The 223552-nt window shown below is 42.5% G+C and overlaps 8 protein-coding genes across 24 annotated transcripts; 6 read left to right on the top strand and 2 right to left on the bottom strand.

The window, feature by feature from the left end:
* Window positions 1-2788: 2788 nt before the first annotated feature.
* LOC311264716 (mucin-5B) lies at window positions 2789-8675 on the top strand (the record flags this gene model as incomplete). The annotated part of the gene is made up of 9 exons (XM_084365807.1): window positions 2789-2795; window positions 4310-4481; window positions 4669-4772; window positions 4876-5047; window positions 5135-5238; window positions 6206-6386; window positions 6492-6595; window positions 6700-6871; window positions 7604-8675. 9 exons carry the CDS (start codon window positions 2789-2791, stop codon window positions 7713-7715), a joined length of 1128 nt encoding a protein of 375 aa, XP_084221933.1. The 3' UTR covers window positions 7716-8675.
* Window positions 8676-9986: 1311 nt separating this feature from the next.
* Window positions 9987-25144, top strand: tmem269 (transmembrane protein 269). 4 transcript variants are annotated; one of them, XM_084366215.1, is made up of 8 exons: window positions 10024-10065; window positions 13448-13494; window positions 14507-14556; window positions 17061-17208; window positions 18001-18098; window positions 19220-19363; window positions 19445-19645; window positions 20327-25144. In XM_084366215.1, the coding sequence occupies exons 4-8, from the start codon at window positions 17168-17170 to the stop codon at window positions 20434-20436; spliced, it is 594 nt and encodes a 197-aa protein (XP_084222341.1). In that variant the 5' UTR covers window positions 10024-10065; window positions 13448-13494; window positions 14507-14556; window positions 17061-17167; the 3' UTR covers window positions 20437-25144. The 4 variants fall into 4 exon arrangements, with proteins under 4 accessions (XP_084222340.1, XP_084222341.1, XP_084222339.1 ...); XM_084366216.1 differs by lacking the exon at window positions 10024-10065 and adding an exon at window positions 10260-10275; XM_084366214.1 differs by lacking the exon at window positions 14507-14556 and having other exon boundaries at window positions 9987-10065.
* A 1805-nt stretch (window positions 25145-26949) lies between these two features.
* On the bottom strand, window positions 26950-29733 carry LOC311264715 (tyrosine-protein kinase STYK1; the record flags this gene model as incomplete). The annotated part of the gene is made up of 9 exons (XM_084365806.1): window positions 29681-29733; window positions 29454-29597; window positions 29176-29361; window positions 28496-28677; window positions 28308-28382; window positions 27938-28155; window positions 27769-27809; window positions 27292-27388; window positions 26950-27121 (listed from the first exon to the last, which is right to left on the bottom strand). The coding sequence occupies exons 1-9, from the start codon at window positions 29730-29732 to the stop codon at window positions 26950-26952; spliced, it is 1167 nt and encodes a 388-aa protein (XP_084221932.1). The 5' UTR covers window position 29733.
* A 2196-nt stretch (window positions 29734-31929) lies between these two features.
* magi3a (membrane associated guanylate kinase, WW and PDZ domain containing 3a) lies at window positions 31930-158614 on the top strand. Of its 4 annotated transcripts, none has more exons than XM_084367379.1 (22): window positions 31930-33157; window positions 107378-107494; window positions 113913-114032; window positions 127699-127905; window positions 130990-131152; window positions 132733-132812; window positions 133513-133570; window positions 136741-136847; window positions 140706-140903; window positions 143315-143953; window positions 145807-145838; window positions 146537-146831; window positions 146918-147057; window positions 148317-148509; window positions 149886-150101; window positions 151094-151279; window positions 151492-151585; window positions 152714-152789; window positions 152998-153135; window positions 154033-154171; window positions 154472-154544; window positions 155406-155490. In XM_084367379.1, the coding sequence occupies exons 1-21, from the start codon at window positions 32851-32853 to the stop codon at window positions 154522-154524; spliced, it is 3558 nt and encodes a 1185-aa protein (XP_084223505.1). In that variant the 5' UTR covers window positions 31930-32850; the 3' UTR covers window positions 154525-154544; window positions 155406-155490. The 4 variants fall into 4 exon arrangements, with proteins under 4 accessions (XP_084223505.1, XP_084223504.1, XP_084223502.1 ...); XM_084367378.1 differs by having other exon boundaries at window positions 154472-154564; window positions 155406-155488; XM_084367376.1 differs by lacking the exon at window positions 154472-154544 and having other exon boundaries at window positions 31931-33157; window positions 155406-158614.
* Window positions 158615-163214: 4600 nt separating this feature from the next.
* rsbn1 (round spermatid basic protein 1) lies at window positions 163215-173127 on the top strand (the record flags this gene model as incomplete). Its single annotated transcript, XM_084367113.1, is given in 8 exon segments — window positions 163215-163235; window positions 163237-163858; window positions 165641-166308; window positions 169035-169172; window positions 169694-169836; window positions 169993-170160; window positions 170605-170713; window positions 170850-173127. Coding segments are annotated over 8 exon segments (2406 nt in total). The 3' UTR covers window positions 171387-173127.
* Window positions 173128-174421: 1294 nt separating this feature from the next.
* Window positions 174422-187822, bottom strand: ptpn22 (protein tyrosine phosphatase non-receptor type 22). The gene is given in 27 exon segments (XM_084367112.1): window positions 174422-174588; window positions 174680-174751; window positions 174838-174868; window positions 174961-175058; window positions 175298-175360; window positions 176408-176435; window positions 176628-176761; window positions 176862-176930; window positions 177056-177154; window positions 177388-177415; window positions 177534-177670; window positions 177770-177841; window positions 178244-178321; window positions 178469-178549; window positions 178922-179465; window positions 179829-179915; window positions 180027-180104; window positions 180203-180269; window positions 183261-183403; window positions 183661-183720; window positions 183960-184031; window positions 184240-184278; window positions 184479-184574; window positions 184689-184765; window positions 185300-185408; window positions 187553-187654; window positions 187656-187822. Coding segments are annotated over 27 exon segments (2607 nt in total). The 5' UTR covers window positions 187737-187822; the 3' UTR covers window positions 174422-174526.
* Window positions 187823-196176: 8354 nt separating this feature from the next.
* Window positions 196177-204279, top strand: LOC311265415 (complement decay-accelerating factor-like). The gene is made up of 10 exons (XM_084367038.1): window positions 196177-196414; window positions 196540-196728; window positions 196927-197026; window positions 197284-197357; window positions 199132-199305; window positions 199852-199896; window positions 201548-201608; window positions 203240-203300; window positions 203415-203491; window positions 203744-204279. Exons 1-10 carry the CDS (start codon window positions 196357-196359, stop codon window positions 203772-203774), a joined length of 870 nt encoding a protein of 289 aa, XP_084223164.1. The 5' UTR covers window positions 196177-196356; the 3' UTR covers window positions 203775-204279.
* A 4168-nt stretch (window positions 204280-208447) lies between these two features.
* On the top strand, window positions 208448-222071 carry LOC311265412 (complement component receptor 1-like protein). 11 transcript variants are annotated; one of them, XM_084367025.1, is made up of 17 exons: window positions 208448-208538; window positions 209369-209465; window positions 209588-209776; window positions 209978-210077; window positions 210329-210402; window positions 210495-210674; window positions 210807-210986; window positions 212717-212896; window positions 213061-213240; window positions 214218-214397; window positions 214514-214693; window positions 214810-214989; window positions 215871-215915; window positions 218118-218190; window positions 220415-220475; window positions 220587-220668; window positions 220895-222071. In XM_084367025.1, the coding sequence occupies exons 2-16, from the start codon at window positions 209408-209410 to the stop codon at window positions 220662-220664; spliced, it is 1938 nt and encodes a 645-aa protein (XP_084223151.1). In that variant the 5' UTR covers window positions 208448-208538; window positions 209369-209407; the 3' UTR covers window positions 220665-220668; window positions 220895-222071. The 11 variants fall into 11 exon arrangements, 10 of the variants coding, with proteins under 10 accessions (XP_084223151.1, XP_084223158.1, XP_084223154.1 ...); XR_014623579.1 differs by lacking the exon at window positions 218118-218190 and having other exon boundaries at window positions 220895-220911; XM_084367032.1 differs by lacking the exon at window positions 214810-214989.
* The last annotated feature ends 1481 nt before the right edge of the window (window positions 222072-223552 follow it).

Here is a 223552-nt window from a genome sequence, read left to right as displayed (position 1 = left end):
AGGTCTTTCCTGAATAATGCCTCACTCGCTCCTTAACTTGGTAACTACTCACATTTTTTGGTTACAGCATGTTAAAGTATGTTGTCAGTACTGATTATACACAGTACAAGTGAATAACAGTACTGCACATTCATGTACACTATGATTATTCTGTACAAGAGGTTCACATAACTTCATAATACAAAAGGATCTAGTTTAAGAGTTCCTGAGCTGCTGTTGACACTTTCATCCTGAAGCAACATGAACAATGTCAGCGCCGTCAACATGTTGCAGTTATGTAACCAGATTACAGGGACCCCCTCAGAGCCAGAGGGGGAAACCTGCACATAAACGTGACAGCTAATCTTCTTCCAGGGGACGGCGAGACAGGTGGGTTCGTGGTGGCTTGGTTTTCACACTCACATTATGGTTTTACGTAACAGAATGTTACTTCATTATAAACAGTGGATGATGATCTTATACACGTGGCCTCACAGTCATACATGTACATCAGACAGGTGAGGCCAATTTACTATAGTTTTTATTTTTGGTAAATTGTTCTCATTAGCAAATAAATAAATCATCACCCTCCTTCAGTCAGAATTTACACAATTATATATCTAAGAAATTCCTCACTCTGAATTATTTTAGTACTTATATTACTAAATAAATAATTAACCTTTAAGACACTATTAGATGCAGATGAATACTGGAAAGCTTCCTAGAAAGAAGAGTCTCTGTTTAGTAGATGTTCAATGTCTCTAAAAATAAAACATAACATCTCCTGTTGTCATGTCGTGTCTTGTGTTTTTCCTCTGTGCCAGTGACTTATATAAAATGACCATAATAATTTTAAGATACTGCAAAGTGGGCTTTAAAGGACCATTACACTATGAGTTTTCTTGTTATTCATCTAGCGAAATAATTGTAAAATGTCTTTAATGGCTCTCGAGGCAACTTTTAACTGATCTGTGTTACAAACTTGGACTGTGGTGTTTTTAAAGGTATGGAAAAATTGCATTAACGGAAGTGCAGGATCCAGCAATTTTATAGCTACACCCATACTAGAGAGTAAAAGTGAGAATATCATGTTCTCTACCACTTCCTTTTGGTCCATTATTTGGTAATCTGTATCCTGCAAGTCCAACAAATTAAACTGGATCAACAGAGGTGGAAAAAGTACAAACAGTCTTTACTCAAGTTGAAGTAGAGATGCTTGTATAAAAACAGAATCTGGTAAAAGCAGAAGTACTGATTCATCTTCTTAACTCAAGTAAGAGAGAACAGGCTCTGAAATGTACTCATGAAGTAATTTCGCATGGACATTTCTACAGGAACCTCACGTCATGTTAATATAATTTAAAAAATATTCAACTTAAAGAAGGCAGAAACAGTAGGATTTGTGTGTTTTGTTTGAAAATGTACACAGTGGAAAGTGCAGATATTTGTGTTAACATGTTGGGATTAAAAGTAAAAAGTTGCCTTAAATAAATAAGTAAAAGAAGCATTTGTACTTGATTACTTCCGACCTCTGAGGTACACTAAATCTCTTCAGTACTCTCTCACAAAATTCAATCCTGACTTTTCAAGCACATCTAGACTGAGAGCATCGCAGCACCTGGCCTGATTCTGGCATTTCTGAAACCTTTACATGACAGACTGAACCAAGATCATCTCACTGTGACCTCCTTTCCTGAACAGCAGTGTGAATGTTTGCACTGTCCCTCATATGTCTGGGATGCTGTGTCATTACAACATTAAATTCACAGTAGAAATAAGATCTCATGAGATACGCTGCCAACATTCAGTCCATAATTGCAAATAAACACAATCTGAATCATTCAGTTATGCAGCCTGATATCAAATCTCCGTCACAGTGAAGCCCTGCGGTCACTTCTTGTCACAGATGCATCACTTTCCTGCCTCTGGGTGTGTTGTGTCACAGTGTCACGCAGGTAGCAGTTATTCTACACCAGTCCAGGTTATTTTACACCTGTCTCTCTGCGACATTTAACTGCAGGGCCCGGGGCCTCGCTATTTGGTCAACACCTCAATTGTTATCTATACACACTCAATAGTCACTTTCCACAGATAAGCTTTCACCCTCACTGTGCAAGTTACAGTACACCCATCCCAAGGATAATAAAGGCAGACTGGCTTTGACACTCTGACCTTTTCCAGTGAATGGCAGTGAGACACAAGTCTTCAGACAGAAATCGGAAATAAGTTTACATGTCTATTTTTATTTTTAGCACACAGGGCTGAATCTATCAGGTGATCTAATAGATTAAAAGGCCATTAATAGTTTCTGGTGAAGAAATTCAAACTAAGAATAATAATATTTACAATATCAGTGAGAAGAATGATTCATTTTTTCTTTAACTGAATAAACACGCTGTACTCAGGGGAAAATAAGGTCCGCAGAACACTGTCTGAAGTTAGAAAGGTGGCAGGGTCCGCCAAATATAAACCAAGTAAAACAGTCTGACATTGTGTTGTCCTTCAAGGTCAGTTAGTTTATTCAGTTTATTCAGTCACAACAAAAAGGAGAGTTTGTTTATTTAGTTTCTTTAGGCATTATAGATATAGATATTAGATAATCATAAACATGGTTGTCAAGCTCACACAGGAAGAGCGTGGTCAAGTTTCTCTCGCTTTCTGAGCCTCAGTGATTGTGATTGAATCCTCCTGCCCTTAAACCATGATGGAGTCTACACTTACAGACGGATGGATCACATGTTCGCTGAACACTACACACTGCTGAGCAGGGGAATCCAGTACAGGTATTTTTGTCAGACATCGAGCATCGATGACAAGTGAGACGCTTCATGGAAATGAAGTAGGATAACCTATTTTAAATGCATCTCCTAATATGCTTCTATTATAATCCCCATTATGACGGCAGAATGAGATTACAGGAAGCAGAAATTGCTGCAGTAAACATGTGACCCTGAATATTGTTTTTAAAGACAGAAATGAATAAAGTTTTATTTTGTAGGATTCATCCTCATGTGTCTTGTTGTGTCTTTCCACTTCCTGCCTTTTGTCTTGTTCCCGCCCCTCTCGGTGTGATCACCTGTGTTTCATTTGTTAATTAGTCCCTGTGTATTTAAACCTGGGTTTTTTTTTCCTCAGTCTTTGTCAGTTAGTGCAGGTAGGGGTCATATTAGCTGACTGCTAATTGGAGCTCAGAGCAGGTGTTAATTATTGAACAATCACCTCAATGGTTACCATGCTAACTTCAGTAGATATCTCTTCAACACAATACATAGATGTCTCCGACAAAATGTCAAAACTTGTACTTCCTCACTTAATGCTGAAACTTTTTGAATGATTTAAACTAGAATTCGTACATATTACACCTTTAACCTGCCTGCTGTAGTGATTTATGTTTGGGTCCTCATCATTTTGCAAAAAGGTCACATGACCTGGAAGCTATTGAAAAAAATATCTCATAAAAGATATGACGCATTTTGATGGAAACCCATTTTTAATAGTTGACAACATAAACAGTTAGAGGAGCAGTGGGTTTGTGGTCCTGCTTACTGCTCCATTACATGCAATGATTACTGAGGAGCAGTGTAGGCTCAGCCTCTGTGGGAGGGGCAGGAATATACAGATACTGATACACCACAGGATGTCCAAACCTACTGGATATACATATACCTCCAATAAGCAGACTCCTCTTCACATGAACCGACTTCGTGAGTGACATTCAAAGGACATTTTATTTCAGCTTGAATGAGGAACTTGAGTGGATATTTATATTTTCTCTCCTGAAGATTACTGGATAAAAAATCATGCTGGTCTTTCAGGTACTGTGATTGTATACTTTTTTTATATACTTTTAATTTAACTAATGTCATCCATGCACGTAATTTCTTCTCCTTGATACAAACTTGCCTTGTCATACATATAAATAAAACAAAGAACATACCATAATAATTATCATATTCAACATCAATAATTAAAATACATTTATATTTGATTATAATTTAGTGTATTTTCAACCAATTAAAGTTGTGTATTTGTTATTTGTTTCTCTTGAACTTTGTTTTTAGAGCTTTGCAGCTTGGTGTCTTCTAGCATCAGGTAATATAATTAAAATTACATATGTATGTCTTCTTTTTCATACATGTATTATTATTTATGAGAAACAAAAACAACATCTATAACTGATCAGAGACTTTTTCTTTTTCCAGACCTTCAGTTATTTTCCACTGCACTGGAAAGTAAGATCTGCATTATTATTTTTTGCCTGAATCTTTTGAGAAATGAAACATTAACAAAAAAAAAACACATTGTTAAGATTGAACCTCCCTTTCTGCAGCCTGTAAGACGGCCTGGTTTGATGAGGGGGATGTTTCCAGAGACGGGGACTCGGAGCTCTTGAGTGACCTGAGGAGGAAACACTGGACGAGGATCTGCTCGAACCCTGTGGACATGGAGGCTCAGACGGTTTCTGGAGTCAAGTCGCAGTACACCAGGAACACCTTCCACACGTAAAGATGACACTGTTTCTTTTCCTCCTTCTATGTATGACACAGGTTTAATCATCATGTTTTACCGCTGAAACAAATCTTTTTTAGAGTCTACAGAGTTTTGAAAAATGGCCACTGTACTAAATGACTATATCACTGAAGTGTTCTCAAGCCAAGTGTAATAGGTTGGGATGCTTATGTTTTGCAGTTTCAGTGCATCAGAGGGCCTTTTATGCCTCAACTCAGAGCAGAAATTGAGACAGTGCGACGACTACAAGGTCAAGTTCACCTGCACCGGACAGTTCTGCTCAGGTATGTAGCCTATCGTAACACAACATGACACAAACTTAATTTATTTCGAGGGGAAAAACATTCAGAGTTGAGCTTTCAAATGTGGGTTTCTTTGGTTCCTCAGAGTGCAGGACTCGTTGGTTTGATCACGATGACCCAACAAGAAACGGAGACTATGAGGTCCTCAGTGACCTCCAAAAAATACACCCGGGGGAAATCTGCCCTCAGCCGATAGCCATCGAGGTCCAGACCGTCTCTGGGGAGCCTGCCTCCAACACCTCTGACACCTTCTTAAAGTGAGTTTAACAACCTCCGTCTAATCACATGAAGAGGAGGAGGATGTTAGGCTTCATCTCATCACCCTCCTCTCCTCTTTGATGCAGCTATGACGCCACCTATGGGTTTGCCTGTGCGAATGCAGATCAGGGGGGCAGGAGCTGTGAAGATTACAGAGTCAGATTTACGTGTCCGAAAGAGTTCTGTCAAGGTAAATATCTTCGTTTTCTTTGGACCGAACTTGCTCCAGTGAAAATAATTTGTTTTCTGATTCCCAAGTAAATAATTTAATCATCTGTTTTCCAAATATTCACATTAACATGCAGGTTAAATTGGTAGAAGTGGTGACGTGTGTAAAGAAAGTTTACATATTTTCTATATTTGCAGCGTGAAGTGTTTATTCAAGTAGAGCACAAATTCAATGTAGTGTAACACTTTATGATTAAAATCATTAATGAATGGTAAATTTATAGTTAATAAACCTTAATCAATAGTTATCAAATAATGAAAATGCTTTAAAAAACATTTATTAACAAGCTATTAAGCAAATACAAAGGTTTAAAAACATCAGCTGCAACTTCATAATAGTCATCAAAATAATGTTCAATGGTCAAATACACAGTATTTACTAACAATTTACACAGTATTATCATCATCAGTTACAATAAACAATTGCTTAATAAATGGTTTATAAAGTATTTTATTTAACAAGTAACTTACCATTATTAATGATGATTATTAGTGTTAATCGTTATTTAATCGTTATATATAATATCTTTAATCCTATATCCATAAATATAATCAACAAATAAAGTATGATGTTTTTCACAAGCTAAAAAGCTGCAAAATCTTAAGTAATGAACACATTAATACATCAATAATAATAACTTATATTTATTATAATACAAGAATATATTTGATTCTGAAATGACCATGTGCTTAATGAATACTTTTACTTTAGGTACTTCAAGTATATTTTTGATGCCTATACTTTTGTACTTGATGAGTTACTCATTGACTTACTTACTTCCTTATGGCAAAAATATAATATAAACATGGGATAAGAACAATGTCCCTCTCTCCTCAGACTTTTCAAACAGTTCCTAAAACAAAAAAAATCTTGCTTTTGCTGAAATCCATTTTTAACCAACACATAATCATTTGTAATCTCCACTCAGTGTCGGAGCAGTGTCGGACAGGGTGGCTGAACGGTGATACCCCGTCAGATGAGGGCGACGTGGAGTCCATACTTCAGTTGCTGAAAACTTTCCCGGGTCAAGTCTGTAGAAACCCGATCAGCATCGAAGCCCAGACGGCCAGTGGAATATCTGCCAAGCACACCGGAGACACCTACCTCTCGTAAACACATTATTTTGTTATCATGCAGGTTCGATGTGGCTTTTGTTACACAGTTACACAACCCTGCATCATGAGTGCTTCATCCTGCTCTTTATTGTTTTCCAGCTATGATGTCACTTTTGGGTTTGCATGCATCAATGCAAAACAGAAGAGCAAGCAGTGTGAGGATTATCAAGTGAAACTGACCTGTCCCTCAGATTTCTGTCAGGGTGAGTTTTCATGAAGGAATCATTGCGTTACAACTTACTACAAATGTGGAACACAGAGATGTCTAAAATGATGAAAATCACAATGTTTTCTCTCTGTTTGGCAGGTTGCAGGACACGCTGGTTCGACCTGGATGACCCCACAAGGCGGGGGGACTATGAGACCCTCCTCCGGCTGCAGACGCTGTATCCCAGTCAGGTCTGCTCCCAGCCTGTGGCCATCGAAGCCATGACAGTGTCTGGTGTCCCTGCACACCAGACGGGCGACGTCTTTCAAGTGTGAGTGTGAGGACAGACAAGAATGTAACAGAGTAGTACGGTGATATCAAACAAACAAAGCGTCTCTGCAGAGGCACATAAAAATTAGAAATATATAAATATAAAAAGAAATAAATTTGGGCTCTCTGGGCTTCTCTCTCTGTGTGTTTTAAAATACTACAAGTCCCCATCTACTTCAGTTGTTTAGGAGAATGCTGCAACACTGTTTTGCTGTGAAGCTGATTTTTGGACTACAACACTTCCCCCGACTTTCCATCAGCATGGGATTTAAAAGATAATGACCAAATTTTCCTTTTTGGGTCCATTAAATAACATTAAATATGAATTCTAGCCATTCTCTAGATATTAATTACATCAAACGACATGAATGGTAATTACAAGAGGCACTGCATCAATCCAATGTTCTTGGTTAGAGTGTTAAAGGACAGTTGGCTCTTATAATTTAAGAGATTTAGAAGTGCTGTGCAGATTTTGTCACCTTTGGACAGAGCCAGGCAAGCTGTTTCTAGTCTTTATGCTGGGATAAGCTGAAAGTGGCTTCATCCTACCGCACAGACATGAGAATGGTATGTTCCAAGAATGTTGAACTATTCCTTTAAATGGCACTCCAGTGATTTAGTATTGCACTGACATTTTCACAAGCTCAGTAGTTCTCCTCATGACACATAAACTGACATTCATGTGTTAAATTGGTGTAGCGTCCCTTTAATGTTTGCTTGTTATATTTTGCAGATATGACGCCGCTCGTGGCTTTGCCTGTGTGAATGCTGAGCAGCCTGCCGGAAATCGCTGTCAAGACTACAAGGTCCGCTTCACATGCCCGCTGGCTTTCTGCTCAGTGTGAAGACTCAGCGGTCGACATGTTTAAGGGGATTAACTGTTAGTGCAGGATGTGTATTAACCGCTAAGACAGTATGTGAAATCTTCAACCTGTATCATTCTTAGTATCTGTTGCTGTATAGTGTGCTGTCTCTTGTAAATGTCTCATTTAGTGGAACAATTGAGTCTCATTCCAAATAAGCGCCAGTTTCCTTCTCAGGACTTGGAGAAGAGAGCAAACACACACATTTTCTTGCAGCAGGGTCTTCTCGTGGTATGTCTTTACAATGTTAACACATATATTTAGTAATTTAATGCAATTTCAGCCTCCAGCCACCTGTGGATGAGAGAGCCACTTTCTTACAAACAGGAAAGTCTGGTTTAAATACAAATATGGTTGCATCATGTATCTTTATGATGTGAGACCTGAGATGGCAGACGTTTGATTGACAGCTTATTTGAGCAGATATGAGCGTCTATGCCCGCCCTAGAACCTGCAACAGCCAATGAGTGATCATATTGACAAGTGATCCATTCTCTCTTCTTCCTGAGCCACTTACAAGCCAGTCTCCAGATGATTGATGCATCATGTACCCAATGAGATATCAAATCCAGCAATACATAGTTTATATCAGTTCTTAAGGCCAGAAACTTGGAAATGATGCAAGTTTGTGTAGTTTTATTCATTTCGTTCTTTGAACAGGTTGTGTTTCCACCTAAGCACTTATTTCTGAGTATTTGATATGTCCAAAGTTAATGTAAATAAGGGCTAAATAAGAGCTATATCAAGTTTTTGCCCTTGTTACTGTCAAGCAGGTGTATTTTGAGATCACCAGATGGCATTTTTTTGCCAGGTGCCTGATAATTCCTCAGAAAAACATGTGTTACTTGTTCATTGTCAGTGTGTTTTCCAGCTAATAGGGGCAGATAAAGGTCAGCTTATTTTTGCAGTAAACAATTTAGGTGAGGGTAAAATAAATAAATGATTCAGCTTATAACCTTTCAAAAGAGCCCAAAACCATGCCTGCAACAACAGCTTTGAATCTACTTTGGGTTGGACTGGGATGGGCATAGAAGAGGAATGAGTAGGGGATCAGTAGCCTACATTTCCAGATACTTCAGAGAGCAGAAATGTTATTGAATAATTGAGTATCAACAATTATAACACAAGAAAAAACAAGGATTAATGTGGTTACTGTAAGCTTCAGGTCATGAGACTCATCCAGAGGAGTCTCTACTTGTGGACAAAATAAACCTCTCTTCTGCAGATCAGTCCTGTGAAAGTGGCATCATTGCACGTGGTATGTGGGCCGGATGTGGGCCGCAACAATTTTGCTCTCTCTCTCTCTCTCTCTCCCTCTCTCCAAAACAAGGATAAAATAAAATTATGTGATCATCATGAATGATTATCAAAAGCAAACTCCATGTAGATGGTGCTGACAGCAGCAGAGACTCTATTAAAATGTTTAGATTTGTAATCACAGGTTGTGTTTCCGTTACCAGCATTTCTTGGGTTGATTTTCATGAATTGTCTTTAATTTATTGCTGACAGTTTGTTAAGGAGCCTCCATATGTTCCTTCATTATACACCCAATACCCAGAAACCATACAAAGTGCTATGATTTCAAGAAAAAAAAAAGAGCATAATGCATTGAAATTCATTTAATCTAATTTGGTAGTTAACATTTTCTGGTGCAAGATATTATTTGGCACATTTTTAACTAATTATGCTTCATAAAAAGTGACGGGGACAAGTGCAAATGACACCTATGTGCATTTGGGACTTATACAAGAACAAATGTCAGTCAGTTGTGATTTATCATCATCCTCCATAGTAGTTGAAGAGGGCTTATCATTGGTGCATAAATACAATGTACTGTAATTTGTAGATTATTCATGGATATGAAGAAATGTTGCTGGCATGAGAACACAAAATAAACCATACTGAGGCTGAACAACATCGTGCAGGGACAGGGACTCACAATGATGCTCGGCTACAGCTGCCTGAATGGTCTGAACTTTCAAATAATAATACTACTACTACTACTAATAATAATGATAATAATAATTATGCCTTTTGCTAAAATAGAGGCTATTGTGAAATAGAGGTTTACTGTTGTCCTTTGACAGGTGCTTCACAGCTTTTGCATTAAAATAAGAAAGTTGATTGGTCACAAAAAGTCCTCCATACTTGTGTTATTCATTCAGTTCACACACTCTACTTTCTGCCCCACTGTTACTTTCACTGTAGTCCAATTTGGGGGAGAAAAAAAGAACTACAATCACCGGGAGCGTCACTTCCGGTGGAATATTCCAGCGGGTTTATCCTTGGTCTTAAAAAGGACGCGCTGAGAGAGCGGCTGTGAAGCTGACAGGTAAACGTCCTGATGAGGTGTTAGTGTTTTATTGACAGCGTAGCATCTTTGAACACACGAGTTAGTTAACAGCAAATCAAAACCAAACAGAGATTTAATCAGTCTGCGTGAAAAAAAAAAGAAAAAGAGAGACAGAAACGTGTATTCTTGCGCATTTAGACGTCTTCACTGGAATAATCTAGAATTTGTAATCTGTGGAGGTCCCTGCAGGTAAGATGAGACGCACTTTGTATGTGTGGTACATTCATCCTCACATCTACAGCGAACACGTATTTTAAAGAGAAAACATGGATGATTTGGTTGTGACGCAGTTGCGCCTCTTTCTCCAGCCTGACATGCAGTGATGTTAGAGAGCCCCACACATGCACCTGTCCGCATCAGACTAACTGACTGTTATATTCACTGTTCGAGTTGTAATATGAGCTTTGTGGGGGTCTCTATCATAAGTAACACTAACCAACGTTAGGACAGGAATGGAGAAATGTTATGATGTCGCAGACAATGGCTGACATTAAACGCGTCGCGCCCCCCTCTTTGTGAAAATACGGGGCTGCACGTTTTTAACACAAAGAAACAATTTCTTCACGTATAACGTTTGCCGAATTAACAAGCAGACCCACATAGTTAAGAATATGTTGCAGAAAGCGTTTCACAGCATGTGTAGTTTCTCCTAACGCAACAAGTGTCAAAATTGAGTGTTTTTTAAAGGGAGTCCGACGAAGAAGTGACAGGCTTTTACAGCGATGCCGCGAAGAAACTGACACTTTTTACAAGGAAAGAAGCATCTGAATGTATTGTACTTAATGCCGAATTTACAAGAAGGCACCAGTGAGTTAAACATTTCCATAGTCGTTCAACAAAGTTGATTAAATTCTCCAACAACTCATAAAATCACTCGATTTGTAAGGGAGTCTGGAATATTGCCTTTGCTAGTGACATTCATCAATTCATTATGTGGTCCATATCCATGACTTTCACACACACACACACACACACACACACGCAGAGCATCCCTCTTCTTGCAACAGTTTTGTAAAGTAGATCACATCAGCAGTTATTTAGTTCAAATAAGAAAAGGGATTAGTCGAGTTACCGGTCAAGGCATCCAGTTCTTCTCCGAGGGTTCTGCCTGTTAAAAGGCAGTTTTCTTTCTTGCCACTGTCGCCATGTGCTTGCTCATGGGGTAAAAGGTTGGGTCTCTGTAAATCAATCAATCAAGGAGTATGGTTTAGACCTGCTCAATTTGGAAAGTGTCATGAGATGACTTTTGTTGTGAATTGGCCTATACAAATAAAGATTGTATTGAAGAATGTATTAGAGACCCCCACAGATCAGTGATTTTACTGCTTTAATGGGAGTCCCACTGGCTCCCATGTAACTCAAACCCCCTGGTTATTTTCATGGCTGTGGTGATGTGTTCGTGCAGAGGGATGTCGGCCCTCCTAGAGCTGGTGCTGAGGATGGAGCGCTGCACACTGAAGCCCCCTCTGAGCAGCTGCGAAAGGGCAAAAGCAGCAGGTGGTTTTGGAAGCAGAGTCACAGACTATAAGAAGGATTTGAGGAGCATTTAAGCTTAGCGGGGACAGTGCCTGAGAACCAGGCTGAATTATGTGGCCTGATTTGAGGTTTTACCTGCACGCGTTCTGGAATTAAAGACAAACAAGACACGAGTTGTTGTTGCGCAGACGACCTGCACCGCCACATCCAAACATTAAATCTCGACTCAGCAATAATGTGATTGTCCAGCTATCAAACAAAACAGGTGTAACATCTACTAAAAGTGCCAATATCACACTGTAGAATAACTCAGAATAACCCTGCATGCAAAATGTAGAAGTACCAAAAGTACCAAAAAGTTTCAGAATAAGCTGTAATGTATTACTTGATTATAACTGTGCATTCAGTGTACATCACTTTAATGTTGCAGCAGGTTTTAAATACTCTATAAAGCCATGTAGCTCACGGCAGTGTAGAACGTGTAGGACGTATCTCCAACCCAGTACAGCTCCTGGGTAAATGTGCTTATGGTAACTTTCCACCACTGTGGAACAGTAGGCCAAATTGAAATGCCTTTGGTTGCCAGGCAGTGCTTAATTTGTAAATCCAAAGGTCCTGGCGCACAGACAGGGCGCTGTTCTGGCAGGTCAGGGGGAGTGAAAAAGTCAGGGGACGCATCAGAAATCCACACTGCCTGGAACACATCGGACAATGTCTGGCACTGAACAAAACCAAAACTGTTGTCACACACTGAGCATTATTTATTTACATCAGAGACTTCACATTAATCACTCAGAACCACTGAGAGGTGCGTAGTAGAAGTAGTCTGTGACCAAACTAAGTCCTGCGTAATGATGCGAGCCCTGAAGTTGAATATGTTAGAGTGCAGTCATTTAGACGTTTACACTAGTTGTTATTTATGGTGCTGTGCTCTCACCTTTTCTTGTACTGCCTTGAGATGTGTATGTCTTTTTTATCATCCTACTTGTTGTCTTAAAGGTACCGTGATACTCAGTTTCCCCTTTGGGAGATTAATAAAGTATTTTGCATCATATTTTAGTAACAGCTGATTTATGTTTCTGTTTGCATGCTCCCTCCCCCCTTTTTTCTCCCTCTCCTTGACTGTCCCTTCACTCCCACGTTTACTCGTCTCCCCTCTGTAAGTGACATGTTCTGTCTGTCTGTCCGTCTGATTGATCGTCTCCCCTCCATTTAAATACTGTGGACAGTCACGCACACACGTCTTAAATTAACCTTCACACTCATGTCATCATTTCACAGCACAAACGCCCACTTACTTTTGGGATTCACAGTGACCATATGCCCAAATATTTAGAAACTAAAAAAGCATGAAGCACATGCCAGCTTAGCTCGCATGTCGTGCACAAAAATCACAGCTATAATTACACTTCGGGCGTTACTGCGTGACATGACCGCTCCCTTTATCTCTTTTTATCTCTGATTTGAAATGCCTGCAAAATAGACAAACAAGCAATTTTTGAGAAACTTCAGTGGAAAATAAAAGGATGTATAACATAAAAAATTATTCAACATGTATTTGATAGTGACCAAGGAGGTGCTGGATCCTATGAAATAGTTGTAAATAGGATTGAGGGTAGGAATGTTTAATAATTTGTAAATGTTTGATAAATACTGTGTAGTTAATCTATTAATTCATCTGGATGGACATTTTAAAGTTGCAAAAAATAATCACTAATCTTATTAAGAGTTTGTAGATGATGTACTTATTTTTTAAATTTATTTAAAATTTCATTGTAATTTTCAGATAATCAAACTGATATTAAATGGTAAACATGTGTGTTATAAACATGTTTTTAACACACAGTTCAATGTCATGTAAGCACTTTCAATATTTATTTTACAGCTGTTGTGAGCCAGAGACAATCATGATCCTCCTGACTCCTTCCTCTGGTACGTACTTGTTTCTCAATCTCATCCCGTAATCTGGATTAATGCACACCTGCATGGGCATGTGGGTGCCAGAGATTAAATCCGAAGTTATCCTGGATCAAATTAGGGAAGGAAAACAGCCGCCAATGTGCTGGAAGGTTCTTGGGCTGACAGAATAGGGTAGATGATACAGCGGTAATGTGCAGTTATTATAAAAACCTGCACATCAATTTTTAATGTGAGAAATAATTCATTATCACAGCACACATACATCAATGTACACTGTACATAGATTATACAGTTTGAGGATGTTGATTGTTTAATTGTTGGTCACTCGTTTTATTGTGAAATTACATCACAGATTCACAAACCACACCTAATAGGAGTGGAAGAAATAAAAGTTATACGACTGTTATATGTTCTTATAATACTTTTTTACTACATCTGCATATCACAAAACACAGTCAACACATTTAAAAGCAAAATAGTTTGTATTGTTCAGTTGGTTCACCTCAGATTATTGTTTTGCTGCTTTTTGTTTACTCCCTTTTAGTCGTTACCAGGTAACATAGCAGGGTGTTACATAACAAGGGGCCTTCCCATCATGCTTTGCGCTCATTAGGCAGCAATCCAGAAATAAACACTTGCTTGAAATTGACAATGTGTTTGGCTCTGGCCTTTATCCTCTTTTTTTATTAGTAACCAAGACAATGCATTAAGTAGTTTGAGTCAAACTGAAGCGTAGGAGCTGCGACCCCACAGACTTTTTATTCACACGGAGCTGCTGTGTGGCTCTCTAATCGTGTTTACTGTGACAGAAGTGAATGAACCTGACTATTCATCTAGCAAACTTGGCATTTATATGATTTTCAGAGAAATTAACTGATGTGTTTATCCATGAAAAGTTTAGATACTAGGTTGTAACTTGTGTTAAAATTAAGAAACTAAACTAATAAGTAAAAAGCATGCTGTCAAGTTGAAGTGTGAGTTATTGTTGGCTTTTTGCTGTGTCTCATACGCTGTTTTCTTTCAGATGAAGAGTCTCTTGAACTCGCCTGGCTTTGGAATCACAGGAAGTTCAGGGTGAAAAACACTTTCAGGGTTGCTACTGCAACATTTAAAAAAGAAATCTTAAAATTTTGTGCATCCTGTCTTGGACAGTACTATGACTTGAGAGAAAGTGATAAGCTCACAAGAGAGGAGGCCGACAGAAAACAAAGATTTTCTTTGTTTGACTTCATTAAAAAAAACTTCACAGCTCTTTGTGGGGGCAGAGGCAGTTTTTGGCTGGAGTGAGGCACTGTCAGCAGTCTTTCCATCTTGCTGACAAAGATGTAGCTTTAACTTTGGTTCATACTGCAAATTTTTGTCTTCAAACTAATCAAGTTTTGAGTTTTTCTAACTGCACTTCAAGCAAACATGGCTCAATAAAACTATGACTATTGGCCATAATGCAGTTTAGTATTTAAATGATGAACTGCCTGTCTTAAAAACAAGTCAATCAGGAGAGGTTGTAGATTCATCTTTACGCCACAATCTCTGCTATAGCCCAGGCTTTAGTGTTATTCGTAGATTTGAACAGTTTGCTCTGTAAGTGCTGCTGCCATGTGCCTGTCTCAGGTCACTAGGCTTGATCAGAGTTAACAGGCTCATTGATCTCACGTCTGGTATGTGTCAAAGCAGTAGGTCCAACTCACTCTCACTATAGCCAGTGGTGTACAGCTGTGGTCAAAAGTTTACATACACTTGTAAAGAACATGTTTATCATGGCAGTGTTCAGTTCCAGTGATTTACTACAGCTCTCGTGTTTCTGTGATGGAAAGAGTGGAACACAAACTACTTTGTCACCAAAAACATTCATGAAGTTTGGTTCAATAATGAATTTATCGTAGGTCTTCTGAAAATATGACCAAATCTGCTGGATAGAAAAGTAAACACACAGCAACTTGACGGATTAATTTAGGTGATTATACAAAGTTGTGTGGATCAAATGTTCTTTGTAGCATGGCCTCTTCACTTCTTCTGAGTGATTCTGATTGATAACAGCTGATGACTTTTCTGGGCCCATTTTAATTGGGCTGGTTTGATACACCCACTAGACTCGGCCACAAGCACTACAATGGGAAAGAGCTCAGCATTGATTTTAGGCTCTTTCACCCCAAGAACACCATACCTGCTGTCAAACATGGTGGTGGTAGTAGTATATTGCTGTGGGGCTGCTTTGCTGCCAGTGGATCTGGTGCTCTAAAGAAAGTAAATGAAATAATGAAAAAGGAGGATTATCTCCGGAAAACCTAAAAGCATCAGCCAGAAGATTGGGTCTTGTGTGCAGTTGTGTGTTCCAGCAGGACCACGATCCCAAACACACATCAAAAGTGGTAAATGAATGGCTAAATCAGGCCAGAATTGAGGTTTTGTAGTGACCTTCCCAAGTCCTGAATTGAACCCCATCGAGAACATGTAGACTATGCTGAAGAAACAAGTCCGTGGCAGGAAGCTAACAAATTTAGTTGACCTCCACCGATTCTGTCAAGAGGAGTGGTTAAAAATAAAGGTAAAACTGGCCAAGGGGCATTTAACCAAATATTAGAATTACTTTGTATATTTTTGACCCTGCAGATTTGGTCACATTTTCAGAAGACCTATAATAAAGTCATTATTGAACCAAACTTCATGAATGTTTTTTTGTGAAAACGTAGTATTTGTTGCACTCATTCCATCACAGATAAATGAGAGCTGCAGAAATGATTAGTACTGAAGACTGCCATGATATACACGTTCCTTACAAGTCTATGTAAACTTTGGACCACGACTGTATGTGGTAGTCCCCTGTATTCATACTGTTCCCCACACCAGTATTTGTGCATATCTTCCCCCCTGCTAAGATCACAATTGCGTGCTAACACTTCATATGCATCCTCTTCAGACATTGTATCCTTTTGAAATATATTTCTTTTCCAATTTTTATCTATTGATATTAAAGTTTACTACATGTCATTGTGGCCATTTTTTGTAACAGCTAAAAAAATGTATAATATGTCTAGCGTAGAGATATAACTGATCATATAATGAGTAGCTATTGAGGCAAGCTAATGTTGCATGCTGTAGGCTGCAAATGAATGAAATGTACAGTAACAAATGCATTTTACTGATCTGAAAATGGATGAATGTATCGTAAGGTCTGTCTCCATCCAATAAACATACGTCTTGGTAAGTGATGCTTCTTTTACATAAGACGGGGGAATCAATTTTAAAGTAATATTATGCTTTAAAAAAAGGAAAAAAAAGAAACATATGCAAACATATGCTACAATATACTGCAATATGGATTTCCATTAGATGGTATAAAAAGTAGTATTGTTCACATATGACTGGTAAAACATTAAGGTTATGATTTTTTTTTTGTGCACATTTTTACTCTCAGTCCAACTGAGGTTTAACTGAAACTTCAGACATATTCATCAAAAGCTGGTATGGTCACCGGATCACAGTAGGGATTTAGCTTTTGCTTTTGCTTCTTAAATCTCAGCATAGGTTTCTTGACGTAACACAGACAACTACTAACTGCTGTTATTTTGTGGTCTCAGGTCTCTTTCAGTGCACCAACAAGCTTTTTCTGAGTGATCACGCCACGGGACTGCAGATCAAGGAGTTTGCACGTAAAAATGCAGCTAATGCTCTGTCAGTTGCCAACATGGTCATGGGCATGGCCTCCATTCTCAGCAGTCTTAATGGGTGAGCGAACACATCATTATGGGATGGACAAAGTAGATTGTTTGTAATCATTGTAATCTTTTTTTTTTTTTTACGTAAAGAACAAACAAACAATAAATCCAAAATGAGTATAATAATTTAGGGACAAAACACAACAAAGCTGGATGAAAAAACACGCACAAAACTTTTCACATTACGCATCCCTGTTAAAAAAGACATCATTTCAGAAAACATATTTACAAAATAGAAAAGACAGTAAAAAAAAGTTAACGAAACATTTAAATAAAGGAAAAAAATGATCTTTTTTTCATCAGGTGTTGTATTTTGCCCCTCAGGGCCGCCAGACAATCAGTAATGTTGATATAGAGGACCTTATTTTGGAAAATATTTGTACAGTAGGCAATGGCGAGAGAAGAATTTTTGATCCCATTTAGTTTTGTGTAAAACTCCATCGTCTCCTCAATATACGTCACCAACACCGATGGCTGTCACCTTGCCTCAGAAAAAAGGACTAAAAAAGGAGAAACGCACAATCAATCTGACCGTATTGACAACTGAAGTTATATGAAAAGAGAGTTAGTCAGTTTTGTGAGCTAATTGTTACACGGGACCGGTTCTTCAAGGTTTTCCGTTTCGGTGAGCGTTCAACAAGACAACATCACTTTGACGTCGCTGTTCAGTGTGTTGTCTTTCTAGTTGCGTTAGCACTAGTTTCAGCCCTTTTCCAGTTGTGAGAATGTGCAAATATTTGACCCTTGGAAACGGGTTGCTGTCATCAAATAGCTAAACCTAACGCTCACTCGTTCTGCTCAGGCACCATCATGCTGCGTGTTGGCTGGTTCTGATTGGCTACCTGCTGGACTTTGCGGATGGGGCAGTTGCCAGGCGACTTGATGCCTGCTCTGCGCTGGGTAAGTGGAGTGCTGTGGTCAATAGCTCTGACCAAAGATAAACTTCATCTGGGGTGTTGGCAAGGCTTGCTGCACAGTCCTTTGTCTGGACTTTCTAATTTGGCCGCACAAGGTCACAAACAAAGGAAGCCAGTTGAATTAAACTCTGCCACTGAAATACTGGGGATAGTCTTACAAAGTCTCCAAGAGAGGAATCATACATTTTTAATGTGATGCAATTTGAGCGTTATTAAATCAGTGTCTTTTTAGCTGTTAGCTGAGGTTTTGGGGTTGAGATTTGCATTTGTAAGGCATGGCATGCCCTTTCTTACCCCCGCCTAGCTCATGCACATACACGGCATACAAAATGTGCTGCTGTGACTTGTTTTTCAAAAGATCACAGCACTGTACCGTATATAGTAAAAAATCCAGAGGCACAAATAGCTGGTGTAACATTGCAAGTTTTTTCCACAGCCCAAAATAACTCCCAGGTGCATCACAATACATCGGTGGCTGCGCATTTCTGGAGGCTTTGTGTCCCGACGGGGTTTTTTCTGCATGACTTTGCAGGTGGATGTTGTTGTGCCCCCCCACGTATTTTGTCAAATGAACAATCACTTTCTGATTAAGCAGTCTAATTCCACGGGATCACACTCCAATTGTCTATTTTATCCTGTTGCTTTGGGTTCTCTGCATATCTGAAATTGCTAAAATTGTTGACCCTGGGCTGTGGAATTCCACCTCGTTCATTTGAGCAGTGGCCTGAATCACCTCATCCTCATCTGCTGAAAACATGCTCCGTGCTCCTGGGATAAAGAGACAAGGCAGTGGAGAATGTTGTTTATAGAATGGCCGTCTGTTGGGCTGACGCTGAAATTTCCACATGGATATGTCACATGTCAGTGACATTGGCAGTGACTATACTGGAGAGATAACGTATCTGCACTGGCTTTTATAGGCAGTAAACTCATGACTAAGGCACTGCCAGATCGAAAGAAGTTTAATAATAGGACCGTTGGTGTTCACATGTAGCCATTCTGAAGCAGAATAAAATGTTTGTAGCATGGATAATGTCAGTCAGCAAGTTCTGACACCAGCACTATTCATATCACGGGCCATTTATTAATCTTTTTCATATTCAGGTGCCAAGCTTGATGACTTCGGTGACTTCACGACCTTCGGGATTGCCACGTCGTTGCTCTTGAGGACATCTGACCTGCTGGACAACATCCTGTGCATGTGTTACGTCCTGTCCGTGTTCGTCCGCCTCTGTTTCTTCTCAAGCGGTAAGTTCTCAGATACTCTTGGTTTTTTATCGTCTCTTTTCATTTAACTACCACGTTACTTTATTCTTCTTCGGTCCTCAGGGATTCCATTTGTGTACCGCGGCCTGCCCTGCATCTACTCCTCAGCCATCCTGGCTAGCGCCTCTCTGCTGTCTGGAGGAAACATGGCCATGCTGCGGGTCCTCGCGATGGCCATGATCCTCTTTATGATCAGTCAAAACTTCTACCCTCATGACAGAGTGCTGGAGTCCCAGGCCTGGAAGAAAGTAGTCTATGCCGGAGGTAGAGCGATTGAAAACATATTCAGTAGGATTCACCTCTCTCTTTATCATGAGCACAATTGTCAGAAATTATGGTTAGAACATAAATTCACATAAGAAATACACATAACTTACTAACCTCATTCAGTGATTTGGGTGAAACTGTATCATATTTTATTGAGAAAGTATTTTCCGTTGTCCTCCAGCTGCACTTGTTGCTAACGTAACTGCTAACTATAGCTAACCAGCAGCCTACCAATAAACACCTCTAGACCAGGGCCATACGCAGCCTTAGAGAACGATGACGGAGGCCAGTTACAGTTTCAAGGTGATTTACACTGGACTTGCACCGGTAGCTTTGTTGCTAAAGTAACTGCTAACTGCTGGTAAATGTAGCTGCTGTTTGCTAGTTACCGGTCCTATTTACCGACTCAGCACCAGGCTGCTAGGAGCCAAAGAAAACCACCTTGTTACTGGACTCCTCTCATCAACTGGCGAAACCTTTTACCATGAAATCTGGTACATTCATTTGGTAAAAGGTCAGTGTGTACTTTTGTATGGTCTCACACTGCTGCTAGCAAGACTGTATAATCTTGTCCGTTGTGTATTTATGATGGACATTGCACAAAGACAAAAACAAGCTTTTGAAATATAATTCTTTCAAATTACAAAATTGTTTCACTCAACCTTTTTTTCTCCCTAGGAGTCGTGATGGTGTTCTGCTCTTCCTTCCCGCCTGCATGCGTGTACTACCTGCTGTGGTCTGTCTCCTACATTTTGTTCCCAACATCTCTCTGGAGCAGTAAAGTGTAAAAGGGGTTCTGGCCTTTTCCAAAATTTGCAAATAGGTTGCGGCCTACCTGGCCCATCTGAGTGAGCTGAGGCTTCCTGCCATTGAGGGTCTGAGCTGAACATGCTCATGCACTACAGGCCAACACTTGCTCTTTTTCTTTGTAGTGATTTTTTTTAATTATTATTGGTCAAAATAGAGGCAGAGCACAAAAGTTCTGTATTTACAGTAAACATTTTCAACAATGCTCATCAAATCAAAATACAACACAAAAAGACAAGCGAATACCCACCCCCAACCCCTGTATTTGGTTTGGTCCTCTGCACTTACTGACCACCATAAAATAAAAACAGTGTAAAAGTATGACAGGGTATAAAATAAAATTAGGTCCAGATGAAAGCAATTAGCAATTGAATATCAACCATCACATTTGAGTTGAGGTAAGGTGTATATGAAGGTTCCCCAGATCTCAAAACATTATACAGTATGATGTTAATTCATTGATCTAGTGTCAGTTGTTTTAAGTCTGCTACATTTTCAGATCCTATGGAAATTATAAGCATTTATAATTTTACATTTCTGCCACCCAGGTGAAATATTGTTAAATTTAACATGTGTATAGCAAGATATGAATTAAATTAGTCTGCTCTTACCGGAGATTAAAAAAAAATTGAGCTTGGTTCAAAACGTTTTTGGCAGTCAGCATCATCTTATGAAGAATCCAGATCTAACTCCCATTCGTTCTGTAAAAGGACTTTCAAATTCATGACACTTATTGTGGAGAATATTGTCAAAAGCTAATGTGAATACTACTACCATAGCAGCTGAGGGGAATACTATTAGGTGTATTTGCTTCAACCCAGTGATGTATTCACAAGTAGCCATTAAACAGATTGTACTGAGGCTGTATTTTCAGGACAGGTTGCTTGGAAACTAGAGAATATACCTTCTGTGTAAAGGTCCCTAACTATTTAATGCCTTTATCCACACAATGTTGGAGTCTGTCGCTGTTACGGGATTTGGGTTGTTCGATAGTGAAGTATTTTAAAGAGTGACCCATTAGATTCAAGAATGAAATGGAAAAGTAAAGTGCTGTGTATAGTTGGGTTCTTGGTAATTGTACTCAGTTTGTATATAATACCCAAAAAGGGAACGGCATTCAGCAGAGTTGTTTTGCAATTCTTGTTTTTCTATTGATATCCATCTTCTTTCATTCTCTTCTGTGGTGACCAAGTCCAAAACGGTCTGAACTGTGATGCTGTGATGTCAGAAATCCAATTCTAATTATTCCAATTAAAGTCGCAGGTAAGTCTAATCATCTTTAAAGGTCAAATTTGGTTTGATCCACCAATCTGCTAAACTAAATTGCTTGATGGCAGTATCTCACCTTTAGTAAAGTTTAGTTGAGAGCCTGATGATGCACTGTATTCTGTCAGACATTTTAGTAATGGTGGAAATTAGGTTAGTGGGTCCTTAATGAACAATAAGAGGTCATCGACATAGAGTGAAACCGAATCCTAAGGTGAAGCTGGACGTCATTGCCTACAGCCTCTCAAGAGAAAGGCAAGATTGGACAAAATGCTTTCGTTCAGACTTCTAGCTTTTGGAGCCTTTTGTTTTGATATATGAAGTGTAGTGTAAGTATATAAATATATAAAGTTATGTATCAAAGAGAAAAGTGGGTTTGATTTTGTCACAGCATGCATTGAGACAATTAGTATATGGGTTCTTCTCTTTTCTGAGCTGAATTGATTATATCAAACAGTCGACAAACATGATCAGAGCCTTGTCTGTCTCTGATAAACTCAATCGCCCGAATAAATGTTAGCTAAATATGTGTCTGCAAAACCACAGATAAGTTCAAACTAGTCATGTCTTTATGTTGCAACTTTACATTTACGGAGCATTTTTTATTTTCTCGTTTGTCACAATGCTGTGCTTATGCTCTTTTTAGGTTAAGGCACAAAAACCACTTGGTCCTGGTGAGGAAATTATCATGGTTTGGCAAAAAAAAAAAAAAGTTTTGGTCCAGTGGTGTGACTTGAACTGCAGTCGGCTGTTTGGCAGCCTCGTTTGCTTATGATAACACTGGTGACTAATAAGCAATAAGCATACTGTATAATGTGAACGTGATATGCCACATTTGGTATAAGTGTCAACCATGGACGTATCTGTGGTTTGCAGAAATATTAACTGCTTACATTATATCCTGGCGACATTTATAATTTTTGGAATCATTTTCTCAAGTCTGCTTAGGAGAAGGAAAAAGCCGATCTATATGTATAATTAAAATGGCGATTTTTTTTTCTCTCTCTCTCGCCCCCTAGTCCTTCCCACCCTCTCGGTGATAAGTTACAGTGTAACTAATAGAGTAACTTTAGAGATGTGCAGGACAGAGTCTTTCATTTGAGTTGAAAAGCTGGCAGTAGCTGTATGTTTGATATCAAGACACAAGATCTGGAAACGTGATTTAGCGGATCACATCGTTGGAATCTGTTCTATTTACAATGGACGACGCACTGTTCTGTGGCTGAACTGGCCAGGATTACTTCAGTTGCGCGTCCCGTTACATTGTTAAATGCTGCTCTTATGAACCATTAATGTTCGTGCATATTCCCAGCGTAAAATGGATTAATGGCTGGATAGTTCCGTGACGGGACTATTACTATTTGAAGAGAGATCGCCACATTGGTAAGTACAGTATTAAGTAATGTAACGTCCTGGCAGCCTTCAGTGTCCTGTCCCTATCGTGGACACAGTGATGGTGTCGCGTTATATATACGAGACTAGATTACTTGTGGGGAGAATAAAAACGGGTCAGATGAGAGAGGTCTGGCTATGCAAGACCAGATATGACTTGTCAGCCTCCGGTTAAATCAGTTCTTCCAATCCAAGACCGCAATGATTCAAGGGTAGGCCATATTTTCTATCCCTATCGCCAGAGTAATGTGTGGAAGGTATTTCATGGAGTGGAGAAAATAGTGGAAAAAATACCTCTGATGTAACGTTAGTCTCTTAGTCTACATCGAAAAACGTGGCATTAATTAAAGTCTGTTGCGCATGTATGGCTGCTGCATATCTAACTTTAACGTACAGCAGTTCGCTGTCTGTGTCAGTTTACTTTAGATTAAGAGGGAGAGGGAGATTAAGAGGATTTAGATATTTTCAGAAGTGGCCCTCAAATGATGGTGACTGACTCAGCGTATCCTCCTTGCAAAGCGGTGACGTACTCCCCCGCGTGGTCGGTGGAGGCTGTGCAGCCATCGGCAACTATCGGGGCCAAGTTCAGCCAATAAGAATAGTTTGATAAACGTCCTATCGGCGGTGATTCATCGTCAAACCGATTCATCGGTCGACCACTAATTCAAACTACAGTTGTGTTTATCTTTACCTGGTTTGAGGAGCAGGAGCATTGTTGCCATTGCAAGAGGCAGTTGATTAATTGTGAAGGGATTTATCATGTTTGTAAAAGGAGATACCTATTTTTTTATATTCTATTGGGATGCCATTAGAGCCTGGCAATTTATTATTTTGTAGTTTGATAGAGCTCTGTCAGCATCACACAGTTTTTGGACTTTAGCTTTTTATTGAGTCATTTTTTTTAGTTTAAGTAAAAATTACACTTGTTTTATTTAACCTTTATGTTCATGTGACTGCTCTAAAATAGAACCCAGATTGAAAGTTACATGAATGAGGGATGACAGGGCATTTTATTGTTACTCTTGAGGATTAACCTTCATGCTGTTTCTTGTCTTTGCTGCACTGACACTGAAGTCAGGGGTTGGGTGGCTTGTTCTAAAAACTGAATTTTCATTAGGTTTATCTCCTGTGTAAGCTCCCTTCTTCAGCAGTAATCCAATCTTCTCTCCATGTTGTAAACACACGTGGCAGCAGGGCACAAAATATACACAAATGATTTCAAATGAAACAATCTCTTGAGTTTTAAATATTGAATTTAACTAAGCAACATAACTCTGAATATGATGCCCACAGTATTGAGCATAGTTTAATGAGTAGTGTGCATAAGCCTTTAGTCTCTGAACATACAACATGACTTCTCAGCACCATTTTTCGAGATTCAAAAAATTCCATGTTGTTTCTGGATTATCTGTTACACAATGACGGGCATTCAGAAAGCACTATGACCAGTCTTGTGTTAACTGACTGTTAATGTTTCCATCAGGGTTGGGGTCACTTCACTTTCAAAACATTCAGGTCAGGATATGGGTTTTCCTCACTTGTTCCATTTTGTAGGAGTCTCAAAGCCAGTCGGTTCAAAAACTTTGAAATATGATTGTGCCGTCATTCCTTTTGTTTGATTTGCTGTTTGAATGTATGTTTTGAATAAGCTGAATTGAAAGTCAATGGACCCCAGAATGGCTTCTGAGTTACGGACTTATTTTTTTCTTTTATTTAGCTTTTAATACTTTGATTTTTACCAAGTTCTGACTCTGTCTAAGAGATGGTATACGCCTATTTTTGGATTTTGTCGCTTCATTGTATGTTTTCAGTCTACACTGTGTAATGTCTGAACATTTCAGTTAATCCATTCGATCTGGCAAACGACAATCTCGTCAGAATTTTGTTTTTGTTTTTCTGAGGGTTCAAAAATGAAAGATTTCTGTGTTTCTCCTGTTTTCATGTTGAACTGGATCATCAAATAAAAATAGAAATCCAAAACAAAAAACAAGTCTAGTTTTTTTGATTTGTGGATTTCTGACTTTTTTTCCACTGTGATGTCAAAGTGATCATTGCAAACACCTCACAGGAGCATGCACGGCAAAAAAGGGGAATACTATCAGACATTTTAATGATTCCTGTGGAGAATTAGGGTTCATGACGGATATTAACTAGCCTCCCACCAGTGTTTGCACTTATCACCTCCGCAGCTCAGCTGTGATCTAAAGCTAACATCTGTGTAATCTGTGTAATTCACTCTCCTTTATTAGGCGCGATGCTATGATGTGTGTTGAAGGTGAGGCCGCTTATAATCTTTCCATCTGTCTCTGTCAAGCAGTGTTGGAGCATTGATCAGTTCTGATAAAAAAAGTTCATCTTCAACAGAAACTCCTTCTGTTATTAGTTCTGCAAAAGAATGATGTGTCTAAGAGTTATTCAATCAAGTTTAACGTCTTCTGGATGTCGTCTGATGAGGTGTATGATCTACTTCTTTCTACTGTTCCCTGTTTTTCCAGCGCATCCGTGATGTCAAACTTGACAAACAAGGGGGGAAAAAAACATCAGAACATCAAACTCACCTTCTGGCAATGCGAAAGGAGTCAGTTGCCTATTTAATTAATAAACCTGCGTATAACAGCTTGCATTCTATTTGTTATCCCTGATTATCTCTGATTAACAGCAATTTTCCAACATTTTTTAAATTTCTTAGAAATCCCCTCAATTTTCAATTTAAAACATGCCTTACAAATGTTTCTTTGAATTTCCAGTCTCCACTGAGGTAAGTGACACAACACAGTTTCAACAGAAACAAAAAAACAAGAGACTTTTGTTGTCTTGTAGTTTTGGTTTTCATATTTATTTGTTTGCCCATGTGAATATGAAAACAGCAAAACATTATTTTCCCTTTTTGGTGCCCACAAAACAGTTTTCTATTCACTAGGTTGAATAAAATAAATGACTGATCAGATGATGCTGTTTGCTTCTGTTTTAAGTGGCATTGCAAACTAAATAGTAAATCCACGCATGAATCAGTGACGTCACTGTTCAGTGTGAATTAACCCTTCAAGAGAAACAACACACAGGCTGCAAATTCTACTTTTGCTGCCATCTAGTGGTCGAAACATAAACTTTTCTTCAAGTTCTTTTGCAACTTCAACATTCGACATTGGCTGAGCTCACATGTTCAACAGACCACCTCTTTAACTTGGCCATCACTTTTTCTGGCCTCACTCACCTTGTTTCACAATTTCGTATGAGGGACAAATGTCAACGGCATGGTTTCATAAGACTTTGTTCAGAATGGCACAGAGTAACAGGCTGAAACTGGTCATAACTTGAAATCAGAGGCATCAGTGACCTGAATTATCTAAATGTCTCTGCCTAACAAGGGATAACAGAGCAGGCTGAGGCTGAGCTGAATACAAAAGGTCCCGTCCACTGGTTCTGATATTGATTTAAACCCACTGGTCTTGACAAGGTTTATGACTGACAATGCTGTGAGGAAAATCGACATTGTAAAGTGCGGACTGAACACAAATCCACTCCAGTATATTCTGTAATATTCTTACAGTAATGTATGCATGCCATGAGATACAAAAACTACACTTCTGTCCAATGATAAAGAAGATAGAAGATCTTAATGAATATTAAGAGATCTGTCTGTTGTTGACAATAAAACTGTGATGATAAAATGACTTGCTTTCCTTTGATTCATAACACATGCTTGACTGTAAAAATGCTAAGTCAATGATAGACATTCAGCAGCACTGAGTGAATGTGACATTGCAATCTGAGATATAATCACACTTTACATGCCTTGTTTCTTATTCGCAGGTGTTGACATGTTTGGTGTGAGCCTATGAGAGCAGCCCTGCCTGTTTGTTATACTCAAATTCGTCAATGACGTCAGGAATACAAATGGCTTCTGTATCTGCCAGGTGCAGCGAGGACACCAGCAGCTTCATGATGGCCGAGAATGTAGGTCGATCCTTGAAGCTCCACATCCAACAATACTTCATCAGATCGTACCTTAAAACGTACAAAAGCAATGCAAAATAGGTACGCGTTTACAGCCAGTTAGTTCAGAGCAAAGGGGGGAAGTTAACATTGACGTTTTGGAAGAATAGCTCAGGAAGATTTGAAGGAAAATGCAACTTTGTAGTGTAACAATGTGACCTATTTCTCAGAAGTTAACTTACAAAGGTCCTCCACAGTAGTCCGGTCTCTTCATTCGATAAGACCCCTGAAGCTTTGGGAGGACAGACAGAGGCTCAAGCTCGGGGTATGGAGGAGCACCTGTGGGAGAAAAACAAACAAAGAATTAAAGGTAATACTTTACAATAAGGGACGCAAATTTTGGGGTAGTCTGTCGGATTGCCAATGTTTATATGACTTGCACCCTGGAGCAAGGCAGGACAACATTTGAGCTTCCCAGCCTAAGCAGGAAGTCAAAGGTAAATGGCCGTCATGTGAATATGGTCTATATTTGTGTCCCTAAGTGTAAACTGTTTTTTTCTTGAATAAATGAGTGTGACCCTAATGGTAACGTGTGATGCTGATGGTGGTCCGTCATGCAGGGTGTGCCAATACTATAGATTGTGTAAATCCGTACATTTAAAGAAAGCTAATCGGAAAAGACACAAACACTGACATTACATATAAGTATGCAGCGTTACCTAAAGTAATCAGTTCATACAGCAAGATTCCAAACGACCACCTATAGAGAAAAGAAAATGTTAGTGTTATAGTCATGCAATAGTACAAATACAGTAAATGGATGATAAACCAACACATTCCACTTGTTTTGCGTGTGTTTGCTTTTCTCAGCCTTTGCACTGCCCTTACACATCGCTCCGGTCGATACTGAGCTGCATCACAACCCTCTCTGGAGCCTGCCATTTGAGAGGCACCTCCGCTGCCCTTTGCCTCGCCGCTGAATCCATTTTGCGTCCTTCAAACGCCACGCCCAGCCCGGACACCCGGGCCGAGAGGCCTGGCCCAATTAAGATGTTCCTGGCAGCAACATCGCCGTGCACCAGCCTGTGCTCTGACATCAGGTAATCCTGAGGGAGGAGCCGGTTAACATTTAAACAAATCAATCTTTGGTTCAAACCTCGAGGGAAACAACACCTTTCCCCTGCACGAGTCAAAGACAGAATGACTTCTGCAGTAGGTTGTCTGTTGGGAAATAACTGGTCCAGAAAAAGTGTCTCACCAGACCGGCTGCAACCTGCCTCGCCACCAGAAACACTGACTTCTCAGACAAGTACAGAGATGTATCTGCTGCGTCCTTCAAGAGGGAACAAAAAAATCTATGTCATCCCACTAACCTCAGGCATTAAAGGCTGCATGTAGCATCACGTAACATTTGTTATTTAAACCTGGACTGTGCACCACTGTTACATTTCTGAGTGTCCAGAGGAAGTGAAGGAGGTTTCCCGGGCTGCTGGCATCTAAGACCAGATACATGGGCAGACGTTTGGTCTGACAGTACAACATCCGCACCACGTTCTCATGTTTACACACTGTGGCGTGGAAGAGGACCCACTCCACAAACTCCTTAGCTTCAGGCTGGTTGGTGCCATCTATATGGTGTTACATTAACAACAGGAGAACAGGAAGTGTTTAATTGTTTATTTTAATTGTTTAATAAAAATATACTGCATCTTAAAGGAACAGTTCACCCCAAAAACAAAGGTACATATTCTTCCTCTCACCTGTAGTGTTATTTATCAATCTAGATTGTTTTGGTGTGAGTTGTTGAGTTTGGGAGATTTTGGCCTTTCTCTCATATATAACAGAACTAGATGGCACTCAGCTTGTGGTGCTGAAACTCACCAGCAATGTAAAACACGACCCAGTTACTCAAGATAATCCACAGACTTTGTTGTGAGCAGTTTCATGTCAGAACTATTGGCCTTCTTCCGAACTTCACCCACCAACTCTCGAGAGAAAAAATATGTTTTCTTAATTTGCGGTTGAACTGTCCCTTTAATGCCTATCATGCTCCCGTCGCCCTGAAAACACCAATTATCTCTTCACATGCTTTGACCGTCATGCCACACAAAAGATTCATGTCGTACCTCGGAGGGACTTAACCACCACAGCATAAGAGGCTCCATCTTTCTTCTTCAGCAGACCTTTACAAATGGGGCCATAGCGACCCGTCTGCCAAAACTCTAGTCCCTCAAGGACGGACTCCTCAGGGAGTTCCCAAGGAGACAAAGCTGCCTGGACCTTTGGAGTGCTGGCAGAAGCCGCAGTCTGGCCTGTTAAAAACACGACCAGAGATAAAATACCCCCCTTTGAATTCAGACACTGATAAAATAAGAACAACAATTTTGAATTCTCATGGTATTACCAGTTGTAGAATGAGTCGACATGCTCTGTGCTCTTTTCTTGTTCTTGTGAAGACTGTAGAAAATGGAGGCCACCACCAACACCGTGCTCAGACCCAACAAACAAGGGATGATAATTACAGCAAGTGTGCCCGATGACTCCTCATCTGAAACAACAAGTGGGACAAGAAAGCAGTTTGAGTGTAAGAAAACTGAAAAAAGCAATGAGCGCCACATGTGTTTGACTTACAGCACATGGGGAGCGAAGTATCGTTGCCACAGCCGTGAGGAGCAGCTGGCATTTTTCACATATGAGAGAAATGCCAGATCATGTCAACAGATGAAACTCAAAAGTCACAACCAGGAGAGTCTGACCCTGTGTCGAGTCAAACTATCAAGTGTTTGAAAATGAGAAAAAAAATATCAAACAAGACATGAAGTCAAATTTTCCTACCTGACACCTGATGCCATAATGTTCGGGTAACTACGTATTTCCAGATCTTATGATATAAAAAATGAACAGCAGCGGAAAAAAAGTTGTAAAAATCCCCAATAACAAGGCAGCTGGTTCAGAAAATGGGCTCACCTCTGTGGTTGTGCCAGTGAGGACGATGACCGAAGAGGTTGAACTGGAAAGTTGACTGAATGTTAATCATTTACAGTCACGAGAAACGATAACATTAACCGGTATTGTGCTTACACATGTTACTGCCTCAGTAGATTACAAGTGCATACACACATAATATTTGTCTGGCTTGGTTAAGGTCAACTAAAAATCCCATAAATCCTGTTTAGAAACCAATCATGTATTTATCAGATAGACACTATTATTCAATATATTGGTCATTAGACATGTTGCAGAGCACAGTTCATTATGGTTCAACGGTGGCATCGGATTCGTAACCAAGTTCTCTGATTTCAGAAAGTACTACATGTCTTCATAAAACGTTAAAGGTGCAATGTGTAAGAATTGGCCATCTGTATATCACCAGAATAGCCATCTACAGCTGCTAACGGTAGCTGCCGTTAGCTAGTTAGCTCAATTAGCCGTGCAGCTAGCAGTCCTGACTCAGAGCTCTGGGAAAGTGTTTACACCGCTAGCACAGGAGCTTTGGACCGGGAAGAGTCGAGGCTAGCTGCTTAGCAAGCGTCATTACGATAAAACTGTTGTTTCTTCACATTGATTAAAGAGATGAAACTATTATTATTATAAGAAGACGTACTTTATGAATCCTTTTTTAGGGATTTTTTGTTTTACACACAAGCCTGAAATACACACTCATTCACATGCATGAATGTGGAGAGAGATGTCAGAGCGAGGGGGCTGCCCTGTGAGCGGTTAGGGGTTGCGGTGCCCTGTTCAAGGCAGTCTGCACTCTGCCCTGACTGGTCCGAACGGGTCCTGAGCTGGTCCCCAGCCAAGCCCCTACAAACCGAGCTACTGCTGCTCCCCGATTACACAGAGTGTGTGTATTAGGTAGGCTTTAACTTTGTGTTGACTTTTGGGGGTCTTGTTGGTTTTCTGTATTGAGTGTTACTCTGAGTAGCAATGTTACAAATGTGTATTAATGTATTTCCAGTGCACTTGAGCAAGGCAGTGCTTTGGATCTGGTGCTGCACATTGTATGATTGTATGTGTAAATACAGATTCTTCCTCTTGTTCTTAATGATGTTTTGTAAGTGAAAATAAAAGAGACCCCGGGAGGATAAACTGCTGTTTTAATACTTAAGTAAATGACATGTAACATGTTTGTTTTTGAGGTTCCACATGATAAACTCAGCTCTGGCTCACCAGACAATGAACAGAATCGCACACCAGCTGTTGCAAAAACAGAAATACACAGGAGGAATGAGTGCAAACAATCAAATGTTGTCTGTTTTTAATATTTCAAACACAAAACCTCTGTGTATCTGTGTGCTATTTGTCTCATAGGAGGTTTTATGAATAAGGTGCCGGACTCTGACTTTTACAACCACAAGGGGGCACAATTGCGCAAGAAATCGCCTCCAACAAGTCGCCTGCTCCTCAGTCCTGAGAGCAGGAAAAGGTCGTGAAAACATTTCATGGACCTGAAACTACAAAATCCAACTCAGGCAGGACACAGAGGGTCCGGCCCACTGTACAGTGAGCACACAGAAATCAGGTGGACTGGATCCAAACTGTGGGTCGACCAATCCTGAACTTCTCATAAACATTTCCCACGTGAAAAATATGAGTCCCAGCCGCCGGAACTCCGCCTTGCTGAACACACCATGGAAACAAAATCCAGCGCTTCCCAACCACAGAGGACCCGCCCCTTGTCAGTCACCATTGGTTCAATGGAGAGCCTTCAGGATCGGCCCCCCGGTGTCTGATTGGACAGAAGCGCCTGCAATCAGGAAAGCAACACGGAAAGAGATCCCAGGGGAAAAAAAAAAAAAAAAAAGTTATGGAGTGAAGCCTAATCGGATCACGACTGTTTCATGCTGCTGCGTAGTTTTTAGTTGGGAAAACAAAAATCCCCACAGTGCGTCTGGAGCAGCCGGGAAGAGCGCAGAGCGCGGGACGGGGGGGGCCAGAGGGAAGGGCTTCAGCTGCGTGAGGATCACATAACCGCCCGGTTCAGAGGAGGGCCAGGTATGTTGTTCCGTTTCCAAGGACTGCCTTTGCTGATGTCACCGCGGAGGAGGGCAGGAGAGGAGGACAGGTGCGCGCAGTAAAGTTGTCTCTCCGTGTGGATGAAGAGCTGTCACCGAGCGGAGACCTGACGCCGATCAGCCTTTTTTATGGAAACCAGTTTTTGAAGTTTCACCCCATTCGTCCAAACTCTTTTCTGGGCAGTGTCACCAACTGGACTGAATTTTTTTCAAGTGGAATATAAACACTCCGTTTGTTGGAAGTGACGGGCTCTCCGGTGCGCACGGACTGCGGGGCTCACAGGATCCGGATCCCGCGCTGTAAATATAAAAATCTGTGTTTACAGGCGTGAAGGAAGCTGCTGTGTTGTTTAGGTGCACGGTGCTGTGTGTGTGTATGTGTGTGTGTGAACTGGGGTGTGGGGGATCGAGACGGCCCCAGCATCGAGAGGCAACACTTTCCGCTTCAATGCGACACTGACGCAGCCGCTCTCGCATCCCCAGTCTCAGACAGGTGATGCTCGAGTGACTCAATGGAAGGATCGATCATCAACAACAACAGAGGGAGTTGGATGTGAGAAAAGCTACACACCCTGGTATGGAATACAACTCAAGAAAGCAGCCTCAACTTCTCTCAAATCTGCGATGATTTTCCCGTGCGTCACTGCGTCTTGAGGATCGGAAGCTGTTTTTTTGTTTTTGTTTTTTTTCTGTTACGTTGAAGGACGATCGTTCTTGGACTTCCCCCCTCCTCCTCCTCCTCCTCCTCCTCCTGTTTTTTCTTTTTTACAAGAGCCTCCAACAATGTCCAAGACGCTGAAGAAGAAGAAGCACTGGTCCACCAAAGTACAGGAGTGCACCGTGTCGTGGGGAGGTTCGGGGGAGCTGGTCACGGTGGTCGAGGTGCGAGGCGGCGCGGAGCTGGGAGAGTTCCCCCACCTCGGACACATAGTTTCGGAGGCGTTGGTTTGCCACGCCGGGAGGTTTCCCGGCAGCGGGGACGTGCTGCTGGAGGTGAACGGCACTCCCGTGAGCGGACTCACCAACCGAGACACGCTGGCTGTCATCCGCCACTTTCGGGAGCCCATCCGCATGAAGACTGTGAAACCAGGTGTGTGCCCCCCTCCCATCCCCACCCCCCTACCCCTGAAACCTGCCCTGTGTGTGATGTGCATTCAGATGGTTTGTAACCTGAAGAGAGAGGACAGGTCTGTGTAGTAGCATGAATAAATAAGAGGGACTTGGGGGGGTCGAGCCTCACAGCTGAGCCCCTGTTTGCCTGCAGGGTAGTGTGCAGGAGGATCAGGTGTGTGTGTGTGTGTGTGTGTGTGTGTGTGTGTGTGTGTGAAAGCTAGTCCACAGGTCAAATCTGCCTTTCCAGCCGGTTTGTATCTGAATCATCTATCCGCATGTCTCCCCTTCATTCATGCGGAGACACAACTCTGTCTGCATTGCTGCCTTTGCCTCTGCAGCACAATCCTCCACAGTCATGCTGTCTTGTTCCACAGCGCCCACATCTACATGCGCTACAACACAAGCCACCAGCGGTCATTACGCTTGCATCCTTTTGTCTGTAATCTTCTTTTGCATCCACAGCACAAGTGTCGACCCGGTGCAGCAACGCACACTCTCACACAGGCGTGACACAAACTGCTCCAGTGCTGTTTGTGATTCTCTGCGTGTGAGCGCAGCTAAAAGCTTATTGATTAGATTTATGTGTCTGTTGTTGTACTTCCTTAAGGCTCACACGCACTCGCGCCTGATGGGTGTGTTAAATGTGCCCAAACACACTGGCGAGCTCCAAGTCTAGCAGTCATGTGGGACAGGATGGGTGTGTGTGTGTGTGTGTGGATGGATTTGATAGAGGCACTGCTGAGTGTGGCACTTTACACAACACTTAGCAGGGATTTGTTAATGGTCGCCTTGCCAGCTTTAGACAGTGTCGGTCCGCCTGCAGCGTTGAGGTGAGTCCAAGTCTAATTGAATCAATTAGGTCCATATCCCTTAAATCCCCCAGGATGCAGCGCTGGTCTGGCCACACACACTCACACCATGACTGTCACAATATTAGTGTGGGGAAGTCCGGTGCAGTCAGCAGTTTCATTTTTAGACACCGCATTTGATTAAACTTTCACTTGGAGGTGATCTGAGTGTGATAATGCATCAGCCCGGCTGTTTAATCTTGTGCTCGGACTCAAGTTTTTGGTGAAAAGTGCGTTTTGAGCTAACCAAGTGTTCCCTTGACCTTGTGTTATGTAATGTTAGCTCTATGGTAAGCGATGCTCGAGCCGCAGCCTGCTTACCATAGGCTCCTCTGCTCTCCTCGGGGCCTCACCGTGTGTTTATATCTCTGTCCCCTCTCTCATGATTAATTCATGCATCATCCATCATTGATGGCCGCTCCGTGCCAAGATGAGGTGCCTGATGGGCAGATCAGATGTTAGCCGACCGGTGTGGATGTAAACTTGTATTCTCGTGAGATGTCGGGAGGGAGGTTAAGACAACAGTGGTCGGGCTTTTTTGGGGGATGTTAGGTGAGAATTTTTTGTGTCTGCTAAACCGTCGAGTGTCGCGTTAAAGGAACAGTCCACCGAAAAGTTACAATTCAGTCCTTGTATACTCGTCAACGCGCTAATTAAAAGCCAGATGAAGTTTTGTAGTCCACAAAACATTTCTGGAGCTTCACAACAAAACAGCGTTCTCCCAAACAACTGAAGTCGATAGGGACTTGTTTATAACTTAAAAAAAACGACCAAAGAAACCCAATAAAATGGCTCGATGCAGCTTGTACAGTGTAATCCAAGTCTCTGGAAGCCCAGAGATCAGCAATTGATTTGAATAGACAACATTCACACCCTCTTTATGCAGTCGAGCTCGTGCACCCACTGCAGACGGGGTGCACGCTAACGCTTCTAGCTAAGCGGCTACTGAGAGGAAAAGCATGCAAAAGCAAAAGCATGCGGTCGAGAAGACGACTACATTTTCATTTTTGGGTGAACTGTTCCTTTCCATCGTTTCAGTCTGTCTCCATGGTGGATTTCTTCCTCCTCTCCCTCCTCGCTGCCTAGTTTGTCTTTACTTTATCTTCTCCCCCTGAGCCGATTATGCCTTATCATCACATTTCGCCCGTCCCCCGCGTCTCTGGTATTTTCTTTCCCCCGCTACATTATTCTATATTTCACTCCCGACTCTCTCACTTTTGCCTCGGTGCCCTTCCTCCAGTCTTATTCCATCACCAGTGTGCTGCATTTTTTCTTTCTTTTATTCTTCACAAGCCACTTTATCCTCTAAAGTAATCCAACAAATCTTTAAACCGTTGCACAACCTTTCTTCAGACTCTAACTGCCTTTTGGTTGATACCCACAGATTGCACCCGCAGCTTTTAAATCAAACACGGTTTTTGCACCTTCGCCGCGACTTCTTCGTCAGTTCTCCTGCACGGAAAACAGAAGTTTTATCCTCGAGTGGTCCTCTGGCCCCAGACCAGCCGGTGCACTCAGTATGCAGCTCCATTCCTGAGAGTGGAGCGAGGCAATAGCCAGTAACCTTGAGGGGACCGTTGAGAGTGGAGGCATAGCGATCGCAGATACCTATTGCAGCTTAGAGACTTGTGAGTGGGCAGCTCATTGATTAATGATGTAAACAAACTTAGATGTGCTCGTTTTTGCCTCATGGAGCTTTACGGATCGACCATTTAGCTTTCAGGTCCCTGGAAAACACCGTTGATTTCACAAATCAGGTCTGTAATGAAAATCGAGAAAGGAGTTTTCAGACTGTTTTTTCCTTCTAAATAATGATAATGATATACTGAGATGGCCGTGGCTCACACTGGAGAGTGCTACTGCAGAGATTGCATCTGAACACGGTGTATGAGTACATCTCTGAGGGCAAGGTCTAGATGGAAACACTCTTATCAGAGGTCAAAGTTTTTACAGTGTTGTGACGTGTTCCTCCATGTAAAGTTATGGACATAAAACATTGGCCTCTCCCCACTGCTTTAAAGGATAAGTTCACTCAAAAACAAAAAACAAACAGTCCTTATCTACTCATTGTACTCGCGCTGATGCAACTTTGGGTGTAGATTTGTAGTCCACAAAACATTTCATGGAGCTTTTACAGCAAAACAACGTAGCAGCGTTCTCCGAAACAGCTGAAAAAAAACACAAAATGGCTCCACACAGCTCGTCTGGCGTAATCTAAGTCTCCAGCAGCCCTGAGATCCCAAATTGATTTGAAAAGATGTTATTTAAACGCCTGGTCGAGCTCATGTCCCTAACGCTTTTAGCTTAGCGTCTACAGTGAAGATTTTGGCCTAAAAAAAGGTGTAAATAATGTTTTTTCAAATCAATTCGGAACCTCTGGGCTTCTGGAGACTTAGATTACACCAGAGAGGCTGTATGGAGCCATTTCATTTTACGTTCTTTAATGTTTTAAAACTCTAAAGTCCCCCGTCTACCTCAGTTGAGGAAATTGCTGCAACACTGTCTTGCTGTGAAGCTCCAGAAAGTAATTTGTGGACCTGACTTTAAATCTGCACAGGGTTGAGTACAAAATGACAAAATTTTCATTTTTGCGTGAAATATTCCTTTAACGTAACGGTCCGAATCATTTCAACGGGGAACATAACACATCATCATTAATACAAATCTTAAATGTAGGGGAGTGACGATCCTATGCAGCTGTGTAAAGTCTTTTTAAAAGTGCAATTTTTTCAGAAAGGTGTTTTTTAGATTTTTGTATTTTCACTACTATGAGTTTTTTATTCAGAAGACGAACAGTAAGGAGTCCTGAAAATCCCCACGAGTCTTCTAGCTACAGAGAAGCATTTTTATTTAAAGCGCACATCAGGGACGCAGCAGTCAGGAGCTCTACCTGCAGCACCTAGTGAGAAATGAACTGCAAAAAAAGTGTCATTCTACACAATAGCACGCTACTTAGCGCCCAAGGAGAGGTGATAAAGACGAGCTTACTCTTTTTATTCACCATTTTCATATAGAAACGGGAGCTATAAACCCAAATCGCTCGAGGTATTTAACTCTCATCTTTCATTCTGATGTTGACACTTAATTATAAAGAATTCACAGCCAGTGTTCAGTTTCTGTTTTGTCTTTTCAAGCATGCAGGAAAAAGAGTTCAGGAAATGATCCTGAAGACAAATGATGCCATAAGGAGTGCAGGTAACAATAAGCTTGAATAATTGAGCGAGGGATAATTGCAGCAGGGTTTTTTTTTATTCATACCACCTGTTCAAAAAGAGAGAGACTCAGAGAACCCTCCTCCCCTCCTCGGATCCTCTTACCCTGTTATACATCACCGGCCTGCGATGTTCAGCGTGTCCCAGGAGCTACTTTGTGATGAAGGGTTTTAATTTACCTTTCTGGATATATCTACTTTCTCTCCACCCTGCTTTGTCTGTTTCTGCGTCGTCTTGGTAATTTACATTATGCAGTTTTCCCATAATGCCTTTGGACAAGCACCTGGGGAATGTGTCTGAACTTGTTGGTGTCGGTTTACACGTGTGGCCTGACCGGGCGGTTGAAGATAGTGAGAGCGGCTCTCTGAACTCTAACCGGATATTTCTTTTGTTTGAGGGTGACGATGTGAATAATCTGCTTATTTTGCTTTCAGTTAATCAATAATTTGTTTTGGATGTCTATATAATATCAGTTTACTTTAATGTCTGACAAAGAAAAAAATCAGACGCTCACGTTAGAAAGGCTTGAACCAAGTTTTGTTTGGTGTTTTTGTTTAAAAAGTGACACAAATAAAGATCAAATTACCAAAATAGCTGCCAATTAATTGTCTTTCAATTAACTCATTGATTAATCAACTAATTATGACAGCTTTACTTTTTTATCTACTTGTTTATGTTGCAGTCTGATCTAGATAAGAGTCTTAGTAAATTGTAAACAGACTGTGAAATAGTGTTGTCATAATACTGGAATTTCTAGCTTTGATTAAATATCTTGAATAAAACGGTGTACTTGATACCAAGAGGCAAAACTGGCAAAACATTGAGGACATAAAATGTATTTTTTTTTTAGTAAATAAAGATAAATATAACGAGGCCTGTGTACCGTGTGGAAGACAGAACGAGAAAGTGCAGCTAGCACCGTAGGAACCGTAATTTACTAAATGAACATCGTGCCGTATTGAAGAAGATTTAAGACTCAATGATTGAGACCATAAATTCATCAGGACGCTGTTATGAGATGTTACCGAGGTAACAAATCAAGTAGGAAGTAGGGTCATTTTCTCATAAGCTTACATAAAACGCGACTTCTTTTTGAAACCAGCTCAGTCATCCCCTTGTAGTTGTTAGAAAGAGTGCAGGTTTAAGGCATCTCATGTCTCACCACCAAAAGTTTACCTCGATCCCTCTGGTGGGTGAAAATGCTCCCACTTTCACAACGCATTGTTAATTCATCGTAGTTCTTACAGTATGTGATCCAGAAGAATAAAAACCAGACTATTTCTTTCATTACATTCCTACAAAGTAATTTTTTAAAGCAAACGTAACATCATTTGCTAATTTGCTACTTTTTTTCTCCCCAAAATGGGCGATCTCACTCTGTCTCCGCCTCGTCTCTCCGGTGTTGTCATATCGCTGTTCACACTTCACACGTTTGCCATCAGCGGCGCAGCAGAGCAGTAAGCGCACAGTCTGAGTTAATGTGGTCCCCCCACCCCCCCACGGTGCAGTCGGGGCTTCAATGACTAAGCTGCTCTAAACCAGCTGAGAGGAGCTGTCAGGATCTCTCAGGTTCTGTGGCTCCTTCTCTCCCCACGGTAAAAATGTAACTTCTGTTCCAGTCACTGCATTTGTCATATCTGCGTCTACAGTGAAGCTGCAGGTTTGTCTCAGGATTTATCCTGTAAAGGAGGTAAAAAATTCCCTGCATGAGAGAAGAGTCCTTTTTCTTTCTGCTTTTCGTGCACAAAAGATCCATGAACACTTTTCTTTTTTACAACTAAGGCTGCAATGAATGATTATTCTTAAAAAAAATGTTGAAAAATGGCAGTCTGTGTTCCCCAAAGCCCAAAATTACGTCCTTGCATGTCTTTGTTTTGTCCACGACCTAAAGATTTTCACTTTACTGTAATAAATCAGTAAAAAAAAATGAGGACGTATTCACATTTAAAAGCTTGAATCAGACAATTTTACTTATATTTGGTGATTAATTTCATAGATCACTACTCATCTATTAAGCAATTCATCTTTGTGGCATTTACAGTTGTAAAATTGATTAATCGTTTAATCATCTAAAATGTAAAAAAAATAGTGAAAAATGCTAATCTCAATTTCCTCGAGCCCAGAGTAACATCTTTAAATGGCATCCAAAGACCCAAAGATGAAAAGAAGAAGAAGAGCAGCCAATCCTTACATTTAAGAAGCCGGAGCCAGCAGATGTTTTTACATTTTGGCTTGAAAAATCCCTGAAACGATTACTTAATCATCAAAACAATTTGCAAGTAATTTTCTTTTGATCGATAATTGGTAAACTGACTAATCTTGGCAGCTCTAATCCCGACTGCAAGTGGAGCTTTACTGGCACCTTCTCCTCTCTGTGCTCTCTTTGCTGCTTCCTTTTTTCCTGTGTGAGTGTTTCTGTGTGTCTTTAAGTGTGTGCTCATCTCAGCTGTACACCTGATGCGAGATCCACCCATCATCCCCTCCCACTGGCAGCTCTCCCGGCTCATTCCCTAAACCTGTCACACGTCTCCGCCCTCCGTCCTGCCAGCCCGGCGGCGGCTGGGGACGACGGTGCGAGCGGGATGGGCATACAGAAGCCCCCCAGACGGCTGCGGCTGTTATGAATACCAAAGCACGCCTCTTACACTCTTATTCAATCCTCCCCGGAGCGTCCCCCTCCTTCTGCAACTCGTAGCCCTGCACCGCCTCTGATCTCCTCGTCCACTCCCCCTGTCTAATGCGGTTTACACCCCTGCCTCCTCCTGTCTTGCATTTCTGTCCTCCTTCTCCTACAGAGCATGACAGACAAGTCTAGTGAGGAAGGGAAGATATGAATGATGGATGGGAGGAGAATGAAGGTCTGTCAAATATCATTCAATGATCCCTGTATCGTTCTTACAGTCGTGGAACCGCCGGCTCTCCACATCTGCCCCAGATGTTTAGTGACATGGCCGCCCTTCTTCCCTCTATCTTTGCTAACGCCGTCCGTGGAGCCGCATTGCGGAAACGAACAGGCCAGCAACAAAGATAGCTTCTTCAAATGAGCCGTGCCGCTCACTGGCAGGCGCCATGACTTGGCAGGCATGTTTAAAGGCAGTGGAGATGAGTGCATGCTGATTCACCAAGACTGACTCTTTTCTACTCGCTGGATGGTCATGCTGCGTCGTCAGTGTCTCCGGGTCGCTGCTGGTGGGAATGGACGGTGTGATGTAGAGACACACACACACACACACAAACACAGGCAAGCTTTTTCCTCAGAGACTCCTGCCCTCCTTTCCTCAGCTTGACTCCTAATTGGTCTCTCTCCAACGGTGAGCCATCCCTGCAGCTGTTTACCCCGTTCGAGATAAGATGAGGTCAGCTTCTCAACAGTGCTTATGCATAACAGAGGCCAGGCAGCTCCTATATCATGAGGAATGATGACCTCCACTGCTGCGCTACATTCATACAGCTCATACTTTTTTGTTTATCGCCTATTTTTACTGAAAGATACACAATAAGCTGATTCTCCCTGCCCTTTGTGCCTACATAGCTACATTTCTTGCGGCAAAGGGACACTGATTATCACAGTTAGAAGTAAAAAAAGATATTTTTATGACATTGCTTCTAATAACAGTGAAGAGATGGAGAAAATTTCAATATAACCTCCAAAACATTAGCTTTTTCAATGAAGCTGAGGTCAGTGCTCTGGCATTCGCATTAAACCATGTCCACGGTGGCTTCGAGAGCGTGAATCAGTAACTGGCACAGCCATGGTGATGCACTTGTTTTTCCCTTTTGCCTGCCAACGACTTCCTGATAAGGACTCTTCGTGCCTCCTGCCTGGGACAAACAGCAGGGGGTATCTGGGCTGGAGTGGCCTGTTACCACACAACAAGTGGTTGCGAGGACGGTGTGCTTTTAGCAGGAATGCACCGACAGGTGACCCTGACCGTCCGCAGGCCGATTAACAAAGAAACTGTCCTCCGCGCATGTAGCTGTGAGCAGCAGACTGCGACTTGGTTTTCAGAAAGGTGAGATATAGACAGAAATGAGCTGTTGTGAATCAATACGCAGGTGCAGATGCGGATACAAGGATAAAGGGGATGGATTATCAGATTGTTGATTGAACCGAGCTCCCTCCAGATGCACACTCTCCGCCCTCCGTGGAGAGCCTATTTTGGGACTTTGGTTCTGGCTGTTTCTGTATAAAACATCCCCGTGGTGTTACAGCAGAGGCAATAACGGGAACAGAGAGGAAAGGCAGCTGGCACATCACTGTCTCGAAAAAATCTCCCTGAGAAGGATCACTCTTGAAGGATGTATTGGATTTAAACTGGGCGGACAAAAAAGAAATGATGAACAGGTTTAGAGGAAATAAAATGGGGTCAAAGAGGGAGGAGTGCAGACAATAAGAGGGAGAGGAAAGAGTGAGCTGGAGCGAGAGGATTGGGGAGAACGGGACAAAGAAAATGAGAAAAGGCAATGATAATAATATCAGGACTGAAAAAAGGATTTTGTTGCGATTAATCACGATGATAGTATTGATTCTCTGTTGGGTCTGTCTGAAATGATTCTGCCCTCTGTGCTTCAAGCCACAACACTTACCGCACAGCCAGTTTTTCCAATCATGTCTGCGAGTAACCAGTGTGTGTGAGCTGCCTGCATATGTGTGTGCGCAAGCATGCATGATAATGAAAAATTAAGGCACGTCTGAATTGGATTCCACTTCTGGTTGCCTTTTGAGGCCAAACGCAAACATGGAGGACAGTGTGCTTCCTTCTACCACTACTGCCTCTGTTATTTTACTCCGTACTATATCTTTTTTCTTTGACACTGAAGGAGTATGCAGAGGCTGCTTTGACTTCCTTGGATTGATTATCCCGTAGATCTCAGGAGTTTATTTTGGAGGATATGATAAGACAAAGACGGATTGCTGACTGGTGCATCGCTCTGTTCCTCCAGTTGGGACTCTTACGCTCTGGGTAATGAATCAGTTCAGAAGACTCAATCTCAGAGTTCAATCTCCTGGTTGGCTGTGGTACTTCATACTTGGCCCCGTGCCTGCGTGGATGGGCCTTCGTCAATACTCATTCTGCCAGTGCAGCCCACTCAGCTGTTTAGTCGTGGTACACCACCTCAAGAAATCGATTTCAGCCCTTTCTGCTTGTGCCCGTGACAAGATCTCATATCAAACGGATATAAAGCCCACCGTCCTCCTAACACACCTTCACAGCAACCACCTCCTCGGCCAGCTGCTGCTGCGGCCCCCTCTGATCTCAGAGCTGCAGCACTGCGGGAGTTTTCTGCCAGACCTCTGCATGATAACAGCGAAGAGTGTGTTTCATGGCTGACCACAGAAGCTTCCGTATTCTATTTTTTTGATGTCTTTCTTTGTGTTTTTGAAGAATAAAACGCTTTTGAAATGTTTGATTTATGATCGGGCTTGGCTAGAGATGTTAATACTGCCTAAACTGAGCCTGCGTCATTGGTATGACTGGACTTTAATCCTGTGTAGACATGAACAGAGAGCAACAGTCTTCAGGTGAGAAATCACTAAGTCGATGTGAAGGTACGCTTGTCCTGGTGTGGGGCACGGGAGTCGGCCATTTTCTCGCTATGTTATTAATGTGTCGCGTGTGCTCCTTCCTCCCTCCGTGGCGAGATGTCATGCTCCGACGAGATGAGGTTCCCTGAGTGTCCTCATTAGAATTCATGGGTGTCAGGATCTCGGCCCGGCCAATTTAGCTTGCTTTGCTTCTCTAACAGGTTATTGATCGGGTCCAATCTCATCCCTGTTAAGGCAGCCGACGCATCCGGAGCCACTGCATGTGCTTAAGGGCCCGATCTTTATGAAAAGTCGAGGACACCAGGAGGTCGTCTTATTTACAGTGCCTTTGGCTCACAGCTCTTATTCATGATGTTTTGCCTTTGCGGAGGGTGCTAGTGAGCTCACAGTGACCACTGATGGTATCTGTTTTGACAGCCTGCCCTCTCAGTATTCTGCCCATGAAGGCTTTTTTCTTATTTTCTGGTAATAAGCCAATCCCAGGACACAAATTGCAGAATCTTCCTGCCCCTGAAATGAGAGGAGGACTTGCACACTCTGCACTTGTGAGTGTGTGTTTGGCAGTCAGGTGTTTGGCGGTGACAAATTTGCCCCCAGGCTTTGGCTGCAGTCTTAACCAGTCGCCAGCTCTCTGAGGTCTTCAGGCAAATTGACTCAAGAGATCACGTGTGCATTACTCCGTGTTTTAAAGGAAGCAGAAGGACCTGTATTGCTGCAATCCTGACGTTGCGGTGATGCAATAGTTGGAGTATCAACTAGTAGCCATCACTGAAGTCTGCCATACAATAACAATCCAGATTATTTCAACAGCCTGCTGCTATTTTACCACTGTGGTAAAAACAGTAAAGAGAAGGTTGTACTTCTTAAAGGTCCGATTTGTCCAATTTGGATTCTACGTCGGGTTGGCCGGCATCCCAAAGCATCAGTATTTGATGAGTTGGGAATGAGACTCAAAGTTCAACTTTCTTACAAGACATTTAAGGAAACTTTAGAAGGTTAAATTCCTGTGCCAAGTTCTGGTCAATTTTTACAGAGGAGCAGTAGTACAAACGGGCAGGAAGGCTCTGCAGCCAGTGATTAAAACTGCCCAGAGCATCATTTGTATTCTGAGCATCAGCGGTTTAGATGAGGTTTCTCAACAGAGTCCAAAGTATACGCAAAGACAACAGTCAACCCAGCCACACTCTGTTCACCCTGCTGGCGTCTGACAACAGATACAGAAGTATCCACCGTTGTACCACAATGCTGCAGAGCACTCCACCATAAAATATATTTTCTTGTATAGCATACAAGGACTACTACTTGCATTTCGTTGTACATCCCTGCGTTATAAAATTACATATGAATGAGTCTTTAACCTTGGTATGATGTGTGAATAAATAAATTCAGCCCTGAAAGAGAAGCTGTGAAGCTGTTCTCTCAAAGTGGAGAGGTTTTCTGTCCGTCCTGGTTTGTGGAGACGGCCCTGACCCTCACCTGCTTCAGGGGTGATGACCGGGTCATGTCACATTTATTTAGGGCAGCACTTCTTACACATCACCTCTGACCCTTCGGCTCCAGTTAACCCTGGTGTCCGAACTCTGACCTGCGAGTGGATGAATAAACCCTGCAGTCCTCTCGAAGGTATATCTGTACTTCCTGTCCTCGCACTCACCTTCAGCAGTGTGTTTCTGTCGAAGTGTTTTTCTGGCTTATGATGTTTGCTGAATAAAGAGTGTCGTCATTGGTTTTGGCTCCGTCAGACGTTGCCTGTCATTTTTCCAGGGTTCAGTCCAACAACAGCTTTGTTCAGTCCAGACCATGCAAACATCGGAAAAATACTTCAATCCAGCAGATCATGTTGCTAAAATGTCAACACGGACGATGTGTAACTACGGTTTTATTACATAATGAGTCGCGACCGGTTGTGATGACATGGTGTGAGACATCTCTCGAAGTCTGTTGTAGTGGTTTGACAAATGACTTCATTCTTGTCACTGCATGAGTGTTCATCTGGGAATGGTAATCATGTGTGGAATGCAGTTATTTTGGATTAGTTGAGCACAGTGAGAACTGTGTACACAAGTGTATTGTTACAAACAGGTGCTTGTTCTGGCAGACGTTTCACATTGTTGCCTCTCCCTGCGAGGCGATCGTGGTGAAAACTTGTACTTCAAGAAGACAGTTTCTTCTTTCATCAAGGCAGTTGTCTTTCAAATCTCAGGCCTTGAGCTCATATTGCTTTACAACGCTACAATTTTCCTGAATTCCTCGGCCCACATAGAAATGAACTGAGGGGGGATCAATGCCACAGATGTAAACACAACAACACAACAAAAAACTTTTTCAGTCTTTAGAAAATCTCTTTTCTTTTGTTCCCGTTTCTCAGATGCACCTCCCCAAAGCCGCATCAAGCACCACTCGAGGCTCATCATTTGTATGCCGGTCATTCATCATCTCTCTTTCACATGTCCTGTAAATGAAGAGTAGTTTCAAGGTGGTGCGGCCGTGAGGTCTCTCACTCTATTATGATTCCAGTCAAGCTTTCACACTGAAACGTCGTCCCCAGAAAATAACTCTCGAGTGGTTCATTCATTTGTAAAGAGCAATGTGGCCCAACTGGTATTACTGTAATGTAGACGTACAACCTGTTTTTGTTCTCTCAAACTGCCCGGGGTGACCTGGTGAAAAGAGGCCACTGGATTCAAAAGGGCCTATTGTCTGCATGTTTGATTGAAAGTAATTATTAGATTAATAAGACTGACTGTAGTGCTGAGTCCCTCAGCTCGCCTTGGCTGAGGAAAAAATAAAAAACGTAAGTAAAAGCTGGCTCAAATGTGTTGACTTGGACTAAAATTTGGCTTCGGATAAGGGGAGTTGAGCCTTGAGCTAGTCCAGCGAGGGCTAATGGCCAGACTCGCTACGCTCTTATGACACCAGACTTCCTCTTCACTGGCCCGGGGCTTAGTGGAGCTGTTATTGGATGGCATTGCTGCCGTCTGCGTGCCCAGCCTGCCTAAGAGTCCGTGTGTCAGGGGGCTGCTTAGGAGCTGGCAGAGTAGCGCGACTCGCACTGATTCAACACTTCTGTTGACAGGCACCACAGCCAGGTTGAGAAGCAAACACACATGCAAGGCACAGGCGCTCACACACACACACAAAAAAAAAAAATACACATGCTCAAGTGATGGATAAAGTTCACATCCGTCCTGACAGCCCACGCACCCGCCACGTTGACCCGCGCGACCCCTCACAGCGGTTTAAGCACGAGACGGCTCCAGACCGGACATATGGGAGTGCGAAGGAATACATCCCCTTGTCACGAAGCGTGCAGACGGTGTTGTTGTCAGCGCCGTGATCGTAACGCGACATGTCACGCGGGGCGCTTGTTTAATGCTAATGTAAGGCGCTCCGTTTCTCGCTTTGCAAACATTCTCTGCGTGTGAAACAAAGGTGTTGCCTTTCTAGGATTGAAATGTGACAGAACAAATTCTCCCTTTTTTTCACAGCATAGATTGAAGCAGCAAAACCATGATTACCAGAGAGTTTAGTTTTCGCTGTTAAATTGTTTTATAAGCACATCATGACATTTTTGCAGGATGATGGCGTTCCTGTGATTCTGTTTTCCCCCATCAGCATCTTAGGATGTCAGCTTTAAAGATAATATCTAAAGCCTTCTTATGTCTGGACACTTACATCAGCATTGTTGATTCATCGTACCGCTCATCATATTTGTTCGGGGCTGAAGGAAGGCAGTAATGTCCTCTGTATGTCTACTACGCAGAACAAGAGTCAAACTAACCATCACCGATAAATGTTGCAACAGGAGCAATGTTTGCAAAATGGAAGTGTCGGAAATGGAAAGAAAGCACAGAGAAAGCACTCGAAACAAATTTACGGCAATATGTGGCGCCGTCCCCCCCCCCCCATCTCCCTGCCACCTGAATGCCAGACGATATAAGATAAGGGCTGAGGCGGTGGATCTCCATCACACAGACACACACAGTCGCAGTGATGCAGGCAGCGACTTACTCACCTCTGCTGTGAGTCACACGTGCTGAATGGCAGCTCGTGGATGAGAAGGATTCCTCTGTGACCATGAAACAAGGCTGACTTCAAGGAATTTGACCAATCAGTGTCATGTTGCCGCTCATGGCTGATGATCATTCAGCGGGTCACCACAAAGCTTCAAACACAGACACAGCAGAGTTAAATGACATGTGACTGTTTTTTTCATGTTTTTAAGCCCATTAACCACATTCCCAACTGATGACTCTTTTAAGTGCATATCAGTCATTTTTTTTCTATGACTGTTTTTCTACATTCAAGGCAATAATTGGTTTTCACATTTTTGATCTTTAGCTTATTTGAAAGCTCCATGCTCATGTGTTCAAGGACTCTCCAGCGTATGAGTTTTGAGAGGCAGCCACCGAAGTGCATCAACAAGCTGAAATACATTCAAATCCAAATTAAATCCAAAATATGAAAGAGTTAGCAAACATTCTGAAATATGAACATGTTGTTTGTTTGTTTGTGCTTCATGTGCGTTGCCGTTTTGTTGCAAATGACGACGCACCATCGAACAAAAATACAGTAATGGTGATGAAATGGTCGCTGCTGTATTAGCAATCGTGTGTAAGCTTCAAGTTGATTCTCAGGATTTTAATGAGACGGATGAAATACAAACCTAAAAGTGCGAAATCCTTCATTCTACGTACATACGGTTGGCAGGCCTGCACAATAGCTGGCAGAAATGTCAAAATATACGCGACTCATTAAAGTTAATGGCCTAAAACACAGAAAACCATCAGTGTAGTCCGTAAATGATGTATGCAGGGGAGAGTTAGATCAGCGTGAGCTTCAGTCTGTGCAGGTCCTTGATACCTGTGTTTTCTTTTCCATCTCAGCCCTTCTGTTCTCTTGGTGCTCTGTTTGTTCCCGCCATCTGTTTGTTTACTCTGATTTATTGTCCGTTTTTTATCTCCGCGCTACAGCGAGCACCGCCACTACGATATGCAAATATACGGCCAGCTTTCGTCTCCGGCAAATAACAGCGTGATCCCAAGTTTTTTCTTTTTTCCTTTTTTGTTGGCATGAATAACTGATGATCGGGAGTTGTAACGAGGCCGAGAAAAGAGCAGCCAGACTTGTTTGTTTGTCTTCAGTGTGGATGAAACAAACTGTTAAAAGGTTGAATCCATGCTTTGCTGATTATTTGCTCGCTGCTTTCACTCGAATCCACAGGGCCTTTATGCTACCTTAGAAATGGAAACACATTTGTACTCGTCCCCTGTAGGTTTGCCGTTGAGTGGCTTGACAAATGAAGCCACGCTGAACTAGATAGAATTTAACATATACACATATAAATGCACTTAGAGGCACACATGTACCCTCATGATTCCCCCAAAAGCCTGCTGTTACTCAGCTAATGATCCTTCCCGATGTCCCAGTCGCTTCTATTATTGGGATGTGCTTCTATTCATCCATCATTGGCTGCTTGGTGATGCAGGGTGGCAGGGCGCATAAGTGGCCCCGCACTTCCCTCCTCTCAGCCCTCTGTCAAAACCACCTCCACCGCCTCCTCCCTTCCTCCTCCCCTTTTCTCTCTTTTTATCTCCTCTGTCCTTCTGTTTTCCTCTCGCTCATCTGTGGGAGACTGGCTAAAGTGGAGCGAGCTTTATACTCGCCGTCTGACAGGCTGGTAGTGCTCGCCTCAAAGGGAAAAGAGGGTCCGTTGATGGGAAGGGCGCACAATGCTCCTAATGGAGTGCATGTAAACATCATCAAAAGATGTTGCGTTCACTGAACCTGCAGCTCAGATGGTGAAATGAACCGATGATTTTCCTTCCGAAGTTGGTGGCCGCAAAACTGAGCAACAACACAGTTAAGGAGATGCTTGTGCAGATAATGCGGTTACGCTTGAAATCAGTTCACCTCCTCAGCCTGATGATCAGGCCTTCCCTTTCGTCTCCACAGGGAGGCTCGCCTATTAGCCGTGCACGTAAAACTAGCCACACTCGTTTGTCGGTTTCGGGGGAGTTTCTAAGCGGTATTGTATTTCCAACCGGAGCCTGTTTTTCCAGACTGGAAAGGAAGATGATGTTTGTCATCACATGCGAGGCGCTTTGCTGCTCTAGCAGATTGAACGAGGAGGTAATCGCTTCAACCTGCGTCTCTGAAAGCCTGTTTTTTTTCTCACTGACAAGGGTGCATTCCATCTGTTGCTGCCCTTGACAACCAGTGTAGCTGATGATGGTATCGGGGATGAAAGTATCGTGTAACAGTATCAGTTACACCTGCCGACATCCAAGCCCTGGGAATGAGAAATATAGTGTATTCTCTTTCTCTCTTTAAAGATTTAAAGAGAGAGGCTGGCAGCCGCAGTGAGTTTAAAGTGACACAGGCGCTTACAACCGCTTTAACCCCCACTCACCTGGAGACAGGTAAAGTGATTCCTGTCAGATTCAGACCATTGCAGAGTAAGACCACGATTCTGTGCAGGAGTTTCGGGGGCGTGTACGAGTGCGTGCACTGCGTGTGTTCACATTTGGGTTTAAGAGTAGGGGGATCAGAGGGAAGAAGGTGTGGTGAGACCAATAAGGTTGTTCCTTGATCCCATCCATACGAGGGGATCCCTCTGGGGAGCAAGGTCTGACTTCCTCTCTGTGATCTCAATGCAGCACTGCAGCCTTACACGTGCACGCAGACACGCTTCCTGCAGTATGAAATGATACCATGTCGAACCCTAAAGCTCTCGCTTTGTTGCATTTTCTCGTTGTGATTAGTTGTCGGGATGTGAGTGTTTTTTTTCCCTGCGTGTCTTTGATCTGCATCACATCCAGCGTTCGCTCATATTTTTTTTTTTTCCTGCATCAACCCTCGCTCCAAGGTGCCTCGCGTAGTCTATTTTGAGCACTCCTCACCAAACCTGCAGAATCAAAGGCCATTTGATGATGCATTAATAATACATTTCCTTTGTAATGGCACTGTTAGTTGTTGTATTTGATTTATGAGGAATTGTCTGCACCAGAAAGTCACACATAAACAAAAAGTGGGAGAGAAGTGAGTGTATGTGGGGGGAAAAAACTGTATAAATATGAGATGATAATAATAACTCAGCGATGGTAATAATAGCTCTAAAACAGTAATGCTTGTCTTTGTGTGTGGTGGGATGCATGGTTGAAATGCATGAGAAACGAATGCCTTTTGGTGGAACAGGGCGCCTTGGGAAGCTCCGTAATGAGGACGAGAAGGCATTTGACATTCTCTGTCGCAGGCTACAGGCTGTTTCAATTCAGCACAGAGGCAGAACAACAGAGAGAGAGAGAGAGAGAGAGAGAGAGAGAGAGAGAGAGAGAGGAGAGGAAAACCTCGAGGAGGAGAGTGAGAGAGAGAGACAGAGGGAGGGAGGAATGACTACCGGAGAGAAAAAGAGGAGGATTAGCAAGGGGAAGAGGTCTAGGCTAAGCCCTGCGCCCCATCTGGGAGGAGATGAGCCACGCCGTCGGTTGGCCGATGGGGAGGGGGGGCTTGAATTAAGTCATCTGCAGCACCACTGAATTACGGCCAATTGCAGATAATGGCTGGTCGGAAATGTCACAACAATCATGTGTTGATTGGCGCCACTCCAGTCACTCAGCGGTGTCTGTTTCTTGCTGGGTCATTAAGCTGGAGAGCAATAGTCACTGGACTCTGAGCTTCAACGCGTTTCTGTATTTGTGTGCTTGAACACACAGATGCACAAAGCCACGCGCCGCAGGGCGATAAATCCATGTGTACTGTATCCACTCTAGAGCCTAATTGAAAATCAGTTTCCTGTGGCGATGGCTGTCTCGAAATTGTGTTTCCAGTCTTTGTGTGTGTGTTTGCCTTTTTATAGTATGCTCAAGGCCTGGTCCGCACATGCACGAGTGTTTTTGAACAAAAATTTGTTTTATAACAAAAACAATCTCTGTCAAGATCAGAAATAATCTCAGCCCACAATAACTCCCTGGAAAACACATATCAACATGTGTGTACTGGTGTTAACAGGAAACAGATTGTTTACACTGTGGTCGGTTGCTTAGTTACAGAAAAGACAATTTTTACCTTTATTTACTGTTACAGGTACCAAGGCATAGGTGTTATTTCCTGAAAACAAGAAAGAAATGATGAGGCAGGAAATATCTTAGAGTCTTTGGACAATGATGTGATTTTTGTCGATATCATAAAGCCAAAGTAATCAGTATCAGAAGAGGCCATTATTTCTTACTCACCACTGGTTTAAGTCTCCCAACTGGACATAATGGTTGAATATCAGCCTGCACGTTTTTTCAGCCTAACGTTTTTGACACAGGGCAGCTAATATTCCTGTAACAAGAGCAACAAGTCATCAGCCTGCTGGGTGTGATGCTCTGTTTGTCTCTTGACCTGTTTTTTTTTTTTTCCCCTAAAATCTAAAATATTTCCACCCTCCTGATTTATTCCTGAGAGGGGAGCTGATACCTTCATCATCTTGCTCTTGGCTGTTTGCCACTATCTGTCTGGCTCTAGTACTGTTTGTATTTTTAGGAAGGGGGGCGTGCTTGGACGGACAAGGTGACACAGACACGCCAGGGGAATTTCAAAATAGAGGCGTATCTTTAAAAGTGATCATGTGGATCGATGTTTTCACACTGGATCGTTTATAATTGGATCGATATTTCAATCTGGACCGATGGATCATGTCAATGCACAGTCAAATACTCCAGACTGTCATAATACATACAAATTTGCTACATACACTGACAAGAAATGAACGCGGGTGTTTGTGTCATCATTTCCAAAACACCTCCGTTTCTGCCCATTCAGACATAAACACTGAAAATTGTCTTTCTGAATATCTTCATCCCGGAAGTAGTTTTCCAAAAGGTCTTTTTTCAGTGACCTAAAACTCTGTTTACATGGTTAAGAAAGGCCAAATCACACAAATACCTGCACATGTGTGGACAGGGCCTACGTGGGAGTTTCTGTGTATGTGGGTGGGTGCATTCCTGTGTTTGTGTTTCTATCACTTATCAGTCCGAGTCCAATTGTTGTCTCGTATCCAAGCCGTCCGCTGTTGATCTCTGCGTAGCCGCGTTCTGACCTTCTTTCTTCTCCGCAGTTCAGCCCCTGATTTATTTATTATTGAGCCTTATTGCCGCGTGATATTAAATTAAAAGCTTAATTGCTTTGGAAGGAAATAGTTGCCTGCAGCAGTCAAGTGGCTGACATGTATTTAGCCTCAGATTACCCTCGAAAAAACACTCGCACACATACTCGCATGCTTTGCTCCTTTTGGAGCGAGATAACGTGGTCTGTGTAAATATGCCAGTACAAATCCAAACTGAAACCGAGCTCAAGTGTTTGCTTACTGGAGACGGCCCGCAGCTACAGCGCTATTTCAACATCTCAGCCTCTCTATCCACATTTAACTCTTTTGGCAGAGACTTTTATCTTCTTTTAATCACTTACGACACTTTTTTTTTCATATCCTGCTCCCGTTTCAAATAACCCTCAACACTTCCTTTGAGGAACTTGATTTTAGAGTTTGCCCCGGAGTCTGGACTTTGCCCTATTTGACGGACAGCCAGCCCCATGCGTGATGTGAATATCAATGATTTTGGATTAGCCCACATCAGCGCGGCGTGAGGGCAGCATGTGATTGTAAAGCGCATCTCACATTTAATGTGTCTGCCGATCATGACAGATTACCTCTGACCGGTGGAGCGTAAGTTAAGCATGTGATGGTTTTAAGTCGGGCGCTCTGCGGGTCACATGCTGGGCGCCGGGCTTGAGCTGCTGCCCACGTGGTGCGAAAAAACAGTGGCTATGTTCTCAAACATCACGGCACTGTGGCCACATTAAGACCTGCATTCTCTTTGAAAGGCCTCCAAGTTATTCAAAATCCCATCGGTGCAATGAACCTGTTGTTTGAAGTGGTTGCGCTTTGAAATGCCGCATAGCATAAGAGAGCTCGACTCGAGAGCCGTTTCTGTCAGAAATGCTGAGGTGAAGAGTTGAAAGGAAGTTTTTTTTTTTGATGCTGTTCCTTCAGCAGTATGATGCGAGTCCTGCTTATCTAGCTGGCATAGCATGACACGTAGGGAGACAGGCGGAGAGCAGCGGCCTCGGTGAAAGAAGCGTTTGTGTTTTTTAATGAAATCTGCCAGCACGGATGTGTGTGAGCGCACGCTGAGGCGATAGAAGGTTAGTCGGACGTTTTATCTTAATAAATAATCTTATAATGACTTTAACAGTGTGCGTTTAAAGCCGACCGCATGTTAAGATTAAGCCCGTTTAATCGAGGATTCATCAAATGTGCAAAAAAAAAAACAAAGTGAAAAGGGATTTTCTCGCACCTCTAGATCGCCTTTGCTCCGCTCTGCTCGCTGTGCGAGCCAACAGGAGTTGCTCACATGCGACGGCAGCCAAAGAGTCACTATCGCTGCCTCGGGGCCAAGATCTCTTCTCTCAGACAAGTTTATGCAGTTTGTACTGCTCAGGGGTGTTATTACTCGTTCAAAGTAATTACACAACTAAAGGAAATATCCCTCATGAGACAGGGAGGGGGCCGATGGCTGGGCTAATGGAGCCTATTGTTCTCCTGATCCATGTTCAGACTTTAGGGAGGGAGGAAGCACTTTGGAACATGTGTGTGTGCATGTTTATATATGTGTGTGTGTATGTGTGTGTGTGTGTGTGTGTGTGTGTGTGTGGAGGGCTGGCTGGCTCAGTCAGGAGGAGTTTGGGGTTGTGTGAGGTGCTGTGCGTGCCTGGCCCAGCCTCGTCTTGGGGGTCAGGAAGAACAGCGGGAGTGTGTTATGCTGCACTCTGCTGGAACCCAGCTGGGACATTACTTAACCCACACACACACACACAAATAGACAGACACACTTTGTTGTAGTTCAGTGAGCACACGGCCGAGTCATTGTTAAGTGAACTATGGATTAGCGTGCGTACGTGTTTGTGCGTCGGAGGAAAGGGTCAGTTGTGTCTATTTGTCGGAAAATAGACGCTTCCGTGAGCAGCAGCGCGCGTCTGTTTCAAGTAAGAACCACGAGGGGAACCGAAGCATTAATGTTGCGTGCATTATCTCAGAGCTCTGTTTGTGTCCCCTCTCATCTCACTGCTTCATCGGGCCCCCTGGATTTTACCTAATAAACCCCGAAGAGAGTCGACTGAGGCGGAACGATATAATGAAAAAGCCACGTGCGTTCTCACTGTGATCGTACGACAGCAGGTGTTTGCACAGGTGCATGTACATCTGTGTTGATTAGCTCTGTATGCGTTTTGCACGGTTGTCTGTAGGGATACGACTAACGACTATTTTCATCATCCTTTAACCGGCTGATTATTTTATTATTTTCTGGATTGTTTTCACATCAAATTGATCGTTCAATCCGTCAAATGTCAAAAATTGGGAGAAATGCTGATGACAGTTTCCCTGAGCCCAAAGTGAAATCTTTAAATTGCCTATTTTTGTCCAACCAACAGTCCAAAACCCCAATTACAGTTGGCAATTTACTTTCCTACTTCGTGTGGGATGAACCGAACTGAACACAGCCAGAGATCCTTTATTGATTTGCTTGAGAAGATGGTTTACTCCGGGACAGGTTTGAGAAACTGAATTTTTTTTGACAAACTGGATCTATATTTTGTTGTTTATTGTTGAATCACTTAAGGGTGGTATTTTTTGTGAAACCCTGGAATCTTTACTTCTGTACAATATTATTTGAACTTGAGCAAAAAGCACCAGAACAAAGTCAAACTATTGGAAGATATGTCAATCTTTTGAACGAAGAATTTGAATTCGACAGGGCATCAAACTAATGATGTGTTGGTCTTTATTTGGAGAGTCGTACCACCTCTAGTTGCAGCTCTAGTTGCCGATTTTTCTTACTCCCATCTGGATTTTTTTGTATCCTAGCATATCTCCAAGGCTCGTTCAAGACCTGCCGACCTCCAGGCATTCCTCAGTGCAGCCTCACCCTCTGTTCCCTGGCTCGTGTCGCTCTGGTTAAAAATGAATGTGGAGCCGGTACTGAGGCATCCCTATGTGTTTATTGGTCTGTGTGTGGTATTCCCAACAGCTTGATGTACATGTATAAAGTGTGCAGCAATGTGTACTGTTCTCTACACAGAGCAGCATTGATTTGTGGTGCTCTGACCGGTACTAAAGTTGTTGACCTGCTGCTCCATCACCTTCAGCCAAAGACAAACGCCCCACTATACTTTTCCATTTTAGCTCGAGACACGTTCATCTTCTCCGCCTCCGCATCCATCCTCACCTCTTTCTCTACAAATTCAAACACCGCTGAATATTTAGAGTCATAAAAAGCTCCAGTCTCCCCATCCAGCGTCTGTCAGTGTGTACTCAGCCACTCTGATATCTTTATCTACCTCAGCCCAGAGCTGCAGGGAGCTGTCAGCCCCCGGCTCAGCCAAGCCAGCATCCTCTTGTATTTGTCCTCCCACGGCGCAAGAAAGACAGCAGCAATCAAGCCCCAAAGCCTTCACAGGAGCTCCCCTTTTCTAACTTCACGACACCTTTTTGCTGTGTGGAATCCGAGCGCTGAGGGAAACAATCTGCCGGAATGGCACTCTGCGTTCCTGTGAGTGCATGCCGGTGAACAATGGTACATTATGTTTGTCCGAGCTCACAGAAAAACAAGGCCTGCTGTTGGAGAGCATTAAAATCAATCAGAGGCCTTGAGGCAGGGCACCTCGTGTTCTTTCCAGATGTTTTGCATCAGTCGAGGCTGCTGTTGTTGCTAAGTGACCAACGAAAGACTGTTTGAAGCATGGCCCGTGGTTGAAAGTTTGATTATTTTAATTATATTCTCCAACTGTTCGGCGCGAGAAGAACATGCTTTAAGGAGCACGCAGCAACATTTCACTGATGATCCTTGCTATTGATTTGTTTTGCATCATAAAAGTATGACATTGTGATATAGTGAGCCGCAGCATGAAGACTGTAAGCACTGAGGGAAACTAATCTTAACACAGTTTACATTTGCTGTTGCATTTGCATCCACACAATGAAGCATTGACTCGAAGCAAAGACGTTTGTCGCTTATTCAGAGAGCCAGTATTGATTTTTAGTGCTTTTCAACTTCATTCTCATTCGCAAGCAGCTACTTTGATGTCTGTAAATTGATGAGTTTGAGATAAAAATTGCCTGATTGAAAACTTTCTGGCCAGACAGCGTGTCGGGGGCCTGAGCTAAATTGCTCCCCAGACGCGGCGTTCAGACCGAATCGATAAAAGCCGCCACCAGACGCTTGTTTTGTTTCATTCCTTCCCTACCTGACTTGGCGTGAGGTGGGAAACACAGCTTACGGAGCGCGCGGAGGAGCTACATGGGTTGTATTGATTCTCTTAAAGCGATTGTGCGAGATAAACAACTGAGGGAAATAGGATTTAGTACTTCACTCTTATCTACTGTATATGCAGGCGTCTGTGCTCGAATTTCTGTAATAAAAACAAAATAAACACAGAGCAGCAGAGGTTCTCCGTACGGAATATAAAAGTCATTTTCCCTCTCAAGCGTAACCAGCAAAACCAGATAAAACTCTCACCTTGGAATCCTCAGCCTTTGGCACCGGCTGGCTTATCTCCACCTGTGGCGACCCCGCCCTCCTCGCGTCTGATCTTAGCCTGTTATTCTCCCGATACAGCCTCCCCCACACTGCCCCCGTCCCCCCCCCCCATCTCATCCCACAGCCACGCTCCCACTCAGCTGGTCGGCGAGCCGCATTGCCCTCACGAGTTCAACCTCCAGTGTTCGTGACCACGAGAACGGTGACCTCAGCCACTTCAGAAATGTCACCTGGGATTTGTGTGAACACGTGCAAATGATATTGAAGCTACGATTCATGGTCTATAGATTTATAGCCGCGGGAGCTCTGTTTTTCAGCACTCATGTAATCAAGTAAAATATACCTCCCTCTGCTCTCAGCTTGAACTTCCACTTACAGTGTTTATGTACAGCGGTGTTCACGTTTCACGCTCAAGGGGTGTACAAGATTGTTTAGATGCAGGAATATTCAGGAAAACAATAGAGCTTCGATTCTTTTTTAGTCCTGTAGGAACCTGATTAAATGCTGTAAAATCAATAACGCCAGCAGTGTCGTCTAATCGAGTTTATCAGGAGTGAAACAAAAAGCCCATTAGGTAGACATCCATCATCGCCATCGCCCCTCCTGAGACAGAGATGAGATATCAGTCTGCCATCTCGACCACATGAAGGTCGCCACGCTCCAACCCCCAGACCTCAAGGTGGCAGGTCACAAACGGCAATCTGTGGCGCAATCACTGATCGCTGCCCTCGCCGCACCATGCAATTTAGCTCGGAGGCAGCTTGTATCACTGCAACAGCAGCCTGCTGTTCTGTAAAGCTTGCTGCACGAGCAGAGATTGGGACAGGAAATGATGGAGGATGGGGGAGGATAGCAGAGTGGGCAGGGAACAGGAGAGAGAAGATTCAAGAGATGAGGGTGTGAGACAGTAAAACCTAGGAATGACAATCGACGTAGGTTTGGGACTATGCCTGATTGATAAAGGCCCTGGCCTGTCGGCGCTAGTGTCTGTCTGGTCCCATCAAGTACAACTCTTTAGCCCCTTTTTCGACAAATTAGTTCTGGTTCTTGAGCTGGTTCTGTTCAAGATTCTCAGAATCTTGGTGCTATCTAGTGAATCAGCTCGCATTTCTACCTGTTTTGATTGGAACCATTAAAATCAAGGATTGCTTCATCAAAAGAGAGCCGACCCAGGCGCCTGAATAAGTGTTGGCAATGTCTGTTTCTGCAAACCAGGGATTTGCTAGAACTTTACATTTCCTGTACTTATGGTCCGATTAGGTTTAGACACAAAAACAACTTGGTAAGGTTGCTTTGGTTGCCACAGACACAGATGGAGATGTCCAGAGGTCTCGTTAAAAAAATACCCTGTTTTGTCACCACAAATGCGGCTGGAGGTCTGTTCTGTGGGGTTTTGCCGCCCTCTCGCCTCCACTCCACCACCATCCCCTCCACCTTCTGATATGAAGGTCAACTCATAAACATGTAATGTCAAAGTCATATGACACGTATTCTGGAAATGTCAGTGTGGTACCTTGCAAATGTGAATGTGTCTGCGGTTTGTAGAAATATTGTATGACAACATTTCATTCTGGCTCTTCATTCACTTTACTTTTCACTTCAGGTCAAGGAAAACCTGACAGTTTTCTTTGTGTTCGAGCTAGGAACCAGTTTTGTTGGTTCACAACGGATCAAAATCAAGTGCGCAAACCGGAACCAAACTGAATCCATGTTGGTGGAAAAAGGACAACTGTCCTCTTCTTCTGTCGGTTCCCTTTATAATTTCTTTCTCTCTATTTGCCACACTTTCAGACCACAGACAGCAGCAGGGGAGGCCGTTAAATTTAAATAACGCAGGCGGCACAGGGATAATGCACTAGAGACTTCGAGCACAGCTCTGCACAGAATGTGCAGGTGAAATCAGATCTCTGCTGACGACGCAGGTGGGAAAGATCAGAGCGGCTCGGCGTGAAAAGACAGCGATGACCCTCTTCCCTCTGTCTTTTGTTTTCTCGCAACCATGTTGTTTACGCACACCTTTGGTTCTCCCACACCTCTCAGCCTCGGTCACTGGAGAAGGGCTTGGGGCTACTGTAAATCTCAAGCTGAAATGATCTATCTAGAGATCTAAAGACGCAACAACACACAATAAGAACATAATTTTACCATTAAACTAAGAGAAAAACTGTGCTGTTCCTTTTTCTGTTTCTTTTTCTGCTTCTACTCCTCCTTGTTGCTTTTTTGCTTTGGCTGCGAGGGCGTGGGGGTCTGCAGCGGCGTCAGGAGACATAGGGGCCTACCCCCTGATCCCTTTATGTAAGGGGTTTTGGAAAGGGTGGAAGCGCCTGGTTAGGGCTGGGTCATAAGCCGAGGCTAATTGGCAGCAGGCGACCGGGACCCTGTGGGGACAAAAAGAGAGGTGAGGAGGGCAGGGGCCATACTGCTGTAACAAAAAAAACATCGCATGACTAGATCTGTTCCTGTTGATTCCAATTAAGGAGGAGGAGGAGGGTGTTTGGGTGCAACGCTGAGTGCAACAAGGACGAGGGTAGTAGTGGGGGAGGAGGCGGAGGAGAGGCAGACTGCAGTTAACAAAGGTTGCCATGACACAGTGGCTGGTAATAACACCAGCCTGTTGCTCCGGTGGAGTCTGTGTACGTGTGCTGAACAGTATATCATTGAATAACTGTAAACGTATTGTCAGTCCAAACCATTCCTTACAGGAAACAGTGTAGTCGCACAGTCGAGATGGAGTTTGTTTGGAAACAAAACCATTCGGTCTGAAAGAGCACTTTGTCACGGGGATGGATGATGCCTTTAAAATGTCAGTCTGTAAGTTAGATTAAATTGTGTTCAACTGATAAATGTTGTCTCAAAAAATCTGCAGCATCAATCCAACCCAATTCACATTTTAAGCATTTTATCATTAATCTGCAAAGGATTACTTATCTCGCATCTGTGATGCAGCTCTTGTGTAATCAAGCCGAGTCCCGGCTGGCTAATAACGTCTGCTAGAGTGATGTCTTGAGGCCGCAGCCAATGAAGTGCGAGAACAAAAAAAAAAATCTGTCAAACGTCTCGCCGCGTGGTTAAAAGGACATTCACCACAAGCGATGAATTACGAGGAAATATCCCACTAGATTTGTTTTGGATTAGGCCAATTTCCTACAAGACATCAGTAATCCCTGGAGGACGCAAGGTTTTAAGTCCTTTCTCGAGGGCTGCGGAGACACAATCTGGTCAACATCATTCCCCATCTGTGGCTCTGCACCGTCGATGGTCCGCTCCAACACGATGCACAGACTGCCAGGAAGAGCAGATGCAAGCTGGGCAGCATTTATAACGGACACGACCTGCTTTTTCTATAATTATTTTTAAACCAAAAAGAGCCCTTTCTATGTACCTGGTTTACTGGCATCGAATTTCCCCCCGTAGCTCTTAGGGGTGAGTATGAGGGGAAGAGAGATTAAGTGACCAGGCCTGGTAATGCTCTCGTTCCACACATTGGCCAGATTGTGACTGGGCTCGGCTCCAGGCATGCTGCTCCATGCTAATTGCAATTGAATGTTATATAACGCCATTTGTATTTGAGTTGGTTTAACATAAAATCACATCCGCAGTATTAAGACTGACTACTGAGTGATGTCAATTCTGCAGCATGGGCAAAACTTCCTTTTTTCGTACAAGCCAGCTCACATTCTCCTGCTGCCGGCCCACAGATTTATCCGTCCAATCTGTCTTTATCGCTCGGTCGGCCTGTCGAACCATCCATGCATTCCCCCATCCATTCTTCCATCCAATGCAAGCGTCCACAATCCCACGCTTTGTCCGACACCAGAGATCGGATCGATCGAGCATCCGTACCCCTGCAGCTTGCTGCGTGCTGGGCTTGTTTTCCAACTTGGATCGATACTACGTCATAATAATCCTCCCCCTTCCCCTCCTCCATCTCCCTGACGCAGCAGCAACACCTCCTTCATACATCTCCGTCCTCGGGCGTCTCTGCATTTTTTGCACCACGGAGCAGCAGCAGACGAACGAGTCTCGTCTGACAAAGGGGCTCATCGATTGTCTCCTGAGCCATGCCTGCAATGCTGGCGAGCATTGATCGAGGCGCTGTTGGAATGGTGTTACTTATTGAGACGCGATCACATGCTAAATGGGGTTGTCCGTAACGGGCCAATTGGTCAAACAATAGAAGACTGTCATGTAGAAAAGTGCTGTGCAGTGTAGGAGCGCAGCGGGGAGATGGTGTTGATTTCCCATTCACAAAGAATAACACACTGACATGTCTGAATTATTGATGGAAAGTGAGAATATGAGGCGGCCAAAACAGCTTGATCTTTTGTTTTGAGGGGAAAACTTCTAGGGTTGAAAGTGCAGTCTTTCCTTCTATGTGTTTGTCCCCCTGGTGTCTGTGTTTTCACTGTGATGTGCAGATGAAAACCTGTCCTACCCTATGGACAGTCTTTCCCACACTTAAAGTGTCCTGTAGCTCATCCAGGGATCATCCTGTTGATGATGAGGTCAGTTGAAGACACAGGTCCACTCTGCCGACAGCTCACGGCCCACTCACACCTTCTTGCCTTCTCCCATGGGGTGCTGCAGAGAGGCACGGGGACAGAAACATGGTATAGCGGGTAATTGCTTTGGTTTTGACGCCCCGCTCCATCTCGCCTTTCTCCCGTCGTCTCAATCAATCTCTTTCTTATTTTCTGCTTTCCCCTCTCGCATGGCGCTCCCTCTCCTCTCTGGCCTTTGACTCGGTCCCCTCTCCCTCTCCTATTCCCTCGTCTTCTCCGTCAGCTGTCCCTGACATTCTTTGAATTACTTTGTTTACCTGTTTCGGCCCCCCCCGCTCCTCCCTCGCCCTCCCTGTCACCCACACCACCTCCCCTCTGACTCCTGTTGCTCGCGGCTGCCGGCTGTTCCGTCGCTCAAGAGCCATTGGATGAAAATGCCAAGCGAGGAGTTAATTGTCTCATTACTCGACGTGTTGTCCCGACCACCCTCATTAATTTAAGAGCTGATGAGGTAGTATTGACCCAAGTGAGTGTGTGTGTGTGTGAGTGTGTGTGATCTGTAGTTTTTTTTTCCTGTCCTCCTCTGTCTCTTTGCAAGCGTTTGTTCAGCGTTGTGTGAAGAGCAAATTCAGGCTCGAATGAACCAACCTGTCGGAAAATCACACACTAACATTTAAGACATTACATGACGATCAATAGCTATTATTCCTGCAACCGCTTCATCCAGGCACCAGTGAACAACTCCAATATCAAATCAAACTTCATATCCTTCTCCAGGGCACATCAGTGCTGTGAATTTGTGAATCATTCAGTGTTTCCTGAAAAGGCAAACGGCACATTTTCCTCTGTGGATGCGTGCCGCACAAATCAATATCTCATTATATCTGATAATTATTATCCAATTATCATTCTCCATGCACTGTTCATATACACTACCCCGATCTCCTCCATTTGCTCAAGACAAGTAATTGCAGTTGGAGTTTTCAGTCTCCTCCGTGCGTCAAGAAAAATGTTTGTTCACCCAGCAGTTTTTTTTTTGGGAAATATCAGTTACACCAAATAATTAAAAGAATGTCAGGACAAGACGTTTCCTTTGCAGAGAAAATATCAAGAAAATCTATTTTTCATGAGTTAACGCTCCCAATGAAAAATGTGATACGCGTGTCCCTCGTGTCATCCGGGCGTAATCGTGTCAGTGAGAAATATGTGATCAAAATTTAATATCTTGTTTCCTAGATCTCATATTCAGAACGCAGTTACAAGTTTTTGAACACGGCGTACCAGCGAGAGCTGAAGTCATTCTGCCTTGTTAGCCAACAGATGCTGATGCTAACACGTGCAGCCTCAGTGGATTTCGGGGATTGGATCTAGATTCGGATCTTTTGAACTGGAGGGCTAAGAATAGTGGGTGCTGTATGCTGTACAGAGTGTGATGCCCAAATGCACAGACGTGTGATCTTGGGCTGTATATGAAAAGTTGACTGGAATGGACTTGATAAAGTATGAACACAGTGTAGAGTTGTGTGATTCACATTGGATCCTGTACATCTTCAATTTTAACAGAGAAAAGACAACTTTTCTGCATTCTGTGTTACTTTAATAGGCATTTTTAATATAATAGTAGTATAATAGTTTAGTTGACTCAATTATACATTACAGTGTGTTTCTAGGTTTGGGGGAGTAATACTGCATATGTGAAAAAAGTAGTAGAAAGCCTTTTGTGTCTCCTGTGGAAGCCGCGTGTAATCCGATAAAATGCCTTCAGTGATGTCAATGATGTGACTAGGTTGCATTGTGGGTAATGTAGGCACCAGGTTTCGAAAAGGAAGAAAAATGTGTGTAATAAAAAAAGGTGAAGATAATAATAATAAGACCAACAGTGTAGTGGGAGTGTGATGTAATCTGATAATCCGCTTTCAGTGTTTCAGTTGCATTATGGGTAATGTAGGCGTAAGGTAATGTTTGTTTTGAAAAGTAGCCCACTGGTGCAGATATCCACGCATTCTTCTTCCCTTTTCAAAACCTTGCCGCCTACATTGCCCACAATGCAACTTAGCCACTGATCGGCATCACTGTGGAGGCAATTTATGAGATTTCACGCAGCTTCCTCTGGAGCAACAAAAGGCTTTATAGTACCTTTTTTTCCACATACACAGGAGGTACTGTACATCCTAAGACCTGTAAACACACTTTAATGTGTAAAATTGGCAGAGTCCAGGTGACTCAAAGTTCAGGAAATAATGTTTTATAACAATAGAGAATGCACAGATCACAAACAGCTGGAAGAATTGTGCAGGAACTCAGCTGCACATGGACTGATTGACTCTCTGTTGGTGTTTTACATCATATCCACTAGTTCACCTCATTACCTCATTGCAGATTTCCCAGGGATATATGATGTAATCTCATTAGCGCTGTGCAACTATTGTCTTCAATCACTCACAGGGCTTAGATCCAGGTGCCTCATAGCTGCACTCCATTCAGTCTCTTCCTTCCTGGCTTTGTCAGAAGCTGCTTTGCTTCTCTCTCACCGACAAACACGACTTTTTCACGAGAAGGAGGGGCCGGACGTCCTTCAGCTGCCTCATTGGCTGTAGCCGATGATTTCATGCTCACTGTGTGATTGTCAACAACTTAAGGAGCGTCTGAAAGAGATGTTGGTTTGTGGAAATGCCAAGGCCTAACATCATTATGCAGGACACTGGACTCAGAATGCTCTCTGTTGTTCTCACACACATGCATTGCTTTGACTCAAGTGAGATGGCTGTTCGATTGTTTTGTTCACTCTTTGTTGACTAAGCATGTAAATTGTAGCAATAGAGCATTGACAGACCAAGGCCTCCCTCATTTCTTCATGTCAGTGTCATGGGGCTCTCTGAATGGGAGCCTAGGAGTAGCTGCAAATACAATGATGGATGAAATATATTGTACTGGCCTCCCATAGTGCAGAAGACGTGTTACCGAAGTTGTACTTTCCACGTGCAGAGTGCAGATGTCGTCATCAGAGGGTGTAGGTGTAGACTACCTGCGGACACCACAAGCTGCAGCATACATCTGCACACGTGTGGAAGGCAGACGGACACAGTAGTATTAAATGGAGCTACTGTGTCCGCAGCTGTCCGCGTCCAGGTGTATAATTCAGGCCTTAATCATCATCAAATTCTTCCAAAGGAAAAATTCTTGTCTTTCCCAAACAATAGACTTCCTGAGTGCCGCAGACGGTGACAGCGCCACGACAGTGATTTCAAATTAACTTGCAATGCAACAATGAAATGAAACGGGTCAGAGCCAACAATGTGGACCGACAGCATGGAGCGTTAGTGAGGCCGCCAAGGCTCACCTCTCCTCCTCCTCCCCAGACGCTCGCACAATAGAGCCTCATTCTGGTGCCTGTCTCCCTCTGTTTGCTCGGCCTTCCACAGGCCACTGCACCCAGAACTAATCACTGTAGAGCCGCTCATCTGAAGCCTCCAGATCACGGGGCAGGAGAGGCTCGCTGACCGCAGGATCAAAGGGAATTCTTCACTGTCTCGCATAGTAAACACGTCGGATCTTTACTGTGTGAAAGCTTCTTATCCAAACACTTAATGATGGTGTACAGACCAAAAATCACAGTGTTTGGGTGTGAAGCTATCCTAATTGTCACTCTTTTAGGCATGGTGTTAGCATTTACGCCTTCTACACTTCAGATTTATCACTCTATTGTTTTTATTCTCACGTTGTTGTAGTTTTTGAGCATCTTATTTAATCTTATCTTATCTGATCTTCTACCAGAAATAAGCCCATGTTCATATTTTAAGGGGCAATTTGTAAGATCCGAACGCTCAACTTTTAGTGTAAGACGATCACAAAATGAACCGATATCATCAGCAGTGTGAAGAAACAACAGTGGCTTCTACTGAAGCTAGCATGCTAACTAGCTAGCCTGTTCCACTGTGTACCACACAAAGTGATAGTTCATAGCCCCTGTAGTTTCAGCTGGGAAATATGCAAATCAAGCTAACTGGCTAACAACAGCTACAGTTAGCAGCAGTTATCTGGTGATGTGTTGCCCCTGTTTCCTTTAGTATGAACTTGACAGGTTCAGGTGGCCACTTCCTACATATTGCACTTTAATTGGCCCTTAAATCGTCAAAAAATACACTTTATTCAAGCTTGACATAATCAAAATAAAACTGAAAAATAACGGGCAGCAGTTAGTTGTTATGCTGCCCCCTATGGTGTTGGAGCTACCTTCAGAATCTGGCCATTTCTTACAAAGTACACCTCTAACAAGGCGAGCTGGGAACACACTCGCCTTAGAGGTGTAATTTGGCATGTGGCTGGATATCTACTTGATCCAAGGGTTTAAAAAGCTTACTAATAGATACAGATGCTGCAGGCTTTGTGTTATAGTCCAGTGCTGGATTTCACCTGAACGCACCACCAAAACACAAGATGGATGTATAGTACACAGTCAGGCTGTAGTGCCCTGTGGAGTTTTTTTGTAAACAGACAAAAGTTATGTTTACATTCAGTGTTTTCTTACTGAAATGCATTGTGTGTATGCCTGAGCTCTAAAAATGTATTGAACGCACTTCCTTCCTCTTTTTCCTGGTGTAGGGATGCACGTCTTTTGGAATAGTGTGAGACTATTTACATCGGCGCGTACCGCGTGCACAAAGATGCCAAACAAAAAGGGGTGCCGCTGAAAGAAAAACAGCGCCGTCGCTCTGGTAGAGGCTGGAAAACTCCTCAGGGAACCTCCAGTATTTACTTTGCGAGATGTGTTTCTGAAAATGAGAGGGCTCCAGAGTCTTCACTATAAACATATGAGAAAACACAATCAGCTCAAGCTGACCAATCACGGTCGTTGCAATCCCTGTATGCTGTTTCCTTCGCATCCGTATCCCTGATGTGTAGTAGCATTTTTGAGGAGGTGTATATCAGCTACAGCAGCTGGGTGCACAGGCCCTGTAGCTACGGCTATAAATATACTGTAGCTATAGCTATAAATACAGCTCGAGGTTGATTTGTGTTGCGGCAAAAGTTAAGTCAGGTTCAACATGTTTGTCATCCAGCAAACAGTTGGAGTCTGGTGCTGAAGTGTCCGACACGGTGGTTCCCCCGGACGTTGTATTATTGTTTTTGTTTTGACACGGTGCTAATGATGGTCTGAATAAGGCCTTAGTCCAGCCAGAACCAGTGATCCTTATCTTTTCTCCAGCCAACCGCATTTGTGCATGTATGCATGGCAAAACAGTCTTATCAGTCAGTCGCATTATGAAGAACCGGGTCTCCCACATTGCACACTTTCACATTCGTCCCGCATCTTTGCATAATAGAGCGCTGCATGGATGATGTGTTGGAGGCTAACCCCGAGGTTAGCATCGCCCTGGTTCCCTCGACAACATTTACACATTTTGTTCAGCAAGAAAGTCTTCCCAAATGAACACTGTAAATTACTGTAAGTTAATCTCCTAGTTGGAAAGTTAGAATAGTTTGCACTTCTCTAGTGAGTAGTGTTAACCACAGACCCTATTTCAGGCATCTAACCAAAAATGCATTGACTTTGAGACGAGGGGACCAGAAGTGCATAAATGCTTACTTATTTCCAGGTTTTTTTGACTAATTCCTGCAGCACTCTGTTGGGGCTGTTACAATACAAGACATTTGTCAGTGCTACCTTGTTACCCACCCTCCACACTAGCCACTCATGCAGGTTGTAGTTTCTAAGAACTCACCTCCATCAAAAAGCATCAATTGCCGATTGAAGACACCTTTGTGTCTTATCTCGCTCTGGCACAAGGACTCGTCGTGACATTTGTGGGAAGGTCATTTCTGAAAGATCAAAAAAAAGCAAATGAGAGTGGCATCCTGCGAAAGGCTGTGATGTACCACAAGATATACAGCTGACACGTTTACAAAAAGCCATTGTATCCCAATTACACGCAGCTCTTTGGTGCTTTGTGCGTGGCACGCCGCTCTCAGGCAGGGCTCGGTGATCTTATGCAGAGCACACAGAGGCAGCGAGGCTCCGCGTGCTTGACCTTGACTCCTGCTGTCGATACGCGTCTGAGCGAACGAGCAGAACGCAGATGCCTATCCATCATGAACGCCAGCCGCACTTGACATATCTCGGCACTTAAATGTGCATTTACATCAGAACGATGTGAAAATGTGTGAGAGGAGGCTGAACGGTTGCTGACAGGCTGATTAGATTGAGAGCGTGTGTCTGTGTTTTGTGGTGCAGCCGCGGTGGATATATATTTATTTGCACATGTGTGTGTTTGTGTGTGGAGGTGAAGGAGCCTCGGATTAATGTGTTTAGTGGGAGAAACGGTTTTGGTTATAAAGTGGAGGTTGATATGTAGGAGAGAGCCGTTCACATGGAGACCTTGGATGTGTAACAATGAGTAATCGTGCAAGCAGCAGGTGCAGCAAAACATCCATATGCACTCCTCATCCTCTCCTGCAGACATCCATCGCCAGGCTAAGACCCTGTCCTTACCCAGCATCCTCATTTTAACCACGGCTCCAGATTCCCCCCATGGCTTGGGGATTGTTTTTGAATCACTCTTGTGTCCCTGTTGGCAATCACATCTCCAGCCATCGCGTTGAATACAGATTACAAACCGGAATAGGCGGACAAAGTGACGCGCCGCGAAATCAGGTGCGTGTGCCTACAGCAGTGGCTCTTGTCACGGCCGACTCTGACGAAATCACGCCTCTCACATCAAAATTCGCCTGTGTGTGTATTTTTGGCTCTTATTCTGTTTCCTCTCTTTTTTTTTCCAACTCAAAACATCCCACCACGTCTCTTTTTTCCTTTCTTACAGCCATCTTTTGCCACGCTGAATTTATTCATCAACATTTCCTCTGGGTTATGTGAGTAGGATGACGAGAACATTCATTATTTTTGTCATTCTTGTTCAAAAACAGAATCCAAATAAAGAAAGAAGGAACGGCCTTGGAGGGAAGAGTGTGCATGTTTTTTGCAAAAGGTTGAAATTAAAAATTTAAACTCTTGCCCTTTCGTCTAAGATGAAAGTATCACTGTGTGGGCGCAGTTACACCTGCGAAGTCACAAGTAAAAGGCTGATTAGAAGCTGCAGAAGTTTATAGCCTGTCACAGAGTTAATTATCATCAGAGTGTAACGATCTGTACCTTAAGAAACCTTTCTGTATCTGACGTCTTCAGGAAACCTCCCCTTTTTACTACCAAGGAAGGTAAAAGACCACGGTGCCGATTCTTATCAGGCAGTTTTGGGTCCGCCTTTCCCTCCCGTGATTGCCTGTGTTTGTTTTCAGCAGGCTGAATAGAGGATGTTAGTCAAATACTCCCACTTCTAAACCAGGCGGGGGAACAATGAGAGCATTGTGCAGTAGTTGAGAGTTGCTGTTGCTCCTTGACCACCTCATGTTTTCTTGGTTCCATACACGGCTGAGATTGCTAATAAATCTTGAGTGCCTTGTTACAGGAAGCGCAGACAAACAGGGAGAACTGAATGCACTGGCGTGTGTTCATGTCTCATTTTTTGTTTTACCTTTGCCCTGAAAGTTTGACTCATACTTCTCTTGAGGGAGGGGCGCCCTGTCAGCATGTGTTTCCACCTCAGAGAATTAGTCGATTTAATTTAGGCTTTGTAACCTTGAAAATGCCATTCATCTTTTCTCTCCTGCATGGATTTTTCTTTTACTTGACTGCTTGCCACTCTCTCTCTCTCCCCCCCCCACCCCCCATACTGTTTTTTGCCTCTCATTTTTCTCCATAACACCGGCAACACTGGTGGCAGCCAGGCATGGCGAAATACAGACTGCAATTGGATGAAGTGCAAGGCTTCCAGACAGACGTGAGCAGGGTGAAAGGATTGGGAGCCCCGTGCCAGGCAATCTCCCCCCGATAATGGAATGTGGCCGCCTAACAACATTCATAAATATTCAGATGAGGGGAAATGAGGCTGCCCAAGAGATTGTGTGGCGCAAGCTGTCAGCGGCATGCGCAAGACGAAACAACTACAGCAGTGCTGTGTTGTAGTGCTGTAGGGCAGAGGCGAGGATCTCATCCCGTCATGTGGAGTCAGGATTGCGTGGGCAGTGTGTTGTTCTTTTTTTGTTGAAGTTTGTTTGGTTTTCAATATGAACCGTGTTGACCTGATCTCCTCTTTCTGAATGGATAGAAAACAAACATCACAGTGGCTCCAAGAAGTGGCTGTACGCGAGCTGATTGAGGCCCCCGCTTCGCCTCAACAATCGGCATACGCTGCAGTTTCCCCTCAGAGCGCCGTTACGTGTCAGAGCCGCAATTAACGTGGCAGTGGCTAGCCACATTTTGGTCGGGAGACGCCATCCCTGCGGGCCGTGGACGAACACTGGAATTTCTAAAGACTACACGACTCTCTGCAGGATAAGTGCAGCTGGAAAACAGTCATGTATGTTAATGGAAGCAGTCATACCCGCTGAATATTTGTGCTAATGCCTGTGTGCTAATTCTAGGGAGCTCAGTTTGGTGCTGTTGAGCAAACACGATCTGTATCTGATATTATCGCTGCAATATCAGCAGTTAGCCCAGGTATTAAACATGCTGGAGGCATCTCCTTTGTTGATCCTCCTTAAATATCTGTGATATTTCAGTAATGGAACTGAAATTGAAATATAAATGGAATATAACAGATGATTAGATCTTCTCTACAGTGGGTGAAAGACACCTTAAATCAAATAAATGAATGAATTAGCTTCCATTTTTCTGACATCTACTTTAATTTAGAAGAACTCGTTGGCCAGAAAAGCATCTGACCTTGTTTGAAGTCATTGCTCTTCTATCCGTCAGACCTTCTCACCGGTTTTCTGTCAGGCATCAATAGATGTGGAAGTCTGATGGAGCGCAGAGCGTGGTTTGTCGTGCAGATTATTGGACTGTGCAGCACCTCTGCTTTAATCTCTCATTCATACTCTGTGCCAAGGACAAACTGCCTCCTCTGCATTGAGGCACAGTCATTACATTCAGGCCATCATCAGAAACAAGAGCATAAAATGTTAAACGGTTTGAACTTTGCCACCAATTTTTAATACCTCAGTGTTAATAAAATAACTTTTCATAGTGTTCAGTGGATAGATGGTCGTCCTTTATTTCATTATCTTCATGTATTTAGATATACTGTAGAGCAGACTGATCAAAGTATGTTGTGCCTGATGGGCACTTTTTCATATTAGCACCACAAAATCACATTTGATCAGACATTTGTTAGCCACGCTAGCAGCTTTTTTCCAATGAAGGCAGTGTTGGTGAGTCCACCTTTTTGTATCAAACAGAAATATCTCAACAAGTTTAACTTGTATTGCTATTAAACTTTGTACAGGTATTCATGGTCCTCAGAGGATGGACCATACTGACTCTGATAAGCCACTTTCTTTTCCTCTAGCACCTCCAGCAGGTCAAAGAAGTCACATATCCTGTGAAATATCTCCGGCACAAATATTTAGGGTAGCCAGAGGATGCAAATGGTTTTATCTTGCACCATCATCAGGTTGAATCTATAATGTGTCCAGTACTATGGTTTATCAGCAAATACCTGCGAACCTAATTACATTCCCATCGGCCTCAGCTCTACTATGGTTCACACTACACCTACTTAACATCCTTAACATTGTCATTTTGAGCATGATAGCATGCTGACCTTAGCATCTAGCTCAAAGCACCAGCAGTATTGATTTAATTTATGATCTCATTTCATTGTTTTGGTGGAGAGCAGTTTCAGAGTGAAGCCCTGCGATCAAACATACATTCGTACACATTTTCCTGGACACCTGACGCACGAATAAATAGTTAAATGCAGCTATTACACACATGTGGTTGTAAACCCTCTCAGGACCACCCTCAGACAGCACTTTGGGAGCCATTGATTGGAAACAAAGGGTGATCGATCACGCTTTACTCTCAGATTGAATGTTAATGCAGGATCTCTGTGGAACCTTCTAATGTGCATCAGTGGCGCTGTTACTGAAAACTGTTTAATGGAGGATTTATTTGACCGAGCCAGACTGGCACCCTGAGACTGATGTAACATTCAATTAGTGAGATGAATAAAATGTTTTTGTGTGTGTATAATGTACAAATGTCTCTGTATGCATCTGTTGACCTTTGCCTGTAACTTGACTCACTCACTAATTCTGTGCTGTTCGAGGGACCGCAAACATCCAGGGACACATAGTTGCCCGGGGTCGCCCATTGTTGATCATATTGCCTTTTAATTGTCGTCTGAAATCAGAACTGCAGTGTGAGGCATTCAGATGTTCTGCCCAAAGGAAGTGCCTTTGCTGATCCAGTGGTTTAGAACCGGGTCTTCTGCAAAAAGTGGTCCAGAAGACAGAGCTTCGTCATTACATTTATAGGAATTGATGAATACTTGTGGCTGCTTTTGTGTATAAGTGCGTGTTTGCGTGTGTGTGCATGTGGTGAGGAGGGGGGATATTGTGAGTGATATTTTTTGTAGACCACTGTGGTGTGGCTGTTCCTCTGAACCTTGCCTTAGATTATATGTTGTAGTCGAACAGGCTCAACAGCCCTGCGTCTAGAATATCCCAAATTCCTTCCGAGGCAAACCATTGCTTAATCTCCGAGTGAGCAACTATTTCATGAAGCGGCTCCAAAAGAATAAACAAAAAAAAAATCCAGCTAGGCGAAAGATAAAAAAACCCTCATTTCATTTTCCTATTTTGTCAGAATGTCCCCCCTCCCGCTGTGGGACAAGCGTCTCTCTGTGCTGGCGCCCAGATAAAACGGATCAGCTGGCATAGAAGAGGCGTCCATGTCCAATCTCTGTTTTGCCCTCCCCAACAGCAATTTTTTTTTATTAACTATCTACTCAGCCGGCTGTAGAAGAACGCAAAGGAATGAAGAGGAGGATGTGAGAGAGGGATGTGAGAGCTGCCAAGTGAGCCAATGTGCCAGTCTCTCAAGGACGTTGACTCCTTTGACTGAGGATACCGACGGTCAGACTTCAGTGTGTTTGTGTGTGTGTGTGTGTGTCTGTGTGTGTGTGATTGTGTGGGTGTGTGTGTGGCAGAAGGCGTCTGAGCTTTTGGGTCATTTCTCTGTGCGTTTATTTTTAGCTCCTCGCTAGTATAACTGGGCAAATCCTAAGGCTTAAATCATCAGGGGGCCTCAATTAGGAGAAGAGAAAAAAAAAAAAAAAAGGCAAAGCAGCTCTTCGGCTGCTCGTAGCTGTGGCTTCCATTGCATAATGATGGGTCAGTAGTCACTCGTCAGCTAATGACGGCTATCAGACCAGGGATTAAAAAACCCACTTGAAAACCTAATAGGCAAATGCATGTTTGACCCTCGTAGTGGTGGTTAAGTCGGCGTGCTCCCGCAAAATGTATTCATGTGTCGCTATTCAAAGTATTGTCTCATCTCTTCTGAGTCATTTGAAAAACAGCAGAATGGAAATACGATCGGCGGCAGTGATGTGATGAGTCATTCAGTGAACTTTTGAGTTGCTCCAAGGATCATATTAAGGGCCCTGGTACCACCAGGCTGTCGGCCAGTGTTGGTGCCATCGGTGAGCATCTGTTGCCCTAGCTGTTGCGGCGTGTCCCTCGCGTTGGCACTAGTCAGCCCTTGTAGACGGCTTTTTGGCCGATTGAGCACTTAGAATCGGCAGTGGAGCTGGTCGATGAGAGAAATCAGTCTTGATTGGCTGTTCGGGCACAAGAAGAGAGACGGGAAAAGAAAAAGGAAAGCCCCCTGAGCCTGTCCCTGTAGTATCCAAGATTTCACCCATTTAGTGCGGCTTCTCCTCATTTTCCGCCTCTTCACCAGTGTCATTTGCAACTATTTATCAAACATATTCTTGATTAGATTAGAGTGTGGTGTCAAAAAAGATGCTTTATCAAATTTTGAGTCTTCTGGTTACCCTTAATGAGTGACTAACACGGACTACTGCCACCTGGTGGTATGGAGAGATATATCTTCTCTCGCAGGCGCAGAACGTACAAGATAGTTGGCTGTCGGCTGCCGTCTTTGCGGTGTGTTCAAGTGCAGGTTTTTTGGCCGAGATACAGGCAACGTTAAGGGGATGCAGCAGTCAGCCTTCGCCCCCACTAGTTGCTTGATGTCGGTTCGGTGCGCCTCACCTCAAAAGAGGCTTCAAACAAAAGCATGGGTAGGAAACACAGAGTCAAAAAGAGATGGAAGAAATTCATGCTGCAGACTTTCAGAGTGATTCTGCAGTGTTATGACTTCGCAAGATAGCAGTAATGAGAATTTTTTTTTTGCATTGCAGATAAAGTCTTTGATTGATGTTTGGTAGAGAAGTCGGAGAGAGAAGCAACAAAAAAAAAAAAAACTTAAAAAAAAAAAAAAAGTCTTTCAGTGCTTTGGACAGGAACAAGATAAGTAGGGAATGATAAAGCCGGGGGACACGGAGAAGGGTAAAAGCAAGAAAGGCACATCATGGAGGTGCTGAGAGCTCTCGGTGCTGCCACAGTGCGAGCTGAATGACAGCATATCAGATAGCAGCCGAGTCGTGGCGCCCTTTCTGAACTTCTCTGCCAAGGCTGTCACAGCCATGACTGGGAGAGTAAGAGACACTATTGCATGTGCGCGCACCATTGCAACGTCTCTGTACACAATTCACTCTGTAGCTTTCGGCGCTGCACAGGGGTGGAATAATAATTAATATAATCATATATCTGAATATAGACACAAATGTAGTTTTCACACAGTGACAGGCTGAAATTATCGCATTTACCGTCTTTCAAGGGGGCGAACTTTTGATTCTCTCTACTCACATACAACAACACCATCGCAGAAGCAGACTGTACACAGATTGATTGTGCTTTCATTTGACTGTGTCTTTTAATCCCTTTTTTACATGTAAGAACGTTAAAGGTGATATTGAATAGAGTCAGCATTGTGGCCAAGATGCTGTCGTGGAGTCATCTGCCAGTCATCGGCTTACTGTGCGGCCTTCTTACCGTGAGAATTCAACAGCTTGTGTGCATATGAACACGTTGCATTCATAACTGGTTTCCCTTTTCCTGTTTGGCCGTCCACCTGCATCTGTTGCCTAGCTCTTTCCCTCTTCCTATAATATTGCCCATTTGTTCTCGCGCCCCGCTCGTCGGCTCTTTTCTCCACCCCGACCGCCTGATACTCTATTGACAGGGCCGAGAAAACACTCCTAATGGTGTGTATAATTCCAGAATGGTTCCCGTAATTAAATAGCGTCTTGACACTAATTAGTTCTAGCTGTTGATAATACAGCCGGCCCCAATTCTTTCGCACTGCCTTCTATTTAATTAACCAAATGGACTGATAAATAAGGAGCCCCGATTCTGTCTGTCAGTCAGGCCGTGAATGTGTTAACTAATGCGCTCTCCTTAAACCGGCTCCTTTCGGCTCTCTCTGTTGTTTGGCTAATTTCTGGCTAACTGGGCAATCGGCCCGTTGAGGGCAGCTTACGCACATTTACAGAACAGCTTGGTTCTTATTTACAGATTGAAAAAACCACTGGATTGGGATGTGTGTTACAAGCCTTTCTAGCCGTGCCAGTGTCACGGCTCATCAGATGGAAATGTCAGCGTGTCTGTTGGTTGGTGAGTCCACTGCTTTGGTTCTGAGTGTTGATCTCAACGTAAACCTGCTATTACATTTTGTATACTTTTTGATAGTGTGAAGTTGTGAACGAATTGCGAGCATCCATGCTTTTCTATCTCCATCAAATAAATGGCAAATAGCATTGTGATAATATGAGGTAAGAAGGCATATTGGAAGTGCCCGGTCGTATCTGTTTACATTAACGCCATTGACTACTGATGACCTATGCAAGTTTTGAAGGGTTGTCCCATTTCACAGGGCGGTAACCACTACCTGATGCCTAAGGGGGCACTGGAAAATGAGGAATAGGGTTAAAAATTGGTAATGGAATTGATTAATATAGTCTTGTTATTGAGATTAAAGTGTCAACGTTGACACAGGTTTGATTTTCCATCATAGAGCTGCTCAGACACAATCTTCAGTGTGTAGTTGGTCCAACCTGTGTATTTTTTTATCACAGATTTTAGGTGAAATAGATACTTCCACCTCACAATCACTGTCTTTTTCTGTGTACCTGTGCTCTCTTATTCCGCTTCTTAAGTGCTTATTGGCTCTCTGTCCACATGTCTCAGTCTGGCCTCTCATCTCTCCCCCTCTCTTTTCTTCCTCTGCCTTCTCCTCCTCCCTAGCTTTTACGGTCTCCTCTTAAAGATTCAGCTCATGGCCACCTCTGAGGTGCGCTTGGCTCTTGACATATAGCATATGACCTTTAAACCATTTGTCTCTGGAGACGGTCCACCTCCAAGCCCTCTCCACTTACACATCAACCTGGAAACGGTGGAGCTGTTTCTTTTTTGCAGCCGAGCATTAACGTTGCAACACAGAACCTGGGCTGATGTTTGTTTGGACTGAAAAAAAGCCTCCTCTGTGTGTGGGGATGAATGATTCCTCCCTCCTCTTAGTTAATAACCCAGAGTCAATTTTCCACCAGTCCCTGTTGCATTAAATGAAGTCATTTGTGCTATTTCTCCTGTAGTATAATTAGACAAGGCAGCTCACCATGCAACCCACTCTGTCTGTGGAGCTCAGGCGAAGCGGTAGGGGTCCCCCAGGATGCTGCTGGCTACACTGCACCCCGCTTTATGGGGGTGAAATATGACTGCATTAGTAAGGCAGCACCCACAGCCCTTCTCTCTGAAAAATCCTCAGCCTTTTTGCAGGCTGTCAACTTCACAAGATAACTGATTTGCAACAACAGCAAACCGCACGCGTACAATATTTTAAACCCCTACCACTGTGCCTTGCGGAAGAGAGGCGGTGTCCAACACTCCCCCCCCTGTGATGGATGGTCTTGGACAGGTGTTGGAAGCTCTAAGGAATGTCAGACCAAATGTCTCACCCACATGACAAGTGTTGTGAGCTGTTTGTGGAGAATGTGTTGTAAAGACAGTGCCTTTTGTTCGGTGCTACGAAAAGCACTGCATGCCCAAAAGACTATCTCTCGAGCTCGTTTCAAGACGCTTAGCAACTAGGATCTAATTGCATCTTAAAGGCAGAAAACTACGACCAAGCAAAATAACTCTCATGCAGTGCTTCATAAGCTTTTAGGTGGCCATCGACTGAAGTCTGAAGCAGCCCTTTTCTGTCCCATCAGCCCAGAAAATGAGGTGTGATTAATGATGTGAGGTAATGGCTGGTATTCATCAGCATCTACTTAGCATACTGTAGCCGAGTGAAGACGTGAGATGAGGGCCGTAATAACCGGGCACAAAGGTGATGGAGTTATTAGCCCCCTGGCCTCTTCTGAATTACTTTCATTACTTCCCACGTAGGGAACACGCTCACACAATCACACATGAACACATGTACACCCAGCCCGTTCTCAGCAGCCTGGTCAGGGACCCTATGCTTCTAAGTTTGACGTCGTGGTGTTACCCCTCTAGCGTCACGACAAAAAGCCGTATCTTGGAGCGGTCAGGGTGGTTGGATGTGTCATATGCTGTACTTTCCATCACGAGACCAGGGTTTGCATCCTTGATCAAGAGTCACGATTGATTTGTTTTAAGTTATGTCATGTGAGTCAGTTAATGTACGTAAAAACATTAGTTACATAAGAACATTTAGTGGCCTAAACCTAACCAAGCAGTTTCTGTGCATATGTGTAAATGTTGACTTCCGTCCGTCCGTCACGTCCAAAACTGACACTAGAGTAGATAAAGCGTCATTGTTTTACGAGTTGGGGGTGCGGCCGTGTTGACACAACATACACTACGCTCTACGCTCTTCCTGTCGGCCCGCACGAACACCTCAAAACATCATCGCAAGGATTTATAAGGGTTGTAAAACATGTATGAATATGAACTCTTGCACCATCCTGCGTGATTTACAGCAGCATGTGTCTTACACCGGCTCAGACAGGCGCAGGTATGTGCTGCCTTATTCACAAACATCATGTTTCTTCAATGTACATGAGCCTCGTCGCAGGAGCTGTTTTCAGTACTCATCGTTCGCTTTGTAACCACGCTTCCACTCAACATTGATCTTAATGACATGTACAAGATATTGCTAATGCAGCCGTGTGCAGTTCTGAAAAATGAGCAGTCTGCTTGGCCCGGAGCAATCCGACTCCTTTTTTTATTTGTTATGCGGGGGGCTGATTTTCATTTCCAGCTTAAAAATTGGGAATGTGTGTAGAATTTGGCCCTTCTCGCTCCAGTTTCTTGCACGCCTTACCCTCGTTCAGACCAGCTTCGGCTTCGTGTTAGACACAAGAAAGCATATTTCACATCCTCGGGTCTTTGTTGATGACGACTGCCTGGTGGGAGAGGTCAAGGCTCGGTGCAGCGGTGTAATAATGAAACGCGGCCAGCTCCGATTGCAGCTGGAAATCTCGTAAGGTGACGGCCGCTGCTGTCGTTCTACACGGCAACAACGCATGACACCACTGTGATACATTCCATCATAGAAATTTCTCAGTACCTTGTGGGACTGCACACACGTCTGCAGCAGCCCACTTTGCAGTGAATTACGTACACAAAAAAGTACCTCTTGGCTCGACTGTGGATAGCAGTACTGTCAGAGGCATCCTGAAAGCAACACTCCTAGAAACATAAAATAAAACTGAGCCGACCATTGAATCATAAAGTTTTAAAAAAGGTTTGAAAAACCAAGGTCAGGACAGAAATTCATATTTTTTCATCACAGACATTAACGCTCTTCCTTCTCTGACTCCGCCAATGCTAGTGCAGTACAAGTTTATAGCACAGTAAATGCAATATTACTAATAGTCCATGATCTTCCAAGGAGATCATTAGGGATCATTACAGCTGTAAAAGACATCATAGCTGCACGCTCACTGCCTGCTGCCCCCTGCTGAACCCCCCCTGCTCTCAAAACTTTCATTTTAATGCTCCTGTTTTTTCTACAGCAGTGAATCACATCCTGAAGCATAAAGTGATGCTCCAGGCGAACTTTGTTTTCGTGTCACATCTCCCCTAATGAAAGATAGCTGTTAAATGGAGGCACTTTGGTCCTTCGTAGAGAACAGCGGCTGGGATTATTTTCCCTTACAGTGGATTCTGAACTTTACAAAGTTTACATGGTGGTCACAGACTGATCCTGCAGCAGTCCATCTGCTTAGTGTGATCCAAGAAGCCTAAATTATGACTCAGTGCCTTTGTTTGCCACCGCCACTTGCTTGGTAAATACATTCACGAGTGACAACCCTGAAGACATAACCACAGGTACCACAAGCCACCAAATAAGGAACCCTACTGGGCGTACTTCCTCAGAATCCCAACAGAAGCTGCTGTAGAATTTGAAATGGATCTTTTCAGCTCTGCCGACCAGAACGGATCCAAACTCAGGCAGGTGGATGGCTGAATGACCTCCCTAAGCTTTCAGTGGTATGACTACACAGACTGCAGGCTGACGGGACTGCACGTTATGCCACACAGAAGTCGGAACATCAACCCAATGGCCAGAATAAATAGGGCAGTGTATGTTTCTGCAAACCATGGATATGCTGAAACTTTATATTTCACCGTGTTGCAACTTAACTCCTCTCTACGTTTAATTTTCCATTTTATGTTGTGACAATGCGGTAATTATGGTCTGGTTAGGTTTAGGCACCACTTTGGTAGGGGTTAGGAGAAGATCGTGTTTTGGCTTAAAATACCTACGTTGGTCAACACAAACACAGCTGGAGATGTCCCGACAGCTGTCAAAAATATTTGTTTTTGTTGCCACAAACATGGCTGGAAACTGTCCCAAGGTCTCCTGAAAATATCCAGTGATTTCACATTTACAAATGTAAATCAGAATGGTAAGAGTCTGGGATTACTAACCAGCACCTGCCTAGCCTTAATAGGGATTTTATGCTGTGATCTTGGAGGAAATTCCTGCATGAATTCAGTAACACTGTCCAGAGGCAAAACAGGCCCAGATGGCTGTGATTAGGGGGACTGGACCTGTGAAATGAAGGCTGAAGGGATGATCAAAAGTCCTGGGGCGGTCAGGAGGAGGAGGAGGAGAAGGAGGTCAGCTTGTACTAATATTGAGAATCCCAAATACTGCTGTGGAGAGCAAAGTAGAGAAAAAAAGGTGGGATGGGTATGTGGTATTGTGTCTCACTGGGAGCAGGAACAGGTTGTTAAAGTCAAAGATATTCGTACATCTCATTATCTTTTCCGAGCAGACATTCTGATCACAGGTCCATCTGTGTTTCAGTGTGCCTCTGTAGCTATGATAGCGCTGTTGTGCTGTGCACTCCCTCCTCTGGGAGGAGACGGCATTGAAATGAGCCACAAAAACGAAATCTAATTAACTAAAGACCTTGTGAGGAGATGCTTTATGTTTTTGATTGCCACCTTCCATCCTTTTAACTCTGGTTTTGCTTCGTCACATCAATGGAGAATGCGGAAATCCATTGTGACACACAGACGCACTCACACCAATTTTCATATCATCATTTCAGCAAGCCCCTGCGTGGCCTTGGCATCTCTTCTCCCCCTCAACTCAGTAACCACAACGGTGTGCCAAGCTATCTAACATCCTGAACATCCTCCTTTTTGTTTGGCTTTGTAAACCCGTGCAAACAATAGCCAACAGGACAGATGGACCAATAGCATTTCCATCACATCTACTTCAAAACGCTGGTGCAGTATTTGCACACTCAGACCCTGTTGGGGCTGAAACACTGGGCTCACAAGGCCAAGCCACTCTGCAGACAGCTTGTCAATATGCTGAGTCATGGGAAAGATCAAGGTTGACAGGCCTTTGAGAGAGTCCAGAGCAAAGCAGCCAGAGGAGAGAGGAGGGCAAAGATTCGAGAGACATAATAGTTCTAATAAGGAAATGCTGGGGCCGATCAGAAGAACATGGGTGTGCACAAATATTTTATATATCTTTATGGACTGATTATAAGACGATGGGTCCCACGTGTGCACACCACTCCCCTCCTACAAAGGATCAAGACCCCCAGCCTGAAAAAGACGGACCGAAAGAGACACAAACTCTCTCTCTCTTTGCATTTTTGTGTCCTTTGTTGTCCTTTTGCATCTCTTTGGGATTTTGCATCTATTTGTAGTTGTTTTGTGTCTCTTTCTGGTCATGTTTCATCTCTTTGTAGTCATTTTTCTTCACTTTGTAGTTGTTTCACATAACTTTGTAGCCATTTTGCCATCTCTCTGTAGTCTTTTAGTGTTTCTTTGTAGTTTTTTTTTTTTTACAACTGTGTGAGTATTTGTTTCTCTTTGTGGTTTTGCATTTCTTTGGAGTTGTTTGTGTTCTCTGTTGTTTTTTTAGTCTCTTTGGGATCTATTTGTAGTTGTTTTGTGTCTCTTCAGTCAGTTTGCTTCTCCTCATAGTTGTTTTGTCATTTGGCATCTCTTTGTTTTCATTTTGCTTTATAGTTTCACATGTCTTTGTAATCATTTAGCATCTTTTGTTGGTTGATTTGTGTCTCTTTGTAGTAGTTTTCTGAACAGAAATCTTTTGGGCCCGAGTGGTCAGGGGCTTGTGCCTTCAATAATTGATCATCCATGCATACAAGAGCCCGACCGATATTGGATGTATGTGGATGTGGATGAAAACTGACATCAGTGAGTTAAAAATTCCAATATCAGTATGCCAGCAGATGTACTCACATTTTTTTTTGCAATGATTCCTCAAATGTGGTTTTAAACACTTTACATGAGGCAGGATATTTACAGTATCACATAAACTTCAATGTGTCAAATTACATCAGTGCATCGAGACTTTATAATCGCATTTTTGTATTCGCATATCGGACAACATATACGCCGATACAATAAATATCTGTGGTAGGCCAATATTGGCTGATAATACTGGCAAACTGATATATCAGTCAGGCTCCAATGCATGCTGTCTGTCAGAACTTAAGATGGAGGCGGTCTTCATTAGTCATGCACAACTCAACTGGCACCCGGGAGAACCCACTTCTCTTCAGATTAACATGAGCCTCCAAGCATTCATGTTAATCTAAACAGTCTGTCTGATGCACCTCAGACTGGGTTTATGCGTTTGAACAGAGAACACACGTATTCATATAGACACCTTCATCCAGGTTGTTGAGTTTAATCAGTTGCCATCAGCCAATTTCTGTTATCTCTCTTCGCAGTCAAAACAGTTTATCATTGGTCTGGAACCGGCATAGACAAACAGTTCATCACACGTTGTGATCAGAAAGATCAGTCAGCATTTTTTTCTCAACTGTCCCTCCCAAGTCTCCTCTGAGGGACTCGAGCTTCTATTTATTCCTGGTGGTTCATTTGAGCTTAATCACATCACACCAACTAGAAGCCACCTGGGGACGGACAGAATTAATGAGTGTGAGGGATGGCCAGCAGACGGATGGGGGACCAAGGGCCCCGCTAGGAGTGTGCAGAGACGCCTGCTGGTTATAAAAAAAAAAAATCCTCTCCCTCTGAACTCAGTCGCACTGAGAGTAATGACAAGGAGAGGCTGTCTGCAGGCTGACTGATTGTTCCGAGCTGTCCACACCTCCGAGAGAGTCTTCAGAAGCCTCAGGGCTCTGAGAGAGCTGGCATCTAATATCTATCTCACTAGTGGGACCTAAGAAAAACGACACTGCATAATGAAACATGGCGGATATTAGGATTAAGAACTGTCTGATGCAGAGGGGTCACCACTCAAGGGCTGAACAAGTCACATATGGTAACTTATGTGTCCTGTTCCTGATTTTGTTTGGATATACACTCTAGTAAAAGACCGAGATCCCTGGTCTCACGTCTGTGTTCGAGAGTAAGGGACTGAAAATAATTTAACCACTGACAGCAGGTTCCCTTCTCTCTACTCAACTATCCCACCCCAGCTGCTCTCGTATAATTTTATTGAGGTGAATTCTTTTAATGAGTTTTTGAAGTCGAGTTATCTGACAATGATTGTGCATGCAGCTTGTGGCACACAGATAGTTCGCAGGCTACAGAGGGTATAATATAACCTCGTCCAAAAAAAAGCCACACTATGTGAATATGTATGGATTTGAACATTTTGTGGATGTGTAGTCACTTCTGAAAAGTTGGTGACAGTGACAGCAGGAGAGATTCGACCCAAATGCTTCGGAGCCTCTGCCTTGGTAATCAACATCCAAATCAGTATCCGAAGGAAGGAGGCGTCGAGTCTGCGGCACCGAAAAAAGAGGCAGAAGATTGATTAAGAGCGAGAAATTGAGCTCCTTTGTGGTGTTTAAGCGGTCCCAAAACCCAGGCACAACCGCGAGGGAGCGTTTCTGCTCTGCCTGCACAAATGTCCCGTGGGTGCTCTGATGATGGAGGTCGACCCTCCAAGCTGACAACAGCTTGTCTTTTATTGAACTTATAATAACAGTAATTGGTTGAGGAGGTAGAGCAGGTCGTCTGCTTATCAGAAGGTCGGTGGTTCAATTTCCTGAGCCCCTGACTGCACTTAGAAGTATCCTTGGGCAAGATACTGAACCACAAATTTCTTCCAATGGCTGCCCCATTGGTTTGTGAGAGTATGTGTGAATGGCTGAGCACAGGAATATCGTGGGGCGCTCTGGATAGAAGCGCTGCGTCAGCTTGTAATGAGCAGGTATGAATGGACGTGAATGAATCACTTTGATCGCAGGCAACTGGACGTTTTCAGTTTCTTGAAGACGCTTCACCTCTCATCCAAGAGGCTTCTTCAGTTCTAACTAACTTAAAGCCTGCAACTCCCCTCTTTAGATGAGAGGTGAAACGTCTTCAAGAAACTGAAACAGGTCCAGCTGTCTACGATACAGCGCTTTATAGGTAAATAGTGACTGCAAGTTTGTTGTTTTTTCACTTAAGCTTCAACGCCTCGAACAATGGTATTTGGGACAGCCCGAGAGACTATTTTGAGTGTCACTGCAGATGACTGCTGTGCGGCAGCAGCTCTGCAAAGATATATTGTTTTTTTGATCGGTGCATTAAATGAAATAGAAAATAGGCCAAATGTGTATTGTGGCTGGTTTTATAAACAGCGGGAAAAACAACAGTTATCATGGACTGAACTAATGTTTCTCAGGTGACTGTTTGGATTCAGGTTGATGCCATAAAAATGTTTTATTTACTCACATGGAGCCTGGATTGATTCTGACGGAGGATCACGCCGGGCGCCTTTATTACCGTGCCTGTACGTTCCAGTACGTCCAGCTGAAGGCAGCCTGCCAGATTACTGTAATGAATATAAATACAGCTCGTCTTCTTTGGTGATTTTAATTCATATAACCTGTTGAGCGTCCTCGTCATGGTTTGTGCACACATGGCGGACCTCGTGTCAAATTGTCAGAATGCATTGGGCGCTGCTCTGTTTTGATACAGGGAATAATATTAGCTCAGAATTCATTTTTTATTCTCATTATGAGTTTCTCCTGTCCCACTTCTGCTTCTGTCGCAGGGGAGATACTTTAAATGTTTTCTCAAAATGATGAAGATGATGTTTTTCTAAATTCCAGTGTCATTGAATATAAAAAGCGAGGTTTATTTGATGATTGACGGTACGTTTTCTCCCTTTTTTTCATGTTGATCCTCCTCTTCCATCATTTCCAAATTGGTCGTGGCCATATCAGGTAAGAGCAGGATGTTCTTTTTGAAAATATGTCTTTAATGTTGGTCTTTTGTGGCCTTCTTCTTTCACAGTGAGGAGTCAGGTTTGAGTCCACACCAATGCTGTCAGTCCTCTTACATTCATGAACAAAAGCACCCAACGATTAGCTGAATCTCAACAGTAATATAGTGTTTTCATCCCTTTTTTCCTGCATGGTTGTTTGTTTATTATCCTCACTGACTGCCTCCTTGCCCTTTAAAAGCCAGTAGATGCTTTTCCAAAGTAGGTTAACTCAGCATGCCGCCTCTTTAAGCTGTAATGTCGTGCTGGAAATGGTTATGTCCATGTAGTAATGTCCTGTTAGGTCCTGTAGTGTTTCGACTGTCTCGAGCAGAACATTGGCGACCTGTCACAGCCCCGCTGTTTCCCTTAGAGGGAAGTTTAACAAAAAAATCTCCCTGGGCCACCTCAGCGTATCTCTCAGGAGACTTGCTAGTGGGGTGTGATCCCGTCCACAGCCAATTACATACAGAGTTCGATGGACTGCGAACCCCAGAGACCAGATGATACCTTAGAGCCTGGGAATTAAGGCACTTCTGCAGCTGCTCTTATCCGGCCAGCTATTACAGCCTGTGGAGTAGCATGGTGCCAGCTTTCAAGGGCAGGCAGAAGTTAACTTGGCCCCTCTGCATGCGGGCAGGTTGTCTGATTGGCCTCAAGTGCACCAAAACAGCCACTCCAGCATCAATCATTCTGCCTTATACAGCCAGGGGACTACACCATATGGTTATATATCATATTATCTTAAGTCCTTCGTAACCATCTTCATGAATGGCAGGAGTTGTCCTTGTGGTTTCTGTGTCACAGTCAAGTTGTTGGTCATGGTGAAGTGAGTATAATAATATGCATACTTTCCAAGAACAAATCTGAGCATTGGATAAGTCAGGTTCAAAATAATCTTCTCATGTTGACACGTGAGAGTCAAAAGTTTTTACAAAAGGAATTTTAGATATCTCTTTTGTTTTTTATCTCAGTTAATCTGAAAATACTGTCAACAGCCATAAAAATGATCCATTTCTGGCATGTTTTTAGGAATGTTGTTTTAAATCAGGCTATGAATAATATATGAACAAACCCCTCAGTAAGAACTTTAGTTAGAAATATAACTGGAAAGTTTGGTGTATGTGTAAGTGCTACTGAAGCGGAGAAAAAAAAATATTGAGAGACATTCCAGATGTTTTTAGACAAAGAGTGGTGAATAGAGTAGAAATTTGAAATAACATATATCAACTTCCCTGGTTGATTGTACATTAAGATACAGGGGGTTTGAATTACATTGTATTTTTCATTTATCTGACCTATTTTCATCGGGTGTTGAAGTCATTGATATGTGTGCCGTCTACCGACCTCAATCTGCACCGCTGGGTGGCATTGCAGGAAACACAATTCTAACAGGAAGGTAACATAATTTGACTGGGGAACGGACTTTGACACACACACACACATCAAAACGTGTCCTATATTGTGTCAATGACCGGGAGTTGTAACCGCATGTGTTGAAAGAAAGTGTTGTGTGCATGTGGATGGATTGTTATTTTGCAAAGCACTGCCTGAGGTTTGATGGTGTGTTGATCAGAGTTGGGGTTAAAAGTTTGGATGGGCCGTGTCAGTCTTAAGTTTGGGAATGGCTGCTCTTAAAGGCTTTTGTGTGCTACTTTTCCGCTATAGTTGGCCAGGTGTAAAAAAAACAGGCAGAGCTCAGGGCTTTCAAAAAGTTCAGTGCTGAGCTGCATCAATGGGCCTTCTCCACAGAACACATTTTGACATGTCAAAGCATGAAAAGGTGTAAATAATACAATTATTAATGGCTGGATTCCATTTAGCTTCCTCAGATTTTCAGAGCTCTAGTATTGTGCGTGCCAGGTCACTGTCACACAGTCACGGCTTACGGGGACACATGAATGGAGCGGAGCCATTGTTAAAGCTATTTTATGCTTTTCCCCACTATGACAGGTCAAAATGTCTGCTGTGCAAAAGTCCCGTTTCCACCGTGTTGGCAGTGATGGAGAGGCGGAAGGCTGGAAAGTGTGACTGAAATTGTGCGAGCCAGCCTCAAGAGAGACGCTCCTATGGACAGTCTATTCCCACTCTACCTTTTTAAAATCAGCCTCCAACACTCACTGGGAAATCTTGCCGCAGTACCAGTGTGCTATCTGTAAATGCAATATTTTACCTTCCAGTCTCGTATACCAAGAAGTTCTTCTGCTTTATAATACCTGCCCCTTACTATGACAGTTAGTGTCTCACTCTGTAACTACAAGGGAAAGGTAAAAGCACGCTGTGGCTTGGTGGTCGACACGCTGCTCAGTTGAAGTTTGTTTCTACGTGAAGTTCTCTGCAGATGCATTAATGTAACTGGTTACAGTCCGGTAAGAAAGCTTGTTTTTGTCGTTAGAGGGGTTGAAAGAGCCCAGCTGGACCCGTGCACAGTGCCTGTGTCCACATGCTGTAGTGTTTCTTTTCTAGCAGTGAAGTGGCAGCGGTGTGCTTGAGAGTGCTGGGCTGAAGCTCTCGCTCACGATCTGCTCCCACAAATGGGCTTTTCTGTCTCTGTTATGATGAAGGATTGACAGACATGACTAGAACAAGCTTCTCCTCCATCTTCTCGGTTACCAGGGTGACAAGTCCTGCCCCATCTAACATACCATTGGTTGCCTGAAAAAGAGCGACAATGACGACACCAACGCCTTTCTGAAAAGTTGAGAGATTTTCCAATTAGAAACACCAGGAGCAGCTGCAGCTGTGCAGCTGCGCCTGGTGCAGCATCTTTTCCCCAGGCGGCTCTCCTCACTGGGTACAATGGGGGAAAAGACGCTGTCTCATAGAGAACGTTACACGAACATGAGCTGAAAATGATTTTTTTGAAAGAAAGAATGAAAAATCAAAAGATGTATTTCTGTAAATAAATATTTCTTATGAGGATGTTGAGTCGGACATAAGCAGAATGAACATTGGAAAAAATTTAAACCCCTTCAAAGACCAAAGTGTCCGGTTTGATCATGTTCGCAGCTCTTTCCACTCTTTTGCATCATCGTCATGGATAGAGCTGTTTCTAAAAGAGTGTTTGAGAAGGGGATTTAAAGAAACGGAAACTCGCCAAAGTAAAACAGATAACCAATTTTAATATTATTTTTAACATAGTTGGCCTGTTTGAAACAGAGTGGACCACGTACGGTCACACAGCAGCAGCAGTTTATATTCCCGACAGAGTGAAGAACTGTGTGCGACACTGCTTTTACTTCTCGACAAAACAACCTGCACCAGCGTATCCGCACAGTCACCAGGATTGAAATCCCCCAGAAGGCATCAGGATGATTGATGCTTTTCCCTTTCGCACTGCCTTCCTCCTTTTTTTTTTTCCCTCCTCCTAAACAACTCTTGAGCCTGAACGCAGCCCGGTAATGAAAAAGACAACACATTGAAACCACTCTGACGCTAATCTGACGTCACCAGTCTGTGCTCCTTGAGGCTTTTCTGTTTTTTTGGACAACTACCTTTTCTCTCACTTACGTAGTCAGCCAGCTTTGATGTCAGTATTTTGACTTAGACTCTTCCCTTGTCTGACTCTCTGTCTTTGTGCCGTCAGACAGCTTTGCAGCATAGTGAACCTCTGCCTCTGTGTGCGCTGCATCTAATATTTATATGTAGTATGAAGGCGGATAGCATGCCAAGCAGCCAAACGCCATGTGTGAAGGAATCTTTATTCTTATGTATATGCAGTGTTGGCAGGCTGGATCATGTAGCACTGGAGATGCAAATCTATGATACGCTGCCTCTCGCCCTCCCTGTCTGTCTGTTTTCCATTCTTCATCATTATTATTCTCATTCAGAAAGGGGCCCTAAAGCAGGCTGCCTTCAATATGAGCAGGCATTCCAACATTTATCCTTGCAGAATTCAATTACGTTTTTCCCCTTTTTTTCCCTTTTCTTTCTCGCTCTCGCTCATCCAAAACCTTGAAACTGCTTTTATCATTTTTCATAACAATGTCCCAATATCATAAATCTGAGCCAGTGTTCATTTCACACCATGTTGTGTGCGATTGTGCCAGGGGGAAGGAGGGGAGGACAGATATAAGTGACATCAATCACAGGCTGGTTCATCACTCGGCGTGCCCTCGGACACAGTGTTTAGAGCGGCTGCTCCCCGAGTTGTTAGTGTTTACAACCTGTGTCTGCTTTTCTTTTAAAGCAGGCTTTTTATCTCCTTTGGGCTTTCTCAATCTGAGGGACCCTTCTCTTGGCTGGTTTTCTTATCTGATCCGTGGGGGGTCATAAAAGAAAACTGCTTTCCCAGTTGACAGTAGGACAGCTTCATTTCAGTGTATGACCTAAAAGATCTCGGTCGCTGTTTTGCTGGTACTTCCTCACTTTTTAACTCACCATTCTCTTGTATTCTGGAGCTGGAGTTTTGTTTTAATGACAACAAAACAATTTGAACCTTATGTAATTAAATTTCTTAATCTTAATAGCTCATAAAACCTGGCTGGATTTTTGCAGAAGTAATAAGGAAAAAAACATAATGTGAATAAATTATGCAGAAAGGATAATCCTTTTTTACGTCTTTATATGCATGTCATGAAGGGTTCACAAATGTGGATATTCATATGCAAAATTCAGTGTGTAAAATAAATGAGTGTGGAGTCTATTGTCGAAACATAGTCACAAGGTTTTTTAGCCGTTGTAGCGACGTGGCTCCAGGGACGGCACTGAAATCACTCCTCTACCATTGCATGGATTGGCACAAAGTGGTACAGACATTCATGGTGCCCTGTGGATGAATCCTGATGACTTTGGGGATCCCGTGACTTTTCCTCTATCACCACCAGCGGTTTGAGATCTTTGTTGTTGAGTGAAATGTCAGTGACAACAGTGACAGTCATGTTCCCCACTGGATGAATCGTAACTACTTTGGGGATTTTCCTCACTCATCTACAGCTGTTCTCAGGTCATATTGTCATTTTGGTTTATTATTGTGATTATTGCTTATTATCGTATGTAAGCATGCTGACACGCTATACTAAAAGGTTGAACAAAGTAAACATACCTTCTCAACATCCAGCCAAGTTGGCATAATATGATGTTGGCAGTTAACGTTTCTGCAAACCACAGATGTGATTAAGTTTGGCGTAATACATACACATTACATGCAAATCAGCTGATTTTTACATGAGAGGGAGGGGACGGTGGTGGTATTATAACAAGCCAACAACGCTGCCAAACAGTGGTCCGCAGTTTGAGTCACACCACTGGATATTTTTAAGGAGACCCGTGGACATTCCCATCCGTTATTGTGGCGACCTAAACCGGCTACTTTAAGTCAAACTGTGATGTTTTCATAACCCTAACAAAGTAGTGTCGTCCCTAAACCCAACCAGAGCATGAAAACAGCGTCATGAAAAGAGAGAAATAGAAAATTCAACCTAAACAAACAAACAAATGTAAATTTGCAACATGGGTTGAAACATCAGCATGTTAGCATCACGACTGGAAAGATGAAGATAGATATTTTCACTGTTTATCATTGTTTTTGTGTGCTGATGCTGACGTTAGCATTCAGCTCAAAACACCACTATGCCACAAATAAAGCCTCAAAGAGAAGCTCCTTTTAACTTTGCCTCTGTAAAAGAACACTCTTAGATCCCTTGCAATTTGGGAATGTCTTTCATCAGCATTTGCACGCCTTGATGTTGGTACAGTGTGCACAATGTTTTTCTCCCTGAGCATCATATTGTACCTTATTCGCCCCTTAAAGTTCAACTTCTGTCTAATCTCTTCCCAAAGAATTGTTTCCCCAGGAACAATCTGTATCGTCTGATCTCTCAGTGAGATAAACAGCGCTGCCGAATTTCCTCACTTTCTTCCGTATCTTGACTGCCGACTGACGGAGGCCCACATCTTTAGATGTGCTTTCCTTTTTTTCCAACAACCCACCAGCTTTATGAGCTTCACAAACTCTTCATTTTAGGTTCAGCTCACAACAAGGCCTATTTAACAGTGTTGTCTGATCCCTCCCAGAATGTGTTTGTAGCTGCGAGATTGCCGGATAATTTCTCAAGCCGGTTCCCTCCATCCTTATTAGCTTGTTTTTCTGTGTTTGACATCGTAAGTGTCTGCTGTTTTGACTGAAGCCGGCATATTCAGACTAATTAAAACCAAACAGTGCAGCAATGTAGTTAATTATAAAGTCTTTGCAAACATCTCACACTCGCAGTGGAAGTCATCCTGTTGGTTTTTGTGCGTGCCTGCCTCTTCCACCTGTTTGTTTAATACTGACAATATTTTTTCCACCATGTGAGGACAGTGTCACCGACTTATTAATGGCTTTGAATAAAACAGAGTAGAAATATGGTTTAATTTTGATTAAGTTCAGTTTCTTGCACACTTGTATTTCCTAGCTGTGTGATGCCTCTGGAGTAGAGCAGGTCAGAGGGTCAGTAACCTCATTTGGCTGTGACAATAATAACACAAAATCAACCACACGCTACACACAGCTCCGCGTGTCTCGGGCAGACCTTGTAAATTTCATGCAGGGATAATTACACTGGTTTACACTCTGGCAGCCCACATACAGCAGAGTTTCATTATCTTTGCGCTTTTTTTTCCAAGCATATTTAATCCAAAGAGGGTGGGCAAAGTCAAAACAGGCCCGAGGTCTAGAGACAATTAGTTAAAAGCCGTTAACACAACAATGAGTGATGCCTCAAATCCGAGTCAGGCTGTGGGATGAAAACTGGACCGTTCTGTAATGGCGTTTCCTTCGCCTGCCTCTGCCGGCTAATTGAAAATGTATTTATTCCTCTGAATAAGCGCCCGCTCTCCGCTTTTTTTCCCCCTCCTTCACTATTAAGAAGATTTGCTGCGAGCGTTTAACTTCGTCGGTCCACTTAGGAGGGAAATGGTTTGAAAACGACTCATCATCAATGCCATGGGTTTGTGTCGACTCGATTAAGTGGCAGAATGTCTTTGAAGCGCCGGAGTTTGATTTTGCACACATGTGCCGGCTTTTTCCCCCAAGAAGGGCTTCAGTGGGGCAGAGCAGGCCGTGATGTCGTGCGAGTTCATTTCAGTGGAGCAAATTTAGTTTTTTAATTGCCTCTCTGTGCTCTCCTCTCCTCACTGTTGATACTAAGTCAAATGAGAGGAATGGTGAAGTTACAGACTTCACAATGTGACCGCGTGTGTCAGGACATTTCTGTGCCTCCTCGCCACAGATAGCCATGGCAGGAGGCATTATATTTTTCAGGGGTTGTCCATCAGTCCATCCCATTATTGTGTTCACAATATCTCAATTACACCTTGAGGGAATTTCTCCAAATTTGGCACAATGTCCGCTTGGACCCAAGGATGAACTGATTTTGGTGGTTGAAGGTCAAGGTCATGGTAACATTTGGCTATTACTCAATGATTCATGTGATGATTTTCACACACGTCTAAAAGGATCAAATGATTAAGTGATGACATATCATATATCTAACAGGTCAAAGGTCAGCTTCACTATGACGTCATGATGTTCTGCAAAAAAAGATATTTTCAGCCGCTATTCAACACCAAAGCTCAGGAGGAGCAGCTCGACTGGTGCGCGGAGGCGCACAGCTGTACTTCTTATTCATGACGAAACATTTTGTCATGGCAGTGAGTCCCTCTCCCCTCCTCTTCTTCCTCCGCTGCTCGCTACAGTATGTTAACCAGGGAAGGCTAGCGTGAGGTGTGGAGTGGAACAGATGTCATTATGCATGCTTCTGTAGATTAGCTAATCACAGGCACCACCTGGGTGTGCTGATTGCTATTAATCCACTATTGTAATTGAAAATTAGGGGTTGCACCGCAAATCGTGCTCTCTTTTTTTTTTTTTTTTTTCCTGCTTCGGCCCTAATAGATTCCCCACGCCTGCTCCCTGACAGACTTGTCATTCACACTGAGAGCAGTCACACAAAATCAAACCCTGAGGTGCAAAGAAAAATACTCAGTATTGCCTGACATAATTATGCTGTTGACTTTCTCTCATTACAGTGGGGCTGTTTAATCTCTATGAACATTTCACAAACTGTTCAGCAGTGTGAATGTATGGAGTTGCATTCACAGGCTGGCAGGTTGAAAACTCATAGCCAAGGACACACCGCTGCAAAGCTCGCCCCCACAGTTCACCCCTGAATATGAATCGGCGTGTAGAGTAATTGTTTGTTAAATGATGGTGAGGCTTTTGTGGCCGATGCAAAGTGAAATGTTTCAATCAGTCCCTGCTACATGGAGATTGTTTTTGGCATTGACATTTGGCTTCCAATCTTCCTCACAGGTGTAAATGAGACCCGCTGGCTGTGTTGTGAATCAGTTCCCAGTGCAGTTTTATACGCTTTTATTCAACCGATACACCGTCTCCAGCAAGTCCATGAGTTACCCACCGATAGGAGACCTCGCCACGGAGCCCGGTCCTCGTCCCCCTCCTTCTCCCATTGATTACCCAGTTCAGAAATATTCTCAGGGAAAAGCAGAGAGCGGTATGAATTCACCTCCACAGTCGATTAAAGTCATTATTGTCTTTATCACTGGCATCCTCATTCTCTTCACTCCCACTGGGACATGTGCCCTAATAAAGGGACGCCGAGTTTGAGTAATTAAGCCTAATGAATCCCCCTCACCTGGGGTTACATGTCCTTAATCTGCTCATCCACCTGTGAGCTTCTGTGTGTAAGAGTGCGTGTGTGCATGTGTGTGAGTATGTAGCCTAATGCTTAATTGGTGTATCTGTGTTCATGCTTTTGTTTTTTTTAGCAGTATTTGTGTGTGTTACTGCACAAAAGAGGAACCTTGCTCTAATCCCTTGTTCCCATTATGTAAAATGTTAAAAATGCACAATCAAAAACACACCTAATTTGTTTATTCACGGGTATTTTTGTTTTTTTGTGTGTAGTTCAAGTTCTTTGTGTTTTCCAGAGTGCTACACAAACAAAGCCGTACTTACTTACTTACTAAACAAGATTGTAGGTTTCACTTCAACATTGGTGGGGACTCTGGGGGATCTTTCCTCAGAAACTTTTTCAGCTTCAGACCCTAATTTCCTGCATTTTGGTGAATTTGTATGCATCAATTCATGGTGCAACTGCTTTTGTTTATGCAAAGGGAATCTATTGGAATATATTGCATTAAGGCTCTGAGTTATTCTGTATCGCTTTCAAATGTTTATTCCCAACTGTTCTTGTTTAATATTGTCCCTGTTAACACTCGCGTGGTCGTGAGCTCCTCTTCTGTCCTCTTTTAAATAAGCTCTTTAGAGATGTTCACCTCAATGATGAATTAACTGCTTTTAATTAGTTTATAAACCCCTGCTCTATCAAAAGGTTAAAACAGATCCCACATATCTAGTTTTTTAAATGACTTTCAGAAATCATTAACCTTCCAACTATTATTTTTTTGTTAATACAACACAATTTGGTCATAACCAATTATAACATTACCTCAAGACTAGTTAGCAAGTAAACTTAAAAAGCCATAACCTATTACTCAACGTCTTTTCAAAATAAAAGTACTCATCTGGCTTCTTCAATTTCTCTTGGGTTTGTTTTTTCTTTCTTTATTCACCAACATCCTAACAAATACAGAAATGAGGGACACAGATTGGTAACTTAAACAAAGGAAAAGAGAGAGAAGTGTATGGTTTTATTAATGCACAAAGAGAGTTTTTTGTTTTGTTTTTAAGTGTACAATAATCGAATACCGAGAAGGCATTTCTCATGTGACAAGGCAATAAATGACTGTTGGTAAAGTTCTCCCCGAGATGGACTTCAAACTTTCTGATCCTTCGTGCTGGTGTACAAAAATTGCTCTCCTCAGAGAGCTCCTTATGAGAACCCCTAGTCAACAGCACAATAAGTTTCCTAAGTACCTACTGTTGAATGTGAAGATTGAAGATCTTTCAGTGGGAAAAAAAAATCCCTGAAAGTAAATCAAAAAACAAGTAAGGCTCGTGCTATCCTCTTTAATAAGTCGGGTTATGTGTGTGCAGCCGTCACTCCGCACTGTCACGCCGTTCCCCTCTCGTCTCCTTCAGTGCTGCCAGCGCCCAACTTGTTTTTCATAGCACTCGACACATCAGAGCAGGGTTGTTTTGATGCAGAGCAAGACACACTTCTCTGCGTTTAGAGATGGCAAGGCTTTCAGCTGTCAAAAGAAAAACCTCGAGGAGTGTGTGAGGAGAGCACAAAAGAGGCGAGGAACGTTTGTCTCCCAATGCAATCGCGGTGCACCTCCACCTCGAAGCTGTGCACGGGGGAGTTCAAGCTCGTGTATTGAGACTCCGTCGACGCATGCATAAACATTTTTCCTCCTTCCTCCTCTCCCTCGTTTTTGCCTCTCCTCATCCCACCCACATTCTTGACCTTTTATTAACTCATGTGTATTGTTCACTCCGTTGTTATCATCACATTTGTGTGTTTTTCTGTCTGACAGTGCAGAGCGTGTCCGTTTGGGAGTATCAGAAGAGCATCTGTGGCGAAATAACCCCGATAATTATCATTGAGTGAGTCAGTGGGAGTGAGTCAATGTGTTTGTGGTCGGGGTGACCGTATCCTCAAGCATTTATTGACATTTCAATATGTCTCTGAAATAATATCTCTGTGGTTTTGTGCTTGTGCGTGCAGTTTGTCAGGAGAGATAGTGTTCGGGGGGGTTGCAGGGGTTATGTTTTGGTTGATGCCGGTCCACTGAATCAGTTCAGTTTTTATCAGGCTTTCTCAGAGATCTGACTCTCCCCAGCTCCGGTCTTTTGTCATGACAGAAGCCATCCTGCACTTTGTAAGGTTAGCCTCTGAAAGGGGTGACCTACCCTCTTCGCTCGGACGTGTGACTGTGACTGAACGCCAGGATGAATAAGTGCAGTGAGTCAGCAGGAACCACCGCACATGGAACGAATCAATCTGACAAAATCCCAAACCCCCTCCCTAACAGAGAGCTCCGGAGAGCTATCTCCGTGACATCATACTAATAACAAAGACCTATGGATCGACAGGGAGAGGACTCTGCTCTATTAAAAATCGGCTCTGACTGGATCAGTCCCAGAACAACACAACACCATGACTCACTCCACTCAGGCTGGGTGTCATTACTGCCATGGTCTCCCAGTGTTCTGTTCATTCCTGACAGAAAGACCCCTAATATTTTCAGGATGCTGACAAAAAGGCTCAGGCTGTGGATCAACACATGTGTGCGTTTCCCTTAAGCATCAGTTGCAGTCTCCTTTTGTATGACTGCTGTGAATGTAGGGAGCAGCTTGAATACACATTTGCAGAGCTGCTATTAACTTTTGTCAGACACATACCTACAAATGCATGAGCTCAGTCCAAAACACAGCCCTTTCCTCTTTATCCCTACCCCACCATTGTGCACCTAGGGTGTCCCGATTCTTGTTGGGGTCGAGGTTTTTCAGAGGCACACTTCAAACTGAGGGTTATGAGAACTCTTTCAATGCATTATGATCCTTTTCTTCATAACAAATAAAATAATCACTACTAGTTCTCTAATGTCTCGGTAGCAAACGTCACTTTGTAATTGCTGATATGTTCCTCGAAATTGCAACAATATTCAGCTGAGCATGTAGAATCCGTGGCGGAGCCCGTCGGTAAGAGGGATCACCCTGATTGGCTGTTCAGCTAAGTGGATCAGTGCATGAGAAGAGAACGAGAAAGAGAAAGGGAAAGCCCATTGAGCCTGTGGCAGAAGGATCCATGATTTCACCCATTTAGCGCCGTTTCTCCTTATTTTTTGTCAGCGCCCATTGCAACTTTTTACAAGACAAATCTCGATTAAAATAAAGTTATCATTATCAAGGGCAGTGCAAAAAAACTCAGCAAAATAGCAGCAGTACAAATTCAGTATCTACAGTCCTGAGTCTTCCGGTTTCCCTCTTTTAAAGACGAATACAGTCGACCACTTCCTGGTGATATGGCGAGGTTTATCCTTTATCTTTGTGTTTTGTTCCTGTGCAGCTTCTTGATGGAGGGACAGGCAATGTGAGGCGATGCAACAGTCAATCATTGTCGCCACTAGTTCTTTGAGGTTTTGTTCTGTCTGGGCCCAGGTTGCTAACGTTAGCCTCTAAACCCCCATTAGTGACCGTTTTTTTTGATGACTTGATTGATAGCGTGAAGTTGTGAACAAATTGCGAGCGTCCACGCTTTTCTATCTGTCAGATAAATGGCGAAATGGCATTTTGATAATAGCACGATTGCTGCAGTTGCGCCGTAGAAACCGCCGCAGCTGAAGACGGCATTTTTGGAAATGTCCAGCCGTGTCTGTGCACATAAACGCCGTCGATGACAACTGAAGAAGTGTGAGGCTCTTGAAGGGATTTCAAACACTTCTCCTTGTAACTCTGTTCTGAGGGGCACTAGAAACTGAGACGTACGGGTCAAAATTAGAAATTGTATCGAGCCGTATACACAGATACAAACATGATGTGTGTGGAGGGACCACACACACTCTGCCGTGTTTACAGAGAGGGTGTTGGCTGACTGAGTCGAAGCCATTTTTTTCTATCTCGTAGCAGCATCAAGCACACAGATGTTCGTTTTGATTCACCCCCACACCCCACCCATTAGTTCCATCCGTCATGTGCAAGAATTATTTATTAAACATAACTAACGTCTGCTATGTGCAACAGGAAGAATACAAATTTCAGTCATCAGGGGAGAGCCTTGAACACAGCATGGGGTAAATATTCAGTTGACATTCAGTGGTTGTCGGCAGGTTTCGCCTCTGATTCTCTTCATGTCTGCTCTCCAGCGTCCGGCTGCTAAAGCCTTTTCATCTGCTGTGAGTGACTGATGTGGCTGCCCTCTCCTCCCTGGGCATCTGCCCAGCTTATTGAGCAGCCCCTTGTGTGTGCCTTCAAAGAGATACAGATAAATCACGGACTAAATGTCAGTATCCAGTGGCTGAGCGATGTCCATGGGCTTCACCAAGCTAAAGTCATGCGCTCAGTAACCCACCCACCATAACTCTCTAGCCCATTCTCTGCACACACACACTCGCAACACAGGCGCACACATCTCTCAGTGAGAGGGATGTAAGGTGAACACAGGGCTGAAATGACTGAAGTCCAGCCAGCTGACTCATTTCATTGATAGGCGAGTATCCTGTTCTGCAGCCAGCGGCTCCCAGCACATGATGGATGGATGTAATGGAGGAGAGTGGTTTCTCCTCGTGCACCCCATTTCTACCTGACCTCCTGGAGATGGACGGCAGGGATCAGGTTGTGTCTGTGGGTGTGTGCATGTTTGTGAGAAATGGTGGATACACCTTTCCCTGAACCTGGAATTAGTCTTTTTTAGCCACAGCCACCAGCCAAGGACCTCATCAGTGAAGTGTTGTCAGTGATGAAATGTTACAGGAGGTTATACATTCGGTATATACCCACCAAAGTGCCCCTGATAATCTAACAACATGATATATTAATGTTATGATTGTCAGTTTGCATTTATCTCTGCAGTAGAGATCGATCTGCAACTGAATCTCCAGGTAACACAACTGAACATTAAAGCAAACAAAATGTAATTTCCTGAACAAAGAGTTTCATCACAAGGTCGTCAAATACCGACGCTCTAGGTTGGCGGCCAACCCGAGCTGCCAGCCCAGGGCGTGAGTATTTGATGACCCGGTTGACGAGACTCAACAATCAACTTTGTTTCTCCAGGAAGTTACATGTTGTTGCTTTCAATCAAACACGAACACAGTGATTACGGTGGGCGCTGAAGCGTGAAAAAAGCATTCCAACTCCTGATGGTTATTTTTTTGTTGATTCCCCTGAAGCCACTCGCAGGGCTAATCCCACTTTTATGTGATGATGCCGCTGGCCCCTTTCTTCATGACCCTACATTTTCTACAGGAGAGGAGATCTGAATTTTTAAAGGGAGGGAAGAGAGATGGTGCAGCAAAACAGCATGCTCCATTTACTTCAGTGAGAAGCAGCGGCGTTACTGTGAAGAAGTCCTGACTTCAAAGTTTGACTTATCTGCTCGAGCACTGAGCAGTTATAAAGATTAGTACTAACATAAACTCTCTAACTAGGTAGATCGGCTCCTTTAGTGATGCTGTTGCTTTTAATACTGTAGTTGGATGAGTTGAAGCTAATTTCAATTACTTCATGTACCGGCTGGGTATTTTATTTTCTGATTATGCATTAAGTATTTTATCACTAGATCATCACATGTTTTGTATCTACTATCTTAATCTGCAAATGTAGTGGAGTAGAAATGCAGAGCAGCCTTAAAATGAAAGTGCACAAGATACATTTCCTCACATTTGTGTCAGTATACAGCACTTTATTAAATTACCATAATGAACTACTCACTGGCTGGTCTACTTCATGCCAGGAGAACGGAGTTAAAACCAGGTAAGTTAATGCATCTCTGACAACCAGCAAACTATTTGATACCACTGGTGGAAAGAAACAATTCAAGTAATGTACTTAAGAATCATTTTGAGGTACTTGTACTTTATTTGCTTTCCGACCAATCGTCCGAAACTTGGTATCTGAGTGGAGAAAGTAGAAAAATGCAAAAGCAAATGTTTGCCTCATAAAACTGACTGGTGTTCTCACTTGATTGAATGTTTGTAGCTAATCAATTAATTATCTAATTGCTTCAGCACCAATGTTTGCAAATGTGGCCTTGGCATGCGCCCGTGTCAGCAGGACGCCCTTTGAAGATGTGTGCGAGTGTCGAGGGTGGTGGCAGCATCTGGGTCAGCCCCGGCAACGAGAGCTGCTCACGTCAAATCAGCAACTGCAGCACCGCGGGCTGCACTTTCCAACACAATGCCTTCTGCTCCGATGTGCATATTATTAGCAGACGTACTTAAAACATCACTGCTGACATACCCAAGGCCTTTGAACGGTGCTTTACACACGTATATGCAAGCCAAGAGAGCGGTTACCTCAGTAGGTACATGTCACATGTATACCTCTGTCACCATGACGAAGAAATCTCTGATGCAGTGTCGTCCGGGTGTTTCCAGCTCCCTTTTTTGGGGGTTAGCAGTGTTTGTGTGTGCCTCTGTGAGAGAAAGGAAAAGCACAAGATAGAGAGACTTTTGTGTCTCCTGGGGTTCTCTCTGATGCATCGGGCAGCATATTGTCAGTGACAGCCCAAGTTATTGAGGCTAAGAGCGCATCACTTTACTTGCACTGCAGAACCCGTAATCCACGAGAGCCTCTGATGTTCTGCTGCTGCCGCCGCTCCATCCATCTCCATGTGGTTTCCTCTCTTTCAGATCCTTCTACAATACGCTGATTGCTCCCTCCCCGCGTCGTGTCTTTCATTCTCTCTGATCCGCTGATGACAATGAAACCCTTTGTCTCCGCCTCCATACGATGGGACGCAAAGATCACTCTCTATCATGGAGATGAGGCGAAAAAGATTGTTCGACTCTTTGATCTCTTTCTTTCTCAGTCGGTTTCCCTGGAAGCCAATCGTGTGTTGGTGTGTGTGCACGCATCTATGCTCACGTGCGGTACGAGTGGGTGTTTTTTGTTTTAACCGAGGGTGTGTGCATGTGTTTGTGTACAGCAGGTGCGTGCGTGTGTGTGTGTGTGCAAATAGACAGACGGAGAGCTCAGACCACAGTGATTGCAAACAGCGGCAGGCTTTTGATGATGCGCAGTACAGAAGGGAGGTTCTGCTTCTCTGCATCACATCCTGACAGGCTCCACACAACAGATCAGCCAAATGAACAAAGGGGGCACAATGCGCACACATACACACACCTAGATAAACCGTAGTGCTCCCGTCCTGAGCTCTGCCGCAGTATGCATTTTCATCCATTCATTTTATCTTGTTTGTATGCCTCACGAGGGGGTTGACCTCACCGTTAGAGGTTTTAGAGCTGTGCATTTTTAAGCAGACCAGAGGTGCAGGGATATTGGAGCGTGGAGATGAAAGAGAAACCAGTGGCTAAAGAGACAGGTGCTAAAGCCTAAAGATACCTTGTTAAAAATCCTGGTCTTTTCATCCTCTCTACCATCCTTTCTCTCTCTTTCCGTATCAGTCTTGCTGGTCATAATATTGGAAATACATGCTTGAACAATGCCCTTGGCGGTAGTGGACAACAGAGCTCTCCATGGCTCGTTAAGGTCTGTCTTGCTGTATTGACCCGGGTTTCTCTCTGATTGTTAGGTTCTTCTTTTCGCAGTGCCTCCCTGAATAGCAGACTTTACACTGTAGGACACATGCCTTGGGCCAGTAGCCCCGGTCTCAGTGTCTGGTTCTGTACTGAACTGTTAATGTGGCACACCAGACCTCCTGAGGTGGTCGGCACATGAAACCGGACCATTAGTGTCACTGCTATTAGCATTGCAGCTGCCCTCCTTGGTAAACAAAACTGCCATTGTCAGCTCAGCCGTGATGTAAATTATTTCCTGGTTAATAGCTTAATTAAAAACCACAGATCCCAGACTCAATTCACTTCTAAATATAGCTCATAGGGGGCTACTTTCGATGCTGAAGTGAATGAGATGGTTTCTGGCTATGAACAGAAAAGCTGTGAAACTGCATCACAATGACAGGTGTTTCGAACAGCGATTAGCTCATGGATGTGCGTGTGATGTAATCGGTTACAGTGACGAGACTTGCTGGCGGCACGCCAGACGCTGGCAGCACTGTGAGGCTGAACGTAGTGAACACAGTGCTGCCTTGAGCTAAATGCTGAAGGCTAACATGCTCACTCACACATGCTGAGCAGATATTATGCTCACCATCCAGTTTTTTGCCATTAAATTTAAGCGTGTTAGCACGCTAACATCTAACTCTTAGGGGAAAAAATTGTTGGCAGTATGTGAAAGTAAGGAGTCACCAAAGTTATTAGGATTCATCCCGTGGGGGACATGGATGTCTGTATCATATTTCTTGGCAATTAATCAGTTGTCGAGACATTTCACTCAGAGCCACAAAGATCAATGGTCGGGCGCGGTGAAAAGTTAGGGGAACAGTCAACGCCGAGATATTTCACTGGATAAGTTGAAGCTCTGATTTGCTGGTGGCACGACATGAAAACCATCAACATCCTCCGGGGGCCATAAATGTCTGTACAAATTTTCACGGCAGTCCATTAGATAGTTGTTTAGACATTTCAAAGTCAAGGAAAAGGAAGACTCACCAAAGGATGCATTAGGATTCATCCCCTGGGGACCATGAATGTCCAATGTACAGAAGACCACATTGTGCAAGTCCATCGAATACCAGCTGATAGATTTCAGGGGAGCAACAGACCAAACAAAGGGCAAAACAAACATCAAACCATCAAATTAGTTATTCCTAATTTTACCCTCTAACACACTTAATTCAGCTCTGGATGGTCCTAACATTTTTTAGTATGGATGACACCTATGGGCAGTTAGTCTGACCCACTAGTTTGCAGGGGCATCATTGGTGCCTCCTGGGTTTAGCACTGCCCAAGATGATTGTGATTGGTTCAAAGAAATACAAACAAGCCACAACATCTTCCCCCCTATACCAGAATGATAATGGGTGGAGCCAGACCTTCCTCCAGTGCTGACACAGCCCTAGTGGAGATAGGTCTGGCTATGCGAGACTAATGGGCAGCGAGCCGCTAACCACCGCAGTGATGGTGGTGGGAGTGTCCACTGAGCTGCACTGAACCTGAAAGACTGCAGGGCAGAAAGCAGTGCTCAGGGAAGCGGTTGGAGATGGATACCGGGCGAAGGAGAGGTTAAAGTCATGATCCGTCAGTCTGCTCCTCATCACAGGAAGTCGGACAGGAGAAAGGGAGAAAGCCCCGCCCGCCCAGGATGACCTCAGGGTGGCTGTGACTGTTCTTTCACCTCCCTGCCCCAGCACAGAATCCAAAAAAGGGACAGAGAAGACTGGGCGAGGCTCGACCTCACCGTAATTTCAGCCTTTTTGTTAAATGTCTTTCTCTAAGCCGCAATAGGATTAGAAATGACAAATTCAAGGTCACTTCTCTGTGTCTGGGGGAAAAAAAGGAAAAAAAAAAAGCTTGACACTTTTTGTCTCATGTTTTAACACAGTGACTGGCAAGGACACAGTGCCTTCAATTAATCCAATCTCACCTCTTTCAGCAATAACTCATTATACCCTCCTACACACTTCAGCTGGCTGCTCTGAAGTTGTGAGATTGTAGACACATTGTACTTTAAGTATCAACAGAATAGGCGTGTGTTATTAAATGGGCCAAGAAAGCACTGAGCCACTTTTATTTCAAACATGTAACTAATGGATATTTAGTACAGTCAGCCAACAATAGCAGGAAAGCCAATCCAGAGCCAAGAATATATTTCTGAATGCTGAGTGCTTTGGGACGCCATCTGTGTCTTTTGCCAAGTGGGCTGATGATTATCACATTGACTATTATATGCCCGCAACATTAAGCCTGCACGCAATGTGTCGCAGGACTATTCCTTTCAATTATCTGCTTAAACAGTTGATCATGCAATTCTGCCAAGGGTGCAGGGATTGTCCTTGTGGCACGGCAAGCTCAAAATCGTATGAAGAGTCACATCTCTCTCTCTGTGCTCTGTTATTAATGGGAATCTGAGGCTCGTGGCTGCTGACTTTTACTGCGAAACATGCTGGAAACTCTTGATTTATTATCGCAAAAAGGACAAAGTTTGAAGCAAAAAGTGGATGTTGTATAAGGAGTTTTTCAACCTGGTCATTAGTCATTTTAAACCAGAAAACACCCGGCTTGTGCAGACTGACCTGATGTTGAGATACAATCCCACTAATTGGATTTTAAGAGGGATGTGTCTAACCTGAGGGAAGGGAGAGGGCAGTCGGCGACATTGATTACCTTCATGAAACATTTTTCATCCCAAAGCCCCCATCTCCATCCACAATTAATCTCTCGGGCTCTGCAGCCACTAATTGACTTCCCACTGCCGGCCAATTACAGCATACCTCACCTTAAACAGAGGCTGTAAGAGCAGCAGAGCTTGTCTCAGACGGGAAAACACACCAAGTGTTTAAGAGGAGTGTCGTGGTAGTTCTGCCATTATCACTTCCACTGCACATGGGTTTCGGGCGATGAGACCGTTGTTATTGGAGCCCAAAATGCTCGTCCGTCTGTCTGTGTCCCATTTGTCTCTCTGCCATTTTAAGGGGGGAAGTGAAGAGTCTGGGTGTCCCTTAAATGCCAATAAACTGTTGAGTCTCTCTGCCTGCCACGCAGAATGAGGCCGGACATTCTGTTAGCCTGAGTTGCCAAATGCACCTAACAAGGTGGTAATTAGCAGATGGCAGGGGCTTTCTCTCGCTCTTTCCGGAGCTGCACCGCTGTCAGAGAATCGCCTCATTAGACGCCCACTGACACCCCTGCCGGTGACATCTCTGCATCGCTTCCCGCTCTCATTTAGGAAAAACATTGCGTCTATGCAAGGACATTGTAATTTGACTGCTTTTTCATCGGGTGCCTGGTTAAACATCTTAACTTCAGTCAGTTGTTTTGGCCCTGGCGAAGTGAGGCCGTGTTGGTGTGCCAAAAAGTCAGCCAAGCTGTAGCAGAAGACGGGTCGATTTACTTTCGGCACAGAAGGGTTCTTTTGCCAAATTCATGCAGCACTCAGACTGATAGCTTCACCTGAGTGCACAGTATCTAGTGTGCAAGGTTATTTGGCAAAAAGTGGCTGTTTTTCAATTCTTCTCTCGTTGCCAAGCAATGTTATTTCCATGAAAACTCTCACTCATGAGCATGATTTTGTAGCTTTCCCAGCAGGATGGCTGTATTATTTTAGTGAATTATCTCAACAACTATTGGAGGAAATTTCATGAAATTTGGTGCAGACGCTCATGGTCCCTTCAGGATGAATTGTAACAACTTTGGTGACACCTCGACTTTTCACTTAATGGCATCAGATCAAAACTTCAATCTGTTCCGATATGTGCTTTGTGTTTAGTGTTAGCATGCTAACGTGCTAAGCTTAAATGGTAAACGTTATATCTGCCAAACATCAGCATTGTAGAATCGCATTTAGTTCAAAGCCCAGCTGTGCCCAAGTGCAAGCTCACAGACGATGGCTGTAGAGTCCTAGTCTTTTTCCCTGTACTCTGAAAAAATCTGAAGCTTATTATCTTTTCAAAAGCTTGTGGACACTTTAAACATTAAGAAAAACCCTTTATTTAAAGGCTTTGCTGTGCTATGCACTTGGATTGTGTGCCTTGCAGCAAAAAATCTGAGTCAAAAATTGTGCTGATGCTCGACCCGATTTATAATAGTCTAAGGACTGAAGCTTTTGTCCGGTCTCTTGGCTGCAAAACAACTTGTCTCTCTCTCTCAATGAAAGACTTTGTGCAAAGCACTTCAATAGTTTTGACATCAGTTACAGAAAATGACAGATGGTGAGGTGAGCTGAGAGTAGGAGTTTCCCATGGCAGATCCCAAAATGTAATGTCTTCAGGGACCGGGAGAGGATGATGGGCAGGAGCATGTGCTCCGTTTTAGTTTCTGTGGATGTGTGTGTGACCGAGAGAGAGACGGGCAGAAAGTGGGGGTATTGTTCGTAAATCCATACAGTATGGCTTTACTCTCAGATCTGTACTTAGATCTTTTATTATTGATCTAAGTAAGACCCCTCCTCTCGTCTCCTCTCGTCTTCTCTCGTCTCTTGTCCTCCCACTTCTTTTTGCGCATATTTGTAGACACCGAAAAACTTTAGAAATTCAGAAAGAGCTAGAGCTAAAGGGCTTGGTTTTTATGATCTAAGAGGTGAAGGACGGGCAGAGAGGAGTGGCGACAGGCGGATGCACACATCACTTGAAAGCAAAGGCTTGTGATATGAGAGAAACACCAAAGGTTAAGTGGCTTGCAGCAGAAGAGAGAATAAAAGGGGAGATGCACGGGAAGGCCGATAGCTACTCAGAAAGCGATCTCAAACATAGGTGTGAGGAGCCCCGTGGGGATCTGCCAGGGCTGATGAATCTCCGCAGCGAGGGAGGCGAAGACGCACAGTCAGAGATGGAGCGATAGAATAATGATGAAAGGGCACGAGTAGAGAGGCGGAGTGAGTTTCCACGTGTCTTCCCATGCATCATCATTACTCCTCTCTGCAAACGTCCTCCTCTCCCTCCCTCGCGCCCCCTCTGTTTTTAATGATTCGCCATCCTTGAACTGAAGCCCCCCTCATTACCCCACCAACTACCCCCTCTTGTATGAGAGAGGGGTCTAATAGCCAGATGACAAGGCACAAAGGCTTCCATTGTGTCCAACATGCCTCGTACTACCAGCCTGGCAGGCCAGTGATGCGCTGCCTTGTAACCTAGCGGGAAGCTGAGAGTTGGCGCTGCCTCCCTTTTCTTCTCTTTCTCTCTCCGTCTCTGGAGATATGATGTAGCACGCTAACGCAACCTGACAGGCGGGCCACAAAGACTACCCTGTTAGAGGCACTTGAGTGGGAGTTTGCTTTGGGCAGGGGAGGTGATTTGCATGTGTTTGTGTGTTTGTGTGTGCGTTTGAGAGAGAGAGAGAGAGAGAAAGAGATTGATTTTGTCGACCCAGTGGGGTATCTACCCTCGGGTTTGAAGGAATCCTGTGCTGACAATTAGCTCCATCCTTTGTATGTACTGAAACCAGCTGATCTTTCAGGGCAGTGTATTGAAAACTGGATCCAGAGTGGCGTTCCCAAGCATGATGAAAGCCATGATGGAGGCAGAATCACTCCGGCTCAGTTTAACATGTGAACAGATCTGACGCTGAATGGGATGTGTGTGTTGTTTGTGTGTGTGTTTTGGGGTTTTTCATGTCTCATAGCTTCTGGGAACATGGACCGCAGGCTTGTGGTTTTTTTTCTAGTTGCAATGTGTAGCCAGACCCGGCGTTTTTGTTTCCTTGACCTAAATTCCACTCATTCATTCTGCCAGTAAAAAGTCTATAGAGTTACATAATGGAGAGGCCACGCTTCTTTTGGCCCCCGGTCTCTCACTTGGTACCTCTGGCGTGCTGCAGTTACTGGACTGTTTCAACTTAAGTAAAGCAGCAGGCACTCGAAAAGCCTCTGAATTCCAGAAATCACTTGAATTTTCAGCTTGTTGTGTGTGTGTGTGTGTGTGTGTGTGTGTGTGTGTGTGTGTGTATGTGAGTGTGAGTGCCTGCGGAGCAAAAGTATTGAGTTTTGTCTAACACTAAGTAGGCAAGAGACTGGAAGTGCTTTTATTCCAAAAATGTTTCCACCACCACTCTTTGGCAGATGTTTAAAGGGGAGAATCAGCTTCTCAATCAGGCAACACGAATCTGCTAATCTGCAGTCCCCGCGGTAGTCCTTTCATCCCCTCACAGAAACTTAAGTTTTGAATTTGGTGGGCGATAACTTTTTATTCCCCGGTAGCCAAGTCTATCCTTCAGTACTTCCTGCTGCTCAGAGTTTCAGAGTAAAACTCCAGTCGCGTGTGGGAAATGCGTAGGTCGCTCCTCTCTTTTAAAATTTTCATTGCTTTTGCTGTGGGAATATCTTTCTTTGTTACTTCGCAGTATGATTATTTTTTTATTCAGTTTCTTCCTGCCAATTTCTGCTAGTTTGAGCCCCGCCACTCGTTCGAGAGAGGGGATCTTCTGCGTGTGTGTGTGTACGCCGAGTGTACGCTGAATAGATTCGAAAAGGAGTTTAAAAAACGATTCGTGCTGAAATCAAAGCAAGTTTACAATGACTTTTTTTTGCGAGCGGTAGATCAGTGAAATTGAGAAGTGAAAATGAGAAGCTTCTGGCACACTCTGATGAAATATTCATCAGAAGATTAGCCAACAGCAGGGTTTAGTCTCTCAATGAGGAAAAAACGACGCGTTTAAAATCTCCGTAGGTGTCTTTCTGGGAGAGGTGTTTTATGTTATTGACTGATGTTCCTCAAAGTAGCTTAGTACAGATCTCATTTTGGAGTCTGGATGAAGTAACCCACAGCCTGGCTTCTGCCTGGTTTTTGATTTGTCAACACTTTCTGATCTGGAGAAGATCTCAACCCCTTTGCGTCAGAGGAAACCGGCAGACGTCGACAGCAAACATGACCGTGCTCTGGTCTTCGGAGAGCTGCTTCAGACCGCAGAGAGAGCAGAGAATAAACAGACGTAGAACATGAAATGAGAGTTTGACAAGTATTGTTGCAGCTGTGTGCTGTGTCATAACAACTGCAGCATGACGTGCTATGTAGATAGTGGGACCCCAGTGCTCAGGGTAATTGTGTCCCCCCCTGCCAGGCAGCTTTGAGGAGGGAGCGCTCGGTTATTGATTCCCACAGTGTGACTGAAGCCACATTCAAAGCACATCCCGCGTGTCCCTTCCCCGAGGAAACAGCCCCTGCTCCACAGCTGGAGTCCACACACAGGAAGAGTACGACTATAGCAAACACAAGGCAGATCTCTCTCTGTTTCTTCCGCGTGCCTTTATCGCTAACTTTGACAATCTGTCGCTCGGAGGAGAATTCGCCTCCTCTTGGAGGTGACTCTGCAGCTCCTACACTTCCTCAGACTTAGCTTGAAATGCTGCCGACAGTCCTAGTGTTATGTAACTGCTTTTCGCAATGCATGCATCTGGGTTTTAATGAGATGAGCCCAATTAATGTTTCATCCCTTCAGTGAGCCGTCTTTGCCACTTAGCGCCTTGCCTTCTCAGGTGCATGTAATTGCTGTCCAGACAAGGACCCTTATGTTTTGCCGCTCGTAGTGCGCGTTGCTGTTTTGTCGGAGGGAGATTGGTGTAGCTCATTACGACTTCAAATTCAAGAATGCCTTGTTTTATTGTCTCAATCAAATCATCAGAGTGGGTGTTTTCAAATGAGCGGCGTGCAGATGGCCTCCTACGTGATTTAATTGTCGGACTGACCCCTACATTTCTCTTTCCTTCCCCTCTAGGTAAGGTGTTGAATACTGATCTGCGTCACTACCTCAGCCTGCAGTTTCAGAAGGGCTCCCTGGACCACAAGCTCCAGCAGGTGATCAGGGACAACCTGTACCTGCGCACCATTCCCTGTAAGTATAGCTTTCACAGCCCCTGGGCACCTCAGTCTCCTCTCTCCCTCTGTCTGGGCTCTGCTTGCTGCCCCCCTGACCCCTCCAGATGGAGCCAGGTCTGTTCTCATCTGTAGCACTACCTGCATCATTATACTTATGTTCTTGCCTGTGTTTCTTATGCAGCACCCAGTCTCAGGCTCCGATGTCCTGGGAGAACCTGAGTATATTTTAATATAGAAAGCTACAATTACCCACAGTGAGTGAAAAAGTCTTCGGGGCTCGCACAAAACAAAGCGTCTTTGAATCGAGGGAGAATGGCACACTTTCTCTGCTTTTATGTTTAATGACTTTCGAGGCTGAATATATAAAGTATTGAATTAAGAGAGAAGATTTATTTTCAGTTTTGGATTACACTCCGACCTTGGTTATCTCACAATTAAAGGTGTGAAAGAGCGCCGCTTCTCTTTCTTTCTCCATTCTCTCTTTTTACTGTCTTTCTTTATGAGTGCGCTCCACCGCTCCTGTTTCCAATAGAAGAATAAATAACCGGGACAGAGCATTTTGTTTTTATACCCGACTGATTTTTGAATGGACAACAAGGCCAACAGGCGTAAATGAAAGAGCAGCTGCAATTCTCTGGGCTGCACAGCTGAGTTAAAAAAAAAAACAACCTTTTTGCTATTTATCACTTCTCCAGACGTCGTTTATTATCCGTCTCACTTAGCATTTAGAAAGCTCTGCATTTATGACATTTTGCGAGGAGGGGGAAGTCATTTAAAGGCATATTTTGAAGTTGCATTTAATGTACAATAGAGCAGTAATGACTTACAGGAGATAATAACATTTTTCTGGTTTCTCATCTTGCTGAATCTGGTTTGGGGTAGAGATGTATAAACCGGTTACAGAATAGAAACATTGTGAGGCCTCAGTGCTCGTCAGCTTTTCATTTATATGGAGTATTAAGAGTTAGAAGAAGTGTTCAGCCAATCTTATAACAGATATATTGGTATCAGCGTATGTGTTGTCCAATATGACCACATTCAAAATTCTTAAATTCCCAGTAAGGTTTATTGTTTCAGTGCACTGAAGTTTAAAGGTGCAAATTGTAAGAATTTTAGTTTAAAACGTTAAAAAAACAAGTGTTATTTTAAATGTTTGACATCGTGTTTAGCTCCTAGCTACTCTGCTGACTGTGCTAACTTGCTAACGGCAGCTACAGTTAGCAGCAGTTAGTGGTTACCCTGGTGATACGCTGCCCCCTAGCTGTTTGGAGTATGAATTCCTCAGGTGTTCCTCAACTATAAAATATCCTGCCTACATTACACATATATATATATATATACGTATCTTTGTCTTTTCAAGTGTTCGATAACCACATTTGAGGGATTTTTGCAACAGTGTGTTTATGTACATTATATATTCTGTATATTAAAGAATATCGGTGTTGGAGTTTTTTTTTTACTCCCTAATATCTGCCTCAGCTTTAACCATAAAAATCCAGTATCCGTTGGGTTTCTCATTAAAGGCAGCCAAATCTCAATTTCTTACATCTCAAGTACTGGGCTCAATATCCTCCCATCATCTTTAAAGAGTATTACGGTCATTTAAGCTCTGACAGCACACATCATGTTCTCGTTTCGACCAATTCAGAACATTTGAGTCTCATTCGGAGAGACATTGAAGACATAAAAAACTTGTGCCATCGCACATCCCATGCGAGACATTGGAGTCTGGCTTCAGTAGCTCGGCATATGTCCCCTGTCCGCTTTGCTCATGCCAGCCTTCGCCGGTGGCTTAGCACAGCACACTGAGGCGCAGTGACCGTGCAAGAAGCCTAAATAGCCATTACAGCATGATGCCTGCGCTCATTACAGCAGCCCGAATGGCGGATCAGAGTGAGAGAAGCATGACTTCCTTCTTCTCCCACTACACACGGCGAGGCTTCATTAAGTGTCACACTTTGCCACCCACAAAAAGATGTCAGGCGCTCAAGACAGTGCCAGGGGTCCAGGGCACCACGAAATCCTGAGAGCGTTGCTAAATCTCGACCCCCAACTCCAACACCAGTTACCTCTCTTTTTCACTATCAGTCCCTGGGCATTAATATCCAGCATGGCACGGCAATCAGCCACGAGTCTCTTTGCCAGATTTAAAAAAAAACAAGAAAGGATAGTGGAAATATAAAAAAAAGAGCCCGAGGTTTTCAATCTGTGATTTTTCTTTTTTTTTTAAAGATTGAAGAGGACTCCTTTTAAGTTTTTAAGCCACTGAGACAAGAGAGAGAAGGCAGCTTTGCATTGATGTAGCTGCAGCGCAGAAATGAAAAAGTGAAAGTTAACGTTAAAAACTGCTCACAATATCAAATACAGTTTCTCTGCATATGGCATAAAAAGGTTGTATTTAACCACAGGGGCCTCTAAATTGTATAAATGCAGGTACAAGCCACTTGAGCCTGATTTTATCCCACGTTGCCTCCTTTTCGTTTGATTTCGCAACCATCGAACTGAACCCTGGGCGGCTGCAGCGAGGACACACCCTCTGCACATTGGGCGCCCCAATATATATGAGCTTTTGGACAAGTTTAGTAAAAGTTTGTGATAAATGCAAATAATGTTACTTACTTAATAACAGGTATTATTGTACAGATAAGTTAAAGTGGCAATCTCTCAGATTTCTGGAAGCAGCAATTGCAGGTGTATTTTTGGACCTCACTGCTCCCTATAGATCCAGTGTCGCCTGTGTGACGTCAGTCGGTTGTCAGTTGGCGGCTTTGCCACGCCGCCATAACATTTGATTCCATTCATTCCTCCATTTCATCATCCGCTGTTATCTTTGTTGTCTTTTTTTTGTTGGTTCGGCAATGACCGTTAACAGTTACGTTGACCGTTTACTCCCAATGCTAGCAGAGACCAGGACAAACAAAATTGTTATGTCTCGTGCGAACTGCCTACTCTCTCTGGCCGACCAACCTCTGCTGGGTGTCATGTTTTCCGGGAAACTCGCGACCGACACCCAGTGTGCATCTTTGGTATTACAGCAGATGGAGGGGCTTTCATCAGTGGGCCATAGGCTCGATCATCATAGTGTTACCTCATCCATCGATAGATAGTGACTTCACATTTACACATTTATTTACATGAAAATCTTAGAGATTATTGCTTTAAGCACCAGTATTATTAAGGTTTTCAGCTGAATGCATGAAGCTACTGCCGCATCAAAAAGCAAGCTAGTTGAGCTAGTTGTAAGCATGTGCATGTGCTCCCAACTGAGAAATTATTAGTATGCTGTGTGAATCAATCAGGACCAAGACGTTTGACTTGTGTACACCGCTTACGTTCAACACGGCTTTCCTTTCCAAGATAGTATTTTGATTAATTGTGTGTTCATCAGACTTTAAAGCCAACATCCTACTGTGCCTAATTTTCTCCTTTACTTTATTCAAAGTTGGCACTACAGCATGTGGTATCAAATCATTGCTTTTTCCTTTTTGTGTTGCTTTTTAATTTTTTTCAGCTGCAATCAGCATCTCGGAGCCTCGACGTTGGTTGATCCTTGTCGCTTGGCTTCTGGTGCCTTCACAGAGTGGGTGTTCAACCTGCTTCGGAGGGAAACTCTCAAAATAGAATTCACACATAAAACTAGAGAGCTAGATTTTGTGTTCGAGCCACGACAGCCCCTGTAGACCTGGTTACTAGTAGCACTTCTTCCTTTTTTTCGTTGGTTTAATTCCGTTTTCATGAGGTTGTTTCATCTCTTCAAAGAAAACACACACAAGATGGAAGTTTAAACAGTGCACTCTTCTCCTGTGAGACATGGCAGCAAATTTTCTTTTTCTTCTTCAAAGCTCCTCGTCCCAAAGCTACTTCTCAGATAACGGCTAGATTTCGACTTTCTTAGCAGTCTCTCCTCACATGACTGGGTTGTAATAATACTCTTCCCTCACATCTGCCCAGGTGTGGAGGCTGATGGGATGCTTTGCTCTGTGAATTCACCCATCCAGAACGCATCAGTGCAGATAGCATCCGCAGCCTTTATATCCCCGTTTCCTTTTTTTTTTTTTTAAGCTGTAACCCGCTTTGAAAATCCCATCAGCTCTGCACGTCATCACATTACACTTGAGACATCAGCTGAAACTGTGAAGGCAGTAAATCTGATCTAACTTTTATGAGAATCTTCAGGTAAAGTAGCTGTATAAACAATAAAAAATAACCACTTTCTCCCTGTTCCCTCTCCTAAAAACAAGCTCGTATTTCCTCCTTTTTGTGGTTCGGCCCGGTCTCCTCCGATTGCTCCATTTGACAAAATAAAAAGATTTGTCTTTGCAACAGGCTAAACTGTTTCAGATGTGATGGCTCACACTGCAGTCAGGGTGGATGTTGACACAGGAAAGAAAATGAAGAATGGGGATAGGTTCCCATTAAACTCCGAGTTAAAATCCCCCTGTGCCTGCAGCACAGATAGCAGAGCAGTTCAGCTGAGGTACCGTAACAGCCCTGATTACATCTAAAATGACGGTAAGCAGACTCGGCATGTCGGGGAGCGTGAAATCATTTTCATAACAATATGTTTTCGGTGTCTCGCAGATGAGAGCATCAACAGGGCAAAACATGACTCTTGCTCCAGATGCAGCACTTATGCTGGATTAATATTTAATGGCTGGGACTCTGCAGGAACTGTGTGGAGGTTTGCTTTTGCAGTGGGAGTGAGTTTAAGGCACAAGAAACGAATAAAATAGTGGAAAACGGGCAGAAAATCGAGAAAAGTTGGAACTGATAGTGCAGATGTTGCTTCAAGATCATTTGAGACGTGAAGCAACTGATCCTTGACCATGACAACTGGCATGAAGGAGACGATACGCTGTACAAACATGACATTTACTCCCGTGACCTCAGAGAGTTAGGCTTCGTTTATGAACCTGAAAGAAATCGTGGAAACAAGTGGCGAAGTACAGACGTGACAGATATGAATCTTTTCTCTTTATCCTACTTTCTACTTCTTCTCCACAGCAGTTCAGAGAGAGATATTGAATATTTGACTTATTATTTTTGCTTGTTATTTGAAAGCTTTAGTCACTCAGTTACTTTGCAGATTACATTTTCTTGTCTATAAAACATCCAAATAACTTCTAAAATATGTTTTGATGTAAATCAAACTACCAGAAGTTTTACAGATGAAATTATCAGTTGGCATTATACTGTAACTGTTTGTCATTTTGCACAAAAACATTTCATGGTAGCAGCTTCACAAATGTGGAGATTTGCCTCTTATTTTTAACAATTTAGAATTTTTATACTATTGGTTGGACAAAACAAACATGGTGGATGTATTACTTTGGGGAATGTGATGGCATTTCTTTTTTTATATTCATTTCTAGAATTGAAAAGTCAGTCAGCTAAATAAAAAACACTATTATCCATCATGGAAATATTCACTGGTTGCAGTCCCAACAACAACAGTACAGTTCTGATTTTACATTAATACAAGAGTGATAATAATCTTATGATTTAATGATAGTGTGACAGTCACTGGGGATATTTATCTACATTGAGTGCTTTTACAGTTGAGTACATTTTCCTCATCATACACACTTTACTTCAGGAAAGAGCAGCACATAATTGTAGTGCTTTTACTTAACTACAGGACGTGGATACTTCCTCAACCACTGTTATGTCTCATGTTATTGGAAATGACAGTGATGCCCTCTGAGCATTAATGTATGAGTCAACTATGTGAGTTCAAAAATTCATCCTTTTGGTTTCTGGCGGATAGAGATGTCTGGCACGAACACGTTTTTTACTTAAGTTGCATTATTCTGACAGGTCACGACTATACCTGTTTAGTCACTTATATATATATATTTGTTATGTCGCCTTGGAAACTAAAGCAATGCGTGTGATTGTGAGGAGAAACCGCCTCAATCACTCACACGGCAGATACAAAAGTAGCTTAATTATTTTACAAATATGCAGAAGGTCAACACGAGGTGAGATTTAATCCGCTAATGTACCGCCTCCTCTTACTCTCCTCATTTAATTATTGCATTTATAAGGCATTTAATTTCATCCTTAAGGGAAAAAGACACAGAAGTCAAAGCAAAAGTCTGCAATTAAGGTCCTGTTCATTATCATTATCATCAGTTACACTTGCTCTGTATTCTGACAGCTGTGCCGCTGCTGTGTTTTTCTTTTTTCCCTCCGTTTCATATTTTAATAATGAATTCACAGCTCTGTGGTCCCAGCTCTGTTGACTATTCATGATGTAGACACAGATGCACCCCTGAGTTCTGTATTTGGACTTGAATCACAATCCCTGTGGGCATGCTGAATACAGTGTCACTTCCAACTCCCCTCCACCCCACCCCCATGTTAGTAAATGGCTCATTCCGCTCGTTTTTAGATTGTTCCCTCTGTCTTAAACAACGTCACTGTTTTGGCAGGCACCACTCGGCAGCCCAGAGAGGGGGAAGTTCCTGGAGTGGACTACAATTTCATCAGCGTGGGGGAATTTCGTGACCTGGAAGAAAGTGGACTGCTGCTGGAGAGCGGCACCTACGATGGTACGTCTCGACACAACACGTAGTACAGCTTGTACGACACTGGTGGCAGGAAAAACTGAAAATATAATGAGTTGAAAAATTACATTTGTATGAGCTGGTGTGAATTATTGGCTACCTGCTCCCCTGTATTTCACCTCGGGCTTGCATATTGAATGAACTGCATTTATAAGGCGCTTTTCTAGTCTTACCGACCACCCAAAGTGCTTTACAACACAAGTCAGCATTCAGCCAATCACGCACACATTCATACACCGATGGCAGAGCGCTGGGAGCAATTTAGAGCTCAGTGTTTTGCCCGAGGACATGTTGACACATAGACTGCAGGGGGCGAGGGATCAAACCGACCTTCTAATTGGTGGACGTCCTCTCGGGACGTCGATACAACAAAAGTTGCCATCAAATGTGTGATTCGACTGAGACGTGTCGTTATTTAGAAAAGGGAAGTTGTTGTACGGCAGCAGAATTGTGTCAAGACAACATGAAACATTGATGCACAGAGAGGTTCAGCAGACTTTCTCAAATGAATACCAAGTGTTTTGAGGGAAACCTGTTTCCTTACCTGCTGTCGAAAAAAAAAAGCATTTTGGTATCCGTGCCAAAACTCACGTACAGTTTTGGCAGCAATTCAAACCCTAATTGCACAAATCCCACCACTTTTTAAAGCTCTGCAATCCCACTTGTTTGTGTGATTTTTTTACACCTGCAGTTTGGTTCTTGGTCGAGACCAAAGGGGGAAAAAAACTATTCCATCGCTGCGTTAAGTTGTGGTCGGTTTCAGAAGGAGTAAACATGAAGTCATCTGGACTCACAGGTTACCTCTTTATCAGACGGATCGGATCAGATCAGACGGCTGCCAGCCCACCTCATCAACACACGGGCCCACACGGGGGAAATCAAAATTCCTGAGACTAATGGCCGGTCATGCGGCACTTTACTGCCTTTAATGTTCTCACCAAGACCTCAGCAAGAAATAACCGATTATGAGTCGAGACCGCAACTCAACCTCATGTTCTGAATAATGATGAACAGAATGAAAAAGAACAGTCTGAATGAAGAACTGCCAAAATACACGAACAAAACACACATTCCTTTGACTTGTGCAACATGATTACAAACGTGATATTACATGAATGGGCTTTGTGATCATCTTAAACAGATCGCAGGTGGATTTAACAGTAGTTCAGCCTTTGAATTGATGCTAAAATCACATATCTATTACCATAGATTCACTTTGATGACAGCTTTTTAGGTGGTCTTTGTCCGCTTGTTTGGACCGCATCAGAATTCAATTATCTCAGCTTCACTTTTGTAGCACCTTTCATACAAACTTGCAGCCCAAAGTGCCTCACATAGCACAAATGAATAACAAATGGCCAAAAATAGACAACTTTAGATGGACATTTACAACAATAAAACAATAAAATAAAAGATCAGTACATAAAAGTCAATAAAATATAATAAAATAAACACAAAACAAGCTCAAAATGAAGTAAAAACTGACGATAACTACTTAAAAACCCATGCTATAACAGTGACAAGCTTCCCGAACAGGTTAGATGTGAAAGAAATGAGGTAGACTACAATAAAGCTGACGCAGGAAAAGAGTAACAGCACAGAAACAGAGTAGAGTACATCGTCTCAGCCCGCCCTGGGGACTCGGCTGCAGCGGAGGATGATTCCCCTCATGATACCCGGTTATTTGTTTTTTTTGTGAATTCGCTGAGTTGTGCACTGTTAGGTCATCAGGTGAAGTCAACACATTGCCCGTGTCATCAACCTGTCACCGTAAAATGCGAAAGAACCGAAGATAATATATCCCCAGGTGATTTTCTTGCCAAACACAACTTCATCCTGATGCTTTTTACACGTTGTTCCAGAAATATGTTGGCGACGTCAGAGCGCTCTCCTCCGCCCTCTGTCCCATATCAAACCCCTGGGAGACCGGCCCTCTAACCCTGAACCTGTGAACCAGTCAACAGAATGAATAATGGATCGGCTCTGCCCTTCCCCTGCTTAATGTAACACAACCGTGTGTGTACCGAAGGCACAGATTCAGAAGCCCCTGCAGAAAGTTAATCATTAATGCCCAAACTCTTGACCTCGGAGTCTCCACGGATAAACTGTTGGATAAAGTTTTCACACACAAACACAGATCTGCAGACAGTCAAGCTTTTGAAATGCAGGGAGATGTTTACCACGTGATGAATGATTTCCACATGGTGAGTTAGTCATTGACTACAGATCTGATACTGGAGACTTTACAGAGAGACTGTCACACAGAATGCTTTTGCACAAACATTTCTTAAACTTGCACCACTTTGATTTAAAAAAACATCGTTAACATGCCGTGTAAGCCGTGTTCCTGAGCCCGTAACGTCTTGGTGAACCTCGCCCCGTCCCTGCTTGCGAGTGGCCGAGCCCTTTGAGGACGCCCCCCTTTTCTTTCCCCTCTTGCAAAATCACGATTTTCATTTCCCTCTCCCGGGGTTTCTCCCAGTTTATTACAAATTTTCACACCTTTTTCCCATTTTGGTTAATAAAAAACCTGTTCTGGCACTCTTCAGCACATAGTGTACTGTGCTGTTAGGCCCTGCGAGCAACAGATGAACAGAGAAGTGACGAAGAGAAAGAAACACTCAAACAACCTTTTAAAGGAAAGGGACGTGCGTTTTATAACATCTGCCCTGTCGTTTTTTGTGCCGATCACGGGAGTCGCACAGACATCAGTCACCATCGCAAGACTGACAAACACAGGGCAAGAAATGATTTTATATCCTGTCCCAACTTGTTTGGCACCAAATTCAGAATAAGCAGGTACTTACAAAAAATTATGAAGTTGATGAGGTAAAACATAAAATAAATTGTCTGTGTTCTGTTTTTGAGTATATGTTCGAAAAGGTTTAGCAAATATCACATTCTGTTGTATTTATGTTTTACACAGCATCCTAACTTTGTTGTATTGACGTGTATTTTCATGGAAGTACATTAAAGTGTGGCTAGGGAGCAGCGCTGGGACGTGGCTTGTGGCCCGGAACAATTTCCAACAACTTACACTTCAGCAGACAGACTACACAGTCAACAACAGGAAGGAGATGAAGAGGGAGAGATATTCCCCAGATTCCCTTATGAAATTGCTCAATTTTGTGAGTTGTTGAAGTAAGAGAATCTAAATTAACTTTATTGAATGCTGTCTATGACAGATTGTTAATTATTCGGCAAACGTTTACAGCCAGGCTGGTGTTGCAAGAATTTACAGAGACGCTGCCTAGATGATCTTTTTACTGAATTTTACATCGTGCAGGTTTAGGTGTAACAGAATAGATGTGTGGTTGAACCCTATATGCGATAAACACACAAAACTTAAATATACAATTAACTGCCCCTTGTTGCAACCAAGCACATTCATCCCTGTCCTATCTGTCCTAGTTTTCTCAACACATGCTCTTCTTTCTGTTGTGCGTACAGTATGTCTTCTCTTGTTTTGTTGTGTTTTATTGTTTCCATGCTACAAAAATAATTTTCCTCTCGTGGGACAGAATCCGAACCGAACTGAACTCTCGAGCGTCGATGGCTCATGTAACACCACACCCTGTTCCAACCTTCGCTTTCAAGCAGTTGGACCTAAATCGTCTCCGTCTCTCCCTCACATGCCTGGCTTCTTCAGCGGACGTTACATTTCCCCGTCTGAACGAGGCCGTACTGTATCTGTGGCTGATTGAACGGAAACATCGACCTGGGCGGCCATGTTCACAGCTGTGACTAATCCTCCAGACCTGTAGAACAACAGGGGCTGAATATATCCATGGTTAATCTGTAACCAAGAGTGACACTCACCCCCTCTGCTCTGCTGGAGCCATTATCAGAGACAAAGAGCATTTTAGTGATTGGTTGTCATATCGCTCACCAATAATGGAAAGTTATTCCGGCAAGCCAATATTATAGAAAATATTTAACCAAGCATAAAAGAGGAAAATTGTGTTTATGATTACGCGTCTGCATTAATCCATTACATTTCAGACCCCGACAATCTCGCTCTTTGCATACCGAGCAGGTCTTAGCAGCGGAGTTGACTCAGCCGTCGGTGGAGTGAAGTTTGAACCGCACAAAAACAAAGAGATTAGTTTGCCAGCTTTAGTTTTACAGGATGATGTGGACGTGTCAGGGTGTGAGTGAATACTTGGTACCTTGGCTGTGCAGAAACTTTTCAAGAATTAGATTTTTGCACGTGTGCCAGAGTTGCATGCATGTATGTGAATTAGGGCATATCCAATTTTCTCCCCCTCACTGTGGACGGTGCAGAAAAGCCAGCAGCATGAATCATTCATGACAAGAGACGGGGAGCTCGAAATGGACGAGCAAAAAATTCAAGGAAAGCAGGTGTCTTTCTCAGCAACAGTAGGGTGGCTACAAAGTCGATTCAAAGATTCCAGCTGGAAGTCGAAATATGGAAATGCACAGTTATTATTCCTCAAGTTATGCTCACATTTATTTAGTATGTATTCAATACACCACTGTATCATGAGGTTTTTTTTACTTTCTAGGGTCCTGTGTTAGGTAGTAATAGATTACATGTGAGCGAGATGACGTAATCAGATTAGAATAACTAGGTAGCTATGATGAATAGATTAAATTAGTTTTGCAAGTTTATAATAGAAATATTTCCATGTAATTTGTTTTCAGTAACTGACTTACTCAACATAATCTGAGCCGACCCTGTTGTTGTCTGATGACTGGGTCGTCAACAGGGGATCTGCAACCCCCAGGGTGTCCTCAGAGTAGCTGCAGGGGGGCCCATCAAATGACTGTTTGATAGTACTTAGAAATAATAGAAAGTTATGAATCCAACATATTATTAGGAAAAATAAATAATAAAGTTGTAAAACAGAAAAACATTTAACTTGACATTTAATATTGATGATAGTCTGACCATGAATCCTATACATACGACTTGTTTATAAATGGGACTGTAGGCCGCACAGCATGTTATTGTGGGCCCGGTTTAGTATGTTTAATATGGTCCTTGGCCTGTTGAAGAACATTGAAGAACCCTGGTCTAATGTAAGATGGTTACACATCAACTAACGTTCATCGCAAGGCTTAAAATAGTGAAGCTATATTAGACTGGATGCCTTCACAGTCCGTTCTTGTCTATTAGAGCACGATGACAAGTCAAGTATATTTAATTTATGTAGCGCCAAATCACCACAGATGTTAACTCTTGACACTTTTCATATAAAGCAGGTCTAGACCATACGCTTTCATTTACAGAGACCCAACAGTTCCTCCGTGAGCAAACATTTGGCAACAGTGTCGAGGAAAAACGGCCTTTTATCAGGCTAGAAATCTCAGAGCAGACCCAGGAAACATTACTTTTATTAGGTAGGTAGTATCATGGGTCAGTGGCCTTCTGAAAGGATTCAGGGGAAATAGAAGAAAAAAGTACAGAATTGCACACCACAAATGAGGCCACAAAGGCCGGGAGGGAGGGGAAAAAAGGACGAATTATAGACAGGACAGAGTGAGGCCGCTTTGATTCGCTGTGACAGTTACAGTCCTTAGTTGTAACTCTGCAAGGTGCCAATTTGACGAGGGACAGAAGATGATGAAATCCCCTTTGTGCAATACAAAATGTATTCCCTTTGACTTCACTGGAAAAGAAATGACCATTTACCGCCCCCTTGTTTTGGACCACATTGCCTACAACCATTTTATAATGGGGTCGTTTTTTGGTATTATAGGCTTTGTGAAGTTTCGGAGGCAAAGCTGCGTAGCTGTGGATTAGATAGAGGCAGGGCAGCGGGCCAGAAGTCACAGAGGAGGGAGGGTGAAAAGGTGCTGCGCTAGCTCGCAACAGCTGCCCACTCCTAGGAACTGGCAAAGACAGAGGCTTGAAAGATTAGTAAGAAGTACCTCTGCTCCTACGACTGAACTGCTGATAACACAGGATTAGTTTTCTTATTGCACACATCCAAATAACTGGGAGTAAGAGAATAGCTGAGACAGAAAAGTTGCAGAACAAAAGATGGAGGGATAAAGAGGGGCAGGATTTGGATGGATGAGAGCAGCTTAGTAAGAAAAATAACAGGATGGAAGTAAAGATGTGTAAGGAAGGAAGTGTAATTTATATCAGGTGTCAGTACACAGACTGAGGAGATGAACATAAACTAGAGAGGACCTGTATTTATGAGAGGCAGGGCATAAGTTGTGCACCTCACACACACACACACACACAAGCACAGGGAGCGTAGGAATGCAGGGCTGGCAAGGTTGGCTTGTAAAGTGCGGGGATCCATGCCAAGCAGGGCCCGAGCCCCGAGCCAAGGCTGGAGCGCAAGATGGGCTTCACCCGCCCGAGGCACTGGCATTCAGCTATGAGGCCTGGGCAAACTGGGCACTGCCCAGGAGAGTGGAAGCCCATCGTCAATGATTAATGAGGGCCTGTGACTGTGGCTGGCAGGTTCAGAGAGGCAGAGGGATAAACGCAGAGTGAGGGAGAGGTGGTGGAGGAAGGCCTGAGCCAGACTATAAAACCCTTGAGAGGTTTTCCCAAACCTCCACAGCATAAGGGGGCGTCTCCGATGTCCATTTGTGTTTGAAAACATTGCCACAAATCCATTAGCTTGCATTTCACATCGCTAAATGACCATGACTGCATTAATCTTTTCTCTGTAGTGCCTCAATCACTGCTTATAATGAAAGTTTTTATGAAGGATATATTGAGATTTAGAGAGCCTCGCTGGAGATATAACTCCGGTCACAGTCGAAATCACATACTATTCAGATTCTCACGAGTTGGAGATGAGATACGCTGGCAGCTGCTGCCTGAAACAGATGACACACACACACACACACACACACACCTACTGTACATACGCATTTGTTTCCTGGTTAGTGGTGCATATTTCAGCTCAGGATCTCTCCGGGCACAAAAAAAAAATCCCTTTGACATTAAAACTACTTCTTACTGGCAGCAAACTCAACCCTGCATGTGTAACATGAGTGAATGACTGTGTAATTCGCTGACAGTGCCAAGCAAGTGTTGGCCCAGGCTGTTAAAATGAAAATGCCTTTTGCTTTCCACTGTCCACCCACCACCCTCACAAAGCTGCAAACAGAGCCTGAATGTAACAACACTGTGCTGAAACGATCAGCCCTCTGTGGGCACTGTTTCTGCTGATGTTTACCTTTTATCACGACCGGCGCTTGTCATTTTGCCACCATGTGACAAAAGCGAAGCGAGATTAAAATTACATAAGCTGCTGATGATAAAAACTGTTGAATTTGTTGTGATGGGCTGTAATATTATTATCCGCTGTCCCATTCTGTGTTTAAGACAACAGAGCCTCTAATAGATTAAACACAGCGGCCCAGTCGAGATGCACAGTGGGCGACCACGCCGAACATCTCTTAATACTGTTGCGTAAACCTAAAAAATAATCAGAAAGTTTGAGGTGTCAGAAGTCAAATTGTTATTCTAAGTGAAGAGGAGCTTCCTCAGTGTCAAATCATGGCGAGACTTAAGGTTTCCAAGAGGGTTTTTAAGTGCATGTAGCTCTAAAATACTGGATCTGGATCAGTTGTATCCAAAGCACGATCAGGCAGACCCTAAAGTGACCACTCCATCAGAAGATGGATCCATCAAGCTTAGTTCCCTGAGCGATTGGAAAACAACTTCATCGCAGATTCAGAATTTGCAGAATAAAGAACGAAATCAGCAAAAGTTTGGTCACAAGACTTGTAGTGGTCGGGTCACAGTTTCTAAACCACTTCCCAGGAGGGGAGGGGAGGCCAAATACTTGAGGTTGCCTAAAAAATGCTGGACTTTCACAGTGGATAACGGGGAAAACAGGCCTATTTACTAATGAATCCAAGTCTTTCAAGATTTTTTACAAAATGACATACCACTCCATCCTTCACAGACATGCTACACCTCCTGGTTTGCGTCTTTGTGGCGAAGTATTCATACCGCAGCAGGATAACGAGGCCAAACACACCTCAGAGCTTTGACAGAACTACTTGAAGACAGTCGGGACTCCTTGTGTCTGTCACGGACTCCACAGTCACCCGACCTCAACCCCTTTGAACATTCGTGGTGGCACTTGAAGACTGAAAAAGCCAAGCCAAAGCAAAAAACACGAAGCTTTGTGGATTACTGTAAATTCATGCTGGGATAAAATGAGTCATCGGGTTTCGCACACACAGCTTGTGGAGTCCATGCCAGCTCGAGTGCATTGCTGTCTTTAAAGCAAAAGGGGCACATAACAAACACTGAGATATTCTATTCTCATCCTTCCATACAGTCTGCTTTTACAATAGAAAACGCGGTGCAGAACAAAAGTAAGTATACATTTTTGTGTACGTATACTGCATAATTGCTCAAAATGCTCATGTAGCCTGTGACATGTTGTGAGTGGGCAACCGACGGTTCAGCAGCATATTGTACAAATCCAAAGGTCAGGAGATTGATCCATCATTAGGGACCAGCTTGTGGGAAGAACCGTTCCTTCCAAGATATCACACTAATCCTTCGCTCTATTTCTTCCTGCACACTGTTACATTTATAACAGAACGGAGCATGCTGTTGTGTTGATGCAGTGCCCATATCAACAGGTGTCTATTTAACCACACACACATGGTCATGGGGAGCTGTTAGCATGGTGGCTCCCAGGCTTTTCTCTCTGTTTTGTATTTTCCCTAAGAATGAACAGCCTATTAATCCGAGGCAGTAATTAAGGTGGAGGATTTGAGGTGGCCACTCTGACATCATCAGGGTCGCCAAAGGGTGACCAGACACCCCATTCAAATTAGCAACGATTTTTAGAATCTGTCCCGGCAAGGTCTTTGTCCTGATAATGAGACATTGGATATCTTTTAATGAGGCAGGATGATGTATCAGGGATCACAGACAGGTTAGATCGGCGTTTTCTTCTCCCTCGCTCATGAGGAGGAGATGGCATCAGTCGTCAGGGAAAGCATAGCTGCGGCCTCCGCGTCGCTAGATGAGCTAAAAATACATTGAATTTATAAGATTAACTGGATAAAACTGCTTTCTCTCTGCTGCTGGCCTAACAGTGACAAGTCATTGACAAGTAAATGACTCATTCTGAGCCAATTTACAGTAAACTATCTATTAACAGTACTACAAGGAACTTTTCAGTGGTTATGTAACCGTCCAAATTTAATACTGATGCCTCTATGTGACCTACATAACCAAACAAGACCATCAGCCAGAAGATTGGCTGTTTTTATATTGTTCCTATTCTTCTGATTCTGAAAATGTAAAACTACTCTTTGCTCAGGTTGAATTGAGGACTGTCACAGCCTGAGAAAAGTAGCTGCTCTGTAATCTGATTACAGCAGTGGATACTCATGTATTGCCAGATGACAGCAGAACAACTGGCTGCTAACATGACATTTATTTTGGCCTTTAGCCCAACAATGCTACTTGGCCTACAACTACGCAGCTGGATCCGTCCCTTTACATGTAAGCTAGGTGTGTGCCAAAAAAAGTTTACTTTGTTTAGCCATCGTCTTATTATAATTATCTCAGTTCACAAAGGGAACATGGTATTAAAAATACATTGCATCCTTCTTTCACTCACTTTTAAAACAATTGCTAGATCTTTATTGTCAGAAGACGGTGGTGGTCATGCCACGTTCGTCCACGGGGGCCGCCAGAATCAACGAAGAATGAAAGGTCCTTGTAGCGGCTTTAATTTGCCTTTTTTTTCCCCCTGTTGCTAACATTGGGCTGGTTTAAACATGAACTTTACTGACTTTCACCCAGCTTTTAAATCACTACAGTGCTGGCAGTAAACAACGGTCAACTTCTCGCCATTTTGCCTTCACCCAGAGCCCCAAATGCCACAAGTACGTGTCATCTCACTAGAGCTCTGTTGTGTCAGCTACAGATAGCATGTCCACATTTTTGTACGCCTGCATCAACAGTCACAAAGAGAATAATCAGATTGAGAGAGAGCCAAACTGTCAAAACTAAGCACTGCTGCTGAATTTTAAACCAATGTTCTGTCACTGCACTGTGTATTTCTCACCTAAAATGATTTCAGAAATGTATTTTAGCATACTGTTAAGCTGCAACAGAAGTCACTGCCAGATTGTTCATGTTACTGTGAAAACAGAGGCTAAGTACGCTACCCATCAGCTGACTGTGGTTGTTGTAGGTTGTCTGCCTTTTGCACAAAAATGAACTCCACAGTCCTTTATCTCTGTTCTCCCTGGTCATGTAGCACCAATTAAATAAAGTCATAAATAAATATGTGTCCTTCTACTGCATAGACAGCCCAGCGTTTATGCAAGGACCTACTTTCCAGTGATGACACACTTCTTTAAGCCTATAGCTAACAATGCAATTTGTGCCTCGACCTCAATCAGCCTTGACGCTGACAGTGTTTGACGTTGTCAATACTGATCACACTAAATAAGGCATTTTTCCTTTCATGGCCACTTTTTCTGCTAGAATCTACTTTAATAAGCACACTGTCAACATAGCCTGGTTTTATTCCTCCGCCGTGCCTGTCACACGCTCAGTATTAATTCATCTGATATTCATTCGCTTATTTATTCATCATTTATCTATTAGAATCACAAATATCATGTCTGTTTGATCTCGTGCAGTTTTTCTTCCCATGTTCTGGCTGTTTTTTTTTTTAATAATTGAATCTAATTGTTATTACTAGAGCTAGTCGAAATCTTTGATATGATAAAATGCTGTACACAGTTGTCACATCAAAAGCAAGGTCACATTAGAATATTAATAAGATTGAGCATTCTTGCTCTATTAAATGAAACAGTGGTTAATTAAGAACTTCTATTATGTCATACAACACAATTATATACACTGCACTGAATGAAAAAATAAAAACTGTCTGTAGATGCCTGGGGAGCTTTGCGCACCGCAGTCGGGGGATGTTATTGCCAAACTCGACTGCATTTTGTTAGAATAAGTAAGTAGAAGTAAAACAAAATTGAGGAGCCGCATGAGATTCAAGCAAAGAGCTCATTTTAACGACGTCGGCCCGAAGACTCGAACTCCTCAAAGAGAAATCTCACTTAATTTCTTTAGGTGAAGTTAAACAGCCTCCAGTCTGTTGAGTTCTTTTCACATTCGCGCAGAAATTGAGTTATAAATCCTCATCGACGGCTGCCCCTTCATACTGCGGCTCATTAGTACAGTATAATTACAACCCCGATCCATCTCAGTGCACTTCCTTATTGTGGCCAGTGTCTCCCAGCTCCTTTTGCTAATAGGTACTTACATAGGCTTCGTGTACCTTTGTGTGGGCTTCAGAAAGCCGAGGAGTGCACGGAGCAAATTACCACTTCTAATTTAACTCCCTCAATTTGCATTTTGTCAGTAAGCATCCTATTAATTACAAATCCAGCAAAGGATTCTGTGTTTTTTTTTCAATAAGGGTACCGATACTAACGCTTCACGAATTAAAAAACACGGATTAATGTAATTACCTTAATGAATTATGATGTATGACTGTGTATTTACATGCAAATCAATCTGTGTTCTTGTTTGTCTCACTTAGGGCAAACAATAGTTTAATAGGCTTTTGGAAATATTCATTTAAATGAGAGAAATTAGACTGAGAAAGTGAGATTGTTACTCATTTTTGCCCTATATGGAACTTTAATTCCCTTGTCAGAATATTTTCTGTCAGTAAGAAAGCACTCTCTCGTTCTCTCGCTCTCCGCCGCCTCCCTCTTTGCTCCCATTCTCGTTTCACACGCTTCCTCCCGGTCGACTCCATCGTCACAGTATTTGTCCACTCCCCGACGCGCCGTTTAACCGCTGCAACACAATGTTCAGCCACTCCGACACAGCTCAGTCTTAACCACGCCGCAATCCCACACAAACACCCGAGGACTGCTGGTTTCCCACAAACCGATAAATCAATATTTGTGCCATCGTTTCCCAACAATTTTTTTTTTTTTTTCACCACATGTGCTTTTAAGTTTTCATCCTTTCTGTCATTCTCTTGCACTGAGGGAGAAGGTAGCGAGCGGTAAAGTGGGTCACCCCTTCTCCTAGAGTTGTGGAGAGACTGAAGACTCGCTCTGTGGACTCAGGCTGTTTTGCCGCCTGAGGCACCAACATGACAGCAAAGGCAAGCGGATGGACTCAAAGGGGCAATCGAGTGCTTGAGAACCTACCTTGGTATAAATGCTGTAGTCACAGCTCCCCGGGGAATGCAGCAGTAAATATGACAATGCAACAATCCTGGCTTTTTTTGGTTTTTATGTGTGAGGGCTGGGGCTGCTGCGGTAATGAATCATGATGCTAATAGAGATGATTTATTCAGTCAACATTGATTTTAAATCTTGAAGAATCATTGAAGGCATGACCTCATTTTCATTGATTTTAAAGCAGAATAAATACACCAGAACAAAACATTCATAAATTACAATCAAGAGTAGTTTGTAGTCGTGCTTTTAAATTGACCTGTTGGTACAAGTGTGTTAGGTTTCCCAAGTGTGTGCAGCTCAAAAATCAAGCAGTTTTTTCCAGATTTAGTGTTTGTACACCACATGGGACTTGAATGGGTAACAAAATAAATAGGGGACCAGTATAATAAAGAAGTGATGTGCTGTATGAAGCCATTAAAGGCTTTATAAGTAAAAAGAAACTAATGATAATACAAACATAAGACATAAGAAATCAAATAAAACAAAAGAATAAGACTTCATTAATTAGAGAAACCTTTCTGTCTCACACTCTGTGTTATCGCAGATGGGAAGCCAGCGGGGGATCGTGTCTCTGTTGTTGCATTAAAAGCTCCTATTAGTTCTATTAGGTGCAACTACACAGCACGTCTGGGTCCGGGGAGACAACATGACCCTCTCTGTGTGTCAGATGAAGCATATGGTACCCCGAGTAAAACCTTCCTCAGACCAACTGTGCGGGTCGGTCGTGACGGCGGTAGTGGCACCCGATGGGGAATTAGCTAAGTGAGGGGAGAAAAACCACTTTACCTTATCTGGGAAACTGTTCCAAAAACTGAGCTACGGCAGCGAAAAGCTTGACCTCATTTTGTTCCGGCCTGCACAGCACCGGCCAGATATGATTTGTAGCTAACGATCAGACTCCCCTGTGCCTTTAAAGAAATTTAAACAGCTGCTACAGTCGGAGTGAGATGGTCTCTACTTGATCTGGTATCAACAAAGTGGTTTCGCTGCTGCACTGGTGCTTAGTTGTCTCTTCCTGCTCTGTGTTGTACTGTAGTACTGTAAGTCAAGAAGAGACCTGTACTTCTTCCCAACTGTATTTAACCTTTGTGTGTGAGCAGTCTGGTATTACTGTACTGGTAAGGACCAGCAGTCTACCTGCTTCCTCGAGGGGCTGCTGTGTGGTTTGGATTAAGACTAGACGGAGATTTTGGGTCAGCTGATTGTTAAGGGTCAAGGTTAGGGCTGCAGTGATGGAGGGTACAAGTTAGGGGTTGTGACATGATCGTGGTCGAAGAAAGCGGAGCTGCAGTGATTTGTCGATTTGTTGATCATCAAATCAAATAATAATCTGCAGATTATTAAATAATGAAAATATTCTTTAGTCTCAGTCCTAAAGTATATCCTCTACTAGTAAATAAAACATACTTACCAGTATATTTTTGTTGTCTCTGTCTTCCTCTCTTCGTTCCAGGCAACTACTACGGGACCCCGAAGCCCCCTGCGGAGCCCAGCCCTGTGCAGCCGGACTTGGTGGACCAGGTTCTGTTCGACGAGGAATTTGACACAGAGGTCCAGCGAAAACGCACAACCTCCGTCAGCAAGATGGACAGAAAGGACAGCGCCGCGCCAGAGGAGGAGGACGAGGAAGAGAGGCCTCCGATGGTCAACGGCCTGGCAGGTGAGAGACGCCACTGCGCTTCACGCAGCTCGTTATAATGCACCTGTGCTCCGTAGCCCCAGATGTTGTTTTTTTGTTTGCTCAATTTATTCCTTCGCCCAGCAGTTCATTATATTTTTCTCAGGATGCAAAACAGCAGGGCCTTTTTTTCCTCTCCCCCTTATCACTCTTTTCTCCAAACAAACATTCTCAGGATTAGCTGTTCTGCATGCAAGGTCAGCGCTAAATCACAGGAAGTAGCCAAACTCTGTCTGAGATCAATAGAAGCAATCCCCCATTGTTGGAGGGATAGACTTCGTCCTTGTTTGAATCCCCCCACAAAGATGTCCTCACGTGGCTCATGGAGTTGTCCTTGTTGCAAAACTAGTTAGAAAACTCTCCAACTGCTTTGTTATTCTAAAACGTGACAACGTAAAATGGTAACAGCCAGAAATATGTGCCGATGTGTACATAATAACCATCCATCTGAAATAGTTATCACTTACAATACCAGTTCCCCCCAGCATCTGGGCCTTGGAGCAGCCTCGCTCAGCTGGTCCGTCCTCTGTTCTGACCTCAGTGTCGGGTCTCCAGCACACCCTGGCCTGCTGCAGCACGACACCGCCGCTCCAGATTGTTCGCGAAATGAGCCTCTCTGCACACAAAGACCCTGTGGGCAGAAACAGCTAATTACCAATGAATATTACATTACATTGCCAATTTTGTAATTATTTTGCATTTTTGTGATTAAGGATAAATAGAACAAATCATAATTTCATGCTTTTAAAGCTCATTAATAACAACAGTTTCCCTAACATCATGTTGGAGACATGGGCCACAGACTTGACAGCTTCATTCGACTCAAAACTGGTAAGTTAGTCTGCAAAGTTGTTGGCGAAGCAAACATAGTTTATAGAAAGAGCACAGGAGAAATGTCAGATAGGTTGGGTTAGTGTTTTACTTAAAATGTTACAGTTATTGCCGGAAATAGATTAGGGACCGTCTTGCGATTGCATCACAACACAGCCATGACCTCCATCAACATGTTGATGCTCCAAACAATGAATAGTCAATAGTCATGACTATATTATCAATCAACTTGTATTCATACAGACCCTTTCAAACAAATCAAAATGCAATTTAAAGTGCTTCACAAGTGATTGAAAAACCGTGGGATATTAGGAAAACAAAAGTGGGTTTAGAGACTAACGCACACCAAGTGCAATAAAATGAGTAGTTAAAAGATAAATACAAGCAATAACAATGATGATAAACATAAAATAAAATATTACACATAAAAGTTCATTTAAAAATATAGATTCAAAAGAATAAAGGGCTATGATAATAAAACAAACATCTTCAAACTCGGCTCTCATTTTGGTCTCAGCTGCACATCTGTGAAGTTTCATGACTGCATCAAAACTAATGTGGGCCAGGGGCGTAACGCGTGAGGGGGGCCAAGCACCTAATTTTGGGCCCCTTGCTTGGACCACGCCAATCTTGAAGTCGGCCTTCATTTGATCCTAACGTGAAGAACGTGACTGCTTCTTGCACGGTCGTGTCGCTATCGTGCTGACGACGTCTTTCCACAGACAGACAGATAAATATAGCCTCTGTGTTAGATCCACTGAGAAAAGGTGTCTCTAGGACCACATTATGCCGTTCGGTCCATAGCCAAAGATCATGTTAAGATATTAGCTGTGAGATTAGTCGTTTTTTCCTCAGTTTCTAATTGTTTTTTCAATGCACCCTGTTCAAGTATGTCGAGGAAATGTCAATAGACTGTCACATTCCCTTGCAATCGTGTTGGCCTGCATGACCCCTCATCTATCTGGAACATAAAAGGCTTATTCATCTCATAAAAACTTCTTGTATGTGTTGGATGAATCGTGTCTAGCATTCGCAAGAGGAACGTGTCTTTACACTATGACACTTGTCAAGGGACAGAGAGGATATTAGTTAAAAAATAATAGATCGGCGAGTGCGTTACTGCTCATCTCGCATCCGAGAGCGAGAGGGAGAAACACTGTCAGACACACATCATCGCTGTGGCCTTGGGCAGTAATGATGGCGGTGTGGAGCCCGGCCAAGAAAAAAAAAACAGTCATTGTAGAAGGATGTCACTCCTATGAGTTGTGTAATCTCAAATGCAGTTTATTAAACCTTCGTCAGCGTGCGGATGGATTGGATTGTTCAAGTGGTGAGGGTGCACATCAAGAGGCGGTAGCAGAAGACATATCAACAATGCCTAGAAGGTAGTTTATTAATAGTCGCGCGTTACTGTTTACAGCCATTTTTCTTTTGTGTCCCTTTAGCATTCTCGTCAGTTTTCTGAAGCCTACATGCCTCACATCTGCAACAGCCCAGTTTGTATTTCTCTGCTAGGGCTGAAAGCTGCCATAGCCTCGAGCAAGTGTCTGCATGTAGTCATCTATTCTGACTTTATAAGTGCAGAAACCCCCTCCTGGTTCCAGCATGAAAAAGAGGCCCCGATTTTCGGCACAAAAAGCTCTTGGCTTGTCCCAGTCAACAGCTGTCACTTTCCATTGCTGCCATTCAGTTGCCCCAGCCAAACACTCAATGCCCTGATGAAGCTAGGTCATACGCAGCCAGATGAAAACCTGCAGATAGGAGCGCGCAGGCACGCACGCATCAAGATTAGGGCAAACACACCACATGAAGCAGCCTGTGTGATACTAATAGAGTTGTGATGTGACGCACGCGGCGGGGCTGAAGCATTGGTCAGCTCTGCCCCTTGCCTGGGAGGCAGCTCCCAGTACATCGCTGCTGACATGCAAATCCTATGGCAATTGCAGCGCTTCCGTCCTCTCTGTGTACTCTCTCTCTCTCTGTCTCTCTCTACCACTTCCTCTCCTGTGGATGTAACCGTCCACCCCAGTGTACAGAGGAAAAATCAGCTCGAGCGACAGCAGCAGCAGCAGCGGCGGCAGCAGGGAGAGATGCAAGGAGCCCAGAGGAGCTCCAATGGCGCCACACTCTCACCTCCTGTCTCCTTCTCCTTTTACCACATCCCATACCCCTACACCCAACCCATCCCTCTGTCTGTCTCCATGCCCGTGTCCCTCACCCCATGCCTGGCCACAGAGCACAAGGACAAGGCGGAGTGGAGGAAGACGGTGCCCAGCTACACCCAGTCGGCCGCGGCCATGGACCTGCGTGCGTGGAACCCCCCGGATGAAAGTCAGGATCCTTTGCCGAAAAGCTGGGAGATGGCCTACACAGAGACCGGCATGGTCTATTTCATAGAGTAAGTAGTCTCACTACTACTACTTGCATTGTTTTGATCCTGTTACTCTCCTATTACATCAGCATTATGCTAATCCCACTCCCAGTCCTCTCTCCCAATTCTTCTCTTTTACCACCATGGTAAGCCAAATGTGTTGAGAGATCTGGCAGGGAGTCCTCTCTAGTCCCCTTCCAGCGTGCTCCCTTCTGTACCGTATCACCAGGTGTTCGACATGGAGGCTATCTGTTGGCAGTTGTGTTCTTCTCAGTTAAGTTTTTGCTTTCATTCCCCCCCCTGTGTTTGATGTCTGGTCTGTTGGCTGGTGCTAAAAGCGGCAGGCCCGCATTGTTTACCTGGCTGGTTAGTGTGGCAGCCAGTCAGTGCTGAGCCGCTGACAGAGCCAGGTGCTGCCGCTCGCTGCTAAATCAATAGCTCATTCTGCCAGCCGGAGAAACAACAGGCTAAATGGAGCTCGCCACCCCTGACCTGCTCCCTCAGTTCTGCTCCTTATGATCTCTGCAGCTGCTCACTCTTTCCTTCCTGTGGTCTATGTATTCCTCTTCTTTCTCCCTCGTCTCACCCGCCTCCGTGTACCTCAAAGGGTCCTCTGAGCTTTGTTAAGATTTCACTAATATTTGAAAAAGGCTCCTTTAATAAGCCATTTGATCCCAGCAGGTTGGAAGTTAGCCACACTTTTTGTTTCTCGGGGAGCTTGTAGCTCTGTTTGTTTTTTGAAGCTGGTGGAAGAGCTCCCAGGTACGGAGGCTCCTGAGCGCCGCTAATTGCTGAATTGTCACTGTGTCTTCAGTGTTTTTACTGCAGGAGCACAGTGTGGATTTATTTTCTCAGGCAGTTCTGATAATTACCTGCTTCTCATGGCCTGTCATGGCTGTAATGAGATTTGTTGTGTTTAGACTAGTAGACGTGTCCCCTCCTCTCTGAAATTACAGTTGTGCCGTCTTCTTCTTAAACTGTAAAAAAACGTTGTCTTCTTCTTCTTCTTCTTCTTCTTCTTCTTCTTCTTCTTCTTCATCTCTTCCTCCTTCTTCTTTTTCCTTCTACTTCTTCTTCCTCTTCATCTCTTCCTCCTTCTTCTTCATCTTCTTCTTCTTCTTCCTCCTTCTTCTTCTTCTTCCTTCTACTTCCTCTTCTTCCTCTTCATCTCTTCCTCCTTCTTCTTCATCTTCTTCTTCTACTTCCTCTTCTTCCTCTTCATTTCTTCCTCCTTCTTCTTCTTCTTCTTCTTCCTTCTACTTCCTCTTCTTCCTCTTCATCTCTTCCTCCTTCTTCTCTGCTTCTTGTTCTTGTTCTTGTTCTTCTTGTTCTTCTTCTTCTTCTTCTTCATCTTCATCTCTTCCTCCTTCTTCTTCTTCTTCCTTATCTTCTTCTTCCTTGTCTTCTCCTTCTTCTCTGCTTCTTCTTGTCCTTGTTCTTCTTCTTCTTCTTCTGTCAATAAAATTAATGTGGCTGCATATTATTGGCTCTATTCTAAATTAACACAGATAGTATAGGTACATTTCCCGATGGCAGATCATTTATCGGTGTGATATATGAATGCATCCCTGCTGCACCTACAGCCCTGTCTCCTCTCTGTACTTCAGTCACAACAGCAAGACCACCACCTGGCTGGACCCCCGCCTCGCCAAGAAGGCCAAACCTCCTGAGAAATGCGAGGAAGGAGGTAAGACAATATTTCTGAGGATAGCTGTGTTGTGGTAGTAACATAAGCATGGGCACTTCTACCCCTCAGTCCCACTCCGAGACTCTCCTCCTCACACTTACACATCATCCCCTACTCCCTGCTGCATAGAGCAGTGTGTGCATGAGCCCCATCCCAGCCTCTCTGAAGAGGGCGCTGGCTAACAGACGGTGATTGAACAGCTGAGCGGTCCCGGGCACAGTCATGCCGGTGACACAGCACAAACCTCCGGTCTCCAGCCTGCCCCGCTCCTCCTAATGGCTTCTGGGACACATGCGGGGAGGCTCATCAGTGCAGCGTCTCTCAAAAGGCAATTTTCTATGGCCCCTCTTGCGTAAAGATCTCCTCTGAGCCGCATGCGTTTGTCACACAGCAGCAGAGACTCAAGATGTTGCACACATACACACTGCAGGAGAGAAAAGGCTATTACTTTCCAGGGAGGCTGTGTAACAGCTCAGCGTTTCCTCCACCTCCCCCTGCCTCCTTTACAGTGTGTATTAAACCCTAAACACACAGTGACAAATAAAAGCAGGCCTCTTGTTCTCTGTGTGTAGGTAAGCATGCTGTGAAGCTGCCAGTCAAAGCGCCATGCCTCATTGCGTGTGTCCAATTGTCCATGTAGTGTATCAGCCGTGCTTGAAGTGATTTGTGTCTGTCTTCTCCCCCGTCTGTTTCCCCCCAGAGCTGCCCTACGGCTGGGAGAAGATTGAGGACCCCCAGTTCGGCACCTACTACGTCGAGTGAGTAAACTTCTCCCTGTGCCTGAAGGGGCCCAGAGGGCTGCGGCGGTGAACTGTGGCGGGGGATACGGCTTACTCATAAGCTTCTATTCAGTCTCTTTGTGTCTGTGCTGAGGTGACAGTCAAAAGGCTCAACCCAGGGCTTTAAATGTGTACCTGTCTGCGTCCTCTGGAGAGTTTTGTGTTTTTATATTCACATCATCTACAAGTTGACGCCATATTGTTGAATTCTGGAGCTATAGAGGAATTCGACATGGCAGTTGTTGTGAAATGAGTTCATTTTCAGTCTATCTTGGGGGTAAATCTTGTCCCATTTTTTTGTTTTTGAAGTTAATTTTTCCATGTCCAAAATGTGTTCTGTAGTTAATAGCCATGAATTCAGTTTTTGATGGATTTGGCTGTTTCCATATCCTCGTCGTCTGCTTCATGGCCGTCCCACGCAATACATCAAAGAGATGTATATCAACCAATTTGATCTGTCCTAGCAGATTAACACCCATCCTAATTTCTAGTTTCAGAGGCTCTTTTAAGTCTTAAACTTACTTTTAAAGATTTCTCAACTTCTTCCCCAAATAGTTTTGATATTGCTCAAAGAGTATATGTGTGTGGTTTGCTACCAGTAACTAAAATGGCTCCATCAACTCATCCGACATAACCCAAGTCTTCAGTAAGTGGAAGATCTCAGATTGATTTGAAAAGACCCTTTTTTAAGTCAAAATCTTCATTGTAGCTGCTGAGCTAAAAGTGTTGGCGTGCACCCCGTCTGAAGTGGTTGCGCAAGTTGGGCCCCGTGTTGGGGATGTAAAAAATGTCTTCGATAAGACTAATCAGTCTCTCAGGGCTTCCAGAGACTTGGATTACGCCGGGCGAGATGTCTGGAGCCATTTTATGATTTCTTTCACTTGTTTTTTTTTTACGTTTCAAAACAAGTCCCATCAACTTCAGTTGTTTAAGAGAATGCTGCCACCTTCTTTTGCTGTGAAGCTCCAGAAATGTTTTGTAGACCACAAAGCTTCACCTGATTTTCCATTGACATTGGTGTGAGTAGATAATGACTGAATTTTCCTTTTTTGGGTTTAACATACCCTTTAAATAATTTTTGACTTTGACTTGACCTTTAAAAATGTTTTTCGGTCTCACTTACTCCCTTACTAGAACAAAAATCCAGAATTTTCTCACATCTATTTTGCCGTAAAATCCGGCCTACGCGCCGTTTCCCTGGGAAAGACTGCAGTGTGTACCTTTGGGAAATGTGGCGTTGTTGAATCTCAGGGGACCTGTCGACTACCGTACGTGATAGCAGCATATGCTATTGTCAATACGGTACTTTCCCACAGTCCTGCAGAGAAGCAATTATGCCAGTGCAGATAGCACTGGTGGGTTACAGCTATGTGTGTGTGAGTGAAAGAGAAAAGACAATGAAGGTTTAGGGTCCCTGGGAGGGAAACAAGGGTGAGATTCCATCCTGATGAAGAGTGTAAACAAGAGCACAATGTTTCATTTTAGTCCCATTACTGTGGACAAAGAGGAAGAGACCTGCAGGCAGAGGCAGGGTGGGGGGGAATCAGCGAGTCTGTTTATGCAAGAGGGTCACCGAGAGGCTGCCTCTCCTCTCCTCCGTCTCTTTGTTTGGCAAATTTTGTTGTGAATGAACGAGCAAATGCGACAGTGTGACACAAAGTCTCATTATTTCCTCAACTGCCAAACAAAACATGAGGTGGGACGATCAAGGAGCGAGGAGGTGAGACGGAGAGCAGCAGAGGAAATGAAAGGGTGGAAATGAAAGAGGGGGGGGGTGTTTATCTCTCTAGACTTAATGGGGAGGGTATCTCTGTGCATGAGTCAGACGCAGCGAGAGAGCACAGCGCGTTTCACTGAATGCACACGCACGCACACAAACACATATACCATCAGCATCTCAGCATGGGGCTGATTCACTGTGCGGTGTCAGTGCACTTTGTCTTCCCAAGGTGCTGTCATGACCGGGATTTACAGCTGTTGAAGCTCATTACGCAGATGAGCTACCTCTCTCCATTAGCATCTAACCGTGGAGGGACATTTCACTCGGTAGCAGGAAATGTTTGAGTGCACAGGTGTGATCTGCAAAACCACTAATTGTTTTCAGATTGAGTTTGGTGTAAATTCCCGCAAATATAGCTGCCGATCCTGGTTTAGCAAAGGCTGTTTATCTTCAGGAACACAAAGAAGGTGGTCTCTGGACGTGTAGAGTGAAAAAAGGAGCACGTTGTCGTTTACATCAACCTGCAAACCTGTCGTTTATTGACTCTTTTGAGCCTGGGATTACGGCGCGTTGAGCAGGTGTCAATCCCATCATGGCAATGTGGTCTCTCACGGCGAAGATTGCTACTGATCCTCTTTATCCAATTCTCTTTGAATTCACTGGGCATTCAATTTTTTATTTCTGAGGTTTATACACGCTCTCGATCCATACGCGTTACGCTTTCAGAAAAGAGCGGTTTGGAAGTTGTGGTTTTCAAATATAGAGCAACCTGAATGCTTGATGACACGCAGTCTCCACCAGCAAATAGGTAATTTGACACCCAGCCCTCATAGTCAAATCACAGGTTTGCATGAACAGTATCGAGGGTGTGGACAAGATGTGCTCTGTGAGGGCGGGACCACGGACAACACATAAGCTGGCACTCGGATTGTGTAGCTAACTGAATTAAAGGGTAACTTTTACACATTAAAGTGTGTTTACAGGTCTTGCATTGTGGGTAATGTAGGCGCAAGGGTTTTCAAAGGGAAGAAAAATGATGATTTCTGGTCTCTGGTTCCACTGTATCGATTTGGACAGTTTGATTTTAAACTGTCCATAAAGAGTCCAACAGTTGTGTTGTAGGTGCCTACATTGCCCACAATGCAAATAAGCCATTGAGCGACATCACTGGCGGCAATTCACCAGATTACATGCAGCTTCCTCTGGAGCCATGAAAGGATTTACACAACCTTTTTTCACACGTGCAGTGTGAAACACACTTCAGTGTGTAAAAGTGTAACTCCACCACTTTTAATAAAAATAGTAGGAAGTGTGATGAGTGGTATGTCAACAAAAACAGGATATAAACGTATCACAGATGCTCACTTCAACAACTTGTTCTGCTATTTAGAGCTCTTGCTCATCCGATGATGTTATCTCCCCTGTGCAGCCACATCAACCAGAAGACCCAGTTTGAGAATCCAGTCATGGAGGCAAAGAGAAAGATGAGCGTCGACATGCCCGCTGCAGTACCACCACCGGCAGCCACACCCGCAGGTAACTGCAGCCGTGACCAAGAAACTGCAAATGTGTTATTTGCGGTAGTTCACAAGCGAAGGAGTGAGATGATTCATGTCATTGTTATAGAGGGAAAGTAGAAAAAGGAGAAAATGTCAGTTCAGGAAATTCCGTTTGATTTATGTTGAACATCTTCTCCACACTGAGACATGTCAGCGTGTTGTAAGAAAAGTGAGAATTTGATGCTGGAATGATAAATATGTTTTTACAGTTCAAGAGGAACTTCAGCATTTTGTTTAAGTCAGTTCTGCATTGTTCACATTAAAGGTCATCGTTTAGATTGACGCCCAGGAAGTTTTTCTCTCGTTGGTCATCAGGAAAACAGACAGGAAGTGAGATCATTTGCTCTAAATTGCATCCTGGAATCCAAGAAAGAGAGAGAGAGAGAGAGAGAGAGAGGGAGCACAGAGAAACATGATGAGTGCTTTGACTCTTAAAAGAAATCCTTAAAAAGACATCCATATTTGATATTTTTATACATTTCGTAGTCATGTATCTTGACTGATTTTTAGCCATGCTAGCAGCCGGTCTGTAGGGATGGAAATGTGGCTTTGTCCAACAGTTGGCTTGGTGGTTTCATCACTTTGGTCCAGGCTGAAAACTCTCACCAACTGATGAACATTCACGGTCCCCAGAGGCTGAATACTGCGGCATTTGGAGATCCTCTTACTTTTTCTGGAGTACTGGAGAGATTGCTGTGAAAGTTCAGTTCGGACGGTCATGCTCCCCACTCGGGATGCATTGTGGTAGCTGAGGCGATCCCATACTTCCTGTTTATGTCGCTGTCAGCAGGTCAAAATCTTGAGTTAAACATTTTTCCCGTTCTTTTTGTCATTGTGAGCGTGTCAGCACGCTGGCGTTGGCATTCAGCTCAAAGTTTTGCTGTGTGTGAGTACGGCCTCACAGAGTCTCTTTCATAGCTGTAGACTCTTATCCTTGTTAGTGTCTTAACCAACATTGTGTCAGTCAAACTGCATTCAGCGCTGACAAAAGATGCGTGTGTGTACTTTTCACTCGAGGATGTGTTCGCTAAAGACGTACCAAGGACGGCCATTACTGCACGTTCATCACACGTACTTGTTTTTAAAAAATAAATAACATAAATGAACGTCAGTCAGTGCGCAGTCGTCAGTGCTAACAGGCTGGTCCATTGAACTTCAAGGTCAGTAAATTTACATTTGGCTGTGATTTTCCTACTTTTCCTCACACAAACACATAAAGACCCAGCGCTTTTAAAACACACGTTCCGTCTTTGTGGTTCTAACTCTTTGTTCATTGAAGAAACAGCCTTTATAACGAGGCATTAGATGTGTTCTCCAAACACTGGCGCACTTTTATCGTCTCCTTCACGCTGAGATGTCTGTCTGGAAGATGTTCTAACGGTTGACAGGCTGCTGATAAACAGCCCATGGCCTCTGAAGCAATGATATTCAATTTGAATAATGGAGCAGTGCTTCACTGGGCGGCAGAATTCATTTTGACAAGTAGATTATGAAATAGGGGGGGGACTCTGAGGTCTCTTTGAAAAATGCTTTTTTTTTTTTTGCCCCAGTCATCCGGCGCAGTTCAAAGATCCCTTTAGAGCAAAGGGAGGGTTGAGAGACAGAAGAGGAGAAAGAGGTGACTGCGCTTGAAAGTGACTTATGATCATAAATTGCATTTCTACTGGGTCATCTGCTCATCATTTACCACCTGTGGCGGGCGCCGCCGCTTGACTGGTCTAATCGCCCTCCTCTCGGTCTATGTGAGGGTCTGAGGAGCTGAAGCGCCGTGTTGTTGTAAAATGAGTCAGAATTATTATACACTTCTGTGCGTGCACAGACAAAGCATGACCTTATTAGTATTCAAACCAGCCTCTGTATTTCAGACACCCCTCGGACAGAACTGTCTGCCTCACTCGGCTGCACGCGGACCCCCACCTCCCACAGCTGAGCCTCTCTGCAGTCTGTGGCTGATATTGCTTCTGTGTGCCACCGCCTCCAGCTTCCACCGCCTCCCCTGTTCCCCATTCTGCACCTTTTTTCCCACCCTTGTTAATGAGAATTAATGGCCAGTGGTCTTGGCGCGAGTGTGTGGACGTGCGTGAGGTGGCATCTAAACACTGTTTTGACAGGGATGGCTAGCCTGACCTCCCAGACAATGCCGCAGAGCGCAGGAGCAAAGCGCAGCGCTGCGCTCAGCCATAATTACAACGCTGACAATCCTGCCTGACATTTCATATAATCACTTCACCCCGGAGAATACAGACTGTCCCTTTGTGGTTCACAGCTTAATCAAGACCATGTAAACACGGCTCTTGTGTGTGTGTGTGTGTGTGTGTGTGTGTGTGTGTGTGTGTGCCCCCCTCCCTCACCGACTCACTCCCCCCCTTACTCTCTTTACTCCCCTGTCAGTGCTGCTTTCATGGCGATCATGGAAAAAACAGTGTTGACAGCCCTTTGACAGAGTGTGTGAACGCGCCTCGGCCGGTCTGACGAGGCTTAGTCCTGTCAAACAACATACACGTAACACACATGCTCACACTTTATAGAGTCGCGACGTCTTTCATGTTAATGCACCTGCGTGCGTATAATTGCTCAACATTAATATACATATGCAATCTTGAAAATATCGCTCTGACACAGCTCCGACGCGGGAATTTCATGTTAATCATACTTGGCATGATCTTTTTTTTTTTTTTTTTTATCTTCACCGCGGTCACGTTTATCAGCCAATTGCAATGCAATTATGCAGATCACCATCCCATGACACATTGAGAGTGGTGTTGGAGGCAGGGAGGAGGAGGTGGAGGAGGAGGAGGTGGAGGAGGAGGGGGGTGGCTTCTATCTGTACCCTTCCTAATGAGATTGATGTCCCACCATCTATCAGTGTGGGAACTGCCAGAGCAGAAGCCCAGCGTGCAGGGGACACAGCGCATAACTCACAATCTCATAGGCCCCCACACCGCAGGGCAGGGCGAGCCAGGATTTAGTTAGAATTTCCCCTCTTTCTGTCAAGGCTAACTCCGTTTCTCTCTGTCTCCTTCTATCTCATCGCACTTATCTCGCTCTCTTTCTCACACACACACACACACACACACACACACGCGCTGTCTAATGTAATTCCCTCTAAAAAAGTTGGCCCATTTACACATCCCGCAGGCACCACAAAAAGAATTTGCGATGAAAAGTTTACCTGGAAAATGTCAGGCGCATTTCACGACGGATTTATCACCGCGGTGAAAAGAATTGGTTGTTTGCGGGGCGAGACAGGGGCCAAAATACAGACACCGTGCAATAACTGGATGTTTATTGGCGTCTGCAAACAGAGCGGTAGACTCGCAAGTTTTGTGTGTGTGTGTGTGTGATTTGTTTGAGTTTGCACTTAAATAACGATGCTCTCAGAGTGCTCGTGTAATTACAAGCACTGAGTGACGTGCTGTCAGACACGTTGTCACTGTGCGAATGCTGTGATGATGGAGGCAGATGGCAATTTATGAGCAGGCTTTTCAGATTCTCTTCATATCCCAGGCTCATTTTCACACACACACACACACACATATGCTTGCTAACATACCACGTAGACAGTGAGAGCACGTAAACCCTGTGAACTTTAAAGGTGTGCTGCTCTCATCTCTAAGATTTAATGCCACTGTGACTTCATTTCAAATTAAGTATCAGGGTTTTATATCTCACTAGTTATTGTCAGACCAGAACCGTGCAATATGTTCAAACTGAAGCAATTTGGTATGTAGTCATTTCATTAATTAGGCCATTAAAGATATTTTTCTCCATTTCCCTGTCTTTTACCGCATGTCAACCCCTCTGCTCTTTTTTCCACCGTCATCCCAAACAACAGACGAGCCTGTCAGGGGACTGCGGGGCTTCACGAGGGATCCGTCTCAGCTGCAGGGCAACATCCTGCAGACAGCACTGAGAAAAAGCCCCCAGGGCTTCGGGTTCACCATCATCGGAGGAGACCGGCCGGACGAGTTCCTTCAGGTCAAAAACGTCCTTCCGGACGGGCCGGCAGCACATGACAACAAGATCGCCTCAGGTAAACATCCCTCACCGACATACTGTTTATAAAAGTGGACTCCAGTGTCTGAAATGTGCTTTGGCTGAGTGGTCATGTCCCCATTTTATTCTGTTTTAACATTTTATTCCGCTTATTCCTAAAAAGAATAAAGAGGAAAGGAAACGAAAGGACAGACGGTGGATAATATTCTCATTTTTCTCTCATCTTGTTGTTTTCGTTTGCTGCCCACGTGTCTCCATGTAACCTTTACCAGACATTGTAAAAAACTTGGTTTGTTGGTTTGTCAGCAGGATTACACAAAAACTACTCAACGGATTTTCACAGAACTTGAATGGAGGATGGGTCTCGACCTAGAATAGACCCCATTAACTTTTGGTGCTGATCCAGATAAAGGGACAAATCCAGGACTTTTTTTTCTCTCTCTCTCTTTAACATTGCGAAATTTTTGACATTTTCATTAATGTCTTTAAATGTCTGAAATCATGCGTTTTTTAGGTGGCTGGTTAAATTTGATGTGGATCCAAATAGTATCCAGATGTAGCAGATTTGAATATGCTTTATTTAATATTGGGCTTGATTGAATTGAAGGCGACTGTTGGGCCTTGGCGGAGTACTCGTCCATACAAACCATAATCCAGTGTCACATTCACATGTACACCGTTTGCATGGCGTGTGTGGCTTGGCGTCAGCACACGTACTGTACATAACGGGGTTTTATGTCCCCTGAGCACACACAAACAAACAGATTTACAGGAGAAACCACAGAACGGGGCAGTATAAGCGTGAATGTCACATTGCTTGATTAAGCAAAGGCAAACGATTACGGGCCGAGGAGCAGCTCTAAAAATGGGAGACTTCCACCAATAAAGCACATGTTCGGTTTATGGTTGACAACCAGATTTTACGCGCAGCCGTATATTATAGGTTTAATAAGCCTGCAGAGCGGGTGTCTCGTCGTGGCTGAAGGATGACAACCTGCTTATCTATAGAACGTGTATGCGACTCGTGCGCTACATGTAGCTCTGCCTGCTGTAAACCTCCCAGCGCTTGTGTGTTAGCGTCCGCATGTCGGTGTCTCGGTGAATTTCCCTTTTTATTGTATGTATAAATACTCTGATCACATGCATGGTGATTGAAGTCATTTGAATTACAGTTAGTGAAGTGCCTCAGGATTCACATTACAGAGATATTGATTGCATTGAACGCTCCTACAGCTACACCCATGCTGCTGCTGAGACTCAACATGGAAGTGGAACAGAGAGAGTAATTATTTCCAGTGTTTCATTACCCCTTGAGAAGGAGGGTAATTGATTTAACCAAAAAAGTGAATGTAATTAATTTTGCTGGGTTATGATAGCGAGCGCTGAAGTGGAACAACTTTCTTTTGGATTTTAAGACTTTCTGACTGAAGTCCTGGTACGCTTATTTTAAGTTTCAGACACTCCTTCCCGATACCCTCCTGTTATTTTGTGGATGCTTGGTTGTTAGAGGTTTGTGTAGTGGGTCTGAACAGGCACTACATCAGGACATGGAGCTCATTTCAAGAGTGAAACTCAAGCCGTGTTTGCTCGGAGAGGGTATCGATTGTGTAGGTGGGCTGAATCTCTCCACTGGGCTTTTAGCCAGCTCGCGAGTCAGCAATTCAGCCGGGCCACCCAGGCTTATATCTCAGCCGGGCCAAGGGGTGATGAGATTCCTACCCCTCTTACAGGAAGATGAAAGCAGGAAGAAGAGAACAGCATGTCAGTGATCCTGTTCTATTTTATGCTCTCGGTTCAGTCTCTCCATCTCCATTAACATCGTTGAATTTTTCTAAGGAGTTGGAAGTGCGAGGCGGTGATGAAGATACAGATTCGACTCGTACAATCCAGCCGGATAATTATGATTTCACTTATTGTGACAACCACGTCAGAGACATTAGCGTCTTTTCTTTTACTGTGCGTACTTCAAGGTCCCGTCCACACATTCATTAAGGCATGCATTTTATTCACGCTATTATCTAATGGGCGTCTCACACGATGCTAGCAGGAAAAAAAAGTATAATTTTTCTTCAAATGGCACCTATTCATCTCTTTCATTAAAAGTTCAATAATGCATGATTATGCAAGCTTTTTTTCGTTTCACAAGTTTAACTGCTGGACGCTGTAAAGTCCATTCTCAGTGTATGTGCACTGGAGGCTTTCCACATCACACTTGTGATTTTGCTGAATATTGGACCAGAATTGGCTTCCAGATGATTTTTTCATGTAGGCCTGCCTCTCGAAAATCAAATTTTCAGTGAACACAGGAGAAGTGAACACTTTTCAGCCTTCTAGTGTCAAACACACATCAAGCTCCAACATTCAGCTGAAGAAGAGAAAAACACGTTTTTGACTGATGTAGTGATCGCAGGACATTTCACAAACATGTCAACGCTCTTTGTCCTTTAGGTGACGTGATCGTGGACATCAATGGGGCATGTGTGCTGGGGAAGACTCACGCCGATGTGGTGCAGATGTTCCAGTCCATCCCAATCAACCAGTACGTGGACATGGTCCTGTGCCGGGGCTACCCCCTGCCTGAGGACTCCAACAGCAGCGAAGACGCCTCAGCAGGCCTCTGCACCTCCAAGGACACTTCCCCTTCCCCCTCGACCTCCACGCCACAGGACCCCCACTACACAGTCCCAGACGGAGGAACCCTCCCCAGGCAGACTGCCGCGGTACCACCCATGACTAACGGAGGACGCCACCACCACCATCCTCACCCTCATCCTCACCAGCACCACCACCACATTCCTCACATCCCCAACCAAGACGGCCCTGACCCCACTCTGTTACAGCCGGAGCTGGTGAGCGTGCCCTTGGTGAAAGGCCCCGGAGGTTTCGGCTTCGCCATCGCAGATTGCCCCCTGGGACAAAAGGTGAAGATGATCCTGGATGCTCAGTGGTGCCGCGGCTTGCTGAAGGGCGATGTCATCAAGGAGATCAACAGACAGAACGTCCAGACGTTGAGCCACTCCCAGGTGGTGGACATCCTCAAAGACCTGCCCGTGGGCAGCGAGGTCAACGTGCTGGTGCTCAGAGGAGGTGAGTCGGCAGGAAATGTGAGTTCACTTTGCTGGAATTGAACGCTGCAGCCGCGGGTAAGCCTGCAACATTAACTAATCCTCAGAAGTATGTCGCAGCTGGTGGGGTTACATTGCCAATGATGTGACATCTCTGTTGTTAAATCGCTGCTGTCTATATTAATCTACTCAGGTTACTGTTCAGACAACAAACAGGTGTTAGAGCCCGGAGATATTCTAGTGGTTTAGTCCCACGCTTCTGAAATCATTTTAATCCCCACACAGCTTTGTGTCGCCTGTAGCTGCTCTCTCTGGCTCTTACTTTCCCTCTTTCACAAAAAAAAAGGCAAAGAGTGAAACAACAGAGGTGAGAAGCCCACCCGCTTGCATTTAAAGTGAATTTCTTAAGGGATAGAGGAGCATTGTTAGAGCGGCGTTGATAAAGGCCTACTTAGCTCTGGTGGGATTTAACGTGTAACATGCAGTGTTTTAATTCCTAGATAAACAGGAAGGATCGCAGCGCTCTGTAGGTATTGCTTGGACACACAGATTCTCCCAATGTTAAATAAAGCAATTTCACGCTCGGCTCCACACACCAACTCTGCATCATCCGCCGCGCACCTTCCCCAAACAGGGAGGGAAGTCATGCTTAGTCACATGGTGAGCCATGCTGGGAAAAGGCGAAGAGAGACGGCGGCTTCAGTGATTCACTTGCTGCTTAAGAGAGGGGAAGGGATGAGAGATGGAGCATGGTGGGTAATCATCGCCCTTCTTCTGACTTCAGGCTTCCACTGATTTGAAGGGCTTGTTCCTTTTTCGCCTGTACTGCAGTGCAGTAGCCTAGATTCCACGGTTGCACCCACATATCAGATGTACTCAGCTGGGCTCTGCTCTGAGCTCCAGGGGCTTGTCCTGTGCGTGTGTGTGTGTGTGTGTGTGTGTGTGTGTGTGTGTGGGCTGCTGCTGTTATTAACTTTTTGCCCATTTGTGGCAGCCTTATATGCATTTTTTGATGTATCGTGCGCATATGCAGCAGCCTGCGTGCGTGTGTGCATGTTACTGCTTTAAACGGAGCAGCAGATCACAGCTTTCCAGGACTAAAAAAGAGCAGCGCTGCAGGGCTTCCCTCAGGTCACCCGTAGACCAGGATTAGGTTAGGATTTGCTCCCAGCCGGCGGGGGGGCTAGAACTCCCTTTCCGATGACAGCAGCAGAGAGAAAATGAAACAGGAAATTATTTGGCTCTCCGGATTTGAATCTGGAAATGAGACTTATTCCACCCTTTCCTGCGGAGTGCGTGCTGCACTCTGCGGCTGAGAAATGAAAGGAAACGGGGAGACGCTGTCGCTGCGTTTGCATCACTAATATATGAAAAGGAATTGATTAAACTCACACCAGCAAACATTCATTGATTTCATGTATTTAATTCACTCGGTGCCATTCAGAAAGCTGGTAATGAAAAGCTGCAGACAGTGGGAGCAGTGTGTGCTAGTTTCGGCTAACAGCTGGCAGGTTTAACTCAGAGAAGAGCAGTTTCCCATGGCTGAGGGGTCACCTCTGTGTCTCCCATCCTAGAGTGACGTGCAGCCCTTCTTTTGCTACTGGAGTATACTGCCCCCTACTGCTTGAATTGCACTGTGACTCACAGACGGAGAGGAAAGCAGGGCGAGGTATCAGAATCATCATTACAGCCTCGAGACAGCACTGATTGTATGCAGAGTTTGTCCTCATAAGACGTGGGAGAGGATGTACAGTCAGTGAAGTGAGGAGAGATCGAAAATGCAGCTTTAAACCTTCGAGCCATGCGTTTGAATGCACTGTTGTATTTCTTTACGATTTGAGATTTTAACGTCCACTTCTACCTCTCTGCTTTCAGGTCAGACGTCTCCTGTGAAATCACTAAAACCAGTAAGTCGAAGCAGATCTTTGTAATGTTTCCCTCCTCCGTGCAGAGCGAGGCAAAGTGTACACTGATGCTAAATCCGCTGCTGAATTATTAAACAGAAAAAGGTTTTTAACTTTGTCTCGGTTACCCACATGCACCACTCAGTGTGTGTGTGTGTGTGTGTGTGTGTGTGTGTGTGCATGTGTGTGTGTGTGTGTGCGTGTGTTGTTGGCTACATTATTCAGTGAGCCCACATTAGCCAGGCTGTTATTTCTGGAGCTGCATGTGGGTAAATATGCTGGCTCCTGGCAAACAGCAACTTTAACATCCCTCTGCGTATGGGTGTTTAAGATGATATGCCATGTTCAACAGCTTGTTCCTGCACTGCTCCTCCATGCTGCACGCTCAAAATAGAGAGGAGCTGAGGCAGCAACAGGCTTACTCACACTGTTTATCGGGTTCAGCGCAGTTACAATGTGTAGTTGCACTATTTTTAAAAATGAAGACGAGTGCAGAAGTTTGGGATTTGTCATTCTGGAGGGTGAGCTCGCCTTAAATCTGTGCTCCTGCCCTCGCTTCATGTCTACCCCAGGCTTAAATTATTGGCATAAAATCATAGCATATATCTGAGTATGTATCATTGAATAATGTATATTAAACAAGCACAGGAAACATTTACAGTCTTTCTAGAAGTAAGTGATTTCTTGTTTCTGTGTTGCAGTGCACAGCTCCCATATCCCAGCCTGCTCCTCAGCAGGCGCCCCACCCGGTTCCACAGCAGTTGCCCCACCCCGCGCACCAGCAGTTGCCCCATCCGTGCTCCCAGCCCATCTTGCAGCAGCAGCAGCAGCAGCAGCAGCGACAGGAGATGATCAGCAGCACAGAGACCATCGGTCAGCCCAGCGAGCTGCCCCCGAATCCGCTGTCGTACCCTGTCAACACGCTGCGTGCATCTTCTCCCAAACCGGACGCATCTGAGCTCTACCTCAAGTCCAGGGCCATGTTGGACAGCAAGCGTAAGTGTGCACGATGTAATGCGTGAGGGTGAACCAGTGCGTTACACACAACCACATGTTGAAAAAAAATTCTCTTCTCTCTGCAGCTCCTAATACCAAGGACCTGGACGTGTACATCAAAAGGAACCAGGAGTCGGGCTTCGGCTTCAGAGTCCTCGGAGGAGAGGGGCCGGATCAGCCGGTAGGTAGCAGCCCAGCTCGGTCCGGTCCAGCTGTTTACGACCAGGTTTGACGCTCTACTAGAATCCCAAACCCTAAACTAAAGATGTCCCAAAGGATGTTCACATTTGGTATCAACATCCATCCTGAGTGGACGGCTCAAACACCCCGAAGAAACGGAGGCATATTTGAGATCCGATCACTCAGACTGTGGTCTGGGCTGCATGAGACCACATTCTTGACGCAGTGTGAATACACATGTGTCTCAGGCTACACTGAAGGACCGCCTACACAAACAACAGGCAGAATGGATTCATATTGCCTGATTTCCATGATTCACTGTCATGCAAACTGTGTGTTTGGGCTCTCTTCACCTGCAGCAGATGTTTGTGAACAAACTGTTTCAACAAACTATTGAACTAGTACCCACAATATCACCAGACTCCCTCGCAAATAACGTGATTTTAAGAGTTTTCGAGTGAGGAGAAGCCTGACAAACTGTGCAAAACTTGACTACAACGAATTCATAATTACTCATGCCTTCTCGTGAATGTGCCTTTAAATGCAATACATTCAGTTGTTTCTTTCCTTGTAAAAAGTGACAGCTTGTTGCAGCACCAACGTATCAGCCTCCCAACATTTAGCAGCTGTTACATCACACTATTTCAACTAATTTCATCACTTACACTAAAATTTATAAAAGAAGACAACATCTTGTTGACGGTAAACATGTCAGATTTTTACAAGTACAGGAAACAGTATCCAAAATAGGCAACTTCTGTAACGCAAGTGAAGAAAAAGCACCCAGACTCCCTTAAAAAATCACATAATTTTGTGCATTGTTGAGTTCGGGGAAACTTTCTAACTTTGTAAGACGCTGTCCGCAACAAATTCTTAACTATTTGGGGCTGCTTGTTATTTCAGCAATAGTAGCACATGAAGATATGACTTTAATTGTCAAAAAACATTGTATCCTGTTTGTGCATAAAGAGCGTAGAAGTGCGTGTTAATGCCATTTGCAAACTGACGGGTGTAACTGTCAGTCACTCAGGATGCATGTTGCTGCCAAATATGAACAGCCTCACAGACACCAAGCAAATCATTTATGAAAGTAACCTGATTTTCTGCTATTGCTGCGAGACAGTTGGGAAATATGTTGTCAGAAATGACAGCAAACCTCTATATAACACTTAGGTATCAAATGCTTAAAGCAAACTGAGAGGATTTCAACTGGTTATTTACCATAATGCCAGTCAATCCTCATGCTCACTCTGGCTCAGATCAGTGTGTCAAGCTCCTCTCTCTCACATCCTCTCGCTTCCACAGGTGTACATCGGTGCCATCGTGCCACTGGGCGCAGCAGAGAAGGACGGCCGCCTGCGGGCAGGGGATGAGCTGCTCTGTATAGACGGCGTGCCAGTCAAGGGCAAATCCCACAAACAAGTGCTGGAGCTGATGACCAACGCTGCCCGCAACGGCCAAGTCATGCTCACAGTCCGCCGGAAACTGGCAACGTCAGGTGGGTTCTGCTTTTGAATCATCGGCTCCACATTTCCGTGAGAGCACTCGAAGTTTAAAAGCAACTGTCTCTTGTTTTCGATCAGTATGCTGGAGGAGGTCCTCCGAGCAAAAGAGCTTTGATCTGGGATTTTTTTTTTTTTTCCTCTAATCCTTTAAATTTGTTCTGGATGACTTCCTTGCGGATAAATCTGAATAAAATGAAGTCCCACCAAAATTGACTTTTAGGGTTTTTATTCTGTGTAGACACAGAATATTTCCTGTGTTGTAAAATGAAAGTTTTGAAAGAGGATTCTGTATTTGCTTTAATCACAGGGAAGTGAATTAAAAATAAAACAGGAGAAAAAAACGGCAGAAGTGGCTCACAATTGACAGTTGAGGATTGTTTGCTCTGTTTATCTGTCGAGCATGATTGGAGTTGTGTAAAGGGCAGCGAAGATTAGATCTGCTGGAATAGTTGATTTACATCTCAAAGGATGGGGAGAAAGAAAAAAAAAAACATGCTGAGATTTCTTTTTCAAAACACAAACCCCTGCTGCATTGAAGGCTTGTTTACCCCCACAAATACCCACTCCGTGAATAGTACGAGCACTTTTTGAAATTACTTTGGATTTGATGTATTGCAACAACAGCTTTGATCACATTGCAGAAATTAAGCATCAATCATGTCCGGGGTTTATGCTTTCAAAGCAGCGGTTTAGAGAAAGAGATCCCCTGATGCCGGCTGACAAAACAGGGACTCAGCAAAACAAACGTAGAATGAAGAGAGATTGAGGTAGATCAGCCCGTCTTATGAATAACACATTGTGGAGAGCTTTCATCCCGAGTGTAGAGTTGACAGTCTTTTATTTCACATGTGAGATAAACACTGCAAAAAAAGGCTGTCTTCGGTAAAGCCGCCGTGTGGATCATAAGGATGACAAGCTGGGAACATTTTCGGTGACTAATTGTTCACGGATTAAAATGTACGTCAGCTAAATCAGAGTGACCCCCGCTCAGAATAAACACTTTGGTTGTCCTCTTGGTGAAAGTGGCCGATTGTGATGTCATTTATAGTCTGAGCTGACCCTGTCCTGCTCCAAATGTGTGACTTCAGGGTCCCATGATGTAGAAAGATGTATTATTTTAATTAGAAAGCAGGTCTAGGTGCTGTAAACAAAAACACCAGCAGAGCTAATGCGGAAAACAAGGTGGGCGGTGCCTTCTCAGGCCTGTGAGAGATGACCAATCAGAGCAGACTGGACTTTTTTGGAGGGGCGCCTTAAAGCGACAGAGGGTGAATAGAGGTTAAAACATAAACTTTTTCTAGTACGCAACCAGAACAGTATGAACCTGCAGATGCATTCCTTCATGTTTCTGTGTACTCTCATTTGTCAGATGGCGATGGGGAGGAGGAGAGCGGTCAGCAGCCGCAGCAGGTAGCATCTGTCCTGGTCAACAACTCCCCCAAGACGCTTCGTGGGGAGTTCCCGAACGCCATCCAGCCCGCTCAGCCCACTAGGCCGGAGTGCTTTGACGTTCATCTGCAGCGCAAAGACAACGAGGGCTTTGGCTTCGTTATCCTGACTTCAAAGACCAAGCCCCCACCTGGAGGTCAGAAATACAGAGAAAGACAACTTGTCCAATCTAACAAAGGTCCAGTGTGTAGGATTTAGGGGGACCAATCATTGTGTTTTTGTTACCTTAGGTTTTTAGCAGCATCTGTAGTTTCTGCTGTATGCTTGGTGAGATGAAGGGTCTTCAGTTTTACGTGACCTTTACGTGAACATCTGATGGCTCCCTACATCTTTTCCTTCAGTAGTTTGTTTATGGTTTTTTGCCATCATAGCAGTGTGACTGTAGGGATCACAATATATCTGCCACTGTTGGATGAATTGCCGTGATATCTTCTGGAGCCGCTCATGTTCCTCAGAGGATGAAACCCCTGACTTTTCATCCAACGTAACATGCTACGAGCAGGTCAAACTGTACATGTATCCTGTGAATTATTTCAATTGATGTATCCTACTGCCATTGGTAGCAGCTGCGCCATGAGATTGACATTTTTGTTTTTTTTTGTGAAATGACTGAAATGAAATGTGGCATTCATGTCCCTCTCAGGATGAGTTATAAGATCCCTGGTGATCCCTCGACGTTTCACTTAGCGCCATCATGCAATCAAAACTTTTGTTTGTCTTTGGTTTGTCACCAAAAAACTGCAGAACTTCCTTCCCATCAGACTTTCTGTATTTGGATGTAGTAATTACCCCATGTTAGCATGCTGAGTTTAGCATTAAGCTCAACGGTACTGCTGTGCCAAAGTATAGCCCCACACAGCTGCTGGATATTGACTCTTCTATTTTTCAAATATAAGAACATAATTCACTAAATCAGATTTGTAAATGTGTTAACACATAATATCTTGCCCGCCTTCATTCCATGTTTTAATAATAGGAGCAGCTACTGAAAAGGTTCCCATTTGCAGCAGCGGAAGGTCACTGTGCGCCATCTTTGTCCCTGCTTCTGATGTTGGCTTTATTGAATCAGTGCTGCTCAAACATGCAAAAAAGAACAGTTTGTAATTTCTCTGCGTTTCCCTTTTACAGTTATACCTCACAAGATCGGCCGTATTATCGAGGGCAGCCCCACGGACCGCATAGGTATGATGAGGGTGGGAGACCGCATCTCCGCCGTCAACGGCCAGTCCATCATGGAGCTGTCGCACAACGACATCGTCCAGCTCATCAAGGACGCCGGCACTTCCGTCACCCTCACTGTCGTGCCTGAAGACGGTAGGTTGGCACGGAGAAAGTCTCAGTTCCTGCGAAGCTGCTTTACAAAGAGAATATCAAGAGGATTTTCTGGGGAGAAAAAAGATAATGAGAATGCTGATTCACTTTCAGCATTTACATAAAAGCAGAGATAAGAATGTTTTTGAGATTGCTTTGTGGCATCCGATAGCAGATTACTAATGGGTGTGTTGTGTGAACTGTGTTTTTCACAGAAAGCGCTCCTCCATCCGGAACAAATTCAGCCAAGCAGAGCCCTTCGGCACAACACAGAGCTGTGGGCCAGCAGCCTCCGAGCTATCCAGACAGGTACACGGATATACACACACACACGAGCACAAGCATTCACACGAGCTCAGACACTGAGTCCACGGGAGACAATCTAATACAGGTTCTGCTGCTTCAACCATAAATTAACCCCCAATCCTCTCAAAGCAGGCTCTGGGTTTGTGCTACAATGTGGCCCATTACCATCTCTTGTGGCCCTGCGCTCTCCTTGTTATCCGGACAGACAGAAAATCCCCCCACGGTCACTGTTTGCACGGCGAGGCAAAGAAAAAGAGACAGATTAATAAGGCGTCCCGCTTTGCTCTTTGATCTTCCTTTTTTAAACAAGATTACCTGTGTCGGACTCTTTAATCCGTCGCTGCAGCAGCAATTCCCCGCCATCATTTCTCGCCCTCGCCGGCTCCGATTCGCCGCCTACCAGCATGTGTTCTCTCCTTCTCCTCATTTAGCCCGTTATGTCCATTCCTCGGCAGCACCACCCCTCCTCGCCCGTCTAATCTCCCAACACATGCCTTGGGTCAGCCCTGGCTAGATATGAGCTGTCGGCTTGGCTGCGTGGAAGTGTGTAAACTCCTCTCCGCGCCAGAGCCGCTAAGAAGGCCTAGAGTTTTCAGATAGTGTGTCAGCGCGGCTAAGTTCCCACAAAAGCATTGTAATGAGCTCTGCGAAGCATTAAAGTATGCCCCCTTTATCTGCCACTGAACTGTAAAAGCAACTCGGCGCTTTGAAGGATTTATGTTGGGTCTCTGTGCGTCGTATAATGAAACCAACAGAAAGAGGCTCATGCTGCCGTAATGAAGGCGTGGCGGTGTGTGGATACCGGACGGAGCAGACAGAGGAGAGAATGAGACTAATTCTCTACTCTCTTCCCAATATGTAGAGCATCTTCGCTTTTACTGTAGCTGCTCACATACAGCCATTAGTGCTGACATGACACATAGAAGCTGGTGAAGGAATACAGGAAGCACCTTGGACAACACAGAGTGCATACATTTGCACTTTAATGTCTATTTCATATGCGCTGACATTCAGTTTTCATCTCGAGAGGAAATATTGTGCCTTATTGTAATATAACACGATCAAATATATTTCATATCCTCAGTATTTCAGTCACGTCACAATGTGTTCGTGTGTCTTTGTCTGTGGCAGGAACGGCGACACCGAGATGAAGAACTCTCTCCTACCAAAAGATATGGGAACACTCATCATGTCAGGCTCCAAGCAGGTGAAACAACAGCCAGAGTTTTAAAAATCTGTTTCAGGTGCAGCTTGATCTTATTAAGCTTATAATCTGAGGGATGTCGTTTAAAGCCACTTGACTAAAATACAGAACAACAAGTGTAACAATGATTGCTCAGGTTTTGAGTACAGACAGGACTTTGTATCCGCCTGTTCCGGTCTCAAAAGCTCATATTCTTGTCTGTGAACCACAGGGCTGTTTTGTGGTGGAGCTGGAGCGCAGCCAGCGGGGCTTCGGCTTCAGTCTGAGAGGAGGGAAAGAGTACAACATGGGCCTGTTTATCCTGCGACTGGCCGAGGAAGGACCTGCTCTTAAAGACGGCAGGATACACGTGAGTGTTTCTGTCTCAGTCCTCAGAATAAACATACTACAGGGAACTTTTAGCTAGTTATGAAACAGTCATGTCAATGAGCAAACAGGATGGGAAGATTGGCTATTTCAATACAGTTATTATTGTTATTCCTAATGCCTGTCACCAGGTTGGGTTACATTTTATCCAAATTTAAGATATTTTCCATGGCACAGTGCTGAGGATGAATTGGACAAAAAGGTTTTAAAAATACTAAAATGAAAGTCCCTTGAAGCTATTTTGATAATCTGGGGGCTTTGGGGGATGTAGACAGGAAGTATAATGTTGTGGCATCATTAAAGGAATGCCGAATCAGCTATAAGCATTTCCTGTTTGCAATGTATTCATTGATGTACCAACAAATAACACTAGATCACTTCTATACTGAAGAAAACTTACAAACATGAGAATTTCAGTTGAGTTTTGTTGTTAAATTGAGGGTTTCTTTTCCTATGATGTCAATGCAGATTTATGTAAATGTATTTACAATGGACATTGCATAATGATGTCCTTGGCAAGTGTAAATCACACTGAAATTAGAAAGATGTTGATCATCCCTATGTGATCAGATTTAAGAGAAGGAGTATGATTTTGGCAATCGGGCACAGAAGGTTTAACTTCAGTGCCTCCATGAGCTGCTTGTCACTGCTTTTGCTGCAGGCCCCAACGTCCGGCCATGCTGGTAATCGGGCCACAGCAATAACTGACTTCCTGTACTTTTGAGAACACGACATGCACCTTACCTCTCACGTCCTCATGTCTCTTCTCACAGTCTGAGCTCTCTGCTCTCCCTTAAAAGAGCAGTAACTGCACTGACTCCTCAGTTTCCCCCCCTCCCCTGCTTGTGACGTATAAGAATGGGCTTTATCTGCCTCACAGGTCGGAGATCAGATAGTGGAGATCAACGGCGAGGCCACCCAGGGCATCACACACACTCGGGCCATCGAGCTGATCCAAGCAGGAGGCAGTAGAGTTCACCTGCTGCTTCGACCCGGCCAGGGCCTCGTCCCTGATCACAGTGAGTGACCGCTGACAGCTGCGTGCATGTACACACATTGTTTTTCCGCTGCATATAGATCTACACAATAGCATATTAACCATACGTATATATATAGAAGCTTTTGTACGGATATGCTTGATAGCAGGGTGCTCAGTTTTCTTTGTTCTCATGCATGTGTTGCGAGCTTCTCTCTTGACCTTTCTCTCCTCTCATTCTTCTTCTTCTATCTCGATCTATACTTTGTGCTTTTTATCTGCTCTGGTTTTCTGCACCGGCACGGCTGTCTTTTTTCTACCTATTTATCTTTTCCTCCTATAGGTCTGAACTCTTCTTCCACCCTGTGCTTCTACATGAAACCAGAGCATCACTAAAGGCCTCACTGCTTTTCTTGGTCTGTCCCTAATGATCTTGGTAAACCTTGTACTCCTCCTACTCTTGCCTCTGCTTTTCAAAATGATTCATCTCCCAGATTTAAGTGTCGTCCTCTGTCCCCTTCCTTCATCCCCATGGTCAATCTGACATAGATCAGTTATCTGTGACTCAGTAAGCAGAGTTACTCTCCCCCCCTGGAGGGCAGAACCAAAGCAGTGAGTCCTAGAAGAACGAACAGACCTGCAGGAGCGCTGGGAGGCTCCAGAGCGCCCCGCAAGTTATTTTTTAACGGTATTATAAAAATCCTGGCATGCCACTGAACACACACCTCATCCTGAGCGTGAATGAAGACTGAGACGTGGGGGGGAAAAGTCCTTAACTAGATATTGATCAGTGAGTGACAAGTTGTAAAAAGGGATCTGTGTGCGTTCACTGGCATCAAACTTTTAATCCTGGAATGAATTTCTATGAGTTGTTGCTCCTAGAAATCCAAAAGCTCATTTCAGCACCACTAAGTCCATCACTCTTCTTCTTCTCTCTCTGGTTTTCTGCTGCATATATCTGCTCTCAATCACAGCTGTGCAGCTCTTATCAGCTTATTGAAACGTCAGTGCTGTGTAGCCGTCAGCACCAATTTCATTGACGGCTGATGCATAACTCAAACAAGGCAAATATTTAAGGGGGATATTAGAGGAAAATGTATTTTTGTTCAAACTATGAGGATATTCTGCTTTTCTGTTGCATGACACTTTTAATTATCCCTATTTTTGTTGTGTGAAAAATCCCATGTAAAGGATATTTAATCCTTTGCATTTCCTTTACATGCATAGATTTCTGCTCAGCTAGAACCTTCTCTTACTCTCCATTGCTTGATTCTCAGGTTCAAAGGACAAAGTAACCATTCCAACCTCAAGCTTTCCCAGACTTTCTGCATCTGACGGGCAGTCATCTCCAGCCTCTCCATCCTCTGTCTCCCTCTCTGCCTCCGAACTGTCCCCATCTTCGCCCAAAACAACCGTCGCTGATGAGTTCTCCGGGGGGGATCCCAGGGCAACTGGGTCCCCGGGTGCGGGGCAGGAGCACGGCAGGCAGGCCGGCAGATCAAGAGGACAGCACCTCTCTCACCACAACCATAAGCGCACCGCCAGCCCTGGCAGCCAGGCCAGAAAAACAAGCAGGGGCGACTCCAAGCCTGCTAGTCCCATGAGAGCCACTGAAGGCTGGGCAGATCATGTCGAGGGCTCTCCGAGCCCGAGAAAAACAGAGCAAGGCTACGGCGGATCCCTGGAGGATATGAGCAGAGAGAGAAGAGCTCAAGGGCAGAGAGACCACCGTTCCTCTAGCCCGAGGAAGACCTCCAAGAGGGAGCAAGACCCTGCTTTGCCTCAGAGCCCCAGGCGTCCAGCTGGCCAACAGCCCAGCACTGCCTATGGAGAAGGGAAGGACAGGAGGTACAAGGAGGAGGATGCCCCTAACTGGCAGGAGAGGGGGGCTGTAGAGAGTGGAGACAAAAGCTTTGGGACCAGTGAACGCCACAAGAAGAATAAAAGGGCTGAGCAAGAGGCGGCGGCACAAAAATCCCATTCCCAGATGCACAGGGAGAGGGCGGGGTCGGATGCCGACGGCGGCACCCTGAGCCGGAGGAGTGGAAGAGAGAAGGGGGATAAGGAATACCGGGAAAGCAAGCACCACGGGGCAACAGATGAAGCAAACAGAAAGGATCCCAGGGGTTCAAGCAGTAGCATCCAGGACCCCAGCTGCAACGGGACCACCACCAGCAAGAAGGCTCCCATCACCCCCGGTCCATGGAAAGTTCCCAGTACCGCCAAGATCCAGTCCCAGGCGGAAACAACATACGCGGATATCTGACATCCTCCCAGGACTCTCTGCGTATGATAAGAGAAATCTGAGCCTCTGAAAGATGGACATTCAAAACGGAAGGATTTATTTTTATTTTTTTTGTTAGGCAATCTCGGACAAATCAGATCACTGTGTAACCAGCAACATAGCTTCTCATTGCTCATGGTTGTTTTTTTTCTTTTCACCCAGTTTGCCTCGGTCAGTTTGCATCAAGTCTGATCTGACACGCGTGCTTGTACCTACATGAGTATTTGTACTGTGCGATGATGATGATGATGTGTGGACACGTGTGTAACAGGTTGTGTTTTGTTTTTTTCGGATGCGACACTGAAGTCTATTTTGTGCCAATCAGGGACTCCGGTTTATAAAGAAGCTGCTCCGTATTGCACTCACTGTGAGACTGTTTTGTGGGTAATGAGATGAAGTGCTCTCCCTGTCTCTCCGCCTCGATGAAGGATCCTTCTTTTTTTTTTGTTTTTTTAAAAATGTTCTTGTCACTTTGAAGGGTTTAAGACACGTTCATGCAATCGCTCGGCTTTTCTTTCGGGGCGAGATCGATCCCCCTGTCGCCGTCACTGAAGGATGTACTAAAAAAAAAAGTGAGGCTGGTGAGTTTCTCTTAAAATCTTCTGCAAAAGGCGCGACAGAGCGTCTTCTACGTCGTTTTACTGTCCTGTTTTTTCGAGGGGGCCCCGCGAGGGGTTGTGAACTGACCGTATTCATCCACGTGAGGAAGACTCACAAACGCTCTGATTCCCATTTAGCTTATCAGAGGGTGGACAGACTAACCCTGGAGCTTTATATGCATCAAACAGCAAGACCAGATACTTGTGGTTATAGTTCTAATGTTTGTTACATGTGTGTTAATAATAAAAGCATAATGTAATTTATTGAAATTATATGTAAACAAAAGTTGTCAGTACACAGATCCATTCTGAGTCATTTCACTTTTAATGTGGACTTTATTCTAGAGATAGAATGTGTAGACCAGCATCACCATCTAAAAAATACTAACACTATACAAATCTATACATTCTATTTCTAAGATGTCACGGTCGCCGAGCCTGATACATAATGTTGTCTACTGTTAGCAGCTCTGCATTTTTAAGTCCTCTGGCTGTGTGTGTGTATGTATACAAGCTGACTGGTAGGCCTATGTATTTTTAGATATCGCTGTAGCAATCGACTATAATCCAAAAAAAACATATATTATTTAACAAAAGCGTTGACAACATATATCGACACGTCATGAGTTAGATGAGTTGAACTAAAAACGGAGCCGGACTGTAAGAGAGTGAGAACATCTGCCTTCGACCTGTTAAAGACTTTAAAGAGATATTTTTATCATCGTAAACGTAGGCACAAAAACATATCATTTATCTTCACTCTAACCTCTAAAATCTATTTTTGATCATTTTTTTATTTTAGTGTGTGACCCTTAATGTGAGAAAAAAAAATAGTATGTGCATTTTTTTGCTTCACTGTTAAACACTAGCAACGTCATCGCTGTCACAAATAAAAGCCAGACTCCCCCGAGAACGCAGTCAGTTTCCCACACGAGGAGGGACGGTGGTCGCAGTGTGCAGCACACGCGGTGCATAATGTGAAAAATGGCTCGACAGCTTTCTTTGGGAGTCTTATTTTGAAGTAACTAACATGAAAATACACATTTATATACATTTTTTTTATTTATTGGGATCAGTTGTGCCCTGCTCTGAAGACTTAGTGTTGTTTCAGTGTTGCTACTGTGGAGTACAGCGACATCTAGTGGTTCATAAACTGCTCTTCACAAACTAGTCCTTGCTTGATCCGTACCCTCATCAGCCTGTTTAAGGATGTACAGAAGTAACACATTGCATCTATGGGGTCTGTGAGACCACTTTACTAATTTATTGTCCACTTTATTGTTGATATGATGGGCTACTGTATTATTTTCTGTTCACGCCATTACCATGTATGATACCGTGGCCTTGCATTGCTCCAACATATATATATATATATTAAAAAAAAGTCTTTTAGTTTTGACATCATGGTAGATGTAAATGTTTATAAATTGTACAGCACCTGTATAAATATTTGCCTTCATGCAGAAAAAAAAAAATCCTCTGTAAATCGTTTCATTATTTTTTTAAGGGAAGTGAGAGGAAATGATATAAAATGGGTGAAAAAGAAATAATGTGGTCATGGCATTCTGTTCATGCACAGATAAATAAAGGTTTACTGAATAAACATGATGGAGTTTTTGTTATTGTTTGTGTTGATTGAGGGAAGCAGGTGATTTTGATGAAGTATCCTTGAATTGATCCTGTTACTCATCTTTGGTAAAAACAACCGAAGGCCAAGTTTCCACAAATGTCTTCCTCTGCTTCTTGCCAGGACTGGAAGTTTACACGGGCGGCTGCTGTGAGAATCACCACCGCAGATTGTCTGGATGGGTTCACAGTCTTTTCAAGTCTGTCTTTAAACAAAAGTCAGGCCCCCGTGTGCTCACTGAAGCAGGTTTCGCTTGCTGTAATCGCTCATCCTGCTCGTGCTACTTCCAATGTTTGTGATGAGGAACAAAATCCACATTCTGTGCAAAAGCACGTTCCAAAGTTTATCTGAAGATAAGATGAGATTGAGTTGAGACTGAGTCGGCTGCAGTGGAGCCAAAAAGCCAGTAAATTTGGAAAATACATAGTTGATTTGTCTAACTCAGACTGATGAAGCCTCATATTAACTTCAGATGAACTTTGGAATATTTTTTTTTGCAGATGACAAGGACTTCGTAGTTTGTCCAACATTTCTTATACAGCAGGCGCCATTGGGACGGATCACCTACTGTGCTATAAACAAATAGAAGTAGAAAGATTGTTTTCCTCTCCAACTTTATTGACAGTCAAAATCAAAGTTTAAAGACCAAAAGAAAGGACCCAAAATAACAGGAAAACTCAGATATGACATAAAAACCTTTAATAATAATAATAAGTTTTATGTTTCAAATATTGTTTGGATCTTTGTAAATTACGGATCACGGATACTTCTGTATCTTTTGCCAGATGACAGCAGGATGAACAGACCGTGGCCCGGGGTGGGTGTTGTCTTCTAGCATCCTTTGGGCTCAATGCAAAAACATCTCCACTTCACCGATGTCACTGATGCTCTACCACTGATGCTCTGGGCAGTTTTTTAATCACCCGCTGTAGAGCCTTCCTGTCCCGGGCCGTGCAGGAACCATGCCAATTTGTGATGTTTCCAGTCAGGATGCTTTCTACCGCTGAATCAGAGTCTCATGGAAAGTCATAATTACATGATAAACATTCATAATTATAAGATGTAAAGATGTAAAGTCGAGTTTATTAGATAAAAAGTCACAAATATGAGATAAAAAGTTGAATCTGTGGGTAGCACAGCAGCGCAGGGCCTTTCTGTGCGGCGTTTGCATGCTCTTCCATTGTATGTGTAGGTTCTCTCCGGGTCCATGCAAAGACATGCAGAAAAGTTAGGTCAGTAAGTTACTCTAAATTGTCTGTAGCAGTGGCGGATTTAAGAAATTTGGGGCCCGAGGCAAAGGCCGGCATGGGGCCCTCTGAAATGAGAAGACAACACACAAAACAACAGGTCAATTATACAGATACATACGTTTTAACAGAATACACAATGTATTATTTGTTTTACCTTTTGTCCCTCTCTTCCTGTCCCTTTTTCACGTTGTCTCTCTCCCTCATTCTGAAAACAAACACACACAAAACACAGTATAAGGCTCTGACCCAGTGGTGAAGTGTAAGTATATTTACTCAAGTGCTGACGTAGACATTTTAGGATTTCATGCAACTTCAATTTTGTCAAACCCTTCCTGCCCAGTGAAAACCATGTACCCTCAAAATGATGATTTAATGCTAATATTTGTGATAAACTGAAAGAGTCTTCCTTTGTGGGGTGACTTCTTCAGCCAAAACTCTTTAAAAAATCGTCTTGGACCAGCTGGAAAATACATCATGACAAGACTTCAGTGAAGTTAGTTTTAAGTTGGATATTCGACATTCGCAAGCCACTCCAACATTTCAAGTGCACCTGTATTGCAGACTTTACAGTAAACACACGGAGAAGACGGCTACAGCGTGTACCGACTTCCTGTTTTCAAAATAAAAATGTGGGATATTTAAAGCAGAGATACTGTGTTTAAAGCTATTGAGAAGCTATTGAGCTAAGATGCTAATATTTACATAAAGCCTAAAAATTAATAAAAAATTATGAACAGATGTAAAATGTAAAAACAAGAGGTGTATCTCATGCAGCCAGTGTAGTTACATGATCCCACACTGATTTTGAGTCAATTGATCACATGACCTAGAAGCTATTGAGCTAACATGCTAATATTTACATATAAAAATTAATAAAAAATATTTAGAGACGTAAAACGTAAAAACAAGATCAAATGCAGGTACTTACAACAATAATGGGGGGCATATAATAAACTACATACACTCATGATCGCTATTAAAAAAAATGTTATCTCTAGTCACACTATAATTTGTACATTTGCCGATATTGGTTCACATCAATTCATCTTTCCCAAGAAAAGTTCCTACCTCACATATCATGAAAACAATAGTTTGGGCTTACCTTTACAACAATGACACCACAGCTGCTTCATGTTGTTGGAGTGAATGGGACATAACGCCCCTTTTCCACTTGACATCCACCCATTCGTCTTTCCATGACATGTGCGCCTCATCAGGAAGTACTCCCTGAATAAAGTTTATATTCATCATTCTCTTTAAATTCAGGTCCCTCGTGTCCAGAGATTATCACTCACATTTGCAACAACCCAGTGAATAACCAATGTTTTCATTAATTACAAATACTCATTCATCATCACCATTTTCAGATCAACCCCCAAGATGGAGATACACTGTTCAATTTTAGGAACTGTTTTCAAATCTAAATGAAATTAAAATTAACTTGTTAAGGATACAGTGCAACATCCATGCAGGATACAATGATTGCATCCTGCATGGATTTCAGCTAGTCACACTAACGGAAACAGGAAGACACAGACAGTTATGTCAACACCTAGCAAGATAGAAAAAGTTTCCTCTCTGTTAGCTCTTACTACAAAACATGTATTCAGGGACACGCATCAATTGATAACATTTTGAACTGACATTGCTGCAGATGTAAAAAATGTACCGTGGGTCATTTTTATAATCTATTTTACGAGTGAAGTCCCAGCAGCTAAGTCAGAGCTTTAAGGTCTGAACATTAAATGCAATTGTATACATCACTGGCTTTACATCTTTGATCAAGATTTTGACCCATATCATTTTAGAAACGTCATATTTTACCTTTTAGAATTATCTATCCCAGCTATTGATCATTAAAAGAGCCTTGGCATGTGGCCCATTTAAACACTGTATCCTGAACAAGTTAAATTTAATTTCATTTAGATTTGAATAAAGTTCCTAAAATTGAACAGTGTATCTCCATCTTCGGGATAGTAGTTGTTAATAACTTCCTTAAGTTGCATAGCTACTGCTGCTAGCCACTGCTGCTAGCCGCTGCCACTGCTACTGCTACTGCTGCTGCTACTACTGCAGCAGCCGCAGCCACAGTGAAGACAGTAGTCACTTTCTGTAACTTGGAGATCAGCTTTCTGTTTTCCTCCTTCTTTCTCCTCTTTTCAGCACGGCTGGGGCAGCTTCTTTTCCAATGTAGTGGAGACTGAAGGGGGGGCCCCGACACACACATAATACGATTAGCATTCTGCTGGCAGAGGATTTTAATCAAAAACATAATTAATGTGCGGAAATAAGCAATAACTGTATTAACCATAAGTGTATGAGGATTTTTATGGGGCCCTCGGGAACTTGGGGCCCTAGGCAACCGCCTAGTTATGCCTAATGGTAAGTCCGCCCCTGGTCTGTAGGTGTGAATGTGAGCCTGAATGGTTGATGGTCCCTATATGTCAGCCCTGTGATGGGGAGCATGCTTATGTTCCCACAGCCCTATGCTCCTACCCTAACCACTTCCCTAACCCAAAAAGTGTGGGAACATAGGCATGACCCCCTGTGATGAACTGGCAGGTTATCCACGGTGTATCCGACTGCCGCCCAATGTCAGCTGGGATCCTGAAAAGGATAAACGGTTTCAGGTAATGAGTGGATCCTATAATCATGGTTGACCATGAGAGTATTTTTTTCATCAAGCTTACTCTTTTTTTTTTCTTTGCTATTTGTGAGGAAAGTTGAGTCTTGAGTCTCATTCCCAACTCGTCAGGAAACTGACCTTTGGGACGGCGGCCGACCCGTCTTACAATCCCTACAATTATTAATGAACAGTGTCAGGAATGAGACTCAAAAATCAACTTTTCTCACAAATGGCACCTTTAACTGGCAGAAATGAGCCTCCATACCATTTGGCCTATTTTCCCAGATAGAAAGTTTTGTATATCAATCCAAAATACTTTGGAAAACCTGTGGAAATAACAGTTTTTACTGTTTTAATAAAGAACTGAAAACATGTGAACATGTCCTAACAGGTCAGCCTGGTTGTTCCTGCAGTGTATTATAAATATAATCTCAGTGTGCTGTGCTCCTGCTGATAACACTGCAGCTGAAGCACTGCCCCTCGTGGCTGCGATTAAATTAACCATGACGTCAGCTGAGCAGAAGTGAGTGCGTGCGGAGCAGCACGCAGTCAGCGCAGCACGAACTCCAACTCCCATGTAGCTGTGCAGCATCACAAAACTACATAACCCACCGCTGCCCGCGTTACGCGTGCGCAACAGAGCCAAAACATTAAAATAAACTACAAATCAGCGGCGAGAGGACTACACATTTTCGGGGACATGCGCAGAAGCACTCCAGAGTCCTTTTAAATGTTCTGTACGTGCAAAGATGGCAGCTCGGGTCGACTTGCTCCGTGCCAAAGTAGAAGAAGAAAGGCTGAGGGAGAGTCTGGACAGGTTCATCCAAGAGAGGAAGAAGAAGAAGAGCCGGGAGCTGTCGCCGCCAGCTGACAAGCGGGAGAGGTGTGAGAAAGAGGCGAAGAAAGTGAAGCTCCATCACCACCACCACCACCACCAGCAGCACGCCGAGCACCGGACGCACCAGGCGCACCAGCTGCAGCAGAATCCCAAACCCCACAACTTCAGCGCAGGTAAACATGTCCTGCACAGCCACAAACACAGCCACCACCACCACCATCACCACCACCACAGCCTCAGCAACGGGGCGAAGAAGAGCCTGCAGCCGGCTCTGCCTCCTCCACCTCCTCCTCCTCCTCCTCCTCGGAAGGTACCAGAGCAGCTGCAGAAGAAGCGAGCGGTGCCTCCAGAGCCACCTGCGCTCTTCACTATCACGCCTCTCAAAATGGTCAAGGCCAAGGCTCAGGATTTCAAGGAGAAGCACAGGGAGAAAGATGTGAAGCTGAAGGTGAAGAAGGAAAACACCGAGGCGAACGTGAAGCACGCTGAGCTGAAGAAAAAGAAGGGTGAGTGTTGTGGATGTACAGTAGGGAGACCACAAGTCATGAATCACCATGGATGATATTTTTAATTTTTTTTTTCCAAGACAAATGATAACATGAGCTTAACAACTTGAGTGAAAAGATGATCTTTCTTTTTTTTTTTAAACGTCCATGAATCACAGGATGTCTGAGTACCTGGTATGGACTCCACAAGTCTAATGATTCATGTTATGCCAGCATGATTCTGCATGTTTCACAAAGTTTCCTGTGTTGTCACATAAATGTCCGATGGGGGTTGAGGTCGGGTGACTGCGGAGGGAAAGTCCAGGACGGTCAGGACAGACAAGGAAGGAGTTCTTGTAAAGTTTTGAGGGATGTTTGGGCTCATTGTGCCGCCACCTGACCTCAACACCATTCAGCTTTTATGGGGACTGCGTGCCAGTGCCCACACTGCCATGCTGTTAAGCATGCCAGAAAAAGATTTATATGTCCCAGGGTGAAGTTTGTGAAATGCAGAATGCAAAAAAAAATAAAATTCCAGGATGTCCCAGTACATCTGGTTTTATTTTGCAGTATGCAAGCCTAGCATGCTTCTCAGGCTATTCTGACCCACAGTCCTCCTCAAAGTGGAAGATCCATCACATACGTTCAGGTGTGTGACATTGCTGAGAGAGCACAAACACTTGATTGACAGAATGACTGACAGCATCGACAGGTGAAGCACGTTTAAGCGTGAGTACTACAGTACGTTCTTTGTGCTCCTAAGCTAAGGCTGAGGCGGATGTAGGAGCAGGAGGGTCAAAGATCAAGACGCACTGTCATGACGAAGTAGTGTGTCCCAATTGTACTGGCAGCAGCAGTACGTGCTAAAAGTAAAAAGAAAAAGTATGCGATTGGGGACGCACCGTTGAAGTCTGAGAAAGCCAAGCACTCTGTGACAAGCTTGGGGAGTCCACACCAGCTGGATGGAGTGCATGCTGTCACTGAAGCAAAAGGGAAAATCCCAACTACTAAGATTTTTTGAAATTCTAGTTAACCTCATGTCTGTTTTGCAGTAAACAAACCCCTCCCTCCTTTTTTTAAAGGCAGCTCTCATTGCCTCTTCCTTTTCTTCAAGCGTTTTTCATTGCTTGGCCTGTTTGGTGGTGTAAGACATAACTGGGAGCGTTGCAGTTAGTAGCTTTCCCTGCTCCACCATTGTCAGTGTGGGTACCAGAACAGGAGGGTCCTGCTCTCCAAGTGCAGACAAGACACGCTTCATGGAGTCCTGAAAAAAAAGTCTTTAATCTTTTACTGCATAACAACATACTGTTGGAATACAGATAAAGTACAACAGCTTTAAGCTCCTTTTGTCAAAAAAATATAGTATTTAGAATAAGTATTTTGACTTTTGACCCTACTGTGTATCTTTTGGCTTTGTCTTTCAAATATCTTGCAACTTATGCTGCATAAGTCTTTGACAAGTTTCTGGATATTTACAATGTTCACTCACAAGAGTATAGTACCATACTGCTTATACTTGTTTTATGAATTGTTAATCAAATAATTAAATGTAGTGTTTAGAGCCCAGCTGATTCTCGTTTATTGGTGCACTGTGAATTTAATTTCAGAAATCACCACAAGAATTATTTTCTGTATTATAATCTCTAAATAAATAATGTTCATATCGGGCATCTCAAGCAACATGTTCACCATCACTGACATACCTGTGATAGGCGAATATAGGCCGTAATATCAGCCAACTCATATATCGGTCGGGCTCTAATAGTTGCCTCTCTAACTTTTTACTGATTTCTGTCCCTGTAGAGCCAAGGCCCCACAATGAGAACATCAAGTCTCTGTCACTGGAGGAATATCTCCTGAAGAAGAAAAAGAAGAAGAAGAAGCACCGCGAGGAAGAGCACAGCGCCAAGAAGGTCCGATACGTGCACAACAAAGCGGTTCAGACTGTGTGTGCGGGACTTGGAGCAGATCTTGCTCTGCCCATTTCCCCTGATGCCTCTCTGCCGGGCGCCGTGAAGCAGGAGAGCATCCGGCAGCCTGTCAGAGACACTATCGACAACCACCTACCCTACCTCCATGCTCTCAAACTGGGGCACGTCCCGTTCCTCTCCCACCAAGACCACTCCATCCGCAGCACCTGCCTCCAGACGGGCACCTGGTACGGACGCTTCATGCACGAGGAACGGCAAGCCAACGGCGGGGGGTCGGTTCTGCACGCCTATGCTGACGAGTTGGCTTGTCTGAGCCCGGCTGAGATGGAGTGCTTCGCCCAGGAGTTTCTGGAGCTGGCCTTCGCCGAGAAGCCTCGAGGTGCAGCCTCCTATGCCTTGGCAGTGGTGCACAGTGCGGCCTCCTACCTGCCTGACTTCCTGGACTACTTTGCCTTCAACTTCCCCAACACACCAGTCAAAATGGAGATGCTGGGCAAGAAAGACATTGAGACAACCACTATTGCCAACTTTCACTCTCAGGTACGTGAAAAGGAAGAGGTCTTCTGGCTTTAACAAAGATTTTGGCAGTGCACTCACGAAACTTTTACCACAATAACATTCATAGAAAATCGCCTCTGACGTGGTCGTTTGTTGTTGCTCTTGATCTGCTCAATCAGACAAGCTTTTTTTTTTTATCTGAATTTGGTTTAAATTAGGGCTTAACCCATCAATTAACCTGTCAGTCATACGATCTATTCATCTATTGTTGAGATTTTTTCTGCTCGTTTTGTCCAGGCGACAGTCAGAAACCCCCAAAAGTCCAATTTACTATCGTAGAAGCAAATAGAAGAAAACCAGTAAGTTTTCAGATTTGGAACCGAAGATCTTTTGTCATTTTTGCTTTTTAAAGAACTGACTTGAGGTCATTTATCAATTAGCAGAATCATTGGTTTGTACATTTGTGTCAATCAACTAATTACTAATAAATGGACAAATTATTTCAACTCTAGTCTAAATCAAAAATCAAAAATAAAAATTAACTAAACTTAATGGATATAGATTTTGATTACCTTTTAATATTACAGGTAAACAACTCAGTTTAAAGATAAAATATGTAAAAATTCTGCACAAAATGTCTAAAAACAACCAGAGCTTTGCTGTATATTTACAACACCCGGCAAACATCTTTTGTTTTGAAACAGAAAAATCTAGAAATTAGAAAAAAACTACACCATTAGATGTATCATAGTGGCTGAGATTACATATGTAGAAAAACAAAATGAGCAGACTGTATGCGAACAATAAATTAGTCCCCAGCTGTGCAGTATGTGCTCTGACAACATTGTAAAAAGGCGCAGCAAGCTGAAGGCCCGGGCCAGCCGACAGTCATGAATGAGCTCAGATGCATGTTTACCACCCGGTCAATGATTCAGTCCAAAGTACACTGTTTATTCTAAAAACCTGCGCCGGTGCCAAGTTGTCGCTGCTCTTCGAGAGATCTAATGGAGCCGCTTTGGTTCCATAACAATTCAGGATTATACTGACCGCTCACGGCTCGAGGAAGATGGCAGACAGGAGAAAAGAGCGAGCCAGGATGTCTGCATGTGTGATGTTAGATGTGCAAACGACAACGGCGAGCTCAGCGGTTTTCTGTTTTATTCAGGGAAAAAGCCGACCCAGTTTAATCATTTCACCGCCGGAGAGGCCACGGTATAAACTGAAGCTTTGAGAGCAGAATGATTGCACTAAAACGCTTTGTTGGATCGACTGCACTTTACTGGGTCAGTGCTGTATATACAAGTGCCTGCTGTAACATAATATAATCACAGCAGTGCTCAGCTCAGAGCCTCGTCTGAAGGAAAAAAGACATCTCCATATAAAAGTCACAGGCTGGGGTCTGTGGATCCATCAGTGTGACTCTGTATGGATTTTTCCCATTCATTTGAATATACGGTGAGGCCACACTGGTTGCAAGGCAATAGGTGAGATGGATTCTCCACACAGCGTATAAAGCATCCGTCAGGCGTGATGTTGCTGCAGCAGCTGCTTCACATCCATTAGACTGTGGTGTAAGAGTGCAAACTCTACCTGCAGCTTGAAGGGACAAAAGTCACAGTGCAAGAGATGACTAGCGAGCAAGTTTCGATGGGGCGTTAGCAATTATAGATTGTACTGTAGATATAGCTACAACAAAGGCTAATGCAGTCGAACAGCTGGTGAGGGCCGTGCAGGTTTTGTGTTCACACTAAAAGTGAGCACTCAAAACAGTCAGTGTGCATTTTTAAAGAACCTGATTATGTTGATTCTTTTGTGAATAACTGGGGTTGTGAGACCTTTTTGATTTTAAGGAGTGTAAGAAAACTGTTTGAAAAATATATAAAGTACGACTATATCTCAGCATTTTGTTCATATCTGTGCAGAAAACTGAATGAAGTTGTTATTTTGAAAATGTAGATATTATTACATTCACCAAGGAGGTTGTGTTTTCACCCGTGTCAGTTTACTGGTTGGTTTGTCAGCAGGATTACACAAAAACTACTGAACAGGTTTCCACAAAACTTGGATGGAGGACGGGTCTTGGCTCAGAATAGACTCCATTAACTTTTGTTTTGGGTCCCGGCTTTTTCTCTCACTTCCTTTAACATTGTGTAAGAGTTAAGTTTAAGTTAATTTTTTTTTGACATTTTCATTAAATTCTCAGGGAGTAATGCATGGATCTTGATGAAAAAATCAGGCATATGTAGGTGGCTGGTATCTATGAGTGAGTGTGATTTTTGACTGAGTGCCATTCTAGTTAAAGATATATAACTTAAAAAAACGTACAGGATAAGAGCAGCGTGAAGACCTGAACACAAGCTCATCCTGCAGTAGAGAAGAACGCAGTTAAAACAACCGAAGAGCTGATAGAACAATGGCCAAGTGTCGGGGTGAGGAGAACCAGAAGCAAAACAGAAGCTTATTAAGTATGTATGATTGTTTAAAAACACAAAAACAACATAATATAGATGGAGAATTGTATAAAAAGTTTCTTAAACTATCAGGAGAACTCATCTCTGACAACAATATTCACAGGATCAAAATTCACCCAACTCTCTTGTTCACTATTTATATTTATACTTATGCATTGAATATAATATGAAATATCCATAAAATATGTCACTTAGTCAGGGGCTGTCAGTTCATTCGGTGATAGAACAGGGAAAAAGGTATATGGTGTATACAACATCATATAGCTAGTGGGACATGCGTTTTGTTTCCTGTCCTAGGTGAGCCGGACTTACTGTTCAGGAACGTACCGGTCCGGACCCATGAGGCAGATCAGCTTGGTGGGAGCCGTGGACGAGGAAGTTGGAGATTATTTCCCAGAATTCCTTGACATGCTGGAAGAGTCACCCTTTCTCAAGGTCTGTGGAAGATTTAAATTGATCATTTTTTATCGGTTTTCAAAGGACCATATCCACTCATGCACTCACTCACACAAGATTTTATGGCTTCAGGCCTGAGACAGAGGTTGTGCACTGACCCGTGTCACAGCAGGAATAATGCTTCTGCTCCGAATGCACAGCACATCCACAACCTGAGCACCCTCCTCTACACCTCAGGCGGGAATCGCTTAATATGCTAAATGCAGTGTGTTTCTCTCAGGAAGCTCATTAAAAAGCACAAGCACAACACTCCATAATAACTCCACTGCTGATGCACTGTTATTGCTGTAACATCTGTTCAGTCTGTTGTACTTTTCATAAAAAATATGTAAACACACACTAAATCACATACGGTATTTTGTGGCGGCTTGTAATTAAGTTTCGTCAGCTGCATCGCAAACATTCTGCAATTGTAGAGTAAGCTCATGCCCACAGGTTTCAGCAGCATACAGTACATACACAGTATGTTTTACTGGACGTGTGTGTGTGCGTGTCCACAGATGACCCTGCCGTGGGGAAGCCTCTCCAGTCTGAAGCTGGACTGTCGCTCTCAGAGTGACGACGGGCCCATCATGTGGGTGCGACCTGGAGAACAAATGGTTCCCACCGCTGACATGCCCAAGTCGCCCTTCAAAAGACGCAGGTACGACCTCAGCTGCACAGGAAATGCAGTATTTTAACACAACTCCGTTATCATTGTGATGGAAATGTGGGGGAAAAACAGGAGTGAAGTGCAAACTGAAAACATATATTTGTGTCCTTTCCCTATCCCCTTCCATCCTCCCATCCTTTCCTGTAGGTCCATGAATGAGATCAAAAATCTGCACTACCTGCCGAGGGCCAGTGAACCCAGAGAGGTTCTCTTCGAGGACCGGACTAAAGCCCATGCTGACCATGTAGGCCAGAGTTTTGACTGGCAGAGCACTGCTGCTGTGGGGGTACTGAAGGCTGTGCACTTTGGAGAATGGTGACTTTCTTTTGATATGCTTCAACTAGTGCTGTACTGATTCATTCATTTTTGATGGCCTGGGATTGAAACTTAAGAATCAAGCATCTCTGGCCAGAATCGCTTAAACTCCAAACTTACACAAGGAGGTCTCGCAGCAATCTCATAGCACCTTAAATCACATAGAGCCACCATAACAGAAAGTCTATTTCGGCTCAGGTAAATTACTTGAGTCTGTTATTCTCAAACTCAGAGTATCACTTGTGTTACACGAGCGCCCTCTGGTGGTACGTGGAGGACTCCCAGATATGGTTTCTGAAAATTAAATAGTTTAGTTTAAAAACATACAGTTCATACTTTCAAAAGTTGCATCCATAATTAGTGGTGAGCTAAACTCAAACTGTCAATGGCAAAATAATAAGCGGAGGTAAAATGAAAGGTTTTAAAAAATGTAATGTGTTGCAGGACAAACCGACCTCGGATAACCAAAGATGTCGTCTGTTTCCAAGCTGGAGACTTCAATGAAGTTGTCCAGAGTCTGCAACTGGATCTGTATGAGCCTCCTGTGTCTCAGGTAAAAACTGGACTTTTCATACATAATCCATCAGGTTGTATGTCAATCATACATCTGTGTGTTAGATTATTATTCTTAATAGTAGCACATACTGTTAAAATTTGAAGATATGAAACCGCTGTGTATCTTCTTGCAGTGTGTCCAGTGGGTGGATGATGCCAAGCTCAACCAGCTGAGGAGGGAAGGCATCCGCTACATCCGGGTCCAGCTCTGCGACGACGACATTTACTTCATCCCGAGGAACGTCATCCACCAGTTTAAGACGGTGTCCGCGGTCTGCAGCCTGGCCTGGCACATCCGCCTCAAACAGTACCACCCAGAGGAGAAGGACAAGGAGGAGGAGCAGCGGCCAAATGATCTCAGTCCCACATCCGGCCGAGTCTCTTTTTCCTCCCCTGCCCGGCCCGACGCCACCGTCACCCCCTGTGCACGGCCGCAGGGAGACAACACTCACGGCGGGGTGGCCAAGAATGAGGAACCAGAGTTCCAGAGGCCGGCGACACCTCCCAAGGAGCCTCAGCCGGCCCCTCCACAGCCAACCAAATCTGCTCACCTGCCCCCAACGTACCAGGGTTCACACCTTTCATTGGAACCGGTCCACTCTGGTTGTAGACCCTCAAAAGAGCCCACCCTTCCAAAAGGTGTCGGACACACTGCAAAGTTCCCTAAATGACACATTCTCACGTGTACGTGAAAAGATTTGTTTAAAACTGACATCTGTGTCAATCAGGAAGCCTTTTAACTTCAACTGTTGGTAAAAAAACGTCCCTCGATGTTTTATTTTTGTTGTTTTTTCTTCAGCCAAACTACAGTTTAATGGGACGATGTAACACATTTTGACAGCACCTAAACTGGAACTCTCTACTGTTTCACTCATTCAAAAGGTGTGTACCATGTAAAGAAACTATTATTATAAAATGTAGTATTTTATAAGTTGCCATACGTACTGTAGGAAATCTTAAATTCATGGCTCAGCTGTTTGATTTTTTGGGAGAATGATTCATTTCAAGTCTGTGGCAGCTGATGGAAGGATTGTTTACGTACTCAATATTTGATTATTCTGGAAGCATGATACCGACATTATACCGTCTTGTTCATTTCAGCGACTGAGGCGTATAGACTTCACTTTGTCCACGAGATAGAGTCGGCTCACTCTCGTAGATTGAGGACATTGTCAGTGGTCTGCAGAGTATGAATCAGAAGCTTGGCACATGTTGGAGTTACAGCACACATACTTCCTGCATTGGTCACAGTAAACATGGGATAGGTAAAATGAGGGGGCTTTTGTTTTGAAAAAGATCCATTTTCTTCTGGTTTTAGACTTAGTACATAATTATCTGAGTAAACTACAAGCACTTCAAACTTTTTTTGTCAGCTTCATAAGTTGCTTTTTGTGCAATTCTTTATTTAAATTTTATACGGCGCCCTATTTCTTACTGTTGATACTCTTTTTAATATTTTATTTATTTTCTTAAGATGGAACACAGGTTTATTAACCAGTGATGGATATTTAAGACTATTATCTAGTTACAGGAGCGCCTTTTTAAATGACGAAGGGGATTACAACTATTGCATTGACCGATAATTGTCTGAATCTTCGCTTCAGGTGTGTCTTCAGAAATTGGTGTGTAAATATTTTGTTGTTGTGTAGCTGGGGATAAGTGAACGCTGTCCATGCACTCGAGGTGTTTTTCATTTGTTTTGATTCATCCTCACCTTTAGTTTTAGCAGGTAATGTCACTGGGTTGATGAAGGCACTGTTGCAGAGGGTTACTGACGTTTACTGAGTGTCATTGTGCGGCTTTACCGTATTGCAATAGTTCCAGCAAAGTCTGATATGACAAGGACAACATTACCTAAGGCTGACCTGTTCTCCAACAAAAGTGAACTTTCGAAATGGCCTGTCCTTATATATCTTGTACTTGGTCGAAGTTTCAGATCAGAGGAGATTTCCGGTTCCCCCCGAGGCCTTCATTCAGTAGTCTTCTAAAGGCGGTCTTCTGTAAAGGAAGTGATGACGGGATACTGCCTTTGCTCTTCCACTGACTCCGTCTTAGTGCCTTGTACTGTATCTGGTAAGCCTCGTTTAAAACTGTGAGGTCGGTGAGTAGGATAGTAAAATGGGGATCGGCCTAACAGCCATGGTGTATCTTGTTATTTTATGTTTGTTTTTTTGTTTTTAATTTATATATATATAAAAAAGATGTTGTTCACATGATTCATTTTAATTTCTACGTCTGCATGTCACCTGGAAGCAAACAATTACTACATGAGTATTAGTGGAAAGGCTGCCTTTCTAGATCATGCTAGATCCTAATCAGGAAGTGGTATGGTTATTTTTGTCATAAATCTGGCTGTCATAGAGTTTCGACTTCTAGCTCAACGTAGAAATAAATTGACAGTGGATACTGTCACATCAGCCTTTTGTCATACTTGTTGTGATGCGCTGTGTTTTAGAACCATTGATTACTGTTGGTAATGTTTGTACTCAGACATTTTAATACTTTCTGTCAGTTCCCTGAGTGATGAGTTAGAGACAGGAGGCTTCTGGTCCTGGTCTTGTTAAGTAGAAGAAAAAAAAACACACAATGGGAATGCATAGACTTTCTATATTTTTTTAATAAATAACTTTTTTGTGCAACCAGTGTATGTAACACAATTTAACTGTACAGTTGCATCCGATGCATATTCAACATGCATCGTCTTCTCTGTGTGTTAAAGGTTAAGTTCCTCCAAAAATGAAAATTCAGTCATAATGAGAAATTGGTTGAAGTTTTGTAGTCGACAAAACGTTTCTGGAGCTTCGCAGCAAAACAGCGTTCTCCTAAACAACTGAAGTAGATGGGGACTTAACATAAGATGGCTCCCTACAGCTGATTCAACATAATTTGATTTTAAAAGACGTTCTTTACACCTTTTTCTTTTTATTATTTGGGATCTCTGGGCTTCTGGAGACCTGTATTCAGCCGGACAAGCTGTATGGAGACATTTTATGTTTATTTATATCACTTGTCCCCATCTACTTCAGCTGTTTCTGAGAACGCTACAACGCTGTGTTGCTGTGAAGCTCCACAAATGTTTTGTGGACTTCACCCGACTTGGCATCGGCATGGGGGGGGTGGGTAGAGAATAACTACGTTTTCATTTTTGGGTGAACTTATCCTTTGAGATATCCTATTCAACAAGCTGACGATGCTTTTAAAAATCATTTAAAGAACTACGGATGGATGTGAATTGTGGCAAAGACAAAAAAACTAAACGATACACTGAACAATGGAAAGTCTGTCGTCTTTGTAACAGAAATATTTACGTGCCGATGAACTAGATGCAATGTTATACCCGTTTTCTTACATCATGCCAGAAGCACAAACACACACACACATACATAATATGTTTCTAATACACAAAGCTTAACAGCGTGTTTTTTTTTAGCATCAGACGAGAAGTTTAAACTTCTCTCTGCAGTCTGCTCACTTCCTCAAGTCGATAATCTAGAGGGTGAGTTTTTGATTAAACTTTCAAGTCACTGCTCTGAGTGGTTGTCGATGTTGTTCATCAAGGCACTGATCTGTAATAAAAAACAACCTCAGTTGATGTACAGTACAAAGTGCGTCAGAGCTGGTAGCGGGGGCACTTCCTGTTCTCCGCTGAGGGTGCAAGAGAGGCGGCCTTCAGTGCTTTTCTGCTCCGCTGTATTTGATCTTCCACAGTATCTTCAATACTTTCAGTGAGTCCAAGTCATTCAGCAATGCAAAGTGTCCTCAGTATCCTTGTTAGAGGAACAGATCCATGTTTGTTGTGTTGGTGACCACCTCAAACCCAGGTCTCCGGGTAACTCCTGGGGCCCTTTGGCTTTCCAAAACGAGTCCCAAATCCTGCGTAAAGATGAAGATGGCATCATAAAAATTGCATTTAGCATTTTATTATACTCTATGTTAATGTGAACTGAAGTAGATTCAGACCTACCAAACTTGAACACTGAAGATGATGGATGTGGTGTTTCAGACTGAGTAGGAACAGGCGGAGGTGCGACTTTAGCTGAGAATATAGTTTTGAGACGTGTTAGACTTACACACATCAGTGCATTCATTTATTGAGTTTAAATATGAGTGAGCATCACTTACGTTTTTGTTTATGTCTGAAAAACTTTAAACTCTGGAAAAAGGAAACAAAAGCATGGATTTAGTTTGCTGCACAACAGTTCCTTTAACTTTAAACCAGCTGGTTGTGGCTCTCGTTGCTCTTACTTTTGTTCTAGACATGCCCTTCTCGTTGTTTTTGTCTGGTTTGTTTCCTGATGTGTTCAGAGAGGGTCTGCGGTTCACGTCATCCTGTCCAACTTGAGCTGATGGACAGAAACAGATAGGAAGTGAAAGGACTTTGCATTATGATGACCATGTTCTAGCTCACTGTGCATGAAGAATATTATAATTGGGAATCCCCACAGCCTCAGATGTGTTGTATGTGTTTTTATACATCACATTTTACTACATGAGATGGTTTTTGTGTTCATGCGTCTAATAATAATGTGTGAAAGAGGCTAGCGTGTAGCGAGCAGCCACTTTACTCTGTGAAGCTACTCACCACTTCCTCCTTCAGCCACGACCACAGGAGGTGAAGAGGGCTGTGGAGCGACAGTGAGGGGCTCTGCAGGAGAAACACAACGGTAAACCGCCTCTGTTATGTGCACAATCTTTAAAACAAGACAACATCTAATCTGTCATTTTATCTTTTATCTTGACGTTCATCTTGATTTGGAAAAAAGATGCCTCCCAGTGGTGAAAATTTCTAAATACTCATTTTTAACCTGCAGGTTGTTGTATGTTGTCGACAAAACACAATGCAACAGTGCAAAACGTGAACAGGTGGATTGCAGTCGACACAAAATCATTTGGTCACTGACCTAAACTGTTTCATGAAAGGATTGTCAGGAAATCCAAGGAAAAGTCCAAAACTTGAACAACGAATTGATCCTACTAAGTATTATCTGTGTAGACAGAGCCTGAATTCATTCCTGTGTTGTCTAAAAGCTACCAATGAACTTAAGCACTGTAGTTTAAATTGAGTTAAAACCACATCAGCCGTCCTGATACGTTAGTGGTGGATGTTTGAGGGGCAGGGGTGGAAAAAATAAAATGGACACCAGGTGTATGCAGTGGGGCACCAGCCCTCAGAAAGGGCACAGGAAGGGAAACCTCGACTGCGTTTTTTCGAACTTGGGGTGCACAAGCTGGAAAATAGCGCCCAAACAAATGCACAAGTAACATTTGAAAACAAACTACAGTGCAAGCACATACCCATGACCTGATTTTAAGACTTAAAGCAATAAAACATTACTTCCTGGAGAAAGATAGTTGATTGTTAAAGATCCAATTTGTAAGAAAGTCGATTTTTGAGTCAGCAACCTGCTATCCCCAAACGTCAATATATGAGACAAGTATTTGACTTTCCCCAGGAGGTTACATTGTGTTGCTTTAAATCCTCAATAGGAACGAAGAGGCTCGGTGCCACAGAGATGCCAGAAACTATTAAGAAACTGACCAGCATGTTGTTAGCTTTGGTCTTATCATGGGCTCTGTAATGAGATCTATACATATATAGAAGTACAGAATGCTGCGCGCCTTATCAAGTTAAAATGAAAGCAGAACAGAAAGGGGTCTTCATTAATGAGATCGATGAGACCAAACAGCTTACCTTGTCTTGAACTTTTAGCTCGAACGCTCTGGGGGTGAACAATTGAGAGCAACAAATGTCAGTGTCATGACCGATGGAAACTTAGCATGTTAATCACTGTATGGAAAAGCACTGAGCAGAGGAAAAAGGACATGAGTCAGTGAGTGTCAGTCTTCTGTGTGCTGGCTGTGACCCCCAGTGGTTTTTTAAACATTTTTTTACTTGTTCTGATAATATTCACCTTGCTCCTGCTCATAACACCATCGAGGAATTTCTTGGGCTGAGAGGAGCCGTCCCACTCTGATGACAGGCCTACCCTCGATGAGGGCTGTGCTGTTTCTAACGGCTGTGGGCAGAGGGCGGATTTCTTGGGAACTGTTGTGGGGGGAAAAAAAGCACTCCAATTAGACAACAAGTATCGCTACACGAGCTAAACTGTGTGCCTCTGTTGTAACGAGGGCAACAACACACTCACTCTCTTCTGTAGTGAGGACGAAGGACTCGGGGGTTCTGTCAGGAAGGGGAGGAGTCAGGCTCTCCTCAGCTGCACAGCCAAAAGATAATCATCAGATATATTTTCACACCTACTCTTAGAAAAGACTGAACACAAATGTTTGGAAATTGATCTCAAATCAAAGGTCAGACCATAATTCGGTCTGGTGAGCTTACTTTGAGGAAGCAGCGGAGGAGTCACTGGGTCCAGAGGCGGACAGTAAGGGTGGAGGTTTGAAGTGGTGCTCGATGCAAGATCAGGATGTGCTACTGGTGCTAAATATATCAGAAGAAAGTACACTATTATATACTACTGAAATGATTACGCATGTGCAGTAGTTTCATAATGATTGGTAGATAGTTTGATAAGATGAGTCTCTCTGAATGAGGAACACATGTATCATCATCACATGATTACATACTATGATTTATCATATTTTCAGCTGGTTTGATTATTAGTCACTGCAAATCATTTTGCTCTGAACATTGTGTTATTATAATTGTCTTACCTGTGAAGATCATTTTTGCTCTCAGACTCTACAACAAAGAGAAGTATGTTGCTATGAGATAAAAGTCTACATTTCAGGTAAGTTACATTCATCTCTCAAGCTTGTAGGAAGTCACACGTCAGCCATTAAAGATACTTCATTCTCACCTTACTTCTCACCCAAGGTTTCACCTCATCCTGAGACGCAGTGGCAGCTGGCTTTGAGTTACCGGACCATTCGGAGGACATTCCTATTTTGTTCAGGTTCGCTGCCGGCTTGACCTCTGACTTCTGCTCCACGGGAGCTGAAAGGCAAGAAAAAGGAATTTAATTAGACCATTTTAAAACTAAAACCTGCTGTTACCACAGTGTGTAGTTTTGTTTATTTATATTTATGATAATACCTTCATCAATAGCCAACTCAAATGATTCTGGGGTTCTCTCTGGAAGTGGGGGAACAGGTGAGGGGGGGCTGCCTGGGAATATAGAAATAAACATCATAGTTTTTTAATGGATATTATACTAAGTGTTGCCATTTCAACATCAGAAAGACATGATTGTCACAAAACGTTTGCAAAACATTTGCACACCTGTGGATCAACAGGTGCGAAGGAAATCAGAACAATAAAAACTCACACACTGTCCTCTTCACTGGCAAACAGGAAAATGTATTAACAACGTTCGAGACCTTCATCAGGTTTCAAGACCTGATCTGACTGACCTGTCATGACGTAAAACATAACCAAAAATAACCTGATGAAGGTCTGTGTTACGACAAAACGTTATTCATTTTTCCTGCCTGCAAGTGAAGAGAGAGTTTTTTGTTCTGACAATTTAACACAATTGACAAAATAGAGTTTTAGATATTTTCCACTAACCTCCCAACTCCCTGACAGCCTCAGCAGCAGCATTGGGTGGAATGATAACCATTAACCTTTCACAGGGATCTGAGACCTCTGAAGGACAAAATCATAAACATGTTAGATAAAATGTATATCCTCTCGAGTCCAGGACGTATTCGGACGTAGCAAAGAGTAAAATAACATGTAAACCACTGAGCTTGAAGATGCTTCTGAACTTTTATCAACAAAGCGAACACCAACCTGCATTCAAAGCCAGCTCGTAGGACTCAGGGGTTCGTTGAGGTAGGGGAGGAGGTACCTCCACATCTGAATCATTAGTACCTACAAAATGCACATCAGTTAATACTACAAATCTGTCTGTCTGTGTCATTTAAAGGGTAACTCCACCAATTTTTAACATTATAGTGTACTATAGTGTAGTGTAGTATTGCATTGTGGGTAATGTCGGCACCAGATTTTTAAAAGGAAGAAGAGTGCATGGATTATATGAAGTAGTATCCATTTTGACCATTTGTTTTTACATTTTCCAAAAGTTGACTGCTGGGCCTACATTACCCACAATGCAACCAAGCCACTGAGTAACAACTGGAAGCAATTTAGGCTTTATACTTCTTTTTCCACATAGGTAGTAGTACTCCCCAAGTTAATGTGTTACCTTTTAAGACTAACACATGCACACACATGACCATTTACCTGAGGCAGGAGAGTTTTGCACCAGCGTCTGGTCGTTCAGACACAACAAGGGCGTGCTGAAGATTGGGCTAACTGTCCATTGATTGTCATCTTGAGTAGAGTCCACTGGTGCCTCCACTGTTGAAGGGGAGCTCAGAGGAGTGTCAAAGTAGGGGTCCTCCACCATCATGCAAATGGCTGCTGCCACAGCTGGTGAAGGCGGAGGGTTCAGTGGTGGTACGTCATAGCTCTCCTGTATCCTCTCCTCCACTGCGGGGGCTCTCTGGCTGGCATCCAACAGTATGGGTGAGGTCCTGAGTCCCTCCTGCGGGTCCTGGGTGGTGGTCAGAGCGTCAGGAGGGGTCTGGGGTAGGTGCCATTGGTGCTGGTCCTTCAGCGTGATGAGATTTTCTGAGGCAGAAGCGAAGAGAGGGCGGTACTGCTGTAGGGCGTCCCTCTCCTCGTCAAGCAGGCGCTGCAACTCTGGCAGCAAATCCAAATCGTCAGTCAGGTCAGAGAGCGCGCATTCAGGGTCAGGCGTGAGAGCAGACGGGATAACTGTCACCTGGTCGGGTTAACAAGGGAGTGTGAGTCAGGACAGCTTTAGATAAATGAAATGAAGTTGCTTTGCCTTGCATTGCACTTGACAGAACCACTAACTGCTTGATAAGTGTTATTAATACAGTCGCCTTGTTGTCACAGCCATCATAGTTCGTTTTTGAACCACCCAGCCTGCTATTTGATTATTTTCCACTCAGATCGTGTGACTGCATTATACATCAAAGTGACTAAAACCACAAGAAAGCCACAGCTGTTGTTTCTGCTTTGCTGGTCGTGATGGTTGTGCTCGTCAGTTATTGTTGGTTTAGAGCGTACTCATGCATTTCCGTTGTTTGTTTGTGCTCTGGTCTCGTTCCTGGTCACTCACCTCATTTCTGCAGGTCTGTGCATCCATGGACTGCAGATATCTCCCAAACAGTACCTTGATGGTTCTGTAGACCAGCTCATATTGTTCCTGAAGTTAAAACAACAAAAAAACCTGCTCTGTTAGGTGTCATCGCCCTGGGACACGATGCATGAAACAAGAGAGATATTTGACAGAGGGAAGCGCCTGACATGAACCTACCTTGGTTTGAACCAGAGAAGGCCTCTGGGTTCTCATGTTTTGAACTAAGTCGTAGATTGAGAAATCTGGAGGGATCATCTAAAAAATAAGCACACACACATCAGCACAATGCAGCTCGGATCTCTACTGTTAAACTACGATAACGTGAAGAAAGCGACGGCACAGAATTATCTCACCTGTTTCTTCAGGAGGTTCCAGGTGTAGTCAATGACACACAGGGCTCCTGTTCGACCACAGCCAGCGCTACGACGACAGCAGCAAAAAAGAAAACCACGTCAGCTTGGGGACAGTTCAATGTGATAATTCAAATAGTAGTTGAAGAGGGCTTCTGCCATGATGCTATTTTTAAAACAACAGATTATCTAACACCATATCATGATTATCTTGATTTTCTGGTACTTATTGTGCTGCATCACTAAAAAACCACACCTATCTGGTACAAGCTGGTTCAAAGCAATGCCAATCGAAATTTCCAGTTCCTCATTTAAGCAGCCCTGAAAAGGCTCAACACAGCTGGCTTTTCTTTGAAATTCCTAGATAGATAGATATATACGGTAGGATTGGATTGTAGTATAGCATGGTAAGAAAGTGTTGTGAGATTTGTTTCTTTTTCCTGTGAATGTTGAGGGTCAAAACCACACACATGCTGGGAAAAGTCTTCGACTGCATTTTTGAACAGCTGTAGCGGTGATATCACTCAGACGTGGGGTGACTGCCTGCTGTGTAGGTTGGATCTGCCACTGACTCAACATTCCACTTCTGACACGTCATATTCAAAATGGCGTGGGCATGTCATGGCGTGTTATGCTTTCATATCACATTTTTCGACGATATTTTGAGAGTGACTTGATGAAGACAGTGTAGTTAGTTACATCATATACATCGTAAACATATACCGTATATAACAAGCATTTTCAGCAAAACCAAAACCGAAAGAAGATTCAGTTATGACGTGTGCACTTGAATGTACTTTCAACTAACCAGTTATGGAATGTAACTAAGTACATTTACTCTCTGCTACTTTATACTTCTACTCCACTACTTTTGGAGCAAATACTGTACTTTTATTCACTAAATTAATATGGTAACTGTAGTAAGTAGTTACTTGGCAGATTGAATCACAGCCAAAACACTGCATTTTTAAATTAATTTATTATTTATTAAAATGATTTATTCTATCGGCAATTGATACAGTATATGCATATATGTATAATTACATAAATATATGTATAATTTACTTTTACTTGTACTTTTGATACTTAAGTACATTTAATATTGGATACTTTTACTACTAATAAGTACTATTTGTATGACCTTCACTTCCACCTAAGTAATATTTTAACACAATGTCTTTATTTTTACTCAAGTAGGGCTTTTGGGTACTTTTTACAACACAGCAATAATAATAATAACATGTGAACAATTCCAAGTAACTGACTCATTTATTTTTATTTTTTTATGTGAGCCCACTCAGTCTTTATACATCAATCCTTATTTGCAAAATCAATTTCTGTTTTCATCACACATAGTTCCGAACTATACAAGAAATTAACAAAATGAAAGAAGATGGCACTATTGTGAAGATGGCACATTGAACAAATCTCTCTTCCTTTCGCATAACCAATTTCATTAAGCTATATATAATTGTGCACACCAAAAAAAGCACTGTCTTGGACTGATTCATAGACAGATATTTGTCTGAGGGCCCACACCCTGGCCTAATTGAGTTACTCAGTGTTAGTTTCAGTAAAACAGTAGATGTGGGTTTTGAATGAGCCAAAGTGTAAGTGCTGGAAAAAGTGAGGGGAAATGCCCACACGCACACTTTAAAACCTAGTGGGTCGTTGGCTACCCACCTACGCACGCTTCCTGTCTTAAAGAAAAAAGGGAGGAGGTACCTAACATCTAAGGCCCGAAGTGAGGGGACACATACATGCTGCCCACAAGGCAATATGTTCCTATAGTAACTACACAAGCAAAACCAAAAGTGAGATTAGTTAGTGTGATCACTGCTTGTCCTCAAGTTTTCACACATTAGAGCTGAATAAACAGCAGTGGCTCAGTCTGTATGAAACTTAGCTTGGGGACCGGAAATTAAAAAATGTAATCTATTGAATATATTGAATATTGAATATAATATTGAATATTATAAAATCTTTATAATATAATAAGTAATAAGTGTAATTAAAAAGAAGCTCTTAAGAAATGTGTTTTTTTGTGGAAAGACTGAGGGAGAGGCAGAGACAGTCGACTAAGTATGGAGCTGCTAAACAATGCAGCGACTTGTGAATATAATTCTAAACATATCCCAAAGGTGAGGTGAGCCAGTGAAAAGATGCCACCTTTCAGATGCTTTCATTTATTTGTCTTGGTTAAGAATCCCGCAGCTTTATTTTTGCACAAGCATGATATTCACTGATAACCTGTGTAGTTAAAGGAACACTGCAGTAGTCAAGATGAGAGAAGACGAAAACCTGAATCTGTTTCTTTGCATCATAAAGTCCAAGATATGGCTTTGGTTTATTTCTTATGTTGGAAAATGTTTGCTGTGTTTTTTCCAAAATTTATGTCAGCTTTTCGTCACTGAGCTTATGATTCTGTCTCTCAGCCCCAAGATCTATAACTCTTTTTTTGTCCTTATTTGATTTCAAAAAGTTTTTATTTATTCACACTATAATACTTTTTAAGCAGTTAAACTATTTAGACTGTGAGGTCTGATAAAGACAATTGTCTGTCGTCAACAAAGCTATTAAATTTCACACCATTTTGTTATTATTTGGCCAGTTGGGAGCATGAACAGTGAGAATAGTGGGCCAAGTATAGAGCCCTGTGGAACACCATACAGAATACGACAAGTACTTGAAACACTGACACAAAAATCACCCAGTTAAATAAACTGAAACCAGTCAAAAACCTTTTGAGAAATTCCAAATATATATATTTTCAGTATATATTATCAGTCTATCAGTACTGTAAAATTAATTGTGTCTAACAAAGGAGGAAAGAGGAGAAACATCAGCCCTATCACCACTTTATCTAAGATTATTTAACATTTTTACTGAGGTGGTTTTTGTGCTGATTGACATTTGTTGCGGATGTTATCGTCACTAAGAAAGCTATTTAATTCTCTATATAAAGATAAAAACCTAAATTATTCATGCTTAGATGGAGCTAGATTGAATTCTTTAAGATTATTTATTAAGAATTAATTAGGTAAAATTAAGAAAGGCTGACCTGCAGTGGATGCAGATGGGGATGTCATCATGGGCTTGACTGGAGCGCATCTCCTCCAACAATTCCAGAATGGGAGGAATCGAGTCTGGTACACCGTGATCTGGCCAGTTGACATAGTGCAGCTGTTTCAAAGTTCGGCTACACTGTAAAAAAAAAAAAAGAAATGTCAACATTTTTTTTTTAGACAATTTCAATGCAAGCCTCTTTCCAAGGTTGTACATCTGTTGAAGAAAAAAACATTTACCTCACTTTTTGCTACTCTATTATTGTGAGAGCAGTAGATCTACATTTTTTTTCTTTCTTTGTAGCAGCTAAAAACAAGGCAGATGATAATCTGTTGCTTGTCTCAGGAGAATTACCCAACAGTTGTTCTCACAGTCAGGGTGTAAACACTACTTACGTTGCGATAAGTCACCCGTAACGTCCTTGACAGATAATCGCCTTTACTTTCCTCAGAATCCTGTAAGAAAAAAAGCCAACACTGCATCTTTAAGCTGAGTACTTATTCTTGCTGTTAAAAGAAAAGGTCATAGAGGTGATGTAAATTTCTTTTGTATTAACCTTGGGTAGTGTAACCAAATGTCATATGCTGGTGTAATATTTAGATACTGTGAAACGATAATGTCAGCACATGTTGTGGAGCTGTTCGAAGAACCAGTCAAAGTAGGAAGTATGACTCGTGACAACAAAAATACTCACACAGTAAACTGTAAAAGGCTCACAAACAAACGGGGGCTCTTGTTTCTGCGGCCAGTACCGCTCACACTTTTTCTAGAGAGAAAACGTAAAGGAAGCACACATTTAACTTTTCATATAGTCTAAACTGTCGACATGCAACAAAAATGCCCTCAGTCTACAAATCAAACCAGCACATGCGATGACACACAAAATGCAGAAGTTTTGATGGTAAATAAACTATGCAAAACAGTTTGTCTGTGGGGACAAACAGTGAAAATGAAAATGAAGACAGTGGTGTTACCTTTCCCATCTCAAACTCTCGACAGGCCATCACTACGACCTAAAGCCAAACGGGACAATGCAAATTACAACGTACCAAAATAGGACATGACAACATCTGTATGTTTGGGTGGGAAACTTCAGTCTATGTAGTCAAGGGAGCTTCACTGATCACTAAAGCGTGCTAATAGTTGCTGTTTTGAGTGCAACATAATGTGTTAAAACACCTTGTTGTGTCCACAGACGACAGGCAGGTCATACCTTTACGTTGTACTCCCAAAGCATCCTCATGAAGTCCAGTACTGTGTGAGGCAGAGGACCCTGAGTAGCGATGTAGGCCCTGGAACCTGACACCCCCTGTAGACAAAACATAGCTTACAGTCAAGACTCAGGGGATGTTTACACACAAACACAGTTAAAAATGAAATGTGCTCTATGCACTATGAATAAAAGGCGTCACTGTTCATTTACCTTGATGAAATTGGCGTTGATGTAGTCCGTGTCATTTTTAGATGTGGTGAGTGTGAGCTTGACTCTGCTGTGGTCAACTGAAAGAAGAAGATATGTAGTCATAATGAACATCGCTCAAGTCTGCAGCCACTGACTTCGCTGTACCTTTTCAAACCATGCAACAAAAGCCATCATGGAGAATTAGATTCAAATGGAAATGAAGTATAATATGTTAGTATTTCTCAATAATAGATGGACATATTCCACGTCGTCAAATGATGGTAAACATTAGAAAATATTGAATTCTTACTAAATAAATCAAATATAACCTGTCAAAATAATTACTCACACTTATTTACCTAGTATGACATGTTATCTACAACATTTTTCCATTAATATGTTGTCATCAATGTTTGCATCATAATATGTATTTGTATCTCAGTGTCAGATTACTTTAACCTCATGACTCTTACATTTTCTCTCGGGATTAATTTGTCAGTGTTATGAAAATATGAAGGTCAAAAATTATGTTTCTTAGTCGTATCTTTATATTTAAATGAAATTATATTTATGCTCTTATGCAGAAATTTAAATGGCAAACTTAAATATGTTTTGCCTTGAGCAAAGCTTACAGGGAACAATGTCCTTGTATCGGTTCTTCTTGATGTTTTCCTGCTTCTCTGCTGCCTTGGTGGGGTAGGTCTTGTCAGTGCGGTACTTAGTTGACAGGCATTTCAACCTCTGAAAAACAAAAGAAATGTTTTTTTACCCTATCACATACATACCTTTATGAAGCTTAACGTTCTGTCAGAGAGTGTCAGAGAGGTTATGTTTCAGTGCCGTGGCAATTTATCGGTGGTGCTGCTGTATTAGTATGCCATATCTTAGAAAATGTCCCGAGCATTACGTGTACCTGTGTATTTAATTTTTTTTTCTTTGTAGGGCATATCTTATGTTCCAGATGTTCATTTCACACAATCATCACAAATACAGTTACGTATTTATATTTATATATAATGGTAAGCTGATAACATGACAGGTGCAAATTGGACTCTAACGCAGGGGTGCCCAAACTTAATGGTGGGCCACGCACCAAAAGCAAACACCTATTGCATGGTTTGTTAAAATGCAAAATGGTACTAGCATCCCAAGTCCATGATTTGAGTGTCACTGCCATGCTCCTGTCATGAAAAATTAATTATTATTATTATGGATCCAATGAACTTAAAGTGCATATTACCTCACCAAAAAAAAGAAAACATAATAAACGTCATTATAATCTTTTTAAATGACTTTTTTTAAATTTTCGGGTCACACTTTGGGCTACAGTGGAATATAATATTGTAGCATGTAGCCTAGGCATATAGTTGAGGATTTATATCCAGGGATGTAGTTGACTGTACAGTTAACATCTTAATTTGGAATAGACCTGAGTTTTATAATAATTAATTATCAAGCTATAGCAAGCAGCACTAAAGTAATATGAGTTTTGGCGTGCGTGTGAAGGGATTCATCAGGGCAAATGAGTCAGTTCGGCGATATGTAAGAAGTGTCCACCTGTCATACTCTTAACAAACAGGAGGCAGCATATCACCAGAGAACCCACTAACTGCTGCCAACTGTAGCTACTGTTAGCTAGTTAGCTCAGTTAGCCGTGCAGCTACTGGTTTGAACTGAGAAGCGCGGGGGACGAGGAGAGTGTTGGTGTTTTTACGCCGCTGTCACAGCAGCTGTTTTGGACGGGCCAGAGCCAGCTGTTTAACAATAGTTTGTGTTATTTTTGAGTGTTTTCAACTAAAATTCTTAGATATTGCATCTTTAATAAATCAACTGTTTTCATCACCACCTTACTGCTGTGACTCAGATCTACGATTTTTGTGGGGTACTTGTATTATCGAAGTGATTTATGTTTTTAGCTGTCTAGTCTAACAGGAGAGTTTGGAAAATAAGGGCATATTAAATGTGACCAGTTGCTGAGTGGTCAAACACGGACAGTTTTTTTGTTATGATTCATCCCCAGATGACCAGAATCTATGACTCACTTTACTAGAACCTGACACGCTGTCTTACAAGCTGCGAGGATTTCCATCCGGAATTTACTGTGCGGAAGGTTTGACACTCAGATTTAAGTCATGGCTCGTCCCTGCTTACAGGATTTGGTAAGACACTGGTCTTTTTGTTCAGAGGCCAGTTCTCACAGTTCCTAACAGTCTGCTAAAGGCCTCGCGGACCATCTGCGCTGCTAACACCACAGAGTGCTTTTTGTTCACAAAGGAAGTGATGCAACGGACCCCTTCCTCTGGAGTGGTCGGCGTGGTAGCAGCATGACAGCAGAAGGGCAGCATGTGAAGCACACGCTGCTGTCCTTAGGCTCTGCCATGTCACTCATCACCATGGCAGCAGCCCACAGATGATGTCACTCAAGGAGGGCTCAAGACTTCTGAAGGAGACTTTTCTAAGCGTATACATGCGCCTCTGTGTGAGTGTATATACGTTGTCATCTGAAATTAAAGTGCTAGACTAACTGAATGATCTCTATCATCTGCTAGAAGCATTTGCCTACGGGTCTTCCTCGTTCATGCGCTGTCGGTGACAAGCATCAGTGCAAAGAGGAAGCACAAAAGTGGCGTTGGAGCCATTATAACAAAAGCAGCGTGTCACTTCCCTGAACATGTTGCCTTTTCGTGAAGATTTGTAAGACAGGAAAACTAAAAACTTTTCCTCTCGTTGTGCTGACTGTCATTTCATTTAATATAATCAAACAGGACAGTCATCACATGGTTTCCGATGATGTGATACGGAAAGCCACAAGACAAAAAAGTCTACTATTCAACAGTACAACTCAGAACAGTACTTCAACGAAAGGAACAAAACACTTGACTCACTGCAAACTCCCCGGCAAAGCCACTTGGTTCCTCTTCGTCCCCAGCCTCTTGTCTCTCCAGCTGGGCCAGGAAGCTCCTCAGTATCCAGGCTTGATGCTCCATGGCTGGCTGTACAGTACACTGCCTGGGATAGGGCACCTTTCACAGGCATGTCAGGACACAAAGGTCCTCGTCCACGGGTCATGGATCGCCACGACTTGGGTTGAGGGCGGTGGCACGTCTGTTGCTGCTACACAGAGCACTTCTCTATTGCAACTGTCACTTCAAGGAACTATTGTGAGGGGAACGTGTGAACTGTCTGAGAGGAAGCAAGAGTAAACTAACAGGTTCTGTGGTCAGATGAATATTATTGCCGCGCCCCCTGGGTGTCTCTCACTGGGTCCTAAAGTCACCCGGGTGTTTGATTGCATGAGTGTAGGAGGGGGAATGGCGAGGGGAAACACCCACAAATAGAGAAGGACACACATTTTATGCATATGAACTGACACAAACAGCTGTTCCTACCCAAAGTCAGAGTAGCAATGCAGGCAGTCTAGCCTGTTGGACAACATTCAGGACCCATGAGAGGAGTGGAGGAGGGATGTGGTTAGGGATGGAGGCAGAGACAGAGGGAGTGGTTAAGAGAGGGTGTCTAAGAATCCTGAAAATCCTGATGTTCTGAGCCAGCAATTAGCAGCAACCCACTCAACTGTCTAGGACTTCATTTATGCCTACTGTTGTTTTGGTGAAAGCCACCTCACAGTAATAACTCCGTCATTTTCTTGTAAAACTCACATTTATGAACTTAATGTGATTTGTTTAGTGAGTTGACTGTCCACTTTTGAATCACGTGAATTTAAAGAGCCATCGGAGGAGCTCATGCAAGGCCTTCTTTTATTGTATATAACAAGCTGGAACTTAATTAGAAAAAATATATGTATAAGAATATGTAGCCAGTGTAAGATTGTGTATAAGTACATAAGAATGAAACACCAGTGTCAAGATAATAAAGAAAACATACAGGCTTACCAGAAGAGCTGACGTGCAGTTCGTGTAAGAGGAGTGAGTCAACCCTGCCTCAGTTACATGTGAAACCAGAATGCCTTCTGTCAGATATGACATGATGAAGACAACAATGCATTGGACACTGCTCAGCAGGTGTTGGACACTACATCGGTAGCACGGTGACATCTAGTGGCTTTGTGTTGAACTAACACAAAGAGACAGTAGAGTTAACCAGTGTTGTAAAACGTACTCAAAAGACCCACTTGAGTAAAAGTAAAGATATTGTCAATTAATGCACTTAAGTATCAAAGGTACACTCGTATCCCAAATTAGTTGACTTTACCAGAAAACTGCGTGGAAACCTGTTTCCTTAAACCACTTTAGTTTGTACACAAGGTGAAACTAAACAGGTGTAGTTGTACAAACCTACACACATAATTAAATGTAGTAAACATACTTAGTTAATATTAGTAGGCTTTACTCAAAGTCATTAGTTCACATAAGTTATTTCTTTTCAGGAGTACAACATGAATACGTTAAGTTAAATAAACAGTACGTAAAGTAAAAGTAATCTATAAAGATCTTACCTGTGGTTTACATATCTTCAGCACTAGTGGTTATGAAAGTCTTTTTCTTGTTGATACTTGTTGATAGTAAATTTGTTCCAGTAGTTTAGTAAGTACAAAGCCATTCTCGAATTATTACTGAATTCAGTACTAACCTTTATCATGGTAAACGATTTCTTCATTATCGTACAAAAAAACATGACTTATAGTGAAATGTATTAAGAGCACGCATCAAGTTTCAATCATAAATGTTTTCTTCAAACTATAAAAAAGAAAGGTCTCGGGGGAGGTTTTACTGTCATTTAACAATGCATGCTGGGAAGTCTACTGATTTGCTGCAGATCAGGCTCCTCCCTTCCCTTACATAAACTTAACATACTCAGTAACATGTGCTTAACATGAGCATTGTACTGCACATTTCATCTGATTATTGCAAACAACTAATTTGATTTTGTGATGGCAAAGGGGGTTTAAATAAAAGAATAATTAACGAGCGCTCATAAAGTTTAATTTGAACTAAATCTGGGTTTACAGTGCACAAGTAGAAGTCCATACACAAACATATATTTACATGTATGTATACACTGTATATGATTATCGGTCTGATCAAATATCAGATCCAATATATTTTTTAATGAGGTAGAGGGAATAGAACAAATCACAATGGTTGTTTACATTCCCTGTATCATGCACTAGCTTTTTTCATTATGTTATTATTTATTATGTTATCTCATGAAAGGATAAGTTCACCCAAAAAATGAAAATTCAGTCGCTATCTACAGATGGAAAGTCAGGTGAAGTTTCATAGTCCACAAAACACATCTGGAGCTTCACAGAAAAAGCGTTCCAGAAATGAGAGCAAGGTTCTTCTTATCTCAAGGGGCTTTCATAAATGGCATAACCTTAAATAACTGTGGCCTTCTTGTGTTTTCGTACGGCATACAGAGCACGTCTGTACACCACAGTGCACCTACAGGAAGCTGAGGTGACCACAGTCCATCATTGCTGTTTCCTGAGTTTTGATTATGGTTGTTAAAGTTTCATTCTCTAGCTGTTGACATCAAAATGAAGACGCTTTGTCTGATTGTGCTTTTTCATGGTGAGTGAGCTCATTTACATTAACATTAATCATCAAAATGCTCTTTTTATTTGATATACAATTTCTGAAAGGGAAACTAATTCTATTCCTTGTGTAAAATGGAAAATAAGACGTAATTTACATTGATGAGGACGAAACTTTGCAAATATATGTATTAATAACATAAAATGTAACAGTAGCTGTAAATGCTTATTAATTCTAATAATATAAATGTAATCATTAACTGGAAAATTCATAGATTGATTGAATGAACACAGGCAAACGTGAGCGGTTACACTTTCGATTGCATGAATTTTGGAAATGTTTTTTTCATGTTGTATTCTCAATCATTGATTTTTTATCTGTGACTTGTGTATGATCTGCCTGACATGTTATTATCAATTATTTGTTTTGTACACGACAGCGGAATATAATGAAGTATTTACTCTACATGGAAAGTTTCACAAGTTAAGGCTTGAAAACTCTGAAGCAGTTTACAAGATTAATATTTGAATTTGGGTGGAAAAAAGAAATGAAATCAGTTAAAAGGAAATTGAACATTGAACATAATACTTCTCTGATTGTTGTGGCTATGAGAAGTTTCATTCTGATTGGACTCTATTTTTTTTATTTTTTATTTTCAGTAAGTCTCCAGCTCCAGTGTGATAAAGGGAAGATCACAGCACATATTGGAGGTGAATTCCTTCTTACCTGCACGTATGACACAAACCATTTCCGGTTCAGTAAAAAGTACTGGTGCCGAGGGGACTCCAGAAGCACGTGTGAGATCGTGGTGGATTCAGATAATACTTCTAGAACTAAAAATAGACACAGGTGCCTCATTGTTGATGCAGGAAGAAGAGGGTTGTTTATGAAAGTCACAGATCTGAGATTAGACGACAGCGGAGTGTACTGGGTTGGGATTGACAGACCGTATACTGACATCATGGCTTCAGTTAAAGTGGTCGTCACTGAAGGTAAGAATAAAGCACAACTGTTTCATGATTAGCTTGGAAAATGTGTACTGATATCGTTATGTGAATACCATTTATGGACATTTTTCACCCTCACAAAAAAGAAGTATACTCAAGTTCATTCATCAAGTAAACTTAAGTACAGTTCTAATATATTTCCCTCATATCAATGTACTAGTAGAGTATATTCAAGTGTATAACTTCAATACTTTCTGGAACTGAATAGTTCCACTTTCAAGGTTTATAAACTAAAACTTATAAACTATCACTATGTAGTTTTGTGGAAGAAGTTTAAGTCAGAAGTGAAGGATCATCATTAATTAAACAAACTAAATACACAAACTCTCTTTGTTTTCTTGATTGAATAACTGAATAAACAAACTGACCTTACTGTTTCACTTTGTTTATATGAGGCGGACCCTGCCACCTTTCTAACTTCTAACAGTGTTCTGGGGGCCTTATTTTCCTCTGAGAACAGCTTGTTTATTCAGTTAATGGATTGTATTGTATTATTACCTCATTAATATTGAATTTATTCTCCAAAACTACATAGTGCCCCTTTAGACTAAGATTAGTAAACTTTTGAGTACACAACTAGTTTACACCTAAGTTTTGTTTTGTACAGCAACTGTACTGTGAACTATACAAAGTGATCTTATAGGTTCTGGGTATATACTGTACTTCTAGTCCATGTTTTAGTTCATGAAGGAATACTGCAAATAAAAATATATACAGTATATGACTGTTAGTGTAAAATCCTCTGAACACCACAGGGTGGCTCTTGTAACACACAAGCTGCTGTGGTAATTTAAAAAGGGGTTAAGTGTCCACATTAACTGACTTTATGCACATTTATTATTGTTTCTGTACTTTAAAGTACACTACTAGGCAACTATTAAAGTATTTTTTTAAATTTTTAGACTTGAAGTTATTACAGTGCCAGTGGACAACACGTACAAAAATTTATTTGTTTTCTTTATAAATCCAAATTTTCAAACAATTTTTGTATTGGACGCCAAAAATGTAAAAAAAAAACATAACAATGACAACTCAAATCAACATCTCAGTAAAAGATGGAGCCAAAGTAAAAAGTAAAATCCAAATAAACTCAAGTTTGACTTTGTTAAGTATCTCATAAATACACAAAAAGTAAACTGAACAAATTTTTAAGTATAGTAACAGCACACTTGAATACTTCCTTTTCCTAAGGGTTTTTACAATGTCAAGCTGAATGGATTTAAATACATGGCTTCCTTCTCTGTGCCAGTTCCAGTATCTAAACCCAGACTCTGGCCCTTGGGCCCTCTGGTGGACAGGCCGACATGCTGGGGGCAGCCAGTGACGGTGCGCTGTGGCTGCACAAAGGGCACTGCTGTTCGTTACACCTGGTTCCAAAACACTCACCACGAGGACGTCCTGCTTCACCACTCGTCAGACTTACACTTACACTGTGGCACAGTGGGTGAGGACAGCGATTTCTACTGTATCGCCAGGAATGATGTAAGCAGTGAGAGGAGTGATGTCCTGTCTGTGCAGGTTCTGATGACTGCAGACAGCAGCTGCATCTATGTCATTAACATGCAGGGTAAGAAACAGATGGGATGTTGTGTTCTCGCCTGTAAATATCAGTGAAACAATTGTTAAGATGTTCTACGAAGCCTATGTTTATAATTTTGTACCAATAATTTATATATTAAACATGTACAATGAATTATAAGAAACAATATAAAACAGAATAATCAGCGACGGAGTGTAATTAAGTACATTTACTCAAGTGCCATACTGAAGTACAATTTTGAGATACTTTGATTAAGTATTGTACTTTTTACTCTATTACATTTATATGATAACTTGAGTTACTAGTTACTTTGCAGACTGCATGCTGCATCAGAGCCAATATAAGGCATTTTTAAATGTATTTAATTTAATAATCGGGAATATGCTGAATATCTGATACAGTAATCAGTAAAATGAATATATACAGTAAGTATTAATACTACAAAAAAAAACCACTGCTTCAGAAGGAAAACATCTCATAATCCCCTCTAATTGCTTCGGTCTATCTGTTATTTTGAAAAGTCTTGAGCATTTATGTGCTTTCTGCAACCATGATGGATGGTGAGTGTGGTTACAGCATGTACAAATGCTTTTATGGCAGCTAACTGTGCGTTTGTAGTCAATGAATGTGTATTAAGTGCTTATCTTTGCTTTCCTTGTTGTTATAATGGATGCTTGTAGCTTCAAGAATACATCCATAGAGGTCAAAACGAAACAAGCTTTATGGCTGTGGGAAGCTTCCTACCTGTCAGTGCTGTATACAGTGTGGGTGATGAGAGAAGTTAACAGGAAACCGAGCTATAAGAAGAAGCATTATTCATCGACACCTCTGTCAGCTGTCTGCAGGAGTGTCTGTGAGAGTCGTTCAGTCGTGTTTCCTCTGTACCAAGTCTCTTTTACCATGTTTCTTTAACTAACTGCTCTGATTCTGATGTCAGGATCAGCATAGTTTTAAAATGACTATGACTCTGTTCTGTATATTGTATGTTGTCATTCTGCATGGCGTGCTCAGGCTATGAAAAATAACAATTAGGGATCCAACATATTTAAAGAGCATATATACCTCACAAAAAAGAACCAGCATAACATTAATATTATAAAAAAAAATATATTTTTTAATATTTATTTTCACTAAAAACATCTGGCCATCCAAATTACACCTAGTGCAGGCTCTCTCTGGCCCAGTGGCCCCACTTTGCTCGGCGTTGGTTTATATAATGGATTACAGCCCTTGTGTAGATTTGACTTTGTTGCCTCCCAGTGGTCGTATTAAAGAAGACACGGTTGTCTCATTTTCCTCCTTCATTCATTTTCAAAACTGTTCAATTCTAATAAAAAATCCTACACAAAGGGGCATTAAATACAGAAAAACATTATAAAAATGTAAATTTAAAATAAACATTTACTGATAGGGTCTGTTGTGAAATCCTTATTGCACAAGGCTCACATTCATAAAACAATGCCATTGTGATGTCTTTCCTTTTAATCACCAGGCCAACCCATTTATGACTGTGCGGACAGAATGAGCACCACCACGGCCACAACTCCACCTCTGACCACCTGCCAGGCTCCCATGATCCCCCATCCTAACACAGGAAACCAGTCTCTGCAAATCAATCAAACTGATGGAGATTTTTTTTTCAGCAGGTTAGACACATTTTAAAAAAAAAATGCACTCACTTTAATGGAAATGAAAGCAAACTCGATGTCTTAAAGGAAAAGTTCATCCAAAAATCTAAATTCTGTCATTGTCTCCTCACCCTCATGCCGATGGACACTGGGATGAAGTTTCGTAGTCTGATGGACATTTCTGGAGCTTCACGGCAAAACAGTGTTACAACAATCTCCTAAAGAGCTAAAGAAGATGGGGACTTGTGTTGAAATGCCAAAAACACCCCAAAACAAAAACATAAAGTGACTCCATACAGTTTGTCCGGTGTATTGATTAGTCCTTGATTAGGGCGGACAAGCTGTAGGGAGCCATTTTGGGGGCGTCAGCATGGGAGTGAGGAAAATAGTGACTGAAATTTCATTTTTGGGTGAACTTTTCCTTTAAAACACCTCCACAAAATGTTGGCTGAAAACCAGTCACTAATCAAATGTTGTTGTCTTTTCAGGGCATGGACAGGGGAGCCATTTTGGTATTTACTGCTCCGCTGGGGATCTTTTGCGTTCTTACTGATATTTCTGTGCATCGTAATCGAATGTACAAAAGCAAGAAAGAAGCGTGTCAAGAGGAAGAGGCGGGCTCGTTTCAAGCCGATGCCCCATTTGGCTAAGTGACCTGCATTTTCAGTGGTCGCTCTTTGGAGGTCGTGTCAGCCCCTGTGTTATTGGTTTGGTGGCTGTGTTTTTTGTTAAACAATTGATGATTGTTGAATGATTGTTGACAAACAATCATTATTTAATCTTTACGTATATTATATAGTTTTAAGAAAGGATTTACAATTAATGTAATGTGTCAGATTTGTATGCATTTTTACATCAAATCTTGGACATTTTAAAGCTAGATAGAATATGTTTATCCATTGTGGTTACAGAATACATCTAGCAGCCCTCCCATCAGGAGCTAGACATCAGAGAGCCTTGTTGCAACTTTGAAGTTAAGGTTTTGGTGGTTCTCTCATCTGGTTGTTTTGGAGTTTTGGAGAAGGAAATAGAAAAAAATAGTAAAAGAGGAGCATTACTAATAAAAGCCAGAACTTATCGCTTAGGGGAATACATCACTTCACACACTCTAGCAGGGTCGGCTCCATTACATCACACTCTATGAATGCTTTGGCTACAGGGTTAGTGTTAGAATAGTGGAAAATTGTTTCTGGGTTATAGCTTTCAAAGTCTTGCTGGGAAACGTGAAGGATACATTTGGTGATGGTAACACCAGGGTACGGTATATTCACAAAAAATGAATTTTACAAAATGGTTGTTTCTGTCTTTTGTTTTGAATTTTATTTCTGTCATACATTTGATAGTTATGTGTACATTATTGCATTTGAAATGGAAGAAAAACATGGTTTTGCACTCAAATATACAGCACTCTCCTTCTATACGTGACTGAGGGAATGTTAACTGATTGAAAAAAAAAAAGAAATATAGCCAAATTGATGACCCAAGAGGTATTAATTGTTCAAATAACCTGTTGTTTTATTAAAAAAATATGAAATGTGATGTTTTTTAGGTGTCATTTTTTCTGTAAAGGCTAGGGACAGAAAAATGGACGTTTCCATAGAATGACCCACAACATATAGAATAAAATACAGACCCAGTGATTGGTTGCAGGTGTGTGTGAGTGAGTGTAGGTTGTCCAGGGAGCTGATAGGTTCCTGACTCGAAGCCAGAAGTTAAAAGGCCAGCTCTCCCCAGTTCCTGTGGGCTCTCCTCTCTCAGCCAGACTACCAGCATGTCTGTTTGTGTGCTAGATGTGTTTTTTAGATAAAACCTTTAAAAATGTTTTGCAGCTGGTGGTGGATGGGAAAAGGGGAGTCTCATTTTCTTGTGCGCCAGGGTTCCCCCTAGGCTCTGGGTGTAACACACAGCTTTGGTTTAGAACAAAACTGCGTCACATTTTGTGAGGCCAAGCCCATTTCTGACAACAGAGCAAAGTTAAAAACTCCCTGACTTCAGTCAGACTTTCCAGTTGCCATCATGGGCGTCACTGACTTCCTACTACTGAGCTGTTTAGGATTTGCCATCACTGCTCATGGTGAGTTACGCAGATAGGCTTGTGACACGTGTTGTTATTATTATAAACAAGCTGGTGTTTGGTCTAACGCTCACTTGTCCTCACTGCTGGTGCTCATCTGTCTCTTTCTTCATTTTTCATCACAGCTCAAGACTGTTCTGTACCTGATGGAGGACCCAACATGCATTTGAAGGACGAATACATCCTTAAAGAAACTTTCGCCAGTGGGGATCAAGCCGCCTTTACCTGTGATATTGGTTACCATTCTGCAGGAGGGTCCCCATCCATTACTTGTACTGCTAGCAGTTGGAGTACTGTGATGCTAAAATGCGAGAGTAAATATTAGCACTTTTTATTCTCTATTCTCAAATTTGAATCCCTCTTGTGAATTACAGCTTATCATCATAAAAATGCTCTTTTATGTGGAAAAACTGACATTATCTGGTGACCAGTTTGTTGTCATTGGTTCATAATGGTATTCACTCATTTTAAAGGGTGGAGTTTAATACTAATGAGAGTTTTCTTTTTCGCAGGGAATAACTGTGGCCATCCTGGAGAAGTAGAAAATGGACAAATTCATTACCCTAAAGAGACTTTGCTTGGTGATCGTATTGAGATCACTTGCAATGAAGGGTAACTAATAAACTGAGATGATTCATGTGATGGTTCATGTTCATTTAAATTATTTTTGAAATGTAGTTGTGAGTACTGTAGTTTCACACTATAATGTAGCCTGTTTCCAAATAAAATGACATTTAATTCTAATCAAAGCTCAGTAGGGCTTACTTAATTTTCAGTGTTGTCGTGTGAAATGCAAGGGTCAATAGTTTTTCCTTAAAGTTGCTGTCTGATGTCAAACATTCAATTATTCTTTTTACTTCCTTGATTAGCTACAGATTGGTTGGTAAAAGTCAAATCACTTGTGGAGCACAAGGGTGGATGGACAGGTTGCCGATATGTGAAGGTTGGTAGTCTCAATGTGTTTATATAAAAATGCGTTTTTACAAACATGATCATTTCCATTTTAAATTTTCTTTGCCTGCAGAGGTTGAATGTGAAGATCTTGAGATCTTAAATGCTGACTGGATTAGTGGTTCTCGACCACCTCATGGACACAAGGCTACGGTCGAGTACAAGTGCAGAAAAGGATTTAAAATGGTCGGGCAGTCGACCTTGACATGTGAGATAAACAGTCAGTGGTCACCTGAACCTCCAAGATGTGAAACTAAGTTAAATGAAAACAACTTATGTGATGTGATCAGTTTAATCACATCACGTCCTTTATACTTGGCTATTTGGGGATTTCCTTTTAGGTTTAATTTAAATTGTTTTTTTCCCCTTCTTTTGCTATGTGGTAGGGCTGGGAAATATTAATATATTGTTATAATTATATGAGAGTAATATTTTGTATATCTTTATATTGTAATGTGGCAATGGTGTTGTCTTTTCCTGGTTTTAAAGGTCCAGTTTGTTAGACATTAGATTATTGAGTCTTATTCCCTAAAATGCCTTTAAAGGCTGCATTACAGTAAAGTGATTTAATTTTCTGAACTTACCAGAGTTTTCTACTTATTCTAATACTAACCTTTACCCAGTCAGTCATTGTCTCCACATTACTAAGGATTATTATTGAAAATGATATCTGTTATTTATTGAGATATCGGATCTTGTGTCCCAGTTCAGCATTTACAAAGTTCTTTTGAGCAGATATAAAAATATCAAGACATAGATTGTGAATTGCTATATTGCCTAGAAAATGGCAGTATTATTTTAAGGCCATATTGTTTTTATTTATGAGATGAAAGGCCTACGATGAAAAGTGGTAGTACTCCCAGAGACATATAAACACACTTTAATGTGTAAAATTGGTGGGGTTACCCTTCAATACCTTACCATACCTTTCAGACAAGACCTTGCTGCTGTGTAATATCTTGGCATTTTCATTACAGTTTTTTGTTCATGGGTAAAAGTTTGAGAACGAAGTGAAAGCCTGGTGACTTCATTGCAGATTCCATATGCGAGCATGTATGTGCTTCCCACATAATGCTGGAAGAACACACTGGATCTTTCTGTGTGATCTTACCACATCTCTGATGGCAGTAATACTGTCCTCCATAATCCTTTTGTTTTTGTTTCTTTTCACAGAAGGCGTATTCCCACCCATACAGATACCAGTCCATATTAATGCTACAGAATTATCTTAAGCCATACAGTGTGTTCACTCAATGAAATTGTGCAGTTTGTTCAGTTGAATGACCCTAGTGACGGTATTTTTCATATACAAACCTTTACAGTTTTTATTTTCGGCTCGTATAACTTTCCATAAGTCAGTAATCATGTAAGATTGAATGATGTGACAGCAGACAATATGTGGTAGCTGTTAAAATCCATGACCAGGACTGTTGAATGATCGTGATGAAGCGCTCTTCCTTGATCTGTAAGGTTCTGAGTTCAATAGATAAGTTTATGGATTTCTGTTTTTTGAAATCCATAAACAGTTTCCCACTAGATTTTCCAGAATATGGTACTATACTACCACAGTATACAGGTATCAGGATAGTATCATGATATAGAATTACATAAACCTGAATGGATGATATTACCCATGTTGCTCACTTCTCTTTGAAATTATTGCATTTTTTTTTTGCTTTACACACTGATTTGGGTTGCTTCTGTTTGAGCACAATCAATATATTCTAAATTGTATTGATTTCCATTTACTTTTTTTTCATCTGCAGGCATTTACTGTGAAGACCCTCACGTTAAACATGGCCACCTGACTAATGGTGCTCGACCCTCTTACAGACCCAATGATGAGGTCACGTTTGAGTGCTCATCGTTCTATATAATGGAAGGGGAGCCTACCCTGACATGTCAGGCAGATGGTCAGTGGTCATCTGCTCACCCAACATGTAAGTTTGGCCTTTATCTGAAAATCAACCTGTTATTTTTGAACATGAACAAAACATACTGGTATGCCAATCACAGAATATTCTGTATGTGCAGCTAATTGAAGTTTACCTTTTTGGATAAGATTAGCATTTTGTGTTTGTTTGTTTTAATTTCTTTTTCTAGGCAGTTAAATAAAGTTTCAAGTTGAATGGCACTCAAAAGAGCGCATACCTCCGCCAAGGCCCCTTTTAATGAATCAAGCCTAATCCAATATAATATAAAAAAAATGTACCCCTGAAAATCTTGATTTTTTTTTTTTTTTTTTTTTTGGTTCATTTGGTTTCCTGCAAAAGTTAAGGAACCCATAAAGATTATTCTGGCAAAACTTTTTCAAGTCAAAAAGACAGGAGAGAAAACAATTTAGATCAGGCTTAGAAAATGGATTACCAGAAACAAACATTTCTTCCCTCGCGCCTCAAGGCCTCTGTAACCAGCAGATGAGCATTATGGTTTTATCAAACCCAATGTTTGACACAGTTCTCTGTTCTTATTGTTTTTTTTAACAGGCACACTAAACGTTGGAGCAGTTGTGGGTGCAGCTATAGGAGGAGGTAAGTTACAACTTCATCCTTGAAAAGTAGAGCAAGAATGTAAATAGATAATGTCCACCCAAATTAAATGATGATGGCCTCAGAAGAACAGCATGGTGATATCACAGTAGACTATGGAGGACTTCTGGGGGCATCATGTTTGTATTTGGGGTGACAAAACAAAGCCACACATTCAGTGGTTCGAGCATATTCATGTGGTGATTGCTCAATGTGCCATGTTGTCACCTGACTGTGCATGGCTCAACACTATCTTTAGAAGTTGTTGCAAGGCTGGCAACCAGGCATCAGCTTTTGGAAGCCTAAACTATGGTTGTCTTTTTTAGTCGACGAATATTTTGAGTAATTTAGATATTTCAAAGTTATACATGCATAGAATTGTTTAAGAGCTTTATCTCAGTATAAAAATGACTTGTACTTTGAATCTTGGGTGTTCTCAGTTAATGTGTTCACCTTCATGTACTGCTAGGCCTGTACAAAATACCAGTAGTGCAGCTGTTGCCATTTTTTCCATCGATCCCGCAAAAATGAATTCAGCAAGCCACTGGTTCAGACCAAAGATTCACAAAGAGATGAGTTAAAAACTTGCAATGTGTGAGGTTCTGAGAACGAATGTGACAAGACGAGCCTGTCTCATCTCCATAGCAATGACTCTTTACTTCTGACTGCTTTTCAGACAATTTTTTTATTATTATTTTGTAATTATTGAATGCAATTTGTAGCTTAAAGTATGTATGAGCATAGTGAATCACTTTGCACAGTTGCATTCCTAGTAATGATGAAAGGGCGAAAACAAAGTGTTCGCAATTTGAGTAAGTGGTCGAGAGAGCTAGCAGCAAAGAGAGACACTGAATGTGAGCAGTACAGAGGAAAAAGCTATAAAAAAAGAAAAGTATATAAAAAGAACATTAACATTTTAAACCTTTTTTCATGTCAGGATGATGTCAGCCATTTACCCATTGCTACATTATTATTATTTCTTTATCAAGGTTTTGAGTGAATGTGAACAAGCACAGAGATACATTAGGTATAAGGGATGCAGTTCAACATCACATATACAATGGTTGTGAGATTACCAGGCACTAAGGGTTGCTCAGATATTTTCCAGGGGGGAGGAAAAGCAAATACAAAGCCAGCAAGTATTAGGTTTCCACAGTGTATCTCCCAATTACAGCAATTGTTCAACAGTGATGATATAGATGAGTAAACGTACCCTATACATAAAGATAGGTAGTTAAATACATATGTACAGCATCCAAGATCACACAAAACATAGTTGTTGTTAATTCCCTGCTGTATTAAGATATAGTAACCATTTCTTTGAACAACTGTTACATTTATCAATACAAAGATTCAGGGAGAAAGTCGACCTTTTCATGCCATATATTTCATTTACTGTCCCGATGCACTCTGATCTTGTTAGGGGTCCTTTAATCATCCACATTCTGCTGATGGCTTTTTTACCGGCTGCAAGCAGTATTTGAAGAAGGTATTCGTCACACCGGCCAAGTTTAGATGGAATCTTACCTAAATGTATTGTATATATATTGTACTGAAGTCATGATACCCACCGCTACATTTGTTGGCCTCTAGGCCAACCACCTTTTTTGAATCATCATGTTTAAACATCTCCCCTTTTTCCTCATCATAATAGTCGCTGTCGCTGCCGGTGCCGCTGCCACTGGCTATGGAGTCCATCACTGGTCACAACAAGAGTAATATGTTTGAATGTCTCATTCAACTATGCAGACTAACCCTTTGAATGGCTTTAACAATGGCAGTGACAGTGCTTGATCCTTGTCATGGCTTCTCCACATTTTTCTTTTCTTATGTCTGTGCTTTGTGTTTAGTCAGTATTTTCCATACTGTGAAAGCTTTCTGTCTGTCAAGTGTTGCATGTTGAAGTTTTGTGCACTTGTAAGGCTTTTCGATTAAGGGTTTTTTTCTCCACCACAGTGTCAACATTGTCATAAGGGGGCGCTGTAGTAAGCCCTCAAAGCACTCTCCTACACAGAACTGTATGTCACTCAGTCCAAGAAGCTCTGCCCCAAGTGCTGTGTGGAGGCTTTAATGAAGTGTTGATACGCATTCAAATGTGGAGGACAACGAAATGCAGCATTGCTGATGAAGCCAGTTAGAGTATGAAAGATGAGGTGCGTTGGTTGCGTTTATCATCTCCTTTTCTGTAGATGTCACACATTTGCATTGGCAAATGTGCTACATGTACTCTGAAGGTAGAGTTTAAAGGGTGAGTGGAATAATTGGCAACAGATTATTACTGTTATTATTACCAGCCTGAGATGTACGGGCGTCGTTTGTTGCAGCATCAGCAGTAAAGTAGGTGTTGTACCAGACTGTTGTGGTGATGAGGGAGCTGAGCCAATTATTATTAACTCATATACATTCATTAATTTGCCAGTTGATCTACATCATTCCAACCCTCACCTGTGGTCATGGGCTCTGGATAGTGTCAGAAAGAAAGAGGTCGAGGATACGAACAGAAAAAAGTTAAAAGAGTTTTCTCGGTCGCCTGAGAGAATCAAGCTGAGGTGGTTGAAGCATCCGATTACAATGCTTCACTTTGGAGGTTTTCCGAGCACGTCCAACGGGGAGGAGACCCCCGGGTAGACACATCTCGCTGGAGGGGTTTTACATCTGATGTAGCCTGGGATCTGGAAAACGTTGTTGAGACATCTGGAAAGCCCCTCTTACCCTGCTGCCAACACGACCCAGCCCCCAGATAGGTGGAAGAAGATGGATGGATGGATTATTTATTTATTATTGACAGATTAAAATTACTTAATAGAAATGTTCATGTAGTTTACAGAAGGCACACATTGTCTATGATGTTATTTTTTAGATTCACCCCGAATGCCGTTAAGTTGAAGTAACGAGCCATAGTTTGTGCCTGAAAGTGCGGCCCTGGTCCTTTAGCTTTTAACACTGGCTGATTTATTCTCCGTGAAATAGGAAGTGGCTGCTGATACATCAGATTTCTTGACATGTTTCTTAGGAAACGCCTCTTTTTCCTTGTTGGGGTAGAGTTGGTTGTGTGTAATGCTGAACTAGCTGTATATGAGAGAGTCAAAAAATGTGACAACAAAACATTTGGTGGTATGATATATATTCTTTCTGCTGAAGAGATGTGTGTTCTTCACATTTAAATTAAGCTACTTGCACTTTTGTTGGGGAGTAAGACAAACAGGCCTGGTGTGTGTGTCTCTATGTGAGGTATTCTTTGTAGATGGGTGGTATAGTCTTGTGGGTGATTACGGTGTTTTGCTTGCTACTTGTCTGCCCGCTCGTACATACGCAGTAATGTTGATCACTCAATTTTGGATTACAGCAGTCGGAAGCGCCTTGTTGAGGAGAACCCTCCAAAAGCTGAAGAGGAAGTAGCTCTCTTGGTAAGAAGATGGACCACCACGTGCATCTGAACTATTTTATGCCAAATGAACAAATAATAATGTGAAGAGCAAGAATCCACCTGTCCATCCTCTATAACCCATTATCCTTTGCAGGGTGCCGTGAGTCTGAAGCAGAGCCAAACTAGCAATGGCCAAGACTTGGGGGAGGGGCACCGAGGACAAGTCACCAGGTATGAGCACAAACAAAGTGGGCAGAAGCTTTTATATTTTTTCATACTGTATCTGAATGATTTATTATTAATGTTAAAGATTATTTTCTTCCCTCTTCCAAGTTGTCCTGGGCTTCAAAGTCACCTGCTCTGGTCACTTTAAACTCTTCACAGAGGTTTATTTCCTCTTTCAGGGCTGGACAGGTTTTTACAATTTGTCTATAAATGTAACCTTTTTAAATTTGTTTCTTTGCTTCTTCTGTTTTCCTGTAGAAAGCGCGGCAATCGAGTTGGCTCAAAATAATTGGCTGTAAAAGCGACCAGATGAGAAGAGGAATGTCGCTGGACATTCGTCGTTGAACATGTCGTTGAATGTTTTCGTGCCGTCCATGTGCATGTGATGGCACAGGCCTGTGACATTTCCTGAGAGTGTTTTTCTGAACGCCAATCCGAGATTCATAATCCTCAGAAAATTGAGCGCAATCCTTCGCTTATGCTTTAAGTGGATCCTCTGAGGCAGCTTTCGCCATTACAGAGACAACAGTGGGATCTGTAAAACAGTCCCTCATATAGTGCCTGAACGTATAAGATATGTTCCACATGCCTCAACTCTTTTCAGAGTGTCAGTTAGTTTAGTAACAGAAGAAGAGAAGAAATACTTTGAGTATTGTGACACAAATATTGTCTGTTGTTACGTAAAGTGTGTGAGGGAAAAAAAATGTGTTACCTTTTTGTATTGTTTTGAGGCTTCTTTTTATATCTGCACTTTTTTATTCAACTGATGAAATAAAACCATAACAAAGACTCGCCACTGTGTACACACTGTACTCTTCATTAACTTAAATAATTGTTACATATAAAATATGTTCACAGTCTTTGTTTATCACGACTGAATCTTGTGTGACCCAGGTAAAGAAATGTGCTGTCAAGTCTCAACCAACTGGTCAAAATACTTTATTACTGTTTTTGTCATCGCAAATATTATTATTTTAACATTAAAAAAGTGTTGAGCTGATATCATCTGCAACAGGGAAAAAATATATAATACATTTTAAACAATGTATTACCATCTAGAAATGATTCTGTACGTTTAGATGAAGGGAGTTTACAGAGGTAAAGAACAGACAGACAGTTGGTTGTTTTTTTAAATATTCAAATATGAAAGATGAGCCATCTGATATGCAATATACAGATGTGGCGATGCATGAGTAAACTTGTATGATACAGCAATAATTGGGCATTAATCTTTAATATTGAGCAAAAGGAAAAATATATATACTTTAAATTTCTAGCTCATAAATGCTAGAAATTAAACTTGTGGATTTGATTTACTAGTTTTGTTTTTCCAGCTCAAAGTCACAGTCGCCCCAAATATTTTAGACAAGCTGTAATAAAATAAAACATTTAAAAATTAAAAACTGTGTACAGCTACTCCATTTTAAATACAAACTGGGTACTGATAAAAAAAAAAACACATCCCCTAATATTTCCTTTTATTACAGTGCCACCTGGTGGACTTCACCCTGACAAATGATCCCTTGATCAAATTGGCAGGCGGACATCTAGTGGTGGGGGTGTTACAGTACAATACCAGAGAAATTCATCACTTAAATACTATTGTGAGTACAGCTATAGGATTCTGTAGGGTCCCATGAATTTAATAGATGTTTTGACATTAATTGTTTTCAAGAAACTCCACAACATGAACTGGGAGGCCCTAGGTGAGTTGGTATGCAATGACCCTGATGTCAGGATCAGAATAGTTTTAAAATGACGTAATGACATGTGTCATAATGACATAAATAATGACTGAAATTTCATTTTTGGGTGAACTTTTCCTTTAAAACACCTCCACAAAATGTTGGCTGAAAACCAGTCACTTATCAAATTTTTTGTTGTCTTTTCAGGGCATGGACAGGGGAGCCATTTTGGTATTTACTGCTCGGCTGGGGATCTTTTGCGTTCTTACTGATATTTCTCTGCAGCGTAATCGAATGTACAAAAGCAAGAAAGAAGCGTGTCAAGAGGAAGAGGGGGGCTCGTTTCAAGCGGATGCCCCATTTGGCTAAGTGACCTGCATTTTCAGTAGTCGTTCTTTGGAGGTCGTATCAGCCCCTGTGTTATTGGTTTGGTGGCTGTGTTTTTTGTTACCAAGGTTCTCTGATAACGTGGTGGTTTGTGAGGAGTCTGGGTCATGATGTGCGTCAGCATGTTAATCAGAGTGTGTCGTTATTTGAGATTTATTTCACATGATAACTTTCCACCAGCACTTCTAAGTCATCTCAGGCCCACAAATGCTTTCTTAACCAGGCTTTCCATTTATTAAAGGAATAATAGGAAGGAATAATCTTTCACTGCATGTTTGCTAAAGAGCGTTGTAAAAGTTAAAAGATGACTAATACAGTAGAAACTAGGCGTTGCTCTGTGATGCTCTCTGAATATTTCCTAGCTTGTAAAAAAGGTGAGCTTACTTTTATCAAATCAACCCAGCGCAGTCAGCCTGACCATTCATTTTTCATTATGTTCTTCCATGTAAACAAGTCATACAATCTGAAACGGGGGAGGAATGCGTGGGCGTTTTTCCCACAATAAAATTTCATTGCAAATTTTCATTGCAAAGCCGAACCCTCACATCCTGTCCACAAATATTACAGCTCACATCTCCATCATGTCAGTGCAGTAGTATTGATTCCATGTATGTCGACACATACATAAGTGTGACTTGAGAGACAAGTCAATGAAGGCGTGTGTGTGTAAATAAAATCATAAAGAAAGCTTGCTGTTGTTCATTTTTGTCTCTCTGATATAGACCTATGTGACTTAGAACAAACAGGGATCGTTTCCTCAGAATTTTACAACGCAAATACACTTTGTACTTTGGCCCAGTGCTGGTTTATATAATGGATTACAGCCCTTGTGTAGAGTTGATTTGATTCGCTGCCTTCTCGTGGTCATATTAAAAAAAGATGACTGTCTCTTTTTTCTACAAACAAAAAAAAAATCATGCATCAGTATTACATTTTAAAGATTAACACCATTAAATCAATAAAAATCCTACACAAAGGGGCATCAAATACAGGAAAACATTATAAAAATGAGCTTTTAAACATTTATTGATAGGATCTGTTGTGAAATCCTTATTGCACAAGGCTCACATTCATAAAACAATGCCACTGTGATGTCTTTCCTTTTAATCACCAGGCCAACCCATTTATGACTGTGCGGACAGAATGAGCACCACCACGGCCACAACTCTACCTCTGAGCACCTGCCAGGCTCCCATGATCCCCCATCCTAACACAGGAAACCAGTCTCTGCAAATCAAACTCCAACAAACTGATGGAGATTTTTCTTTCAGTGGGTTAGACACATTTAAAAAATAAATGTACTGTCTCCTCTGGTCTCAGGGCAGAAGTCGTATTTTTCTGTTCTCAGGAAAGTGTCTGTCATGGAGACCTCCGTCAGCAGGTTTTACTAGCACACAGTAACATCTGGGCTTCAGCTGAGTCATTAATGTCATTCTGTTTTAGGGGATGGAGATAGACTGCCAGCCCGAGGAAGCCATCGTCTCTTCATTTGATGAGTACTGTGTCGTACCTGGTGACGTCAAGGACATGAGATTGGAAGCAAAAGCGGTGGTCAATAATGTACTTTTTGCTCTCTCTGAAGGTAGTCTGAGGTAAGTGTGGCAACAGCTGTCACAGTGGCAGCTGGGGAAGATGACTAATACAGTAGAAACTAGGCGTTGCTCTGTGATACTCCTAGCTTGTAAAAAAGGTGAGCTTACTTTTATCAAATCAACCCAGTGCAGTCAGCCTGACCATTCATTTTTCATTGTATTCTTCCATGTAAACAAGTCACAAGAGGGCAATCTGAAACGGGGGAGGAGTGTGTGGGCGTTTTTCCCACAATGGAATGTCATTGCAAATTTTCATTGGAAAGCCGAACCCTCACATCCTGTCCACAAATATTACAGCTCACATCTCCATCATGTCAGTGCAGTAGTACTGATTCCATGTATGTTGGCTTTTTTTTGACACATACATAAGTGTGACTTGAGAGACAAGTCAATGAAGGTGTGTGTGTGTAAATAAAATCATAAAGAAAGCTTGCTGTTGTTGCCATTTTTGTCTCACTGATATAGACCTATGTGATTTAGAACAAACAGGGATCGTTTCCTCACAATTTTTAAATGCAAATACCTCACCCAGGTATTTGGAAACGAATCCCTTGCACAAACAATGAATCAGCGGTGAGGTGTTTAATGGCATGGAGATATCTCGTCTAAATTGATGTGATAAAAATTCCAAGTGTCCACAGGTAGATGTGCAGCAGGACACAGAATACATCTAACATCAGAGAGTCTTGTTGCAACTTTGAAGATAAGGTTTTGCTGGTTCTCTCATCTCGTTGTTTTGTAGTTTTGAGGAAGGAAGGAGAAAAAAATAGTAAAAGAGGAACATTACTTATAAAAAGACAGAACATATCGCTCAGGGGAATACATCACTTCCTCATATTAACTCTGCTGGGGTTGGGTCCATTACATCACACAGGGTTAGTGTTATAATGATGGGAAATTGTTTCTGGGTTATGGCTTACAAAGTCTTGCTGGGAAATATTAAGGATAGCATTCACCAGTGTACAGTATATTCACAAAAAATGAATTTTACAAAATGGCTGCTTCAGGGCCTCAAACCACATGTAGTCAATCATCTAACACTCACTAAATCATGCAATTGAATCCATGTGTATTGCACTTTTTATATTTTATTTTTACATATTTATTTTTTTTCCAGTTCCCTACTAACAACGTACTTCCTCCGACCTATGAAATGGTTACTCCAAAAATAACTGTTTGCCTAAAGACCTTTTGTGCTCACGTTTTCCTTCAATACAAACATTTCACACTGCGGCTCACAGCATGTTTCAGATGAAGGCGCAGTGACGTCACAGTTTATGGGGCCACGCCCATTTCCGTCAGACGTCAAGACAGCAGCGCAGGAGGAGGCAGCCTGATTTCTACTCTGTGGCCGCAGCCATTGTGGCAGCCTCTTCGTATTTTCACTGGGTAAGTTCAAAATACACCCTTTTCTTTGACAAACTGTGCTACCAACCCGAAAACAGAACCGCGGTAACGCTCTCTCTCGAATGGAACCGTCTTAACGTTTGTCGATGCTATGTTAGCTAAACGACACCAAGCTAACCCAGCTTAAGGTTGCGATTTCACGACTTGAATAATGAATTTGATATGAGCAAATTCATACGTCGAGTTGAAGACAGTTAAACGCAGTTTCAGTATCCCGAAGTTCTACCGGTAACTTCGGCATGGATCCATTTTTTATTAAAGTTGAATATAGTTAAGCTTGCGCCGTGTTTTGACGAAGGGAGATGGAGGGGAAACATGTCTTATCTACTAGTTTTAAGGACTAACATTTCACTGTTATATCGACATCCTTGTATTTCTGTTCTTTGAAACGTATGCCGAATGTGTCAGTCAAAACTGTCGTTATGGACAAGTTGTAAAGTAGCTCTGTAGGATTAGCTTCATAAGCGGTGTCACGTTAGTTGGCAAAATATTAAAGGATTTTGAATGGAGTTTGGTGTAGTTGACGTTTTCGCCAGTCGGCTACAAACGACAAGCCTGAGCGCATTTCTGTCAATACACATCCACTACGGACCTAATATCTGTCGTTATCTACATACGTACGTATGTATTGTGTATTTTATCCTAAACTGAACTAATTATGTTTTATTTCAATGTGAGAGTGGTAGCTAGTTGTTATTGATAATTTGCATGTCTGAAATTGAATGTGTTCCGCGGAGGCGTCAGTAGTATAAACCATCTTAACCACTAATCATCTGATTGTCTGACGTACATTTGCTTTTCGTCTTTGCCAGAAAACTCCCTGACTTCAGTCAGACTTTCCAGTTGCCATCATGGGCGTCATTGTCTTCCTATTACTGAGCTGTTTAGGATTTGCCATCACTGCTCACGGTGAGTTACACAGATAAGCTTGTGACACGTGTTGTTATTATAAACAAGCTGGTGTTTGGTCTAACGTTCACTTGTCCTCACTGCTGGTGCTCATCTGTTTCTTTCTTCATTTTTCATCACAGCTCAAAACTGTTCCGTACCTGCCGGAGGACCCAACATGCAATTGAAGGACGAATACATCCTTCAAGAAACTTTCGCCAGTGGGGATCGAGTTGCCTTTACCTGTAATTCTGGTTACCATTCTGCAGGAGGGTCCTCATCCATTACTTGTACTGCTGGCAGTTGGAGTACTGTGAGGCTAAAATGCGAGAGTAAATATTAGCACTTTTTATTCTCTATTCTCAAATTTGAAGCCTTTTTGTGAATTACAGCTTAACATCATAAAATGCTCTTTTATGTGGAAAAACTGACATTATCTGGTGACCAGTTTGTTGTCATTAGTTCATAATGGTATTCACTCATTTTAAACGGTGGAGTTCAATACTAATGAGAGTTTTTTTCCTTTTTTGCAGGGAATAACTGTGGCAGTCCTGGAGAAGTAGAAAATGGAAAAATTCATTACCCTAAAGAGAATTTGTTTGGTGATCACATTGAGATCACTTGCAACGAAGGGTAACTAATAAACTGAGATGATTCATGTGATGGTTCATGTTCATAGAAATTGTTTTTGAAATGTAGTTGTGAGTACTGTATTTTAACACTATAGTATAGAAAACACCTGTTTCCAAATGAAAAAACATTTAAATCTAATCACAGTGGATTGCTCAGTAGGGCTTACTTAATTTTCAGTGTTTTCAGTGTTGTTGTATGACGTAAAAAGTTTTTTAACTTTAAAAAAAAAAATGTTTTACTTCCTTGATTAGTTACAGAATGGTTGGTAAAAGCCGAATCACTTGTGGAGCACAAGGGTGGATGGACAGGTTGCCGATATGTGAAGGTTGGTAGTCTCAGTGTGTTTATACAAAATACATTACTAAATAAACCTCTGCAACTTTTCCCATTCTAATAGATGTCATTTTTATTTTGCAGTGGTGACTTGTGATCCGCCACCTCTGGTTAGCGATGCCACCTTCACTCCACACAAAGACTCCTATGACCATGGAGATGTTGTACGCTACAGCTGTAAGGCAGGTTTGACACTCAATGGATCAGCGTCAATATCATGTTCAGATGATGGAACATTTCAGTCTGCTCCCCCAACATGTATTAGTAAGTGTTTTTAATTTTTTTTCCAACCTTTCTCAACATATTCACATTGTAATCTCAGCTGTTACTGATACTCTCATGTCCTTTTTACAAATGTGATCATTTCCATTTAAATTACATTTTCTTTGCCTGCAGAGGTTCAGTGTGAAGATCTTGACATCTTAAATGCTGACTGGATTAGTGGTTCTCGACCACCTCATGGATACAAGGCTATGGTCGAGTACAAGTGCAGAAAAGGATTTAAAATGGTCGGGCAGTCTACCTTGCTTTGTGAGATAAACAGTCGGTGGTCACCTGAACCTCCAAGATGTGACGGTAAGTTAAATGAAAACAACTACTTGATTTACTTCTGTAGATGAAAGTCTAGCTGTTATGTTTGTCATCACAGTCTTGCATGTGATTAGCGTAATCACATCACGTCCTTTATACTTTATTTTTTACTTTATACTATTTTTAGATTTCCTTTTAGTCTTAATTTGCATTGTTTTTTCCTCCTTCATTTGCTATGTGGTAGGGCTGGGCAATATTAATATCATTATATTATAATATGGCAATGGTGTTGCCTTTTCCTGGTTTTAAAGGTCAAGTTTGTTAGACATTAGATTATTGAGTCTTATTCCCTAAAAACCCTTTAAAGGCTGCATTACAGTAAAGTGATTTAATTTTCTAAACTTACCAGAGTTTTCTACTTATTCTAATACTAACCTTTACCCAGTCAGTCATTATGTCCACATTACTAAGGATTATTTATTGAAAATGATATTGATGTTATTTATTGAGATATCTAATCTTGTGGCCCAGTTCAGCATTTACAAAGTTCTTTTGAGCAGATATAAAAATATCAAGACATGTATTGTTGGCAGTAAATGGCAGTATTATTTTAAGGCCATATTGCCCAGCCCCACTAGGTGGTTAATACAGTTTTAAAAGTCAGGAAGTTGCTGTAGCACCACGGTTCGAATAACTGTTGTTGTGTTTTTTGCTCGCCCGCAAGTGGCCCTTTTTATTTATGTGATGAAAGGCCTACAGTATGATGAAAAAACACATTTAAAATTACAGGATGAATCCCTCAAATTAGTTACAAGTCTCCTACCGTACATCAAACAAGTTCTTAATAGCAGCAGTATTCAGCAGTTTAAACCGGCAGTATTCTCAGATTTGAAGCCTTATTTGGTCTTCTTCGTTCATTCTGGTGTTTTTATTTTCAGCATATTTTCACCCAAAGTCAGGAAGTTTCTCTAATATATCATCTCACAACCTCTTCTTATATATTTTGCTCTCACTCAAATAATACTTTGTTATGAAATTACTATCGTAACAAAAAACAATATATATTTATGGATAAATTCATTAAGTGAATAATAAGTCTTCTACCACGAGTTCCCTAATAGAAGCAATAATCCACAACCAGTTTGAAGGCCTTTGCAAAACCAAAATCCGTTTTTTTTTTTTTTTTTGTCCACAATTGCTGCATGTTTTAATAATAAATACTACCTCATGTTGTATCAGTCATGTTTACACACTGAGACTGAAACGTAGACCTCTGAACCGTAGACATACTGCCAGTGGCTGTTCAGTATCAACTGGTACGCAGAAAAGAGTGGTTTTCTCTTTAATGCGTGGTTCCAGTACAGCTAGCAGTGTATCAACTGGACCACTGACATCATAAAATATACCTGGAAGTGATTGGGATAATTCTTCAGCCTCTTTATCAGCAGCTGAACTTCTCCTGGCTCCTGTTCTGTTTTCAGGATTGGGCAGACCCACAATTTTCTTTAGTTTTTCAGTAAGTGACAGGACCACAGAGTCATCTTCAATTACAGTGAATTATTGCAAGGAATAGAATAATAAACACATCAGACTTATTGCGCAAGGTTTCTGTGCGTAATGTTTTTTCTTTGAATGGTTTTAAAAAAAACAACAACAACACAAAGGTGTGCAAAGACTTTAAACAGGCAATGTTCTCTGATTTTGAACCCTGAAGTACATATTATCTCACAGCGTCTTCTTCATCCATTCTAATAGATGTCATTTTTATTTTGCAGTGGTGACTTGTGATCCGCCACCTCTGGTTAGCAATGCCACCCTTACTCCACACAAAGTTTCCTATAACTTTGGAGAAGATGTACGCTACAGCTGTGAAGCAGGTTTTGCACTCAGTGGATCAGAGTCAGCTTCATGTTCAGATGATGGAACATTTCAGCCTGCTCCCCCAACATGTACCAGTAAGTGTTTTTAATTTTTTTCCAACCTTTCTCAACATATTCACAGTGTAATCTCAGCTGTTTCTAGTACTCTCACGTACTTTGGAAAAGTTTATTTTTTTTTTTTTTTTTTTTTTTTTTTTACAAATGTGATCGTTTCCATTTTAAATTTTCTTTGCCTGCAGAGGTTAAATGTGAAGATCTTGACATCTTAAATGCTGACTGGATTAGCGGTTCTCAACCACCTCATGGACACAAGGCTACGGTCACGTACAAGTGCAGACAAGGATTTAAAATGGTCGGGCAGTCTACCTTGACATGTGAGATAAACAGTCGGTGGTCACCTGAACCTCCAAGATGTGAAAGTAAGTTAAATGAAAACAACTACTTGATTTACTTCTGTAGATGAAAGTCTAGCTGTTATGTTTGTTATCACAGTCTTGCATGTGATTAGCGTAATCACATCACATCCTTTTATACTTTATTTTTTACTTTATACTATTTTTAGATTTCCTCTTAGTCTTAATTTGCATTATGTTTTGTTATCACATTCATTGTTTTTTCCCCCTTCTTTTGCTATGTGGTAGGGCTGGTCAATATTAATATATTGTCATCATGATATGAGAGTAATACTTTATATCATTATATTGTAATGTGGCAATGGTGTTGTCTTTTCCTGGTTTTAAAGGTCCAGTTTCTTAGACATCACATTATTTAGTCTTATTCCCAAAAAGTCTTATTCCCTAAAAACCCTTTAAAGGCTGCATTACAGTAAAGTGATTTAATATTTAAACTTACCAGAGTTTTCTACTGATTCTAATACTAACCTTTGCTCAGTCAGTCATTGTGTCCACATTACTAAGGATTATTTATTGAAAATGATATTGATGTTATTTATTGAGATATCTGATCTTGTGGCCCAGTTCAGCATTTACGAAGTTCTTCTAAGCAGATACAAAAATATCAAGACATATATTGTGAATTGCTATATTGACAAAGAAAATGGCAGTGTTATTTTAAGGCCACATTGCCCAGCCCCACTAGGTTGTTAGATACAGTTTCAAAAGTCGGGTAACAGTTGCTGTAACACCACGGTTCGAAAAACTGTTGTGTTTTTTGCTGCCCCCACCAGTGGCCCTATTTATTTATGTGATGAAAGGCCTACAGTATGATGAAAAAACACATTTAAAATTTCAGGATAAATCCCTAAAATTAGTTACAAGTCTCCTACTGTACATCAAACAAGTTCCTAATAGCAGCAGTTTAAACCGGCAGTATTCTCAGATTTGAAGCCTTTCGGTCTTCTTCATCCATTCTAATAGATGTCATATTTATTTTGCAGTGCTGACTTGTAAATCTCCACCTATGTTGGAGAAAGGGATGTTCAGTCCAGTCAAAGAAGTCTATAAATATAGAGACATTGTACAGTACAGTTGTCAAAGAGGTTTTAAACTCAGTGGATCAAACTCAGCTTCATGTTCAGATGATGGAACATTTCAGCCTGCTCCCCCGACATGTACCAGTAAGTGTTTTTTTAATTTTCAGCATGTTTTCTCCCAAAGTCAGGAAGTTTCTCTAATATATTATCTCACAACCTCTTCTTCGTCCATTCTAATAGATGTCATATTTATTTTGCAGCGCTGACTTGTAAATCTCCACCCATGTTGACGAAAGGGACTTTCAGTCCAGTCAAAGAAGTCTATAAATATAGAGACATTGTACAGTACAGTTGTCAAAGAGGTTTTAAACTCAGTGGATCAGAGTCAGCTTCATGTTCAGATGATGGAACATTTCAGCCTGCTCCCCCGACATGTACCAGTAAGTGTTTTTTTAATTTTCAGCATGTTTTTTCCCAAAGTCAGGAAGTTTCTCTCATATATTATCTCACAACCTCTTCTTCGTCCATTCTAATAGATGTCATATTTATTTTGCAGTGCTGACTTGTAAATCTCCACCTATGTTGGAGAAAGGGATTTTCAGTCCAGACAAAGAAGTCTATAAATATAGAGACGTTGTACAGTACAGTTGTCAAAGTGGTTTTAAACTCAGTGGATCAGGGTCGGTTTCATGTTCAGATGATGGAACATTTAAGCCTGATCCTCCAACATGTACCAGTAAGTTTGTTTTTTTTGTTTGTTTTTTTTCCTTCCCCTCCAAACCTTTTTCAACAACTTTCTGAGCTGTAGTATATTGTACTATTGTAGCATTTTTAATTTTTTTGAACATGAGCAAAACATACGGTTATGCTAATCACATAATATTCTGTATGTGCAGCTAACTGAAGTTTCCCTTTTTGGATAAGATTAGCATTTTGTGTCTTTTTATTTCTTTTTCTAGGAGGTTAAATGAAGTTTCAAGTAGAATGGCACTCAATAGAGAGCATACCTTTGCCAAGGCCCCTTTAAATGAATCAAGCCTAATCCAATATCAAACTCTTTAGCATTGTATCACTCTGAATTAACTGCTCAATTTAAGATCACCAGGTCTATAGGATCTGTGTCACTATGTGGCTGGTATCTATGAGTGAAGTACAATAATATGCAAGATGTTTTCATCAATATTCATGCTTTATTCCCTCAGAAATGAATGCCCATCTCACAATTTTAAAGAAAGTAAAATCCAGATCCAAACCAAAAGACACAACAACAACAACAACAATCTTTCAATAAAAATGATGTTCCTTATTTTTTTTCCATTGGTGAAAGTAAAAAAAACGAGAACATTTTTTTGTGTATGTAACAGTAAAAAAAAATTCTGTTTCACACATGAACGTTTTTTTTCCCCCACTTGCTTTCAGTCATTAATTTTTTTTCCCCATTTGGTTTCCTGCAAAAAAAAAAAAAAGGAATCCAGAAAGATTATCCTGACTAAACTTTTTCAAGTCAAAAAGACAGGAGAGAAAGCACCTCAAGGCTTCTGTAACCAGCAGATGAGCATTATGGTTTTATCGAACCCAATGTTGGACATAATTATTTCCTTATTGTTTTTATAACAGGTGCAGGAAGTATAATTGAACCGTTGGTTGGATCTTTAACAGCACGTAAGTTACAACTTCATCCTTGAAAAGCAGAGCAAGAATGTGAATAGATAATGTCGACCCAAATTAAATGATGATGGCCTCAGAAAAACAGCATGGTGATATCACAGTAGACTATGGAGGACTTTTGAGGGCATCATGTTTTTATTTGGGTTGACAAAAAGGAACAAAGTGACACATTGAGCAATCACCACATGAACATACTCGAATGACTGAATGTGCCACTTTGTCACCTGACTGTGCATGGCTCAACACTCACTTTTAAAATTTGTTACACTGCTGGCAACCAGGCATCAGCTTTTGGTAGCCTAAACTGAAAATATGCTTTTTTAGTTATACATTTTTAAAAACTTTATCTCAGTATAAGGATTACTTGTAGTTTGTGTTTTATCTGATACAGAATTTGAATCTTTAGTGTTCTCAGTTAATGTGTTCACCTTCATTTCCTGCTAGGCCTGTACAGAAATACCAGTAGTGCAGCTGTTGCCATGTTCTCCATAGATCCCGCAAAAAGTAATCCAGCAAGCCACTGGTTCAGACCAAAGATTCACGAAGAGATGAGTTGAAACTTGCAATGTGCCATTTCACTGCCTTTGTTTGTGCAAAGAATTGGCGCATGATTCCCGCACTGAAAGGGCAGTGTGAATGAGGCTACTGATTGGCTGTCGAAACAGGTGTGTTGTCTTAGGTTTTAAAAGCAGCCATTTGTGACTTGACAAGCAGGCGGCACATCAGCCGGCTTGAGTGGAGCTGAGTCGGGCCAGGTCACACAGCTACAGCTTTCCCTGCAACATTTGAAAATGGTTTTGTCTCCTTGTGAATCTTTGATCTCTGAACTGTGCTTAAAGGTTCCGGTTGTGGCTGCTATTATTTTAACATCACCAATGCAGCATATATTGAAATGTATTTATTTTAGGGTACTAAAGCACTTCTTGCTGTTTACCAGTTGCCAAAATGGTTGCCACAAAAGGCAACAATTGTTTGCCATTTTTTCCAAAGTGGTTGCCAATGGCAACCTGCCAACCATTACTGTTGAGCCATGCTGTGTTTGTGTTTTGTACATGATATTCATCCATGTAAGATTTAACTGACTAATGCTAACAGATAGCAGCAGTTTTGTTGCAAAACGTTGCTTTTTCATGTCAGGGTGATGTCAGCCATTTACCCACTGCTACATTATTATTTCTTTTTTTGTTAAAGGATAACTACCTTTTTTTACAACCTGGACCTTATTTCTGGCAAAATATATGATCATGTACTCACCCAGATAACTTTGGTGTCATTCGGCGTCGTTCGGACGAAATTAGATCCAGTGTAGCGCCGGTATATCCATATAACAGACGAGCCCGGACTCAGAGGGGAATAGCACTAGCGTATCGTAACAAAATATTAGTGAAATGAACTAGCTTCGTGGCAGATAATGTGTTACATAGAGGCTGTGTGTCGGTGCCCCGTCACTCGCATTATATGGATATACCGGCGCTACACTGGATCTAATTTCGTCCGAACAACTTCAAATGACACCAAAGTTATCTGGGTGAGTAAATGATATATTTTGCTAGGAATAAGGTCCAGGTTGTAAAAAACGGTAGTTATCCTTTAATATTTAGTGAACATGAACAAGCAAAGACATACATTAGGTGTAAGGGATGCAGTTCAACATCACATATACAATGGTTGTGAGATTACGAGGTGTTAAGGGTTGCTCGGATATTTTTCAGGGGGGAGGAAAGGCAAATACATACAGTAGCCAGCAAGTACCAAGTTTCCTACATAAAGATAGGTAGTTAAATACATGTGTACAGGATCCAAGATCACACAAAACATAGTTGTTGTTAATTCCCTGCTGTATTAAGATATAGTAACCATTTCTTTGAACAACTGTTACATTTATCAATACAAAGATTCAGGGAGAAAGTCGACCTTTCCATGCCATATATTTCATTTACTATCCCGATCCACTCTGATCTTGTTAGGGGTCCTTTAATCATCCATATTCTGCTAAAGGCTTATATAACGGCTGTAAGCAGTATTTGAAGAAGGTATTTGTCACGTCGGCTAAGTTTAGATGGAATCTTACCTAAATATATTGTACATATATTGTACTGAAGTCCTGATACCCACCGCTACATTTGTTGGCCTCTAAGGCCAACCACCTTTTTTGAATCATCATGTTTAAACATCTCCCTTTTTTCCTCATCATAGTCATAGTCGTTGCTCTCATTCTCGGTGTATGCTGGTACTGTGGATTCCTGCCATGCTTCCGGAAAAAACGGGGGTAATATGTTTGAATGTCTCATTCAACTATGCAGACTAACCCTTTGAATGGCTTTTAACAATGGCAGTGACAGTGCTTGATCCTTGTCGTGGCTTCTCCACCTTTTTCTTTTCTTATGTCTGTGCTTTGTGTTTAGTCAGTATTTTCCATACTGTGAAAGCTTTCTGTCTGTCAAGTGTTGCATGTTGAAGTTTTGTGCACTTGTAAGGCTTTTTGATTAAGGGTTTTTTCTCCACCACAGTGTCAACATTGTCATAAGGGGGACGCTGTAGTAAGCCCTCAAAGCACTCTCCTACACAGAACTGTATGTCACTCAGTCCAAGAAGCTCTGCCCCAAGTGCTGTGTGGAGGCTTTAATGAAGTGTTGACACACATTCAAATGTGGAGGACAACGAAATGCAGCATTGCTGATGAAGCCAGTTAAAGTATGAAAGATGAGGTGCGTTGGTTGCGTTTATCATCTCCTTTTCTGTAGATGTCACACATTTGCATTGGCGAATGTGCTACATGTACTCCGAAGGTAGAGTTTAAAGGATGAGCAGAACAACTGGCAACAGATTATTACTGTTATTATTACCAGCCTGAGATGTACAGGCGTGGTTTGTTGCGGTGTCGGCAGTAAAGTGGGTGTTGTGGTGATGAGGGAGCTGAGCCTCAAGGGAAAGTTTTTATTTTACCAGTTGATCTACATCTTTCCAACCCTCACCTGTGGTCATGGGCTCTGAGTAGTGACGGAAAGAAAGAGGTCGAGGATATGAACAGCCTAAAAGAGTTTTCTCGATCGCCTGAGAGAATCAAGCTGAGGTGGTTGAAGCATCCGATTACAATGCATCACTTTGGAGGTTTTCCGAGCACGTCCAATGGGGAGGAGACCCCCGGGTAGACACATCTCGCTGGAGGGGTTTTACATCTGATCTGGCCTGGGAGCTGGAAAATGTTGTTAAGACATCTGGAAAGCCCCTCTTACCCTGCTGCCAACACGACCCAGCCCCCAGATAGGTGGAAGAAGTTGGATGGATGGATTATGTATTATTGACAGATTCTCATCTCATCTCATCTCATCTCATTCTCTTGTCCGCTATGTCCCTATTGGGGTTGTGGGGTGTTGCCGCTTTTATTCTCCCTTTCGGGGGGTTGCGGGGCTACTGGGGCCAAATCCAGCTCTCACAGAGCCAGGGTACACGCCTGGATGAGACGCCAGCTCATCCAGGGCCCTCTGATGGCAGAGGCTGCCTTGCAAGGTGCCAGCTGCGCATCAGGAGCAATTTAGGGGTTCAAGGATGCTTCGGCATGTAGCTCAGTTCCGCCCAGGGGAGCCGGGGTTCGAGCCAGCGACCTTCTGGTGGCTGGTCACCCGCTCTACCCACTGTGCTACAGCCGCCCCCTATTGACAGATTAAGATTACTCAATAGAAATGTTCATGTAGTTTACAGAGGTCACACATTGTCTATGATGTTATTTTTTAGAATAATGCTGTTAATTTGAAGTAACGAGCCAGTTTGTGCCTGAAAGTGCGGTCCTGGTCCTTTAGCTTTTAACACTGGCTGATTTCATCTCCATGAAATAGGAAGTGGCTGCTGATACATCAGATTTCTCGACATGTTTCTTAGGAAACGCCTCTTTTTTCCTGTTGGGGCGGAGTTGGTTGTGTGTAATGCCGTACTAGCTGTATATGAGAGTGTCTCAGAACTTCACGTCACACCACTTCTTATAAAGTTGTGAGACTAGATATGCATCAAAGTTTCACCACTTTAAAAATGGCAACTGAATCTGCCACAAACATTTCCAAAAAGATAATGAAATCTGATAAAGATGTGACAACAGAACATTTGGTGGTATATATTATATTCTTTCTGCTGAAGAGGTGTGTGTTCTTCACATTTGAATTAAAAATAAAATAAATGTGAAGAACACTGAAGATTGTGTAATCGCTTGGTTTTTAATTGCAGTATTTTCATTTATTTTTTACAGTATCCTTATTTGAGATTTTGGAACACCAGGCCAAATGATGTGAATACAAAATGGCTATTTGCCTATTTTTTGTTGGGGAGTAAGACAGACAGGCCTGGTGTGTGTGTCTCTATGTGAGGTTTTCTTTGTAGGTGGGTGGTATAGTCTTGTGGGTGATTAGGGTGTTTCGCTGGCCTTTTATAAGCGCTCCTTGCTCCCTGTCTATCCGCTCGCACATACGCAGTAATGTTGATCACTCAATTTTGGATTACAGCCGTCAGAAGCGCCTTGGTGACAGCAATGCTACAGAAGCTGACGAGGAAGTAGCTCTCTCGGTAAGAGGATGGACCACCACGTGCATCTGAACTATTTTATGCCAAATGAACAAATGATGTGAAGAGCAAGAATCCACCCGTCCATCCTCTATAACCCATTATCCTTTGCAGGATGGTGTGGGGCTGAAGCAGAGCCAAACTAGCAATGGCCAAGAATCAGGGGTCACCGTGGACACGAACAATGTGTGACAATGTGGGCAGAAGCTTTTATATTTTTTCATACTGTGTCTGAAGGATTTATTATTAATGTTCAAGATTCTTTTCTTCCCTCTTCAAAGTCCTCCTTGTGCTTTTAACTCACCTGCTCACTGACTATAACTCTTCACAGAGATTTATTTCCTCTTTCACAGGGCTAGACAGGTTTTTACAATTTGTCTAAAAATGTCTCATTTAATTTTGTTTCTTCTGTTTTCCTGTAGTAAGCGTGGCAGTCCTGTTGGCCCAACATTATTGGCTGTAAAAGCCAGAGCCAGATGAGGAGAGGAGTGTCGCTGGACTCGTTGAATGTTTTCGTGCCGTCCATGTGCTTGTGATGGCACAGGCCTGTAAAATTTCCTGAGAGTGTTTTTCTGAACGCCAATCTGAGATTCACAATCCTCCAGAAAATTGAGCGCAATCCTTCGCTTGACAATAATGTCCATCTTTGATAGACCACTCATAACCACTTTTTCATTTGCTACATAATTCATTTCAGTGATAATTGGCTTCACAACAGTTTTTCTATTCTGTAATTATGAAGGAATGAGGGTTAGGCTAGGTTATTTAATGTTAAATTTGATATTGATTTCAAACTTGCACTATAGCTCAAGGCACGGCTCAGCTCATCAGTTACACCAATGGCTTATAATAAGCATAATCAGTCAAGAATATTTGTATGGTTCACCTTAAATACAGCTGGTTGCTATCTTATAAACCAGTCCTGTAGATTCAGCTTTCACGATTACAGAGATGACAGTGGGATCTGTTAAACTCCCTCATATAGTGCCTGAACATATAAGATATGTTCCATATGCCTTAACGCAGACGAGCCAAGTGTTGCGGCTCGTCCTGTGTCTTGTAATTTGTGTGTGTTTGCCTGTGTATTGCATGAATGTGAGCCTTGTTGATGGGTTGAGTTCATTAAGGCTTAATTGAGGGCCTACCTTATCTTACTGTTTAATGTGTGAATAATAGGCCATGTTTCATGTTGACACATTTCTGCCCTGTGACTTCACCAGATTAAGAGAATCAGTTTTTGATCGTGAACAAATGATTGTTTTGTCGATGCCTCTTTTCAGAGTGTCAGTTTCAGTTTAGTAACAAGAAGAGAAGAAATACTGTGACACAAATATTGTGTCTGTTGTGACATAAAGATGTATAGACTGCCATCACTGAAAATTTTGCCTGCGCATCGCTAATCTTTTATTTATTGAACTCAAGTGTGCGAGGAAAAAAAAAATTGTGTTATATTTTTTGTATTGTTTTGCGGTTGGCGGAAAACTGCTTTTTATAGCTGCACTTTTTTATTTAACTAATGAAATGAAATGAAAACGGTAACAATGATTGACCACTGTGTACACAATGTCATGTACTTAAATAAAAGTGACATATAAAATACGTTGACGGTCTTTGCTTATCATGACTGAATCTTGTGTGACCCAGGTGTAGAAATGTGCTGTCAGGCAATGGAGCTTAAAGTCTCAGACAACTGGTCAAAATACATGGTTTGAATTTCTTACAATTTTTTGTCATCACAAATATCATGAACAATTCAAATAAAAAGTTGAATCGAATAAAAATGTACATGAATTTCAGAATATATTTTTTTATTTTTTTTATTTCAGAATATGTTACATTAATAATATGTCACCCCCCTTTTGTTGCTTAAATAACGGTATGCACTCGAGCTGGCATGGACTCCACGAGCATAACCTGATGACTCATGTTATCCCGGCATGATTTGATAGTGTTCAACAAAGCTTCTTATGCGTACTCTGTATTCAAGTGCCCCTATAAATGTTCAATGGGATTGATGTCAGGTGACTGTGGAGGGAAGTCCATGACAGTTGGGACTCCATCGAGATATTCCTGGACTTCTTTCAAACATTTAACTTTACACTCAAACTGTTGAGCTGATATCATTTGCAACAGGGGGAAAAACACGATGTATCACCATCTAGAAATGATTCTGCATGTTTAGATGAAGGGAGTTTACAGAGGTGACGAACAGACAGATGGTTGTTTTTTTTAATATTCAAATATGAAAGATGAGCCATCTGATTCGCAATATACAGATGTGGATATGCATAAGTAAACTTGTACAATACAGCGATAATTGCGCATCAATTTTTAATATTGAGCAAAAAACATCAAAAATATATATAAACTTTAAATTTTTAGCCTATAAATGCGACACAGTCGCCCCAAATATTTTAGACAAGTTATAATAAAATAAAACATTTAAAAATGAACTGTGTACAGCTACTCCATTGTAAATATAAACTGGGTAGGCTACTGATTAAAAAAAAAATCCCCTAATATTTCCTTTTATTACAGTGCCACCTGGTGGACTTCACCCTGACAAATGATCCCTTGATCAAAAAGGCAGACGGACATCTAGTGGTGGGGGTGTTACAGTACAATACCAGAGAAATTCATCACTTAAGTAGTATTGCGAGTACAGCTATAGGATTCTGTAGGGTCCCATTAAATTTAATAGATGTTTTGACATTAATTGTTTTCAAGAAAATCCACGACATGAACAGGGAGGCCCTAAGTGAGTTGGTACGCAATGACCAGGATCAGAATAGTTTTAAAATGACAATGACTATGTTCTTAAAAAAAAGTTGTTTTAATATTATTTTTCACTAAAATCATCTGGCCATCCAAACTGAACCATAGTGCAGGCCCACGTTGGCCCAGTGGCCCCACTTTGCTCAGCGCTGGATATGGATGGTCGTATTAAAAAAAGTGTCTCATTTTTCTACAAACAAAAAAAAATCATGCATCAGTATTACATTTTAAAGATCAAAACTGTTCAATCAATAAAAATCCTACACAAAGGGGCATCAAATACAGGAAAACATCATAAAAATGAG

The sequence above is a fragment of the Pagrus pagrus genome (genome assembly GCF_965226575.1).
Source record: "Pagrus pagrus genome assembly, chromosome: 11".
Classification (NCBI taxonomy): Eukaryota; Metazoa; Chordata; class Actinopteri; order Spariformes; family Sparidae; genus Pagrus; species Pagrus pagrus.
This window is presented reverse-complemented; position numbering and strand designations above follow the sequence as displayed.

What these genes read in the sequence shown, in the direction of transcription:
- LOC311265415 (XM_084367038.1), top strand. Translation starts at nt 196,357, where the DNA reads ATGGGCGTCACTGACTTCCTACTACTGAGCTGTTTAGGATTTGCCATC. An exon ending in TGTGATGCTAAAATGCGAGA is followed by an intron (nt 196,729 to 196,926) that starts GTAAATATTAGC and finishes TCTTTTTCGCAG; the next exon opens with GGAATAACTGTGGCCATCCT. An exon ending in GTCATCTGCTCACCCAACAT is followed by an intron (nt 199,306 to 199,851) that starts GTAAGTTTGGCC and finishes TTTTTTTAACAG; the next exon opens with GCACACTAAACGTTGGAGCA.
- magi3a (XM_084367376.1), top strand. Translation starts at nt 32,851, where the DNA reads ATGTCCAAGACGCTGAAGAAGAAGAAGCACTGGTCCACCAAAGTACAG. An exon ending in TGACAACAAGATCGCCTCAG is followed by an intron (nt 140,904 to 143,314) that starts GTAAACATCCCT and finishes TTTGTCCTTTAG; the next exon opens with GTGACGTGATCGTGGACATC. An exon ending in TTAAAGACGGCAGGATACAC is followed by an intron (nt 153,136 to 154,032) that starts GTGAGTGTTTCT and finishes TCTGCCTCACAG; the next exon opens with GTCGGAGATCAGATAGTGGA.
- tmem269 (XM_084366214.1), top strand. Translation starts at nt 13,470, where the DNA reads ATGATCCTCCTGACTCCTTCCTCTG. An exon ending in TGATGCCTGCTCTGCGCTGG is followed by an intron (nt 18,099 to 19,219) that starts GTAAGTGGAGTG and finishes TTTCATATTCAG; the next exon opens with GTGCCAAGCTTGATGACTTC. An exon ending in CCTCTGTTTCTTCTCAAGCG is followed by an intron (nt 19,364 to 19,444) that starts GTAAGTTCTCAG and finishes TTCGGTCCTCAG; the next exon opens with GGATTCCATTTGTGTACCGC.
- LOC311265412 (XM_084367025.1), top strand. Translation starts at nt 209,408, where the DNA reads ATGGGCGTCATTGTCTTCCTATTACTGAGCTGTTTAGGATTTGCCATC. An exon ending in ATTTGCCATCACTGCTCACG is followed by an intron (nt 209,466 to 209,587) that starts GTGAGTTACACA and finishes TTTTCATCACAG; the next exon opens with CTCAAAACTGTTCCGTACCT. An exon ending in TGAACCTCCAAGATGTGACG is followed by an intron (nt 210,987 to 212,716) that starts GTAAGTTAAATG and finishes TTTATTTTGCAG; the next exon opens with TGGTGACTTGTGATCCGCCA.